Below are 246,310 nucleotides of genomic sequence, written 5' to 3'. Positions count from 1 at the left end.
GTAATCATATCAGTATTATGACCAGTGACTATATAAAAGTAGATTTTCGTCAATGATGTTGATTGTTGCAGTTAATAAACTTTTTAACATAATTCTTGATCATTGTTATTATTATTTTTTTGCCTTGAAAACAGTAGCTCACATTAAGCTCACAGCAAGTTGAGTGGCTGAGTGAAAAACTTAATACTTAATACTGGTGGCAGCCAGTGCTACTCCTCAGCCCCCTAGTAATTTGAAAATCTTAAATAAGTCTTAAATGAGTTGCTGTGTTCAATAGGCAAACCAATATAAACTGTCTAAACAAGAAAGGCCACTTTGTTTGAGCTAACTAATCGTTTGTAGATTATAAAAAAAATTATTTGCTTTTAGTTTGATTAAACTTAAAATGTCTGTTTATTTCCAGAAACGTCTAACTTGAAAAATTCTTGCCCATAATGAAACCAATCCTTATTTCTTCATATTTTGTTAGTAATATAGAAAATGAGCACAGTAATGTGTAAACATGAATACGGTGTAACTAGGCGGCACCAGAGTTACTACAGGAGAGGCTCAGAGTACAGCAGGAGTCTCCACCACATCACTTGCGAACAGGGCCTTTTTCAGTAGCTTGCCAAAGGGATCAATAACAAAAGTGGTCAAGAAAATAACAAATATAATTTGTAGATTGGTGAAACTGGCCAAGCTTTCCATCCAATTAAAATTAAATATACCCCTACCCCTCTTGAGATAAAACAATTATTTGCCAACTAGCTGTCAATCAAAAGTTTGTGCCGGGCTGCTGTCAGCAATTGAAGCGGTTAGACGCCGTATGGAGGTAGCAGGCAGACGAGGTGCCAGGCTATTAGCAACAATGATAGCAGCAGAGTTTGGTTATGTTAGTAAGAGGGAATAAAATATGTTCTTGAGGAGTGGGAAACAACTTGTTTTTTTTCCACAAATGTGTGTGTATGTGTGTTTGACCTGTGGCGCGAACCTTGGTGTCTCTAAAAAATGCAACACGGAGCAGCATTTCACCAAAGTTCACAGCAACCTTTCCCAGGACTTTGTAGTGGGAAGCAACCTCTGCAAAAAAAAGATAAAAGAATTGAAAACTATCCTCCAAAAACAACAATCTAAACAGACAAAGAATGCTAGCGCATCAACCGAGGCATCATTTAAAGTGGTGCACATCCTCACCAAGCACAAAAAACCCTTCATCAATGTCGAGATCATTAAAGAGGCAATGGCAGAATCATTGAGAAAATAAGACTGAGATTCTTTCTGCTATCGCTAATGTTCAGCTTGGCTTGAACACAGTCAGCAGATGCAGAGAGAAAGCTAGATTTGGACCTGCACAGGTGCTCCTGGTATTTACTTCAGTGTGATGAGTCTGTGGACTACAGTAATATGGCACAGCTAGCTGTGCACACATGGTGATGACTTTTCTACAAAGGAGGAATTTTTGACGTTGCTGCCACTGAAAACCAAGGAAGTTGGCATTTACAATGCAATGAAGCGGTACTTGTTGGGGGAAAAAAATCCATTGAAAAACTGGTTTCTATAACAACTGATGGAGCAGCAGAGGTGACAGGACCTCACTCCAGATTTATTGCACATGGCAAAGTGCACCCAAACTTTCCTAAATGTTCGAACTATCACTGCATCATTCATCAGCAGGCATGACGTCACATAAAATGTGACGTCATGCCCGGATGGCCTGGATTGCAGCCTTTCGAAGACCAGATATAACGTTTCAGAACACTCCAGCTCATATGTTAGTCTGCTCCAAGCATTTCCACTAAGGTAAGTCTTCTGTTGTAGTTATTACGTAATTTATCATAACATAATTGTTGATGTAGGTTACAAATAAGTATTATATTGACTTGAATAGAGATCAATGACTGTTTTCCACAGTCATTGATAGAGATTGACAGACCACGTGAATTTCGCGCATTGCATTGTGGGTACTAGAGGCAACAAAATCAAAGCACTGCATCAAGCGCTAGTATTTCCAGCACCGGTAATCATTAATTCTGTGGCTTTAATCCCTACTTGCATTTTATTTGCCCCAGTTACTTCTTGCCCGTGTGTCTTGCTATTTTACCTGCATCATTTGTTTATTTCTACTAGCTTGTTTAGTGATTTGCTCTAAAGGTCACAGAAGGCGCCAAATGGGAATTCCTTTATGTTGTGTTTGAGCTAGGATTACCTGTTATAACAACAGTCACTGGCACAGGCGACAGTTCACCAGTTGAGTGTGTATATGACTATTTGGCTTGTGTATTTTATTGTAGCGTGTGTGTGTGTGTAAGACATTTTAACACTGTATGCCTGGAGTGGATTTTAGTAGTTTTTCTTGTATGAGTCTGATGTCAAGTGTCTTATTATATTTTTGTGATTTTTAACATTCTTGTTTTTTATTTTCGTGACTGAAGATAAGCCAGTAGCTGTGGGACCTTCCTGGTGGTGGGTCCTTTCCCACAGTCTCTATGTTGTGCAGCACTTTGGGTCTAAAACTGGTTGGTTTGCACACAAGGTACTTCCTTCTCTTTCCATGGTCCTCAGCTACTGGCAAGTCCAGCTCAGTATTTCTTTTACATTTATTTTAGGACATTACTACAGCTGATAGGCTGTGTTACAGTCAACTTTTATCCAGGCTGCAATTGCTTATAATTCTTTTATGTCATTTTTATTATTCTAAAATCTGTATTGAAGGAATAAAGGTATTTAAATATTTTAATGGAACCAATCTGCTTCAGTGGTGCATTTTTGAAGCTGTGCAGACATTTGGTTATTTTGTTTAAATGCTTCATCTTTATATTTCCTAGGGGTGAAATTCTCCTGGGTGGTGTTGTTGCGAACTTAATCATAACCCCCCTGACCACCACACCACACGTCCGCGTTTCCTAGATTAAGTCAGTCTAGTCCAGTTCTCTTGGCTTCCAGATCTGGGTCCCATGGTCTGCCATTCTGGACTATGGTCAATGAGCCACAGGTGTCCTCCTTACAAACCCAGTGTGTTCCCCGGAGGCTTCCATTAGGGGGTGCACTATCACAGCTTCCCAGTCTTTTTGTTTTTATTGCCCACTGCCAGTTTCTGTCTCATCTTTTCTTTCTCCGTCTCTTTGGTTCACTCCATGTGTTTGTGGATGAGGCGCTGTATTTACCTTTTCCAGGGGTAGTCATCCTTGGTGCCTGTCAGTAGTGGGAAGTAAAAAGTACTTTACTACTGTACTTGGGTAGAATTTTCAGGTATCTGTATTTTGTTTTACTATTTATTTTTCTGACAACTTTTACATTACTCCACTACCTACATTTTTACACAAATGTAAAAATGTACAGCACGCAAAGAGGGAGCTGCAGGGAGGGTTTACTGGTGTGCTGTCAGGGAGTCAGACCAAAACGGCTGATCTCCATCGTATAATCATTCATCCCCCATTTGAATAGGATGAAGAGACCAGACAAGGGAGCTGTGTGGTGTGCTGAGCTGGAAGAAGCAGCTGGAAAGCTGTGTGAACTAAAAGGGAAAAGCATTTGTAAATAGCTATTCATGTGCATTGGGTACATTGATTACAATATTTTTACCTAACAACATATAGACATTTCAATTTTTTAAAATATGGAGACATCAGTAAATGACAGCAGCTGACTGCATTACCGAAATTATTATACCTACCACTAGAGGGAGCCAGAGCATCAAGTCAAGTCAAATCAAGGGGCTTTAATGTCATTTTAACCATATACAGTACACAGTGAAATGAGACAGAGTTCCTCCAAGACCATGGAGCTACATATGACAGAAAATACACACGGGACTACATAAAGTGCAAGTGTGCAAAAATCAATGCAACACCAGACAGAATGATACAGACACAACAACACACAAACATTTTCAGGTCGATCGAACCTCTGTTTTCATTTTTAAATGAATGATGAAAAAGTAAAAACAGCTTCTTCATTGGGCATTAGCTTCAGTCCAGAACATTCTTCTTGTTCTCTTCAACCCATTTAATGTTAGCGATGGTTCTCTCAATGGATTGATCCAGTGCTAAGGTCCCAGAGCCAAAACCAACATCGGAATTGTCAGCCTTGAACTGCTTCAGCTGATGCAACAGACACAATGTAAATCAGTGAGTAGTTTTAAACAAAAGACATATACTGAAAATGCATGGCTTTTTTCATATCACTAATCTCTTTCTTTTTTATATTAAAATTATGTTTTTTTCCCCAACATTTTATTAATGAGACATGTTGTTTGTCATTCATAAAATGCTACAAACACACAAACCTTTTGTTATTGTTATTGGATGAATGTTCTTCTTGCACACAGTCACTGCAACTTTTTATAAACTGACCAAATATTGCAGCTTGGTTATGGCACAAAACTGAATGCTTGCATGTTGATGTTAAAGTTGTCATAGTCCTGAGTCTCAGTCCAAGTATTTTTGAGTTTTTGTTCTGGACTTATGATTCTCTCTTTGGACATTTGAGATAAATCATATTCAGGGTTTTGTGTATTGATTTCCTGTTACTTGTTTATCTGTTTTTATTCATATTTCTTGGTTTCTTTTTTGATTATGTTAGTTCCTTTTGGTGCCCTGTCTGTCACCTCTGTGTCCTGTCCTCAGTGTCCATCCATTCCATCCAATCATTCGTTTCCGCTTATCGTTTTATATTGTTTGTTTTATCTTTTATGACTTGTTATCTTACATGCAGTACTTTGTGATTCTGTATAAAGAGGTGCTATATAAATAAAATTTTATTTATTTATTTTTTGTTTTCAAGGTTGCGGGGGGAGCTGGAGCCTATCCCAGTTATCTTAGGGCGAGAGGCAGGGTACATCCTGAACAGGTCGTCAGTCTGTCGCAGGGCTAACACACAGACAGAGACAACCAATTGCAGTCCCATTCACTCACCCATTCACACCTATGGGCAATTTAGTGTTTCCAATTAACCTGTCCCCACTAACTCAGTGTCTCCTGTGGTAATCACAGTGGTTGTCTCCATGTTTCTATCCCTTTGTGTCTCCCCAGTCAGTCATGTCTCTGTCTAGCTCTGATCACTGTGTCAAGTTCATGCGTCTTAGTCTGGGTCTCAGTGTGTGTTACTTCCTGTTTTATTTTCTTAGACCTCTCTCTTGTGTGTATCATGTTCAGTTTTGGATCCCTTGTCTTGTTAGTTCTATTCTTCACAGCTGTGCTCCCTGGTGTGTCCACTCTGCCCTAATGTCCTCCTGTGTATATATTCTCTGTATCTGTGTTCTTTGTTGTGTCAACCTTTGTCAGTCTGTTTCTATGAGTCAGTCCAGACTAGTGATGAAGCGTCATGAAGCCTTGAATTGAAGATTACCAATAGTCAAGGCTTCACATTGGCTCTCTCTGGTCAGAACTTTTATTGCAATTTTAACTTTTGTGTAACATTTAACTTTGACTTTTTTAGCTGTTGTCTGCCTTGCAACAGTCTGAGCATGGAAATAATCATTACCAAGAATAGAAATAAAAACATGAATGAGTGTGTGTTGTTCGTTTATTCATCTAATCTGTTTTTGGTTATGGTGTGATAATAGAAATCTATCAATGCCCCCAAAAGTGGATTCTGGTCATCTGGACATAGTGTGTTCAGTAGGAGAAAAGTTTCCTCACTCACCCAAGTGACTTCTTCAGTCTCAGCTGACTGCAGGACTGTAATCAGCCATCTTACGTTCTGTATGCTCATACTGACATACACTCTTACTTTACTTACCTGGATTATTGAGCATGCATAAAGACGTTTTAACCCACTTTGGCAAGGACTGCCTAAAGCTTGTATGTCAGTATGAGCAAATGGCATGTAAGATGGCTGATTTCAGAAACCACCTGAGATTCAATCTCAGACGTTGACAAAACAGGATTACTCCTGAAAGTCTGCAAATGAGCTCTTCAGTCAAGGGCTTCCGGGCAACAAAAATCCTTCAGAAGGCACAGCATCAGCTGCTTAATGAATGGGTGAGGAAAACAAATTTTACCATTGATGTACTAAAATCTGAAGATAGGCGGATCCGACAGAGACTTACAATGCTTCTAAATGAGAATGTCACGGTGTGTTCACACGGGCGTTTTCGCTCGCGTATACCAGGCAACAAAGGATGTTTGAGTTACTTGTTGTATGTTGGAAACCACAGCAACATACAAAGAGTGTCCTCAGTGGCCAGAAGAGAAAAGGATGCCACACCGAGGATGTGGACAAGTGGGTGAAGAATTTGTCTGACAGACAGCTCACCCAAACAGAGAAAAACATCATTGCTAAAGGGTTGAACTTTGCTGTGACGCAAAGGCAAATCTAGCTAGTGGAACTGATCACAGCCCCAGAAACAGCAATTTGAAACAACAATATTGCAGACGTGGAAGCAGAGCCATTACGGATGAAAGTTTTGGCCTGTCTCAGCAATGACAAGCCCCCAGCATCCAACATCAGCATGGAGGAGAGGAAGGTACTCACATCATTTAGTAATGACAACAATATTATCATCCTTCCGGCAGACAACGGTAGGTGCACAGTTCTGCTAAACCAGAAAGAGTAGCATGAGAAAATTTTGTCACTGCTCAGTGATGAAAATACTTATGAGCCCCTTATGAGGTTTGATTCTCATCATCCATTAGAGTAGACCTTCCCAGAGTGTGGGGCCCGCCCCCTAGGGGGGGCGTGGTATGAAAAGAGGAAAGAAAAACACCAACGCTTAGACCCTGCTAGCATAATGGACAGGTTTTTGACGGGGCTCCCACACAAAAGCAAAGCAGGAGATGAAGCATCGCTGGATATGTTTCCAAACCAACTTCATTCTGAGCCAAAGACTAGAAAATATGGTGAAGCATATCTTCCCTTTGGTTTCACCTGCACAAGTGCCAAGGTAGGTCTCCCCTGCATAATTGGTTTTCCCTTCGTCGGGAGCAGCACTGGACTATTCAAATCACGGACAAACGGTATCCCACATTCTTCATTTTTAGTTCACAAACACTTCTTGTAATGACTAACTACTCCTGACATTTTGGAGATGTTAGCTCTTTATACAGTAAAGTTACAGTGGGATACAAATAATATCAGGCTGATCCTGCCACGATTTGTTCCCCCTGTCTAAACCACGGACAAACAGTATCCCACAGTTGTTTATGTTTTTAAACCCATTTCCACAGAGAGACATATGTTGAAGCAATGTTGAATATCATTACACAGGAAATGTTGAATATTATTACACAGGAAAAAAATAACTACATGTAAAATAATTACACCGTGATGCCTCTGCCTTTGTAAATGGAGGGACAGTAACTGCGTGTGTATATGTAAGCGTGTAAAACCTGAAGATAGAGACAAAATACTGTTAATCTGAATATCTGCCAGTTTGCAATTCATCTCATGTAAACAATAACGTGGCGCACAGCGTGACGTGAAAAAAGGCACATACCTTTGACGTTGCGTGACGAACTCTGTATTCCTCGTCCACACGTAAACGCAAAAAAGGAGTTTTAAAAAATCTACATTTTCGGTGATTCGAAATGCCGTTTACGTGTGGACGAAAGGCCCAAACGCATAGAAACAGCTGCGTTTTTTTTTTTTAAATACCCGTGTAGGTGTGGACGTAGCTTAAAAGAGTTAGTAGTTTATTTTCTTACTACCTGTAATTTATTGCAGATTACTTGTATTTACTTAATTGTTTACTAAATGTTTGAGGTGTGAAATAAACCGCAATGGAGCAAAATATGGGTGTGTGTGGTTAAAGGATGTGTTTGTGCGTGCGTGTGCTCGCGCACGCGCGGGAGGACGCAAACATTTTTCTTGTAAAACAAATGGGGGCCTAGCAAAAAAAGTTTGGGAACCACTGCACTAGAGCATAAACTGGGTGTCATCAGGACTCTATAACACAGAGCAAACACCAACCCCGCAGACACAGCGGCCAGGGAAGCAGAAGAACATCACATCAAGAAGGCCCTGAATAAATGTGGTTATCCCAGCTGGACTTTTATCAAAGCTGGGAAGACTCCTAAAGAAAGCTCCAGCTGATCCAAGAGAGAAGGACAACCGCTGCCCAAGCGACCCGTAGTGATCCCTTATGTGTCAGGAGTATCGCAACAGTTGAGACGCATTTTTTAAACACTGCGTCTCGTTGGCTTTTAAACCCCAAAACATGCTGCGCCAAAAATTCGTCCATCTCAAGGATCGGGTCCCCCAACACAAACAGAGTAATGTAGTGTACTGTACACTGTTAGGGGCCAGGAGGATTGCCAGGACTTATACACCGGGGAAACCAAACAACCTCTGGCGAAGCGGATGGCACAACACAGAAGAGCTACCTTGTCAGGCCAGGACTCTGCAGTCTATTTACACCTACAGGCTAGTGGACACTCTTTCAAGTATTAGGATGTACAAATCCTGGACAGGGAGAAACGCTGGTTTGAGCGCGGAGTCAAGGAGGCCATTTACGTGAAAAGGGAAAGACCATCTCTGAATCGAGGAGGGGGCCCAAGGGTACATCTTTCACCATCTTACAATGCTGTGATTGAAGGCATCCCCAAACTCTCTGTGAATGGTACTCATGGCCATTGATCAGTGGTCTTTGGTCAATGGTCAAGGAACTGACCTGCCAGCCCATTGTTTCCTCAGTGGTGCTAGTTTCAGTCATTATTCAAATGTACTCTTTTTAAGATTGGGGAAACCTGCAGTCAGCTGAGACTGAAGAAGTCACTTGGATGAGTGACGAAACGTTTCTCCCACTGAAAACGTTACGTCCAGATAAACAGAATCAACTTTTGGGGGATTTACTTACCTGGATTATTGAGCAAGAAGTCTATCAATGTCAAAAAACTTGTCAGTCTGATATCAGTCAATGTTTAAATAAATCAAAATAGAATATGATGAGAGATATTTGTTATTACTGTTTATGTTAAAATTAGGGCTGTCAATGTTAACGCGTTAATACGGCATCATCACGATTAACGTGATTAAAATTGTAAACGCAATCAACCCATCTGGAGCGCAGAAAGACTCAAAATCCCTGAAATCTCTCTGTCAATGCATTTCGGGCAGTTTGTCCATTCTGTGCTCCACATGGGCTAATTGCGTTAAAAATTTTAATTGCGTTATATTAACGCTGCATTAATGCATTAACGTTGACAGCCCTAGTTAAAAAAATTTTTCCAGTCGATAGGACAGTATTGTGCTGTGGCATCCTGCTTTCTGATCATGTTTGGATCCAGAGTTTATTCTAGATACCTGAACAGTCACAGAGTAAATATGTGTGCTAGATAGTAACTTTAAGTTACATATCGTGGCATATTTATTAATAAAGAAGTTAATGAACAGACCTGTTGAGCAGCCAAGGTTGTTTGGTGCAGGACAGAGCATAGCGAAGTTTATCAGATTCAATAGCAATATTGGCATTCTTAAACTGTGACCATGCAAAATCCCATTCTTTCTCACCACCTGCTGCAATAGCATTGCAGTACACAGTGGAGCGCAGGTTAGGGTGGATCCTAGAAAAAGAGCATATTGTTAGACTTCAGTACACCATAGATTATACAGAGTATTACTTTATACTATTGGGGAAATAATTATTTGATTCCCCTGCCAAATTTGTAAGATTGCTTAATCACAAGGAAAGTAAATGAACTGTCTCAAATTTTTATAGTTTCATTTTAAGTGATATTATTGGCTGCTGCTTCAGAACTTGAAACTTCAACTCCCTCCCAAGATTTTCTGTAGGATTAAAGTGTGGAGACAGCGAAAGTCACCACATGATCATATTTCATGTGCTTATTCACATTTATTACAAGCTTGTCCTTGAAGTTCTCATGATCATCCTCACCCCATGGGGCAAGATCTTGCATGGAGCTCCAGACTGAGGATAAGTGATGTTCATTTTATATACGCCTCAAAAAAAAAAAAAAGCACTTTGAAAAGACATCAGATCTTAGTGTGAAAAACTTCATGCTGGATATTCATACTGCGTAATGTGTTACGCAGAGGATAACCCAAAAATGAAAATGAAAAAAAAAAATGTTGCAAGATAGATCATTTTTACCAAAATTTAATTGCAGCAACTGAAAATGGTACTTAGTAGTTTGTGCTTGTATGCACGACTGACAACGTTGCGGCATGCTCCTAATGAGAAAAGAATGGTGTCCTGTGTGGTCTCCAGGATCTGGAGGCCATCGCTGAGCTTCTCAACAGTCTGAGGTGCAACCTGGCGGTGTAAAATGTAAAGAAATATAATATTTGTGAGGCAATCTTTTGGAATTAGATCAGGCAAGTGTAGGGCCCAGTCATGGGTATTGCTTCCTTTATCCTCTTGGTGCTGCCTGCATACATACTCTTGCCATATAAGGCCAGGCAGCACCATGTCCATCAGGAGAAACCCAGGTCTCATGTATGATTGCATGTCGTATGAACGTACATTTTATAATCCTGTCTTTATGTCTTTATTTTGTGCTCAACGTGAATGTTTGTAGCAGGGATCCATGCAGAGACCGCAGAGTGGGTGTGCTGGTCAAGGATTAACTGTCAGCGCGGACAAGAGAGGTGGCAAAGAAGCAAAAACCATCAGCTGGGAGACAGTTTTTGCTCTGAGAAGGAGGCTCTGGGGTGTTTCACCACTGGAGCCTGCCACCGTGGAGCAGCAGCCACAGACTGCCACTAAGACACTTTTCTCTGTTCTCTCTCCAGAGATCGTAGCAGCTCCTACACCACCAGCTCCACAATCTGAGCGTCCTCTCGAGGGGCACAGATTCCAGCCACTGTGAGGCCCCGTTGGTTCCGGGTATTTCAATCCACAGGAGATTTCCGAGCAGTCTCGTGCCTTTGACCAAGAGATAAAAACTGATCTTTACATGGTGCACCCTGACACAGTGCTTACCTGCTTTTTGTATTGATTAAAGATAGGCTGACATTCGCACGAAAGAGGAACACACCCAGTTGTTGGTGCCAAAAAGCCATCAAGAAATTATTTTCCAGGTGGCTCATTATTACCCCATAACAGGGCATATGGGATATGATAAAACTCTGGAGCGATTTATGGCCTGATTTTATTGTCCTAGCATAAATTTGTGCCAGCGCAGTGCATCCTGACCGGAGTTTCAGCTGGCTATTTCAAAAATGCTCTTGTGCACTCTAGTGCCTTGAGTGTATTGGCATGGAACTCATCATTTTCAGGTCATCTACAACAGAGGGGCTAGAAAAATTACAAAGTAAAGTGCTAGTATTGCTCCCTTCTTCTAGCTCAAAGTTACTTGCCAAGTGGCAAGGACTCTTTGTGGTCAAACAAGGAGTGGGTGACGTTTATTATGACAGGGAAGGAGCCATGCTGGTACAATCTCCTAAAAGCATGGCAAGAAGCTGAAACTGTTTATCTGATGAGCCTGGTTAGGGAAAAAGATGAGTTGGGGAGGCAAATTCCGCCATTCCCGCCTCCCTCGAGTAGAATGACACTCTCTGCCAATCTCACAAAGGCCCAGAGATTGGATTAATGATGCTCCTGATGTTCTGCTGCTGCATATGCTGCACCCTACCTGGATGATGTGTGTGCTTGGATCCAGGATGCCAAAGCAATGCTGTCTCTCCAGACTTTTAAGTTCAATGTGCTCCCTAAGTCAGGGGTGCAGATGGTCGTGGCACAGATGGTCGAGTGGAGGGGTAGGCTAGGACGGAAGGCTACACTCAGCCTTTGGCCAAGTGATAAAAACTGATGTTTATATTAGAGATGGATCCGATATTGCGTATCGGTATCGGTCCGATACTGACCTAAATTACTGGATCGGATATCGGAGAGAAATAAAAAATGCAATCCGATCCATTAAATATCACAAAAGCACCTTAGAAAACTTGCGACATGGCGTAACTCAGCTCATAACCGTAGCGCGTCGGAGCAGTATGCGTCACGTGATAGAGCGGCTGTGGCGTGCGAGACCTGTTGGCGGTCTGGTTGAGCATTTGGAGCCTCGACGAGAAAGTTATCCCAGAGAGAAGTAAAGCAAGTGTGTAAGTTCATCTCTGAATGTTTGTAACCATCTCTGGTTACCTCCACCTGTAAAAAAAATATATTCCAGTTTTGGGAAACGATGCATCTGATTTTAATTTCAATAACATTAAAGCAACTAAAATTGAACTTAACGAGATCATTGTCCCAGACATTAAACTGATTTCATGATATACTCTGATTAAAGTGCTCAATTAATTTTTATGAGCAGTGTATTTTCTTTTTCTATAATGGTTTACAAACATGAAGAAATCTTCATGAAGAAAACTGATGTGGACACACACATGTTGCTGCAAGTCCATCCACTCTTGAAACCATATCTTGGTCAGGTTTTGGCATTCCTCCATCTCTGTCCTGCAAGCCAGGCTAATTGTATTCACCTGATTATAGCTGCAGGATGGCCAAATAGAAAACAGAAGTAGTAACAAGAACATTTGGGGAAAATCAGGGGAGAGCAATCAAAGCATCTGTTATATCCGGTTATATTGATTTCCAGTTGAGTGAAAGTTGGCGCAACTTGCTGCCGCTACTCACCGGTATCCTCTGATTACTTTTATTTACTTCTTTTATTCTCCACCAATTTTAATCCTCTGTCCTACAGTACCGTATTTACCGCACTATAAGGCGCACATAAAATCCTTAAATCTTCACAAAAATCGACAGTGTGCCTTATAATCTGGTGCGCCTTATGTATGAATTTTGGTTTGTGCTTACTCACCTCGAACCGGTTTTATGTGGCACACTATGCTCAAAAATCTGTCAAAAAAAGATTTTTAGTGCCACTTTTTCGAGCATTACGGTTACCGTTGCCAGGAGCCTCGCGGAGTAATACGTACTGTGCTTCAACACAACATTACCGTGTTGTGTGTGTATAACGACTCCAAAATGGCACCCACGAAGAGACACGCTTACGAAGCGGATTTTAAACTTCGAGCAATTAGTTATGCAGAAGAGAATGGAAATAGAGCAGCTGCGAGACAATTCAGCATTAATGAGTCCATGGTGCGTAAGTGGAGGAAGCAAGAAGATGACCTAAAACAAGTAAAGAAGACCAAAAGGAGTTTCCGAGGGAACAAGGCGCGATGGCCGCAGTTAGAGGACAAAATTGAACAGTGGGTTATTGAACAGAGAACAGCAGGTAGAAGTGTCTCTACAGTCTCTATTCGACTCAAGGCAACAGCGTTAGCATGTGACATGCAGATCAACGACTTTCGAGGGGGACCTTCTTGGTGCTTCCGTTTTATGAAAAGGCATAATCTCTCAATCTGCACAAGAACTACTGTCTCACAGCAACTGCCAAATGATTACAAAGAAAAGTTGGCCATTTTCCGCACCTACTGCCAGAATAAGATCACTGAAAAGAAGATCCGGCCAGAACACATCACTAACATGGACGAGGTCCCCCTCACCTTTGACATCCCCGTGAACCATACTGTCGAGAAAACAGGGACCAGTACGGTATCTATACGCACCACAGGGAACGAGAAGTCATCCTTCACTGTAGTTCTGGGCTGCCAAGCTAATGGCCAGAAACTACCACCCATGGTCATTTTCAAGAGGAAGACTTTGCCAAAAGAAAAATTTCCGGCCGGCGTCATCGTCAAGGCTAACTCAAAGGGCTGGATGGACGAAGAGAAAATGAGCGAGTGGCTGAGGGAAGTTTATGTCAAGAGACCGGATGGCTTTTTCTACAAATCTCCGTCTCTTTTGATCTACGACTCCATGCGCGCCCATCTCACGAGGCTGTCAAAACCCAAGTGAAGCAAACTAATTCGGAGCTTGCCGTCATTCCGGGTGGATTAACCAAAGAACTCCAACCACTAGATATTGGTGTCAACAGGTCGTTCAAAGTTAAATTACGAGCTGCGTGGGAGCATTGGATGACAGAAGGCGAACACACATTCACCAAGACAGGGAGGCAACGCCGAGCAAGTTACGCCACTATCTGCCAATGGATCGTGGATGCTTGGGCTAAGGTATCAGTCTCAAGTGTCGTCCGAGCTTTCACGAAGGCTGGAATAATCACTGAACAGCTAAGTAACAGCAACGAGACTGATTCAGATAATGATGAGAGGGATCCGGGCATGCTTGATGCCGAAATTGCCCAGCTGTTTAACTCAGACACTGAAGGTGAAGAGTTTGATGGATTTGTGGAAGTTGAATGAACTGGAAATGTAAGTGTATTGTTCAATATTTGATGTTTAACAGCTTAACAATGTTAATAGTTACTGTGAATGAGTTGGTTAAATTTTAACTCATCCGATTGTTTTATTCTGCTGAATGCACTTTAAACGCCTTTTAATCCGGCGTGAGAGGGATCCGGGCATGCTTGATGCCGAAATTGCCCAGCTGTTTACCGTAACTCAGACACGGAAGTTGAAGAGTTTGATGGAATTGTGGAAGTTGAATGTACTGGAAAAAGTAAGTGTATTTTTCAATATTTAATGTGTTACAGCTTAACAGTGTTAAGAGTTACTGTGAATGAGCTTAATAAAGGTCGAGTTATCTTTTGTTTGTCTTAATGCGCCTTATAATATGATGCGCCTTATGTATGAAAACAGAGCCAGTCTTCAACAGTGCGCCTTATAATCTGGTGAGCCTTATAGTGCGGTAAATACGGTATATTGACACTACTGGTGACCTGGCGAAATTCCCAAGCACCGGAGTATCTGGGTTTAGCTCTCCTTGACTGTCTGTTTTGGCTACGGACGTGTTCACCTGGCTGTTTGGCTTACCGATATCTCCTTCTGTGATGTGGACTGGCAGGATCTGCGTACTCTTCGCGTGGGTTTGGATTTTCCTGTCATTGATCTACCGTCCTGGCGCCGGACTTTACCACTATACAGCTGCCGAGCTTCTATGACTACGTTTCCATCTGGCTGCTCTACCGCCGGCAGTGCTTCATCTCCACCCGGATATCGCATTCCTCCCTCGCCGCAAATATATCCATCAGGGCTTTTGCCGAAACTTTCATCATGACAACTCTAAATCAGTACAATCCTTCTGGTCCACCTCTCGTCATACCCCACGGAACTTCGACAGGATTGCTGACCACAGTGTTTTAGCCAGCCTGCCCAGGGCGGCTAACACTTTTGTTCAGTCTGACACCACCGATGTCAACTTCGGCCTCCTTAACATCTGCTCACTTATGAACAAGGGTCATCTCGTTCGGGATCTCCTCACTGACCATAAGTTTGACTTCTTCTGTTTGACTGAGACGTGGCAACAGTCCGATGACTTTTCCCAGGGTTTGTTTACACCTGCCAACCCCATGAGTCCGACTGTGGTGGAGGTCTCGTGGAAATCTACCACGGAAATTGGAAAGTCTCGCCACTGTCTGGGCCTCTTTTCAGTTCTTTTGAATCCGTTGCCTTTCAACTCCCAGGCCCTGCTCCAACTGTGATAGCTGTCATCTGTTGCCCTCCTAACTCTAATTCTGTTTTTATAAGTGAGTTTGCTGATTTTCTGACTCACCTGGCTACTGTTTTCCCCAACATAATACTCCTGGGTGACTTTAACATTCATATGGACAACAGTGATCATCCTCTTACCGATGACTTTTTATCTCGTCTTGATAGTTTTGGTTTAAAACAGTATATAAACTTTCCTACTCATACTAAGGGCCATACCTTGGATCTAGTTTGGTGCTCTGGACTTACTCCTTCCAACTGCAAAGCCGATGAACTGCCAATTTCTGACCATTTGCTTCTCTCTTTCAATATCAAATGACATCTTCTATAACCGAAAATCCCTTTCTACTGCCTTCTCTGGGTGTTTGCATTTTAATAACCTGCTCACCCTAGAGGATTTGGTTTTCTATTATAACCACAGTCTCAATAATATTTTAAACTCTGTTGCTCCACTAAAAACCAGATCTGTATCATTTTCCCACTCAGCACCCTGGTTTACATCTGAACTCAGGCGTCTGAAAGCAAAAGGTCAACAGCTTGAATGTCTCTATAAGAAAACTGCATTATAAGGACTGTATTAGTTAGTTGTCTCCGTCCTTTTCTCTCCCCACATGCCACTGCCTTTCTTGTTCATAGCCTGGTCACTTCCCGGATCAATTACTGCAACTCTCTTCTTTTTGGTCAAAAATTGATCCATAAGCTTCAACGTGTCCAGAACTCTGCTGCCCGTATTATCATCAGGACCCCTTCTGTGCACCACCTCACCCCTGCTCTGCAGCAGCTTCATTGGCTTCCGGTTAAATACTGCATCAATTTCAAGATACTTTTGTATACATTCAAGGCTATCCATCATCTCTCGCCTTCATACCTCTCTGACCTGGTGCAGATCACCATTCCTTCTCTGTGTCTCAGATCCTCCTCCTCTCTTTCTCTGCCCGTCCCTTCTCCCCGGCTAGCCACCATGGGGCACAGGGCTTTCCGTTGCTCTGCCCCCTATCTTTGGAACTCCCTTCCTCCTGAGATAAGAACCCTAATTTCCTTCGGGATTAATAAAGTATTCTGATTCTGATAAGAAACATCGCTTCCCTCCCTCATTTTAAGTCCAGACTCAAAACTTGCCTGTTCACAATGGCCTATTCCACATAAAACTTTCCATCCTGCTACTTTCATTTATTTTAATTATTTGCTCTACGTTTTATCCTTATTATTTTGTTAAATTGTTATGTTTCTTGTTGTTATTGCATGGGTACACTCTCCTTGAGCGTTTTGAAAGGCGCTTTCTTAAATAAAGTTATTATTATTATTATTATTATTATTATCATCATCATCATCATCATCATCAAGGGGTTAATAAATGTGGATATTTCAGAGTTTAACATCATATAAGCTGAGTAGCAGAGTTCCTAAGTTCCAACTATCACATATGCTGAACTGAATTTGTAGAATTACACATTTTAAATAATTCATGTAAAAAAACTGTATCCTGGGTCCAGAAAAGAACAACTTCTACAATTACATCACAACATAAATAATTTTTTTAATTGAAAATGTCTAACCTATCTATCTGATTTATGAATACAGTGGAGACTGGTGTCAGCTGTATTTTGAAATTTGTCTTCACTCACTGGTCCATGTGTCCATCAGGAACTTTGCTCCTGTTGTTTGTAATTTGTTTGTAGTATTCAAACAGAAGGGAGACTTTTTTCCTGAGATATTACTGAAAGCAACAAAGACAGAACTCAGAAAATGTGACAACTTATTTGTGTTTTGTTTCTTATACTTCATGATACTATTAATTAATATCTGCTAGGTAAGTATTTAAGCCCACAGCCTACCAACATTTAAAATACAAGGACTACTGACCAGGATGCCTGGGGACCCCGATAATCCAGAAAAATAGATTGCTAGGATTATTGCAGTTATAATAAATCTGCATTAAAAAAATACAAGTTTCATTGTTTGATGCAACTTGCAGATTTTATCCAAAGTACAATTACATAACAGCTTGTTATCTGATTCTGAACCATCTGATTCTGGTATTCAATTCAATAATTTCAAGAAAATATTGTTTGTATTGATCTTTAGATGATTAAACCCTACTGAGGTCATATTGATCCCATATAAAAAAAAGCTGAAATAAACAAAATGGTAAAAAACTTTAATCAAACGTTACTGATTTTCCTTAATGAACAGGAATAAAAGTGTTCAGACAGAAAAATCAAAGTTGAAAGATTTATTTGAAAATTGCTGAAATGGAGAAATGCAAAATGACACTTATGAAACTTTATGAATCAGAAAAAAGACAAAGAAAGAAAGATACAATCTGAGAACACGCTATATAGTCCAACAAAGTTACACTACATATATTCACCATTAAGAGGAAAAATGATCACATTTTCAGTAGTCTACTCTATGGAAATCTGACGTCTTTACAGTTTTTTTCCTCTCTACTCATGTATAAAAATTATTTTTAAGAAGATACAGACTTGGTTTTCATACGCAAGAATCTAAAACTTTTTCTTAAAGCAGTGAAAACATTTCTGGACTCAAAAGTCGTAATCCATTCCAAATTGTAACATAAAAGGTTTAACAATTAAATGTACTTCATATACATTTTTCTATTTTAAAAATCTGCAAAATTAGAAGTAACTTAAGCTTTCTTTTGTCAAATTTGTGTTTGAGACTGTTCAAATAAATATGAAGAACAAAACAGATAGGGCTTATAATTTTTAAACATTTAAACATTTTTAAACATATATTCTTGAAAGTTTTACATCCCAAAGTAAGAAGAAAAAGAAAAGAATAAAGGTTTGGAGAATCCTGGTATTAAATATATAAAAAACAGAAACAGTAGACGCTGACACAAACTTAAGGCTTTTGTGACACTGTAAAATAATGATTCTAGAAAGTATAAAACCTCAAAGATAACTGATGTAAGTACCTTTTAAGTACTTAATGTATCAATTTAATTTATCATAATATTTAAAGTATCTATTTTTTCTAGTTCAACTTTTATCAAAGCGAGGTTTAGCAAAAATTCGGTAAACTGATTTTGTTCCACATGTGATTATGTAATATAAACATTTTCAGGTCGATCGAACCTCTGTTTTCATTTTTAAGTGAGTGATGAAAAAGTAAAAACAGCTTCTTCATTGGGGATTAGCTTCAGTTGTGAACCAGTCCAGAACATTCTTCTTGTTCTCTTCAACCCATTTAATGTTAGCGATGGTTCTCTCAATGGATTGATCCAGTGCTAAGGTCCCAGAGCCAAAACCAACATCGGAATTGTCAGCCTTGAACTGCTTCAGCTGATGCAACAGACACAATGTAAATCAGTGAGTAGTTTTAAACAAAAGACATATACTGAAAATACATGGCTTTGTTCATATCACTCATCTCTTTTGTTATATTACAATTATGTTTTTTTCAAGATTTTATTATTGAGACATGTTGTTTGTCATTCATAAAATGCTACAAACACTCAAACCTTTTGTTATTGTTATTGGATGAATGTTCCTCTTGCACACAGTCACTGCAACTTTTGACCAAATATTTCAAAAGCGACCAAATATTGCAGCTTGGTTATGGCACAAGACTGCACTGCTTGCATGTTGATGTTAAAGTTGTCATAGTCCTGAGTCTCAGACCAAGTATTTTTGAGTTTTGATCTGGACTTCTGATTCTTTCCTTGGACATTTGAGATAAATCATATTCAGGTTTTTGTGTACTGATTTCCTATTACTTGTTTATCTGTTTCTATTCATATTTCTTTGTTTCTTGTTTGATTGTGTTAGTTCCTTTTGGTGCCCTGTCTGCCTCAGTTTCATCTCTCTGACCACTAACTCAGTGTCTCCTGTGGTAATCACAGTGGTTTTCTCCATGTTTGTATCCCTTTGTGTCTCCCCAGTAAGTCATGTCTCTGTCTAGCTCTGATCACTGTGTCAAGTTCATGCGTCTTAGTCTGGGTCTCAGTGTGTGTTACTTCCTGTTTTATTTTCTTAGACCTCTCTCTTGTGTGTATCATGTTCAGTTTTGGATCCCTTGTCTTGTTAGTTCTATTCTTCACAGCTGTGCTCCCTGGTGTGTCCACTCTGCCCTAATGTCCTCCTGTTTATATATTCTCTGTATCTGTGTCCTTTGTTGTGTCGACCTTTGTCAGTCTGTTTCTATGAGTCAGTCCAGACTGATTGAAGATTACCAATAGTTGGGGCTTAACATAACTGATTTCAGTCAATATTTAAATAAATCCAAATAGGATATGATGAGAGGTATATGTTAATGCTGTTTATGTTAAAAGTGTTTTCAGAAGATGGGAAAGTAATTGTGCTTATGAATACTGGAGCAATGGGAGGCCACTGTGCTTTGATGCTATGGAGGGCCATGAGAACCAAACCACTGTCTTTAGGTTTCAAATCAAATCAAATCACTTTTATTGTCACATCACATGTGCAGGTACACTGGTACAGTGCATGTGAGTGAAATTCTTGTGTGCGAGCTTCACAAGCAACAGAGGTGTGCAAATACTGGTAATGAGAACACTATCACCTAGCAGTAAAATGCCTGTCCTGTCAAACTTATTAGTTCACGTCAGTTCAGATCAAATTAACATCTTGTAAAGTCGGGAAGGCTTGAAATCAATACTTGAAATTTGAGATTTTGAGACCAGAGGATGTCTTGAGATTTGATAACACTTAAAGTATCTACATTTAAAAGTAGTATAACAAAATGAACAAAAGGGAAACCACATTGTGGAAAAGTCATTTCAAAGAAATATCTAACCTGCTGAAGCTCAAATTCAGTGGAGAAACGTTTGGTGACGCCGTTTACGAGGTTGGAGAATGAGAATGAGCCACCACCATACCTGTGAGAGGGAAGCACAGTTGAAGGCAAACATCAGTTAGCAGAAATTAAAGTCCAAGTCACTTAAGAACGGTCTTCTCTTTCATCAGTTATGGGTCCAATCATATAAAGATTATGTTATGGATTATGCTGTAAGTGTCTTTGGTTCATATAGATATGACACACAACACTTCATATATGTGTTGCAACCTTTTTTAAACGGTCACTTTGAAGATAAACTGTAATTCTTGTTTCATATTAAAAACTATCCTTCCTAAACTGAAATTCTGGTGTCTTTTTAGAGTTATCATGTTGTACTCACTGACTGAAGATGTATGACCATCGAGCCCTGACAAAGTCCCATGCCAGAGACTGACCAACCACATTACTGGCAATGTCGACAATGGTGGCGGTGGCATCCTGCTTTCGGATCATGTTTGGATCCAGAGTGTATTCCAGATACCTGAACAGTCACAGAGTAAATATGTGTGCTAGATAGTAACTTTAAGTTACATAGTGTGGCATATTTATTAATAAAGCAATGAGTGTACCTGTTGAGCAGCCAAGGTTGTTTGGTGCAGGACAGAGCATAGCGAAGTTTATCAGATTCAACAGCAGTACTGCCATTCTTAAACTGTGACCAAGCAAAATCCCATTCTTTCTTGCCACCTGCTGCAATAGCATTGCAGTACACAGTGGAGCGCAGGTTAGGATGGATCCTAGAAAAAGAGCATATTGTTAGACTTCAGTACACCATAGATTATACAGAGTATTACTTTAAACTATAGGGGAATAATTATTTGATCCCCCTGCCAAATTTGTAAGGTTGCTTAATTACAAGAAAAGGAAATGAACTGTCTCAAATTTTTAAGGTTTCATTTTAAATGATATTATTGGCTGCTGCTTCAGAACTTGAAACTTCAACTCCCTCCCAAGATATTCTTTAGGATTAAAGTGTGGACACTTCCAAAGTCACTACATGACCTTATTCATGTGCTTCTACGTGTGCTCCTTCAGATTATTAACAAGCTCATCCCTGGTGCTATTGGATTTATGTCAGGCAAACATGAGGCCTAATCATGGGTATCGATTCCTTGATCCTCCTGGTACTGCCTGCATACGTACTCGGGCATTGTTGTCCACCAGGAGGAACCCAGGACTCACTGCACCACTGTAGACTCTGACAGCTGGACCAAGGATTTCATCCCAGTATACTCATATGACATGTATGACTCTATGTTGTACGAGTGTACATCTCATAATCCCGTCTTTATGTTTTTAATATGTGCTCAAGGTGAATGTTCATAGAGGGGATCTCTGCAGAGACCTCAGACTGGGTCTGCTGGCACCAGCTGGCTAGCTTGTCTATGCTTTTCTCTGCTCTCTCTCCAAAGATCGTGGTAGCTCTTATACCACCAGCTCCACAAACTGTGCCTGCTCTCCAGGGGCCCAGGTTGCAGCCACTGTGAGACCCCAACGGCTCCAGTAATTCACTCCACAGGAGATTTCCCACTAGAGCAGTCTCGTGAAAAAACTCTACACCCAGCCTTTGACCAAGTGATAAAAAGTGATCTTCATATGGTGCACCCTAATGCAGCGCTTATCTATCTGCATTTTGTATTGATTAAAGATTAAAGATAGGCTGACGCTCACACAAAAGAGGAACACACCCAGTTGTTGGTGCCAAAAAGCCACCAAGAAATTATTTTCCCGGTGGCTCATCATAACCCCATGGCAGAGCATATGGAATATGATAAAACTGGAGTGAATCATGGCCCGATGTGGATGTGTTCAAATGGTGTGCATCCTACCTGGAGTGTTATCTGCTATTTCAAAAGTGCCCTTGTGCCCACTAGTGCCTACCTTAAAGGAGGTGCCATTTGAGTGCATTGGGATGGATCTCATCAGTTTACCAACTGACACTTTGTTCATGTCTCACACACTAAAAGAACTGTACCAATTACTGCTATTAAATCTATTCAGACCAGGTTCTACCACCGTCAGACTGAAAGGCTGGCAGAGTGGCTGAATAAGACTTCTATTCATGAGGATGAACCCAGTTGAGATCACTGGTTAGACCCTATTTTGTTTGTAGTGGGAGATTTTCTCCCTTTAAGTAACTGTTTGTCAGGAACTTGTGTGGGTGTGTTGGACCTTATTAAAGAAAACTGTGAGCAAGGTCCAAGCCGAGCTAAAAATGAAATTCATTATGTTCTAGACCTGAGAGCAAAGCTATACACATTGGGGAGTAACACAAGAGCTCCAGGCCCAGGAACGTCATTAGTCCCTGTACAACAGAGGGGCAAAACTCATCTCGAGGTAAAGTGCTTGTATTGCTCCCTTCTTTTAGCTCAAGGTTACCTACCAAGTGCCAAGGACCCTTTGTGGTCAAACATGGGGTGGCTGACACTGACTATGACAAGGGAGGAGCCACACTGGTATATCACCTCAATCTCCTAAAAGTATGGCGAGAAGCTGGAACTGTTTCTCTGATGAGCCTGGTTAGGGAAAGAGATGAGTTAAGGTGCCAAATTCAACCATTGCCACCTTCCTCCATTATGATGACTATCTCACAAAGGTCTAGAGAGCAGATGTTGCTTGCATTGCAACACCAGCTCTACTTGAGGAACTGCCAGTATTCTGGAATCACCTCCATATATATATATATATATATACACACACACACATATATATATATATATATATAGACACACACACACACACACACACACACACACATATATATATATATGATGGTTTGCAAACCCGAAGAAATCTTCTTGGCCCCAAAACTGACATGGACACACACCTGTTGCTGTCAGTATCCATCCACTCTTGAAACCATGTCATGACCAGGTTTTGGCATTCCTCCAACCCTGTCCTGCAAGCCAGGCTAATTGCATTCACCTGATTATACCTGCAGAATAGACAAATAGAAAACAGAAGTATTGACAAGAACTTTTAGGGAAAAACTGGGGAGAGCAAAGAATAATGAATACAGATATTTCGGAGTTCAACATCATATAAGCTGAGTAGCAGAGTTTCTAAGTTCCAGCTATCACGTGTGCTGAACTGAATTTGTAGAATTACACATTTTAAATAATTCATTTAAAAACTGTATCCTGGGTCCAGAAAAGAACAACTTCTACAATTACATCACAACATAAATTATTTTTTATTGAAAAAGTCTAACCTATCTATCTGATTTATGAATGCAGTTTAGACTGGTGTCAGCTTTATGTTGAAAACTTAAAATGTGTTTTCACTCACTGGTCCATGTGTCCATCAGGAACTTTGCTCCAGTTGCCTGTCATTTGCTTGTAGTGTTCAAACAGAGGGGAGACTTTTTTCATGAGATAATCCTGAAACAACAAAGACAGAACTCAGATAATGTGACAACTTATTTGTGTATTGTTTCTTTTGTATGTATATGTCGTTGGAAGAAGTTCACCTGCACGGGGCCATAGACTTCGCTGCGATCAAACATGAGGTAGAAAAAGTCTAGGTTGTTAAGGGCTGCCTTCCATGGAATGTAATCTCTCTCATTATTCAGGTATTTGGTGGTATTAAGCGCCTGCACTGTAGAAATGATCTTGGCTCTAAGAGGTAGAATATAGTAAAAATTTATCAGATACTTCATGTTTATGTTTTCCATTGTCATAATTTTAAGATACCACTTTAATGTCACCATATGAAAAATAGATTACAATTATTATTATAGTTATAAAATGTGCACAAGTTTTATTGTTTAATCAACTTGCAGATTTCATCCAAAGTACAATTACATAACAGCCTGATTCTGGTATTCAATTCAGTAATTTCAAGAAAATATTATTTTTTAATATTGTAGATAATTAAGCCATACTGAGGTCATATTGATCCCGGTATAAAAAAGCTGAAATAAATAAAATGGTAAATGGACTGGTTCTTATAAAGTGGTTTCATACTCTACATCAGCACTCAAAGCACTTTAAGCAACTTAACTCATTCACAAAGCACTTTTTCTATGCCTTTTCTATGTAGGTGCTTTCTATCTAATATTCACATACTCGAATGAATGCAGTGGAGAGCAACTTGAGGTTAGTACCTTGCCCAAGAATATTATGCATGCAGGGTGGCAAGGGATCAAACCACCAACCCTTTGATTACTAGATGACCTGCTCTACTCTATTTATAGCCTGGTGATGGCTAACTGATTAGAAATAGTTGTGTCAGACAAGCAGAAATGGCTGTAGTGATAGATGTAGCTATTCCAAATGACAGCAACATTGGGAAGACTGAACACGAGAAGCTCAAGAAATAGCAAGGGCTGAGAGAATGTGGAAGGCGAAAGCAACAGTGGTCTCCATGGTGATGGACTGAGGGACGTGTCCCTCACATATATCAAACATTCCCTTTAGAAAAGACAATTATTCATGTCTTCTCCATTTGCAGGTAATGGCTCTCCCAGTGATTCACTGGAGTCCCAAAGCCTTAGAAACGGTTTTGTAACTCTTTCTAGAGTAACAAAGTCGGATGCAAATGACATCTGACATCTGTCTAATTGATATATCATTTAAACATGTCTGTTAATAATCAGGCTAGTGAAATTGAACTTATAATAATAATGTATTTAATCAAAGTATCGCAGTTGATTCACGATTTAATGATCATGAAGTGACAAAGCTGGAACAGAAGTAAATAGTTTTTCATAGCAGTGTACATCTCGTAATTATAACAGTTATCATGTACATGTGAGCTAACACTTGCAAACTTACCTGGCCAGATTGAAGGCATCATCCAATATCTGAGCTCTGTTGATCCGTGGAATGAGCTTAAAGAAACATCAGGAAACATCAAGAAACACATTTACAATCACTGATAATGACTGTGTGTTGGGCTCCTCTGTCTTACCTGATGATTACTCTGCAGAACATCTAAGAGTTTGGCCCAGTTGCCATCATCATAGTTGACCCTGTAGTAACCAACCATGTTGACATTGGCTAGCACCCACTGATCTCGTGTTGCTTTCATATCTTCAGATGTTTCTAGAAAGCGAAGAAATAGAACTCAAAGTTGGTGCACAAGAATAAAATAAATGTAAGCTTTTCTTAAAAAGTTGCCTTAGTTTATTGAGGGTTGCAGGTATTCATGATCCACAGTTCTCTTAAGATTCTGCAAGAGCTAATGGTGGCAAAAGGACAGCTATTCTGCACTTCAGTAGAAGTACAGATACCAGTGTTAAAAATACTCCAGTAAAAGTTGAAGTACTGATTCAACTACTTTACTCAAGTAAAAGCAAAAAAGTACAGGCTTTGAAATTTGCTCAACATAAGAAAGTAAAAATCAGCTTTTTGGAGGCTGGTTCTACCAGCTATTTTTGTGAATAGCTAAGCTAAGTCTTGTGCTATAATAATGTAATAATCAAATAATATTAGACAACGGAAATACAAATTTTAGTCTAATTTTTTATTCTAATAGTCCTCAGGTTGAATCAGAAGAAAAAGAAGGAAAATAAAAAGAATCTTGATTTTCTTAGGCCTACATTATAGAGTGTGACTACCTTAAAATGAAGGGAGTAAAAGTAAAAAGAAAAACAAACTACTTAATTAAAGTACAGAGTGGTGCCGTGCTTTGGACAATTGTCCAGTTATATACCTCAGTTTTGGCCAAGTTTCAGCTGTTGTCAGTGCGCTGGGTCTTTTGACCCAGCAGTTTGAGCTTGAATTGTGTTTTTTGTGACCTTTGTATATTTGAAATGAAGTTCAAGTTTTAACTCTCTAAACTGTCAACAGACTGCAACTGTTTTATTTATGAACACAAAATCACCATCATGTTGTTTGCTCTATCTCAGGGGCATTAAGGTACTATAGAGAGACCACAAGAATTTAAAGGTAATATAGTTTTAAAAATACAAAATTTTGAGTCAATGTAAATATTTACATGTAAAAAAGAAACAGAACCAATTATTCAGTGGTTTCTGCTAACGGAGAATCAACTCCAACAAGCAAATTGTTAGAAGTTGAACATAAATCAGTGAAAACACAAAGATGAAAAAATGCTTAAAAGATTGTGATTAAAAGATTGGTGGACTGCAGAGGACCACCACATTTTGAAAATGATGTGCAGTCTTAAGCTGGGAATGGATTATCTACCTGATTTGGATGTTAGCCACAGTGGATTCTGCATAGTGCCAGTCCTCATCCATTTGATTGGAATGATCCATTGATAACTATGGCAGAACATTTGAAACATTATTTCTGCAGTTTCTTTTTCTTTATTTTGCTTTTCATTAACTAAAAACAGCCTGTAACCATTTTGCCATTTAAAAAATTAAAAAATAATAAAAATTGAAGAACTGCATAAAGAATATGGTCTTTACTTGATATATTAGGAGGAAAAGATAAAAAAGGCAGTGCAAATACTTGAAGGGGGATGGAGTGGTGACTACAGCTTCTGGATCCAGGAGGAAGTGCTGCTGGGAAACACTTCCAGTGCCAGTGTTAATGGTAACCACAGGAAAGCCCATCTGCAGCACCCAGGTGTTCATTATGTTATCGAGAGTATCAGGAAGCTCTAACTTGCTAGAATCAGCAGCCTGTGAAGGTCCCAAAAAATCCAAAAAGATTAAAAAGTAAATATGTTTTTTTTAAACATGTGTGTGTGTGTGTGTGTGTGTGTGTGTGTGTGTGTGTGTATGTATATGAATATATATATACAGCTGATCCTCTCTGATGTTTCGAAAGCACTAGAAAAAAAAATTAGATCTTAAACTAAATATTCAAATAAAAAGAGCAGAGAGATGATAACATGCCTTTTGCAGATGATACCAAAGGTCTGTGTAGACTGCATTCCCAAAGCTAAATGCACTCAGATAGGACTGCAGAAAAAAACAGGAAACAGAGATATGTCAGACACACTGCTTTGGATAAATGAGGGATTACTGTGTTGGCAAAACTTTCCAAAAATTTGTACAAGTGTTCAACATTTCGCTACAATGTCCTCCAAGTTCTTTCATTGAAAGGGATATCCTTTTCACAGATGACAGGATATGATTTCTTAGTTTATTTATATTTCTCACTCATCATTGGACAAATTGTAATTTGTAATTTGAGAAAGATAACTGGTGTATGAATGGGTTGTTTAAGAATATATAAAAGCATTTCAATAAGGAGAGATTGCTTGGAAGAATTAAACATGATTTACTGAGATAAAAATTCATGTATTTGGTGATTAGACTCTGAAGACCCATCATGGCAGAATGGAAACCCAGCGGTGATAAGACTTAGGACAGGGCCCCCCAGAGTTGACATGCTGGAGGTGGTGAAGATGAAGACTGATGCTTGGATCGGACTATTACTGAAGTGTCCATAAGTTGCCCCTCCATATTAGACTGGCCCAAATTCTTGAAAATTTCAAATCACTTTTAAAAACACATCTTTTTTTCCAAGGCATTTTAGGAGTAGTACCAGAGTCGGCTTGTAGTCTGTTTTAGTCAGTTTTTGGTCGCTTTTAATCGTCTTTACTTTACTGATTCATTTTTATCATTTTTTTCATTTATTTGTTTATTTATTTTATTGTTATTTAATTTTCTTTGTGTGTTTAATGCAAGATTTTAAACTTTTTTCACTGTTTTTTACTGGAAAGCATTTTGGTCAACCATGTTGTTTTTAAAGTGCTCTATAAATATAGTTGGATTGGAAAGTTGGAGTGTCTGTGAGGTGGAGATGGGGAGTAGGTGGGCTGAACAGATACAACTCTACATGTGGCTGCACAAAACAAAACCTTTTTAGAGGTTTGGCAGACATGTGACCGCTTACCACATACCATTAAGTTGTTACCCATTTTGGACACACAGTATTCCTAAATCATACTCAAAAACCTACTAAACCTTATGTAGATAAGATAAATTATGGAAACTATGGTTAAAGAAACTATGGTTATATACTCTCTCAGAGGAAGTAAAACGCTTTCATCACTAGTATCTTGCTTGTTATGTGCAGAAACTGGACAAGGGACTTTCACTATTGCAGTGAACGTTTAAATAATTATTTGAGCGAGAAGTTTTGTGCTTTTGCAACAATCGTGGTAACCAGCATGACTGAGCTGGTGATCACCTTCTGCATACAGAGGTCTTCTGCAAGATGTTTAACTGTTGATATGGTGTTTATTTACTCCTTCTTGTTCATCCATGAACACTGACCTTAACTGAGGCAAATGCAGCATGCAGTTCTTTTAGTCTTCTTCTGGTACATTTTTAAAACAATGTGGAGGTTTTTGCTGTTGTTACAGCAAAAACCTCTGCAAGGATGACTGGCTGGTGGACCATCATAGTAGCACATGTGTTCTGTTATATTGTGGTCCTTACCCTCAGTCCCAGCTGGAAGACATCTTCAGTCAGGAAATCTGACAACATCCTGAGGACAGATGCTCCCTGATGAGGAAAAAACACACTGTTAGTTTTTTTCTTTTTTGCTTTTTGTTTTCATGGTTTTGAGAGTCTATGCATGCTTTACCTTGCTATATGAAATAGCATCAAACAGCTCACTAATCTGTGCTGGCGTCTGGATATCTTCTTCTTTAGATGACAGAGGGTGAGAAGAAGCCAGAGCATCAATAGCAAACACCCTATGAATGTCACCGAGCACGATGAGGTCTGTCTATTATAAAACAAATGAGACTGTATACTTAACAACTTTGTCGAGCACCAACACTTATATTCAAAACAATTTGGTGTTAATGAAATTCTTACCACATTCCAGTCAGGTTCAGCATTATTTGCTCCCAAGTACTCAACATAGGATGCAAAGCCTTCATTCAGCCACAAGTCATTCCACCATCTGAGTGTCACCAGATTACCAAACCACTAGAGGGACAGTTCAGAAAAAAAAAATGTGAGAATTGACTCGTGCATTTGAACTAGTTTACAAAGAAGTGAATAGAATTTGTTTTTTGAAGTTTTTTATTCACTTAAGTCTCATCTTGAAGTTATTTTCTGGGACTTCAACCCTTTGCTATGACATATGAATGGGTGTGAATGGGTGAATCAGCCAAGCTGTATGTGCTCAGGTAGAGTAGAAAAGTATGTAAAAAGTAAAACTATATATCCAGAATATCAACTATATAATATATATCCAGTTACCAGTTACTTGGAACTATATCTGAAATTGCTTTCTGGGACCTGAGAGTTGACATGAATGTTTTCCAAAGCACTTAAAACTTAATTATTGCCTGTATTCAGCATCTCAAGAATCCTCTTAAACTTTATTTCCAGGACTTGAAACTCACCATGTGAGCCAGTTCATGAGCAATGATCATAGCGATCCTTTCCTTGTTGGAGTTGGAGGAGAATGCTTCATCGTACAGTAGAGCTGTCTCCCGGTATGTGATCAGACCCCAGTTTTCCATGGCCCCTGCATTAAAGTCTGGGATTGCTATCTGATCTGTGTTAGGACAGAGATTATGTTAATGTGGCTGATTAGTTGCTTGAAGTGAAAGAGGTTACCAGTTTAAAACAGCAGAAGTGCTTAAAACCTTTACCCAGTCACAGTGCAACAGTGTCAATTTAATCCACTATGGGTAAAAAAAATCATTGATTAACATCCTACTTAATTAAAAGTACCTATAATAATGTAAATAAAAGTTTCAAAGGTGTCATAAATATCAGTTCATATATGCATAACAAAATGTCAAATAAAATAAGTGCGAGTACATCAAATCTTGGCCTGCAACATAGGACAGGCTAAGATTATATAACAATGAAGAATCACATTTTACCTGTTAATAATTGATAATGAAGATGACCTTCTCATAACAGGTCATAAAAAGTCACAACTGAAAGATGTGCGTATGATAAGAACATAATGGAGCTGACTGGATGCTGCAGCCAAGGTCTTGGGCAATAAAACTATATATTTTACAGTTTTGCCATAAATATACACCTGATGCCAGTAAACATGAGACCAAAAACTGATCTGAGATCTAAGATTAGATCAGTACACTGAGTAGACACATGTCCCCACTTTCCATGTGAGCAGAGACTTAGGTGCATTTATTAATGAACAAAATGAACTTCAAACAGGACACCATAAAGATAAGGCATTTTTATGGTGTGTTTTTTTGTACACTAACAAAAACTGTGATGCTGCTGAAGTCTATCAAATCTCTTCCAAATGTTGTCCCATTTGCATAAAAACAGCAAACAAAAAATAAAATCTTGATGTTATTTTGCATCTTTTTAATGAAATTTTGCATTTGCTTATGGTCATTTAATGTCACTATAGGATAGGTTTTCTTGCCCTCACAGTCGTTGATTTGAGTTTAGTCACTTATGACAAGCAAGAAATATAAAGTCACTTCATGACAAGGCCTCAGATCAGGTATTCACTTAGTATTTGATATGTTAGTATTGTTACTTATTAAATATAGACTTTTATCAAATTAAATGTACATAATAGATATAAGATTAAGATTTCATAGACTTGAGAAATCCATGCTGGTGCATCAGGACAGCTGTACTGACTCATGATACAGTGAAGCTAAAAAGTGTGCAGTTGTAAACGTGCAGGCATGTAGATGTCTAGCTAATTGTGTGGTGGTCTTACCAGACTTGGGTAGAGGGTACGTGGCATTGTAATACTGCTCAAAGAATTTAAGGATTGGTCCAGTTTTGTTAAGGGCATACTGTCCTTGACCAGCTGCAATGGCGGACCTCCGGGCGAAAATGCGGATCTAAACCCAGATTACACAAAATAAAATAAAATTGAAAAACACTTTACACCACTTTGCAAAATAACATTATTCTATACACTTGTATTTCAAATAGTTTAAATCTATAGAAAGAGTACAGGGTACAGTCTAGGCACCATGATCTTAAAAGTACAGTCAATCATCTCCAAAAGTTGATTCTGTTCATCTGGGCGTAATGTTTTCAGTGGGAGAAATGTTTCGTCACTCATCCAAGTGACTTCTTCACTTGCTGACTGCAGGTTTCATCTTATAAACAGTACATTTGCATCATGACTGAAACCAGCCCACTGAAGGAACAAAGGGCTGGGAGGTCAGTTCCTTCATCATAATTATGCAAATTCTCATGACTATTGATCAACAACCACTGATCAAAGACCACTAATCAATGGCCATGAGTCCCATTCTGTCATGGTCCTGGGCCATGTTGGCCCGGTATTCTTAGTTTTTGTGTGTTTTGTATTTTGTTCTCTATTTATGCCTTGGTTCCTAGGTTGTTTAGTTAAGATGTTCCTTATTTGGTTACCTCCTGTGTGCCCCTTTATGTATCTGTGAACCCTTGTTTCCCCTCCTTGTGTTTTATTTCATGTTTTCTGTTATGTCCGTGCTCTCTCCTCCTGTCTGAACCTCTGTGTACTTCCTGTTTTACTTTGACAGTCTCTCGTCAGTATGCGTCATGTTGTGTTCACCCCTGCCCTGTCTCGTTACGATTATCTGTGTCAGCTGTGTTCCCCATGTGCTCCCACTTCCCTCGTTTACCCTCTGTGCATTTATGTCCACATCTCCCTCAGTTCAGTGTCGCGTTCTCCCTCATGACTGTGTGCCCCTCCGTGTGTTTCCTCGTAAGTCAGTTCCTTAGTACTTCCCAGTTCAGTTTCATATTATTTTGTATCGCCGTTATCTTTTGTCAGCATTAAAGCTGTATTTTGAGTTCAGTCCTGTTTTCCCGTGAGTTTGTGTTTGGGTCCTCATCCTGCCTGCACACAGCCTGATCATGACACATTCACAGAGAGTTGGGGAATGGCTGCAATCACAGCATTGTAAGATGGTGAAAGATGTACCCTTAGGCCCCCTCCTCGATTCAGAGATGGTCTTTCCCTTTTCACGTAAATGGCCTCCTTGACTCCACGCTCAAACCAGCGTTCCTCCCTGTCCAGGATGTGTACATCCTCATCCTGGACAGGCAGTCCACTGGCCTGTAGGTGTAAATAGACTGCAGAGTCCTGGCCTGACGAGGTAGCTCTTCTGTGTTGTGCCATCCACTTAGCCAGAGGTTTCCCAGATTTAGTGGTCTTTGATCAGTAGGGCTTGGTCAGTTGTTGTTGATCAATGGTCATGAGAATTTGCATAATTATGATGAAGGAACTGACCTCCCAGCCCATTGTTCCTTCAGTGGGCTGGTTTCAGTCATGATGCAAATGTACTGTTTCTAACACTGGGGAAACCTGCAGTCAGCTGAGACTGAAGAAGTCACTTGGACGAGTGACGAAACGTTTCTCCCACTGAAAACGCTACGTACAGATGAACAGAATCAACTTTTGGAGATTTACTTACCTGGATGATTGAGTATGCATCAAGACGTGCAGTCAATATTTTTTTTGCAGTTATAAGAAAAAAATAATAATGTTGAACTGAAAAATATGCATTATTAGTCTGACTTATGGCTTATGTGTTCACTTATGTGAACTTAGAATGAGTCCATTAAAAATATACAGGTGTGGGCACTGGTTTGTGGAAGCCACCAGGTTGCCCCGCCACTCTGGAATACAGTCCTCAAGATGGACATCGCTGTTCTGTCTAATTGTATTTTATGTATGCGGGTAGAGACCAACCTGACACTGGCCCGGTGGCGCCAGTGTCAGGTTGGTCGCCTCGCCTCGCCTCTGTCAGTGCGCCCCAGGGCGGCTGTGGCTACAATGTAGCTTGCCATCACCAGTGTGTGAATGTGTGAATAACTGAATGTGTAAAGCGCTTTGGGGTCCTTAGGGACTAGTAAAGCGCTATACAAATACAGGCCATTATACCATTTTACCATTTATTAGTTGATGGTTTCCATCTCAGTCTTTTATTTCTGAGCATGTCTTTGTTTGTTGGGATTCTGTATCAGGTCCTGATTGTTTTGTGTCCCAGCCAGCTAATACTGCCAGGAAAAAATCTGATTTTAGTGAGCTGACTCCCAAGACTCCTAAGACTGTGTGTTTCAAGACTGTTTATTCTGGGACTGTTTGTTGTTCGGCTGAACAAGGCTCCCTTGAGACAGAAACCCTGCCCGGATCATGGCCAGAGACCAAGTTTAAGGTCTTACTTGACCCCCAGAGGTTCTCATTCCTGCCTTGCTCCGGGCTCAGCCGAGCCTGCCCAGCCTCTGGGGCCTCCTGGGGGCCAGATGTTAAACTGACTTGATGTTATTTACTTGATTAAAGTGTTCCTTTAAATTTTCTGTATCTTCAGTTGGATGAGCACAAGAAACTTTTACTAATTAGTTTTCCGTTTTACTAATAACATATTTGCTCTACTTGATCGGAAGAAAAGGCAACTGTGAAAATTACTGAAATCCACGTGTGAAAGTTTCTTGGAAATTCAAACCACTTTGATTAAAGAATGTCAAAATTACTATGGGACAACAATTACCTCAACGCCATCAATGCTGTTACCGATACTGTTGTAGTCACTGACAATGAATGCCAGCAAGTAAGTCGACATTTTCTCTGTTCGCTCAAAAACTGTCTTAAGCAGATCCTGGCCATCAAGGTTGATTTCAGTTGTTTCTGAAAATAAATAAAATAAAGAGGTAACATTTTTATTTGATTGCTTTCCACTTCTTACCATTTTACTGACTAGACACATAAAGTGTTTTTATACTTTATTGTTGTTGTCATATTTTATTGTTTAACTATGTGTTACATCCTCAATATTTAACTATGTAGTGACATCAATTTTTAAAACAAAAATATCTGCTCTGTTCTCAAACTAACCTATTTCCTTGCCATTGGACAGGGCTGTAGTTCCACGGTCGTGGATCAGCGTAATGAAGAAGTAAGCTTTCATAGCTGGCTCATCAAAGCAAGGGAAAGATTTCCTAGCATCTGTAGGCTGCATCTGGGTGGTAGCCATGACCCTGACAAGAAGCAGATAAATTAGCTTTGTGTGTAAAGAAAGTGCTACACAATTTAAACAAAATGGTTGGATGAAGGTTCTCCAAAATCCAGAAGATGTAATAGCTATATGCCCAAAACCTAGTTGGCCTATATAAGCAAAATAACAACAACAACAACATAAAAACTAGTAATTTCAACCAAAGTCCTCAACTTTTCTTATCTTGTAAGCAGTACTTGACGTTGGTCAAGTTCGCGTCAAGTTACTTGAAAAAAGTAATCAGTAACTAATTACTGATTACTCCCCCCCCCCAAAAGTAATCCCATTACTTTACTGATTACTTATTTTCAAAAGTAATTAATTACTTAGTTACTTACCGTAATTGTCGGGCTATAAGCCGCTACTTTTTGCACAAGCTTTGAACCCTGCGGCTTTTAGTCAGGTGCGGCTTTTCTATGGATTGTCCATGATTTTTGTGATATCGTAAGACGATTTGTTTTGTTTGTTCCGCTGTTGTACGGCACTACGTTGCCTGGCGGAAGGGCATGTGATCAGACACGCAGTATCGGGGTTCAAGAGTGGTATGTTGGTCACATGTCCATCCGCCAGGCAACATAGTGCCGTACGAAGTAGCGCAAAAAACAAACTTCAAAGTAGCGCTACGCGTTCAGCAGGAGGCGTGGATGACGAGCAGCGATAAACTTGAGAAAAGCAAGTTATGCCCAACTCCACCAGTGGATTCTGACAGCGTGGAAAAGTGTGAAAACATCCATGATCACCAACGGATTTCGAAGGGCTGGACTGCTGCATGATGGAGAGGAGGACGCCGCCACGGCCCTTCTGAGGGTGTTCGACTCTGACACTGACAACGAGGATTTGTTTGGTTTTGAAAGTGACAGTGGATGATGAGCCTGTTCGTATCCGACACTGGAGAAGAGGACTTTGGTGGTTTTAGTGGGTTTTAGTGCGCAGGAAGATGGTGGTGAATGACTGACTTTTCTTCTTGTTAAAGCCGTGTCACTGCACCTGAGCCTAAAAGGTAGTCCGAATCTATTTTTCTGGTGTGCTGTAGGTTATTGTTATGTACTACATTTGTTACTCATTTATGAAGCACAGTACATGTTTCGTACTTGTAATTACCGCTACTTGTACATATACCTAAAAAGTTACGCAAATATGTACCCCTAATTTGTTTTTCAAAATATTAATAAAAGGGGTGTGTCTCCAAACAGCCATCTCTTTCCTGACAATTCCCTTTGTGCATATTCTCTTACATATGATAAGTCAACATTGAAACACCTGCGGCTTTTAGTCAGGTGCGGCTAATGTATGTACAAAACAGGATTTTCCCCTGATTTTAGCTTGTGCGGCTAATATTCAGGTGCGCTTTGTAGTCCGGGAAATACGGTAGTTACTTTTTAAAAACACGATTTACAACCTGAATAGGTGATAAAGCGATAGATCTTTCAGCCCAATTCTACTTTTTCTACATAATCCATCATACAAAATGTAATCAAATGGAAAAGTCTCTTTTTAAAACTTGTTTTATTAGTTTTAATCTTTTAACTTTATGCATCAAGCAAAAGTTTAATTATATGCAACATTCTCTGACTGGAAGAAATTTGTTTAACATTTAAACCTATTTTCTGCACATTCCAGCACATAAAATAAAATATTTTTTTTGTGTTTACAAATTTCAAATAAATGCAAGTGAAACACAGCAGAAAATAAATAAAATCAAAGACTAGCGGTCCTGTTGCTCTATTTTCACCTGTAAAGCAGGAGTGGCGTAGGCGGAGGTTTACCCTGGTGCAGGTGTGCCGCAGCGGTCAGTTGAAGAATCCGCGAGTTTCTCTGTAAATTTACCATTACGTCATAGCGCACTCGGTGCTTGCTCGGAAGTTTAGGGGGGTTTTTTTGCTGTAAAAAGAAGTTTTCTTCCCACGCACAATGGACGCTAATGTTTTTGTCACTTTTTATGGAATCAAACTCAAAGTAAGGTCAGTACTTCCAGGCTTTAAACGCTGCGGGGTCATACTCTCTCCCGCACTCAATATATTATCCACTGTTGATCTGCACACAGCTGTTTTCACAAACGTCACACTCGGTTACGTCACTGTCATGAGACATTCTCGCAAAAAAATCACGGTTTTAGTAACGCAGTAACGTAGCGTTCCTACAGGAAAGTAACGGTAATCTAATTACCGTTTTTGCAATAGTAATCCCTTACTTTACTCGTTACTCGAAAAAAGTAATCGGATTACAGTAACTGCCCATCTCTGCTTGTAAGACAGTAAAATTCTTATTTTCAGACACTGTCAAACAAAACATATAAAAGTATGTACTGTGGGAATTTTCCGCTAATTTAAGTATTCATCAATTCATTATTGAAATAATTGTCAAACTGTAAGCGTTGATTTTAACAACTATTTTGTAGTTGTTCTAGATGTGGTTGAAGTTTGGACAGAGATTAACTAAATGATTCAAACAAAAAAAATGTAATTATTAAAGACATACTCTTTTTTGCTATTTTCATTGTTACCTATGTTGATATGTTCCAGGTTTGTTGACACTATATACACTTACCTTTTCTCTCCATCCTCCATGTATTCGCTCCTGTAGAAGCCTCCAAGGTCATCAGCTAGTTCTCCAATGAATTTAGTGTAGAGGCGATACTTGTGTCCCTTTTTCAGTGTACCATCCAGCTCCAGGACCAGGTACTGTGTGACACCTTGGAGCCAGGAGGACTTGATTGTGGGGGCTTCAACACTACTCACTGACATGAGTCTTGCCAACTGGTTCTCAAACTTGGTGTAATTCAATTTATTAGAATGGATAAGAATCAGGTCAGTGTCCTCCACACATTCAAAGTCCACAACGGAATTGCCTGAAACACCAAGAAATAATGTGTAGTTTAATCAGTTGTTTAAACGTAGAAACCTTCACATTATTTGGAGTCACATTAGGATATGTGACTGGTTTATCCAATCCATGATTTTGTTGCCAAAAAATATAAAAATGTCAACTCAGTTGCATCAGGTAATGCTATTAGCAACCCATAGCTAATACACTTTAGTCCAACTTTAAAAACACCATAACTCTCGTGCCACTAGAGAATATTTAAACAGCACACTGAAAAAAAAACAATTGGCTGCACACCTAAAAAGGACTTTAAGTTTCAGATGCTTTATTTATTTTTCTTCATTCTCTGTTGTTTACTATTGTTACATTTAATTTTCTCACTTGTGCGATCAGATCTAAACTTTTATAAGAGATGAGAACTGTTTTTCATTAACAGTTTATGATATCATAGGTTAGTTATAAGGTCAAACTCAAGCTTTTAATGTGTTTTTAATTTTTGCAAAAGCACAAGTAACAGTAATTTAAAAAATAGCAGCACTGAGTTGGTGTCATATAAATTCAAACTAATTTAGTTTTTAATACTTTTTAAAAAAATTTTTTTACTTCAAACTGTATTTGCCTTTTGTGTTTCTAAAGGACAGCATAATGTAAGACAAATAGTTTTGTGGCTTAAAAACTATCCATTCGCTTCTGCTTATCCTATTCAGAGTTGGGGGGAGGGGGGGGGTCTTAGGAAAAGAAGCAGGGTACGCCCTGGACAGGTCACCAGTCTGTCGCAGGATACAGACAACCATTCGCACTCATATTCACTCCCGCATTCATACCTACGGGCAATTTAAAGATTCCAGTTAACCTGTCCCTACTACCTGCATGTCTTTGGTCTGTGGGAGGAAGCCAGGGTACGCAAACACGGGGAGAACATGCAAACACCACACAGAAAGACCCCGGCCTGATGGTGGAATTTAACCATCTTACTGTGAGGCAACAGTGCTCATGACCATGCCACCGTGCTTAAAAACTATTTCTGATTAATTCAAGTCCACATTTAGATTCACGTTCAGCTTTAAGCACATTTATTTTTGACAATTTCTGACAATTCATTGTTGGAGCACCACAGGCTGAAAGTGTTGAGCTTAAGTTGAAATCTGATGTTAAAAGAAGCAAAATTTCCCCTCCATTGACTTGGTTTTGTAGTTTTAAATTAAAAGCCACCTGGACTTACCATTGCTTTAACTATATCAAAACTGCATGCATATTTCACTATAGCATTCTAAGCCTTTCCACCTCAAATGTTCCTGTTACTGTAAGTATTGCTGTCTCTGTTGTTTAACTGCAACCTGTTTTTCCAACACAGTTTACCATTAAAATGTGCTTCATTTGTGCTTAATAATATTTTGCTTAATTTCTGTTCCATATAGTGCGCAACTGTTAGTTGGGCTTAGAATGGATTCAACAACTCTCATCAACTCTTCAAAGACATTTAAAGTGTGATCAGTGTTATTCATTCTATTGTCTGTTCTACATTATACATTTTCAGTCATCCCTTGGAAAACTAATAAAAAGCATTACAATCATACTTCTCTACCTCTGAGAACAATGCTGGTAAACACCCTCTGGCTTTAGTTCTTGCTGATACCGAGAGGGTCTATAATATGAACATTACAGAGAAAGAGAGAAAAGTACTCATAAAGCCTTACCTAAGAAGGTGTAAAGACCAGTTGTTGGGTCTGGAGTCAGTCTTGGCCATAAGGTGACATTATATGTCTCTGGCACCAGGTTCTTGGGCAGCCGATACTTGTCCCAAGGTTTATTGGATGGAATGGGTGTTGTGGTAGGGGGTTTGGAGGTTGTTTGTTCTTCATTTTGATTATTGTTTTTCCCCTTTTCCTGTGAGTAAACAACTGACAAAGCTATGATAGTGGTTAAGGCTCCCACACCTGCGATGATCCCCAAAATCCCAACAGTTTTACTAATAAAGAAACCTTTCCCCATGTTGCCTGCCTACCCAGGAGCCCCACACTCAGACACTGAATTCAGAGGTGGAAGGTGAACTTGGATATGTAGCTGTGGGTAGCATTTCTCCTCCCATTTACAATAACAGGTGATACATTAACAATAGCATTGTAAATACCTATGTCATCTGCTGAGGATAGAGCAGACTTTTCTTGGAAGAAACAAAACTCAAGAAAGTCTGTCAGTTACCTCAGGATGATTACATTTGATTGTTGCTCACTCAGTCATATTTAAAATATTACTGTTTCTGATGTTTTCTGATGAGAATTGATTTTGATATTTGCTCTTGCATTTAATGAAAAGAAAGAACATATTGAAATTTTTACATTTTTATTCTGAGTATGTCAAATCCTTGTTAGAACATAAAGTTCATAAAGATCACTGAACTGAACTATTTGTTGGTATTGATATTTTACCATAATTCAACATAACTTTACCGCACTTCTAACTTAAAGCCCAGAACATATTACTGAGGCATGCAAAATAAGGTTAGATGTTTAAAGCTGCCATCCAGTCACAGTGAAAAAAGTTTTGGAACTACATTTGCATTACTTACAAATAAAAGACAGACATAGTACACTAAGCCATACTACATACTACAAGAAAGTTTGCTAACTTCTCACTTGACTAAGAATCTCATAAACTACTGCATTTATAGTTTCATACCTAATGTGCAGCATGATTTTTTGTTATTTATGGTCCCATTTAGAGAAAACAAAACAAAACAAAATATAATTTAGGGCCTGGGTGCCTTGTCATTGACAAGTGGCTATATTTCAGGTGGCCCTGGGCACTTCACTACCATGTTTCGGTGTCTCTAAACATAAATGGACGGTGTCTGTATTCTAACAACCTTTAAAGTCACAATTTGTTATACCTACTTATATTCTTCAACACATCCATAACTCTCTTTCTTCTTGATTCAAATTAATTTTTAATTCAATTCAGTTCAGTTTTTATTCATAGTGTCCTCAAGGTGCTTTATATTGTAAGATAAAGTCCCCACAATTATAGAGAAATCTGCTACACCTGTAAGAAAAAACAAACATACAGCATCCGGAATACAAAAAATAGAAAATACACAGATACATAAATCCAAACTTTTGTCGTAGTGTGAGTCAGTGACAAAGAAAGAGATAGAGAGAGTGCCTTTGTCACAAATGTACTTGATAATGAGGCAGACGTAGATGGAACCAGGACAACCATCCGCAGCTCCCAAGAGTACCGAAGACCTGGGGCCACATGTCTCAGCAACATCCGTGCGTTCCTCCATTTCTTTACTAACTTTAACTTTAACCTGTTAGCAAAGAATTTCCAGATTTATTACCATGTTCAACGTTCTCCAAATGCAGCCTTTGCATCAGACATTTTGTTCTATCATTAATTATGTCATTTTATTCTAGTTTTAGTTTTCTCAGGTTGTTAATTATATGTTCTTGTGGTGAGGCAACATAGGCTGATTCCAATTATTTATTTTTTGTCCTAGTTCTGATACAAGCATTTTTTCCTTCTTTTTCTTATATGAACAGTAAATTTTGCTCTACATTCCTACCTTTCCCGTTTCCCATAGAATACATGGGGGTATTCATTGCGTTCATTATTATCTAACTACATTATCTGCTTCTTTTTGAAATAATTAATGAAATCTTGTTCTTTTAGCAATGATGTATTAAATCTCCAGCTCCTAATTGGTGATGTGACTCTTTGCTATGTCAGTGGAAAGATAGCAGTGCATGATCGCTGACAGTTGAAGGAATGTGTCTTTGACAAGTGTTATTATTGATTTTCCCGGCAGCTTTCCTGGCAGCCCACTTAGCCAAATGGGGGCAGCTGCCCTGCCAGCCACCCTGGCATTGATCCATGAGCCCACTGCACCATCCCGCCTCTGCAGTGGAGCAGCAGACCGCACCTCTGTTACAAAAACAAAAACAGGTACACAGGCTTTGCTGGCTATTGCTAATTGTTTTATGTAGTCAATTCCATTAGATTAGTGGAAAAGGAGAGTGAAAACAAAAAGTGAAAAGAGAAAAGCAAAAGACAATCGTGTAAATACACGTCACCTGAGTCATAGCCATAGGGTGTTATTTTGGTCCTGATAAAGCTGCCTGTTGACATACAGATTATTGACCGTGACAAAAGCTCAAGACCCTTCTTGGATAAAGTTTTTTTCAGATTGGGAAGGACCTTGTGTCTGTCCAGGATCTCCTGGGGAAACTGACTGTTTACACTGACGTCTGTTCCTCTGAACTTCTGGCTGCAGCTCTTCACCAGATCTTTTTTTTTTTTTTTAAGTGTTTAAATTGGTTCAAGATTGGTCTGGGCCTGCATAGATAGATAGATAGAACTTTATTAATCCCTTGGATAGGTTCCTATAGGAAATTCAGTTTTACTGAGAATAAGATAAAACAAAATGCTATGTAATTTGTATTTGGTAGCAAACCAAATTTTCTTTTCACTACAGTTTTATGGAAGAAAAACTATTCAGAAGAAATTGATGTAAGTTTTGTTTCAATACATTTCTTAATAAGTAAATTATACAATTTTTATTTCATCACTGTGTGTGGTCTCCAAGTGATTTGTCTTATATTTGAACCTTTAGTTATAGTTTAACAGAGAAACAGTTTTTCATAACACTTTTACTTTATGAGTGTCATTTTATTGTCACACAGCTATAAAGCATATTATGAAGAGGAGAGTTAAACACTTATCACATCCATGACATCCATTTGTAACCTTTGTACTTTCCAGTTTTCCAAGCACTATCTCTAAATCAACCTTCTGTTCTTCTTCTTAGTTTGAATAATTTAATAATTTACAAACCCTTTCGAGGGTGTTTGTTTCTCATATTGCTCAGATAGAAATCAGCTTACTAAAATGGCTGCATTCTGAAACTGAATCTTCTGAATAAGAGAAATTAAAATTTTCAAGCTATAACTTTGCATGTTAGTGCTATCTTCTGTGGCATCACAGAGGGTCAACTTCTTTTGTGTCATCCACAAATCAAATCCAATTTTTATCATGTTTGTGAAGGAGATTGAACAAAAAGATTTCCTCTGCCTATCACAACCAGTGTTGGTCAAGTTACTTGAAAAAAGTAATTACTTATTTTCAAAAGTAATTAATTACTTAGTTACTTTTTAAAAACACGATTTACAACCTGAATAGGTGATAAAGCAATAGATCTTTCAGCCCAATTCTACTTTTTCTGCATAATCCATCATACAAAATGTAATCAAATGGAAAAGTCTCTTTTTTTTAACTTGTTTTATCAGTTTTAATCTTTTAGCTTTATACATCAAGCAAAAATTTAATTATATGCAACATTCTCTGACTGGAAGAAATTTGTTTAACATTTAAACCTATTTTCTGCACATTCCAGCACATAAAATAAAATATTTTTTTGTGTTTACAAATTTCAAATAAATGCAAGTGAAACACAGCAGAAAATAAATAAAATCAAAGACTAGCGGTCCTGTTGCTCTATTTTCACCTGTAAAGCAGGAGTAGGGTAGGCGGAGGTTTGCCCTGGTGCAGGTGTGCCGCAGCGGTCAGTGGAAGAATCCGTGAGTTTCTCTGTGAATTTCCCAGATGCTTGCTTGGAAGTTTAGGGGTTTTTTTTCGCTGTAAAAAGAAGCTTTCTTCCCACGCAGTGAACAGCGGACACTAATGTTTTTGTCACTTTTTATGGAATCAAACTCAAAGTAAGGTCAGTACTTCCACGCTTTAAACACTGCATGCTCATACTCTCTCCCGCACTCGATATATTATCCATTGTTGATCTGCAAACAGCTGTTGCCACAAACGTCACACTCGCTTACGTCACTGTCATGAGACACTCTCGCAAGAAAATCACGGTTTTAGTAACGCAGTAACGCAGCGTGCTTACAGGAAAGTAAAGGTAATCTAATTACTGTTTTTGCAATAGTAATCCCTTACTTTACTCGTTACTCGAAAAAAGTAATCGGATTACAGTAACGCGTTACGCGTTACTGCACATCTCTGGTCACAACCCAGTATTTGTGTTTCAGACTCTGTATTTATATTATTTGATTTAGTGATTGTATTCCTTCCCCCTTTAGTAGTTATCTTAGCATGTGTGAAGTCTACCCGTGTTACTGCTTTCACTGTTAGTTCCACGTTTCCAGTTTCTTAGTGTTTTAGTCCTCATTTTCCAGTGTTTTGTTTCTAGTTCTCATGTTCTGGGTTTAGTTTGGTTTTTTGTGAGTTTGTTTATGAACAGTTCTCCTCAGTTACTGTGTTAAGTTTGTGTGTCCTGAGTCTGAGTTTCGGTCTGTGTGTTTCCTGTTTTATTTTTGATAGTCCATGTCCTACGTCAGTGTATCTAGTTTTGCTTTCTCTAGTCTCATTATGTCTGATTAGTCCCAGCTGTATTTCCACCTGGTCCCCAACCTCTCGTGATCCTACCTGTGTATTTTAGTTCTCGGTGTTCCCCTGCTTGTTGTCACATTGTACCACCCTCTATGTTTTTTCCCTCGGTGCTCCTCATAGTTTCCTAGGTGTTTCCCAGTTTAGTTCCTTAGCTTCCCAGTGTCTTAGTGTATTGATTTTTGTTCGTATTTCTAGTTCCTCACTTTCGGTTTGGTTTTCTGTATGTTTGAAGAGTTTTTTACAGCCTAAATAAAGCTGCCTCCTTTAGTTCACTCTTTCATTTTCTGTGAGTCCTGCATTTGGGTCCTGCATCCTGCCACACAGCAAACATGACACTACCTACTGTACAGTAAAAAATTAGATACAGTTTAGTTATTTCTACATTTTACACGCCTCACTTAGGCATTTCCATTGTTATGGAAATGATACACGGGATGTTTATCTATGAAACTAGATGACAGAAATCAATTAGTTTTAACCCAAATAAAATATATCTTAGATGTACTCCAACAGGCATATGCTAAAGATATAAGAGGCCTGGATATCCTATAAAAAGAGATAGCTGATGCAGTTTAGCTAAGTTACAAATAAATGGCTAATCTTAGCTTGCTTGAATACTTTAAACCTCTAAGGTCAAAGTCAGCCTCACTTGATGACTACACTAACATAGTCTATGCAATATAATTTTGTCTTTACTAAATTATTCTACCAAAACTTGGCACTTGCGATGATATGGAGGCAGTTGGTCTGCTGTGCTGTCCCCTACAGACAGTGACCAAAAGAAGTAGCTGTTCCCTATCCCCAATTATCCTCCTCTGTTATCCTAGCCCTTCTTCAATAAATCTATAAATCTTCTCAGTGGTCTTCCTCCTTTCCTCCGGTCTTACATTTCTGTATACAGCCTCCTTTGTCCAATATATCCACTATACCCCTGCTAGGTATGTGGAGAGACAAGACTACAGCTGACCACCCCCATTAAGCAATGGAACTGGTCAGTGGGGACCAAGTGTTTTTTTTAGACCAACTGAGTCTAAAAACTTAGTAATATACAAATTGTGTTTTGATTTTAAATTTTAAATTATTGAAGATCTAGTGACCTACACCAATCAACAGAGGGTTTATTTGGGATCAGTGAAAACAAGTAGTTGATTATAGTCATAACCATCATTTTAATTTTGGCTACCCTCTCTGTGATTCATACAAGTATTCCAACATGTGAGATCATCCTCTACTATTTTCAGTTGAGGAATGTGATTCAACCCTGACAAATCTGAAAACCAGGCAGAAAAACGTATACGTATTCCAGTTGATGGAGTATTCTGATATAGATGAGAACTTATCTATAAGTGTGATCATCTTCAGAAGAGAGATTTGTGAGTTCCCAAGGAAAAGTATTACATCATCAGCATATAGGGTTATCTTACGGTCTGCATTTTCAGTTTGAATTTAATGTTGTAGAAATATTTGAAACCAGAGGATTCTAAGGCAAATTCGGAAGCCTCTACAATTCTGTCCCCATTGATCTGTTCAGTATTACATAGCTTCTATGATTTAAAAAATTAAAAAAAAACAAAAATCTCAAAACGAGAATCAGAAAAGGAAATGCACGTCAGAATCTGGCAATTATAACTTTGGCCAAATTACTGACAATAAAACCTCCCAACAAAAAGTTGTCCAGTCTGCAGCAAACACATATAACTGCACATACATGACTGAATGGGAGTGCTTCAAAACATGCTCTAGAATTCTTGAATGTTTTTTAGTATTAAAGTGAAGCTTAGTGATAAATCAGCACATCCACCGCTGCACAATAGAAATAACAGCTGTAGGTAAACGACAATTTCAAAAAGACTGATGTGTGGCACAGATGAGTTCTTTCATATTGATTTTTTGATTTAGAAATAAAAAATATAGATAGATGTGTGATGTTTCCCTGTGGTCTTAAGACCCAAGAAGGGAGACCAGAGCGATGGATCTACAAAAGACATAACTGAACTTAAGCCAGTGATTAGCTGCAAAGAGATAACCACAAAACATAAAAATGTAGCACACAGCAGCTAAAAGTATGGTGCTAATATAGTCAAAAAAAGCCTTTAGATTTACACACATTATAGCAACAACCTGAACTATTTATCAGACACCAGTTCAGACAAATCAGCTACTTACCAAAGACAGCCTGTCATATAATCTTCTCCTGTGCACCTCACAGACTGTCTGTTCAGAGAACCTGACACATTATCTGGATGAAATATTACAGTGGAGCCTGAACCCACAGTGAGTGGAGCTCTGCAGCCGTGTACAGCTGTACACCAGTGAGTGATGCGCACTCACTGCCAACAACATAAAGGCATTTTATATTGGTGCACATTTTGTAAAATTAAGTTTACTCAATTGAATAAGAAACAATTTTATTTTTTTCTTAGGAATGTTGTGTGCTTCTCATTATGATGATTTTTTTAAATCATAGAAGCTATGTGATACTGCAAAATCCACTTCCCTTTATCCAACATTTTACAGGGTGCGCAAGGACAAGAGAAAAGACATGAAAAGTGACAAATGATGCCACCTGAGAGCCATTCCTAAGTGACCAAAATCAATAACAATAACAACAAAAAGAAAACATGCTGTTTAAACCAGCATTACTTGTTCTATGTAGACGTGTCTAAATCAGTGTCACTACTGAGAACAGGAAGGCTGTGCAGAGGGTAATTTACTGCCAAAAAATGAGTGGCTACTACCCCTGGAGGCAGCCGATGATCACAAGCTCCTCCAGTCTCAGGAAAACCAGGGCCATCACGGGTGACACCTTGCACCCTGCCAAACACCTGTTTTATGTTTGACCTGCTACCTCGTGTCAGCACCTCAGGTCACTCAGGTCCTGCACCTCCAGACTCACAAACAGCTTCTTTGACCATACATTTTATACAGCTTAAGCACATTATCTACCTCACATTTATGGTGAGTTAAGAATTAATAGTTAAGCTAACATGTATGTCTTTGGGAGGAAGCTGGGGTGGCTACCAGCTGTGAGGCAGTGTACTGCACCATCTCGCCGTTCAAATTTCCCAACTCTAAATGTCAGCCTTGACAACCAAGAGATAGGGCTAAGAGTGATGACTGGTAATGGGCCTTTGAGTTGTCAGTATCTTACAAGGTTTGACCTCTGAACACTGAGTCAAAGATGATAAGAATCTTTATGTTATCCAATGTGTGAATTCTCATTGGACATGCAGTGTTTTATGACTGATGTGTAAACAGGCAGTAAAACATTATTGTGCAGTTTACTACTACAAAATAGAAAGTCATCGTCAAAAGCAGCACAATTCCCACAAGTGCCAACCTAATATATAATCCATTTATTTCACACATTGAGAGGACTTGATTGTGGCAGAAGGGGAGGTCGTAGTTAAATGCTGATAGTCACCTCTCTTTGTCATTCATAGGAGATTCAGCAAACCAGACAAGCTCAGTTTAAACAGGGCTTTGCTAATTCACAACTGAGCTGCCACTGAAGACTGAGATCAGGGTTTATTCAACAACTGGACTTGTTCCACTCTGCCATTTTGTTCACATCTATCTGTAGGACATCTTTGCAATGGGAAATACCTGCAGAGTCAGTACTTTGTGTGTAATCTTAGCCTTGGTCTCCATAGCAACCATTGTCACATTGTGGACTCTTGCCCTGACAGATCATGGTGATGTTAAAGCTCCTTGGGACAGGTAGGATATTAATTGGCAAAAACATACCTTTTATTGTTTTTATTACCATTTTATAACCAGGGACCTTATAATTACTGCAACCTAGTCTAGTTGGATTAATGATTTCTGAAATGGAATAACTAAAAAAAATGGTATGATGTAAACAAATTATCTTTGAACTTGACAAAAATGAAATTTATGATTTTTGGAAATTGGGTAAAAGAGGAGGAAGTAACTCTGTCCATTGATGGAGTTCCGATTGAGAGAGTTACTGAACTCCGTTTTTTGGGGGTAGTATTGGATGATAAATTAACATGGAAATCTCATATTGAACATGTTAGAAAAAAGATGTTTAAAAATATTTATATTTTGGATAATGCCAGAGATATACTAGATTATAAGGCAATGCGTATTTTATATTTCTCACTAATTTTCCCCTATCTCAGTTATTGTGCTAAAGTGTGGGGGAATACATATGCAACTAATATAAATCCTCTATACGGTACTTGTTACAGAAGAAAGTGGTACAAATGGTTCATAATGTTAAATATAGAGAACATACAAATAATCTGTTTATAAAATCGAAATTGTTGAAATTTGAAGACTTAGTGAAATTACAGACATTATTATTTATGTCCAAGGCAAGAAATAATACATTACCTCTTAAGTTACAAAGTTTGTCTGTATTGTGTTCAGGAAGTGGGGATGGCAGAAGGAAGTTTGACTTTAAGCATCAGTTTACTAGGACCACACAAAGGCAAATGTGTCCGACAGTTAAGGGTATAAGAATATGGAATTCTCTTCAATCTTAGGAGTTGTACAAATATGCACCGTTTTAAAATGCGTTACATACTTAAAAATGTAAATCAATATGAAGAACATGAAAGTAATTTGGGCTAAATGTGGAAGGTGTCATGGCTGGGGGCAGTCATGTAGTGTATTGAAAAAAGGATCCAAAATTCAGGTACTGGCTGGGGTGCGAGTGAGTGTTTATTTACAGCGGTGATAAGGTGACAAAAACAGGAAGAGCAGAGCGGGGAGTAAACAAACCTAAACTGGGAAAACTAACGAACAAAACTTAAACCAGACACTCACGGGAGGAGGAGCAAAATGCACAAAGAGAGATGGCAGAGAGACGCAGAATGAATACCGGGTAACATAGAATAATGCAGATTGACATGGAATTAAACAGACGACGCGACAGAGAGCACAGGAAAACACAGGGCTTAAATACACGGGGAGTAATCAGGGAATGGGCCACAGGAGGGAGACACAGCTGGGAGCAATTAGGCTAACGAGACAGGGGAGAGGTAAAACTGAACACACTGACATGAGACATGAACTTTCAGAATAGAACAGGAAACTAACAGACACAGAGAACCAGACAGGACACTGAACTTGACAGGCAGACTCATGAGCAGACACAATAACACCATGGACAGACAGAGAGAACACAGGCAGGCATGAAACAAAAACACTAACACATAGCAAACCTAAACAAAAGACAAAACAGAATAACCGAGAACAAAGAATAATATAAAGAAACACAAAACACCGAGTCCTCAGACTCAGGACCATGACAGAAGGAAAAATTTTCATTGCCATTTAGTGCTGTATATTGTGATTATACTGATTTGTTGTTAGTTTTGCATTGTTACATAAAGATACATATTAGAGGGTTTTTTGGGTTGTTGGCGCCCTCTTGTAAGAATAATTAGATTGCAGATAGGGGGCAGGTGCTAATAAGAATTTATTCTTCTGCTCCTTTTCACCCATGGGTGCAGTGTTATATTAATGGGAAGGAGGATTTGTATGAAGGAAATGAAACACTGTTGAACCATATGTGAAATAAATAAATGAATGAAATGGAATAAATGAAATTTAAATGTTTGTTTACGGTCCTGTACTGTTTGAGGTGTTTATATATATTTTTAATATTTCTGTTATTTAGACATACTGAACAGGCATAATATCATGGTCACTTCCCTAATATTGCATTGGTTCCCTTTTTGCTACAAAAATGGGAACACAACTGTGATGCACCATGTATTCTAACACCTTTCTATCAGAACCAGTATTAACCTTTTGGTAATTTGAGCCTACTGGATCAGACAACACGGGCCAGCCTTCACAGCATGGATTAAATAGCCTTGACCAACCATGACCCTGTCACTAGTTCACCACTGTTCCTTCCTTGGACCACTTTTGATAAATACCACTGCAGACTGGGAACATCCCACAAGAGCTGCAGTTTTGGAGATACTCTGACCCAGTCGTCTCCCTATCACAATTTGGCATTTTTAAACTTGCTCAAATATTGATGCACAATCCTTTTTTCTGCTTGTAACACATCAACTTCAAGGACAAACATTTGTAAATGATCAAATATAAATAAAACAAGCTGGATAGCAATGTCTGAAATAAGTCCTATTATTTTTGTGCTTATTCTCCTAAGCTACCGTCTCTCCATGGATGTGATTCCTGAGTACTACAACATCACCATGTGGCCTCGTCTCAGTCCAGACCCAAACAATGGTCTCTACATTTTCACGGGTGAGTAAAACCTTACTGTATAGGTTCCCTGTGACCTAAAGTAAGGTGTATAATATGAAGACTGACAGTGCATTGACTATCATTTTGTATTAATTATCTGTTCTTCATAGTGGTTGAAATGGTGTTTAGGTCTTTTATTTCAGCAAAAGTAGGATAGGGAATATCAATCTGTATTGAAATTCAAATCCTACTTTAGCAAAAACATTTTAATTATGACACACATTGGATGGTCAGAATGTCATTCCCATCATGCATGCATGTCTAGCAAGAGGACCCTAGAGTGTGTTGTAATCAGCACCAAAAGAACCAAGCCACATCAGATAAGCTGTCTGAGTATGTTTTTCTTATGCACTGTATGAAGTTGATATGTCAGTATGTGGTTATAAAGTGACAATGATTATGTGCATTATTCACACAAATATGTATAGCATCTGAGCACATGGTAGTATGCTTAGCAAGCTAGCAAACTAGACCATTAACACAATGCTAACAAGGGAAATACATTAGAATAGAAACAAAAACTTGCTGAATTAGAACCCCTCTGAAAGTATTCAAAGTGAATGACCAAGCACTTTTGATACAAGAAGTCACATAGTTAAAACAGCAGCAGCAGAGATGGTTGTGGTGTATGACAGGCATGTTTATTTTGAAAAACAAGGCTTATCTGTTCTTGCATATAGTCATTAATGTGTGTAATTATAAATGCTGATTTGTAGTTATCTTCACTCACATGTAACATTGTGTTTTACAGTTATCTCCAGTAAGCATCACAAGGTTATACTATGGTAATAATAGGTTGAGATGTGATGTTTGAGATGAAATTAAAGGGTAAATTTGTAGATAATATTTTTTTTTATTGGATGAGAAAATTGTGCCGTTTTCTTAAGAGGGAAAATATATCAAAATGGCCTGTATTTGTATAGCGGTTTACTAGTCCCAAAGGACCCCAAAGCGCTTTACACATTCAGTCATCCACCCATTTACACACACATTCACACACTGGTGATGCCCTGGGGCGCACTGAGAGAGTTCAGAGCTGTGTTGAAGGCTGATGCTTAATGGGTAAATGGGTCTAACGGGAGAGATGATATAGACACATGTCATCCTTAAAATACTCAGTGCTGTAGATCAATTTACCCTAAAATATATAAAGCTCATACAAATCTAAAACAGTAATGTGCAGACAGTAATGTAGCAGTAATATTCATAAAATTTAAACCAAAAAGTAAGGCAACACATCTTTGCAACATCCCTGAACCCAACCCAGCAGAAGAAGGAGGACACCCAGATGAGTTGTCATGGAAGGCGCAGCAAACGATTGGCTCAGTAGGCATCCCCACTCCCCACATCCCACCACGGTGCAGGAAGAAGTTGGCCTGGGGCCCACAATGTCATCGCCCTGGAACACCAAGTAGTCCGGGGCAGAACCCTCAACACAAAGAGTAGACTGGAGTGTGCAGATGAGTTCCAAGACTTGGGGCTCATCTGTACACTGCGTCACAACACCAGACATTTCTTCAGTTACAGACAGTAAAGGGACTGGTCTGGGTCCAAGACAAGCTGCACCCGGCAACAGTTGCTTTCCTGGACACCCCACCCCACCCAATTGGCCTACGGGCACCCATGAGTCCTGGAGGCACAGATCAGACATCTCAACGTGAGTTGACCCACACCACATGGTGAGGTGGCCAGACCAACTCATCACAAGGAGAGACCCAGCCAGAGACTAGACGACCACGGGCACCGGGGCCTCAGACCTATCACCTGGCCCTGCCCAGATCAGGCCAGCCACCTAGCCAGGAGACAACCTCTGCCACCACAAGCACCCCAGGCCCGCTACCTTACTAATGCTTAATAGTCTTGATATATGATCAATCATCCAGGTAAAGAAATCCCAAAAAATTTATTCTGGACGTCCAGATGAACAGAAGAAACTTTTAGGGAATGCCTTAATAGTGTGTCATTATTATAAAGGGTTACCTTCAAATGTTTTATTCACTGTTATTAGTGATTTATTTTCTCTGTATCTGCATTTAGGTTTCTCTACTATACTTTTATTTCCGCAGAGATTTCATTGGTGCCTGTGTTAAACTACCACTGCAATGGAGGTTGCATTAATATAAGTTAGCATTTTTCTTTTTTTCATGTGTTTCAGGCCAGTCCACTGTGCAGTTTGAGTGTGTGAAAGAAACAAATTTGATACTGATTCATTCCAGTCAACTGAGCTACACCAGGCAAGACAACGAACACATGGCCAGTGTCACCACTGCAGGTACCATCAAAGTCTTAATACAAAGTAAAGTAACAATTCTTAATTTTATTAGGATCTCAGAAATCATTTTACTAGTTCTGCTGTTAATACTATTGCATACATAAAACTGTGAGAGCAGCAGAAGATGTATTGAGTTACAGATGTTTTCAAAGATATTATTACCTTTCTGATATTAACAAATTAAGTATTGCTGTAGGATAACACATTTTAAAAAATCAAAATTTTGAAGAAAAAACTTATTTATGCATGTTTAGCTTTTGTTTGTGAAGGTTCTCAGTCATCCAGGTCATTGTAGTCTAAGGAGCTGCGTCTGGACTTCTTTAAGTTTCTTGAAGACGTTTCAGCTCTCATTCGAGAAGCTTCTTCAGATCTAAGAGCAAGCCCTATTGGGAGTGTCCCTAAGAGGGCTGTGGACCCCCTATTGATCCTCTGCCTAATCACAAGAGCCAAAGTGTGCAAACGGGTGTGTGTGTGTGTGTGTGTGTGTGTGTGTGTGTGTGTGTCCAAGAACGGGTCTCCAGCACCAGGCACCGACGTGGTCCACCCTAATGGCTGAAGAAGCTGACTGCACTCCATAAGCATCTGGCAGTACAAATGAACCAGCTGCTAGTCGATGACAGACACCCAGAATGGCTAACTGTAGGGCGGACAGTCCTGATCCCCAAGGACACCAGAAGGGACTGGTCCCATCCAACTACCAGCCAATAACCCGCCTCAGTACCACATGGATGCTCCTCTCAGGCATCATAGCGGCTAAGATGAATAGGCACATGGCACAATACATGAGCGGAGCACAGAAAGGGATTGGCCAGAGTACCAGAGGAGCAAAACACCAGCCACTAGTAGATAACCCTAACCCAGACTGCAAGACTAGGCTGACCAACCTTGCACTGCCTGGATTGATTAGGCCTATGACTCGATGCCCCACACCTGGATCCTGGAATTCCTAGAATTGTACTAGATCAACAGGACCCTAAGAGGCTACGTTAGCAACTCTATGGGGATGTGGTATACAACACTAGATGCCAACTTCAAGCCCATAGCACAGGTTGCCATCAAGTGCGGGATCTACCAATTAGATCCTCTGTCCCCACTCCCCCGCTATATATAGGCCTGAACCTATATATATGTGTGTGTGTGTGTGTATGTTGTTATTACATTCTTGGAGATTATACAGAGAGACCGTTAAAGATGTTTTGTTTTTTTTCTCTCCAGATGGTACAGCTGCTCTGATTATAGAATCAACATGGCTGCAGCCAGAAACACAGTATCTGGTTATCAACTTAAAAAGTAAATTACGTCAAGGACAGAAGTATCAGCTGTACACTGAGTTCACTGGAGAACTAGCTGATGACTTGTCAGGGTTTTACAGGAGTGAGTATGAAGAAGATGGATTACAAAAGTAAGTCCTCTTTGTGTCCTTCTATGGCTGGATTTGTTTCACTGGTGTCATTTTAAACCTCTACACTCACTATTTGCATGTGTGGAATTTTTGATCATTTACAGGATAGTTGCCACCTCTCAGATGCATCCAACTTATGCCAGGAAGACCTTTCCTTGTTTTGATGAGCCAGCTTTGAAAGCCATTTTCCATATAACGCTCATTCACCTGCCTGGAACAGTAGCCCTTTCAAATGGCATGGAAAGAGGTCAGTGCATCTAAACACAGTGTCAAGATCTGCAACAGCAGATCATAAGGAGCACAGAAGAGGATCGAAATAAAGACGCATAGACACAGGAGACAACAGAAGCTGAGTCGTTTATTTAGGCTGGTAGACAACTGTGACAATACAAAAACATGAGGGCGATTAGGGAACGTAGAGAGACATGGGAACAGAGCTGGAGCAAACTACACATAACGAGACAGGGAGAACAACACTGAACACAATACATATGAGACAAGGAATACCAAAGTAAAACAGTAAACACGACAGAGACGGAGACGAGGAGCCAAGATCCACAAAAATGTCCATGGAAGAGAACACAAAGCACATGATAGACAGACATGACCAAGTGCCAGGGGACTAGAGATGGTAAAGACATGAGAGACAGAGAGAGAGAGAGAGAGAGAGAGAGAGAGAGAGAGAGAACAAACAGAGACACGACTGAGGAAAAAGGTAAATAACTAGAGGGCACGACTAACTCTCACTGGAGACACCGGACAAGACAAAGACAAAAGGAACCTAAAAGAAAGGAAACCAGAAATACAAATAAACTGAGAGACAACAAAGGAACTAAACTCAAGACTAAATGGTACAAAACTTGGACTTAAATCATCTTTATCATGCAAGGAAAGAGTCATGAAACCAAAATAAACTCAAAACACTGGATTAAAGACCCAGGACCATGACACACAGTTCAAATAACACAGTTCTAAGTGTTTATTAGAATATTTTAGTTTTAATTCTGTTGAATGCATGTGATGCATTTGGCGTTAGCATAAACCCTTTAGATTCAAACTAATTTAGACGACTGCCAGACACAACCTAGACCTGGTGCTACAATTTGTGCTACGGAGAAATTTGCAGTCATGTGTTTAACTAAATGTCAATTAAGAAAAAAGGTAATATCTTAAAGCTCTGTCATAATGACCAAATGCTGTAGCCAAAACAAGTCCGTTTTATTAATACAGCTTCTCTCTTTAACTCTAAAACTTAAAAATAAAAAATCTTTGTGCTGCTATGAAATTTAAGTTGTTAAATAAAATTCAGAATACTAAATACAGAAAAAGTTATAGCTTCACTGGACACAAGGCCAGACTACATGTGTTGATCAGATTAATTATGAGCTTCAGAATCAATAACCTATAACCTTACTAAATAGTAATTTAACAGAATAGCTCATATAAATATTCATGAATTTGTAGGAAATTTGACCAGCTGCTGGAAAAAGGTTCCTCAGCTAGACTACTTTAGTTTTAATTCTGTTGGATTCACATGATGTAGCTATAAAAGACTAATATGGTATTTTTGTCACCCTGATGGGCAGGGTGTGTGTCTATTTTAAAGTTTGTATGTCTCATATGGACAGTCATCATCGTGTTTAACAAAAAAAATGTTGCACACAGTAGCATTACCAAAACCTTGTCTTCTATTACTTCATTCATAGTCACTGATAACTTTAGTTGTGTTCTTCAGATATTGCTAACATCACCATTGATGGAGTAAGTTGGACAAAAACCAAGTTTGAACCCACCAAGAAAATGTCCACCTATCTGTTGGCCATCATTGTCTCTGACTACACATATATCAATACCACACAAAAAGACCCTCAGGTAATTGTCTGTGTACTTTGGTTGACTTGCTCCAAAACTGGAAGAACTGTGTCAAAAACGTTTGTGAAAGAGTTGGTTGCTGTTTTGTTTTTGTTTTCAGATTCGTATCTGGGCTCGAAGGAAGGCCATTGACCTAGGACAGGGAAACTATGCTCTCAATGTAACTGGACCTATACTGGACTTCTTCCAGTCATACTATAACATTGCCTACCCTCTAACTAAATCAGGTGACCCTGCTTTTATAACAGGTGTTGTTATAACATGATGTTAGTGTTTTAGCTTTTCCAATTATTGGATAGATATTGGGTTGGGGTGTGTGTGTGTGTGTGTGTGTGTGTGTGTGGGGGGGGGGGGGGTTCTTTTACCTATCCAGATTACTGAGAGAGAGTCTGTCTGCACAATTTCAGATGAATTGATATGATTGTTTATTAACCCCTTGTATGAAAGTGAATTAAAAGTCTTGTTGCAAATGGTAAACATACTGAGACCCGATTTGCATAAATTAATAGAAACATTAAAAGAGGTTTCATCAAAAGATGACATTCAAAAACAAGTGTCTTTTTTCATACATTGTTCATATTTATAATGAAGATAAATCCAGTTTCCACTTAATCTCTAGGCAAATCAGCACAACCTGGATTTTAATTAATGAATCAATTAATTCATTAATTAATTACCAAAGGTTTTGGTTGAAACCACAAGGTCTCACAGTGGTTTCACATGAAGGGTGGAAGCATAAGGGTAACAAGACACAGAAGAAACTAATCAAGTGCAGTGACACAAACGAAGTAAAACTACAAGAAGAGAGGCAAAAGAACCAAAATCAAAAACCATTAGAGTTCTTACTATAATTATAGAAATAAAGAAAATCAGAAAGCTATAAACTAAAAACTCTCATCAATAAAACTCACAGACCACAACAGTTTATACCAGTTGAGGGAATTAAGGAATTGTGTGTCTTATAGCAAATTGTTTAATTACATTCTTAAGATAACTTGAAGCAATTCCTTAAACCTATATTAAATCTGCTCTCTTCCTCACAGACCAAATTGCTCTACCAGACTTTTATTATAGTGCAATGGAGAATTGGGGTTTGGTGACCTACAGGGAAACCAATCTTCTTTATGACCCTGAAACTTCCTCCAGTAGGAATAAAGAGAAGACTGCCACCATTATTGCCCATGAATTAGCACACATGGTAAGCTGTTTTGCCTTTTGATTTGTTCGCTCCTTGATAACTCAACAAATTAATTCATGCCATGTCTGGTACAGTGGTTTGGTAACCTGGTGACCCTGCGCTGGTGGAATGAAGTCTGGCTCAATGAAGGCTTTGCTTCATATGTGGCTTACCTAGGAGCAGACCATGCTGAGCCCACATGGAATGTTGTGAGAACAGACTTTTGCATTTGGACCTGATCTTACATGCATTGTTGTCATAGTGTAAAATCCTCTTAAAACATTCCTGTTCGTCTGTTTGCCCAGAGAGACCTGATAGTACTTGACAAGATTCATAAAGTTTTTGCTGTCGATGCCTTGACTTCTTCTCATCCTCTGTCCTCTAACGAAGACAGTATTGTCCTACCTAACCAAATCAGTGAACAATTTGATGTCATCTCATACAGCAAGGTACAGAAGCTGCAACACCGTACAGTATCACTACTCATCAACTGCTTATTATCCTTAATTGAATAAGATTTATGTATCCAAAAATGCCCAAATTGTCTTTATCTAGCCTTTTGAGTTTATTAAACCTAAGTAGTTTAAATAAGATTAATTGGAGGAGATTAATTGAGATCTCTTTTAACTTAACATATCTCACCCTACTGAATAACTACGGTCCAGAGAGGATTTGGCCTCAGATTTGGAGGTGCTGATTCTCATTCCCACTGCTTTACACTTGGCTGTGAACCATTCCAGTGTGAGTCAGAGGCCATCACCCGATTAAGCCAACAGAACCACATCATCTGTGAAATCAGAGAGGAGATTCTGAGACCACCGAAGTGAAAGCCTTCCTCCATTTGGCTACGCCTAGAAATTCTGTCCATATATATTACAAAAAGAATTGGTGCCAAAGGGCAGCCCTGGCCATCACCCACCTGGAATGAGTCCAATTCATTGCCAGCTATGTGGACCAACCTCATGGAACGGTTGTATAAGGATCAAATGGCTCATAGCAATTGGCCAGAAAACCCTATACTCCTGAAGGACCGCCCAACGGACACTCCCAGGGACACGGTCGAATGCCTTCTTCAAGTCCACAAAGCACATATAGACTGGTTGGGCAAACTCCCGTGTACCCTTTATCCCCTCGAGTATCCTCGAGAGGATAAAGAGCTTCTCCAGTGTTCCACGACCAGGACAAAAACCACCCCAGTCTGCCAATCCAGAGTTACCCCCCAGCCCCGATCTCTACACAACATTGTAGAGGTGTGTCAACCAAGACAGCCATGCAATATCCAAAGCCTTCAGGAACTCAGGGCAAACCTCATTCACCACAGGGGCCCTGGCACCAAGGAGTTGTTTAACTGCCTCAGTGACCTCCCCCCTAGAGATAAACAAGTCATCCCCCTTGTCCCCAGGCTCTGCTTTCTCCACGGAAGACCTCTCAGTGGGAGTAAGGAGGTCCTCAAAGTATTCCTTCCACCCTGACAATGCTCTCAGCTGAAGAACCTTAACACCACTAGGGTTCAGATCCGAGAGGTTGTTCCAAGTGCAAATCCAGACTGAGACAGTCCCCTCTCCAGGAGACTGGTACCAGAGGCCAAGCCGTGTGTTGAGGAGAGCCCAACTATATCTAGCCGGTAACTCTCAACCTCACACACTAACTCAGGCTCCTTCCCCACCAGGGAGGTGACATTCCATGTCCCAATCACTAGTTTAGGTAGTCAGAGATCGGTCTGCCTGGGCCTCTGCTCCTGGCCGCTGTCCAACACACATTGCAACCGACTCCTAGGGCGCCTCCTGTGGGTAGTGGGCCTACAGGAGGATGGGCCCATGTCCCTTTTTCAGGCTGTGCCTGGTCAGGCCCCGTGGAAGGTCTGGCCACCAGAAGCTCAACCTTGGGCACCCTACCTGGGCCTGGCTCCAGGGCAGGGCCCTGGTAACCCTGTCGTGGGCAGGGTGAACTGTTCCCTCGATGTTCTACTCATAAGGGTCTTTTGAATGGCTCTTTGTCTGGTCCCTCACCCAGGACCAGTTTGTTATGGGTAACCTTACCAGGGGGCAACCCCACCCAACAATATAGCCCCTGGAATCTCTGGGACACACAAACCCCTCCAGGACAATAAGGTAGCGATTCACGGAGAGGGGTAGCGATTCCATAATGATTGAATACAAAATAAGAAATAGCCCTGAAGATACTGACACTGTAGATCTGAAAGATCAGGAATAGAACCACTTTGAGATAAATGTACATGTCCTGAATAACTAGTGTTTTTCAGCTGCTGTACACTGTACGATATATTGTGTTAATTTTTTTCATTATTATAAACTGAGTAACTGATAGATTGAACAAAATTTTTACCTCTTCAGGGTGCAGCAGTGTTGAGGATGCTTTCAGACTTTCTCTCAGAGCCGGTCTTCATCCAGGGACTGAGTGTATGTTTTTGTATATTTCTTTTAGTTAGTTAATGAGATACATCACCTTAGCCAATATTGTTCAGCCACAGATAATTAAGAATTTTGGATTGTTTTCCTTTTTTCTGCAGACTTACCTCAATCACTTTGGATACAGTAATACAGTAGGGAATGACTTGTGGCATCATCTGCAGATGGTAAAATGATGATTTCTTTTTTTATTTACAAAGGTTGTATGTGACTTTGACATTTTGTTGCAGTTACAAAACATGATTGTTTGGTATATTCTTTAAAAAGGGATAGTTACATTACCAAATTTTTTTTTAACATTTTATGGCATTTTGAAATTTCTCACACTACCAGGCTGTGCAGCCAGACACAAAATCATCTGCATGTATTGCCATATGATTCTACAAAGGACTGAGGTTCTATTAAAACACACAGTACAAAACATTTCACAAATTTTAAATTTCACAATAGCTGACAAATGTTATTACTGCAAACTTCTTATATTTTATTTTCATTTTGTCTTAAAGTTATTATCATTATGCCTCTGGTGTTTTTTTAACTAAATTCTTTTTGGTACTTTTTTAATCTACAGGCTGTGAAAGACAATAATGGTTCACTTCCTCATTCAGTTGATCGAATTATGAGTCCCTGGGTGCTTCAGATGGGATTTCCTGTGGTTACTATAAATACAGCCATAGGGAAAGTATCCCAGAAGCACTTCCTGCTGGATGCAGATTCTAACGTCACAGTCAAATCACCTTACAAGTATGCAGAACTACAGCTTTTGAAATGCAAATATGCTTGACTCATTGTGGCAGTATTGAGAAATATGTCATTTTTTATACGTGCTTCCCACAGCGTTTAGATTTAGTCTAAAGTCAACTTAGATTTAGTTACGTTTTGTTTTCATAGCACAAGTTCACAGCAATAGTTATTTCAAAAAGCTTTGTATAGTAATAAAAAATAGCTGGCAGTATGAGAGAAAGAAGTCCAATAATCTGAAAATCTCAAACAGCCCTTTGCAATAGCAGGAAGAAAGAACTCCCTTTTAACAGGAAGAGATCTCTGGTAGAATCAGGCTCAGGGAGGAACTATAAACACATCAGGAAAGTGTTTGCTTGTTTAGGGTTGTTCACCACATCCCCATCAAATTCCTGATAAAGGCTCTTAGGATCCTGTTGCATCCTTCTCTGACAGAACAATTTTTAGAGGGTATAGCAGACGTGGCAGTTGGTTGACTTGAAACCACAACGTAAATCTCCACATTTCTCAAAATATTATTTCAGCTTTTTTTTCTTGAAATGGCCTTTTGGGTTTAAACTTGAAATTGTGACAGCTCAAGATGGACAATAATAATGAAAGAAAATCTGAAATAACTGGCACAGGTAATGATACAGGGAGGAATCTAGACAGCAACGTTTGGTTAAATGAGAAATCAAAATGTATTCTTATAGTTAGGGATGGGAATTGATAAGATTTTCACGATTCCATTTTCGATTCTGCTTAACGATTCGATTCTTTAACGATTCGATTCTTTAACGATTCGATTCTTTATCGATTCTCTTATCGATTTTCTTATCGATTCTTGTTTTTAAAAAAGGAGAACACTAAGGTCGATTAGCTTAGAACTTTCTTTTATATCGTCTCTTTGAACAAGATAGAAATTTAGGAGTAACATGGCCTTACAAACCCAACAGTGAGATCTTAAGCCTACGGCTGTAAAATATTAATAAAATAAATATTCTTCTGTAGCAATAACAAAGTATAACATAAATTATTCCGTAGCAATTACACAAGAATATCCAGTAATGTCCCTGCCTACAATTAAACACATTCACTTACCGAAAATCGGGGGCATCTACTGTGGCAAATAGGTGCAAGCCTTTGACCACAAACTTAGTCACTGCTCTGTGACACTCGACTATCCTGGACTAAAAGGAGACGCTAACGGTAGACTGCAGCGAGAACTGCCAGCATCTCAGCCAGCCAGACTCTGTCTGTCTCTCTCATCATGGTCACCTAAATGCACAGTAATGGCAGGTTTTGTAATAAGGCAGATCGCGCTGACATAATATGCACTGTTAGTTGATTATTTACCTGCCGCATTAACGGGAGAGGACGTGCAAACGTTACCGCTGCTGCTGGGTTGAGATTCACGAGTCCGGAGCAGAATTAAAAACACGACATTCATTTAAGGTCATCGTGTGTTTTGTGAGCAAATGCTTTTGCATATTCGTAGTGTTTCCTCCCTTAAATGAAAGATCTATTTTGCAAGTATTGCAAGTTGCCCTGTTGTCATCTGTTCTTGTAAAGTACAACCAAACTTCTGAGCGGTTGTGCCGCTTAGGCGCCATGTTTCCTGCCAGGTACATGACGCTCAGCAACGTGGTGCAGTCATTCGAGGCGACTGGAATCGATAAGGGAATCGTTTGCAAAAATGGCAAACAATTCCAAGGAATTGAAACAGTGGGAACCGGTTCTCAACAAGAATCGATTTTCGATCCCCATCCCTACTTATAGTATTTATAGAAAGTTAGACCCTTTCTAACTCTCTATTTTGTTCAAACACTTGACACATGTAATCACATAACATTATTGGATCACCTTATTTAAGGTCCTCTTAAACAGTGAATTGCTAAACCGAATTAAATAGAAATATTAAATTCACAAGTATTTCTCAGAGCTGCACCTGTTAGTAACTTGTTTGGTATATGAATGACGCTAAATGTGTTGCCTTCCCCAGCTATGAGTGGCTGATTCCTATTCGATGGATGAGGGGTGGTACGGTCCAGAAAGATATCTGGTGGCTCATGGAAAAGGAAGGTAAAGCTGGTACACAGTTTTGATGTGGTTTTACAAGTACAATACAAATGTAATTAAACTTTTTGAAAATTTAAGCATGTGGGTTTTTTTTTCTTTTCCTCCATCAGTGATAAACTTAGAAATGAGGAGTGATGGTTTTTGGGTACTGGCCAACATTAATGTAACTGGATATTACCGGGTAAACTATGACTTGGGAAACTGGGAACGCCTTTTCACCCAGCTTAATACAAATCACAAGGTACACAGACACTCTCTGACATGATTCACATTTTCTCATTTAATGGATGCAGGACATCAATTTCGTTATTTTCTGTTATCAGTATTTATGCATATGCATAATGAGATATGCATATGTACATATAAAAAATTCCCCTCTCATCCCTGTGGGCAGTCTTTATCCTTCAAACTCAGGTCCTCAACCAGATCTTGGATGTTGTTCCTGGGATTTGGTGAAGCCACACCTAGCTTGGGGGGAGTTACTGAACCAAGTGCTCCGATTACCACTGGAACCACTGTTACAGTCACCCTCCACATCTTCTCGAGCTCTTCTCTGTGTCACAGCGGGGAACGCCTATGTATTTATGAAATGGACCCAAATGCAGACACAGGAGAGATAAACTGAGGTTTAAAGAAAAAGTGAGCCTTTATTGCGGGCTGGCAAAACTAAACTAAGACCTACACTGGGAAATACTAAATTAGCTATGAAAACAATTTTCCTTGGGATAAATAAAGTATTATCAATCAACCAGTCAATCAACCAATCAAAACAGTTTTGATGGATAAGAACATGAAACTGAAAAGGAACATGCGACTATGGAGCTATGAAATGAACCAAACATGAACATGAACCTGAACAGTAGAGAAAACTCTGTGACTTGACCTGATTCAACATGAATGCAAACAGACGACCCAACAAAGACTGCATGGATCACACAGACTAAATACAGACAAGAGGTGATCAGGGAAAGTGGAAACACATAGGGAAACAGCTGACACAAATGAACGTCATGACACCACAGGGAAGAGTAACACTAAGCACAATGAACATAGAAACAGACTTTCAAAATAAACCAGGAAACATGGAGAGACAGAGACGTTACAACACCGGCTTGACAACATGAAACACACAGACAAGAAATTCAAGTCATACTGACACAGAGGAAAAGAACAGACTCACACAAGGGAACATAGATGAAAACCTAAACTGGAATAACACTTAACTTAATCCTAACTGATAATACCAACACAAGACTTTTATTTTCACATATTTTCAATATAATATAAGAAATAAAAATTACAAAATGAACTCAAAATGCTGGGTCACAGACCCATCCCCTGAGACTCTGAGCCCCTGGTACTTCTCCAGCTTCTCGTGTTCCTTCTTCCTGATGTTGCTATCATTCGGTATCGCTAAGGCTGTCACTACGGCTGTCTTCTTCTGCTTGTCCACCACTACTATGTCCGGTTGGTACATACCAAGCAGGAGCCCATCCTTCCATGATGGTTCCTCCTCGTTCTTGGGTTTCTGCTGCCTGAGGTATTCTTACCAATTACCTAGTGGTAAGTGGTAAGGAGAAATGACAGCCCCAATTTGACAACTGTAAGAATTTATATGATGGCAAGGACCAATCAGCTAAGTAAAGACAAATGACAGCCCATAATTATTTTAAGAACTGAAGGTCAGTCAGTCTGGAAAATTGCTAAAACTTTGATTGTGTCCCCGAGTGCAGTTGCAAAAACCATCAAGCGCTACAACGAAACTGGCTCACAACAGGACCACAACAGGAAAGGAAGGCCAAGAGTCACCTCTGTTGATAAATTCATCCAAGTCACCAGCCTCAAAAACTGCAAGTTAACAACACCTCAGATTAGAGCCCAGATAAATGCCGCACAGAGTTCCAGTAGCAGACACATCTCTACATCAACTGTTCAGAGGAGGCCGCATGAATCAGGCCTTTATGGTCAAATAGCTGCTAAGAAACCACTACTAAGGAAAAGCAACAAGCAGAAGAGATTTCCTTCGGCCAAGAAACACAAGGAATGGACATTAGACCAGTGGAAATCTGTGCATTGGTCTGATGAGTCCAAATGTGAGATCTTTGGTTCCACTCGCCGTGTCTTTGTGTGATGCAGAAAAGGTGAACGAATGGTCTCTACATGTGTGGTTCCCACCATGAAGCATGAAGGTGGTGTGATAGTCTGGGGGTGCTTTGCTGGTGACACTGTTGGGGATTTCTTGAAAATTGAAGGCACACTGAATCAGCATGCCTACCACAGCATCCTGTGGCAACATGCCATCCCATCCTGTTTGTGTTTAGTTGGACCATCATTTATTTTTCAACAGGACAATGACCCCAAACACACCTCCAGACTGTGTGAACGCTATTTGACCAAGAAGGAGAGAGATGGAGCGCTGCGCCAGATGGCCTCCACAGTCACCTTACCTTAACCCAATCGAGATGGTTTGGGATGAGATGGACCCCAGAGTGAAGGCAAAAGGGCCAACAAGTGCTCAGAATCTCTGGGAACTCCTTCAAGACTGTTGAAAAAAAACATTTTAGGTGACTACATCATGAAGCTCATCGAGAGAATGCCAAGAGTGTGCAAAGAAGTAATCAAAGTAAAGGGGAATTATTTAAGAGAAACTAAAATATAAAACATGTTTTAAGTTATTTCACACTTTTTTTTTTACTATACAAGTCCATATGTGTTCATTCATAGTTTTGATGTCTTCAGCAAGAATCTATATCATTCCAGGTTATACCAGTGATAAACAGAGCACAACTTGTGGATGATGCATTCAGTCTGGCCAGGTAGGTCCATTAAGTTGCAGTTTTTCACTAATTTGCAGTTATAATAATTCTGGTGTCTTTTATATATACCCACTGATAAAAAAGTAACTATATAACTTTCCCTATTTGAGACAATGAAGTACTGACTCAAGTGCAAGCTTTAGGTTTTTACGCAGATCTTTTCTTTTGATGCCACCTTTTGCTTTTCAGTAACTACATTTTCCCTCCAGACTTAGTTAATTGCTGTTTTTCAATTTAAAGTTTTGGAAGCTTACATTTCTATTATTTATAATCAGGAAATACAGATGATTAGTAATGAAGAAGTAAGGGCAGCTACGAAGAGAATGAAAAGTGGAAAGGAAGCTGGTGCCATGGTCCCGGATCTTTGAGCCAGTTTTTTGTTGTGGACTCCTGGGCCTTTCTTTTGGTTTTCAGAGATGATTTAAGTTCATGCTCAGTATTTTTTATTCCGAGTTTAGTATTTCCTTGTGCTTCTGAGTTCCTTATGTATATTTTCTCAGGATGTCTTGTTTGATTATGTTAGTTCCTTTAATGTCCGAGTCTCTGTGTTCTGTCCTCAATGTAAAACCCTACCATTCCAAAGGAACTACAAGTAAGCCTGCAGTCTGAGAGCAAAGTGTTCTATAGTGGCACCATGGGACACTAAGGACTTTAAGATAAAATGGGGCCTGCTCATTCAAGACCTTTTATGTGAGGAGAAGGATTTTAAATTGGATTTTTGGATTTATAAAGGAGCCAATGAAGAAAATCCAGTATGGGTGAAATATGCTCTCCCTTTCTAGACTATGTGAGTACTCCTGCTGCAGCATTTTGGATCAACTGAAGGCTTTTTGTTGAGTTCTTAGGACAGCCTGATAAAAATGGATTACAATAGCCAAGCCTAGAAGTAATCAATGCATGAACTAGTTTTTCAACATCACTTTAAAAAAACAGGATGTTCCTAATTTTAGAAATTTTGCACAAATAGAAGAAAGCAGTCCTACATATTTGTTTAATATGTGCATTGAAGGACATAGCCTGGTAAAAAACACCAACTCCAGGACTTGTCACAGTCTTACTTGAGCAGAGGAAAAGCAAACTCTTTGCGTTTTGCGGGGCGGCATCGTGGTGGGGGCGGCATCACAGGCATCGGCAAAAAAAAAAATTAAAAAAAAAAATAGCTCGTTCTCTTGCTGCCCCGACGTCAGCCAGCGCATATTGGGAATGGCATAGGCATCGATCGGTTTTCTATCGGCCATTTGCTGGGAGTAAGGGCGCCCTCCGTTTGCGAGGTGCGCCTGCTGCTTGCGGCACAGGGAGGAGAGGGCGGGGCGGCGGGGGATTCTCTGACTGGCTGGAGCAGCATCTAATAACCTACCCGCAAAATAAAAACAAACCAACAAACACGAAAACACCAGACATTATGATACAGACTTAAAATTTGCACCGATGTTTTTTCGAAATTCTATACGCGAAAAGTGAGCGCGAGAGCCCTCGGTGCACCTGCTTGCTGCTGAAGTCAAAGTAAACTTTATTGTCATCTCCGCTACATACAGTCCAGTATATAGAGAGACGAGATGACGAGGCTCCAGTTACAGCAGTGCAAGTAAACAAACAATATATATAAGAAGAGTAAGAAAATAAATATACACTTTAGGACTAGGGGTAAAGGGATCAATAACAATTTAAAATTTACAGTTTGATGATTTAAAGTCTCACACACAACCCGTCGAAAGGGGAGGGGCCGGCTGCTTCCAAATAGAGCACATTTCAATCATAATGTTGTAAATCCAAGCCCATCATGTATTCATGATTTGAATCCTGGGTTGTGTGAAATCCCAGAAATACACCTTAGACAAAGTGAATCTGTGAACTAAGGTGTAAGTACGGTGGCCCTGAGAGGCCAAACGGACTGCAACTTCAGAAAACACTTGCAAAAAGAAAAATGCTGCAAAAAGAAAAATGCTGCAAAAAGAAAAACACTTGCAAAAAGAAAAATGCTGCAAAAAGAAAAACGCTGCAAAAAGAAAAATGCTGCTAAAAGAAAAATGCTGCAAAAAGAAAAACGCTGCAAAAAGAAAAATGCTGCAAAAGCACACAAAGCACAACGGAAATAGGAAAAAAGACAACGGAAATGTTTCTGGGGAGACAATAACCGGACGGACCAGTTGCACGAACCAAAACATGTATGTATGGCTGTATCCCAATTCAGGGACTGTTTCCCAATTCAGGGTCTGCAGCGTTAAAGTACGCAGCCTTAACGGTCCTCAAGGGCCGCACTCAAAGACCGCTGAGGCCGGAAGTGTGAGGCTTGTAGGCTTGTGAAATGGGATGGTCTAGCCTCCGTTGCGCTGCCCAGGTTGCCTAGCAACCATGATACTAACAGCTGGAAACGTTTCATACAGCTTTGTTTGACAGAAATGAAGGAGAACATATTTTGTACATTTGTTTCTACACGAGCTGTGTGATTTGATAAGTATCTGAGGCTGAGACCACAGGACTGTAAAACATGATTTTTGGGCTTCATTTCTGTACTGAACAGTCATTTAAGATTAGCTAGTAAATAACAATTAGCTAATGTTGTTCATGAGACTAAAGTCATCTCACTTTGGTAATGTAAATATAATATGGCCAATATTATATTAATCATTATTAGTTATTACAGCAGTGAACATGAACTCTGTGCCAAACACTGAGCTTCAGTAAAGATTCAAGTTGCATTTATTTATATTTCCTATCACCTTAAATCTTCACTTAAAGACAAGTATCTGTGACAGTGTATATATAGATGTATTATATATAAGAGACAAATATTGTTCTTTTAATATGTTGGCATTACTAAATTTGGCTCAATATGTGTGGAAAAAGCAAATGTACGAGCTGTGATAACTGTTTCTGATCGAATGAAGAGTAGACTGATATATTAAATATTCCTTTATTGGGTGAGAAAATCAGACCATGTCATAACTGCTTTAAGTCATACAGAATAGATATCAGAGCCTTAAACAGGCTGACTTCTGTTAAATGGGTCAAACTGGGCAGAAAGCATCCAAACGCATAACATCCTTATAGAATATGATGTAACACTATAGATCAATTTACCTCAGAATATATAAAGCATATAAAAAATTACAGCAATATGATGCAACAAACACAGCAGTGCTACTAATCCAAAATACTCAAAGCTTCATAGAACTGAAACAAACATTTATTTTTAGCTCCATTCTGCTGCTGATACATACTTTAGGTTTCTGAACATTAAACTTGTTTCTGCCTTTCATAGTGTGTAACTTGAAGGCCCTGAGTACTTTCTCCCACACTGAAAACACTGGAATGCTAAAATTATTTGAACATTACCTAATAAGACTAATTCAGGACAGACAATTAGTTATTTAAACTTTCCTAGCAGTCCTTCACAAACAGGGAACAGTCTGTCTATTCTCTCCATCTGTCAGCTGCTGCTGGCTCTTCCTCCTCCTCTTCCTCACACACTGCTGAGTTTGTCCTGGTGGATCATCAGGGGTGCAAAGCCTCACAGATGATGTGCAGCAGTGGGTCCCTCAGTCTGTCCTCACTCTGGACACTTGCAGTTGTCACACATGGAAATCAAATGTATGATAAGCTGCAGGATTCAAACACAAGTGTAACTTATAAATGAATGTTCATACTTTTATTCCACAATCAGAGAGAAAGAAACAGAGAGAGAGTGCAGGACAGACAGACAGGTGACAGTCTCAGGTGTATACACTGCTACAAACAGGAGGATTTAGTGTTTGTGTTATTACCAGTGCTAAACAAGAAGAGTTCCCAGATGTTACAGTGGACACATGTGTGACTCCTGTGATTAAAGCATCTTTCTTTCAGCTTAACGAGTGAACCGTCAGCTCGTTCAAACACACGTTAAAGTCCGTTTGGCTCGACACCACCGAACAGAGGCAGCAATATAACATAGCTAACATTAGCAGTGCAGTGAATCCTGCTTGTGCCGTGATATTCAGGACTGCAAACCGAGCAGCATCACTGACTTTCAGCTTGTTGTGTTTGTGGATATATGACTGACTTTAATTATCCACAAAATCATCAGATTCTCTGTAAGATTAAGGTCGACTATCTAACGGCGTATAAAGTAAAGGCTTTAAAACAAAGTAAATGCTGAAAGTACAAACATCGCTAATGTCACATAACTTTGCCGGCATGTGGCCAACAGTAATGTTTTAATGTTCCTCATTATTAAACATTTGCACATAAATAAGTGACATAATATTCAGAACTTACTTTTGAAAGTTTACTCTTTGGCCGCTCCACTTCTTTGAAGTGTCTCCCAGTCCCAGTGCACTTGTTAGCATGTTTTGGTTCGTGCAACTGGTCCGTCCGGTTATTGTCTCCCCAGAAACATTTCCGTTGTCTTTTTTCCTATTTCCGTTGTGCTTTGTGTGCTTTTGCAGCGTTTTTCTTTTTGCAGCATTTTTCTTTTTGCAGCGTTTTTCTTTTTGCAGCATTTTTCTTTTTGCAGCGTTTTTCTTTTTGCAGCATTTTTATTTTTGCAGCATTTTTCTTTTTGCAAGTGTTTTTCTTTTTGCAGCATTTTTCTTTTTGCAAGTGTTTTCTGAAGTTGCAGTCCATTTGGCCTCTCAGGGCCACCGTATGTAGGTCTATTAGGTTATGTTGTGGTGATCCTCGAGTTGGGGGATTTGTGTTCATACTGGAGTGCAAAATTAAAACCAATGGAAGATGGACAAGAAACGTTCAAAGCCATCAGGTGCTCAGTTTAGAAAAAATAGAAAAGAAGAGGAGGAGAAACGAGCAAAAGATACAGGTAAGCAGATGTGTGATTGGATAATGGCAGGTCATCCTGAAACAATCGGAATCATATTCAGAATACTTTAGTAATCCCTAAGGGAATTATGTGGGTTACAGTTGCTCCAAGAAGAAGTGGTAAAAATAGTAACAGTAACAGACTAAACTCCAAACAATACATTATGTTACAGATTTTAATATTAATTAGTCATTGTCAATTGTTGATTTGTCCTGTTCTCATTGTATGACGAATTATGATGGCTGTTTGGTAGCGGTTTGCATACTATGCATACTCTCTCTCTCTTCATATGTGTGTGTGTGTGTTTCTGTGGTGAAATTCAGTATGGTTCCGACAACAGTTTTATGTTAATGTACAATATGTACAATATGTTTTATGTGTGTGTGTGTGTGTGGGGGGCAAACAGGGTAGGACCGCCACTGCCATAAACATACTTATTTTAATGCAGATATTGTCACAATTAATTATCAGCATATTAGACATGCAACCCTCCTATCTGCAGACAGATGTCAAGCCAGCTACACAACAACAACAGATTATGAGCTAACATTACACCGACTAATTTGAGGTTCAAGTGTTCTAAAAATCACACTCTCCCTTTAATACACAGTTTTATTACCTTCTCACATTGTATGAGAGTTTATTTGCTAAGCGTCATAGGCAGAATCTGGGCTCATCACTGAACATAATATTCCTCCACATGTTCATGATGCACCAGTGCACATGTTGCCAACATCAGCTCAAATGGGCCTGATGGTGAAGGGCACCCATGGCAGGCTTCCTGGCAGTACTGTAAGACCAGAGTTTGGCTGTGTCCAGTCTGTTCTGGGTAGAGATCCACCGGCTTCATCATCCTGCAAACTTTGACTGCAAATCTGTTGAAGACTAACTGCGGTCCCTGGCCTTCTTACAGTGTCATCTTCTTGGGGTGCTCATTTCAAGCCCTGTGTCTGAAATTCCCTGTTATATGGAATTTTGTGTTCAATTTGGAGATGATACTAGGGCTCATTATAAATACGCTGGAAGCTGGGTTTGGAGAACACCACCTTAAAGTTGCTTTATGGCATGAGCCATATCCAGATCAGTGAAATATGGCACGCTTAGAGCAGACATCAACTGACAAGAATCAGAATCGCATTTATTGGCAAAGTATATGCACAAACACATACAAGGAATTTGGTTCCGGTCGATGGTGTCTTTCAAGCACAACAATGTAAAAGCACACAATATGTGAGCAACACAATGAACAATATACATAAACCACAATATAAAAACATCTAAATCCTTATATACAAAAACTACAGGATTACAAAAATGAATACCACAGAATGTACATAAGGTGCAGTTGCAGTATGGCAGTGTGAAGCAATGTGACAGTTCAACTATTTAGGAGGGAAATAGCAAGGGGAAAGAAACTGATCCTGTGTCAGGTGTTCCTGGTCTGCAGGCTTCTATACCGTCTGCCAGAAGGCAGCAGATCAAAAACTCGGTGTCCAGGGTGTGAGGGATCTGTAAAGACCACTGTAGAAGGGTCCATGCTCACTGGTCCTGTTAATCAGATACCTGATTGGCACCTGATCGTCAGCACCTGGGGTACCAGAAATTCAAAACAAAGAGTCGGTAGCAGAATAAGTTATTTGGCAATGTCAGAAAAGAGATGGCAAGTTTTCATGGGCGCAATCCACATACTCAATTCCGCTGCTCAAACCACAAATGTGTTTTTCTCACAAATGTGGTGAAAAGAGGTTTTCCAGTGTTACAAGATTTATTGAATAAAGAAATTTGTTTGTGGTCAATTCTTTGCTGTATTATTGTTTCTTAGCAATAAGTTATTTATTCCCATGTATTCTTTCTGCAGGGCTCAGCTGCTCTCCACCTCTCTAGCCCTCAGGACAACCTCTTACTTGTCAAAGGAAACAGAGTACATGCCCTGGCAATCTGCTCTCAATAATCTGGACTATTATTACCTTATGTTAGACCGTACGGATGTCTATCAGCCTATGCAGGTGAATACTTTCCAAAGTTTAGCTTTTTAAGAAAGGTTCCTTTACTCTCTATGACTGTTTACCCAACTGTGACTTTAGACCCATTTGGAGGAAAACATTTTCTGCAGATAAACTCTCCTTAACTCTTGATTTCTAGGACTACATAAGAAAGCAGGTGACTCCACTATTCCTATACTTCAAGAACATGACCTTAGACTGGAGCAGTGTTCCTGTACAACACACCGATCAGTAAGTATACTCACCAGGATACATAATCCACCTATAAACGCAAACAAAATATAAAGATGAGTAGATGAGTATAGGTTACAAGACATCAGAGAAACGGCAGCTTATATAGATATAGAAAAATAAATAAATAAAGAGTTGAACCACAATCCAAATGGGTTATTATAGTCTAAAAATCACTTTCCTGTCATATTCCTACAAAATAATCAGCAATCCACAAATGATTTGACATATATTCCACCTTGTAATTACTGTGTCAAAACAAAAAAAGAGATCTGATTTAGCAGTTGGCTTGAGTGCTGGATAGTAGTTTAATTTATTTTTTGTACTTAAGTTTTGCTAACCACAATTTCCATTAGTTTTAGATTTCTCCTAGACTGCATTCTAGTGTTAGTCTAATATAGTAATGTATCACAGATCAATCTTGGTCCTTGTTCCAAGAACAAAGTACTTTTATTTATAAATGCATGGCCGCATGAATACATTTAAAAAAAATTCTAAACATGTACTGAGAAAGTGGGTACGGAAAGTATTCAGACCCCCTTAAATTTTTCACTTTTCGTTATAATGCAGCCATTTGCTAAAAGTTAATTTTTTTTCCCTCATTAATGTACATACAGCACCCCATATTGACAGAAAAACATAGAATTGAAAAACTGAAATATATGGTCCTAAGTATTTTAGAATTTTGAAGTTACCTGGATGAGCCTGCTGTGTAGTGCAAACCTCAGCTGAGGTAAACAGCAGACTGACAGCCTACATTCACTACAGATGAACGGCACCCAGAAATAGTTGTCCTTCAGTGGCCACTGTAGGTGAACTGTGGAATGAGAGTGGTAAGAAAACAGAACTCAGTTGACTGCAATCTACAGTCTACTGACATCTAGCAGTTGTATTTTATACACTTTAATGTAGAACTTTCTGTTATGACTTGTCTGCCTGAGTGAGACAGTTTTTACGTGTGTTGCTTATTCCAGCTTTGATGCCATCAAACTACAGAACTAAATTGAAAGAAAAAAAAAAACCTTTGCCAATATTTATTTATATTTGTAAACACGTGATTGTGTATGTGCAGTCTTTTGCACACATAGGGCAGTTTGAGCATCACCCTTGTGGCAAGACTCTTAGCGCTCTTGTCCTTTTGTAAAACAAATATATATATTATATAGAAATCAGTTAGACAGAAAAAATGCTTGTATGAATGTGTGTGAATAGGTGATTGAGACATGTTGTATAAAGTGCTTTGAGTGCTCAAGTAGAGTGGAAAAGTGCTATTTAAGAACAATTTCATGAAATTAATTTTTTTTAATCTAGTCTATCTTTATATTAGCAAAAAGCTAGTAATTTGCTAAGATTTCAGTGCTTTTTCAAAGTCTTCATTCCTTATTTAGTGCTGTTCAAAGAAAATTCCATGGTGGATACAAATTTTGGTGACCATACAGGCAATGTACATTGAATGAAACACGTGAAACAAATTATGAGATAAACAATCTATATGAAAATCAAAAGAATTGACACTTTTAACAGTGGTTATGCTAAGTTTTGTGTAGATTGGCTTACCCATTAAGGAGGTGATGGGCTATATACACTACTTTACACCAGCCCAATGTGTCTCTGAAACTGACTCTAGTTTTATGAAGACAAAGAGAAAACAAAGAAAAATTCACTTAAGTTAATAAGAAGAACCTGGGAACATAAAATAGTTATTAGTCTATACATCATGGCTGAGCGGCCAATGAGTTTTAGAAGCGGTCCCAAAAGCAGACACGGAGGAGAGGAAACTAAGTGTAACAAAAAGTGAGCAGTTTATTTGGCTAACAAACATCAGCACAAAGCAAGGTGAACAGGGGCCGAGAATTAAAACCTAAACTGGGAGAAACTAAAACATGAAAACTGTGACATGACCGTGGCCTGAACAAAAACATGAGATAAACAGGACATGAACCTGAACAGGAGCTTGAGGGAAAAACCTGAGACATGACGAGCCGAAACTCACAGAAACATGTAGCCAGACAAACAGATAACCCAACACTGAACAGAGGAAGACCGAGGACTTAAATACACAGAAGGGTAATGAGAGGATAGGGAACCAGTGGGAACACAGCTGGGACAAATCAGACCTAACGAGACAAGGGGAAGCAAAATTAGACACACTGCACACAGGACAGGGATTGTCACAATAAACAGGAAACAGCATGGAACGTAGACATGACAACACAAACTTGACAATTAAAACATGGAACATGCAGACCACGCAGCTCACAGACCCAGCCCCTGACACTATCGACACCAGCAGTTGTTTCTGGGATTTTTTTTTTTTTTTACCTTTAACTAATTGTATCTAGTCTTAAATCAGTAAAGAGGAAGATGGAAGGACATAAAGGGAAACAGCCAAAAATTTCTACAAGACACACAATTTCACCAACTTTGATCTTAGTAGACATACATTTTTCTGTGTGACTACAATTAAAATGCTGATGTTCAGTGATGGGAATAACGGCGTTACAAGTAACGGCGTTACTAAGCAGTTTAAGCAGCTGTGCGCTCCCGCAGGTGGCAATCACTTTCTGCCCGACCATCACTTTTTGGCACAACACCTGGAGCTAAGGAGCAAAACAACTGCATGAGTGCTGCTGTTTGACTGAGGAAGAATAAAGTAGTCATGGTAAGCCAATCACATGACCACTTCAAGATGACAAAGCAACAAGGTGATAGATACCAGTTTATAAATTGTGTTGATAGGCAACGTAAAACCAGAGTCATGATAAACAATATATACATGGCGTTTTTTCCTCAATAGTTTTGCCATGTTTACTGTCTAAGGACAGCGCTATCAAGCACTCTCTGCTTATGACCAACAAATAAAAAACAAAAAAAACTGCCCTTTCGTTTTGGTGGGAAAATGCACCATGTCAACCAATCAAAAAAATGATATGGCAACATGACATTTGGTTGTTTAGGAAGAGGGGGAAGTTTTAGGAGTGACGGCGAGAGAGAGAGAGAGAGAGAGAGAGAGAGAGAGAGAGAGAGAGCAGAAAAAGAGAGAAAGCGAGTTTTGAGATGTGAGAGATTTGTGACGTTTAGCGTGTTTGGAGTGTGTAGTTAAAGTGTTGTCTTGTGTTGTGTGTCAGAACAATGAGGCAACTGCTGTCTCCAGGTAAAAAACAGGAGTGATACACCTGCTGCTGTCAGACCTGCAGGTATCAGGCTGTGATGTTCTCCTTTATAGTGGACAGAATTTTTTTTTTTTGGAGTGGCACAAATAATTTGTGTGGCATCTTATTGAATGCAGAACAGCTGATTGTTGTGTAAATAGTTTGAAATAGTTATTTAAAAAAAAGGGGTAAAAGGTAAATGGCTGCAAATAACTTTGTTGTTTGCAAACTTTGTGCACAGCAAATCCAGCATGTCCAAATTAACACTGTCAGATTTGATTTCAACACTATTAAAGTGTCTATATGGGTCCACACCAGAGAGTGTTAATTTAACTCTTTTTGGAGAGTTGGTACGTTAACTCTGATTTAGTGTTAAACACCAAATCTGTCTGGATGTCACGGCTGGCGGGGTGAGCCGTGTGGTGTGGAGGAAAAGGAGGACCCAAAATGCAGGCAGGCGACTGATGATATGAGTGAGGGTTTATTTACAGGTGGCAGAACAGACAACGAAGCATGAGAGATTACTAACGGAAACCTAAACTGGGAGAACTAAGGAGCAAACCTGAGATCTTAACAAAACGGAGAGCAGAGCAGAGAGACGCAGACTAAGGAACAGGATACCAAGGAACACAGACGAGCCGACAACGAACACAGACCGACACCCACTAAATATACACACACACAAGGTAATCGGTTAATCACACACAGGAGGGAAGAACAGCTGAACCCAATACATATGAGGACCGGAGGAGACAAGCTGAACACAATGACAACAGACACAGACCTTCAGAACAAAACAGGAAATCTAGAACCCGAACCGGACACAAGGGGGGAGGACACAGAATAACTAGAACAGAGGAAAATAATCACAAAACACAAAACGCTGGGTCAACAACCCAGGACCATGACACTGGAGTTGATAATTTAACACTTACTAATGCTAACTAGGAGTTAAGAGTTTATATATTAACTCTCAAAGAGTATTTTAGTTTAACTACGTAAGAGTTATCTTCTAATTAATTCTAAAAAGCGGGAATTTTCCTGTTTTGAACTTCTAGAAATTTCTCTTGGAAATAAACATTTACTAAAAAGACGCAATGGTTTTTGAAAAACATTTATTCTGAACTGTGCACCACAATTTCAAAACATTTTCTGAAAGATGTAACAGTGTACATGTTCTCACTTTCATTAGAATTTTGTTTATCAAAAGGTCTGACATAGGTGAGCTGGTAAATGCAAATAACAGCATTCTCATCACTTATTTCAATAAATACAAAATACAATATGCATGTCCTTCATTCATCACTTTGTGGAACTGCAACGCACTTCTGCTGTCCCCCATATTCCATCTTCACAAGCATATCCTATGTGGAGATTGAATAAAAATTAGTTGACACTAATTAATGGCACAAATAATCCAGTAATCAATTGCAGCACAGTAAAAAAAAAATGGAATCACTTTTGAGCCATTACTTGTGTAAAGTATTTTCCCAAAAGACAAGGACACAGGCAACAGGTAATACTGAACTAAATGTAAAACCTCAACCTTTTTCATTTTTACCCAAACTGTGCACAAAACTCTGGAGGGATCTAAATGCTAACGTAAAACCCAGTCAGGACATCTGCTACTGCTGTTTGCTCGTTTTTTTAGTTTTTTTTTTATGGGAGATCATTTTCAGGCTTCAAGTAGCACCATTATACCAACATTTCACATTCTAGACATTGTTATAGGTGTATTTGACCAAAAATTTGACTGAAAATTCACATGCAAGCTTTTTTTCAAGGCTGTGGTATTTGCCCGCAAACAATACCTTTCAGCTAGCTAAAACAGAATATTATGCTATCAGCGAGCAACGTGGCTAATGCCTTTCACACAGCTTTGTCTCAACTCCAAAGAGCCACAGAAGTAAAAGCTAATAACAATAATTGAAACAATCTTGAAAAAATGACTTACCAAGCATGGCAAACAACTCAAATATGTAGAGCAAAATGTTCTGAAACGGCTTCACTTCAGCTTCGATTGGAGCCTATGGTGCTGGGGGCGGAGTCTGTGAATTTACTCTATTAGTGTCATAGCCCCTCTAGGAGTTCAGAGTTAAGAGGTCAAGAGTTAATGTTTCCATTGTAACACCTCCAGATTTGACATAGAAACACTCATTTTTAACACTCGATTTTAACTACTATCATTTTACACCTCAGAGTTACATTAAAAGAATGTGACTCTACTTAGAGTAAAATTAACTCTACTTTTGCAAGAAGACTACTAACACCAAAACATTTAACACTTTTGAATTTGCTGTGTGGTTGTTACAGTAAAAATGTAACTTTCTACTTGGATTTTATGTTTTTTGTCTGACTTTAGATCAATTGTGTTAATACAGTATGTCAAAATGAAAACTTAACTGTAAATTCAGACACGCGAGGTTGTGCTGAAAAGAACGATACCAAACAAGGCAAAGTAAATAGTTTTTAAAGGTAAAATGTGGAGGAAACATCAAAAGTAGATAAAAATGGCCAATTATACCCTGGACCCCAGAGGGTTAAAGATTTTTTTTTTTAAGTAACGCAATAGTTACTTTTCAAGTAATTAATTACTTTTAGAATCTTGTAACTCAGTTACTAACTCAGTTACTTTTTTGAAGAAGTAACAAGTAACTATAATTAATTACTTTTTCAAAGTAACTTGCCCAACACTGCTGATGTTTCAGATATAATGATGCCTGTCTCTTCTTGCAGATATAACCAGGAGAATGCCATTCATATGGCGTGCAGAAGTGGGGTTCCAGAATGCAATAGCTTGACAACCACATGGTTCAAAAAATGGATGGAGGAACCTCAACAAAATATGTGGGTCAACTTTATAAACTACTTTTCAATCACTGTGCTTTAATGAGATAGTTCTTTTTTTTACATTGTAGAAATTCTGGGCAACAAGGAAATTCATATATGGCATATTCCATAGAGCAGGGGTCTCGAACTCCAGTCCTCGAGGGCCAGTGTCTTGAAACTTTTCCATCTCTCCCTGTTGCAAAACATGTGAAAAAGAGTAGTAGGTCATTAGCAAGACTCTAAAGAACTTGACTGCATGCTGAAGTGGCAACCCCTAACCCTACTCCAGTAAATTTAAGTAAATGTAAACATTTGTTTGGGAAAATGTAGTTCTAAAGTTACTTTTATTGCACCATGTTCATTCACTCATGAGCTGCTGTAACATGAATCAAATGGCTGAATTGCCAACTCAGCATGCAGTCAAATTCTACAGAGTCTTGCTAATGACCTACCAATTGTATTCACTTGTGTTGCAGCACGGACACATGGAAAAGTTTCAGGACAGGCCCCCTTGAGGACTGGAGTTCGAGACCCCTGCCATAGAGATTATCAAGGCAAAAAGCAAACATGTCCAGGACCTTTTCAAAAACACAATATTTATATGAGCCATCTTAAACATTTATTTTTAATCTAACTGAAAAGAATTAGCCTGTTAACTTGGTAATGCTGGCTTTGTTTCCATGTGCACTGTTTCCACACAATGCACACATTCTTAGTATTAAGAGAAACTTTAAACGGTGCAGTAATGCCTGCAGCTGTTGGAAGGCAGCCCCAAGCTCTTTAACAGCCTGACTCACAGTAGAACTAACCAACTGCTGTCTTATTTACATTAAGGTGTAGTGTAACTGCCAGCATAGTATTCCCAATATTATTAATAAAAATAGAAAATAAAACAAAGCTTAAAATTGAATTTTGAACCTGAACTACCCAATTCCCATTACTCAAACCAAAATCACAGAGTCAGCCTAAGAGCAGGTCATATTCAACTGAATCAAATGCCTTGGACATATCAACAAACAGCTGCACAGTACTGCTTCTTGTCCAAGGCAAAAATGAACTAAATGATATAAAGATCTTAATTAAATGTCCTATCTGCAATAGTACCATTATACTTACCCATACACCTATATTTCTAGCTGATGAAACCTATTACAGCCTGCAACAGTAAAGATCCTTGGATGTATTCACTTTAACAGCAAGCAATTCAGAGTGCTGTTGTGATTGGTGTGGGGGTAGGGACAGGCTTGGGGCGTCGGGGGATTCTCCAGGAGCATCTTCCTTGGAGGGCTCAACCCGGGGTTGCGGTCATGGCCTATTAAGTCTCTGTTGGCTCTTAGGTGACGGTTTCCTCGTGGCTGCGTGCAGCAGGGCTAGGGGAGGGTCTGTGCTGATGGACGTGGGTTACTGACCTGAACTGCTGCTGAACTGGGCCCTGGTCCGGATGGGCCTGGGCCCCCTTTCCCTGGCGGGTTGCGGAGTATGGGGGTGCCTACTGGGGTGGCTGCCGGTGGAGCTCACGGGCACGTCACTGCAACCCCCCCTGGCTTCTTCTCCGCGGCTGCTGAGTGACCCCTCATCTGGGGCTCTCTTCAGCTCTTTCTGGGATAGTGGCGCGGCTGCCCCTCTGTTGGTCTTCCTTGGTCTCTTGTGTTCTGAGGGCCTCTGGATGTCTGGAGTTTTGATCTCCTCCATACCTGCTTCATGCCCTGGAGGATGGCAAAAGAACCAAACGGGACAGGCAAACAAACAAAAAAAAAAAGCAATTCAGAGTGCCAAACACTTGCTTGTTTTTTTTTTTAGTAAAAAGCATTTAGTAAGCATCCACAAAATTGTGGTTTAACATATTACATCTCCATCACTTATACTAGAACAGCTGGATTTGTAAATATTGTAGCTATCAATTACAATCACACAATTGGGCATTGACTTTTAAAACTACATCTCTGATAGAACCATGATATTATTATCAGTTGTGATAATGTAGATATTTATCATGTCAGTTTTAGGGACAAGACTTCTAACATTAAAATGTAAAAGGCAAAGACCTAATCTATTTTTAAAATATGCTGGTCTGAGAATGTTTTTTATTGGACCAGGGTTTGGTTGCATGTTCCCAGATAACAGCAGAGCAGCATAACAGACTTGAATCTATTAGTTTTATAATCAGCATCTCTGGCAGCAGAGTACAAAAGCTCTTTTTGCACTTTGAGGATGTCATTCAGAGCTTTCAGAGATTGTAAATATAGCAGAATCCTCTTGTGATCTTGTGACTTGTGATTGTGTGATGTCAGTCTTTTTCTTTTGCATAGGATGAATTTCTCAATGAAGAATAAATGAATCACTGATAAATATTCAAAAACATAAAAAAGGAGATGGTAAATGCCCTCTTGCAATTGAGTTCAGATCATCCAAAGAGGCAAATATTAATGAACCAACAGATGCGAGTGGCCAGCTTTTCCTGAAAAGTCAGTCACTCTGCTACATGTGGACAAAATTCAAGGAAGTAGGTTCAACAAACTCTTAGTTTAAAAATAAACCCAGTTAAATAACTCTGAAATCATTCAAATTTAAATAATTCACCATATTGAGTGGCAGCAAGTATGAGTAGCTCTTGAGAGAGTGTGCAGTTTTAAATGTGTATTTTCCGAATATCGTGATGTACACAACTCTGGGAAAAGTAATGTCCGCAAGAGATAATCTTCTTGGCTTTTTAAAGGACCGGATATGGGGTTAGTTTAGCCTTTACCTTAGCCCTTGTTCGTCAGCCTCAGAATGGCTTCCTCAACTTCAGTAATATGTGGTGTCTAAAGGCTAGTAAGTAGAAGTACACGCCATTTTTGCCATCAGTTCTAATGGGAAATGTCAACTCACTAGTCGACAAGTGTGACGAGTTGGGTTAGACTGGTTGGGAAGCACTGGTGAGGAATCAGTGAGGAATCAGTGAGTCTAACAGCAAGTTTTTTTAAGAGGATGTATTTTAAGATACTTACTCAGCAGTGTGTTAACTGTAACCTTTTCAGGATCCATCCCAACCTGCGTTCAGTGGTGTACTGCAGTGCCATTGCAGCAGGTGATGAGGCTGAGTGGGAGTTTGGATGGTCACAATTTAAGATTGCTTCTGTAGCAAATGAGGCCAACAAACTCATGTTTGCATTGGCCTGCACAAACAACATAGAGCTGCTAAACAGGTATGTGTGTCCTTCCTGTGCACAAATAAATGGAACATATAGTGATGTAACAAGTCAGTAAGAAAATCCCTTATGTGGCCCATAAATCAAGTCAGGGAATTTGCAAACAAACAAAGCAGATTTTTTTTTTTTTTACACCTGACGACCATTAAATTCACTTCAATATTATTTATTTAGTGCCAAATTACAACTGTTGCCTCAAAGTGGCATCTGTCACTTTGTGAGTAATGACTTTGGCCATCACTCACAGACTTTGTAGGAGAGACCCTCATTTTTGCCTTTGTAAGCACCTGCTGAATTGGTGCAATGTGATCGTGTTTAGAATTTTAGGCAAAGCCTTGGGCAGTCTCCTGCGTCTCCAGAACTCGGTTCTCAGGCTTCTAACACACACTAAGCTCTGACAAGATATCACCACCACCCTAAAATTCTCCACGGGCTCACACATTACTTATAGGAGCCTTTTTCTAACCTACAAGTCCCTCAGTGACCTAGCCCCTCAGTATCCTTCTGACTGCCTTCACCTATACAACACTTACTCTGACACTATTGGTGTGGCAGGCCCATCACTTGAAAGATTGTTGAAAATGGGAACTACCACCCCGGTCTGCCAGTCCAGGGGTACTGACACATCCACACTCAACATTGAAGAGGCGTGTCAACTAAGACAGCCCTACAACATCCAGAGCTTTCAGGAACTCAGGTTGAAACTAATCCACCTCAGGGGGCTTGCCACCAAAGAATTGTTTAACTGCCACAGTCATGCATAAGCTGTCTCCCTCATTCCCAGACTCGGCTTCCTCAATGCAAGGCATGTCAGTGGGATTAAGGAGGTTCTTAAAAGTATTCCTTCCACCACCCAATGATATCCTCATTTGAAGTCAGCAGCACTCCACCCACACTGTGGACAATGCTGGTAGAGCACCTCTTTCCCCTTCTGAGTCACCTAATGGTTTGCCAGAATTGATTCGAGGCGGTCCAAAAGTCTTTTTCCATAGTCTCACTGAGCTCCTCCCACATCCACATTTTTGCTTTACTCACTGCCTGAGCAGCATTCTGCTTTGCCTGCCAGTACCCGTTGACTGCCTCCAAAGTCCCACAGGCTAACCAAGCCCGACTGGACTCCCTCAACCTGATGGCTTCCTTCCCCTCTGTTGTCTGCCACCCTTTTTTGGGGGTTACCACCATGACAGGCCACAGCTCAGTGCAGCAGCCTCAGCACTGGATGTGCTAAACATGGTCCATTCGGACTGAGTGTGCCCAGTATCCCTTGGAATGCTGTCGAAGCTCTGCCAGAGGTGAGAGTTGAAGATCTTGCTGACCAAGGCCTCTGCTAGGTGTTCCTAGCGCACCGTCACTATACATTTGTGTGCACAGGTCTGTCCAGCTTCCTATAGCCCCACCAGGGAGGTGACGTTCCATTTCCTCCTCACCGGACCCTGTAGCCAGAGGTCGGTCTGCCAGGGTCTCCACCCTTGGCTGGCACCCGCCACACAATGCACCCAACCCACATGGCGTCTCCTGTGGATGGTGGGCCTACAGGAGGCTAGTCCCATGTCCCTTTTTCAAGCTGTGCCCTGGCAAGCCCCTTGGGTTAAAGCCTTAGAATTAACAAACTGATATAATGAAAAGAACTGTTTTTTAAAGCAGTATTGTCTCCCATAAAAAAAAAAACTTATAAAGGAACTCATTATAAAAACTGAAACTATTTTTGCAATCTATTGTAGCTTTAAACCTTTTAAGAAACACTGAGTTGAGTGTGGATACAGCAGAGACTCCAAGAATCAACATAGGTGAAGGAGCTTTAGTAACTGCATTTCTTGTTTTAACTGTTTTCACAGGTATCTGTCTTACACTTTAAACTCCACTATCATCCGGAAGCAGGATGCCACCAGTGTCATCACATCTGTCGCCAGCAACAGAGCAGGACAAAAGCTGGCTTGGGACTTTGTCAGAAACCATTGGGAATACATGTTCACAGAGTTAGTATCACACTGATAAAAATAATTTGCATGTGTGAGGTGGAGCAATAACTGAAAATACAGAAAACATCAACATGGAGTGTGAATTTTAGTACAGTAGCATAAGGTTGTTAAAATATAATTTTACCCTTTTTTGATTGACAAAATAATAATCAGCACTTCTTTTATTCTGAAAGCATTTATCAACCATCAGTTTAAGTCTTGAATGAATATTTTAATACAGTCAATTGAAGTCAGAAAGGATTGTTATATGCCAAGTAAAGGAGGGTTCAAAACCTGAGCTGGTACAGGTCTGGTCAGAAGTCTACAGGGGCACGATTATTATGGTAATTTGTGGCTCTTGATGATTTCTATTAACTTTATTTTTCCAGGAAATGGTTGTACAGCATAGCTCTATAATGACTTTTAAAAAGGGTATACAAGTTTGAATTTACTTTGGATTTTCTCTAATGCCATAATGGCACCGGATACCGGTACCCATCCCTATTCTTCAGTGACCTTTTTCACTCACTATGTGTTTATCCAGCACTCCATTTTAATCTGTGGCGCTCTTCCACAGCATGTCTTTGTCCCGTCTTCCCCCCTTCACCCCAGCTGGTCATAGTAAATGGACCAGGCTCAGCTCCTTCCTTAACCTGGTTCTGCTAGAAGTTTCTTCCTGTTAAAAGGAAGTTTTTCGACCTTATAATATAAAGTGCTTTAAGGCAACTTTCGTTGTGATTTGGTGCCATATAAATAAAACTGAACTGAATTGATAATTGTTTTATCATTTGTTCCTTTGTGCTTTTGAGTTTTGTTATTTCATGCGTTAGGCCCTTGCCTAGCTTTTGTTATAGTTCGTTAGTTCCCTTTTCTGATTCCTCTCTATTTCCGCATGTCTGTCTGGTTGTCTCTGTGTTCTGTCTCTGTGGTTTCTGGTCTCTCCCTGTTTAGTTGTGTCAGATGGTCTTTTCTCTCTAGTCTCTGTGTTTCTTTCCCTTTTTTCTGTCAAGTTTGCATATCTTTGTCTCTGTCTCAGTGTTATGTTTCCTGTTTTATTTAGACAGTCCCCTGTCTTGTGTGCATTCTGTTCACTTTTCTCCCTGCTGTCTCATTAGTCAGTTTCTGTTCAGGTGTGTTCCCTAGGTGTATCTAGTCTGCTTTGTAACCTCCTGTGTCTGTTTTAGTCCTCCATTTGCCTCAGTTCATTTCCCTCATTTCTCCTCATGCTGTTTTTTCACTCGTCCTGTGTTTCCTAGTTTCCACATTCCTGGTTTTATCTGTGCCTGAGTATTTAGTATTTTTGAGTTCGAGTACTAGCAGTAAAGCTGGCCTTTAAGTTTATGTTTAGTCTGTGGAGTCCTGCATTTGGGTTTATTCCCTACTTACCACACTGATGATCATAATGTATACAGTTGTAACTTGGCTTTGGTTTAATAAAAATAAAAAATAAACCATAAATAAACCATGATATTCATTCCCATGAATGTATATTAATTTCTGACCACAACTGTAAATATGCCAAATTTTATGTGTGCAAGCCGAGACCATCATATCAAAGCTTCCAAGAATCGGTGAAATAAAGCATTCTCGTGTTCTTTCAGATATGGCGTGGGCTCTTTCTCCTTTGCTTCTATGATCACTGGGGTAACAGCGAGGTTCTCCACACCTGCTGAACTACAGGAGGTATACATTCATTAGGTACAATACAAAACCAATTTTTAAATGTTAAGCTTTTGTCTGAAGTCTTTTCCTATGATTTCTCTCACAGCTGAAGGAGTTTGTCGAGGCGCACAGTGCAACAGGGTTTGGTTCTGCCACACTGGCTGTAGATCAGGCCCTGGAGAGGACCAGAATGAACATCAAGTGGCTGCAGACAAACAAACAGGAAATCCTGAACTGGTTCAACAGTCAGAACGGAGATCAGATGCAGTAACAAAGGCATGTTTGGAGATTTAGTGTTGTTTTGGTTTTTTTCTGGAAAAAAAGAATGACAATTTTATAAACTACTGGTGTTAAAAATGAAAAACAGCATGCAGTAATAAAGTAGTGAAAGATGTCTGTCCAAATTAAATTTGATTTGACTGTATATGAGATGTGTTTTAATAAATAATAAACTCAGATGATCCCTTTATTAAACTGACTGACAAATGCAAATAAACTAAAATGTAACCAAACTGTAAAAACATTTTACCCATTTTATTTTAGATAGATATCAGATTTGATGATATCCTCACATCAAAACTTAAAAAATGTATTTCATAGATGTGTTATGGGATCTGACAAAGTCTGATTTTAATGGTGAACAAGTCTTCCTTACTTTTTATAAACTTCAAAACTCGCCTCTGTCAGTGCGCCCCAGGGCAGCTGTGGCTACAATGTAGCTTACCATCACCAGTGTGTGAATGTGTGTGTGAATGGGTGGATGACTGAATGTAGTGTAAAGCACTTTGGGGTCCATAGGGACTAAGTAAAGCGCTATACAAATACAGGCCATAGGGTCTTTGCCTCAGGTCTGTCCTTCTGTCTCGTTAATCTCTTAGAACAGCAATTTTCTTTTTTCAGTAGCCGATGCAGGGAACCTCTTATAAGCAATATTTTTTCCACTGTGAGATTTCTGCTGCGTATTCAGAGAAGGACAAAATTTGCTGTGACTTTTGCCTTCTCTCACAATATGTTGTTGTAATGCTGTTCATTTCAATGCCTTCGTTCATTTTAAGTCCAGAATACGTATGAATGAAAAAAAATAACTAGGAAGGTGAAAATTGTAAGAAAGACAAGTCAACCAGCAGATTAGATTTTACCTAACAAAGTGTCTTCAGGTCAGAGAGAAATAAAAGTACACAGCTTTGGTTACATATATTTTGTACTCCACTGTATTGATTTTGTCAAGGTCTGCATTGGCAGACCGTGTGGAGTAGAGAATTGAGGACCCAACATAGAACAATTTTAACTGAAAGTAAGCCATTTATTGTGTTTGATAAAAAGTATGACACAAAGGGCTAGGCAAACCGATACGGCACTAAACAAAAACCTAAACTGGGGAAACAAGAAAGTAAACATGAAAAATCATAAACCTGGTGAGAATTCGTAAATACCTGGAAGCATGAAACCTTGATAACATGGCATAAACATAACAGATGACTTGACAATGAATGCATGACAGTTCATACAGATAGGAATACACAAGAGGGTGACGAGGGAAAAGGAAGCACACGGGCAACACAGCTGGGACGAATAAACATAATAACAAGTCAGGAGGAAGCAAACTGAACACACTGAACATAAGACGCGAGAATGTCAAAGTAAAACAGGAAACACGCAGACCAAGACACACGCACTTGACCTGGCAATAGGGACATAGAAACTGGAGATGAGACATAAGATAAGATAACTCTTTATTGTCATTGCACAGTCATACATAGTACAGTAGTACAATGAAATTGGAAAACTGTCCTACGTCGGCACTACATATAACACAACACGACACGATACAACACAACACAGTATATTAACTTAGTATAAAAAAAGAAAAAAAAAAGAAGAGAAGAAAACATGGAGACATGGACATAAATAAGCAACAAATACAGAGAACATGATGGCTAGGGAGAACACACATGACAGATGGAATGGGAGACAAGGGGAAACATGTAAATAAGAGGTGGAGACAGAGGGAGAGAGAGGGAGCAAGACACGAAGGGAGACAAAGACATCGCTGAGACACACAAAGGGCGAGGGAGACTTAAACACAAGGGACATGACAGACTCACACGCTGAAGGCACGGCACTATAACCAACATAGTGGGAGAGACACCTACGTGGGAGGAACCTAAACAAGGAAACAGAGAACTCAAACAGAACTAACTGAAGCCTAAACTATACAAACAACATCATAATACAAAAAGGCACGAAACTCAAAATGCTGGGTCAAAAGACCCAGCACATGACAGTAATCCAGTAGAGTCCAGTACAGTACTCATGCAGAAACATCAAAAAAGACAAAATGTTGGACTTCAATACACGGATAAATATTCTATTAACTTGATAATGTGACTGTAATATTCACTGATCATAAGCATCTCTGTCAGGAACCGGCTGTGTGCTGGCAGGAGAGGACCCAAAGGCAGGACTAACAGCACACAGGGATAAATTCAAAACACAGCTTTATTAACAGAATGGCAAAGGGCAATATAAAACTACACTGGGATGAACTAAGGCACAGGGAGGCACAGGGAGGCCACGGGGAAACGCACACAACACTGATGGATGACGCACAGAAGGTAATGAGAGACGTGGGAACACACGGGCAGCACAGCTGAGGACAATTACACATAACAAGACAGGGAGGACACGGAACTGAAAATACTGACCAAAGACGCGGGCCTTAAATGTAACACAGGAAGGACACAGAGGCAGACCAGAGGGGAGAGAAAGCATAGGGAGAGCATAACGGGCTGGGGAAACATGGAATAAAACACAAGGGGAAACAAGCCACAGGAACTGAGAACTATATGAACACAGATACACAGAGGGAACACAGGAGCAACGACACGGGGAAATCTAACAACCAAAAGCTAAACATAACAACCTAGGGACTAGAACTAAACTTTAAACTAACAAGGTGGACTAAAACCACAATACAAAATGACAAAACACAAGAAACTGAAACCGCTGGGTCATAAGACCCAGGATCGTGACAATCTCAGTTAATTGCAATGAGCTGTTAAAAACTGCAGGTGAATTGATGCTGCAAGAATGACCATCCAACAATCCAATTTTTTTTTAAAAGGGGTTAGTGCAAGAGGTTGCCAAGCAGAACGCTTGAAGAACCATTTTCCTAAATATTACATTTTCAGAATGACCAATATATATTTTGTTAGGATCCTATTAAAGGTTTTGTATTTCTTCAGTCTAGGGGATGTAAGTTCAAATGTTCTCTGTCCTGCAGGTCAATAACATAAACTTGTCTGCTTCATCCAGTCTCACAATTACTGTTTGTTAATGATTAATCTCTTAAAAACAACAAGTTTACAATGAGGGTTATTTTTAAAGGCTGTATTTTATCCTTATAATAAACAAGTACATTTTCAGAAACTGGAAGGTACTACATTTCATATAATGTTGCATACATTTGTGCCATACAGTTATTCACTTAATTCTGTTTACAGATGTTGGTGGGCCAACAGTTCTTAAAAAACATGCAAGTTATCAAAGTCTACTCCTGTCCTTGACCCTAATCCTAGATGGTTCTTCAATAATATACTGGGTGTTAAGAGGTTGATCTGAAGGTTATTTTCACAATTAATCAGTCAAACATCTGGTTAAAAATATTTGAAAATAGTGATCCCCATATCCCACTGCCTTAAAACTGACACCAACAGTTCAAAACAACTTAAAATAAACTTTCAGAAAAGGGGATTTCACTTATGTTTCTAATATTTTCAGTTTAACTAAGAATCACCAGTGAATTAACTGATTGTGTATTACAGATGACATATACAGACAAGTGCAGTATTATCATATGTGAAAATCCAAACTAGAACAGTATTAACATTACAAGACATAAAGACACGTGGGAACTGGAATGAGTGAGATCACCCCTGCAAAAGTTCACAGAGCAACAGCGTCACATTTCTGTCATCAAAACCTAATCTTGACGTTAATATGTAGAAGTATGTGACTTAATCACACTGATCACATAAAATCTGTTACAGTCTGGGGCTAGTTTGTTAAGCTAGGTTATTTAGCCACTGTTTACAAGGACTAGCTTATTTATTTAGTATAAAGAAAAGCTAAAGCAGATTTTTAAGCTATGAAATATTGATAACAGAGCTTACCCAAGTCTGTCTTTGCTGCCTTAAGTCACTACAGTTTTAACCACATGTAGTCACAAATGTGAAGTCACTATGTATAAGCTTTAAGGCATGGTGTAAACAGTTTGGGTTACATGTTTGTAAGTAGAGTTTGTTGAAATCGGAAAATGTTTATTCAACTTTTTGTCCCATGATTTCAAGCAGGTTATTTGCTAAAAGTGTTGGAAAAACTTTTAAGGTGCAAATTACAGATAACACTTTTTTTACCCTGACATGCATGTAAATAGTGGTAGGAAGACAGAATATATTACAGCGCGTGCTTTAAACATTCAAAAAACATCTGTCCACGTAATTCATTAACAAATCATTAAATGGTTAGTATGTCAACTGCCTTAGTGGATTCATGGCATCAATAAAGACTCATACAGAAATACAGAAAAACATAAACCTGCTTTTTCCTGGTCTAAAACCTCCAACCTGAAAAAAATTGTTCTATGAGTTGTTCCAAGTCTTGTCTTTTTTCAAGTTCAGAGTCAAGGTAAACTCATTAGCCTCCAACAAGAAGTAGATGTGTTTTGGCCTCTTCCTTACCCCCCTCATTCCCACCTCAGCACGCTCGTATCACTTCACTGGAGAATTTTCTGTTGCGTGTCAGGCAGGTTGAGGGCCACAAGGCCGCCGCACACCAGCGCAGTAAAGGATAGTAGAATAGGTATGGCTTTGGTGATTCCCACACAGCTAGCAAAGATGGAGCTGCCGAGAACAGCAGCCAGTTTACACAGAGCATTCAGCACACCAGAAGCTGTTGCTCTAAGAGAAAAGAGTGACAACAGAATGACATTTTGAAGCAGCCTTATTGAAAATAAAGCTGTCACCAGGACTTTTCATTTCTTAACATTTTAATGTCCAAACAGAAAAAATATGGTTTTGTGTTTTTTCAAGATTGCTGTGCAATCTTTTTCACACATAAACAATATTATACATAAATCATCCTAAAAAAAAATAAAGAAATGTGAACAATGATCCAATGATGAATCACATAAATAATAAATAAATCCTGAATTATTGATCTATGGTTTAATAGGTGGCGTTCAGGAACTTTTTGATCTCAAAACTTAAAGTTCACATACAGTTTTTAGTTGCAAGTAAAAAAAAAAAGTGATTAAAAAACACAGGCTCATTTTAAATCTGATCCCAGCAGCATATTTGAGCAACAACAACAAAAAAAGAAGAAATAAAAGATTTTAAAAAAGAAGTCTTTGGATAAAGAAACTTTCAAAATTAAATATTTTAATGTTTTATGTTTACCTACTGAATTTAATATAATGTGTTCAAGTGGTCAGGGATATGTGATATGAGGATATTGTAATCTGCGGTTTTAGGAATGGGAATTTCTCATCAGATGCACTGATCCATATTTTGTTTGTCCCAAAACAAAAAATATATATATATACATATGCATACATACACTACCATTTTCACTGGTACTGTATGTATGGTTTTTCTTTTTTTTTCATGAGCATTTACATTGTAGATTATTACTGAAGACATCAAAACTATGAATGAACACATATGGAATTATGCACTAAAAAAAGTGCAAAATAACTCAAAACATGTTTTATATTTTAGATTCTTCAAATTGCCCCCCTTTGCTTTGATTGCTGCTTTGCACACTCTTGGCATTCTCTCGATGAGCTTCATGAGGTCGTCACTTGAAATGGTTTTTCCAACAGTCTTGAAGGGAGTTCCTAGAACCGGCTCCGGGAGTTCCCGGAGCACTTGTTGGCCCTTTTGTCTCCATCTCATCCCAAACCATCTTGATTGCATTTAGGTCAGGTGACTGTGGAGGCCAGGCAGCCTAGCGCAGCGGTCCCCAACCTTTTTTGCGCCACGGACCGGTTTATGCCCGACAATATTTTCACGGACCGGCCTTTAAAGTGTCGCGGATAAATACAACAAAATAAAACTAGTACCGAAAAAAAGAAGATTTATTCATAACACACGTGAAAAGACCCAGGAAAACCGAGTTAACGATAAAAACGATAACAAAATAACGCTAAAAAAACAATAAAAACCCTGAAAACCATACATTTCACACCCAAGCCTCAACTCTTGCGGCCCGGTACCAAACGACTCACGGACCGGTACCGGTCCGTGAGTCGTTTGGTACTGGGCCTAGCGCAGCACTAGTGCAGCACTCCATGACTCTCCTTCTTGGTCAAATAGCCCTTATGCAGCCTGGAGGTGTGTTCGGGGTCATTGTCCTGTTGGAAAATAAATAATGGTTCAACTAAATGCAAACTGGATGGGATGGAAATTTGCTGCAGGATGCTGTGGTAGCCATGCTTCAGTGTGCCTTCAATTTTCAAGAAATCTCCAACAGTGTCACCAGCAAAGCACCCCCAGACCATCACACCTCCTCCTCCATGCTTCACGGTGGAAACCATACATGTAGAGACCATCAGTTCACCTTTTGCATCACACAAAGACTCGATAAAAGCCTGATTTGTGCAGTTTTTTCTGAACAGTTAAAGTAGAGATGGGTCTGCTACTGGAACTCTGTGTGGCATTTATCTGGACTCTAATCTAAGGTGCTGTTAACTTGCGATTTCTGGGGCTGGTGACTCACATGAATGTATCCTTAGCAGCAGAGGTGACTCAAGAAGTGACATTCAAAGTTTTAGAAATTTTCCAGAGCGACTGATTTTCAGTTCTATCACTTCTGTCAACAGAGCAAATGGTGGCTACTTTCAGGAATCTAATCTTGCTACATAATTCCATATATCTTGCTTCATATATTTGATGTCTTCAGTTTTTAGCTACAATGTACTTTTGACACACACAAACACACACACACACACACACATACGTGTGTGTATATATAAGAAGAAAAATACTGGTACCTCTTTGAAGCTGGATACAGTTCCACAGTCACCACTTCAATTCCATTCCATGCAGCTGCACTAACACCACAGAACAGACACTGTAGTGCAATGATTGCTGATTGGCTGAAGCTTAGAAACAGGAAAAATGTACAGCCTGCTGAAATCAGCATGGAGCCACCTAAGGAGATCGGGGTTTTGGAATGAATCCTGTAGAATCAGTATTTTTAATAAATTGCAACATATTTATAGAATGCATTAAGAGTTCATTATAACATAAGTTCTAAAATAATGTAATATGAAGTTATGGCCTATATAAGATAATCAAATATAGATGTGAAGCTAGGTGAAATTATGTCCAGAAATGTTTGGACAGTGACACAACATTGCTTCTGAATGCCACCACAGGTATGCAATGAAACAATGAACTGAAATGCAGACTCACAGATTTACACTCTCTGTAAAAAGAAAATACCCTCTTTAAATTTAAAGTTTAATGTATCAGGATATAATAAAAAATCTGGTCCTTAGGAGGTCTTAAAATTGGGTAAACGCAATCTCAGATGACAACTAAAACACATTATTATTACCTTTATTTAACCAGGAAGCCCTTTTGAAACTCTCAGAAACTTTCAGAAATGCAATAAATACAACACAAAATACAAGCTCTACAACATTACATACGGTACGAAAATATGAAAGATATACATAGTATTCCTTGACTGCATTCCTAACTCCTTTACAAACAAACTTCCATAATTTACCTATGATCTTTACTCTGCCAATCTTCTCCATGTAGAGAGCTGAGATGATGTTGCCTGGCAGCACTGCCAGACTGCCTAGGAAGCTGACCAGGTAGATGAGGACATCATTCTCCTTAGCAGTATCTAGGTGGCAGCCATGCTTGTTGTGTTCAAAGGTGGTGTTCTCCATCTTACAGTCAATAAACTTCGCCTCCCACAGGTCTACAGAGAGCAGAAAGGCTATTATATAATATACTTTACTTATTAGTGTTAATATACTTTAAATGGCTTTTGTGTTTGCAGATGTTTTCAGAACTAAATTACAAGAGCCATTAACTGACACCTCATCATATGTCTAAAAGGTTTATTGACTTGTTTTTGCATTTGAATACTGCTATAAATACAATAAATAAACAAACAAAAACCAGAAAAACTGTCTATAACTTTGGGATTTATCAGTCATATTAGTAGTCTCAGATACACGGTTCTACACTATACAGATATAGGAAAACCGTTTTACGATACACAACTGGTAAAAAGTTTTAGCCATTCTGGGTGTGTCTCGTTGACTAGCAGCTGGTTCATTTGTGCTGCTAGACACTAATGGAGTGCAGTCAGCTTCTTCAGCCAGTAGGCGGGAATCATGTCAGGGCCTGGTGCTGTCCAACTGTTTCTTGGATCTCTGGATCCTGTTCAGGCAGGTTGCTATGGTCTGCTCTTGGATCTACTACCCCCAATGCTTTTGCAGTGCTCGTCACTTCATACCTTGAGTGTATACCTTGAATAGTTTTGTGGAGAATACCAGGTTTATTCTCCTGCCTTCAGTACCTCTTCAGGTGAGTCTTTGCTTGGCAGTTCACAAGGCATCAGGTATGGACAGCTTGCCGTACTTCTTTGGCACCTTCTTCATTGCACCTTTCTGCAACTCCCTTTGTGCTACCTTGATTTTTTCATCTAGTCTCCTTCTCGATGGAGGGTACTGCTCCTACTGGCTGTTCATCTTGTATTCAAGCATCTCACTGATTACTGCTGCCGTGGTGTAGATCAGCTGATTAGTCTTGATGATGGTCACAGTAGGAATTGTCCATAGTGCTGCATTCACATCATCTAGTAGACCTTCAGAGGTACTTCACGTAATCTTGGTAACCAGCTGTGGAGGGTCCAGGTTTTAAGCTTCTCCACGATCCTATATTTCAGGTCAATTCCTCTCACACTCAACGATCCTTCTTCCATCGTACTTGGCCCTTGGTACACAATCTTGGGTGGGGGTGATGATGATATCTCCCCCCCGTTGTCCTGGCTCCCTCTTGCCATAGAATATGTGTTGTAACCCATCATTTTCTAGCCATGACAACAGTTCCTTCTTCTGAATGTTGGAACACAGAGCTACATATATTCATTCTTTGCATGTTGTTCTGGGGTCTTTTGTGACATCTTGGATAAGTTGTCACTGCGTTCATGGGGTAAATTTCTGTGCCCGGTCACTTCTGGGAATGTTCACCACTGTTCCATGTTTTACAACAGTGCTCACTCTGGTTTGCTGGAGTCCCACAGCTTCAGAAATGGCTTTGTAACCTTTTTCTGACTCAGAGATTTAGAGATTTAGAAACTATATTCTGTGTTTACTTGTATTATCTTTGTCTAATATTTACATTTGTTTGATGACCTGTGTGACAAACATACACAAAAAATAGAAAATCAGGAAGGGGGCAAACACTGTAGTTATGAACTGCGGCTTGAATGACAGGGACATAGAACCTCACAGTTTTAATTATTGTAATTATTATATACATTTTTGGTGATAAAACATTAAAATGTTTAGCTGAAGCCTGTGACTGTTCTCAAACTAATGAAAAATGTGGAACCACATTTCTAAATGAAAATCACTGGAGGCAGACAATTGGAAAGCAGTAGAGTAAACCCTGGTTTAATATTTTCAAAATCGCTGGGATTTCTGTCATCCAAAAAACAAATATTGAAATTATAAATTGACTGGTTCTTATATAGCACTTTTCTACTCCCTCTGAGCACTCAAAGTGCTTTACACATTTGCCTCATTCAACCACACAAGCATTTTTTTCTATGCAAGTGCTTTCTATCTAACATTCATACTCTGATAGATGCATCAGAGAGTAACTTAAGGTAAGTTTCTCACCCAAGGATATTTGGCATGGAGACTGAAGCAGACAGGGATTGAACCACCAACCTTCCCATTAGTAGGTGACCTGCTGTTCTTCCTGAGCTACAGCCCTCCCAAAAGATTAACATTACATTAAAAGAAAGAAAATGTAGGTATAACGTTCAATAAAGACACCCTTTATAAAAATGTAAAGTTCTCTAGTTATTGCATTGACGAACTTGGATGACGGTGCTGCCTATCCACCTGCCCGCCCAGCAGAGTGACGATAATGCCCTATCAGCCTTTCATACCTGAGGGGTAGAAACCATTTTCACTCACATTCACATTCGTTTCGTAACCAATTCCAAATAATTGTCCCATTCAAACTTACCTGTGTTGTAGAAGACAGTGGAGTGGATGGTGCAGTTCTCAAACACTGTTTCAGAGGACCTGATGTTCTCAAAGTGACAGTCTTCAAACAGAGAGTCTTTAAATTTCACTGACTTCATCTCTATATTGATGAACCTATGAGAATGGGATGGACAGGGAGCCTTTCTCAAATCAAAGCACTGACTTGTGTTCTTGAGCTCAAATTTACCTCAGGAATATAAATCCTTAGGGACAGAAGGGCAATTTCAAAATAGAACCACAGCTTTCTTGGTAAATGTTACATATCAACACGTCAGTACCTGACTGCACTGAAACAAAATTATCTACAATCAAAAACTCCACTACAGGTATGTTTCCTTAACAGGTAAACGAGGGAGAAGAAACTATTTAAGGGACTCATTTTATCAGTTTCTGTTTAAGCTGAATAACTAAATAACTAAGTGGAATAACTAAAGCAGAGTTTTGTCTCCAGAGGGTCCCTGCATACAGGGTAGTGTTTCTGAAGTTTCAGGAAGTAAGAAGTAAGCATACATTTTATGTGCCTAGTTTTTTAAGTGTGTTGTTTGTAGGTGACAACAATTTAGAAAGTGCTGGAAAAGAGTTTTTAAAGGGATGAAATGATGACCATAAAGTCAATTTTTGAAGAAGACAATATTCACATGGAGTGTAGGTATGGTTTCAAGCAGCATTGTAAATACATAATGCACCATACTAACGTTGTATTTTCCTGCCTAACCCTAACCCAAATCCATGAGCATCACAGCAAAATTTATTCTAGTTTGCATTTCATCTGTTCCTGTTTCAGGTAGGTCATTACCAGTTGTTCCTCAAGCTTAGCTGTTGGCAGATTTCTCATATTTGAATCAGCAGAAGATAATGATTTAATTAGAACTTGGCTATATATAAGTTTTTAAAGGATGCTATATAAAGGATGCTCAATAATCTACAAGAACACAAGTACAGGTGAGAATACAGATTGAGAAATGGAAAACATGGACTCTCACTTCTATTGCTATCAGCACAGAATCAGAATGGACAGTGGGCATAAATCCAAAACTGACACAAGTTGAAGCATGCAAAAGCTTGTTGGAGTGAAAATGGTGAAACGATCTTCATGGCAATACAATATACAGGGAGTGCAGAATTATTAGGCAAGTTGTATTTTTGAGGAATAATTTTATTATTGAACAACAACCATGTTCTCAATGAACCCACAAAATTCATTAATATCAAAGCTGAATGTTTTTGGAAGTAGTTTTTAGTTTGTTTTTAGTTTTAGCTATTTTAGGGGGATATCTGTGTGTGCAGGTGACTATTACTGTGCATAATTATTAGGCAACTTAACAAAAAACAAATATATACCCTTTTCAATGATTTATTTTTACCTATGAAACCAATATAACATCTCCACATTCACAAATATACATTTCTGACATTCAAAAACAAAACAAAAACAAATCAGCGACCAATATAGCCACCTTTCTTTGCAAGGACACTCAAAAGCCTGCCATCCATGGATTCTGTCAGTGTTTTGATCTGTTCACCATCAACATTGCGTGCAGCAGCAACCACAGCCTCCCAGACACTGTTCAGAGAGGTGTACTGTTTTCCCTCCTTGTAAATCTCACATTTGATGATGGACCACAGGTTCTCAATGGGGTTCGGATCAGGTGAACAAGGAGGCCATGTCATTAGTTTTTCTTCTTTTATACCCTTTCTTGCCAGCCACGCTGTGGAGTACTTGGACGCGTGTGATGGAGCATTGTCCTGCCTGAAAATCATGTTTTTCTTGAAGGATGCAGACTTCTTCCTGTACCACTGCTTGAAGAAGATGTCTTCCAGAAACTGGCAGTAGGACTGGGAGTTGAGCTTGACTCCATCCTCAACCCGAAAAGGCCCCACAAGCTCATCTTTGATGATACCAGCCCAAACCAGTACTCCACCTCCACCTTGCTGGCGTCTGAGTCGGACTGGAGCTCTCTGCCCTTTACCAATCCAGCCACGGGCCCATCCATCTGGCCCATCAAGACTCACTCTCATTTCATCAGTTCATAAAACCTTAGAAAAATCAGTCTTGAGATATTTCTTGGCCCAGTCTTGACGTTTCAGCTTGTGTGTCTTGTTCAGTGGTGGTCGTCTTTCAGCCTTTCTTACCTTGGCCATGTCTCTGAGTATTGCACACCTTGTGCTTTTGGGCACTCCAGTGATGTTGCAGCTCTGAAATATGGCCAAACTGGTGGCAAGTGGCATCTTGGCAGCTGCACGCTTGACTTTTCTCAGTTCATGGGCAGTTATTTTGCGCCTTGGTTTTTCCACACGCTTCTTGCGACCCTGTTGACTATTTTGAATGAAACGCTTGATTGTTCGATGATCACGCTTCAGAAGCTTTGCAATTTTGAGACTGCTGCATCCCTCTGCAAGATATCTCACTATTTTTGACTTTTCTGAGCCTGTCAAGTCCTTCTTTTGACCCATTTTGCCAAAGGAAAGATGATATACGGTGTTGATGTCATTAGACCACACCCCTTCTCATTACAGAGATGCACATCACCTAATATGCTTAATTGGTAGTAGACTTTCGAGCCTATACAGCTTGGAGTAAGACAACATGCATGCAGAGGATGGTGTGGACAAAATACTCATTTGCTTAATAATTCTGCACTCCCTGTATGGAAAAAGAAGCCCTGTTATAATCATGTGGTTCATGTCAAACTGAAAGTTAAACCCGATTCTGTGCATTTTATTCTAAAAGAGCATAGAAGTTTGTAAAATTTATAACAAAATATACATTATATCTGTACTTAAAACTTGAAGATGCATTCCCTTATTTGGGAATGCTAAGGTTCAGCTGTGAACGGTACCTGCACAAGTGTAGAGCTCTAGCTCTAACCCCTATGTTAAAATACCCAGAGTTAGAGTATTAAGTATAGATGAATATTGGTTTGCTGTTGTTGTTTGTTTTTTAATATATATTTGGTAATACGAACAAATTGCTGCAATATGTTTTGGGAACAGCTGTATTTGAAGCTTTAGCTCAACTCTGAAGACAGATAAAAACATCTGATGCCTGTGGATGTCCTTTTTAATGACTTGTCCTTCAGAGTCAGAGGTACAGCCCAAATCACCAATCATACTTGCCCTTAATTTAACCAAAATACATTACATCTCAATCCCTGTCCATTCCAAGCTATTTTTATTCAGTCAAATACCAACTCACCCTTTTCAGTTTTCACCTGTAGGAACTATTTTATGACAAACTGAGCCAGGAATCACACAGTACAGGAAGGGTTCTGTGGTTCTTTAGGCTTATGCCAAGAAAGCATACCAGTAACATGCCAGAAAAATTTCAAGACTAAATCATATTCTTATATTTATCGCTGTGCAGGAGGATATTAATACTTATCTATCTGAATTATTGTAGGGTCTTTACCTTACAATATAAAGCACTTTGAGGCAACTGTTGTTGTGATTTGGTGTTTAAAAAAATACAATTGAACTGAATGTTATTGAATTGATTTGAAAGTGTGTCAAATAAATATCTAAACGAATCACAAGCTGAGCCTCATCCTTACTAGCAGAACTAGCTATTGCCACACTGGTGCTTAAGGTATCCACTAGATGACATCTGAGTAATAAATGGTGCAGCCAGTAGCATCACTGGTGCAAATGTTAGCTGAAATGACTGTGTGGCACCCAGAGCAAGCATGGGTTTAAGCACCTAGAGTCACTGCAGGCTTTGTTGGACAAGTAGACCAAGCTGCTGCAGAGCCTGCTGTCCCGGTTGGGAATGGCAACCTCTCCACCTTCGGTCTCCAAGGTCATAGTAGTAAAAGGTGCCTTGGTTGTTCACTTAGAGTAGAAAAGGGCTATATAAATACCAGTACATTTACCATTTTCAAAGCAGACAGGACTGTGCGTTTTTCGCCCTACTGAAGGATGCTGCCAAGGTGGCTGGAGCTGGGGGAGTCTGAATGAGAACAATGGCTGCTGGAACTGATGGTGACAGATATTCATTTATATGCTTCCACTGCAGACATCAGAATAGGTGAGGATGTGGCCATCATGCTAGCTACCATGTACCTATACCCAACCTGCAGAACAAACACCTGCCACCCGTCCCAGGCATTTCCAGAATGAGTGTACACTCAAAAAGGTTGGTCAGGTGGTCTGGGCCACCAGCTCTCCAAGGCTCAGGATGAACATACACCATCCAGTAAGAATGCAATGAGGTATATGGGGTATACACCAAATCTGAAGAAATCTCTGGAGATCTACCTTTGGCGGCCCATACCCTGGGAGGGGTGACGGGCAGTAGTAGTATACGCCAGGCATGAGTGGATTCAGGCTGTAGACAGTCACTAATCCACCAGAACCTGAGCTTTGGTGGCGTTATTGTGTGTGGATTTTAAGCATGCACATAATAATGTTCACAGGTGTCCCACAGTGCCAGTGAAAATTAAATAGAGGGCCAAAACAGAGAATCAAGGCCGCAAATAGTTCCTGCCTTGCGCAGCTGCTGATTTTGTAAATAGACTGGCTGGGGTTTGAAGGCTGGGTCGGGTCAATGTGTGGTGATGTGATCACAACGTTCTGGAATTTGCGTTATGTGTGCTGCCCTCACTGGTGACATCAGGTTGTCTGACAGTGCTGCGGTGTATACTTTCAGGTAGGGATGGGTATCGAAAACCGGTTCTTGTTGAGAACCGGTTCCCACTGTTCCAATTCCTTGGAATTGTTTGCCATTTTTGCAAACGATTCCCTTATCGATTCCAGTCGCCCCGAATGACGTCACCACGTTGTGGAGCGTCATTTACCTGGCAGGAAACATGGCGGCTCAAACGCTCAAAAGTTTGGTTATACTTTACGAGAACGGATGACAACAGGGCAACTTGCAATACTTGCAAAGTAGATCTTTCATTTAAGGGAGGAAACACTACGAATATGCAAAAGCATTTGCTCACAAAACACGCGATGACCTGAAATGAATGTCGTGTTTTTAATTCCGCTCCGGACTCGTGAATCTCAACCCAGCAGCAGCGGTAACGTTTGCATGTCCTCTCCCGTTAATGCGGCAGGTAAATAATCAACTAACAGTGCATATTATGTTAGCGCGATCTGCCTTATTACAAAACCTGCCATTACTGTGCATTTAGGTGACCATGATGAGAGAGACAGACAGAGTCTGGCTGGCTCAGATGCTGGCAGTTCTCGCTGCAGTCTACCGGTAGCGTCTCCTTTCAGGCCAGGATAGACGAATGTCACCGAGCAGTGACTAAGTTTGTGGTAAAAGGCTTGCACCTATTTGCCACAGCAGATGCCCCCGATTTTCGGTAAGTGAATGTGTTTAATTGTAGGCAGGGACATTACTGGATATTCTTGTGTAATTGCTACAGAATAATTTATATTATACTTTGTTATTGCTACAGAAGAATATTTATTTTATTATTTTACATTTACAATTTTTTTTTCCTGGGGACCCTGTGACACCCCATTGAAGAGCCGTAGGCTGTGGATCTCTTAAGATCTCACTGTTGGGTTTGTAAGGCCATGTTACTCCTAAATTTCTATCTTGTTCAAAGAGAAGATATAAAACAAAGTTCTAAGCTAGTTGACCTTAGTGTTCTCCTTTTTTAAAAAGAATCGATAAGAGAATCGATAAAGAATCGAATCGTTAAACAGAATCGAAAATGGAATTGGAATCGTGAAAATTTTATCAATACCGATCCCTACTTTCAAGTTATCTCCTCTCATAGGAATCCTGAAAGAGATTCTGACAGACCAGAGCACATTATTCATGTTCCACACACTGAGAAAGCTTTATGAATTCCTGTGTATTATGTCTATTCTGTCCAGTGGATATCACCCCTAGACAGATGGCCTGTTGAAGCAGCTGAATAAAACTCTAAAACCCACAATTCATAAGTTCATTAGTGATGATGAAAACTACTTGGACCATTGATTGTATTGGCGATTGGATCTTCTGTTGCTTGCAGTGCAGAAGGTACTCCAGGCCTCCAATTCCATTTCCCTGTGAAATGCTATTTGCCTGGATACCACAAGATAAAGTGCTTATGTTACTCCATTACTCCACCACTAAATTATTTGCCAAGTGGCAAGGGCCCTTCAAAGTCACATGGCAACTGAATGATGAAGATTATGAGGTGATGCCAACTGACAGGGCAGGAGCAAGGCAAATTTATTATCCCGATCATGGAGACTGGTGAAGACTGTCTAATGAGCCTGGCGAATGATAGATTGATTGATTCACAGGCAGACAAACAAATTCTATCAGTCTTGCTATGCTCCTTTGTGATGGCCTAGAGAACAGATGTTTCCGAATTGCAGCAGCCCTTTGCTGATGTGTTCTCCCCTCTACCAGATTGCACTAACCTCATACACATCATTGTGAGACTGCCTGGGTGCTTTTTCACATCACTGGATTTAAGGGCTACTGGTAGATTCCCTTGTCTCTAGAGTTTGCTTTTACCTATACCTAAGTACTTTTATCTAAAATTCACACACTTGCACTCCGATGGATGAATCAGGGGAAGCTCAGGCTTCAGTATCTGTCCAGAAGGAAGTGAGGATAACTTCACCAAGCCTCTGATTGTTAGGTTACTGGCTCGATCACTTTAAGCACAGATGACACAGGCAGTGTCCACATGGACCGTCATGCACACAGTCTCTATGACTAGGCATGTGAATTATTTAGAATTTAGTGATTCTGATTTCCTTATCGATCACTTAACAATTTACTCCCAGGAGAAAGTAAGTTGTTGCACTACTCATTACATCACTTTGCATTTCTCCATAAAATAATCTAAAATGCATTGTCTCATATTTACCATTTAACAATATAAACTTATCGGCTACAGTCTCACACACCAACACAAATCGCTATATTAATGAAGATCTTTCTCTTAGACCAGACAGGACAAAAGAAACCATTCTTTCCTTAGTTCAGACAGCAGATCATCTTAGAAGAGCCACATAGAAGAGCCACCTCGACGGGACAAGTCTCGGCTGTCCATCTGCATCTAAACGACAAAGGTCACTCTTTTGAGGACGTCAGTGTTCACATTTTGGACAGAGAAGACAGTGAAAGAGGAGTGAAAGAAGCCATCTATGTCCACTGTGAACAACCATCTTTAAACAGGCAGTGGCTTACGACACCAACTGTCTGCCATCTATAATTCAGTTTTGAGATCCCTTCCCAGACGGAATAACGCCCACTCACATCCTGGGCCATTTGACCTCAGTACATCCCATGATAAGGTGGGGCTAGGTTTCACAATGGGTTCACCCGAAACCTTGGCTGATTGTGACCCAAACCCGTTTTCACATCTTGATTAGGTAGAGGGTCAATAGGTGGTCCATGTCCCTGTTGGGGACACTCCCATAGGGCTTAAAATCTGGGACTCTCCACCAGTTGCTCTTAGAACTGAAGAAGCTCCTCAGATGAGAGGGGATACAGCAGCTAATGAATATTAAATTACAGCATATTAAGTAGATAAACCTCAAGCCAGCAGTGAATTTAAGCAGCATTAAAGCTTACTTGTCACGGATGTATTCTACTTCTTCATGGATCTGGTTCTCCAAAGGAAAGTCAAAAATCATGTTCTCCACTTGTTTTTTATGGATAACCTAGAGAGAAACAAAACAATGAAAATCTGTTTTCTGTGCTCAAATCTTGTTTTGTCTGCTATGACATTGATATAGTTTAAATATTTGGGAACTATTGCTTTTATTCAGCAGATTCATTTTGACTTAACCCTTTAAAGCCAAGTTTATTATATTTGATATATGAGTTTTTGTAAGTGGTTTGACTTCTGTGTCATCAGGGTGAATTTTTGTTGTTGTTGTTTTTACCCCCAAAAAGCTGAAATAAATGTTAAAATATATTTTGAAAAAATACACATAGCAAAAAAAAACCAAACAAACTGCCTAATGTAGCATATATGGTACAAATTAATATATAAAACACATATACAAGATAATACATCAACCAGATTTTAAATGATACTGTATTAAGACTCTTTTATGAGTAGATGACATTACCTGGACCTTAGACACATACTCTTCATGCTGAAGGTGTTTGATCATGTCAGGGAACCACACAGACAAGCCATAATAGCTGTAAAAACATGAGACGCTGAATTAACAAAAGGTTAAGAATAAAAGTGACTCGTCATCATATCACTTTAGACTCTAGACTCTATTTTCGATTCTGACATGTGAACTGCAATGTTGCCATATTTCATTCCCATATCTGTTGTGAGGTATTACCGTATACAATTCATGTTAGGGTAATTGTTTCCTCAGCGATCTAAAAACCAGGGAGCAAATATTTAGAACGAATTCTCTGCTTCGCTGACCCACCTGTGGGTGGAGTTTCTCCTGGAGGCTGTCCTTTCTATACCTGCTCATCAAGCTCTTGGTAGACAACTATTTAAAGATTTCCCAAATTATAACTCTATTAAGAAACCGTGCAGGTAAGCTACCTGAACTCTACTCCCACAATAGTATTACATCTTTACTGTGACTCTGAATCCTGCTGCTCCTCTGAAAAAGAAAGTCTCTAGTACTTGACTCCCTGGTGTAACTCTAAGATGTGCACCTTAAAGCAGATAACCATAAGCTGGAGATGAAATGGTGTATCACTTATTTATCAGATCTTCATTTAGTCTGGAAAAATGGATCGCTGCTCTTTAAAACAGCCCTAAAGCTGGAAAATCTTACTATTCTCAGTAATTGTCAATAGCATAAATCTTACTAATCTTACTATTGAAGAAAAAACAACACCAGATTTTTCTTCAGCATTGTAGCCATGGTGACAAAATGTCAAAGGTCTATTGAGCGAACCATTCCTTTAACTTCCTAGGACTTGGCGTCCACATATGTGGACATCGCATTTTGGGTTGTCTAGACCAAAATACTATATTTTGCTCTACAAGGGCCTGATATCCACTTACGAGGGCATCATGCTGCCACTGTTCTATTGAAATTTTAATTGAATATCCGCATATGTGGATCTCATTTTTGTCAGAAACAAAAATCAGGTTTAAAAAAAAAAATCTGGCAATTCTTTGTTTTTACATTCATCAGGTCCCAATCAGCCCAAATATCAAAGAGAATTAAAAGATGCATGCCATTGGAAGAGTTCGGGTCTTAGGAGATTAACCTTAATTAGTAACAACTTAATGAATTTCTTTGGCTAAAACCTTTGGCAGTTTTAGCCATTTTGACCACGTGTCTCTGTCTTATCTGGGGCAAATTGTTACCCAAATCAAGTCTGGCTCTCCCAGTGATGTCCTTCACCATCGCTTTTTTAAAAGAAGTTTGGGACACTATTGGACCTTATATTCAAAGGCTTATTAACAGCAGCCTGACTTTAGGCGATGTACCTGTAACTTTTAAACAGGCAGTGGTCCAGCTTCTGCTGAAACGCCCTGGCCTGGATGCCTCTTTGTTGTATAATTTCAGACCTATTTCAAAGCTTCCTTTTGTTTCTAAAATTTTGGAAACGTAGTGTCTTCACAGCTGCAGACTTTTTTAAACACTCAAAAAAAAAATTGAGGTATTTCAATCAGGTTTTAAAGCACTTCACACCACAGAGTCTGCACTTTTGAGAGTTTTTAATGATATTTTACTAACTGCTGACTCTGGGAATTACGTGTTATTTGTGCTTTTGAATCTCACAGCAGCTTTTGATGCCGTAGATCACAACATTTTAATTTCTTGCGTAGAACATCATGTTGGAATTAGAGGCACAGCCTTGGAGTGGTTCAGGTCATATCTGTTTGACAGAAGTTTCTCAGTCTCACTTGGTAAATTTTATTCATCCTCTGCCCCCCTCCCATGTGGTGTACCTCAAGGATCCATCCTTGGGCCCCTTCTTTTTAGCATTTATTTACTTCCTTTTGGCCATATTATTAAAAAAACCCATAAAGTCTCATTTTATTGTTATGCAGATAACTGTCAGATTTATCTACCCCTGAAACTGTCATGGTCCCCGTGTCTCTCTGGCTGGCTCACACTGGCTACAGGTTTTGTTTTTGTTTTTGTTTTTCTCTTCCTCTCTGCCTCTCCCTCGCTCCTCTCTGCCTGGGCAGAGCTCGTTACAGGCTCTCGCGCTTGGCCCACACACCTGTGTGATTGTCACCACTTGCTGCTGATCTGGCTGATTTCCCCAGCTACTATTTAAGGCAGTGGCACAGAGCAGTTCGCCGCTGGAACGTTGAATCTCCTGAATAGCCCCCTCCTGGACCAGATTACGGACCCTTCCTGTGTGTGGCGGTGTGAGAGAAGTTTTGGGAGCCAGTGTGGCTGAAGAGGGGTGAGTGTGTGGATTACCCCCTCTCCCTGGAGCCCTGGACTCCCCTCCCAATTCACTGTACATATATATAGCACTGAGGTGTTCCCCGTTGTTAATAAACTGTCTTCTTTCTTCTTTTGTTTGCAAAAAACTCTGTCTGCTTGTAAGTCTGTCCGGTAGCCATGACAGAAACATAATGACCCTAACTCCCTCAGGCCTATTTTAGAATGCCTCAGAGCATGGCTGGCTCTGAATGTTTTTTAATTTTAATGAAAAGAAGACTGAGGTCATTATATTTGGGCCGAGTGGCCCTGGTGTTCCACCACCTGACTTGGGTCCTCTTACATCCTGTGTCAAACCAATTGTCACCAACCTTGGAGTAAAAATTGACACAGCTCTTAAAATGGACAAACAGATAACTACAGCGGTGAGAAATGGCTTTGTTCAGCTGAGGCAGCTCTCTAAAGTCAAACCTATTATCTCTTTTTGTGACTTAGAGTTTTACATGCATTTGTGACCACTCACCACTTGATTATTGTAATGCACTTTATATTGGTATTGATCAGGCTTCACTATCCCACTTGCAAATGGTCCAGAATGCTGCTGCTCGCCTGCTGACAGGTACACACAAACACGAGCACATTAGCCCTGTTCTTGGTTTCACTGGTTTCCTGTCCATTTTAAAATTCATTTTAAAATTTTATTGTTTGCTTTTAAAGTTTTGAATGGCCTGGCTCCTACTTACCTGTCAGACCTTCTACACCTATACACTCCACAAATGTCTCTCAGATCAACTGACCAGCCACTCCTTGCTGTCCCCATGTCGAGACTGAAACACCAGGGGGACCGAGCTTTCCCATATGGAAAAGATATGTATAAATCTTATAAAGTTTGTATCTGTCTTGTGTGAAACTTGTATGAAAAGCATACAAGAGTGAAAACAGATATAAGATCCCTTGAAAAATTATATAAATGAAACATGTATGTTTTGGATACTTCCTAAAACAATATATGAAAGTAATGAGAAAGTGGCCACTTTCATGAGTAAATCATATAAGCCTTATATGATTCACTATATGAAGTAGGCCAAATCTGATGCAAGTCTTTTATAAGTTTTTTCTATTTCTTTTCCACATGGGTTCGCTGTTGTGGCCCCCAAATTATGGAATAAGTTGCCCCTCCATATTAGGCTGGCCCCAACACTTGAAATCTTCAAATCACTTTTAAAAACACACCTTTTTTCTAAGGTTTTTAAGGAGAAGAACCACAGTCAGCTTGTAGTCAGTTTTAGTCAGCTTTTGGTTGTTCTTAGTCTTTTTTTACTTTGTTAATTTTATTTATTGTATATTTTATTGTCTATTTTACTCCTGTTTTAATATTTTATATTTACTGATTTATTTGATCCCTTTTTTAATTTATGTATTTATTTTATTGTTATTTAACTTTCTTTGTCTGTTTAATGTATGGTTTTTAACTTTTATCTGTTTTTCTTTTACTGGAAAGCACTTTGGTCAGCCATGTTGTTTTTAAAGTGCTCTATAAATAAAGTTGGATTGGATTGGAAATAAGAATTTAACCATTAGAAAACATGTTTTCCATGAGTATTTCTTCTTCGTTCACCTTTTTCCACTTACTATGCATTTATACACCACTGCTTTCATTATGCATAAATTATTATTCATCTCTAGCTGTCATCCACAGTGTGCCTATTATCCTGTCTTCCTCCCCTCAGCCCAACCAGTTGTGGCAGATGGCTGCCTGCCTGGTTCTGACTGAGGTTTCTTCCTGTTGAAGGGAATTTTCCCTCCCCACTGTTGTCAAGTGCTTGCTCAAAGGGGGTTGTGTGATTGTTGGAGTTTTCTCCCTTTTATTTTTGGGTCTTTACCTTACAATATAAAGTGCTTGAGGCAACTGTTGTTGTGATTTGGCAGCATATAAATAAAATTGAATGAAAAATTGAATTGAAATTGGGAACTTACCTGAAAGCCATGCAGAACCAGATGACAGCCATGAAGAGTGTAGCAAATCTCAGCTCTGCAGAAAGGAGAGATGCCACGTTCCTCAACACCTGGTTTACATATACAAACACAGAATGAGCCTAGAACCATGCAGTTTTTACTTATTACCACTGACTGCTTTGTTTCCAAAACAAGGAAGTTTTCCCTCACAACATGTACCTAATTGCCTCGTCTTTATAAGTGGCGACTATGAAAACAAGGAATGTGGAGCTTGTTTTCAGCACCACTTGCTTTTCCACATTTTTGTTAACCCATTTCCACTTTTTCAAAAAAGAAAATTTTGGTGATCAAACGCAGTCGGATGAGCATGTATATTGCGTGGCTGAGAGTGGACAGCCTGCAGATCTGCATGCATCCAAGCCAACCACAGCCTTGTGTACACCCTGAACCCACTCCTCGGCCACACACACCTGTAGCTCATTTACTCTGGTCTGAATCAGTTAATGAGTTTGTAAACTTGTAGCTTTTGTCTTGGTTTGTTTCGTTTTCACACAACAAAAAATCCAATTGAACTCCAAATAAGCCAAAATCCATAATTACAAACCACACAATAATGTTCAGTAAACTCATTGGCCAGATGTGTTTGGGGAAAGAGAAACAAAAGTAAGTACAGGAAGAAAGTGCAGTGTTCTGTACTGCTGAAGAACACAGAGAATTTATGGTTACTTCATGGCTAGCTGCTAGCCCGTAGAGACACAACTATAGTTCCCGCATTGAGAATACAAAGCATACAGCAGGATGTTTTTTTTAGCTCAAATCTGCAACACACATGATAGTTGGCTTGGATCGGGGTCAGCACATGCTCAGACATTAAACAAACTGCTCTGGAGGGGTTTTTTTTTAACCGTACCGAGACCAGCCTGTCCAAAGGATCTCGGTGCGGTTATTTTGGTCCACACTGTGTTTACTGTGTTCACACCTGCACAAACAAACCTCACCAAATGGGAGAATACAGCAGAGTCCCATTTGAATGGACTAAATACTACAGGTGTGAAAAATCACTCTAAGACTCTTTTTAAACCATGTGGATCAACTCTCACCAGTAAAAACATGACAAACTTTTACACTTTATATTTTAGTCTATTAAATCAACTTTAGATTTAGTCTACTAAAAGTATAACAAAACTAAAAGACTTAAGATGTGTAAATTATGTTTAATAAAAATTTTTAGTCAAAATTTGCTGTCAAAATTAACACTGGAGGTTTGTGTCAAGCAAATTCGAGCTCTGGTGCCAGAGTGTCATTCTCTTTATAGTGTGGGCTGTTTGCTTGTAACTTTCCTCCTAGTCAGCGGAGAAGAGTGTGTTTTGATCATTTATAATTGTTTTGACCAAACTACGTGTTTTGTGTGCTTCCTTTTTGGTGGTGATAGTAGCTTCTCTGTCTCTTTTAGTTAAGTTATTAACAAATAAATAATTAAAGTAATAATAATAATAACAATAATAAATTCATTTGTGTCATGTCCTTTGACACTTTCAACCTGGAGAGTTTTATTGTTATTTCTTGACATCCCTTGAACTATCTGGGGGAACGTAACATTTAACTAGGAACCCACATTCACCCTTCTCTGACCCCTCAGTAAATTCAATTTTATTTATATAGTGCCAAATCACAATAGGCACCTTATATTGTAAGGTAAAAAACCTACAATAATACAAAATAAGTCCAAGCCAGATTCTGAGCTAGAGATGGTGCTCCAGTCTGTGTTCCTACATACCAGTTTACAGAGTGTCAGTGAGCGTACAGCCCATCGTTGTACAGGTGTTCTTGTTGCACTCTGAACCTCGAAAAAACCGTCTTCAGTTGTTTTCGGTGTCTTGATGTGCACCACCTATAAAAAAAGCAAAACAGGAAACTTTTTGAAAAACACTGCGAAGTAGCTTTTTCTTAACATAACAGATTTCTTTAGCATCAGTTTTAGTTTCTCATCCAGACATTTTAAAATAAGAGCAGCTGCTTTAACCACACCGTAAAAAATCAAACTTGCAATTGCTGAGCTTACAGTCATTTCTTTCACAATTCAACAATAAAAGCTGAGTTGCCCCATAAACTCAAATACATTTAGGGTTTCAACTAACCCTTTAACGTTTTGGAGCAAAAGTTGGTCTCAGATGAAATTTATTGCTGGCAAAATGAATGAATTAAAGTTTTACATGAGTTGAAGCTGTTGGCGCCTTTCTGTGCCTGAGCACGCATGCGCATCTCATATTTTTGGATACTACGGGGTCTACTTTGCACTTTTGCAAGGACTGAAAGCCACCTGGCCGTCTGCCTTAATGCAAACACGAGGCTTTTCACACCAGGAGCTGGATGCAGCTAAGGTGTTCATCTCAACTTTCTTAAGGCAAGTAATGTTTCTTTTATTGTGCATTTATATGTGTTTACTACATCATTTAAGATTCCCCCTAGACTGTTTTACTCAATCGTGCTGCTTGAATGCCCTCGTGAGCAACTTGAATGTTTTCCATCATAAAATAGTGCTTTAAAGTTTTAAAGTCTTTAAAGTTTTCAGTTTGACTGAAACAGCTACTGCAGTAGCTGTTTCAGTCAAATCCAATGGTGGACTGGTGCCTCATGGTTGTCAATGTGAACAAACTGCATTGGTCATGCAACATGCAGCACCTGTATGTCCTCAGGAGACTGAGGTCTTTCAACATCTGCAGGAAGCTCCTGAGGATGTTTTACCGGTTGGTGGTTGCCGGAGTACTATTCTATGCTGTGGTGTGCTGGAGTAGCAGCACAGGAAAGAAGGACTCATCCAGGCTGAAAAAACTAATCAGGAAGGCTGGCTCTGTGGTTGACATGAAGCTGGACACAGTGGCAGAGCAGAGGATTAAAGAAACTGCAGGATATTATGGAGAAAGCCGGGCATCCTCTGCATATGGTCATAAACAACCAGAGGAGTCTGCTCAGCAACAGGTTGCTTCTCCCAAAATCTTGGACCAACAGACTTAAAAACTCCTTTGTCCCACACGCCATCAAACTGTTTAACTCGCTGGAGGGGAGAGTGAGGGGAAACAGGAGGATAAAGGAGGCCGACTAAGCTGTAGTGTTTTTTCACTGTGCAATAGACTGTGCAATAGTTGAAATGTGCATTAGACTTTGGCTGTCTACATCTCATTAATGAGTATATTTCACTAGTATTCCTATTTATTTCTATTATATATTCTGTATTTATTAGTGCTGTCAGCGTTAATCTTGTTAAAATGACGTTAACGCCATAACCGCATTAACGTGACAAATCTCCGTTAGCTCATTAACGCGGATCGTCCCGCGCATGGTGCTGCACGGAGTCAACGTGTTAGCGTGGTTAGCTCATCAACGCATTAGCATTGTGCAGCCCCACGTACGGGGCAATAATGCGTTTATGGCGTTAACATCATTTTAACAAGATTAACGCTGACAGCACTAGTATTTATATATGTGTATATATGCTATATTTTTATACTTAAGTTCGCACTCCCTCATTCCCCTTTATTTGATATTCTAACTCTGTAATATGCAACTTCTGTTGGTGTTCTGCAACTGGAAACTGAATTTCCCGGAGAAACCCACCAGATGGATTAATAAAGCTCTATCTCATCTAATCTAATCTAATCTAAAACTGAAGAACAGATTGTGGGTCTGGATTCACCGCTTTCAATGTCTGAATGATGAAGCCCAACAGCATCTCATGAGAAATAAAGCCCCTGGTCAATATGGTTTTCCAGCATAATTTTACAAAGAATTTTGGCCTACACCGGCTCCTACTTTTTTCAGAATGGTCACTCAAATTCAGAACGATTAGACTCTATCTGCAAACATCATTAGTCTACTACTTAAACCCGGCAAAGATCCTATGCTCCCATTCAGCTAGAAAAAATCACTCCATTCACAATATATTCTGACCAAACAGTTTTTTTTATCAAGGGTAGACACTCAGCCAATAATACAAGCAGATTGATAAATATAATAGATTATTGCTCCATCAACAAATTAGAAGCCACAGATGTCTCTTTAGACGCAAAAAAAAAAAAGAAAGAAGAAGAAGCAGGAAACCATGACAGTACCAGAATAATGACTGTGTTACTAAATATCTCACTAGAGCAATATATGTATGTGTCAGTGCATGGGTAAGTAAAGGTAAATTCAGAAATGACACTTATAAAAATGTGAAAATCTTCACTTAACATTAATGCGTGCCGTAAGCTGTTAGTTATCCTTGAGCGGTTTCGTTTTATTGTTGAAAATAAAAATTTAAAAAGTTACCATCAAATACAAAAATCAGTTTATTTGAAAGTGCAATAAGAATCATTATTGTTAATTAAAATCATTTACTTACAGTGAAGACTTTTTCCGGCTGCCCCTTGGCTCTCCAGTTAGTGTCATGGACCTGTTTTAGGATCATCCACGCCTCATCATGTTTGCCATTCTGCTCCATAAACAAACACAGGCAGATGTATTCAAACTTACACACAGCCATGGAAAAATGTTACAAAGAAAAAAAAATGTGTTCAGTGTTCATCTATAGTGAATGTGAACTATCTCGGTGATCTCCAACAACACTTTCATGGTCTCTTTTAAATTGATTAACAACTATGCCAGCTATGTTCTTTCCACATGTGTACACTTTGCAGGCAGGTTTACAAAGAAACACTATGCTAACAGTCTCACCTCCAGGAGGAAACGTGGGCTCTCGGGCATAAAGGTAAGTCCAACCAGAGAAGCAATTGCAGGGAGAGCCGCAACCAGGACGAACACTCGCCAGGCGTGGAACTGAAATTCTGTGCCCATACTGAAGCCCCAGCCTACACACACACACACACACACACACACACACACACACACACACACACACACACACAAATCACTGTTTACAAGTTTTGAGAAAAATACTAAGGTTTTACTTCAAACTGTCAGAAGTAGAAATGTATCATAAACAGTGATTCAGAGCAGCATTAAGCAATGCAGGTGGTAAATGATGCATGTTTCCTCTCTGAGTTTACCGTAATTGTATGTATTTGTAGCTGAGACTGTTCAGGGTATTTAGTCCAGACAGAACAGAGAAAATCTTTTGTTTTGGTTTGTTTTTCAACAGCTAGTTCAACTCAGAAACTACAGGATAACATTGTGCATTACTTTGAGGTTTGAATGTGCCCCAGCACTAAAAACTTGCAGAAAGCCATAATCTACAGAATCTTATTGGTGTGAAATTGTAGAGCCCTGCAAAATAGAGACTCCTATTGCACCTTTAGTAGCACAGTGCCTTGTCACTGGGATAGTTCTCTTAACAAGTACTAGCCATAATGCTAACCACTGCACTAATGTGCTGCTGATATGCAAGACTGATAGAAAATAAAACTTAACAGGTTGCACCTCTAACAATGAGGTTGAGGTCACTGAGATTAATTTCATCCATCTTCATTATCCTATAAATAAAAAGTCTCATTGAGATTAAAATGTCTTTCCAAAGGAGACCTGGCCAAGAGGGCAGCAAAAGTTACAACTGATTAGCTTTTTATGGCTGACAAAACAAAACTATTGATTCACTATTGAATAGATAGTTGTGAATAGATTCACAACTATCTATTCACAAGTGTGTCAAAAATCTATCTAAAGAGCAATGAATATATCAACATTTTTCCACTTTTATTCAAAGGTTACAACCAGTGTTTAAAAATATACGTGGCATGTAGACTGGCATAGTAAGGGGCTGAACCACAGCTCTTCAATAAGAAGTCTAGCTCCATTTTCTCCTGAACCACATCCACCAAAGGTGTGAATGCACTCACTGGTCAGTATTGCTCACAAGCAAGAATGTAAAGTATCCTTTTTCATTTTTAAAACAGTCTTACCATATCTGGGTATAATTCCCCAGGCAGTGAATGAAGCATAGATCCCACCAATCATCCAGAACATACACAACCAGGACAGATGCTCTCCTCTCTTGTTCATCTGAAGAAACTCTGAGAAGTACGAGTACACGATCGGTGCTGTGCCACCAATACTGAGAGCAAAGACAGAAAAGAAGATAGTAAGGATTATTATTTAAATAATAATCAGCCACAACATTATTTTAAAGATTATTATATTCCCCCAGAGCAAAAAAAATTAAGAAAACAGATGCTACACAAAAGCAGGTTGTGTTTTAGAAAAAGTCCACTGAAAATCACAGAGCAAAGATATGTAAAGATATTCTGAGCAAAGCTGACGTTTTCTTGGAGGCAACAAGAGTTCATTTGAAATTTGTATCACATTCTAAACCGCAACAAGGTGACATTTGATGGCACAGCCACCCCAGAATTCAATTTGGCCTCCTTCAGCGTCACTGGACTTGAAGTGCTGTCAGTCTGAAAACATGACCAACATCACTGTAGATTGGGGTGGGTTGTCTGACTCTAAGGTAACTCTAAAATAATGCTTGACTTTGAGGTGTATGATTTAATAAAAGAAATTATATTTACAGAGTTTTGAAGAGAAAAAGTATTCCCAAGCATTTGAAATAAAAAGATGTGCAGATGGATGTTCATGTGAGAATGAGCTACCGATAAATCTAATTGAAGTGAAATTGCATAAAATGAATGAAACGTGAAGTGAAGTGCATCCATATGTAACTGAATGTTCAAATGGGAATTACTAAGAAGTCATGTTACACAACAACATAGAAAAGAAGAAAATGTAATGAAGTGATTTTAAAGTTTCAACTTTGTTTTAAATCATGCATGTAGAAAAGTAAGAGAGGGGATAACAGGATGTAGCTGGACATCGGGTGATAGATGTGAACAACGGTGACTAGACATCACAATGGGTTGTTCAGAATAGATAAGTGGTTCTTCCCTTTGTCTCCTGTCAGATGAGCAGTTCAGAAGATTTGATCTAAGAAGTTCATATTTAGAAATTCCAGGAGAGACACCAGAGGGATCAACCAGTGCTTGATTATTGTTGCACACACAAGACACTTGATCCAAACTATAACTTACCCTGTCATGATGCTGTAGATACATACAAACAAAAACTGTCCCATTGTTCTACTAGAATCTGTGGTTTTTTGCTGCTCAGTCTTCCCAGCATTTTCCCACATGCCACATTTTCAGTCATTCTCTCCCTCCACACATTCAGGGTTGAGATTCTTTCAACGGTGTTAAAATAAGACGAACACAGGTCACAAGCCCAGTGTTTAACACTCTGAAGCCTACTTTATCTAGATGTGGCACCTCACCCCTGTCCCCCAGTAGGCACAGTCTTGGTGATTTCTGTAATTTACATTTGTCCCAGCTCTCCATGTATTTTAAAACAATTTCCCATATTGGGAAGACCACGGGACATTCCCACAAAGCATCCAACAGAGTACCTTTTGCTTCTTGGCATTTCCAACACGTCATCTTTACTCATGCACATTTTACGAAGTCTCGTTGGTATGTAATAGTACCTGCTGAGAATTTTATATCGGATAAATCTACCTCTAGCTTCCCTGATTTAAAGCCCATTTTCAGAAATAACTGAATTCCATGCTCCCTCATCAAGAGTACAATCCAGATCTCTTTCTCAAATACTTTTAAGTCTTTTACGTGTATTGTTTTTAACCCAATGACCTAAATTACACCATTTTGACACCTTTGTAAGTTAAAGCACAGCAACTGCAAACTTAATTTAACTTAATTTGACAGAAAACACACTTGTCTTGGCTAAATTAGAAAAGATAGCCATGGCCATTATAAGAAAAACATTGAAAATAAATGTGTCCCATGTGAATGCAATTTGGCTCAATATGGAACCTCATTTACTTCTACATTGTGTAAAAAAAATGTTCTGCACTTGGGTTGAGGAGATTCCAGTCAACTAAGGTAAGGCTGTTTTACTCCAACTTCAGTTGATAATCTTCACTATGGTAGCTGCTATAGGACAAATATGTTTTAGTTAACTAAGAGAGACCAAAATATTACATTTACACTGTAGCTTATAAGGCTGTTTAGTGTGTTTCTGCTGCTGTCTGGACCAGCTCTAGATCCAACAGCCATCCCTATCTCTGGATGGCTGTCAGTCCACTGTTTACCTCAGCTGTTAATGTGGGGTAAAAAGCATCCACCCTAATTTACTTTGAAAAAGGCTTTAAAACTGTGTGAAAGGAGTCCGACAGTCAGAGAGTCAGACAAGCTCAATTCGGCTGATGAGAGCCATACTGAGGTGAGTTGTTGAGGATATGCTGAACTGTTGGTAACACTGCTGTTAGCTCCTGTTAACCAGCGTCAGTGAAACTGTCTTTGAAGCTAATGTAACTTTGTTGGTCTCTGATGCTTGAAAATGTAAGAATCAAAGCTTTTAGAATCAAAGTCCCAGAAAGTTGGTTCTGTTCATCTGGATGTAGCGTTTTCAGTAGGAGAAACATTTTCATCACTCATCCAAGTGACTTCTTCAGTCTCAGCTGACTGCAGGTTTCCCCAACCTTATAAACAGTATACTGGCCTGTAGGTGTGTGTGTGTGTGTGTGTGTGTGTGTGTGTGTGTGTGTGTGTGTGTGTGTGTGTGTGTGTGTGTGTGTGTACATTACCCAATGCCAGAAAGAAGTCTGAAGAAGAGAAAGAAGCTGTAACCCTGAGCTAAGGAAGACATAAATGCGAAGATACAGTTTATAGATAATGCCAGAATCAGACATTGCCGACGGCCAACTTTGTCTGCCAGTCCTCCCCACAGAAATGCTCCCACCATCATGCTCAGGAAAACGATGAGACCTGCACAAAGAAGAAGTAATAGAGGATGCCATATCAAATTATTTAATACTAAGGATATGTTGCAAAACCTCAATATACTCAAAATCAAAACCACATCTGATTAGTTTCATCTCTGTTACCCTGGTGTTTCTACTCCTCCCTGACTGCCTTTTGTGTCTGTGTATATCTAAAGCCTCAGTTTGTCGTTTTCTTGTGTCTTCACTGTGTATTCTGGCTGTTTGTTCCCAACTTATTTATTTAACTTTCTCTTAAATTTGGTTTTGTTTTCTTAAAACGGATCACTTTTTTACTTTTTCCTCACTTCATCACACTCTACCATGACACACCTATTATCAAACATGCTCTGCAGAAATATATGAAATCAAATTCCTTCTTTACCTTGTTTGGTATGGACTTTCATGAGCAGATTGCTTTAGCCTTAGGCAAGCATTTAACATTGATTGGTGCCAGAGATTGGCATGCTGACAATATTTTAAACCAGTGTACAGATGGCCATGCAACACAGGATAACTGTGACTCATCATACTGGTCTCCAGTATTTTACACCACGTGTAAAATATCTGTTTCACAAAGGTCCAGGGACACCTGGGCAGCACCCATATGCTTTTTTCAAGGTCAGTACAAAAATAATTGGTGTGTCACTCTACTGATTCAGAACACGAACACAGACAACCACGTTTAAAAATATCGGTTTCGATCAAACCATGGCAATTCAATTCAGTTTTATTTATAAAATACTAAATCACAACAGCAGTCGCCTTAATGTGCTTTATATTGGAAGGTAAGCACCCTACATTAATAAATAGAAAACCTTAAAAATCAGACATCAGGGGAAAAAGAAAAACTCTCTTTTAACAGGAAGAAACCTCTGGCAGAACCAGGCTCAGGCAGCAGCCATATGCTGTGACCAGTGGGGGATAAGGATGGGAACTGATAAGAATTTAGCAATTCCGATTCCATTATATCACTTGTTGATTCGAGCCTTTATTGATTGTCATTCTCATCAATGAGAGTTACCACCATCACTAAGCAGCATCTCATTACATTACATTTGTGTAAATTGACTGCATACTGCGTTGTCAAATGTTTGTGTGTGTTGGAGGCATTTCCCCTCTTTTGTTGAGATTGCTGTTAAGGTTATTACTCAAAAAAAAAGTAAAGTATTACATATATTACACGAATACCTTTCTTAAACAAAGTGTAGTACTCTATTTGACTACTAAATTTACTGCGGAGAGATTAACTGACCTACAAACAACTATACAAATAACTTATTCTTCCTGTTTACATCAGTTCACACAAACTACTATTTTATTACTTTTTAGATTTTAAACTGATAGAAACTAACAAACATCACAAGCGAAAACCTGATTCACATGGTGACTTTTCCTCAGAAAAATACCGTTTTCATCTCGAGTCATTTGGCTCAACAGTTACCAGAGGTAAAAAGAAAGCCTCGCTTACAGCCCAGACATTTTTTGTTCACTAACGACTTCTTGTATCTAATATATTATCTCCCCCTGCAGGTAATGCAATTTCTGCACGCAGTAATGCAACTTCTGCATGCGTATTCATTTCACATTTTAAGGAGGCAAAGCGTGAAGTGGACTCGGTGGACTGGCGTGTCTATTACATGTTTAGCCGTGCTACTGGGGTGAAAAATTGCATCAGTAGCTGAAAGGGTCACAGCAGAGGGAGCTACATGAGATTTCTCATCAATGCCAAATTATCGTGGTATGATACCTGGATATCGTGTTGACTACTGCAAAGTCATTTTCAGGTTTTTCTCACCAGTGATATAATAACTAACACCTTCCAGTACATCTTAATCTGTTGCCACTGAAACATTTCAATATATATATTAAAAAAAAATCTATTGTGGTGCCCATTTATCACATCAACATCTTATTGTGATAAGGCAAACAGACTTACTGTGTTCATGTGCCTGGGTTGACAGCAAGAAAAAACTACCAGCTAAAAGCTGCAAGCAAAAAGGAAAAAGAATATTCTCCAGCTTAAGTAATAATACTTTTGGAAAAAAATCATTGATGTTATGACACCTTGGCATTGTTTAAGGCACACTGTTGAAGTAGTACAAGCATCTAAGAACCTGATTATAAAATGACTCCTATAAAAAAGCTAGCAAATACACTTAATCGATGTGGAACATACTCCAGATCTTTTATTTTCTACATTTTTGATAATATAAAGGGAACAGGCCTCATCTGGGTATGAATCCCTGAGATGTGGAGCTATTTATGAAAATTAATGTAGCTCCCTAAACAGTTAATGAAATGCTTTTGTTAAACCCCTTGAATTAGTCCTCACTTCAATTACATATTGCACTTTTGATTTAAAAGCCACTATACAAAACTGCCTCATTGTCCAAATACTGCTGGACAAGCACTGCTTGCTTTGACAGAACAACACAGATGTAGTGCACCTGTGGGTAGAGTGGGTCATCTACCAGTTGGAAAATTGGAGGATTCATCCTTTCCTGTCAATGTGTCAAAGTATTCAAGATACTGAATCCCCAGTTGTCCCTGATACATTAACAGGTGAGTTGGGTGTGTGTGTGAAGGTAGATAAAGGCAGTGTATGAATGTGTGAAGTACTTTGAGTGCTCAAATTGAGAAGGAAGGGACCTCGGATTGTGCTTATTCTAAACAACAATCACTACAGTTAATGCTTACCCAGCATTCCTTTCTCTGCATTGGACAGACACAGGTCCTTTTCTGCAGACGGTAGAACAAATGCAACCACAAAACACTCAACTCCATCAGCCATTAGAGCCAGGCCCAGCACTATGAAGAGCATCCACTGGAATTTCCCATGACCACATTCTTCCATGATGTACTCATACTGCTCAGATAACTCCTCTAGATCAGATGCTGCACTGCTACCTGTTTGAGGTTTAGCCCTGGAAGAAGCCATGAAGACAAAAGAAAATGTGAATCTTTGATTACACTGAAAACTAGATCTGATTACACTGTCCTGAATATATAATAATACTGTATACTTTATTGATCCCTTGAGGAAATGACTCTCTCTGCAGAGGGCCCCACAAATCAGGCGCCCGGGGTGCAGTGTGTATGGACGCTACCTTGCTCAGGGGTACTTCAGGGTAGCCATTCAGTGGATTCAAACCCCCTACCTTCTGATCATGGGGTGACCACGCTACCTACTGTGCTATCCCTGCCCTATATCTGGTTATTATTGCTGTCACTCTCAGATATGCTATCATGGAAATTATTAGGTTTTGTGCCCAGTTTTTATTTTTGCATTCCCATATTTACAGCGTTTTGACTTTTTTTTCTTATTTAAGCTTAACCCTTTCATGCATAGTGGTCACTACAGTGGACAGCTATTCAAAGGCTGTTTTCTTGTACTTGTGTCAGTGTTGATGGTATACTTGCACATAAACCACTACACTGGACACTGATGTGTCACTCCATACCCTGCCACCCACTGGTCGTTTAATGTTACTATAGATGTATGACGTGTTTCATTGTAATTATTATCATTAAAATCAGCAACCCCCCCCCCAAAAAAAAACAACCTAAACGTTATTTAACCCTGTCATGCATGAATTATGACAACCTCATCAGGATTTTTTTTAAGTACTTTATTCACCTTTTCATGCCTAAAGATGGATAAAAATACTTAAGAAAAAATCCTAATTGAGGCTGTCATAATTATGCATGAAAGGGTTAAGTAACATTTAGTTTTGTGGGGGGTTGCTGATTTTAATGATATACTATTTATTATTACAGATAAACTTAAATAGCAGTATATTCCCTCTGCAACATTAAAGAAATATGCACAATAATGAATCAATAATTATAATCCAGTATTATATATGATTCTGCATTTTAGTTCAGACACTTTCAGTATCTTTTGATACTAAAAAATGTACACTAATATTTAAACAGACTGTAAAACAATTATTAAATATAAAACAAAGTTTAAACTCCAGTGCAGTGGCCCTTTTTATTTAGTTTCTGTGATATGGCACAAACTTGTAAATGCATTTATGACTGATCCATTTTTCAGATTTCCTGAGAACCCTCACCACCAGCTACCACTCTACAGTGAGAGTGCCCAGAAACATTAAATATGCAGTGCCTCACCATGCAGCTCTCTGTGCAGCCTTTGTGTCATCAGGATGTGGAATCCCTTGATATTCTCCTTCATACATCTGATCCTCTTCATCATGTCCTTCAGTCACATCACTTGCTGCATCGTCTTCCTGAAGAGGGTAGTCTCCTTGGTTGTATATGTTGTTCTGGTAGTGGTCAGCCATCTTGGCCGACTAGACCAGCTTTTCTAACTGTTAATATAACTGTAAACCTAGATAATAATAAAAGGTTTTGTTTGGCTTGTTAATTATGTCAGTTCTGAATTTTAGGGAAAAATATAGTTGTCATAAAATAGCAGTTGGAGTTCTTAGTTAATCATACTGACTTACTACCCTTAAAAACTACTTTCAAGGTCATTAGTCACTTTACTCCACTTGCTGGTTTTTAAACTTAATAGCAAATAAAGGTCTATTAATGACATCACACCATCAGTCTGTATGATTTGCAGTGCAGCCTATTCAGGTGTGACTGTCCCAATAAAACCAAACTTGTCTGTTTCATCAGTAACTTCTGCTCCATGTTGTGCTTCTTATGGTGCTGTTAGTGGTAATTCCAAATTCCTGTAAGGTCTTCTCTTCAAAGTTCACTCCTGAAAACAAAAAAAATGGTTAGTTTATTGTACACTGTGACACTCGGAACACAGAAGACCTTAACTACCAAAATATACTTTTTTAAACGTATTTATTTTTTACGTTGTGGTGATAGTGGTGATGATGGAGGTGGTTACTGCTGATGAGCACTCTGCTCTGCGTATTAACTTCATTTGTATGACTGTGTTTCCCCATTTGGTTTCTTTTCAAACTTCCTTCTTTATTTTAAAAGTTTGTTGTCCCTTGTGCCTTTCTTTTAGATTTGCTTTCCTTGGCTCATTATCCATCATTTATGGTGCTTTCCTGAACAAATCAGAAATTGGAAATTCCGAGTTCCCAGTCGGAAATCAACTCAGATTTGAAGTGAGCTAGCAATCCAAGATGGCAGCATGCAACATAAACAGTAGTAAAATGTTTTTCTTTTTCATCTGTACTGCCACTGTTGTGTATTTTTGACTCACTCAATAAGCCATATGCAGAGCATTGATCAGTCTCTATCTGTAGATGTGTTTTTTAAGCACCAAAACATAAATATTATGGTGTATTGTTAGTGATAGTGAATTTATCTACCCTGCTAGGAATCAAAACAAAGGCTAGAATGATGGACAAGCTGTGGGTGCTAATAAGACATGAGAGAGGAAAGTGAATGCAGTCTGCTATACTTCACAGAGACATGGCTGCTCCCAGACCTCAGTGCCACAGTAGGTTTTTCATTATTCAGGCTGACAGAGACGCCAAGCTGAGCAGTAAGAAGAAACAAGAAGACATTGTAGTGCTTGTTAATGAAAGGTGGTGCAATCCAGGACATGTGCACGTAGGAACATCTCTGGTTGCCTGAAACTGAACTTTTAGCTGAGGCTATTATTGTGAGGCTGCACTATTAGTGATCAGTGTTTTCATTACCACCATGGAGCAGTGGCAAGCGACATCAGACACACAACTGTCGCGACCTACAGTGTAGGCATCCAGTGGCATTCATCACCATCAGCGCTGATTTTAACTATATAAATATGACTCCACTCTGCCAACTATCCAGCATACCTTGAGTTAGCAAACTCACCGTGGCAGCACTCAACATAAACACTAGTAAAACTGTAAACGTTTAAGGTTTACTGTGGACTGCAAAACACAGGAGAGTGAAGCCCTTTTTCAATTAGGACCTACTTGGATTGGCTCGAGGCGGCACGACTCAGCTTCTCATTTACATTCGAGTACCACCTAATGTGCATGGAGTTGTTATAGCAACGTGGCTGAACATCTTGTGATGGGACATAAACACTACAACAAAGGTGGACGTTGAGCTGATGGTATACCAGCTGCTCAGTCTGTAGCTTTTCGTCAGACGGGGACCATGGTGTTGTTTCTGTGCAGCTGTTTACTTCATTGCCAGGTTTCAAAATAGTGTTTTTGATTTTCATAAAGAAAATGCATTCATAACTCATTGACTGACGCCACTGACCAGCCAATCAATGGCATAAAGTCTGTTGATGTCACATTTTCAGATCGCTTGGAGCCCCAGCCAGTAGCTGCTAAAAAAGTACCCGGTACTTTTGACCTAATGGAAAACCCCAAAAACCTCATCAATCTGTGCCGAGCTGACCTGAGTAGGTACTAATGGAAAAGGGCTATAAAACTCTGGTCCTTTTGAATGCATACATGCAAGGATTTTATATAGAGCCACTGCCCTCACCCCATTTGTTACTGTTAACAGGACCAGGTTGTGGTACCAGGACCAGGTTAACAGCATGCTCCTGACTTCCTGTTGCCACTCAGTTGTGCTTTGTATGTGCTCTGTGATCCACATGAGGATGACATCAACAACATAACAAACTACATCACTGATTATATAAATTTCTCTGAGTATACAATTATCCCAATCAGGACTCTATGCTGTTTTCTCAGCAACAGGCCCTTGATCACCAGTGACCTGGAGGTCCTAGTGAATGAAAAGAAAGGAATCTTTAGCTCTGGGATCAAGGATATGTTGAGAAGGATACAGTGTGAAGCTGGAGCTGAGTAGGTGTGAAGATACCTACAGAGAAAGGCTGTACACCAAACGCTAGTTGCCCTAGAAAGTTAATTCTGTTAGTATTTTCAGTGGGAGAAACGTTTCATCGTCATCCAAGTGAATTCTTCAGTCTCAGCTGACTGCAGGTTTACCCAACCTTATAAACAGTACTTTTGCATAATGATGAAAACTAGCACCACTGACTAACAATGGGCCATGAGGTCACTTTCACGATCATTAATATGCAAATTGTCATGACCATTGATCAACAACCACTGACCAAAGCTCATTGATCAATGGCCATGAGTATCATTCACAGAGAGATGGGGAATGGCTGCAATCACAGCATCATAAGATGGTGAAAGATGTACCCTTAGGCCCCCTCCTCGATTTTCATGTAAATGGCCTCCTTTACTCCCCGCTCAAACCAGTGTTCCTCCCCGTCCAGGCTGTGTACAGTCCTGGAGTCCTGGCGGGACAAGTTAGCTCGTTTGTGTTGTGTCATCCGCTTAGCTAGGGATTGTTTGGTTTCTCCGATGTATGAAGCATGGCAATCCTCCTCTGGGCACTTTACAGAGTACACTACATTACTCTATTTGTGTGGGGCGATCCGATCCTTGAGGTGGATGGGTTTTTGGCCCAGCACCTTTTGGGGTCTGAAAACTACAGAGACACGAAGTATTTAGAGAAAATGCATCTCAAGTGTTCCAATACTCCTGACACATAAGGAATCACTGAAGGTTTTAGTCTAGGCAGCAGTTGTCCTTCCTCCTCCTGGATCACCTGCAGTCAGCTGAGACTTAAGAAGTCACTTGCAAGAGTGATGAAACTATTCTCCCACTGAAAAATGTCCAGATAAACAGAATAGACTTACCTGGATGATTGAGCATGTATCAAGATGTTAGCTAGAAAGCACTTAAAGAGAAAGAGCATTGGGGGGGAAAGTGCTTGTGCAAATGGGTGGGAATGGGTGAATGAGGCAAGAGGCAATGAGTTGCTTTAAGTGCTCAGATAGAGTATAAAAACCAGTCCATTTACCATTTTCCAAACCAAAGTTTCCATCATCTCCAGTTTAACAGACTTGAGTTGTTAGCAAAATCTACTTCCTGGAGTAGGGCCATGGGCATTACTCTGTGTGATTCAGCAAAATGCTGCAAAGACAGTGCTTTGCAGTACAAATGGATAATGACTCAAAGCTTACTGCAATTGCAACCCAAGAATTTCTCAAGGGAAAGAAATTATATATTCTTCAGTGGCCAACTGTTTTGAACCCAGTAGAGCATGTTTTTCAGTTTTTAACAAAACTAAATACAAGAAGACCCACAAACAAGCAGCAGTCTGTGACTTCAAGTAATCCTTTTCGTCCAAGTCTTTATATTTAAAATTTAATAACCCATGTCATTTTATCATATGGTGTGTACACACACACACACACACGTTCAGTGTGCACTCTGTAGCTTTTCAAGGTCAGCAGAAAACACAATGCAAGCCTCTAAAACACTCTACTTCCTGTAAACTGAGATCAGAGGATGAAAACACACACAATTCTCTTCCCCTCAGGGCAGTGGAGAGGCGTCTAACAATATAATATAGAAGCTATCCCTCTTACATGGCAAGCATCCTGTCATCATGACAACCAAAATAAAGATATAAACTGTTTAACTGTGATAAGAGACAAACATAGCTATGCTCAAACCTGTGATGACAGATGTGAGGAGAGGGAGCTGAAGAGGAAGCTTCAGCATCAAGCCTAGTCATTTACACCAGATTAATAATGCATCGCGTTTCTTTGTACAGCAGGAAGCCACTACACACACACACACACACACACACAGAGAGAGAGAGAGAGAGAGAGAGAGAAGCACAGACTGGGTAAAACGCACTCTACTAATTCAAAACGGAGGAGGCTTTTTTTCCTTCTGACTTTCATTTTTATCTCAATTTTCAACTTTTACTGGTGTCCCACATCTCTATTATCACTAAAAGACAGGAGAAAAGCATTACATGTACAGTATTACTGCTTTTTTTATGCACATAAGCATCGTTATATATGTGTATAAGTTTAACTATGAATCTGTGTATGTTGCATGCAGATGATGTACATAGGCAGTTGTATGCAAAAAAAACTGCATAAAGTTAATTGAAAGTAAAGCACAGAGAGAAATATTTATTTACATTTTTAAAAGAAATAGAAACATTGTTTTGTTTTTTGTTTTTGTAGATTTCAAAATAACTGAACAAGGCTGTCACAAATTAAATATTTATTGAATATGTTATTACAACTCCACAAAATTTATTGCAAATTTTTAACAAGCTATTCACTAAACTTGTTTTAATGCGAAACAGAATTCTAGCTGGAATTCATTTTATTATTATTATTATTATTATTATTATGGGGTTTTTTTACATCACAAGTCCCAGAGTGTCTACTTCTACATGCTTCTCCTTTAAGGGTCAGACTTTTTTTTTTTCTCTCATTATAAAACTTCCTACTACCTCTCGTCCCTGCAGGCAGTCTTTATCCTTCAAGCTCAGGTCCTCAGCCAGAGGCCTGAGAGCTAGAGGGTCCTGCGGGGTATCTTAGCTGTTCCTAGGACTGCGCTCTTTTGGACAGAGATCTCGGATGTTGTTCCTGTGATCTGCTGGAGCCACTCGCCTAGCTTGGGAGTGACTGCACCTAGTGCTCTGATTACCACTGGGACCACTGTTACCTTAACCCTCCACAGCTTCTCAAGCTCTTCTCTGAGCCCTTGGTACTTCTCTAGATTCTCGTGTTCCTTCTTCCTGATGTTGCTGTCATTCGGTTCGCTACATCTATCACTATGGCCATCTTCTTCCATTTGTCTACCACCACTATATCCGGTTGGTTAGCCACCACCATTTTGGAAGTCCCACAGGATCTTAGCTCAGCCATTCTTCACCACCATAGGGGCGTCTCCATTTAGACCTCGTTACTTCCAGGCCATACTCGGCACAGATGTTTCTGTACTGTGTGTGTGTGTGTGTGTATGTATGTATATGTATATATATATATATATATATATATATATATATATATATATATATATATATATATATATATATATATATATATATATATATATATATATATATATATATATATATATAGTTTTGGTGAGTAAAATTCTAGTATCTTATTAGTTTCCTTGTTAGCACTAATTAGAGGGTGTCTGTGTATGTGTGTTGCACCTGTGTAGCTTATGTATAACCAATGCAAACCAAGCTTGAAAACAATAGTTGATAAGTTTGTACTGACACTGAGCATTTAAAACAGTCCAAAGCCACAAGGTGGTGTCATGTCGTAGATGCACATATTTTACATACAAATTATGAAATAAATAGAGTGTTTGTGCTGCTCAGTCTGGAATTTGAAGGAGTACTGTAAGTGATTGTGTTTCAGTTTATCTGAAAAAAAAAAAACTATACCAAGAAGAGGATAATTGTAATATTTCATATTAAATGCAATAAAAACATTTTAAAAAGATTGCTAAGGTATTTATTAGTCCAAACCTCAGTTGAAAATGCCTATATTTGGATATCTTACTTTTTGAAATGAACAAAATGTAAAGCTCTTCCAATCTAAGTAAATAACAAAAAGAAACATTCAGAAAAATGACTTCTCTTACCAGGACAAAACGAGTTGAAGCTCCCAGTCACACATCAGATCTTTCTTTAAAATTCACTTGTAGCCTGAAAAAATCCAGTCTAGACTTTCTGCCCTAAAAATGTAAAGAGCATCAACATACACAGGCACGACTGAGGGATTAGGGCTGGGAGGGATTTACTAGCTGCCCCGTCTTCTCCTCCTTCCTCTCCTCTCACTGCAGCACTCCTCCCTGAAGCCTCCCGCCACATTCACAGTGGTACAGTCCACCTCTGTTGTACAATGCACACAAGAAGATGCCATTTATTCATCAAAAGGGGAGAGCAAGGGCTGGGGCGTGGGCTGGGGATGGGAAAAGGGATGGGCGTGGAGGGGGTTTTGAAAGAGGCATATGGGTGGCCAGTGAAAAAGGAAATGGAGACAGGGAGGAGGAGGTGATGTGATAGTTGTGTTGACTTAGTGTGAGATGCTTGATAAGATGTTTTCTCTGTGATGATGTAAAAGTCCTGCAGCTTTACAACCATGAATCATAATTCATTTCTTTTTCTTTCTTTCTTTGCTTCCCTACTCGGCTACTAAAGCACTTCTATCATTATGCATTTAAGCATCATGATTAAGTAATGAAGGAAGCACAAGATTAAGGAGGACAAGGAAAAGAAAGAGACAGACATGCCCATTCTCTGACCCAGATCTAGATGAAACTATGGAAAAATCATGAATGGATTTTATCAATAATACTTTGGGAAATCATGAAATGTACCACAAGGTAGTTGGATGTTCTGCATGCTTCTGCTATGTTGAGCCTAAAGACCATGAACATTAGTGCCCTGTTCAGGGAAGTCAGAGAGCTGTATTGTATTGCAGTTATTTTTTTGCAGTTTTGTGATTTTCAGACAAATGTATTTATTCTGATGGCATTAACTTGGCCTCCAGCAACACTGTGAGGAATCTTGGAGTCACTGGTTGTTGTTGTTTTTGTTTGTTTTTTTACCAAGATATGTACTTCAATGTGCAAATATGCAGGTGCTTTCATGCATTTGTGCATTTCTCTAAAATTAGAAACATCCCATCCCAGAGTGATCCTGAAAAACTAGTTCATGCATTTATTACTTCTACACTGGACTATTGTAGTTGTCCTAAAAACTGTGAAAAACCTTTATTTGTTCCAAAATGCTGGAGCAAGAGTACTGACAGGGCAAAAAAGAGAGAGCATATTTCTCCTATACTGGTAAATTTTCTTTTTCATTAATGTTTATAGTTGTTGCAATCGGGCTCATGAGGAGTGTTTCTTCCACTCCTCTTTTCTTGATTCACTTAGTGTTTATACACCACTCTGCATTTAATGATTAGTTATTATTAGTCTCTGGTTCTCTTCCACAGTGTGTCTTTTATATTGTATCCCTCCCCTCACCCTCAGCCATTTGCTGGATATAGCTGGTCTCCCTGAGCCTGGTTTTCCTGGAGGTTTCTTCGTGTTAACAGAGAGTTTTTCCCTCCTACTGTCATAAATGCTTGCTCATAAGGGGCCATCGGTTTGATTTGAAGTCAGACAATCAAAAGTCAACAGCAAAATATGTTCACAAACAAGTATGTATTCAGGCAATGGGGAACGTCCTTAATCCTGTGTAATGGTGATGACATGAATATAATTATTGAGGCAGTCAACCACACTGGAGAAGCAGGAAGCACATAAAAAAATTTTTTAAAAAAATAAAATAAACAGTGGACTGTAATATCATGCAAAAAAAACAAAAAAACAAAAAACTCCTTTCCAACACACCTAAACTGCTAAACTAAATAACATTTCATGGATCGAAGAACAATTTTAGTCAGTTATATCTGGATATGCCCAAAGAAAATATTGATGGGTATTAGGGTGGTTTGCATAGCTCAAAGATTAAGCAGATGAGTAGTCTGAATACAGGTGTTTAAAAGTTAGATGCTGGCTTGTGAAGTGGCTGTTTGGCACAACATAGAAGAGCCACCTTCACAGGACAAGACTCAGCAGTCTATCTGCATCTTAAGGATAAAGGACACTCTTTCGAGGATGCCAATGTTCACATTTTGGACAGAGAGGACAGATGGTTTGAAAGAGGAGTGAAAGAAGCCATTTATGTCCACTGTGAGTGACCATCTTTGAACAGAGGCGGGGGTTTACAACACCAACTGTCTGCCATCTATAATCCAGTTTTGAGTTCCCTCCCCAGACGCCTTAACGCCCACTCACATCCTGGGCCATCTCACCTCAGGAAATCGCATGATAAGGTGGGGCCAGGTTTCACAATGAGCTCACCCGAAACCCTGGCTGATTGGGACCCACACCCGTTTTCACACCTTGGCTCAGACGATTAGAGGATCATCAGGGGGTCCTTTTGTCCCTCTGTAGGGGGATACTCCCACTAGGTTTATATCTGGGACTCTCCACCATTTGACCTTAGAACTGAAGAAGCTTCTCGGATGAGAGGTGAAACGTCTTCAAGCAACTTAAAGAAGTCCAGACGCTTTTCTTTGCAAGCTCCTTTGACTACGATGACCTGGATGACTGAGAACCTTCACAGACAGATGCTGGCATCTTAGGCCGTAGTTTACCTGCCATAATTAAGTTTTTTCAAATTTTCAAACTTTTCCAACATCTCGTTCTGTGTATCTGTATGTCCCTGTCTCTGTACTGGAATATCATTAAAAAGTTGGTCAAAGCTGACTCGATCATACACATCTGTCTTCAACCCAGCTTCAGCGGACACAAAGCCAGATTACAAAATGTGATTTTGTCACACAACACATGATGTGATGTCAAAATTGATGGCAATATAGCAAGCATAATAGCCCCATTATGCTCTTCCTGAGGTGGAGGATTGTAGAGTTGGCAGCTTCAATACTAGCTGGTGGCTACCCAATTAGAATTTTAAATCTATGTTGCGAATCTTTGTGCTTTTGGATACACTGATCACTTATTTTTGATCAGATGAGTGTGATGCAGCCTTTCTAAGTTTTACACACACATTTGCACTCTTATGGATGCATTGGGGGCAACTCAGCGTTCACAATCTTCACTCGAGATACTTCAGTATGTGGACTGGAGGACTATTGCATTTTTTTATGATATTAGGAATTACAGCCATTTTTATACAGTCCACTACTTTCTTAGCTTCAAAAGTAACTGGACAAGTTAAAGGTAAAGTAACAAGGTCTTTCCCTAAAACTTGTTGGAATACTTCGTGGTCATTCCATTGATAAATAAAATGCTTAAAGGCTTTCTTATTAAGTAGGACTGAAGAGCTAAAGTAAAACAGATTTTAATAAGACCCTCAGTCAATGACCCAGCAAATTACTTCATGAACTGGATCCAGAAGGATGGAATTTACAAGATTGATCTTCCTGGTCTGGCACAGTACAGCAGATTTAATTGGATTAGATTGGCTTCGTCTACCAAACAGTGACTGTTCACTTTTACAACTTAAGCAGACTAAAGTAAATATTAATCAGCAAGAAAGGATGCTGATGTAAAGCTGACTGCTACGCCCCAACCTCTGACAAAGGACCTTTGCTGTGAGGGAATAGTGTTAGTGCCTGCAATGCCAATTTTATTTCCTGACATATCAAAATGTGTTGTAGTGCTACATAGAGAATGAAGGAAAATGATAAAAAAGCAAAAACATCAATTAAAAACATCTTCAAGACACTAAAAACAAAAACAATCAACTATAATACAATAAAAAAATAAGGTCATAACATCATACGCATAGTAATAAATCACTAATAAATCAGTAATAAATAAATAAAGTAAGTCAATATCTCAAGACAAAAAGTATAACTGTGTTTTAAGATGACTTTTAAAGATGGGCAACACAAGTTATTGTTGTGCAAAGGCAATTTATTTATTGCCCCTTATAACTTAGGGGCAGCAATAGAGAACCCTTTGTACACTCTGAGGTTCTGCTTAGATTTCTGTATATGTACTGGTCAGATGACCTAAGAGCTTGGACAAGAGTGTCAGGCTAAAGCAGCTCGAAGGTAAGGTGGGGCAAGAGCTGCTCAATTTTACATGTTCTTGTCAAAAGACACTCAGTGAGACTTTGAGCAAAAGTAAGACGGAAGACTGGCTAACTTCAATATAAAGTGGATTACAGTAATCCAGCCCAGACATCATAAAAGAGGATTCAACTTTACCAGCCGCCTTAAATGAAAGAAGCTAGATTTAACTACTGCACTGTTTGGTTGAGCCAGGTTTTGCTTTGCTGCATGTTTAAAGTTTGAAGGGACCAAACCAGAACACAAACTGATATTAATAATGGCAATAACCAACTGCACTAAACTATACAGAGCCTCTGAGAGATGAAGAGGAACAACATCATGGGAAGAACCCGAAGGCTCAATATGTTGAATTACATTCTATATGAACGCCGGATTCACAGGTTCAAACTGGTTAAAAATAACAGAGCAAGAGACAGAGACAGTTGGGTCAGAATCAGGAGCCTATATGAGAGCCATTGTGGCGGCAGCCTGATCAATAAAGTGCAAATATCAAACATCAAGCTTTAAAAAAGACAGACTGTGAGGCATTAAGAATGGAGTTGATAACTTGGATCAGAGTCAGAATCAGAATCAGAGAGACTTTATTTATCCCCAAGGGGCAATTAGGATACAATAATGCTCGATAAGCTATCTCTTATAGCCTCTGTAACAGTGTTCAGATAGCCTCAACCCCCACTGCCCCTCCCTGACTCTGGTTCTACTGGGGGGTTCTTCCTGTTTCTTCCCAATCTCATCAAGCACTCACCCCTGTTCAGCACTCAGCCATGTGTGGTTAAAAAAAAAAAAAAGGAAAGAAAGAAAGAAAATACATTTAATGGGAGCCCCCCCAAAATCTCTAAGGATAAAGGTTTTGATTCCCTAGCATCTAGCAAATAAATAAATAATTAATTAAATGTGTCATTAATTAGATAACATTAGAAATAAATAAATATATTTTATTTAATGAAGTGAATTTGCATTTAGATGAAATGAATGGGCATTTAATTCATTATTGAACTATTTATTTAATTAACAAATTCAAATGTTAATTAATTAATGAAACATTTAATTATTTAATGGCGTATTTAATTAAATCATTTTGTCACTCCTGGTCCTCCATTACACACGAGCACAGATTGTGCTGCAGGAAGGAAGAGCAAGACAGGACGTATGTACATTTTTTAAATATTATTTATTTTTGCTAAAATATGCAAGTCTATTAAATAAATGTGTTCCCTGGCTCTGGTATGAATTAAATGCTTACATTTGTCAATTCATTTTTTGTAATTATGTTGTGCCAACTAGCCCCATTATGCATTTCTTTGATAAGTAGCAGAAAATGTAAGTATAAAAAAATCTATATATTTATTATAATTTATAACAACTCATAATTTAAGATTGTGATAAGCGGAAGAATTTATTTTGAAAACCGGAAATTCATCAAAAAGCTAGCAAGCTAACAGGTAGCCGGTAGATGTTTTCCTGTTCAGGTCTTGCCGTAGCTTGTCTTTACCGTGTTAAATTTATACCGTCTCTGCAGCAGGCTAGATCTGTCACTTTAAAGGCTGTAACGTTACCCGACCTTGTGCTGGTGCTCAGCTGCCGGTACAGAGCCCCTCTGCCCGGTGTCGCCCTGCACAGAAGGCACTACTCCAGAAACAGACAAATGCCCAAAAAGGTAAGAGCGGTTATTCCACTTTTGTGTATATAGATTTTTTTTTTTTTACTTCATTTTCCCATTGATATGAGTCAATTAAAGTAAAGTAAGTACTTCTTTCAACCATCTTTTTGATGGACATTGTTTATGCTAAAGGTTCAAACAGTTTGATTTGAATTTTAAGGAGTTTAAAGATTGAGTGCAGGGCTTCTTCGTTTGTTGCGACCTTTGTTATTAAGTGTGCCAGTGCAACAGCATTAAGTCACAATATTTTATTATTATTATTATTAGTAGTAGTAGTAGTAGTAGTAGTAGTAGTAGTCGTATTATTAGTCGTAGTATTCAACCCTTACAAAAGTAGGTTTTGTTTTTTGTTTTTACTAATTCATGAACAGACAAATACCCAAAAAGGTAGAACAGCTCCCAAATTTAGGATGAAAAGAAGAAGAACATGCTGTCTATTGTCTGTCTGTTGAACATGTATACTGGAACTGTGTCCTTATAATACACACTGGAGAAGTGAAAAATGTGTATTTTGTACTTGGGAAGTTGCTGCTACTGCTCACACAGAATACTTCTTATACAACTTGTAGTTTTCACGTGGTAAGCTTTTCTCTGAGATTGAATTTCTAGTCTTCTATCCTTTCTGTTTCTCTACCTGATGCAGACAGCAGGGGTTTTCACTCCTCTTCATTTTACTGTCTTTAGTCGCCATAGAAACACTTCCCCACAGCTGTGTGGTGATAGCACACTTACAGTGCATTCCAGATTAGAATGGAATTTCTGAGTTTCCAGTCCCAACAGCTAGAATTTCCAACTCTGAAAGAAGGAGCAGCTCCACCAACCCCGGGTTACTGATCCAATGTGGCAGCAGTGAACGTAAACAGTAGTAAAAGTGTAAAACTTGAAATCTGTTACAAGATTACATTGATGGGGAAACCTGCAGTCAGCTCAGACTGAAGAAGTCACTTGGATGAGTTATGAAATGTTTCTCCCACTGAAAACGCTACTTCCAGATGAACAGGATCAACTTTTTTGGATTTCTGTACCTGGATGATTCAGCATGCATCAAGACTGGCAAATAATGAAGCTAGAAGATGATGGTGTGTTATAGTCTTTTGTAATGTTCCTAACAGGATATTTAAATGCAATGTCTGGTATCAGCTGCATGAGAGACTTGGATAATGTCACTACTATAAAAACACTTGTGAACAAACTCTCCTATAAGCTTAGAAAGCTCATATGATCTGCAGGAAAAATCAAAAAGGACTTACTTATGATGTAAGCTATTTCTAGATTCCCAATTGTTTTACTGTAAGATGACTTAAAGGTAGAAAATGAATGGAAAAAGCATGTAAAGAGCCAGTAATGTTTGACTTAAGCTCTTTTGTGCTGTTAAACCAGGTGAAAGAACAGCTGGCAGGTTGTGGAGGAGCGGCCGTAGCAGAAGCCTGTGGTCCAGTAACCAAAGACAAAAGTGGTGCTGTAACCATAAGAGTTCATGCAAAGCCCGGCTCCAAACACAGCAGCATCACAGGTGTTTGTATAACAGAATTGTTGATATGAACAAAGTGCAACACAAATCACACTGCTATCTCTTCTGCCATGCTTTCAGAAGTTTCTACAGAGGCAGTAAGTGTTGCCATCTCAGCACCACCTACAGATGGAGAGGCCAATGCTGAGCTTATTCGCTACCTGGCTGAGGTTCTGGGCCTGAAGAAAAGTCACGTGTGTCTGGACAAGGTTGCTGAAACTTAAAAAAGTGGAATCTTGGTGCAATCTCAGTACACATTTGAGTATTTCTGTATACATTGACATTTGTCACTAAGCATTTCTCACTTAATATTTACTTAAACTGTCACTCATGTACATATCTCACTACATACAGTGGTGTGAAAAAGTGTTTGCCCCCTTCCTGATTTCTTAGTGTTTTGCATATTTGTCACACTTACATGTTTCAGATGATCAAACAAATTTTAATATTAGACAAAGATAACCTAAGTACATACAAAATGTAGTTTTTAAATGGTGATTTAACTGATTAATGGAGAAAGGTTATCCAAACCTATCTGGTCATGTGTGAAAAAGTAATTGCCTCCCTTGTTAAATGATGACTTAGCTGTGATTAACCACATTTTATTGAAAGCTGAGTTCAGTTTCACTAAACACACTCAGGCCTGATTAATGGCAGACCTGTTGTATTAAGAAATCAACTAAATGGAACCTGTTTGACAAAGTGAAGCAGGCTAAAAGATCTCAAAAAGCAACACATCATGCTACGATCTAAAGAAACACCTGAGACACAAAGTCACTGACATATATCAGGAAAGGGTTACAAAGCCACTTCTAAGGCTTTGGGACTCCAGTGAACAACAGTGACAGCCATTATACACAAATGGCGAAAACATGAAACAGTGGTGAAGCTTCCAAGGAGTGGCCGGCCTACCAAAATTACTCCAAGAGCACATCGACAACACAAAAGAACTCAGAATAACATTAAAGAACTGCAGGCTTCACATGTCTCAGTGAAGGTCAGTGTTCATTGTTCAACAGTAAGAAAGAGACTGTGCAAAAATGGCATCCATGGGAGAGTTCAAGGGAAAAAATACCACTGACCAAAAAGAACACAAAGGCTTATCTCACCTTTGCCAGAAAACATCTTGATGATCCTGAGGACTTTTGGGAAAATATTCTGTGGACTGATGAGACAAAGGTTAAACTTTTTGGAAGGTGTGCATCCCATGACATCTGACATCAGACTGACACATCATTTCAGAAGAGGAACATCATACCAGCAGTAAAATATGGTGGTGGTAGTGGGATAGTCTGGGGCTGTTTTGCTGCCTCAGGACTCCTCCAATGTGACTGAATTACAAAAATTCTGCAAAGATGAGTGGGCCAAAACCCCTCCACAGCGCTGTAAGACACTCATTGCCAGTTACCGCAAACGCTTGATTGCAGTTGTTGCTGTTAAGGGAGTTGTTGATAAAGTTGTTGCTGCACCAGTTATTAGGTTTAGGGAGAAATCACTGCACTTTGTGTTTACTTGTGTTATGTTTTTCTAATATTTAGATTTGTTTGATGAGCTGAAACATTTAAGTGTGACAAGCATACAAAAAATAGCAAATCAGGAAGGGCAAAAACACTTTTTACACCACAGTATTCACATTCTATACTGCATTGAGTATGTGTAAGCAGCTGTAAGCAGACAGCAGTAGATGGCACTGTGTCACTGTTACTGTCTGTTGGTGGCTTCACTGCAGAGATTGCATGTTGTGGGTATGGTAGGGTTTGAAGAACGAGCTCGATAGTGGTCGTAACACTAAACAGCCATTACTGTAGTGTGACTTATCCTGTGCACTGAGAATTTTAAATGGTGTCAGCTCCAGGGGTGTAAATTAACTTTGTACCCAAAAGTACACATGTGTACTTTGAAAATGTAAATGTATTACACAATGTATGTTTTATATAGATACCTTATTATTAGATCTAAATATGCAGCAGGGACCATATAGAGGAGTGACACTGACTTTGTTTTTTGTGCTCCTAAACCTTTAAGCTGCAGCATAGATGTCTATATCCACTGAGCTCTATTGAAACAGCATAACAGCACTGGGCAGTTCTGCATTTACTCTAAAACAGTCCAGACGTGACAATACATTTGGGCCAAATTGTCATTGTCATTCATTCTGTGGCTTCATGATAGGGCTGCTCGATTATGGCAAATATGATAATCACGATTATTTTCACTGAAATTGAGATCTCGATTATTTGACGATATTTATTTAACAATAACAATGTATTGAATAATGACTTTAAAGATTGTCAAAAAATAATATAAAATAGTGTGCAAATACTGATAACAGTGAAAATGTTTGCAATATAAAAAATAAATGAAAAATGTAAACATCTATGTTTAGTGAACTTTGCAGTGTTGCTCTGTGGTGCAGCTACGACACCGTAGCAAAGTTTACACACTATGTCTACTTGATCCACGTCTGACTCCGCCAACCCATAATGTTTCCACACCACTGAAGTTTTTTTTACCTCTCTTTTCAACCAACAGCAGTCACTCTCCTCTCCAAATAACTTCTGCTTAGCTTTCCGAGCTTCCCTCAGGTCCTCTTAATCAGCGGTCCCCAACCCCCGGGCCTCGGACCGGTATCGGTCCGTGAGTCGTTTGGTACCGGGCCGCGAGAGTTGAGGCTCAGGTGTGAAATGTATAGTTTTCAGAGTTTTTTTCGGTTTTCAGCGTTATTTTGTTATCGTTTTTATCGTTTACTCGGTTTTCCTTGGTCTTTTCACATGTGTTATGAATAAAAAAAAAATTCGGTACCGGTACTAGTTTTATTTTGTTGTATTTATCCGCGACACCTTAAAGGCCGGTCCATGAAAATATTGTTGGGCATAAACCGGTCCGTGGCGCAAAAAAGGTTGGAGACCGCTGCTCTTAATTGTTGTGACACGTGTTCGAAATGCAGAGAGGTGCGCTCGATTTGCCACACGGAACAGCGCGAGAGTAAAGCACGAGGGAGGGGCTAATAATCGGCTCAGTCATTTTTAATGATCGTTGAAAGCCCAGATCATAATCGTGATTAAAATTCGATTAATTGAGCAGCCCTACTTCATGATGGTGCACTGTCACAGTAAGAAGGTTCTTTTTTCAGGGTGAGCAAAGTTTTATCCCATTGTATCATATGTCGTTTAAGTCCTTTCTTCTGTATTTTTTAGGGGTCCAGGTCCAGAGACAAAGTCATCAAAGTGGACTCTTCTCTCAGTCCAGAGGAGGTGTTGAGGAAGCTCAGACAGGCTGTAGGCTGACAAGCGGGATGTCAGTTTCCAGCAGTCATCCAAACTTACCTGGATCTGTGTTTAAAGTAATTGTCCCTACAACTAATAAACTAATAGCTGGTTGTGCCACCTTTGACAGCAGGAACTGCTAACCAAGTTTGGGATACACGGGAATGAGTCATTTACAATTTGCTGTGCGAAATTTTGGAATGACATGAACAGCCTGTTTAAGGTTATGCCAAAGTGAGTTTTCCCTTGGAACTCTACCATGGATGCTATTTTTGTGTAGTCTCTTATAGGTGTTTCATGAGGTGTTCTGTATGAAGTAGGCAAAAGCGGAATAAAAATGAAAATTTTGAAACCACTGGTTTTGCTTTATATGTTTTATAAACAGAAATGAATTCTCCCAATCAATATACCAGTTATTAGCAAGCAATAGAAAGAATGCAAATTGAATTTTAGTAAAATAAATGTCAGGATGATCATCAACAAAATCTTTTTTCCCCCAACTTAAATCATTTAACTCAAATGTATTATGTGTTACGTCCACCAGCTACAATATAGGATGTTCAGCCCAGTTTTGAATGTTAACAGTGGTCAACATTTAATTCAATTCATACAAAGTTCATACATACACACACACACAGGACTGAAAGACAGCACAGGAGCTCTGAGCACAAGATCCATAGAGGACATAGCACGTAACAGCAGGGTGCAAGATGCTAGCAGGCAGGGCATACAAACTGACGGACAAACTGGTGATGGCTAACTGGGCATAGTAGTGGACAAGCAGAAGAAGATGGCCATAGTAATGTGTAGCAAAACCAAATAACAGCAACATCAGGAAGAAGGAACACGAGAAACTGGAGAAGTACCAAGGGTTTACAGAAGAGCTCATGAAGATGTGGAGGGTGAAGGTAACAGTGGTCCCAGTGGTAATCAGCACTCGGTGCAGTGACCCCCCAGCTAGGCGAGTGGCAGATCCCAGGAACAACATCTGAAATCTCTGTCCAAAAGAGCGCGGTCCTAGGAACAGCAAAGAGACTGCACACAACCCTCAAGCTCTCAAGTCTGGTAGAGGACCCAAGCTTGAGGGATAAAAGACCACCCACAGGGGTGTGTGTGTGTGTGTGTAGGGGACAAGCCGTCTAGCTCCTGAGCCACAGGTACCACATAAATGCAGGAATTTATGTTCTATACATTTTGAAGTCATTAACCATGGGTCTGTAAAGGACTCTTTAAGGTTTCAATATAGCAATGGAAAATCAAATTTAAAAAGCCCAAACAATGAAACACTCCAAGACTGTCCTGTGATGCAATGTGAGCTACCATATTTTCAGGTTTGAAAACACACCATCATGCACATCCACGTGGATAGTCCCTGGAGAAACAAGAAAAAAAATCTCATTAGCATCAGCCACAGAATCAGGAGTACAGTGAATTAGCACTGCAGTAATGATCCTTGCTTTGTTCTAGTTAAAACTGAAATGCTTCAAAGAGATGGCACCACTGCTGAATGTGAGCTGACATCAAAGCATGGCAAGATAATGATTTCGTATCAAACATCACAGCTCTTATGAAGCTCTATCATCAAAACGCTGACTTATTTTATATTCCAGCTCTGCAAGCAACATTTCTGCTTCTTGATGACTGTTAAATGAAGTTTATCTTCTCAGACACTGAGATCATTATATAAGAAATACCTTGTGCAGGGCTAAAGGGAGTTTGTTTTCAAGTTAGACTAAATCACACTTCACTTTCATGCTGTTTTCTGCTAACTGAAGTCACTTTTCGTGGGTTGTCTCCTCTGCTGAGCCTGGATCAGCAGCTTTATATCTGCATTTGAGTCCCACTGAAGCTCATGTCAGCCTAACGGAGGTTTCAAACGCTGCATTAAGCCTCTGCTGACTGGACGAGCATTTTCCCTCCTAAATTCAAGAGATTCATAAACTTAAATCCCCCTTCCCTTCACACTGTGTGCTGGAAGATCTCTGTGGTCAATTTTTGAAGATTATAGTCTATCAAAAGTGCTTTCTGCAAAATCAAATCAAGTGGTTATAAGCAAACACACAGTAATCACTCAAAGTTCTGGATAAACTGTGAAGTACAACTTCAGTAATCCTGCTGATATTTATTTGAACCGCTTTACACCTATTGATCTCTCTGAGGTACCGTCAATAGTTTTCAAATCATCAACATGTCTATTGGATACTATCCCTGCAAGACTTACTATGTTTAGTAACAGGTTACATACCACAAAGTGGCTGGAATTCTGTAATTACAGAATTACTTGAAAAGTTTTTACTTAATTTAGCTGCCTTAGCTAACTATAGATCTCTAAACTAACTTTGATTTCAAAAGTTCTCGAAGGAGTTGTAAATCAGCTGTGTGATCATTTGCAGAGGAAAGATTTATTTGAAGAATTTCAGTATTTAGAATACATCATAGGACAGGAATAGCACCACTGATTGTTACTAATGATCTAATGATCTACAGTGTATGACAATAAAGTCTTCTCTGTGCGTATCCTGCTAGACTTCAGAATTTAATTTATCTGACAGATTCTTGCAAAAAAAAGGTCATCTCACACAAAGTTAGTCATGGAGTTCAACCAGGAAGTGGAACACCATAGAGGTGGACCAGCACTTTTCACATTACATGCAATGCTTCCCTTAGGCATTATTGTTATTAGAAAACACTGACGACATTTCCATTGCTGTGTACATAATACCCTAATACACTGCAGGTATGTCTTAAAGATGTAAAGTCTTGAATACAGTGTAATTTTTCCTTTTAAATTGGGGCAAAACTGAGGTTATTGTATTTGGCCCTAAAAGTACAAGACAAAATTGTGTTTGACTAGATGCTTCGTGTGGAAGGCATTACCTTAGGCTCGAGTAATACTGTGAGGAATCTTGGAGTCATTTTTGACCTGGACTCAGTTAAACAAATGTCTAGGAATGCCTTCTTTCATCATATTTTTTCTGCAACAAATCAAGATTAGAAATATCCTGTTTCAGAGTGATACCAAAAAGTAGTTCATGCTTTTGTTACTTCTAGGCTGAACTACCATAATTCCTTATTAACTGATTCCAAAGATTCCCTAAGAAGTCTTCACTGGATCCAAAACACAGCAGTTTTTACTAACTGGTAGGAAAAAAAAGATCATATGCAAATTACCATCCTATTATCATTAATCTAAAAGAGCACTTCTCTCCCAGACTGCAGGCTTATTTGTGGTTCCTAGAGTTTCTCAAAGGTGAACCTGTACCATTATTTAGTTAAGCTGCTATAGGCTGAGGCTGCTGGCGGGAGTTAACGTGATGCACTAAACATTTCTTCTCCGCTTCCCTCTTTTTTCTTTTCCTTCACTGCTATTTTCTTCAATGCCATGTGCCAATGGAGTGCAGAGCAGATACTTAAACTCTACTCCCACAGAGATCAATTATTCTGTCAATAGTATTACATCTATTATATCACGACATTGGTTGTCCGATCCCTTTGTGTACTCTTCCCACACTAAGGGTAATTATGGAGTTCCACAGGGTTTTGTGCTAGGACCAAATTTGTTTACAACATACATGCTTCCCTTAGGCAGTATCATCCGAAGGTATAGCATCCATCCATAAACTGCAGAGATGTCATAACAACATAAGACCTGCATAACCTCTAATTTTCCAATTAAACTAAGATAAAACTGAGGTTGTTGTACTCAGACATAAAAATCTTAGAAAAATGGCATCTGGAACGTGTGCCAAAAGCCAAAACAACACCAGAAAACACTGCTGGCTAGTAGATATAATATCACTTTTGGTGTGCAAACATGACAATGGCAAGTATAAACTGCAATTGATGTTTCAATTATTGAATGTTATCAAGCTTTGTCTAATCTCTGAAGTTTAATTGTTGTCTCTTTGTGGTCCTCTCTTAACACTTCTCTTTCCCCTCATCCCCAGTTTGCAAGAGACTATTGCTAGTTGGTGTTGCCAGGAGAAAGCTTCTTCTCTCTCAAAAAACCATAGCAACATGGGTTAGGATTGCAAATCAGTTAAAACAGCTCTTACCTCATTCTCATAGTGGTGGAAGGATGTTGAATTGAACTTGCTTTGCAGCACGTCTGTTGTAGATCTGTAAGTGTGTGATTAGGATCATTGTCCTATTGCATGACCCAATGTCGGCCAAGCTTTTTCTGTCGGACAAGAGGCCTAGCATTTCACTGTAAAATGCTTTGGTATACAGAAGAGTTCATAGTCGAGTAACAATGTGTTGCAATGGCTCAGTCATAGTCCAGACCTCAATCTGACTGGAATGATGTGGTGGGGCCTTAAAAGAACTGTGCATAAACAAATACCCGCAAGCCTAAATGAACTGAAGCAACATTTTAAAGAAGAGTGGGCCATAAATTACTCCACAATGATGTGCGAGACTGATGAAGTCATACAGAAAATCACATTTACCAGCAATACTTCAGGTTATTGTTGCTAAAGGGGGTCGTGCAAGTTATTGAATCTTAGCTACTTAGCTTTGCACACACTGCTTCTGCTTTTTTGTTTAGTTTTTGCAAAATAAATAATAACATGGTATCATGGTGTCAACTTATTGTTCATCTGAAGCTTTATTTATTTAATTTTAAGACTTTGGCCCTAAACTTGGAAAGCGGTTTAGCTAACAAAATGTTTTCATGCTGAATAAGGAAAAGTTTAGGTTTTCCATTCAAGAAAGAGAGTTAACGTCAACTCTAAATGAGTTACTGTGACATAACAGACTGTGCAGAGGTGGGAAGTCAGGAGATACAAATCCTCGAAAAAGTAGGGGACTTTTTTTTTTTTTGAAAGAGGTTTACTGCTCATGTTTCATGAGATGTCTTGGATGTTTTTCATCCTCTATAATGACAGTAAACTGTTTTTATACTACATTTGGTGTATGACAACTTAGATGGTTTATACTAGACAGTATGAATTTAGTGTAATGGTGGAATTCAGTGAATGAATAAGCATCAATTAAAAATCTTACTAATCTCTGCTACATTTTATGTAACCTAGCTATAACCATAAACACCACAGCCACTGTGCACCAGTCCAACTCACTGTTCTTTACTGTAAATCCATCTCACAGTACAGCAAACAAACCATTTTATCCTGCACTAGCCTGCAGAATATTGTCATGCAACCTTTAAATAACACAGTTAGTCTGCCTCAGTTTGTTTTGCAGCAGGTTTCACAATATACATAAATATAACTTCATAACATATATATAGATCCAATATCTGATTTTAAAAAAGATCATATTGCATGTAAGGTTTAAATTCCCAGTTTATTAAATACCACTGAGCAGCCCTTACCTTTTACTCTAACCTCCCTTCATCCTCTACTGTCTGTCTTTCTTATCTTTCTCCATCTCTGAGTGAACTGAGCTTTCTTTCTTTTCTCTCCCTGTGAAATACAGCAGCTAAGCCTTCAGCTAGCAAACACACAAACAGTTTGTGTGTTTGCTGCTGTTTGTTGCATTTGGGTTGCATTTGCGTTGCATTTGCCACTTAAAAAAAATGTTACCTCCCTTTATGGTTGCTGAGTAGGGCTATCTAGATACTGAAGTACCACACTATGATGCTATAAATTATGCATAAATTAGTACTAACAGAAACGGCACTCCATTTCTCATTCATAAAGTCATTGTCAAAGCTCCAAGCAAAGAAAATTCATTTGCTGAAGTTTACATTTTTACAAACACTGAAATTCCAGTTAGTAACTAGTTGACCATTTTGTACCACACAAGGAGACCCAGACAGCGATTACACCACAGATTTATAATCAGCTCAGAAAAAAATCTATATTCTCCATCTTTATAATGCTGTGACTTTGTGGACAGTTTCCTTGCATAGCAAACATTTACTGTAGATTACTTTAGCAATCATTATTCAAATAAAAATGATCTCTATAAAGCTTTACACACAGAACAAACTCATCAAGGATCAATCATTTGTTGTGTTGTTTTTGGTCACACAGATGGAAAAATGACAGTTGAAGTTGGATTTTGGAAACAATCTGTTCTGTCTGGTGTTGGACTGTCTTTGTTTTTTTGCATTTTTTGCACATTGTATTCTATGTAGTCCTGTGTTGATTGTCTGTTATATGTCATTTGTAGCACCATGCTTTTTTTAACTCTGTTTGTTGAACATGCCTCCTGGAATAGGGCGCTTTGATTTTTAAAAAATATATATTTTGATATATAAAACCATATACTTTCTTTTTAGTTTCTAGATTTAATGCTTCCTTCCAAGTTTTAGAAAATGACAATTTCACCATCAAAGCCTCAAGTGTTGCCTTCAGATTGCAACAGGTCAGTCATAGACAGCAATTTAAAGATCACTTTCTGCACAGAGAATGATAAAAGTTATTTGGCTTAACTACGGGTGATGGAGCTGCTGTTTCTTGAGAGGATTAGAGGAAAATTGAGGAGATTAAGGGATGATAATGATGCCCAACTCTGATCTAGTCTGTGGGATTATGGAAATGAAGCGGTTTAAGATGTTTCCTTTCAGCTCAGCCTCATTTTTTTACTCTTCATTTTCTTCCAGATAGTTCTTGCAGCCTTATTTTCATTACAAGTGACACAACAGACTCAACACCGCATTTACTACTTAATGAAAACTTGAAAGCAGCGAGGTTCTAAGGGGTAGGTGGGTGTAAATGAGAGGCCAACTATAATTTGGCCATTTGGCTCTCAACAAAATTTAGTGGTGGGTACCTGTTACCAAACCTCTACCTCCCAACTAAATCAACTTTGGCAGCTTGGGTTCAAGTTTCCTTTACTACAGTCAGACTGTCTAAGCAGTACTATGTACATGAAAAATAAAATGCAAGGGATTCTTGGAAGTTGGAGGCTTGATGTGGTGCTAAAACAAGATTTTGTCAATAATTAATGAATTAATTTAAAAAATCAGTGACCTGCAGCTATAAACCCTATATGCAACTGAAGTAGTTCAATTTGATACTATCAGTGTTAACCTACTGCAAAAAAGTTAGGAGCACTGTGATGCATCACTTTTTCTTTAAACACTGTGCAAGCATTTAGCAACAGAGGAGACCAACTGCTGTAATTGACTTTTTTTTATTTTTTTTTATTCTTGCCTGATATATACATAGGCGCTTGCCCCGCAATGGATGGATGGATGGATGGATGGTATATACAATAAAGTGGGAGAAGATGAGTCAGATGGCAATGAGTATTAGACCCAAAAGGTTGATTCTGTTCATCTGGACGTAGCTTTTCCAATGAGAGAAATGTTTTGTCATTTATTTGTCGTCCCCCCCCCCCCCCCCCCCAAAACCTTATAAACAGTACATTTACACAATGACTGAAACTAGAGTTCTGGGCTACGTCCAGATGAACAGAATCAACCTTTTTGGGATTTACTTCCCTGGATGATTGAGCATGAATCAAGACAATGAGCATTAGAGGGGCTCAACCACTCGCAGAAGAAAAATATACGAATGAAAAGATGCAAACTGCATCCTGTTATATTTTCTCTTCTGTCTACAGTAAAAGCCAACAGCTTTCATCCTCATTTTCGCTACCACTCAGCAGGATTTCTGGGCAGCTGACATAGACGGGATATAGTTGTTTATGTCTTTATCATGAGCCCATAAGCAGACAGTCACACACTGAATCATGGCCTGGAGCAAGTGGAACAACATGGCAGGTTTTAAACCTCTTACTTCATTCCTCTCTGCGGGTTTATTTATAGTCATCTGCTTCCTTAAGCATCTAAAATGTCCTGAAGCAGCTGACATAACACACACTTTAATACCAATACTGTTTATTTTTTAAAGTCTCTATTTTTTGCGTGCCCAGCGCTGACTTACTATCAGCAAAATGCTCTTAGTCCGACACTAAAGCCTTGCTGACAGCGGGAGGATTTGATGCTGCGGCTTGCACTCAGCAGACAACAATCCAATCAGTTTCTGGTTGGTAATCAAAAGTCTATGAATCTGCAACTAAACAGTACTTGCTATCAAATGCTATCATGGCTTTGTTTATGAACAGGGAAGCATCTTGAGGTGACTGTTGTTGTGACTTGGTGCTATGTAAATAAAATGCAGTTGTACTGTGGGTTTGTAAGTGGGTTTGTTAGCTTATTTTGGGGCTCCTACTTTATCTATTCCATGCAAACCTGCTGTTGAAAGCTGTTGTTATGGGAGATATATCTTTCTAGTCCCTATCCCTACTTTCACTGCAGTATTTTATATCACCACATTTGTCTAAGATCTTTAGGGCTGAGTACAGTAGTCTCTGTTTTATCTGCATTTAGAAGCCGGAATTTAGAGGTCATCCAGGTATTTATGTCTATTAGACATTCCTGCAGTTTGACTAATTGGAAAACATTCTAGGTTTTGGCAACTCTATTCTGAAAAAACCTGAAGCTAGAGACACAAGCAACCCCAAATCATTGTTGATTGTCTTCCAGAGGAGACACTGAAGGAACTCTGAAACACCGCCAGGGATAACGTACGGGTGCACTGTAACCTTGGTTCTCTGAGTGAGAGACTATCCTCCACTCCGTTACATATTCCTTATGTACGGGGTATCACCCCCTTGGTGTGGATAGATTCATATAGCTAGCACTCCGGCTAGCCTGGCCACACCCCACAGCTTCTACACAGACTACACAGCTGGTGAGATAGTCTCTTAATCTCCAGGGATCAGGAGGTAGAGTGTTTGCCCCATGATCGGAGGGTTGGGGGTTCAAATCCACCGAATGGCTACCCTGAGATACCCTTGAGCAAGGTACCGTCTATATACACTACAGACTGCTCCCCATGCTGGATTGGTAGCTTCGACTGCTTCACTGACTGAATGGGTTAGCTGCAGAGGACTAAGCAGTTTCCTGCAGGATTAATAAAGTATAGAGATTGACAGACCACGTGACTTTCGCGCATTGCATGCCGGGTACTAGTGGCAAAACAATCAAAGCAATGCATCAAACGCAAGCATTTGCAGCACCACAAAACGTTCATTCTCCGGTTCCAATACCTTCTTGCTTTTTCTTTGTCCCCCAAAAAAGGTATATACAAAACGAAGGAAAACAATGCCGGTCCGTACAAAGACAGACTTGATGAAAAGTCAAAGAAAAGATACGAGGAAAAAATCAAAGGAGTGAAAGGGTTAGACCCATACGAGCACACAGTGGACAAAAGACCTTAGCGTGCTGCCCAACTTTCACCACGCTCATATTTATAATTATAAGGTTCTTGGGGTGAGTGCATAGTTTGTAGTAACTTCAGGTCACTGCAACAAGCCCAGGTACAGTTTACCAACGGATGGGTACAGGACCTTGAAATGCACCGTGTAGAACGAACCAGTCTCACAAATCGTCTTCATAAATACACATTCGTTAACCGTTTATTAATAGGACCTTTGAGCTCAACGGTAATTAATTAGTAGTGGAAATAATTTCTGGTTCGCATTACAGAAATGTAGCAGTGACAATAATATTGTATGCTGTAATCCTACTGTGCAATTAGTGATACAAAAAACCTGTTTTATCCTGTGAATAAAAGTATATGTTTTTGTCAATGTACCATGGTAATAACAGAAGCGAAACGCAATATTCTGTCAGGACAATTCACTATTTATGCACAATAAACAAAGGAACATAGCGCGACAATTTCTGTTCAGCGCCAGACTTGCTTGTAACCTATATCACCAATTATGTTATGAAAAATGAGGTATTAACTACTACAAAACACTGCCCTTTGTGGAAATGCTTGGAGCAGACTAACATGTGAGCTGGAGTGTTCTGGGACGTTATGATTGGTCTTCGAATGGCTGCAATCCAGGCCATCCGTCGGCTCTTTGTTACTTCGGAAACATGGCTTGAACAATTTCTCTTCAACGACGTAATCCGATAACAACCGATCTCTTTACCCGTCGGCTTCCCGTGGCCGTTAATAATACAACAGCTTCTTGCCATTTTTTGTGTTTCTTTTTATCGCTGTGTAACTGATTTCAATTGAAAGCCTGCGTGCGCTAGTACCTCTTGCCATGAGTTCCCAGAATCCTTTGCGGTTTTACCCCTGAATGACGTCACATTTTCAATCTCTATACATTACTCAGAGAACCAAGGTTAGAGTGTAACTGTATGTTCTCTATCATATCAAGACTATCTCTCCACTCCGTTACATATTCCATATGTATAGGGTAACTCTTTAAGACACCCTGTGAAGAGACAGTGCAACCGAAACCCCAGCGTGAAAGTGTACAAAACGAACAATGTACAAATGTACATATCAAGGGCGTAGATTTGGTTTTGGCATTGGTGGGGACGGATGATTCAACCACTGAACCCTGCCGTTTCTTTTTTCTTTTTCCTTTTTGTCTTTGCTTCTTGATAAAAAAAAAAAAAAAGGAGAAATATACTTGCCTACATATGCTATTCTACATGCTTTTAAACCATTCAAAATTACAATTCATAGTTTTATATGTGAATTATATAATGTTAAATTACAAAATACATTCAGTCACACATGTGCACCACCAAGTCATCATCCAATTTCACCTGTGATCTTGTATCACCATTACTCTCTGAGCTTTGTGTTGGTTCTTCTGTCACCTGACAAATAGGACAAACATGACAATAAGAATAAAATGTGAAGCTGCTTCGGTGTTTCTGTCAATTTGTGCAGATCTTGACTCATCAGTAATGTTTGTAGGGTGAGTGCATTTTTAAAACAATTTGTGCAAACTGCACTACAAGGTGGAATATTTGCAAAATAATGACTAACTCATGATATTTTGTCTCAAAAATTAACCCTATGAATATGTCAGTACCACTAGGATGAAATTATTGTTTCACCAACATTTTAACGTTAGACATATAATTTTAACAGCCTCTGTAAACTAATATCCTGGCTTGCTCGAGGCTGCCGTTTTCTCTGACAGTTTCAATCAAAATTAAAAATGCTACTCTGGGAGACTGAGATAACTAATAGTGCTGCATGTTGTGCTGTTAGTTTCCCAAACACGTTATTCATGGTTACATACAATTTTAGACTGATGTGGGCCAAAGTCTAGCATAGCCTGTAACATTATTATGACTGACACATTTTATGAGTGAACTTGACTTTACGAGACTTACAGGTTTCTTTGAAAAATACTTTCTTATGTCCAGGTTCTTCCTTGTTGCTGCCATCCTCCTCTCCTCCTTGCAGGCCCTCGCAGCGCAGGCTTGCCGCTGCTAAAACTAAACAGAGCTCCCTGAAAGGCACAGCCGATCACATTGGCCATATTTGTCACATGAGGTAGGACTCCAGTAGAGAACGTAATTTAACTCTTTCTGCACTGCTGGGTGAATGAGACGTTGACAGATCGTTTTTTTTTTTCTTTTTATCGGTTTTGTTTTTCTTTACTCGAAGAGATCAAATTATTGGTGGGGACATGTCCCTTCCGTCCATGCCAAATCTACGCCCTTGGTACATATGTACACACCACCCTGGTCAAGGCCCCGCCAGATGCAAAGGCCAAGCTGGAGGGAGGAGGCATCAGTCTGCCAGACGCAAGACTGGCCTGAGTGACTCCCACAAGACACAAGGTCCACACCTAAACAGCCGCTCATGGTCAGCCTGCAAGACACTAGGCCAAGCGAACAGACAAAGGCTACCTCAGAGGGGCACCCACCACCTCCTCCCCAAAAGAGGGGCTGGCTGCCACATTCAAACGGTAAAACCTATTAAAGGTGGTAGCCGAGGACCATGATGCCGCCACACCAATGGTAGAGAGAGAGGAGCCCCTCAACAAGAGGTGGCCACCCCATGGGATGAGTGGGCCCGCACTCCTGAGAGAAGGGGAACCCCTGCAGTGGCATAAACCTGCCGGATTTAAAAGACTGCTTATTTTAGTTAATACTTTGATCTGAAATAAGATTAGTCTTTATCAATCAATTACGTCCCACATGTGTTTAAGGTGGTAGTAATTAAACCAGTATGTAAAAAGCCATCACTTGACCCATCTGTCTTAACTAGGGATGGGTACTGGTATCCGGTGCCATGATGGCACCGGTTCTGACATAAACGGTAGTAACCAGACCGAAAAGCAGCGCACATTTCGGTGCTTTATTTCGGTGCTTTTTTTCCCTGAGCTGTGATACACTTTAGATTCTAGCCAATCATCTTACGTTTCCGAGGATAGTAGGCAGGTCCAGGTACGTACGCTCTTTTAGAGCAGAGCTACAGATTAAAAATGCCCAAGGAGGACCGGTCAAATGTATGGCTGTACTTCACAGCAAAATATGCAAACTCAGCAGCCTGCAACAAGTGCTTTAAGGTGATACTGTGATACTGTCAAAGGAGGTAACACCTCAAATCCGATGAAACACCTGGCGACGCATAGCGTTCTTTTTAAAAGCCGAGAAATGCGCCGTATTTGATAGCTTGCTGCGAGACCTCACTCCGTGCACATCTACTGCGGGTGGGTTGCCAGTTATCGGACCCGGAGCAACATCCCCCAAAAACCCGAAGAATAGAGTCCTGGCCCCTAGCCCTGCCAGTGTAGCAGAAATGATGACGGATGATGATGGCAGCAGCAGCCGTTCTTCTCTGCGTGAGTAGCGTAATGTTGTTCGTGTGTAATTTACGTTGAGTAGGCTAACCACGTTATTACATTAATGCATGTAATGTGAACTAGCAAACATCATCATAGCTACATGCGGCTGTCTTCTTGTTTGATGGCAGATGCTCCCTTCACCCTGGCCAAAAAGGCTAAAATGACCAAAGAAAAAGTGGAAAACAGTTAAACATGAGAGGTTTTTGGATAAAGTTTGTGTTTTTTCCATTGTTTAAGCACTGCTTCCAGCCGAGAGTGATACCATATATGCCCCATAGCTGCAGAAAAGGCTAACATTGTTATCTTTTTACATAAAAACAGCTGAACATGAGAGGTTTTTGGACAAAGTTGGTGTTCTCCATTCTTTAAGCACCGGTTTGAGCACCGTTTAAGCACCGGCACCGTTTCAAAAGTACCGGTTTGGCACCGGTATCGGATAAAACCTAAACGATACCCATCCCTAGTCTTAACTGTAGGTCAGCCTCCAATCTTCATTTTACTTTTAAAAATTCTTGAAAGAGTAGCTGTAAAACAGCTATCTGATCATCCGCAGATGAAAATAGTTTATCTGAAGAGATGGAGTCATGTTTCAGAGCTCATCATTACAAATGACCTTTTTATGGCCTCTGACAGTGGACTGTTTTTTCTGCTCCTTCTGCTAGACTTTAGTGCAGCATTCAATACTACTGACCACAATATGTTATTACAGAGATTAGAGCATGCCATAGATACTGAAATTACTACACTGGAGTGGTTTGAATCATATCTGTCTAACAGACTCCAATCCAATTCAAAATCATTCTGATTCGGCACTATATAAATAAAAATGAATTGAATTGAATTAACTACAAGTGCCTTAGTATCTCACAAGCCACTCGGAAACATGATAAAAATTCATGAAGGTTAGTCACGTCCAAATATCTAAAAGAAGTGCTGAGTGGTCAGCTGAAGTGCAGGAATATGATCCAAGCCATCAACGCATACGCCCTACCTGTCATCTGATACCCAGCAGGAGTGATAAACTCGTTACAGGAGTAGACAGATACCACTGATGTCAAGACACAAACACTACTCACATTGAACTGAGACCTCCACCCTCAGTCCAGCATCCTGAAAGTAATTCATGATAACAAAAGGAGCAAAATTTTCACACAGGGCCAGGTGGGTTTAGAAAGCTTGTTTCCTTTAATAAATGGCATTACTATTTAAAATAATTTTGTATGTGCTTGGGTTATCTTTGTCTAATATTCAAATTTGTTTGCAAATACTCATGTAATACCTAATATGCCATAATGAGATAGCTGTTCTTTCGTTTTTTGTTTTTTTGAAAATGACAACAACAAATAAAAAAAATAAGGAAAGGCAAAAAAAAGTAAGATGTCTTCATCAGTGATGTTTAGAAGTTCTTATAAATACTACATTTTTCAGTGCTGTATTTTAATCTTCTTCTGATAAAAGCTTTGCTGAAAGCAACAGGAGTGAACCAGTCAGGGTCTTTGCTTTGTGCGTCATACCTGGAAGGGGCGGAGCTGTTTTTCTAAAGATCCCGCGCTCTGCCGAACATGCAGAGAGTGCGTGAGAAACGCCTGGAGGAAGTAAGAGGCAACTGCGACTGTTGGAAAATTCAACACTGCGCTTTCTTTGCTGTGTTTTTAAAATGTGGGCACGAGCTGTGTTGTGCGCGGTGCTACTATCTGCGCTGTGTCCAGCGGGGAAGACGGAAGCCGAGAGGGACGAGAGAGAAGTGCAGGACTACCACAACTCCAACAGACTGGTAAATCCGAGTGTGGAATATTTACAATATCTAATATTTTAATACACACACACACACATAAAGGTATTTTGTGATGAAAAGCGGGTTCATACGCTTTGCTTTAATAAAAGTTATATTTCTTTGGATATGATCTGAAATTTCTTCTGTTTAAGTATTTAACATATATACCTCTTCCAAATGTATGCTGGACAAACTTCTTATGCAGAACTGAACCTGCAGTATCAAAATAAAAGCACTCATTCTGTAGTGAAATCTCCATTAGTGTCAGCTTTTTTGATCAAATTTTGGAAACTGTAATAATAATAGGTGGCTAATGTTTTTCATTGCAACAATGAATTTGTAAAATGTAAATAAATTAGTAACTATTTGTTAATTGATGTATAACATTTCTGGTGCATTATGAAGATTTGCTTATTTTTGTGTTTGACTGATTTGATTGCTCAGAGTTAAGAGGACATTTTCAGCATGAAAAGTATAAATGTATGAGGGTTTTGTTTTTTCATTCAATTAATCAAACAATAAATGAACATCAGATTAGTCAATAATGAAAATTAACCCAAAACATCTTCAGTTAATCTATTTATATTGGCACCAAACTCATAAAAGCTGTCAGGTTCCATGTTCTTCAGTGACACAGCGCAGCATGGTGATTTAAATTGGTTCAAATCTGATTCATCTCTTCTGTACTGAGTTTGCGCTTCAGCTTTCCCCAAAGTACAAAGATATGCATGTTAAATTAATTGGCTATTTGAAATTGGCAATTGATGTGAGATAGACAAAGTGCTTGAAGTGTATAGAAAAGTGTAAATCTCTATATGAATGTATGGGGGGGGGGGGGGGGGGGGGGGATTTGTATGAATTTAGCAGATTATTAAAAAGCTGTTACTGCATTTCAAACCAGATGTCATATCAAACAGAAAAATGTAATCCTATAGATCTGGCTGCCTAATTAGTCCACTCAATATCCTTTAGTTCCTATAATTGTACTGCTTCTAAGGCAGTACAATTCTAAAAACATGAGCCATAAGACAAGTCAGTAATGAGAAATATGTGGAATATTTTTTGCAAGAAATACTGACAACAGATGTAATTTATGTACTCATTTTCCTCAATTAAAATACTCTTGTTTGAAATATGTTCTAAACAGAAAGGTGACAAAGTGAGTGTCAAGCTGGAGACTTTTTTAATTCTTGTCTTCTTTTGCCTAAATTCAGTTAATACAATTGCTTATTGTTAGTTTTATTATTGGCAAATTGATGTTTAAAGCCTCTGTCATAGATGGAGCAATGCTGTTGGACAGAAAATGACAGAATGGCTGGATGACAGTGACTGATGCACTAAAGTGTTCTCCTATGTTTCCAGGCTTAATTTTGACCACACATCAGCTTCACATCTGTTGTATTTTTGTTTTTCTCAGCTTGGCGCGCTGCATGAAGTGCTGGAGAGACTGCAAACCAAGAGAATTAATCCCTGGGAGAAGAAGTATGGACAGGTCCCCTCTGTGAGTCACTGACACTATACTCTGATTTAACACTTGTGACGAAAAATGTTTAAAACATTTATAATTTCTCCAAAAGTGTACAAAATTCTAAACCTCAGTGTGAAGGTGCTCAAGAATAAAGGTATAACAAAAATGCAAAAATGTAATGAAAAAAATCAAAAACAGCAACAGTGCACCAAAGCTGAAGCAGCATTTTACTGTTTTAATGATTAAAGTTATGATTCCCTCTGGAAAAGTGCTTTTCTCGGCATCAGAGATCGTCCTTGCTGTGCCTTTCATTTTTTTTCTGAGAGCAGTTATGAATGACTTCTTTTGGACTGCAAGAAGGTATAAATTAGCAGAATGGTTGTGTTAACGTCTTAGTGATACTTTGTGAATTTTCATTCCATGAAGTCCAGAGTTTGATATTAAAAAGTTATTTGTGTTCACAGTGTGATCTTGGGGAATACTGTGCCATCAGGAAAGGATCTCGGATTGGGAAGATGTGCGACTGCCCCCGAGGAGCTTTCTGCAACTTCTTCCTCCTTAAGTGCTTATGAGCAAATTAAATCATGTCACAAAAGTCTATTTTAAATTGTAGATTTAACCTTTAGAATGGAATGAATCCTTTGTCAATTTTTATGTGAAAACATTTTTGTGCTGCATTAAAGGTGTTTTATCTTGCTTTTAAAAAATTTGTAGAGGGTTTTTTTTTTTTAAATAAAGTACACAGACCTTCTCATAGGTTTACATACATTGCAAGATGTGTACCGTTCTTGTAAAATTCTGACTAATCAGGCAAAAGACAGGAACCCTGTTCAAGCTTGCAGTCCTTGTATCAACACACATATGTAGCATAAATGTAGCCTTTTGGGATCTGTGAGAAGTCATATTTCCTCTGATGATAAAAGCCAGAGTCTTGACAAAAAGTGTTGAGGTAATGTAATTTCAAACTATTAATGTTAAACTTAATGAGAAAAAGTCGATCGTAGCACAAACAAAGCAGAAAAATCTTTGGATATCTTTTCACCGTGTGTTTGTGATATAAACGTTTGACTTGCTTTTCTGCAGGTCCTTTGACAGTTATTCATTTTCCAGTCTCCTAACAGTGATGCCATCATGATTATGGTTATGGTCACCATCAGGCTTAGAAGACACACAGCTATGCAAAATTTTCATTACCTATTTTTTCCCTCTTTTGTCTAAAGCAGCTGTTTTCAGCCTGTATTGTTTTTACGTTTTTCCTACTATTTTTTGTAAAATCAGCTGCTCTGCTGCCAGTAGACTTTACCCTGTTTGTGATTGTCAGACAGACCCACACTCACACACAGAGCATAAGGCTTTAAATTGTGGCAGCACAGCAATCCTTTTCCAAAATCAGTACCTGCGAAATTACAAGTTTATAAACTTACCTTTAATACTATCAGGACAAACGTAAAGTTATCATGACTTAAAAAGGCTACATCAAATTATGTAACACATAAATATAACAGATTCGATGAAGTTTAAAAAAAAAAAAGGCAATCCACCACAATTTGACAGGAAGCAGCACCTGATCAATCAGAACTATTATTTGTTAGTAAATGTAGAATGGGCTGTTTATTAAAAATGACTTTCAATTGTGTGTCAAAACAATGAAATCAAAGGACAAACATGTTCCTAATATTAAGCAGCCTTGTGTGGCCTCTTCTGTTCTTCCACATAATTACTGGCATGACTCAGTTTAAACGCATCAAATTTACAAACATAATTGTATTTTCAGCCAATAATTGATGGGGTTTATTTAGTTTCACCCAACCGGTCCTACACTTATGAGAAAAGGATAACTTAACACCTCAAGTTTGGAGAGGGAAAACACATAAAACGGATGTCCACAAATCATCAGTCCTACAGCAGAGCTCTTTGTCCCAAATGGATTTTATTGGGAAGATACTGTACAGAGCTTAGACTCCTCGGGGCTGCTTGAAGTTCATGCCGACAGTAGGTTGGGTGACCTGCAGGTTGGACAGGCTGCCAAAATCCTGAGGGACATAAACAAGACACTGGTTTAAGAACTGATCTGAAAGGAGGTGACTGCAACTCAATATCAACTCAATACTCAATGTCTGAGAGCACCAGGGTCTGACAGGAACAGACAGTCCTGCAAACACAGGGAAGGCTCACATGTTTATATGCCTGTAGTTAATAAATGACCTGGCAACAAAGGCGCCATGATCACCTTTCGATACAGGCTCAAGGGAAATGCAAAAGCAACAGCAAAGTTACACAGCTAGCTGTCTGTGTCTTCTTAATGGAACGGTCCTTCAAATATTTTGTCCTGCTGTGTAGCACGACTACCCGACTGGTTTGTACTTCAGCTGTGGTGAGTACATTTATATTCACTTATTACCAGGCATGTGTGGCTGCACCAGCATAAACACTCATGGTTTTGTTTTTTTTTAATGCTGTGTCCTGAAATAAATGCGTGATGTGAAGGTTTTAATATAGTGATGTTAAAAAAAAAAATGGGTGGGGGATCTAAATACATCACATGAACAACAACACACTTGACAAAAACTGCCAAAATCAGTGTGTGAAAAACTAAGTACACCCCCCATGATTCCCGTAGCTTGTATTAACACCTTTAGGAGCATTTTGGGTCACTCTTCATTACAACATCGCTTTAGTTCAGAGGATTGTGAGCATTCATCTCCACCCAACTATTTTAACGTGCTCCCAAATTGTTTCAATCAGGTTGAGGTTTGAACTTTGACTAGGCCATAGTTCCCTTCTTTTGCTGCATCTCTGTTGGAGATTTGCCCCTGTCCCGTTTCCTGACCAAAGCTGATCATTTTGATATACAGAGTACAACAAGACGTCCTGTGGCTGCAAAAGCAGCTCATATAACTGGTCTCCTCTGTCCATGGGGCGTAGTTTTAGAAGTGCCGTGGTTTATCAAAGCCAAGTAAAGGCATTTGTTGATAAATGACCAAAAAGATAAATCACTACCTTCATCTCTGTTACACATTTACCGATTTATTTCAGCATCGTGTAATTATTTGTCTTCAAACAACAGGCCTAACACAGTTCCCTTGTACATTTTAAGTAGTAATACTATTTTTACTTCATAACAGTGAAAAACTTAGTTAAAATTATTTAACATGAACACTTAAATTTATCATGTAAATGCCAGATTTAGCCAGAGAGACTAATTTTCATCTGCAGTCCCTGGAAGGTTGATGGTGTTTACCGACAGAACAGAACATTTGTCCTGGAAATCCTTCAGTATTTTTTAATTATACTGCTATCAATTTTAACATTTACATGCTATCTGAGGCCCGTGGAATCTAAGGTGCAGGGTTTGTTTGGTTTTTCAGTTTATCTGAACACTGCATTGTCTGACATTGGGCTGAATTTGCTGGGGTGTCCACTCCCAAGAAGGTCGGCAACTGTCTTGAATTAGAAACCGCTTTAGTTACCAAATATATGTACACGTGCATGGAATTGGATTTGGGCTATTTCTTTGCCTGTAGTGTACATAACAGAGCAGACAACAGCACATATAGCATACTTATATGTTTAAAAAAAAGAGAAAAAAAACATGTTGTCCCATTATCTAATTTTTTTTCTGTCTACGACATTTCAAAACAAGTTTTACGGGCATGCTGCACTTTACTTTGACTCTCTGGTTTGAGTGGCTGTTTTTAAAAGCTCCCTTCTTGCTGCTGAAATCGGACCATTACAAGCTCAGGTTGATTCTAGTAAAATCCTTTACCTGGAAATTCTGCCATTTAAAAGCTGAACACAGGGACAGAAGCAAATATGTCCCAACAAACTGATTTCAGACATTTAAATGCTTCTGTGCTTTAAATAAAATCTTCTGGTTTAAAAAAGCCTGAACAGCAACCTCCACTCTGACAGTAACACTGGTTACACAACAACTGCCAGTTTTAATGAAACACTAAAATGGATCAAAGTTTTCTGAAGTTTTCAAACCCTCTGGTTCCTCTGAAGGCGATGCGTGACCTCCCTTGATGTTGCTTGATGAGATGTGCCTTCCTACAACTCCTCTCTAGAACTACACAAACTTTTTCTAAAGAGCTCCACTGGCTGGATAAGATTCAGCACTCAAACTCCATTAACTCCAACCATTTTTTTTATTTACCAACTCAAGACCAATTGCTCTGTTATCATTAACAAGATTAGATGCCTGTGCCTGATCTAAGTCATTCCACCATTAAACATCTAACAAATCAGCTTCTTATTTCTGTCATTACCTTTGTGAGCCTGTTGCTTTTACATCTTTTTATTTTCATTTGTAGTTGGAACAGCCCTTTAATTCTAAGATTTATGTCTGATCACATAATTTTTCAGTAGTTTTTTTGTGTTTAAAAGGCAAAAAAAAAAAAATAGCATAACACGGCACACAGAGGATTCAATTTGGGAGAGGATTTGTTTACTGTATAACAGAACCTTGATTTTAATTAGTTAATACATTGACCGCTAAGCCCCAGCAGAGTAAGAGGAAAGTAAGTACCGCAAAAACTGTACTTGTTCTGTCCTGTTACAGAAAGACTTACCAGCAGCTTCAGCATCTCCTTGGTGTCGGGATCAACTTCAATCAGCTCCTGGTCCAAAGCAGACACCTGGACAGATAAACACACAGGAATCACATTAGCCATTATCTCACACCTCAGTTATTTCCACAGTTACAAAGTAACACCATATTATTTAGTTTACTTATATCCATCTGCTGTGTTTAAAAAAAATTGTACGAGTGCACAAAAAGAACAGAAAGTCCTTCAAAACTCAAGAAAATTTGTATGTGTTGTTTTTTTCTGCATTGTGAATGACCTGCCAACTAGGGCTGCCACAAACGATTATTTTGATAGTCGACTAGTCACCGATTATTTTTGCGATTAGTCGACTAATCAGATCATCATCCATTGGACGTAAAACGTACAGCTTATTGCACCAGCAGCATCTGCTCTTATATAACTATCATTAGCTTACAGCTTTAAGTGTTTAAGGTATGTGCTAACTAAAAATAAAGACAAGATGATAGTTTATTAAATTTTAATGAAATTTGCAGATTGTTTCGGTGAAGTTTAATAAACTCCTTGCTATCTAAAATATAACAGGACACCGGAGTATATTCTTGATATTTATATATTCACTTCTGATGATCAGCTGTCTGCTTGACGTTTATTCAGCTGTGTAAAAACTATAACTTTAATCTCAGCCAAACAGATTTACTCAGGAACAAATAAAATACTAAAAAAACAATAACATTTTTAAGTTATCTAAGTGACTTATACATCATGTTTAAGCTGAGTAGCGAAAGACGGCGGTGGGTTTGAAAACGATTTGCCGGGAGTCCGGTGTTCTCACGGCTCTAGTGAGCTTTGCCCCCGGCTCGCTATCGAGCTAGTGGGTAACAGACGTCTCCGAAAACGTCGGAGCGCTTTTGAAAATATGTGGTATCTTGATAAACTGAGCAGATATTTGAGGTTTACACAGCTACATTCTCGCCTGAAAATATGTTAAACGTTTATTTTGTGACCCAGAAAGAATAATAAGAGTAATATTAAAACTAACTAGCTGCTGCCATTGTTGGAAACTGAGCTGGGTCGCGCTATGAATTCTGGGACACAGTTTCTTCTTCTTCGGGGTTTAACGGCAGCTGTCATCCTTGTACATGCAGTGCTGCCATCTTCTGTTTCAGTCCGTTATTACACTCTTAAATCCTACTACTTATTCCTGCGTCTTTTGGGATCTTACAAAGCTTCAAACGACGAGTCGACTATTAAATCAGTCGTCGACGATTTTGATAGTCGACGTAATCGTGACTAGTCGACTAATCGTGGCAGCCCTACTGCCAACAGACCATAATCACAAAACAATTGGTAGAAAGAAAGGTGTTCGGTTCAGGCAGACTACCAGGACACAAAAAACACACATAACAGGCACAATTTGGTTTGATGTGTCCAAAAGCCGCATCATGGCTGGACACTCGACTAGGGCTGCTCAATTAATCGAATTTTAATCACGATTACGATCTGGGCTTTCAACGATCATTAAAAATGACTGAGCCGATTATTAGCCCCTCCCTCGTGCTTTACTCTCGCGCTGCTCCATGTGGCAAATCGAGCGCACCTCTCTGCATTTCGAACACGCGTCACAACAATTAAGAGGACCCGAGGGAAGCTCGGAAAGCTAAGCAGAAGTTATTTGGAGAGGAGAGTGACTGCCGTTGGTTGAAAAGAGAGGTAAAAAAAAACTTCAGTGGTGTGGAAACATTATGGGTTGGCGGAGTCAGACGTGGATCAAGTAGACATAGTGTGTAAACTTTGCTACGGTGTCGTAGCTGCACCACAGAGCAACACTGCAAAGTTCACTAAACATAGATGTTTACATTTTTCATTTATTTTTTATATTGCAAACATTTGCACTGTTATCAGTATTTGCACACTATTTTATATTATTTTTTGACAATCTTTAAAGTCATTATTCAATAAATTGTTATTGTTAAATAAATATCGTCAAATAATCGAGATTATCATTTTTGCCATAATCGAGCAGTCCTACACTCGACTGTTCCAGCTCCTGACCATGTTTGAGATCTGAGATCACCTGTGGATAAACTGGTTGAAGTAAACACTCACAAATATATAGCTCTGTCTTGCAGCCAGTAACAAAATGTATGAAGCCAGTGGTACAAAACTACAGTTTTATTCAAATTTGCAACGTAGATGCACGCATACTGAAATATTGGCACACTACAATGCAGACTTTTTTTATTTGACTTTTTTTAAAAATTTATTTTCTACTTTGTACATTCTCTGCTATTACTCTGCTCTTTTACTGTTAAGCTCAACTATTTCTCCAATAGATGAAACAAATCAAAACCCAAACGACAGATGGAGTGAAGATACTTTATAATCCTAATCAAATGTTAATGGGTAAAAAGGAAATCAAAAGCTTCAAACACAAACGGATAGGGATGGTATAAAACATGGATGTAGATTCCAGGATAGGGAAGATTAAGCCAGTGTGGAAATATCGCCAACCTGCATTCTATCTGAAAGCCACCAGATGGCATAAGCTGTGGTTGCAAAGAGACTCCAGATTCTATAGAATTCTTTTATCTTGGCCTCTGTCCTGTCCTGTTGTCCTGTCCTGGTCTTTCAAGTGTCTTTCTTTTACTGCCTTCAACAGGCATCATTACATATGTCTTGAAAAATGTTTGTTCAGAAATTAGAATAATTGTATTACTCTAGAGTGATTGTTGCAAACAGACTGAATTTAAGTGCCAATTTGATTCGCACAATCCAAAACTGATTCCATCTTATTGCCATTTTATCCCCATCTTGATGCACTAATATTCCTTCGAAAACAGAACCTGACTGGGAGTGATCTCAGACCTGATAATATTTTTAAAGGGACCAATTCAAAGGCAGGAAAATCACGAGTTGATTGGTCATGGTCACAATAATTATGGTTGTGCCGTAGTTTCCAACCACTGTTATCCCTAGTGCAACTGTAGCCCTACAGGCTTGTGGGATGAGTTTTGTGCAGCATGTTGAGGTGCCTGGAACAATAATTGAGATCCATCATACAGTTTACATGCAACACATTAATATTTATAAATGTGAAACATTTTGATGTTTTACACAATTAAATGTCAAATTTAGAAATCCATGACTTTAAAAGTGCAAATAAACTGATCTTCAGAAAAATGTGACTTATTAAAATGTACTCATTCCACTCCTTTACCCAAAATAACATCCAAGCTTTTGCTTTATTTCTTAACATTTGTTTAAAAAAATAAATGTACCAAATTTGCCAAAAGAAAAGAAGTTTACCAAGGTAAACTGGAGCAGTTGGAATTATAACGACAGTCATGTAACACTACAGCAATATTTTTTTTTAAAAAAAGTCAGTGGTTCCCCTCAAAGCTGTGTATTTGTAGTTTTAATTGTGAAGACTTAGCACAATTTAACCCCACATTTCACAATAACAAAAATTGTTTCAAAAACACTCTTAAAAACAGACTTATGTTTTAGGCTAATAATGCACAGATTTGGCTATTATTCTGTGGCTGACCCATTTAATCAATCACATAAGCTACCAGACCTCAGTATCAATGGCCTGCTGATGCACTCTTGATGCTTTTCAACTCTATATTGCAGCAAATAAATCCACACATTCACAAATAAAAATAATGGGGACAAACAGTGATCTGTGCACTCTGCTGACAGCCGTGCGACTATAATGTGTTGATGGACGATACAATCTTCATCTGTATGTAAAATGAAAATTACTGATGCAGCAATTTAGCCATTCATTCTTCACTTTTTATCTAGTTGTAAATTGCTGTAATATTATTGTATGATTACAATAGACTTGCCCAGCACATGAACCCTGTAGTACCATGTACGTTTAATTACGTGACCACTTGTGGATCAGGCTCAAACTTCAGTCAACAATCAGCAGATCGTTCAGCACCTCTCACCACAACATTTACAAACACATCTATTGCAAAATTAGAAAAAGATACAACAGGAACTATCATACTAATGGTCCCAGTGGTTCCAGTAGCATGCTACCAGAATCAACAAGTTTTACAAGAGCAGATTCACTGCTTTTACCCGGTCTGGTATAACCAACACAGTGATGCATTCACTGACCTCTGGTACATAGTTGTCTCTCCTCTCTCTCTCTTCCTCCTGCAGTTTGATGGAGATTCCTCTGACCGGACCCCTCTGAATCCTCTTCATCAGATGTGTTACATACCTACAAGTGGAGCAACGCACACAAAGTTGTCATCACATGGAATTGTCATGATAATACCATAGAAATTTGTACATATTATAGAAATGTCATGTAGGGACATGGTTACTATAGCAACACCATATGTTAAGGTTCCCAAATGCATGCAACATCGAGACAAGCCTGGGCTTGTCTGAGACCAGGAGCCAGGTGCCAAGGCACCAGTATACCCTCCATACTGGTTGCTTTGCTGCCGCAACATCATTACACAGTCACTTCTATTTGTGCCATATAAGCACTGATATAGAAAGAGAAGAAATCAAAACCAGAAGCAAAGACACTGCCCAGTGTTTTTTTCCCCTCCCACAAACTCAGGTTTTCAAACTGTGCAACATCTCCCTCATATATCTGTGAATCTCTACGCTTCTGTAGTGAATACCATTAAATTAAAAATGGCGGTAAAAACGGACACGATCATATCCTAGTGTCTTCAATCCGGCTGCAGCAGCCGCGGTGCAACACGCCAGGCTACAAAAATTGAGAACTGTAGATGGTGTACGACACAAAAACGGCAGCCCACACCAGCAGTTATGACCTTTTTTTTTTTTGCACGTGGTGAGCATACAAACATCACCAGTCTCTGATGACGCATTTTCATGAAATACCACTATAATTTTGAGGCTTTTTAACCCACCTCTAATATAAAAACACTGATGGTTTTGGAGTGTGTTTTGGTAAAAAAGTGACTTAAAAAAATGATGAAATAAATAAACTCTGCTGAGAACTCAGATTCCACACCACAGACCTTCCATCAATATCTGCCTACTTAACAGAAAAATGTATTTATTTAATTAATGTCTACCATCCCAGGAATTGTTTGCGTGTCTTAGAGCACCAGGGTCTGATAGGAATTGGCAGTCCTTCAAACACGGGAAAGGCTCAAAGGTTTATCTTCCTGTAATTTTTTAATGACCAGGCAACATAGACGCCATGATCACCTTTCGATACAGGGTGGCAGATAAGCAAGACAAATTTGTGGTTGTGGGCTCCACTTTGCAATAGACAACTCACCCAGCGATCTTGTTGCGGAGCTTCTTGCTGGGGATGATGGCTATTTCTTCGCACACCCTCTTGTTGGTGTGGAAGTCATTTCCCAGCCGGGTGTAGTATTTTTCAATGATGACCCTGGCAGCCTTTTTCACCGTCTTGGTCCTGACTCGTCCCTGCATGAAGAGAACAAGTGTTTACTCGTTACTCCTAGCATTTGGGTAAACTATCGGAACAGTCATTCTGGCACCATTTCTTTGAAAAACATCCGTTTGCCACCATGAGTGGAATCTAAATCCTATTTTAGGCCTGGCCAATCTGCAGGCAACTCCCTACCTGCAGGCTGACCAGGTCAAAGCTGTGGCTGTCCTTGATGTTATATGGCTGATTTTGCACACAACCTCCATTTCCATCATCTTGGACTGTACCAGGCAATGCTAGTCCTTGTTCTGCTCTGCAACGTCAGTGAGCTCAGTGTAGAAGCACATTAAGCAGTTTTCCTCCTGCTGCAGGTTCTGGCTGGAGCGGTCCTCCTGATCACAGTGGGTCTCCTGCACAGCAGAACAAGGACTAAAGGCATCAGCTGCAGCCCAAAATGGTAGAGTTGGAGTCCATCTGACTGGAAGATTACACTAAATGAACAAGCGGCTAAATGAATTCCTGGACCAATACACCGAAGACATAAAGAACCAATTTTACAAACAGGATGAAGAAGCCGAGGTAAACGTACCAACATCCCAAAGTAGTATTGAATTGAAGAAGGTTTGTGAATTATTATTATTGATAGCACCATCTATATTTGTTTCTTACAGCCTTATGTGAGCCTGTGCTAATTTTGTTAGTTTTATCTTGTTAATGTTTAATATTATACATTTTTGCCTCTGGGTTGCTCTAACTTCCTTGGAATAAAGTTTACCCTTAAACTTGTGTGTCAGACGTTGTTTTTAGATTAATGTGGTGAAGTTTTGTCGCGCCACATAACATCTTCAGTAGTCTGAAATCACTTGACCAAAGCACTGTGCGGCTGAAGACAAGCTCCCAACTAGATCAGGGACTGCAGCCTCCAGAGCAGCATTAGCTTCCTCAACGACACACAAGCTAACACCTGAGTTGGCCATCAAGCTAAGGTGAGCTATACTTTTCGGCAATTTAACCATTTTAACGGTTCGTGAACAAACAAATACCGCCTAGGTTGTTCTGTCAGTCCTCTCGATATTAACCGATAAAAACCCGAACAAGCACCGCGGCTCATTCAGCCGGTCGCTCCGTCAGCAGCAGCGTTACAGAAGCGCCGATAAAAAGTCGCGTTCGTATCATCTAACGTCAATACAGCGGCCACAAGGAAAGATTATTGATCTGCTGCTTATTGGTAAGGTTAAACGGAATACAAAACATTTTAAACGACAGGATTAGAATAGATAGTGTAGGTAGTCATATATAAAACACCCACCATGTTGGATCGGCCCTGGTAAAAGAGAACAAGCACACTTCCGGTGGAAGCTTGAACCCTCGGGCGGAAGTTGGAAACAGAAACGTTCTGTCCCTGCAGCGACCCCTCCGACCGTAAGCTAAACAACAACCTCCAACATGCACGTCTCTACAACAGACAAAAAACGCTTTCTTAAAATTTTGTGTTGTTTACCAGCTTTTCTCCTCACTGCCCTGCCATGCTGTTTGTAAGTCAGAAATTTTCAGCGTGTGATCTTGAAGATGTTTCCATATATGAAAGAGAAAAATGCATCTACAGGCGAAACAGAAAGTAATAGAAGAGAAAATGAGGAGACCTCAACTGTTTCTATGACACTTGGTTTGATAAACTTACTACGTTAATGAAAGCGGTAAAATGGTGGGAAAAATCACAAGACCACAAGGCCAAAGCTGAAGAGGAAAACAACGTTTGATTGTGTATTGTTGGTTAAGGTTATGTATGGAGGAAAGCAAATAAAGTGTGTTGTCTTGCGATATATGCCAAATAATGAACCTGACCTAACAATACAAACAAAAAAATACTGATAACATGACATATCAGATGGTATATAGCCTATGTTCCACAGAGGTGAATACAGGTTAACTTGTTCTATGATGTGCCACCACTTTGACAGATAATGATGGATACAATTGAAAAAATGGCAAAAATCAAAAACACTGATTAATCAGGGAATACTGTTTTCATGAAGTGGTGTATATATATGGTCTGCAAAAGTGCTTAGGTCAAAGTAACATCTTTGTGGATGGCACGACCCAAAGTTGCCCAACAGAACATTGCCCAAAACATGCCTCTGCCAACTTGCCTGCATAGGGAATGCCTAGGGAACACCTGGCACCAGGATGCAGTTGTTCCCTAGGTAAGAGAAAATGTAGCTTACACCAGTTGAGGTATGTAACATGTGACATTATTGTGATAATAAAATAATACCGTTATTGATCCCAAGGGTAAATTTGTGTCTGACATGGCCCATCTGCTATTTGTATGAAAATTAAAAAGCCTAATCGCTGTGGGAGCAAATGTTTTTCTGTATTGCTCTGTTGTACAACAGACAGAGAGGAGTCTTCTATTACTCATCTTCCATGAAAATGTTGTACAGTGGGTGATCAGAGTTATTCACCTCCCCCAGCATGTACAGTCTGGCTCCAGTGCCAGCTTTCTTAACTAGTTTGTCTAATCTCTTTGCATCCTTGTATCTGATGCTGCCTACCCAGCAGACTGCAGCATAGAACTGAACACTTGCTACCATAGACTGATAGAACACCTGCAGCAGCTTACTGCAGATGTCAAGAGATCTTAGTTACCTTAACAAAAATAGGCAATTTTGCCCCTTTTTTATAGTTCATCTTTATTCGGGGACTAGTCTCCTTGACCAATGTCTCAATTTCATTTGTAGATGACACCTAAATGGCACAAAAACGGTTTAGTCTGCTAGGTGGGTGTTATTTTTAAATAAAAGGTCACAAAGTTTCATGTATGATGGTATAAAACAATCTCAAGAGATAAGATAAGATAAGATAAGATTGTTGGACAACTCATGAAACATCTGCTCACATCTGGTTGAATTCAGTTGTGTAAATCCAAAAAGTGCAGTAAACCTCAAACCAGCAGCAGCACAGGTCAGCTGATCACAGCTTGTACACTAAGAAAATCTACTGGAGTGCTCAGTAGAAATTATTGTGAGTTGTGATTATTTTCCCCACACTGAGTTGCTCCATGTGATTTTTGGGTTCCCCCACACGCTGAGTCCCACTTTTAAAGTCTTCCCCACTCATTTTCCTCACATCACCCTCTCCATTAATATAACAATAAGGTTTTGTTAGTGTTGCATGAAATGCGTTGCACCTGGGCTTTGCCCTCACCTCAGAAAATCTGGAAAGAGAAATGAGTGATGTGTGTCTTTGTGCCTCTGATAGTGTATTATGATGTGTATTTCAGGTTAGCACACTTTTAGAGAAGCCCATAAAGAGCCTGGGACGGTGCTACAATGCAGAACTCAATGATACGTGACAACTAGAACAACCAAGGCAGAACTTGGCTAATGACCTCAAGCGGATTAACAACACTGCACTCCCAGGGAAACTGAAGCACTGGTGCTTCCAGTTTGGGTTATTACCCAGACTACAGTGGCCGTTGACCATGTATGAGGTCTCAATCATCCCAATCGACTAGAGAGGCTAGTGAGCTCCTACGTTAAGAAGTGGCTCGGACTTCCCAAATGATTCAGCAGCGTTGGACTCTATAGCGACGGGATACTGTCATTGCCTATCCCTAGTCTGGTGGAGGAGTTTAAATGTGCAAAAGTGAGGCTTAAGATGTCACTCACGGACTCCCAAGACCCCATAGTGAGAGGCACTGCTCCCACCCAAGCAACGGGGAGGAAGTGGACCCCAGCCACATCTGTGCTACAGGCCAAATCTGCTCTTCGGCATCGTGATGTGGTGGGTCCCGTCCAACAGGGTAGAGGAGGATTTGGTCTTGGAGCAGTAACACCTCAGTGGCAACAGGCATCTGTAACCGAACGTCGAAAAATGGTGGTGGAGGAGGTGCGTCGACAGTAGTAAACAGCCAGACATGCCCAAAGCCGTAGTGCTGGCCAGGCAGGGTCGCTGGATGAATTGGGAGAAACTCTCATGGAATGAAATCTGGAGGATGGAGTCTAATAGACTGTTTCGTAATCCGAGCAACATACGATGTGCTACCTTCCCCCAATAAATCCACAGCTGTGGTTTGGAAAGGACCCATCCTGCCCCCTGAGGGCGTCTAGTAGTGATAATGGCTGAGACACCCGATGAATCTAAGGTCCACTGCTGACAATGTGTCCCAAATCTTAATATCTAATCTAGATCAGATCTCTAATCCCCCAAAAATGGCAGATTAGGTTGGGTAAAAGTTTCTGGGCTGCCTTTCCTCATAACAGCCATCCCTCAAGATTCTCTCCATTTAAAGCAATGCAATTTCAGGGACTATAACATCTAGTCCTTTTACTGAATCAGGTTAGCACACTGTGAAATCACACAAAAAACTACCTCTGTAAGCTAAATGCATAAGGCCTTTTATGGACATGGTTACTTATTTTTGTGTAGTTTGCCACCAGTAAAAAGGCAGGAGTTATGAACATGTTATGAACTGTGTTATGAATTAATTTTTTATTAATTTTTAAAGCTTTGTATTGTACCAATATTATGATTGTGGATATTTATTTTGAATGCTGGGCCCCTGAATCCTTGGACCACTGTTGTAAGTTGATATTTTTGTTGATACTGTGCTAAAACCAATGTTAAAAAGGTTAATCATAGAAAAGGAATGATTAAGGGTTTAAAATGCGGTTCATTTGATTCGTTTTATAGTTTATTTAGTGTCCTAAACTTATAAACCTTTGCTTGATTGACATATTGAATATTCACCGGTCTGAAAACCTCTAGTGAAAGACTGATTTTTGCTGTTAAGTGAGATAACTGGGATTTCTAATTGGTTGAATTATACCGTGTGATTGAGACCATAAGAGTAAGAGGTTCAATATTGCTTCAATGTTTATTTGGTTTATACCTTTTGAAACTGAGTATGTTTAATATCTAATGCCAGTGATCCGTCGTCGCAGCCCACAAATCAGTAGCATACATTGCGTTGAGTCGCATGTGCGCGCATGCGCGTTTTAGAATAATTCCACTATGTCAATAGGAGCCGTCAGTTCACAGACGACAAACGGTAAGTAAATTATCTTTCTTTTTACTTAAGCAAAGTTTTCTGTTTAGTGATATACGGTTAGGGTGACTGCTGGTCTCACGGCTAATGGCTGTCTAACAGATATAGCTGTCAGTTTGTGCTTTGCGTAAGCCGATCTGACAATGTATGTTTAACTCCGGCATACAACAAAAGGATAGACATTTATACAAAGAGACACAGTTGAACAAGGGAAGATTTGCACATTTATTTTGTGTTTGGTATTTGTAATAACAGAGAAAATCTGGCAAGATATAGTTCGTGTCTTCATTTTTCTGACAATTTCACCTGAACATTTCAGGGATTCGTATATGTGGCATACATATTTGGCAATACTGTTTGTTAAGAATTACACAATTCATATTTTGATTATTTAAAAAAATCTAATGATAGTTTGTTTCATTTAATAAAGAGTTATGCTGGTAGATGCTGCCGATGTCATTTTGTTTGCACTTCATTTCCCATGCGGCATTCTTCTCTCACGTGACTTGTCACAGTCACATGTCAACATGGCTGCCACTGTATGCAACGAAGATTTCACCAACTTACAGCTTCTTCTGAAGGTATGTCAAACATTAACATTTTGTAAAACAGTCAGCTTTCAGAAAGTCTGTTAGTCTGCTAGCTCTTTGTATTTCTCATTCTGTAGACATAAAGACACGATTTTTATCTAAATACTGCAATTTTATATACAAACTTCAGTGAAGTGGAACTGACCTTAAAAACCTCCAGTGACAGTAAATTGAACCACATTAGCAGATTTGAGGACATCTTAGGGCTTCACGTACCAACTCCATGTTCAGATCTGAGAAATTGTTACACACGTTAGTTTTAAGTCACTGAGAGTGGATTGTTTTTTCTCTGGAGGCTCCTTCTAAAGATGCAGTGAGAGAGGTTTGTGTGCAGAGTCAAAGAGGTCTGAGTCAGCGGCTAACTGAGAGCACTGCAGCAACACTCGGCATTTCGGAAGCCCAGGCTGCACAGGTAACACAAAAACATCAGTGTGTGTTGGTCCTTGCAGTGTGTGTGGACATACAGTAGTTTACTGACCCATGCTGCAAGCACTTGACTGTGTTTTGGGGGATATAAAGAAAGTTCCACTAAGTTCAGTCGTTGTATTTTAACTTGAGGGCTTGGTTGAAATCGATTAATATAATTTTTTTCCTACCAATTCGCAACTTTAAATGACTGTTCTACATGCACTCACTAGTTTTATTATTATGTCATGTGTCAACACTAAAAAACAAACAAAACAAAAAAACCCTCCATATCAAAACTGAAAATATTGTACATTTTAGGATTATACAAAAAGGCCCTTTTCAGGGAAATGGCTCAACAATGTAAAGCTGTTCTGCAGCTATGAAGGTTTATCAAGTCTTGAAAGCTGGTGCTACTAATTCCTACAGGTGTTCCAACTTTTCTGGATTACTTGCAAAGCCCCCTCTGTCTGCATAAAACCAGTATTGGAACAGACTGTGGTACCATACCCATCAGTGAGCATCAGTTGAACAGTAAAGTACTGCAGAAAGTAGTGTGTTGCTACAAAAATGGCAAGAAGAAGGCAATTAACAATGAAAGAGAGACAGACCATTATAACACTTATAAATGCAGGTCTTTCCTACAGAGAAATTGCAAAGAAAGTCAAAGTGTCGTGAGTCCAGTTTCCTTCACCATCAAAAGTAACTCAGAAACTGGGGCAAACTCTGATAGGAAGAGGTCTGGCAGACCCAAAGCCACAACTGAACCAGGCGAGTTGCAGCAATAAAGCCATTGCTAAGACATCGGAATAAGAAAAAGAGGCTTTCCTGGGCCATGAAACACCATCATTGGACTACTGAAGACTGGAAGAAGGTATTACGGACTGATGAATCAAAATCTGAAATCTTTGGTTCATCATGCAGGATCTTTGTATGCCGTAGAGTAGACGAGAGGATGGTTCCACAGTGTGTGGCATCAACTGTCCAACATGGAGGAGGAAGTGTGACGGTCTGGAGCTGTTTTGCTGGATCCAGGGTCGTTGACTTGTACAGAGTGAGAGGCTCCCTGAACCAAAACTGAAAAAATTGGTGTTTTCTAAAACTTTTGACCTGTGTGTGTTAGGGCCAACCTTTCTATAGAGACCAAATGAGGGGTTTGCACCACACTTTAAACATGCTTCGTGTGCTGTAAAGTAAGGTATTTTGGGGTCTTAGAGTCTTTGACAGGTGGTTCACTTGTAGAGCTGGCTTTGGGTGGCCAGTAGAGGAACTACAGTTTTTGACATTTCCTAACTGGGTTAATTTTCTTGATCCTCAAATTTGAGAGCACGGAATCATTAAAATCTTGACATTCTTACTTTGAAAATTACTTAAAGTTCAGTGAGCGTCAAAATAGTTAACTATTGCTGGCTTTGATCGAGGACTTTAAATAGCTGTAAAACATGTGTTTCCAATGTGAATCTGAGTTATTTTCTGTCCTTTAGCTGGTCCAGTCCCTCCATGCACTCTCCCATTACGTCCTTTTCTACAACCTCAGCTCTCCAGAGCAGATCCTCGCTATCTTCCCCGAGTCCTTCCATTCCAGTCTGAAAAACCTGATCACCAAGATTCTGTTAGAGAACAGGTCAGTCCCAGAAAAACCTTGAATGCTGCACGCTATTCATTTCTTTTAAATTAGCAGTAAACTGTTTTTGTTATTCCCTTCAAAAACCTAAATAAAAATGTTGATTAGAAAAAAAAAATGTTATACATGAAAAAAGTAATGTGGGCTCGAGAGGGAGATAAAGGTATTAAATGTGTTTAACAGGATGAGAAATGTTATTTCTGTTTTCCCTATCTTACTATTTGCTGATGATGTAACCATAAGCTGTAATTATGTCTGATGTCTCTGCTGTTTTGCAGTGCAACATGGAGGACAGAAGCCCTCAGTAATCAGAGTGAGTAGACTCGTCGTTTATGCACATATGTGTGTGTTTACGTGTGTTTGTATGCATGTAATGTATGTCTCTCCTTCTATAAACCATACCATGATGGTAAAAGCTGAATTATATGAGACATATATTGTACCTCCGCCTGTAACTGCAAACCTGACAAAAATCAGACATGTTTTTGCCTTGTTCATTGCAATAATGTAATTTATGTTGCTTTGTAAAAGCAATTTGGCTGGATCACCATTATATGTGGAAAACAATGGGGATGATGTCAACATCTGTCCATATATTTTGCAGTTTTTACCATTATACTGCAAGAAGATTTGACTGGGAGTTTATCTTGCCATTTCAACCGCCCGTGTTAAAAGACTGTGTCTGTAGGAGATTATTATATCTCAATGTAATGTCCCCTGAAATCATTGTGTGTGTGTGTGTGTGTGTGTGCGTGGATGCACCCAGTCTCTCTCCCTCAACTGAAGGACTTGGATTGGAGAGTTGACATGGTGACCAGCTCAGACTCAGTCAGTCGGATGTCGGTGCCAACCTGCCTGGTTCAACTCAAGGTCAGTGTGAGACCACCTGCTTCAGAATATTTTTTTTGCATAAATATGAGCTAAAGCATTATCAGCTACAAAAGTTGTGAAAGTAGTGTCACGAACTGGGCCGTACATTCATGACAAAGAAAACCCCAGACATGGTTAGGAATGTATTCCAAGCTGCTTTATTCTTTTAAAACAAATAAAACAGAAAAGAAACCCTACTGTCAAAAACAAACAGTGGTGTGTGTAATCAGTACCATCCGTAGTGTGTGAAGGAATGGATGAGAGGAAGATGATGCATGTAATAGTGTCAAAAGCAGAGTCCAACCTGGAAATGTTCATTTACATTTTCCCCCCACACCCCATCCCTGCTCAGCCACTTAGCTACCTGAGCCATGGTCCGAGTAACCCTCATCACTTAGGCCACTCACACGCGAACTTTAGTCAGACCAAGTCCTTTGCACTACTTCTGAGCACTTTTCATGCACAGTTGGTGCAGAGCACCTATAATTTCGTTGTACATGTACAATGACATTAAAAAGCTATTCTGTTTTATTCTAGTGGACCCAATAATGTTTGTTTATTTTTTCCTGGAAAAAGTGGCCAAATATTAATTATCTGCGACTATCTGGGATCAACAATCAAAGACAGGTGGCTCTTTAATTTAGCAAAAAAGGTCCACCAAGGCCACTTCTTCTGTAAATTTCTGCTTCTTGGTCTACTCAGGCAGTGTTTGAAAAATCCATTATTTTCCAGTGGTGATCTCATTTACTACTCTCAAGAGATCACTCTGACCTGCAGATCTGACCCTGCATCACCCTGCAGCTGGTCTGAGTGACATATACCATTGACACATCAACCACCATCAGCCCAGATACCAGCCAGTTATTTATCTCTCTTGCATCAGATCCAGGAGCCATCCGTCTCCCACGATGTGCAAAGAAAAAATTTTGGACATAACAATAAAGTGCACATCATGCGCACATATTCATGTATCATATAATCATATATCGGATGTGTTATAACATACAATGCAATATGAGGCATTATATAAGGATTGAAATAAAGTATCTTACATCAATCAATCAACGGGATATTCCAGTGTTTTAGCTTTAGTATAACTGAGATTTTAACACAGTTTAGCAAACACACTCATTCCTAAATAATTGTCGAGTAAACAGTGATACTATTCACGTTTCATACTGAAGGTATGGTCAGAGTGGGAATATTCATAAAATTCTCGACATTCACAAACATCCAAACAACATAGTGCATGGACTCATTTCTGTTTGGAGGCAGAGTAAACAGAGGCGGCAAAAGTACAGACTTTCTGTACTTAAGTAGAAGTACAGATACTAGTGTTAAAAATACTCCAGTAAAAGTTGAAGTACTGATTCAGCTTTTTTACTCAAAAGTGAAAAAACACAGGCTCTGAAATGTACTCGAAGTTAAAGAGTAGCTCCTTGAAGAACAATTCTACTAACCATTTTTGTACAAAGGTAACTGAACCTTGTGCTAAATGAATATAAACAATATCAGTACACAAGAGTGCAAATATTTTTCCAATCTAAATTCTCATAAAAGATTCAATCTGTTATGTAGAAGAGAATGTAAAAAAAATAACAATTTTCTGTTGCCTGCAGGGTGACTTTGTTTCCACACCTAAACAGTAAAATGAGTACAGTCAGGGGTTACAGTCGGATTTAGCAGGTGGGGGAACCCTAAGATCAGCAAAAGGAAATAATCACAACTCACAATTATTTATAGTATGAGCTTCAGTAGACTTTCTAAGTGTACATAACGTGACCATGTACACAAACACTTGAGTGACATTAGCTCTCCTTTTCTCTCCCTGTGAAATACAGCACCTGGAGCAACACACTGTGCGACAAATTGCACACAAACAGTTTGTGTTTGCTAATGTTTGCTGAGCTGATAGCAACGTTGAATTTTTGAAATAACCTGTCACTTAAAAAAACATCACTCTCTTCATGCGTTCTCCTCTTCTGTAGCGCTAGCTAGATGCTGAAGTACTACAACCACAACATACCTGCACTCCTTCCAGCCCACTTTAATCCCCCCAAGTATAAACACTATAAATGAACCTAAAGTAACAAGTCTGTTTTGAAAATGTAAGGAGAAGAAAGTACAGATATTTGTTTTAAAAATGTAGGGAATAAATGTAAAAAGTCGTCAGAAAATTAAATACTCAAGGACAGACACCTGAAAATTCAGTACAGTACAGTAACAAAGCATTTGTTACCCATGCTGCAGATTGCTGCGTTGAAAGTGAAATCTTTATCTAATCTTGTGAAAAATGTCATGCACTTTTTATTTTTCAGATGGTGGATCCATGTTCATCAGCAGACAGTGAGTCTGTTTCCTCTGTGACTGTGGAGCTGAGTAGGGAGTCTCTGGACACTATACTGGATGGACTTGGACGCATCAGAGACCAACTGTCAGTAGTTGCTGGGAAGTGATCACTGAAAGCTCAGAGACAGTGCTTTGATTTTTACAGTGTGATGCTGATGTGTTTGGACTATCATCTGTGTCTAACAACTGCCTGTGTGTCCCCACTTTGCCCCAGTACAAAAGTCAAGATGAAATATGGTGGAACTATTTCCATCCATGTTGAGTTAGTGCTTTAAGAATTTCTCCAGTAATGAAGGTAAATTGAGACATACGGTCTCACCTCCTGTCTCGTCCAGTTGGTAAACTTGTATACCTGGAACTTGATATAACCCATCAGATTTAGTCCTCACAGTTTTCAAGATAAAATTTATTGCCATACGTCTGCTCTTTACTTTGTATAGAGGTCCCAGTAGTGGGTGGAACCATGATAATATGTGTCTACTTCCAGTGAACAGTGAAAAAACTTTGGTTGCAAATGATTTAACCAGCTGAAATTGTCACAGGTTTCATGTCCTATATATCTGTGTATTAATTTGGTGATTTAGAAAATATCTGAATGTTGTTTAACTGATGGATTAGAATGAAATGTGTCTTTCATTCTAACTGTTCAATCAATAAAAATTAATTTTAACTGGATCTGCCACAAGTTGAAGCAATTTCCACGTCTTTTTTATCAAGCAGTTTTAAATTGAAGACAGTAGCTTTTGCAGAAGCACTCAATTTATTCCCATTTCTTTCACTAGCTCTATAAAACATAAAACATACCAAAATTGTATTTTTGCACCAACAAGGTGATTCCCATAGCACTTTTAGCTGAAATCTTGGCATATCTTGGCACTGTTGGGCAAACCAGATAAGTTCAGGACAAAAGAAATAGCAAGGTCTAAAAAAAACAAAACGATGTACAGCAGATAAAATATCTTTAAGTAATAGGGAAAATGCCAATTCTGTTTGCTCCAGTCTGAATGCCAAATGTCTTTGGGCAAGATACTAGTCACAAGTTGCTCTCTGGTGCATCCATCGCAGCATGAATGTGAGTTAATGTTAGATGGAAGCAATTATATAGAAAGAGCATAGAAAAAAAGCATTTGTGTGAATGAGGCAAGTTGTGTAAAGTGTTTGAGTGCTCACTTAGAGTCGAAAAGCTATCTAAGAACCACTCAATTTACCAATTAGTCTAATACAGCTAACAGGACCCACGTTGCAAAGGTGCCCCACAGACTATCAAACGCATACTAGGAGGATGTAAGATGGGACAGTGTACACTGAGAGACACAACGAAGTTGCTGGAATAGTGTACAAAAACATCTGTGCTGCATATGGACTAGAAGTCTCCAGTTTCCAATGGCAGACGCCACCAAAGGTAGTTGAAAACTACATGGACTTCAAATTCTAGACAAATAAGCAGCTGGCTAAACATTCAGATATAATGGTGGATCAGAAGGTTCATAACACTGCAGCTTGTTATAGATGTGTCAATCTCAGTGGAAAGCAACATCAGGAAGGAACATGGAAAAAATACAGATGTATCATGACCTGAATGAACAACAGGAGCAGACGTTTAAATTTCTTGAGAAGGGGACTTTCCCCTGTTGATCTGCCTGCAAGAAAACTGCACTAGCCTCCATCTTGCTGTCATCAACCTGCAAAGAGAAAGGGTGGGCCATCAGGATAAAATATATGATAATATCTAACCCTTTCCAGGAAATGTACCAATTCTCACTTGGTAGAAGGTGTTGTGCCAGACTGTTATGGTGATGGGAGAGCTGAGCTAAAAGTCAAAGGCTTTTGATTTGCCAGTCCATTAACCAGATTTCATAACCAGGTTTCATAATGAAATCTGGTTAATAACTAAAAGAGGAATATGGCAACTGCAAGTGGCTGGATGATGGAGTTTCCTCCAAAAGGTGGCTTGGCTCAGCTTTACATATAGGATGAGGAGTGTAGATATCCACAGGGATGTCATAGAAAAGCTGCTGCTCCGCGTCTCAAAAGGAGCCTATTCATGTGGTTTGGGCATTTGTTTAGGGTGCCTCCTAGACACCTCCCTTTGGAGTTTTTTCAGGCACGCTCAACAGGGAGGAGACCCCAGCATGAACCCAGAACCCGCTGGAGAGATTATATAGAGTTGTGGTTTATTATTCACTCTGTGAAACAAATTGGGGCTTTTAACGAACTGTTTGAACTGTTCTTTTTACAGGGATTGTACTGAATACAGCTTTAATGAATTAAAAAAAAAAAAAAAAAGATGCACAAGTTTTAATTTATTGAGAATTTTCTCTTATAAAAATAATTCTGGCTGGATATTTGATGAGTTCATTGCAATTGGTTGCTTTCAATTCAATTCAATTCAATTCAATTCAATTTTATTTATATAGCGCCAAATCACAACAAAAGTCGCCTCAAGGCGCTTCATAGATACAGAGAAAAACCCAACAATCATATGACCCCCTATGAGCAAGCACTTTGGCGACAGTGGGAAGGAAAAACTCCCTTTTAACAGGAAGAAACCTCCGGCAGAACCAGGCTCAGGGAGGGGCGGCCATCTGCTGCGACCGGTTGGGGTGAGAGAAGGAAGACAGGATAAAAGACATGCTGCGGAAGAGAGACAGAGGTTAATAACAGATATGATTCAATGCAGAGAGGTCTATTAATACATAGTGAGTGAGAAAGGTGACTGGAAAGGAAAAACTCAATGCATCTTGGGAATCCCCCGGCAGCCTACGTCTATTGCAGCATAACTAAGGGAGGATTCAGGGTCACCTGGTCCAGCCCTAACTATATGCTTTAGCAAAAAGGAAAGTTTTAAGCCTAATCTTGAAAGTAGAGATAGTTTCTGTCTCCCGAATCCAAACTGGAAGCTGGTTCCACAGAAGAGGGGCCTGAAAACTGAAGGCTCTGCCTCCCATTCTACTTTTAAATACTCTAGGAACAACAAGTAGGCCTGCAGAGCGAGAGCGAAGTGCTCTAATAGGGTGATATGGTACTACAAGGTCATTAAGATAAGATGGGGCCTGATTATTTAAGACCTTGTATGTGAGGAGCAGGATTTTGAATTCAATTCTGGATTTAACAGGAAGCCAATGAAGGGAAGCCAAAACAGGAGAAATATGCTCTCTCCTTCTAGTCCCTGTCAGTACTCTTGCTGCAGCATTTTGGATTAGCTGAAGGCTTTTCAGTGAGTTTTTTGGACATCCTAATAATAATGAATTACAGTAGTCCAGCCTGGAAGTAATAAATGCATGAACTAGTTTTTCAGCGTCACTCTGAGACAGGATATTTCTAATTTTAGAGATGTTGCGCAAATGGAAGAAAGCAGTCTTACATATTTGTTTAATATGTGCGTTGAAGGACATGTCCTGGTCAAAAATGACTCCAAGGTTCCTCACAGCGTTACTGGAGGCCAAGGTAATGCCATCCAGAGTATGAATCTGGTTAGATACCATATTTCTAAGATTTTCAGGGCCGAGTACAATAACCTCAGTTTTATCTGAATTAAGAAGCAGAAAGTTAGCGGCCATCCAGGTCTTTATGTCTTTAAGACATTCCTGCAGTTTAACTAATTGGTGTGTGTTATCTGGCTTCATGGACAGATAGAGCTGGGTGTCATCTGCATAGCAGTGAAAATGTATGCTATGTCTTCTAATGATGCTGCCTAAGGGAAGCATGTATAATGTAAACAGAATTGGTCCTAGCACTGAACCCTGTGGAACTCCATAATTAACCTCAGTGTGTGAAGAGGACTCTCCATTTACATGCACAAATTGGAGTCTATTAGATAGATATGATACAAACCACTGCAGTGCAGTACCTGTAATACCTACAGCATGTTCTAATCGCTCTAATAGGATATTATGGTCGACAGTATCGAATGCTGCACTGAGGTCTAGCAGGACAAGCACAGAGATGAGTCCACTGTCAGAGGCCATAAGAAGATCATTTGTAACCTTCACTAAAGCTGTTTCTGTGCTGTGATGAGCTCTGAAACCTGACTGAAACTCTTCAAATAAACCATTCCTCTGCAGATGATCTGTTAGCTGTTTGACAACTACTCTTTCAAGGATTTTTGATATGAAAGGAAGGTTGGAGATTGGCCTATAATTAGCTAAGACTGCTGGGTCTAGAGATGGCTTTTTGAGTAAAGGTTTAACCACAGCCAGCTTGAAGGCCTCTGGTACATAGCCGACCATTAGAGATAGGTTGATCATATTTAAGATCGAAGAATTAATCAATGGCAGGACTTCTTTGAGCAGTTTTGTAGGAATGGGGTCTAAAAGACACGTTGATGGTTTGGAGGAAGTAATTATTGAAGTTAACTCAGAAAGATCAATTGGAGAAAAAGAGTCTAACTTAACATCAATGGTACTAAGAGTAGCTGTAGATAATATTACATCTGTGGGATGATTACTGGTAATTTTTTCTCTAATGATAAAAATTTTATTTGTGAAGAAGTTCATGAAGTCATTACTAGTTAACGTTAAAGGGATGGTTGGCTCAACAGAGCTCTGACTCTTTGTCAGCCTGGCTACAGTGCTGAAGAGAAACCTGGGGTTGTTCTTATTTTCTTCAATCAGTGATGAATAGTAAAATGTTCTGGCTTTGCGGAGGGCTTTCTTATAAAGCAGCAAACAATTTCTCCAGGCTAAATGATGATCCTCTAAATTTGTGACACGCCATTTCCTCTCCAGATTACGAGTCATCTGCTTTAGGGTACGTGTTTGAGAATTATACCACGGAGTCAGGTACTTCTGATTAGAGACCTTAGTTTTCACTGGAGCTACAGTATCCAGAGTCGTACGTAGTGAGGAGGTGAAATTATTAACAAGATAATCAACCTCTGTTGGGGTAGCGTTCAGATAGCTGCTCTGCTCTGTGTTGGTACAGGGCATTGAAGATGATAACAGTGGGTGGATTATATTCTTAAACTTAGTTACAGCGCTTTCAGAAAGACATCTACTTTGATAAAATCTTCTCTCCACCGCTGTGTAATCAATTATTGTAAATGTAAATGTTATCAGGAAATGATCAGACAGGAGAGGGTTTTCAGGAAACACTGTTAAATGTTCAGTTTCTATGCCATATGTTAAAACAAGATCTAGAGTGTGATTAAAGTGGTGGGTGGGTTCTTTTACATTTTGAGAGAAGCCAATTGAGTCTAATAACAGACTAAATGCCATGTTGAGGCTGTCATTTTTAGCATCTACATGGATGTTAAAATCACCCACAATAATTATTTTATTTGAGCTCAGAACTAAATTAGATATAAAGTCTGAGAAATCAGACAGAAACTCTGTGTAAGGCCCAGGTGGACGATAGATGATAACAAGTAAGACTGGTTTCTGAGTTTCACAGCTGGGGTGGACAATGTTAAGCATCAGGCTTTCAAATGAATTAAAAGTCTGTCTTGGTCTTTCATTAATTAATAGGCTGGTGTGAAAAATTGCTGCCACACCGCCCCCTCGGCCTGTGCTTCGAGGTTTCTGGTAGTTAGAATGACTCGGGGGTGTTGATTCATTTAAACTAACATAATCATCCTGCTGCAACCAGGTTTCTGTAAGGCAGAGTAAATCAATTTGTTGATCAATCATTAAGTCATGTACTAACAGAGACTTGGAGGAGAGAGACCTAATATTTAATAATCCACATTTCACTGTTTTACTCTTTGGTTCAGATGTGGATACTGTATTGTTCTTTCTTTTTGATTGTTTATGTTTAAGTTGTTTGTTGCTGGTTTTTAGTTTGTTTTTTGTCTTTTTGGAAGCTGACACAGTCTCTATGGAGATGGGTTTTTGGGGGGGTAGCAGGAGGAGAGAAGCTGCAGAGAGGCGTGTAAGACTGCAACTCTGCTTCCTGGTCCCAACTCTGGATAGTCATATTTTGGGGGGTTTAATAAATTTGTCCATATTTCTAGAAATGAGAGCTGCTCCATCCAAAGTGGGATGGATGCCGTCTCTCCTAACAAGACCAGGTTTCCTCCAGAAGGTTTGCCAATTATCTTTCCTGGCCTGTATTTTGCTTTTGTAATCCACAAATTTTCAAAAGGATTGATGTTGGGACTTTGGGAAGGCCATTGTGGAAGCTTAATGTTAGTCTGCTTTATCCATTCCAAAACCAGTTTTTATGTGTTTTTGGGATCATTGCAATGTTGGAGCGTCCAAGTTTCAACCGCCTAGCTCTTGATTTGGGTTGAAACTTAAGAATTTGGGGGTATTCCAAATTCTTAAGTTTCAACCCATTCACTGCATACATTGTATCAGTACCACTGTTGCTAGCTCCAGAGGATTATGGTACTACCACCACCATCCTTAAAATGGTCAGTGTTCTTAGGTTTTAAAGTCTCCTCTTTAATCCTCCAAACATATATCTTGTTAGTGTAGGCAAATAGCTCAGTCTTTGTGCTGATGTGGCCCACAAGTTCTCTACAAGAACTGGTTCTCGAGATGACCAAGGACCCAATGGTCACTAACAGAGTTCCACTTTTCCTCTATGGAGAGAGAAACTTGCAGAAGGATGATAATTTCTGCAGCACTCCACCCAAAGGCCTGTATTGTAGAGGGGCCAAATGGAAGCCACTTCTCAGTAAAAGGCACATGACACCCCACCTGGAGTTTACCAAAAGGCACCTGAAGGCAAAGGTTTTTTCTTTCAACAGGACAATGACCCTAAGCATATGGCCAGTATAACAAAAGAGTGGTTTTAGGACAATTCCTTTGTCCTTGAATGTTCTTGAGTGGCCCAGCCGGAGCCCAGACGTGAACCCAATTGAGCATCCTTCAAGACTGCTCAAAGAAGTCCTACCATTAATTGATATTTTCACCTATCGTTATTAATTGGCTGTGAACTACAGGCCTTTAAGGTTGAAGTAAAAAGCATTTCTTAAAAAGCCATCACTTGACCCAGATTTGTTAGCTAATCATTGCCAAATCTTCAACCTTTCTTTTATCTTAAAAAAAAAATGTTGACAGAGTAGTTATAAAACAGCTCATTATCTGCAGAGTAATGGTTTATTTTCAAGAGTTTCAGTTAAATTTCAGATCACATCACAGTACAGAAACAGTGTTAGTGAAGGTTAAAATAATGTCCTTATGGCCTCTGACAGTGATCTCATCTCTGTACTTGTCCTGTGAGACCTCAGTTCAGTGTTCGGTAATGTTGACCACAATATTTTGTTACAGAGATTACAGCATGGCATAGAAATAAAAGGCATTACACTGCAGTGTTTTAATCATATCCATCTAACAGATTCAAATTTGTTCTTGTAAATGGAGTTAATTACAGAGTTCTGCAGGGTTCCTTATTAGGAACAATTCTGTTTACATTATACACGCTTCCCCTAGGCAGTACCTTTCAAAGGCATAACATACATTTTTTCCGATTATTATCAAGCTGTCCTAAAAACTAATTAAAAAACCCTCAGTTGATCCAAACAGCAAGAATACTGAGAGGGATTAGAAAGGGCATTTTTCTCCCATACAGGCTAATCCCCACTGGCTCTCTGTTAAATCCAGAATTGAAATTAAAATCCTTCTCATTACATACCATTTTCAATAATCAGCCCCCATATTATGTTTAAAAGCCTTGTAGTACCGTATTCCCCAAAAGAGCACTTTGCTTTTCAGACTGCTGGTCTGCGGTTCCTAGGGTATTTGAAAGTAGAAGGGGAGTCCGAGCCTTCAGCTTTCAGGCCCCTCTTCTGTGGAACCAGCTCCCAGTTTGGATTTGGGGGACAAGTTTAAGATTAGGCGTAAAGCTGTCCTTGCTGATAAAGCATATAGTTAGGGCTGGATCTGGTGACAATGAATCCACCCTTAGTTATGCTGCAAATGTCTTTGCTGCTGGGGGCTTCCCATGATGCACTGATTATTTCTTCACTTAACTTTTTTACTCACTCGGCATTTAATCGTTAGTTAATAATAAATGAATAAACAAATGTGTCTTTTATCCTGTCTTCCTCCCATTAGTCCCAGCCGGTCGCAGTAGATGGCTGCCTCTCAGCGAGTCAGATTCTGACAGAGGATTCATCCTGTTAAAAGGAAGTTTACCCTTCCCACTGTTGCTAAGTGGTCACTGAAAGGGGGTCGTTGGATTGTTGGCGCTTCTCTCCATTATTACAGGGTCTTTACTTAACAACATAAAGCATTTTGAGGTGACTGTTGTTTAATATGGCTCAATAGAAATAAAATTAAAACTGAATTGAACATCACTGGTAATAACTAAAAATGGCTGGCACTGACGCGTCCCATCAACCCTGAACTTGAGAGGTTCTGAGAGTAATAATGGGAGAAACTACACTTTAATTTAGTTTCTTTTTGAATGAGGCTGTAACATGTTAAAATGTGGAACAAATTAAGCACTTTGAATACTTTCCAGATTCATTGTATTCTAGTTGACGGGCTATTTATTTAGTTTTGTGTTTCTTAGCAAAGTTGCTGAATGGTACCAAATTTGTATGGAATTTGCAGAAACATAATGGTATGTAATTTTAATAGTTAACAATGACAAGGCTTGCTGGCTAGCTAAACACCTCTCCAACCAAGTGACAAACTGATGAAGATAAAAATGGTGACAGACTAAATTTTTGTATTAATTATAAACATATCAATGTGTCATTTATTATTTTTATTTTTGAAAAGTAAAGAATAATACAGATAAAAACAAATCTCAAACATTTTGAAAGAGTAGAAGTGTCCAATGTCTGGACTGGTATTATACTGTAAAGCACATGAATTTGTTTTATTAATCAATTTTGCTATTTAATAACAGTCTTAAAAGAGAACCTCCTGATATTAGGAGACATACAAAGACAAAGAACCTCATAAGCAGTGAGGAACTTGACAGCAGCTCTTAGCTGATGCTAAAACATTCATTGCAGTTAAGACCCTGAGCAGACCTTTCCATCCTAGATGAACAAGCTTGGTACGAACGTTTCCTCGTGATTCCTACACAGTTTCTTGCTTTTTCTCATCTTTTTCTTCAATCTTAATAATGTCCTGCGAGTTTCTTTCTGCAGTTAGTTTCATTCGTCATCCTGAAGTTTTTCATCTTGTTCTGTCTCACATATCCAATGTCTTCTGAGCAATTTGGAGAATCTCCCATGACCATTTGGCGGCAGAAATTCATGGGACTCATAGGCTTGGCCCCCACCAAAAACCCAACAACTCCCTGTTCCTCTTCCCCTCTGCTGTTCTCCATCCCAGCATGCATCTTGTTTGAAACTGACAGCAGATGGACATCAGAGTGTGCATTAGCCACTGTGTGGCGCCGCACACCGCCAACTTTCTCCAGATATGCCTCTCCTTCTTGTTCCACCAGTGGAGAAAGAGATGAGGAGTCTAAGGAGCTATGATGCTGTGTGATCATAATCTCAGGCTGGGACTGGTCACCTAGCAGTGCTTCAGATGAACGTAGATGACAGGGCTCTGGTTGAGGAGAAATAAAAACAGAAAACTGATTTCAATCGACAAGTCATTTTTGTTTCATGTCATTACTTCCAGAGTCTCTTTTTTCAGTAAGTGGATTGCACATTCAGATTAAATCAGACTACTTCTTCTTACATGAAGCTTAAGTTACAAAACATAATGCTGATTTCCATCAAAACCTTTTTTTCAACTATCAGCTATGTTACATATTAAAAACCGTTACAACATTGTCAAAATACAGCTTTTACTGTGACTCGGATTAAAAGCGTGTTGGAAAAATGTTTTACTCCAGCAGCATATCATTCAGGTGTCACCAAACAGCAGTTAATTCAGATTCTTTCATTTAACTTTAATAACTGCAGCTTCAAACTGTTTAGCAAAATATAAATAACACTAACACATGGATGCAGGGTTAAGTCACCCCATAATAACCAGGCCATGCCCAGAAAAGTAGTGTACTTAAGTAAATACTGTTTTTCTGAAAAATCACCAGGTAACGACTCAAAATTAGTTGTGCCATACGCAAAGAGGTCTCAGTCTAAGTCTAAACTGTGATTACACCACTAAAAACCTTCATTTTGTTTGTGGACTTCATGGTGTTTTTCAGCTCATTGCCGTGCTGTATAACCCAAGTGTGCATGGGTGTGAATTTCAGACTCAAATTCATGGCTCCTTCGATTACAGCAAGTCCTCAATGTCCTGAAACAGGAAAGCTGCCCCAGACCGACACACTACCACCACCATGTTTAACTGTTGCTATGATGTTATTTTTATGAATTGCTGTGTTAGTTTTGTCAACCCTTTATATCCAACCCTATATTTGTCTCCTCAGTCCAAAGAATATTTCCCCCAAAGTCTTGGACCTGAAATGAGCCCTGAAATTCTTTAATGTCATTCTAGGTTCTCTTATGACTCCAGTTGTCAATGTGCTCTTAGAGTAATTTTGGCAAGCTTGCTGCTCTTGGGAAGGTTCACCACTGATCCAAGTTTTCTTCATTTATAGATAATTGTTCTCACCATGGTTTGCTGAAGCTCCAATGCCTACAACAATACAGAGAAACACCCAGTGGTGACAATCATGATGATCACGATGTAAATTTCCTGTTCACTTGCTACTGCTATGTTTCCAAACATGTCTGCACATGTGTACAATGACATTCAGACTTTACTGACTTCAGATCAGTGAACAGCCAGGGGCAGCTGGTCTAGCATACTTGCTTCTGGTTAGTGTTCCGCATAGTGAAAACATACTGCAAACAACCAGAAGAGGATGCTGGCCTTTTAGCTTGACAAATTCCAGCCTTTAGCTGCGTCCCAATTTATCCTGCAATGGATGCAGCCCCTAAATGGGAAGTGGGACAGAGCTGCTGTTAACAGGACACAAATCGTCAATGAAATGACAGAAATGATCAACACCGATCACAGCCAGTACAAAACATGGATATAACTTCTGGGTCAGACTCTAGTGGTGCAGCCCAGAACCCTAGTGGTTATAGTCAAGTCTATTTAAACTGCCCTCAAGAAACAATAGCCAACTGTGACCACAAGATGGCAGACATTTACAGGGTGCCAGTAGAAAGGCACTATGAGATCCTTTCCTGAATACAAAGCTGTTCAGAGGTGTAAGGTTGTTTTGATAGGTTTTAATAGATGTCCATTTTTCCATACATATCTGACAGAAATGAAGGAAAAGCAGAATATGTTCACTTTAATGACTGTTTTTAATAATTCTGTGAAGAATTATGACTCTTTGGTTATTTATTTACAGTTCGTCACTTTATTGTAACTAACGTGTTCCTGTCAGAATGCTGTAGGAAAGACGAGCACTGATCTAACTGTTCAGTAGCAGACAGCAAGATTTGTGATCTGATCCATCCTGAAATTAAACCCAGCTATTTGATCCACTAATCTTTATTCAGTCGTACAGAGATTGTGTATTTGTGTAAAACATTTTCAGAGTCTCCTCCAACAGGAGCAGATTGTGTTTTGAAACGTGAAGTAACTGGTTATTGCTGGAATGAAACTACAATGCAGCAGGAGCAGATTAAGCGGCCAACCTCTGAGAGGATTTAAACAGCACATTGCCTCTGACCTCTGAAACAAGCTGACTAAGTTCAGCAGGCACTTTTGTTGCAAACTTACTAATTATTTCTTAAAAACATAAACATTACTTTCTTAATGTAATCCATCTGTCATAGTAAAGATATCTATACCATTAGATTTGTATTGAAAATCAACTGCAGATGTATGCAGAGGTCAAAAACAATGCACCTTTTTTTTATGTTTGAGCAACCTGAAATCAGAAATCATTGGTTAGCTATTGAAAAGTTAAAAGGAAGATAAAAGATTTTAAAAAGTCATGCAATCACTATCAGTACTGGTATGGACTGGTTAATGTGTTAGGAACACAGATAAGCTACATCTTTTGATGGAAATGAAAATGATCAAGTGACAGAAGGGTAAATTCAAAGACAACCCAAAAACTCAAAGTGAAAGATTGATGCAGCAGGCTAGTCCATTATGCTGAAATGTCTTTACAACAACTCAAAATGGTACTCAGTAGTTTGCATGGCCCCCATGTGCTTGTCTAACAATAGACAGATGCCATCCTGGGGAGTTTCGTCTCAGATCTGGACCAGGGCATCACTGAGCACCTGGACAGTCTGAGGTGCAACCTAGCAGCACTAGATGAACTGAAACATTATGTCCCAGAGGTGTTCTGTTGGATTTAAGCCAAGCGAGCAAGGGGACTAGTCAATGTTATCAATTTTCTTCATCTTCCAGGAACTGCCTACATACTCTAACCACATGAGGCCTGGCAATGTTGTGCACCAAGAGGAACCCCGGGACCATCACACCAGTGTAGCATCTGACAATGGATCTATGGATTTCATTCTGATACCTAATGGCAGACAGGGTGCTATAACCTGTAGAGCCTGTAGAAGTATGTGCGTCCTTCGCCAGACCATCACTAACCCACCACCAGAGATGGGCAGTAACGCGCTACTTGTAACGCGTTACTGTAATCCGATTACTTTTTTCAAGTAACGAGTAAAGTAAGGGATTACTATTGCAAAAACGGTAATTAGATTACCGTTACTTTCCCGTAGGAACGCTGCGTCACTGCGTTACTAAAACAATGATTTTTTTGCGAGAATGTCTCATGACAGTGACGTAAGCAAGTGCGACGTTCGTGAAAACAGCTGTGTGCAGAGCAACAATGGATAATATATCGAGTGCGGGAGAGAGTATGAGCGTGCAGCGTTTAAAGCGTGGAAGTACTGACCTTACTTTGAGTTTGATTCCATAAAAAGTGACAAAAACATTAGTGTCCGTTGTGCGTGGGAAGAAAACTTCTTTTTACAGCGAAAAAAACCCCTAAACTTCCGAGCAAGCACCAAGTGCGCTAAGACGTAATGGGAAATTCACAGAGAAACTCGCGGATTCTTCCACTGACCGCTGCGGCACACCTGCACCAGGGTAAACCTCCGCCTACGCCACTCTTGCTTTACAGGTGAAAATAGAGCAAAAGGACCGCTGAGTCTTTGACTTTATTTATTTTCTGCTGTGTTTTACTTGCATCTATTTGAAAGAGTGAGTGTAAACACACACACAAAAAAAATTATTTTATGTGCTGGAATGTGCAGAAAATAGGTTTAAATATTAAACAAATGTTGCATATAATTAAATTTTTGCTTGATGCATAAAGTTAAAAGATTAAAACTAATAAAACAAGTTTTAAAAAGAGACTTTTCCATTTGATTACATTTTGTATGATGGATTATGTAGAAAAAGTAGAATTGGGCTGAAAGATCTATCGCTTTATCACCTATTCAGGTTGTAAATCGTGTTTTTAAAAAGTAACTAAGTAACTAAGTAATTAATTACTTTTGAAAATAAGTAATCAGTAAAATAACGAGATTACTTTTTGGGGGAAGTAATCAGTAATTAGTTACTGATTACTTTTTTCAAGTAACTTGACCAACACTGCCCACCACCAAATTGGTTGTGCTGAACAATGTTACATGCAGCATAACACTTTCCATGGTTCTCTGGAACCTTTGACATCTGTGAAAAGCACAAGATTTCAGCCATCAACCTGCCAATTCTGGTATTTTATGATAAATGAAAACCAGGATCCATTGTTCCAGGCAGTGAGCACAGGGCCCATTAGAGGCCACGCTGTCATGAAACCTGAAGCCAGGTTATTTTGTTCGGTTCTGGCAGTGCTCAGCCTGTTCCTCCTTGCACAAAGGAGCAGATACCAGTCCTGTTGATGGGTTAAGGACCTTCTACGGCCCTATCCAGAGTTACTACCCGTCTCCTGAAATTTCCTCCATGCTCTCGAGACTGTGCTGGGAGTACAACTAACCTTCTGGTATTTTATCTTTAATACAATGTCATATCCAGATAATGTGGAAAAAAGTAGAACCAAAATGAGTGAAAAATATAGCTCAAAAGCACTTTACGTTAGTCCTCAACTCAGAAGGTTAAACCAATAACCTCTGCGCTCAGGTGACCCAAGGTGATGTAAGCCTTAAAATCTGTAACTTGTAACTTTAACTGTAACAAATCAATGTAATGTAAAAGCAGTATCAGTGATCAGTGGACTGACCTAATTGGTGGCTGTTTCTATTGTGCAGGACATTGCAGATATATGGAGACACAACAATTTCCACGAGACTCTCCAAACGGTGATACTCCGAACTTGGAACACCCGACTCATGGATACCCTGGCAGAAAAAGACAAAGACGTTCATACAATTTTTGATGTTAAGTGAGTACCTTTGGGCCTCTGTATGATATTTTAAAAACTGAAGACATTTTTTTCTCACTTCAAAATACTAAGTAAGGATGGATACCAGGACCAGAGTGGTCAGTAGTAATGAGAAGCATCTAGGCAAACTGTACTGCTACTGGAATTCATCCAGTATTAATGCAATCTAATATATCTGATACTTTCTAATTTCTAACTAACCCCCAATAAAATGTGCCAATTTCAAGGGATTACATTTGACATCGCTGTGCGTTAATATTTTGTTTTTTGCGGTCAAAGCCGACAGGTCAGAATGTTCAAAAGACTGGGCTCATTTTACAACTAATGAAAAATTCAACTAAATGCAATCTTCTATACAGGATGTTAGTTACATTTGCAAATATAACATTCTTCACAGCACAATATGTTTACTTTAGCAAGCAGTCAATGCTTTATATCAGCATCTTCAGGGCAACCTCCTGGTCCCACACTAAATGAACCTTTAGTAAGTATTTCTTTAAATGTAGACAAGCAGCAGCCGTAGTTCTGTCAGATCAAACGTACAACCAAATTCTTAAATTGCTTAATTATTGTGAAAAAATTCCCCACCATTTATTACAGTGGAGTCAAGTTGATTTGGGTTGATTTAGGTCCTGAATGCTTGGTAACAAATCATCACAACAGCAACAACTACCATGTAGCTAGCCTAAGTTTACACTAAGTCTGAATTTAGTGTAAACTGTCATGACAATGAAAAACAATTTAGTATTGTAGTAATATTGATGGCAGAAGTCCGATTATTTTGGCCCCGTAATGTGTCAGAATTATAACGTCTGTTATATCTTTATTTTATATAAAATATAGAGAATGGTATCAACTAGTGTATTGATAAGTAATATCTGTATCCAAAAATCAAAAACCTATTGAAGGTCTTCGTGTTAAAACCGTTTAGATCTAGGGGTATTACTGATGATTAGTACTTTTAAATAGCCTGTTTTTTTATTTTTGCATTTTTATCTTTAATTTCACCAACAACAACACCAGTACGTAGCTCACATAAGAGTCAAATATGTTAGCAATAAACCCAAAATGAAAACTTTTATGGACTCACAAAGGTACTTTCTGTTTAATAATGGCCACACCTCTGACCTAACTGCATTCTTATGTTATGCTCATAGCTTTTCTTTATCTTTTGGGACATTAACATTTGATGCAAGCTCAGTTTTAGCTGCATTTCCAAATAATATGATTAAGCTAACATGGACAAACTGTTTCATATGTATCTGATTGTATTTTCTGGGTTTCTGGGTTACAGTGATGTTGGCCATGAAGAAATATCGTGCTAATTAAGAAATAAAGGCTGTAACTGACTTGTAATTAACTTAAATAGAGCGAGTGATTGTGTGTGACTGTGTGTTTACCTGTAACACCAGTAGCATCTGTGTGACTGATGGAGGAATAGAGGTTGCATTTCCCAGAGTTTCCTCCAGGTGAAGTTTTAACAGCACCAGGTCTCTGAAGGCCAAGAGAGCCATCTGTCTCACAGTCAGCTCCTGACCCTGGAATGCACAAAGTCATATTTAAAAATACATAAACACAGACTATTATTAAAGACAACATTTCACTATTGGTTAATTTGCCTGCCTACCTGCGCCCTACTTTCACTTTCAGCCAAGTCTTCCCATTACAATTTCATAATTTACATTACGGTGACCTCATGTGGGCTTTTCATCCCAATATGATTTCAAATCTAGATAATGTGAAAAAATACAACCAAAAAGAATGAAAAATATCGCTCAGAAGCACTTTACTTCAGTCCTCAGATCAGAGGGTTAATCTAATAACCTCTGCACTCAAATGACCCCAGGTGATGTAAGGCTTTAAATCTGTAACTTTAGATCTTCTAAAACCATGCACAGACACAGACTAAGCCCATGACACAGCTGTTTTGGACACACAATATTGTGTGTCCAAAACATTTTTTGGACAATTGAGCTATGACAATAACAGAAAAAACTTCTGACTGTTCTGATACCATTATGGTAATCTCACAAATTCAAAAATGTAGCAAGAAAAGAAAAAGATTTACTTTTATGAACATCGCAGTTTTCATTTGTTCACCCCTGAGCCTGGTTCTGCTGTTAAATGGGAGTTCCTTTTCTTCTTCCATATCTCAGTGATTACTCATCTGATCATCAGGGTTCTCTCTCTCTCTCTAACATTTTTTGAGTCTATATCGTACATTATATGGCATCTTGTTGTTAACTGGTACTATACGAATGTCTTCTTTCAGCCTCTCCTTTTAGGGGCCTACATCTCCAGTCACACCAACCCTCTGCATGTCTTCAGTCCCTACATTAATGAATTTTCTCTTTGGTCTTCATTTTTTCTTCCTGTCTCAATACCCTTAGCTGCTCCTTCTTCAATATCCTTTGCTTAATTTATCCACAAGCCCTTATCTCTACATGTTCACACAATCTCATCCTTGCCTCCCTTATTTTGTCTACAAACACTCAGCATGATCTGCCACTCCTGACTCATCTAGCTCCTCCCCATGTTTTTTGTAAGACTAACTATCTTTAAACTCTATAATATAGTTGGTCTCACTACCATCCTTCCTCACCACTTCCCTTTTGTCACAAATTGCCTACTTCACCTGCCTGCAACCTCTTCTTGACTTCTCTCTTTTACACTGTTCCTTCAAATGGTTATCCCCAGGTATTTAAACTCATCTGCCTTCACTACCTGTACTTCATGCATCTTAAACATCACACCTCCCTAACTCCAATTCACACAGACTGTACCCGTCTTTCTTCTACTAGATTGCATTCCTCTTCTTTAAAGTGCATACCTCATCTCTCTCTTTCACCTGCTTCCTACTGTCACCACAGATCACAACATTGTCTGCAAAACTCACTGTATAATCATTTTGCTGGATTGACAGCCCTATTTTAAAGTAACATAACATAAGTAACATAATATAAAAAGGCTCCAGAAGTCTTGGTTTAATTGAATGCCGTATTATTAAAGTTCGGGAAGAACTGAACTATACATTTTTGTAATGTGGACGATGAACACTTTACCTGGACAGGGTAGAAGATGGCCTGCAGTGTAGGGAGGGTCTCTGTGAAGAACTGGTCCCACATACAGGCAAGGACATTAAGCTGGTTGTCATCTGTGGGGACACAAGAGTTAGAAATACAACCAATATTACAGTGATATGCTGAGCTTTTCCCACCATCTGAGGACTTACTCGTACTGTTTTTCTGTCTGTATAAACAAACAGGTTAACACAAGATAGACACAAGCATGATGTTCTGCTGAAACCTGTTACTTTATAACAGATCAATATCCTTTATTTGGCTGCAACATAGTGGCAACATAATCATATATGCAGTGATTCCATGGTCCATCAGACAATATCAGACACGGCCACTACAGCAACCTTTGGAAAATGTGGGGTGCCATCAGAGTCACAGTCTAACACATTTTTATTTTTTCACATTTTAAATCAGTCAAAATTATTAGAGAAACAATTATTAGTTCAATCCTTTCAACCAGTTTTACACACAATAGTCACAATTTACTAGACCAGCTAAAAAACCCAACATAATAGAATTCAATAACTTCTACAGTGGGAGTGCAAAAATATCAATACAGTTCCCTTTAATCCAAATTCCACTAACTTACTCTGTTCAGTCTTAAAGGAATGACAATTAAGAGCAGATTCAGCAAAATATTTTCCCCAGCTGATTGAAAACACAATATAATGTTAGAGTGCTGTAAACTTCAACATTTCTTGGTGGGATTAACTGGATAGAGACGCATACATAGCAACATAAGAAATTCTAGTCTTTTGTTTGTGCTGTCAGGAGTTATGAGAGCGCAAGGAAGACTTAATTATTCACACCAGTTTGGAGGAATTGGCCCACTCTTCTTTCCTGAATTGTTTAAATTCAGCCAGACTTTAAACAGGCTGTTCGTTTTTGAGAGAACGGCCTGTGTAAGCTCATGTAAAGGCATCTTAGCTTTAGTCTAAAATGTAATTAGGCCAAGTCAAAACCTTTATTTATTTTTTTGAGTCATTCAGAGGTTGCTGGTGTGCTTTAGATCAGCGGTCCCCAACCCCCGGGCCTCGGACCGGTACCGGTCCGTGAGTCGTTTGGTACCGGGCCGCGAGAGTTGAGGCTCAGGTGTGAAATGTATGGTTTTCAGGGTTTTTATCGGTTTTCAGCATTATTTTGTTATCGTTTTTATCGTTTACTCGGTTTTCCTGGGTCTTTTCACGTGTGTTATGAATAAATCTTCTTTTTTTCGGTACCGATACTAGTTTCATTTTGTTGTATTTATCTGCGACACCTTAAAGGCCGGTCCGTGAAAATATTGTCGGGCATAAACCAGTCCGTGGCGCAAAAAAGGTTGGAGACCTCTGATTTAGATCATTGTTCTGCTGCACAACCCAAGTGTACCTGAGCTTTGTGTACTTGAGCTCCGTACCCCCATCCTTGCTTTTTAAAGAGTTAGAACAGAACTTTATTAATCCCTTGGCGAGGTGGCCTGTAAGACTGAGAACCTTCACAGACATATTGAATCCCTATTTCTGTATTGTAAAACAGTTTTTGAATTTTGTTCTTGAAAAGCACTATGTAAATAAACCTTACTTATTTGCAAATGACTTCATGCAGAATTCTCAGTGGCTTAAATACCACACCACCTAATCAAATTTCCCTTCTGTCATTTTAAATCCTATAGTTACAAGAATGTATTCATTTTCTATTTTATGGGCAATATGAGACAGTGCTGATCCAGGCCTGTTCTCTTCTACATTGTTCTGGGCCGATAGTAAACACAGGGCAAACTAAACATAAGAGATTCCAGCTTCTTTATATTAACACCCTACTAACCAGTGTCACTGTTTTGAAGAAGGATCTGTTCCAGGACTCCAGATAGACCTCGACTCAGCAGCTGATTCTAAAACATCAACACAGACAGACAAAGATTTGAAATGTGTATCCAGGACAATCAAGCCAATAAGTAGGTCATCATCTACAAGCTGATGTCTTTAAATTTCACGCCACATTTCATGCAACTGCCATTTCAAATTGGGACAACATAAAACAGAAAATAATCACACATTTAATCTTACCACATGTCAGATTAGAACAGAAGACAGGATTATAACGAGATTCCCAAAGACTGAGACTGAAAGTTAACCAGTCCAAATACTGTGTGATCCTGTGTTCAGCGCTGTCTGAAAATCATTGTCAGTGTCCCACCTGCTAAATTAACGCACTAATACCCAAACAAAAATCCATTCATACATTAGATAAGAACTAATCATATTATAAATATTGTGGTTGGTACTTTTCTACTCAATTTGAGCACGCAAAGCATTTTAATACTATGAGGCTCATTTATAAGAGTACTTTTTTCTAACCTAAGCACTTTCAACCTGATATCAGTATAATAACACTCACATGGATGCATCACAGGCAACTCAGGGTTCAATGTCTTATCACTGACCTTCCAGCTAGTCGATGACCTGCTCTACCTCTTGAGCCACAGCCACTCTAGCTTGTATTTATGTAAAAATATCACTACTGAAGCAGTGACCAACAAGGTATTATTGTTATTATAGCATGCATACAGGTGTTTTAACACATGGGTCAAATATTTTAAAGGCAGGGTATAAAAAGCATTGCTGTTCTTCCTTATTTATTGTGTTAGCAAGTAGCACAGGAAACTATCATCACTAACAGTGAACACATTTACACAGCACACATTTCCTTTCAGATAATGAGATACAGCAGAGATTGCTCTTTAGTTTCGCAGCTCTTTTCGCTCGTCACAGGAACCAGGAGCCCTGTGGTTTCTCAGTTGCGCGGGGCAACCAGACTTGGAGCACTCACAGCGCTTTTTTGTTTGGTTTGCTTGGCTCTTTTGGCAACGGCTGACACTGATCAGGGACTGCAGTTCTAGTACCATGGGTTGTTCCTAGTGACACAATTTTTAAATTTAGGTTTTCTAAGAATTTCAGTGTTATGAATTGAATTCTGGTGTTAGTGAAAGTAATTCATAAAGTATCTTAGCCACTGAGAGAGATCTAAAGGTGAAAATTGTTTCTTGACCTTGAGTTCAGAGCAAATTGATTAAAGCTAAATGACTGAAGCAGTCATATCAATTAATATCAAGAGATTCAATCATTGGTCCTCTTGTGCAGTGACTAACATTACAGGGCTCTAGACTAACTTTTTGCCATGGGCGTACAGGTACGCCTAACTTTAAAAAGTTAGGCGTACCCGCACAAAAGTTAGGCGCACACAAATTTTATAATAATTTATATAATATAATGTGTTTTTCTGGATACACTGTGCTTTTTCAGCTTTCAAAGATTGATGACACCGTGTCAGAGCACTGGCTATGAATTTCAGAAGGATCAGACCTTAACTTAACAGAAAAGTTAGCAATAGTTCTTTTCCTATTACAGCTACATCCACTTCTGTCGTGCCTAGGCTGCTCACTAGGGCTGGGTATCATCGCTGATTTCTATAATCCGTTCGATTCCGGTTTTCAAAGTCCCGATTCGATTCAACTTAGCCTCAGACAGTCAGAAATATTATAATTCTGATCATTTATCAGTGCTGAGACACATGAGACTTCATCAGAATTGTGAACATCACAGCAGATGCCTTTGTGTGAAAGTAACTGAGAATAAAACACAGAAAAACATGAAGGAGATTTTCCTGGTCTGGCTTTTTATAGCAGATAACCTTAAAAATATTCTACAATGTTCTGCATATAAAGTTTGAATTTCTTCAGTATTGAACAACAGAAAAAAATAGGCTTTCTTGTCCGAGGTCATTTAAGTGAAAAAAAGAAAAAGAAAAGAAAAAGACAGCAGCCGACAGCGCTGTAAACAACGGTAGACTGGTGGGTAATAAGCGAATGAATAATACGGAAAACAGAGATTGGAGACGGGAAACTGTTCTTGAAGTACAGAGAGAGATAGAGAGAGAGCTAGCTGTGCATGAACCAAATATTTTTTTTTAGTCGCACCACTGAAAAATTTGGTCGCATTTGCGACCAAATTGGTCGCACTCTAGAGCCCTGCATTAGGTAACTCAATGTACTACAAAGACATTAAAAAACAAATAATGAGATTCATTTACAAATATTTGTATGGAAATGTTCTTATTCTGAGAAAAAAAAGAAAAGAAAAGGAAATTACGGCTGGATTCATTAACCAAATTTGGATTCATTTGTTTTTAGGATCTAACAGTGTGCAAATCTGATTGGGGTTTTCTAACAGTCTCCACTGCCTCTGTTGTAGGTATGCAAGTGAAGAGAGAGACTATATCAAATGACACCATAGTTTCATCTGGCTCAAGTGAAAGTTCCTGCGCCTTGTCGGTAGAGTCACCTCCGACTTCTAACAATGCTTCTTGGTAGTAAAGTGTATATAGCTGCAAAGCCGGTTTCTTTCCCCCTAAATGGAGCCACATTTGATTCAAACAAACAGGCTTCAAAAGCATGTGGAAGAAGCATCCACAGCCACTGCAGTCCTTCACCTCTGCTCTCTGCTCCTCATGTGGATCACACACTACTGCGGGATGGCATTCCATTCTTCAACCAGCATTTGTCACAAGTTAGTGAATCTGTACAAGAAGAGCACACCGAAGTTCCACAGGTGCTCGACGGGGTTGAAGTCAAGACTACAAGCAGGCTAATTATTCCATGCTTTACTCCCAAGTTCTGAAGGTAATCTCTGATAAATCCCACTCTTTTGAGGTGAGCATTCTTGTTTGGGAGAATAGAGTTCAGTTCCAGACTGTGGAAATATTGTATTGCCACTGGTTGCAGAATCTAATCTCGATATCTCCAGCCCTAACTAAAAGCCTCCTTATAAAAATGAAAGTTTTAAGTCCAGTCTTAAAAGCAGAGAGTGTGTCTGTCTCTCCAAATCCAAACTGGAAGCTGGTTCCATAATGAAGGGCCTGTCTCCCATTCTACTTGAACAACTTGAACAATGAACTAGGAACCACGATGTGTTGTCAAAAAAAGCCTGGAATTTCATAATAAATGCCTTTCCAATTTTAAGATCAGTAATACAAGCGAGACAGAACTGTTTATTTAAAGGTTATTTTCCATAAAATAACAAATTTGACTAACTTTAAAAATGATTAACTTTAAAAATAATTTCTGTGATCAACATATCAGCAAAAATCTATAAAATTGTAGCAACTTTACATGATGCATTGAGAACTTCTACGCTGCTCCTCTCTTTTCACCACTCCACCTACATGCCACTATTGTACGTTATTAAATTCCTTATACTACTTACTGTACTTTGTATCTTGTCCAGTTTATTGTTCCTGATATCTCTATGCAATACGTTTTTTCTATTCTCTTCCCCCTCATCCCGTCACTATCTCTTACTGAGCCTGGTTCTGCTGGAGGTCTTCCTACTGGCAGTCACCATGTAGGATTCACTTTTGATCATTAGTGTTATCTCTCCAAATTTGTAGTCCTCTTTACCTTAATGTATTAAGTTCTTTGAAATGGGTGTTGTTGTGGTGGCAGTGAATTGAATTGAGTATTGGTAAAATGCTCAAAAATCCAGTACCACAAGACTAATGATAAGACAAAGTAAGGACAGCGCCCAACATCGGCAACAGTAAATGTTTCCCCTGCCCACTGAAAACAAACAGACCTTCAGATGTTTCTGACTTAGAGACTCCTGCTGACATGAACTCTGTTACTTTACTCAGGAGTAATAAAAGGTAAAAGAGGAAGAGAAAATACCTGGAAGTACTCTGTGATGAAGGAACCCATCTCAGTTTTAAGGAGCCACCTACAAAGACACAGAAGACTTGAGCAGTGAGGAAGACTGGCAGCTACCATGTTCCTTTTTATCTCACTCACACAGTCCAAACCAGTTTCTTCTTTAAGTTCATTTAAAGTTAAATTAGTTCTTCACTTATTGTTTCTGCCAACTCTTTCCACTTCTTCTGTCTCTGCATTTTGTTCTGTTCTGATTCAACAAGGCTACTTTGAAAAGAAAAAGTAAAGGGTCACCTGATGCTCTCGTTAAGTGTGTAGAGCTCATTAGTCTGCAGAGCTCCCCCCTTGAACACCTTGATCACAGCTGATTGGACCCTGAGAGAGAAATACAACAGGTCAAGCAAATAAATTCTAGCTTGTATCGATCATAACTTAAATACAGAAATCTTTGTTTTATCATACCGAGTTTCTGAAGAACTAAAAAACAGCAAACTGCATTATGTCTCCAGTAAGCTAGATCTTAGGCATTTTAAAAACTGTGTAATACTTAGATTACTTATTTCCTTAGATTTTCAGTTGAAGCTGAAGGCATCATAACATTTATACCACCAGGGTCAAATATTTCAGGTAGAATGCCACAAGCTCCAAACAATAAATTACTGTGAGTTCTTCCCTCATTTGCATTGGTCAGGTCTAACCACAAATTTTGAACTGGACTTGGGTTCATGGATTTGTCACAGCAACACCAGGACACTTTGTAGTTATTAAACCTTTCTGCCACAACTTCTGAAGTATAGTTGGGGTCACTGACCCATTTACAATCACTTTCTAAGGGTTGAACAATTAAGTTTTCACAAAGGCCACGTGAAAACCTTAGACTGCTGTGAAGGGCTGCACTTCAGCCCTGAATTGAGATTATCAGGATCTGAGATTCTGAGATTCAGATTACTGAATTCAATAATCTGAAAAGATTTTCAAAAAATTTGACCTCTGACCCTGACTTTGAGGTAAGTTTCACAGATATTAAAACTTGTCCAAGATTTTTAGTAGATGCACCTATAGTATCAATTTGAAAATCCTACGTCACCCCACTGGTCAGGCACACATGGTAATATCTGATCAGCCTTTCACCACAGAGCAGTAAAGATCAAAGACTTTCACAAAAATATCAAAAAATATAAAGTTTTAACCCTCTACTGCATGACTTTTTTTTTTTTTTGGGGGGGGGGAGAGAAATATTCCACCCTATTTTGGGGAAGCTTTAGGATCCGTAATAATATATCAATCATAAAATCTGACCCCCCCCCCCCAAACAGATATTGGTTTGTTGCTTCAACGCAACACTGTGCGACAAGTGTAGTCAAACACCAAGTTATTCTATAATAAGTTTTATTGGTACGACAAGAATGAACAAATAAACAAACAACAAATAAACAATTTCACAGAACAATAAAACACCAAAAACATCCAACACTTGATCAGGGATCTCTCAGGGTGTCTTGTGCATTCAGTGTTGAACCTCAGGAAGCAGTTGCGGTCGGGGTGAAGCTGAGGTGCACATTGCTTTTGCGGCACATTGCTTTTGGTGTACCACTGCACCCTGGCACCATGCATCGAAAAGAAAAAAGTATTAGAAAGAAAGAAATGCAACAGGAAGATGGTCATGCATGGGTGTGCGCGCGCACACACACACACACAATTACTTAACCAGCTGACCTCTGACCTCTTGAGGGATCCACTCCTCTACTTCACTGTCACTCCCTGAAAGATCACTGCCCTCACTTTCTGCACATTCCCTTGGTTTCCTTCCATAAAAGGTTTTTACGTCCATGTCCTGTAATTATCAGTAGATTGTAAAGTATAAAACATTGACTATGATCATACAAATGCACACAAACACATCTCTACACACATATGCTAATGTATTATATTGCCTGAAAAAAACTGGGCTAACTGCACAGTGTTGCCTTGAGGCAACGAATGAAAATTAACAGTTTTACTCTACAAATAAATTTTAAAAAGTAAAACAAACAATCAAATACACTTCTTAACATATTCATGCACATGCAAGTATTTTTTATATACATTTATTTCACTATAAACATGTAAAATAGTGATCTGTATCTTACCTCCTAATGGAGATGTCTCTCATGTAGTGCAGCTTGCAGAAAGCCCCCCCTCCCCAAATGAAAGTCACACCACCTTCAACTCATTTTATTGGCCTGGTAGCATTATTTGAAAAAAATATAAATATAAATAAATAAATATAATGCAAAATGTGAGAGTTTTCAGAAAAGGTGACAATGTGTAGAACAAATTTGAACTTTTGAAATTTTCACTTGTAACATTTTTTAAAATTTTATTTATTTATTTTTACACACACACACACACACACACACACACACACACACACACACACGTTACCGTTACAGAAAAAAAAATATTCACAAATGTGTCCATATTGAGAGCTGCAAAGTTGTAACTCAAATTTCTTATATTTATCTTTTTTACTACTTACAGTCACAACTCTGATTACAACCTCTCCAATCAGTGACTATAATAGCATAAATGAACTGTAATATATGTCATCTTTGGAAAGCAGAGTTCAATTTCTGTGGCCACTACAATACTAATACAATACTCTGTAGACTGACGAGACAAAAGTTAAACTTTTTGGAAGGTGTGTGTCCCATTACATCTGGTGTAAAAGTAACATCATACCAACTGTTGGGTCTGCGCTTCCACAGGCCCCGCTGGTTCAGAAACTTATTCCCGTTAACAAAGCAAGATAAACAGCTCAACCGGTTTTTCACATGCTAGCAAGGGAAGGATCTCAGAGCAGCCCTTCTGCCCTCAGTGTCAGACCACTTCAAAGAACCAGCTTCCCCTGCAGCCTCTTATTTCTGTGACACACAGTTTCACAAACATTGTAAAACCCCCCTATGGTGTCAGGCACTAGGTGTGTGTGTGTGTGTGTGTGTGTGTGCGACCTCCTGCTCACCAAAGGGTAATCTCCCCCACCCTGTATATGGCTTAACCCCTCTAACGGTCTCACCATCTCACCATACACAAGCACAGGTGAGGTCATAAATGGCAAGTAAAACATCCTCACTAAATAAGAAAGCAGAAACAGAACGTTCACATACGATGTCCCTGTAGTTAAACACTATAGCCCCCCCCACCTTTCAACAGGCTGGGGAGGACAATAGAAACAAAGGAATGTCCTTAATCATATAGTTTGAAACAAGACTTACAAATTTAAGTACAATAATGGCAACATTTAACAATTTGACTCTAACGCCAACAGTAAAATATGGTGGTGGTAGTGTGATGGTCGGGGGCTTTTTTGCTGCCTCGGGACCTGAAGACTTGCTGTGGTAAATGGAACCATGAATTCTGCCATCTAACAAAACATCCCGAATGTCCGGCCATCTGTTCTTGACCTCAAGCTGAAGCGCACTTGCGTTCTGGACAATGATCCAAATCACACCAGCCAGTCCACACACACTGGCTTAAGAAGAACAAAATGAAAACTAGAAAAAAGTGACCCAACCAGTTATTAGGTTTAGTACTAATCAATGAAAAAGACAAACACTCTATACCAAGAGTGTTACTTAAATTGTAAAAATGTCTTCCCTCTAATGTCAGATGTTACATTTGAGATGGAAGGAGAGGAATATCCCAGTGGGAGTTTCCCCCCAAAGAGGGACAAAGGACCCCCTGATGATCCTCTACCTAATCACATGAGCCAAGGTGTGAAAACGGGTGTGGATCACAATCAGCCAGGGTTTCGGGTGAGCTCATTGTGAAACCTGGCCCCACCCTATCATGCGATTTCCTGAGGTCAGATGGCCCAGGAGGTGAGTGAGCATTAAGGCTTCTGGGAAGGGATCTCAAAACTGGATTATAGATGGCAGACAGTTGGTGTCGTAAACCCCCGCCTCTGTTCAAAGATGGTCGTTCACAGTGGACATAAATGGCTTCTTTCACTCCTCTTTCAAACCATCTGTCCTCTCTGTCCAAAATGTGAACATTGGCATCCTCGAAAGAGTGACCTTTGTCATTTAGATGCAGATGGACTGCTGAGTCTTGTCCCGTGGAGGTGGCTCTTCTATGTTGTGCCATGCGCTTGTGAAGTGGCTGTTTGGTCTCTCCATTATAGAGGTCTGGGCATTCCTCGCTGCACTGTACAGCATACACCACATTGTTAAGTTTGTGTTTTGGAGTTTTGTCTTTCGGGTGAACCAGTTTTTTGTCTGAGTGTGTTGCTGGGTCTGAAATGCACCGGGATGTCGTGCTTGGAGAAAACTCTCCTGAGTTTCTCTGTCTGTCTTTCTTGTCCTCCCTCGCTGGTGTCTGATCTTCTTTTCTGTGCATCTTTGCTGACTTTACAAACGCCCATTTAGGATAACCGCAGGCTTAGAGGGAACATGTTCTGCCCGGTGGTGTAGGGTCCTAATTACTCCAAGTTTGTGTTCCAGAGGGTGATGGGAGTCAAAGAGGAGGTACTGGTCCGTGTGTGTGGGCTTCCGGTAAACTTCAATGTTGAGGTTGCCATTCTCTTCAATGTGCACAGCGCAGTCCAGGAAAGGCAAACAGTCGTCCTTTGTGTCTTCCCTGGTGAACTTGATGTTTTTATCCACGGCGTTAATGTGCGCAGTGAAGGATTCCACTTCTTGTGTTTTGATTTTGACCCAGGTGTCGTCTTCATATCTGTACCAATGGCTGGGTACTCTTCCTTTGAAAGAGCCAAGAGCCTTTCTTTCCACTTCCTCCATGTAAAGGTTGGCTACAATTCACAATGAGCTCACCTGAAACCCTGGCTGATTGTGATACACACCCGTTTTCACACCTTGGCTCATGTGATTAGGTAGAGGATCATCAGGGGGTCCTTTTGTCCCTCTTTGGGGGGAAACTCCCACGGGGTTTAAATCTGGGTCTCTCCACCATTTGACCCTTAGAACTGAAGAAGCTTCTCGGATGAGAGGTGAAACGTCTTCAAGCAACTTAAAGAAGTCCAGACGCTTTTCTTTCCAAGCTCCTTAGACTACGATGACCTGGATGACTGAGAACCTTCACAGACACATGGGTTTAAGGGTAAATCTGTGTTGCTGAAAATAATTGCATTAATAAGAATGAGACATATATACATACGGATGGAGACAACCTTAAATATAATGCCTCTAGGTAAGGCTGTTTCTCTTTTCCTTGGGTCAGTTGCATTTAAGTGTGTCCTCTCTATGTCCAATGTCCTTGCATGCAGCTAAGCTGGTTCTCAGGATATGACCTTGCTGTTGCCTCTATTTCCTATTAAACATCCTGCTCTGAGCTGTGGAGTGCAGGAAACAGGCCACAGATTCAGAGGTGTGAGCTCCTCCTGTCAGTGATAAAATAATCTAAACACCCTGACAAACTGAGCTGCAGTAGGATAAAGAATTTTCAACTGTAACTTCTCCATCTTATTTTAGCCGCTTCCTTTAGAGGAAGCCACAGCAGCTCATCTTCATCCTTCTCACCCCATCCCCTGTATCCGCTCCTGTAATGCCAACACTGCCATGTCCTCCTTCATTACATTCATAAATCTGCTCTACCTCTTTTTCTCCTGCCTGGCAGTTCCATATTCAACACCCTTTGTGCAGTTCTATGAAATGACATAAAAAATGCATTGTTAGTCTGAAGCATTTAGGTATGCGAATGCCAAGTGAGAGACTGATAAAATCATTAAAAAAAAAAAAAAAAAATTACTTCAAGTTATTGCTGTTAAAAGTGGTTCTACAGGCCACTGCATCATGTGGTGTACTTCATCTTTCACACACTGCGTCTACACCTTGGCTTAGTTTCTGTTAAAAAATAAAAAATAAAATAAAATGCATGATGAGATATGTCAAGTGTTCATCTCAGGTTATTTCAATAATCTGTGTGAATTGTGAAGGACACAATGATTTTTTTGTTCTGATACATAAAACCTCAGAACTGAAAGATGGTGTACTTTTCCACTGTCGCTCTTCTGCATAATTTCGAAACAATCTTATCTCCAGTTCTTTCTCCAAACTGCACAACCTGAGCCATCCCTCTGAAAGAGTCATTTTGATTCCTATCCATCCCGGTCGCTTTTGGCACTGCCACCAAATCAGCAGAATCAGAATAGCCTTTATTTGGATAAGTTTGTACACACAAACGAGGAATTTGACTCACCCTTGTTGGCATCCTGTTGTCACAAATCACCCCTGAAACTTTTCTCCATCCATTCCACCCTGCCTGTACTCTCTTCATTTCTCTTGTACACCAGTCATTGCTTTGGATTGTTTACCGCTTCCTCCTTCTCTACATCTGTTTCTTGCAAATTAACCTTTATTCCCTCTCACTCTTCTTTACTCTTGATCAGAGTATGCCTCCACCTCTCCAGGCTCCCTTCCTAGTCAATGAAAACTCCTGCTGGTCCACATCTGTTTGTTAACCCCATTCCTGGTGCAGTCCCATTTGTTACACCAGCGACACATCACACCACTGTCTTGCTGTTCTAGTGCATATCCTGCAGCACCCTCATGCACTTCTTGGTAATTCCTGACTCCTTCAAATCTTCTTCAGCAAATCGTGTGATAAGGTTAGGATATTTAAAAGCAGAATAGGGCAGAACCTTCAGCTTCAAGACTCTTCTTCTGTGGAACCAGCCACCACTTGGGACACAGGAGACAGACGTGCTCTCTATTTTTAAGATTAGGCTTAAAGCTTTTGACAAAGCATATAGTTAAGCATATTAGATAGAGCCCTGCCTTAGTTGCTGAAATAGGTCTAGGCTGTTGGGGACTTCCCATGATGCAGTGAGTGTTTCTTCTTCACTCAACAACCCCCCTCCCCCTTTATTGTGTGTTCATACACCTCTGCATTTAATTATTAGTTATTACTAATCTCTCTCTCGCTTCCACAGTGTGCCTTTGTCCTGTGTTCCTTCTCTCCAGTCAACTGGCCGCCCCTCCCTGGTTTTGCTGTAGGTTTCTTCCTGTTAAAAGGGAGTTTTTTCTTTCCACTGTTGCAAAAGTTCTTGCTCATAAGGGGTCATTTTCTCAGTATTTCTCTGTATTATTGTATTATTCGACCTTACAATATAAAATGCCTTGAGGCAACTCTTGTCGTGATTTGGCACTAGTAAAATTTAACTGATCTGAATTCAGATGTCAATGAGAGTTCAGAGGTAAATCCAAGGTGACCGTCTTGAGCTCTTTACCAGTTCTTTGAGGCAATTATGAGCAGTTTCAGTCTTGTGATGTCACACATTATCCTGCTAGAAAACAACTGCTGCCAGTGAGTGCAGTTGCCATCATAGCAAGAAACAGATGGTAATGATGTGAGTCACATGCTATGGCATTTAGCAGTCACCAAACCTAAATACAACTGAATGCCTAGAAGAAATTTACAAGTCCGTCCTAGACTGGCAGTCCTACCTCTGACCTGATTTCAACTAGTACAGCGTGCAGCTCCTTCATGCTCCTAGTTGGGACAAACCAGCCAAGCATTCTCCACCACCCTCAACATTTCCAACCCTCTAGTACAGTTCCACAGGGATGAAGAGTCAATGCAAAGGAGCAATTTAAGCTATGTTGGGGCCATGTCTAGGCCCTCCACATTCCTCATATACTTTCTAAAAAGTTGATTCTGATCATCTGGACGTAGCGTTTTCAGTGGGAGAAACATTTCATCATTCATCCAAGTGACTTCTTCAGTCTCGGCTGACTGCAGGTTTCCCCAACCTTATATAGAGTACATTTGCAGATGAGCAGAATAAACCTTTTGGGATTTTCTTACCTGGATAATAGAGCACGCATCAAGATACTTTAGGGGTTTTTCTTTTTTCTTTTAACCTTTAATACCCTATGGGCTTTCTGGGATTCCTGCTTGAAAACATCATGCCCAAAATGAATTGAATATTTCTCTAAAATTATAAACTCCATTTTCACAAAAAAAATCAAAAAACCTATCTTGGTATTAAAGCTAACACATGTGAGAAATAATCATGTAAGCATCACATCAGATGCAATTGTGTCAAAATAACTGAGGATGGAACACCGAAAAGAAAATATGAAAAATTCTTTTCCCGGACTAATGTTTTGTTTTGTTTTTAGCTTTTATAGCATATAAACCCTTTGAAAATATGCTGGAGTAGACCAAAAACTGAATGAATCAACATATAAACATTACCTATGGAAAGAACAATGCTGCTGAAGTGACACAGAGCAAAGTTACACAGGTTTAATTAGAGGCTAAGCTAAGCATAGGAACAATTTGGCACCATCTGTGAAAGTTGAAAATTTTGTTGAACAGTATAACTTAGAAAACAAAAAAAGCGGACACCCCACTGTACACAATGGTAGACTGGTGCATAATGCATCTGTGGATAAACAAACGAATAAGGTAGAAAAGAGTGATTTATGAAACTACTCTTGAAGCTGGGAGAGGGAGCTATGCAGGAAATGTGTTTTTATCTGAGTTTTTTTTTTTTTTTTTTTTTTTGGAAGCCAGACAGAAAAGGTAAGATTAAAAAAATATTAGCATAAATTCTAATGTGAAGCATAATTTTGGTTTTCTTTTGCTGCTTTTTCAGTGAATTTTGGTTGAAGCGTGATAAAACTTGTGGTTTTGAAATATCCGTGAAGACTGTGCTTTCAGCAGAGACATTGTTTGTCCGTGTAGATCCGTGTAAATATCACTGGGTGAATGTGGGAATCCGCACTTTGTGTTGACATCTTTTCGCAGAATCTGTCCACCTGTTGGTGATTGTTTGTTGTTTTAGCTGTGTTTGGTGGTCATAAAAATGGTTTTGTGAGATTCTGCCATTTCTCTGGATACCAGTTGCTGCTATGTTAAGTCTATAGTTAAATCACAGACCTGGCGGCACAGCCCATGAACCCCCAGGGACAAAGGGGCTCAACAGATTATTTAATCAGCTATCTGTTAATCAAAAGTAAGTAAGTAAGTCAGTTCTTCCTGCTCTGGCTGCAAAAACAGGAATCAAGCATTTGCAACAACCGGCAATGACTCTTTCATGTCGCTGTGGAAGAACTGTGGCCCACTTTTCTTTGCAGAATTGTTTTCATTCAACCACAAACACGAGTAACAAAGGTTTCAGGAAAATGGTCAGTCTGGAAATAAAAAAGACTTGTTATCATGATAATAACTCTAGACATAACCACGCAGCCCTCATTGGGCCATTACCAATATAGATTAGCTTCTGATTTTAGTGATTTAATCAGATATGAAACCAAATAGAAAATTTCTAACCTCTGAAACTTTCAATATAACCTCTTCTTCTCTTATTATATTTTTCTGTTTTTTTTTTTTAAAACCAATGTTTATACACATGACAAAACATACCCCAGTGCTAAAGGTAGAACAAAAGTAAGATAATATCTGTACATTTTGTTTTGGGATTATGGAGTCGTGCAGTCTAGAGCTGATAACGTCTGATATTTATACCAATGAACTGAGCCAATGTAGTGCTCCATTCAGGCAAATTCTTGTTATATTCTGTATTCCAGCCTGACTTGTTAGTATATGTGGAAACTTCTAACTGCTGCCTATTTAAAATTTTGAAGTGTAACAGGTCAGTGCAGGCCCTTTGACATAAATTACCAACTTTGAATAAAAGGGGAAGATGAAACTTGCTGATGGAAAAGTGACTTCATAAAAATACTAAATTACAACAGAACAAAAACACTTCAAATTTTAGCTTACAGTCACTTTCGGCTTACTTTGGTTTTAAATGTAAATTAAATATGGATCACAAAGATCAAGCTAAAGTACTGTGGGATTTCTTGTTTGAAGTCAGCTCACCTGTTCCACACAGTGATGTTGGAGATCTGTAGAGCAGGTGTGCTTGCATGAAAACGGGTAAGGTCTGACAGAACTGGAGAGCTCATAAATCGAGGTCTGGGACGCCGAAAAGATCCCATTATGGAAGCTGGCTGCTGTAGAGAGAGGGAAGCGCAGCTGAATAATCAGCGTACTAAAACACAGTTTCATCATTTTACAAATATACAAAACTGATCTCCTTGGAGACAGGCGTGAATCTGAGATTAAAACATTCAAAGGTGATGAGTGCATTTAGCTGTGGTTGAGTTGCACAGTAATACTTGTATATAGAACTGGAAGATTGCATTGTGACTTTGCTAGCATGCAAAGGAGGAAGAAGGTGAAAGGTGCTGCAGCTAAACACCACATCTCTTTGAGGTTCTGAAAGTGGGGAACTTGCATGATGGATGATCAAATAAGATTAGGCTAACCAGGATATTTTGATAATGTATTATTATGTTGATCTTGATTCTTTCAAGTTACATACTGGGAATACTCCCCTGTTCTAGGCTGCTTTAACTTCTGTTGATAGCTGATGCAGCAAAGCGGCTTTAGCTGCATCGGATTTATTTAGAACCAGAGAGACAGACTTCTATCAACCCACAGCTTCCTGTGCAAAGATACAAGATCAGCCTCTCTCTATAAAATGCAGATCTCCAGGTACTCTGCTTTCCAGAAACTACACAGACTTTCTTTCATTGGATGTAGTCCTTTTTTGTTGGTGACATGTCTCTCTTTCTGTACAATTTTCCACACGTTGTACAAATCAGTTTCTTGTGCTATGACTCATCGTGCTTCTTTTTTGGCCTTAAATATGACCCCAAAATGAGCCTCTTGTGATTCACAATTAATTAACATGATGACCAAGAACCAGTCTGCAACTATTGACCTACACTGCAGGTACATGAGTAAGGAACCAATGCAACAGGAAACACCTGGGCATTTAACCTGTCAGTTCTTTGAAACTGGGCGCAATAAACACAATAATTTATCAGAACAATAAAAGGCATGACAACAATTCATCTAGTTATATGAATAATTCAATTATTAAAAAAAATCCTACACAAATATTTTGGTTTGATGATTCATTTAACGCGCAGCTCTGTAACACGCTGATGTTCCAAACGATGGCAACACAAGCAATTCACCCAGATTTGCAAGTAAGAACAGACCTGCAATAGAACTGTAAAACTGTATTGAGGAGCAACATGTAAATAAAAAGTCTGACAGCAGTTTTTCAACAAAAACACTGACAACTAAACATCTAAAAGATCCTTCACAGTTCTGAAGAAAAACTAAAATCTGAAATCTTGGAAATCAAAATTAATTTATACCAGGTTTATGTGGAGACAAAAGCATTAAATGGAGAGAAAAGAAGCATCATCTGTCAAAAATGGTGGAGACAGTGTTGACACTGGCATGTATGGCTGCCAAGAGAATTACTGACCTAAAGCGTAGTGCAAAAGCAACACGAGAGTTTCTCAGAACAGTGACTTGAGTTACTCTTGAAAAAAAGTACCTGGTACTACCACCTAATGGAAATCCCTAAATAGCTGCAGCTATTTAATATTTTAGTAATCGACAGTGTCATCAGTGCTGCTCTTGTGTTATCATTCTTTTAGTTCAAAGACTGGAGGCTGCATTGTCCTAATGTTGTCATATATTTTAGTCACAAGCCGCTCTGTGATATGTCTCAGGTCTTTTTTTAGTGGAAAATGCACTTGCATTAAAATGGTGACAACTGAGCACTACGGAGTTGTGCATTAAAACGAAACATCGAAACAAAAAAAAAAAAAAAAAATTGCAGTGAAAATTAGCTCTGTCAGCGTTAATCTCGTTAAAATGACGTTAACGCCATAACATTAACGCGGCAAATCTCCGTTAGTGAGTTACCACGGATCGCCCGTGTGTGGGGCTGCACGGCGTCAACGTGCTAACGTGCTAACAAGCTAACCGCGTTTAGGTATGCCGCATTAATGCTGTTATGGCGTTAACGTCATTTTAACGAGATTAACGCTGACAGCACTAGTAAAACTGTATTATAATTTCCAGTGTGAAATTATAATAAATCATGATAAATCACTGCTGTAGCTACTGTGTGGGATGGAGCACTATTGCAAATCCTTCATCCTGACAGCAGTCAGACTGCACAACTCCCACACAGGGAATATCAAAACACTGTACATATAAATATATATTACATATATCTGTTTATCTTTTGGTAACCTTTTTGGCTTTTGTTTGTTTTTTAAAATTGATTTAAATTTCCTATTTATTTTTCTAATATATGTCCATTTCACTTTTTTCTTCCTGAACCTTACTGTACTACTAACAAGTGACTTTCCCCAGTGAGGGACAGATAAAGTCAATGTCTAAAACTCCCTTTTCAGTTACTGAAGGCAGAGAGACTCACAAATAAGAAGCAACTGAGCATGGTAGCAGTGAAGGCCTCATTTCAAAGGTCTCAAGGAAAGAAATGCCACATTTGGTGATCGGGCAATTACTTTTAAAATCTTGTTTTGTCCTCTGAAAATCGAGGACTACAGTTCAACTTTACTGACATAGTGCCAAATCACAACAACAGTCTACAACTCCTCTGCAGTTGATGCAATACTTTTGGTTTAACTCTTTGAAATGACGCTGAAACTCTGCACTTCAGTCTTCACTGTTTGATCTAAAATCCGCTGTGGTGGTGGTACAGAAGCAACATCACAAAAACTCTATGACTGTCCCAATACTTAATAATACTAAAATTAACAGTCCATCACTTGTTTTATTTTAACATCAAATTTGAAAAAACAGACAAACAAACAAACACATTAAAAGAAAAAGTGTAAACATTTCCCACATGTGTCTGAACATAACTGTTTTCTTTGAAATGAGGTCAGTTAATAATTATTCTGCAAAGGAATCAGTTTCTTTCCCTTCTAAAATCAACACAACTATACTTTTAATTTTGTAAATATGGCTGTCACGTGTAATCACACTTACACACCCAGGAAATGCAAAATATAGCTTTCCCCAAATGCGAGCTAGTTTCATAGTTGTGTTCAGTGAAAGAGTAATCAAAAGACAGAGCAGCCAGGGTTATGGTTATAAATACACAGGCACTGAGAGGTTTGTCGTACTTTGGATGCAAAGAAAGCAAAGCACTTATCTCTAACCTTTGGTCAATGAAAATTAAAATTATCCAGAAAAGTTTGGGTTTTGGTATCAGTCTGGTGTCTGTGTATTAATCTCTATCACCATGTGAGAAATGATTTAGAACTGGTTGTGTCACCACTGGCAGCAAGAACTGAAATGAATCATGTGTGATAACTGGCAATGAGTCTTTCACATTATTCATTATTGGACTACTCTTCCTTTGAGTTTTAATTCAGAAATATTGGACAGTTTTTTACAACTTGCCTCAGTAACCCATTCACACAACTATGCTTTCTTTTTTCTAAGTGCTTTCTATCTAACGTTCACACACATTCATACTCTGATGGATGCATCAGAGCACAACTTAGGGTTCAGTATCTTGCCCAAGGATAATTTGGTGTAGCCGGGGATTAAAACAACCTTCTGATTAGATGACCTGCTCTACCTCCTGAGCTGTATCCCAAATACTCAACGTTTGACATGTTTGACCAAAAGAAGAACCAAATGGATAACAGCTTATCATCCAGATACATGTGGGAGAGTGAGACGACATTCCAAATGCTTCAAAAAGGTGTGTGCCAGGGACCGCAGGTTGTGTGTGAGAGTGAGACCATCTGTGCACCGTTCACCACATGTGGTGTTAAAAGGATTTGTTGGCATTAACACACACGTGTGCATGCATACACACGCACGCACGCAGAAGAATTAAAAAGCTGTTCAGTACAACTTGAGCTGTGCTGAATGTCTCTAAACATGTGTTACCCACAGTCAAAATCAACAAGCGTCTATATTTGACGACATGATTCACTCAGGAAGAAATCTGCTGGGTGTCACTGTGTGCATAACTATCACCATGACAATCCATCTGGTACACACCAAAAATCAACCAAAAGGTCAACCCACCTCTACTTCACCAAACCTTCCATCAGATGCTTCCCCACCGTTACATCTTATCAGTCTGTGATGTTGAGTGTAACTTGCATCATCCAACTTCAATGAACAAAACATGCCATAGACTTGGATGGTATCAAGATATTTTTATCTACACAAACCACCACATGTCAACAGAAGTCAGCTTTGCCTAATGGAACAGGCAACATAGTGAAGAAAAGTGGAAACTCCAAACATTAGTGACAATGCTACTGAAAAAAGAAATATGCCTCCGTCCATGTATTTTGGGTTTAGTGTTCTTTAAAGTAAACCAGCTGACACTGAAAACTCAATTAGGTTGAAGTAAAGATCATTAATAGTTCATTTAAAATAGGCTTTTGCAATGACACCAAATCATAAGCTTGTGATTTATGTAAATAAATATCAGAGTCATGGTTCAGAGATATATTTGTACAACCAACAGTTAACAACAAATACATTTCACCAGAAGAGTTACTGAAGATGCAGTTTAGCTGATTGGAAGCAGTTTTAGGACACAGGTGCATGTGGCTTTTGATACATCTGGGTAGACTAACTTGCTGTTTCCAGTCTCAATGCAAAGATAACCAAGTGTTCATTACAAAAACAAACAAAGACAAACCAAAATCCTGAAAATATAATGGCACTTATTCTTCTGCTGACCTACAGTGAAAGAATAGCAGTCAGTTTTCTTGTGCTTGTGTATTTGTGTGCAAGTGTTGATTTGTGCTAGCATGACGACTAATCCTATAACAGAAGCCCTGTCATGAGAAAGTACTCAGACTAATGCAATTACAAATCCTGAGAGTCAGAGAGAAAGAAATAGATAGGCATGCTTGAGCCCACAAGACAACGTATATTAGTTAATTATCCAGCCAGAAGCTTGTTGATGGCTACCGAAAGCATCTTACTGAAGTGCAATGTTCTAAGGGACAAAAATAAACCAAATATTAGTAAGAAATTCCAAAATACATTCACATTTGTGCACAAAATTATTGATTTTTAAAGTCATTAAAGATGTCAACCTTTAGGGAAGACTGTGCTGTATCATATTGTCATAATATCTGCAATATACAGCTATACATTTTTACATGATATAAAAAATGTTAGCAATAACTAAAGCAAGATGACAAGCTAAAGTGTTAAACTTCAAGGGAAAACAGTACCTAGGCTTGTTTTTGTGTAACTTGCACAGTGTCACTAAATATAAGGTGTATCACTACCTTTCCAGTCAAATGCTGCTGCCAACACCTTGTTTCAGTAAATTCACACTTCACATTAGGAAATGGGCTATCATTGACAGTAGCTCATGAAAACAAAAGGATGGAAAATGCTCCTAATTTACTTACACTTGTCTGCAAGATGCCTGCATTAATAAAACTTTAATAAACTTTCTTCCCTATTTTCTGTTACCACAAACCATGTTAAAGTTTAAACTAATATCACCCAACCCTACTCTTTGGGCTATGAAGCCAAAACCCAGGGATCCTTTAATAAATCACACTACACCAACCTCTGTCCAAGTCTAATTTAGCTAGATGACCTATATTTTTGAGACACGAAGTTCATCTGTGTAGAGCTAGAAATCTATCATTGTGCAGGTTTTTTTTAAATCATTAGCCTACAGAGTTACACTGGGGAATTGAGTATGTTCCACTGAAATACCTTTTTTCTAAATAAAATTCAATAATTTCCTAGTCAACTTCTTACAGTCTGCCCCTCACACGATCATCACCTGTCTTGGCCTAATGTGAATCATTTCAACAGGTCTTAGGTGTTCCCACATTTTCTTTAACCGTTAGTCTTTCCAGATCGTCTACACGCAGTGAACATGGAAGCAGATCGAAAACAAATGTTGAAAGTCATACTGATTATGCACATACAGTTCTGGTCAGAATTTTATGTACACTCATCATGGGCATGAATGCCATGGTAATTTTGGGTTGGCTCCCTTGGACTTTGCCATTGTTCTAAGAATTGGTCAGTCCAATGAGTGCTACCCAAGAGAAATCACCAGTTGTACTGGACATGATCACTAACCAGAATTTAATAGGGCTCTGCCTCGTCAACTTAAAAGCCATCTTAGAATCTTCAGCACCACTTGTTAAAAGATTTAAGTAAGTTTATGTAAATATATCTATATTTTTCAGAATACTTTATTAATCCCGAAGGAAATTATGCGAATTATTGAGCCTGTATCCATACTTTTGATACTGTGTTGACTTCTAAAAACTTCTAAAATCTAAAAGAAATTTAAAATTGTGCACCCAAATTTTGTTTTTAAAGTAATTAAGGATGTATAATGTACAAACATTTCACTCTAGAAAAAGTACGTTTGAAGGAAACCATTAACATTAACCTGACACTCATACCCAGGATGAATGCATTTAAACTTCTGACCACAACTGTACCACCAATGTCAACATTGTAGAGGGAGCAGCAGTTTCTCCCAGCAGAACTATGCACTCTGTTATGCAACAAAAATTACTCTGAGGGTGACTCCAGGAATGTGTCAAATAACCAAAGTGTAAACCTAGATTTCAAATTCTCCAGATACCAGTCCATCCACGGGATAGAGCCCTCTGCATTGAGGAAGTCCCAGGGTTAACATATGGATGATCTAACAGTTTAGTGTTTACTACTTTGCGGTATAAGGATGTCACCAGAACCAATACTTACAGAACCTTTGATACCTAAATTCTGAAAATGCAATGGTACGTTTTTGTTTTTTTGCACTAAAGGCAGCATAAGTAGTGAGTAGGTACTTAAGATACTAATTTATACTAACAATTAGTGATAATTGTTAATTATTAATTAAATAGATTCGATTATTATGCTTTTGCAACAGTAATGACACCGTCGGTACCAACTTCGCCTCCTCCATCTGACACATAACAAAGGGACTGCTGCAGATTTTCAGGCAGCCCCTCCCATCACCAGCAGCTGAAGACGTGAACACTAACTCACCAAACCTACACTAACACTAAACCACCATCTTGAAGAGTGTAAAAGGAATTTTGAGGTCAGTAAAGTTCTTGTTTCAACAACAATTAATAATTAAACAGTTATCATAAATGTTAATCTGGCTGGCACCCACATTAATGTTACCCATTTTACTATTATTAGCCATCAGTTAAGTTATCATTAACTTAGCAGCTGTGGCTAATAATAATTTAATTCATTCCAACTTTATTTTATTTACATAGTGCCACATCACACACTACAATAATATGGAGAAACCCCAACAATCAAACGCCCCCCCTAAGAGCAAGAACTTAGTGACAGTGTCACCAGCTGTGACCGACAAGGGGTGAGTGTAGGAAGAGAGAAGACACACAGTGGAAGAGAGCCAGATATTAATAGCAACTAATGATTAAGTGAGTGATGTATAAACACAAAGGTGAGTGAAAACATATGACTGAAGGAGGAACAGCCCCCAGCAGCCTAGGCCTATTGCAGTGTAACTAAGGCCGGGTTCAGGGTCACCTGACCCATCCCCAGCTATATGCATTATCAACAAGGAAAGTTTAAGCCTAAAGTTAAAATAGAGGTAACCTGTCACTGAATCAAAGCTGCGAGCTGGTTCCACCGAAGAGGGGCCTGAAAGCTGAAGGCATTGCCTTCTATACTGCTTTAAAATATCTTAGGAACAACAAGTAAGCCTGCAGTCTGAGAGCAAAGTGCTCTACTGGGGAGATATGGTACTATGTCTCTGAGATAAGATTGGTCCTGGTTATTCAGACCTTGTATGTAAGGAGTAGGATTTTCAATTTGAATCTGGAGCCAATGAAGAGACGCCAATATATAACGTTAATGTTGGAGCTAGAGAGAAAAACATTATCACTCCTTCCCATCTCTAACATAAATACAGTTTTAACTTAGCAGAGTAACATTTATTTGTGTCAAAAATCTGTTACAGATCTCTTAAACTCCCTAACCGAAGCTGCACAACATCTGCCAGTAAATAGAAATAAGCAGTGGCAGTCTACCACCTCTAATCAGCAATGAAAATATCACACCAAGTTATCAGAAGCACAGAAAATATACCACAGAAAATAAAGCTTTGTGTAGTATATTAAAGGGCAACCAAGTTTGTTTTGTGATGTGCCTTGCTTTTCCTCCCAATTTGGGACAACTATCTGATTAACTATGAGATAATTCTCTTGCTCTAATTCTAAAAGTGTTCTATTATATATACAAATAAATATACCGTATAGAACTTGTTCACTTTTAGAGTGGCCAATTGGCTTTGCTCATAATGTGTAAAAGTTATTGAGCCAGTGCTCCAGTTGTAAATAAAACAGGCAAATTAACTTCATCTAAGTAAGCTACATGTTCCACTTTTTACAGACATAAGGCAGCCTTTGTAGATACAGTTCGAGGGAATTCCCCCAACTACATGCAGTGAATGTGGAAGTATATTGCACCGATACTGAGAGAAGAACTACGTACCTGCCTGATATCACAGATGTTCTTAGGCAGGTAAAACAATCCAACTGAGAACCTTTGGGGATGGATGGCAAGGGAAGTTTATAAAAATGGACAACAGTTCCGGACAGTAGATGCCCTTCTTGCGGCTGTCTTCACCACTTGGAGAAATGTTCCCACTCACCTCATAGAAACACTTGCATCAAGCACACCGCAACAAATATTTAAAATTATCAACAATAACGGTGGAGCTACTCATTTCTGAGTTCATTTTTGGAACTTTGATTTCTGTTTTGTGGGGGTTTACGGGGTTTTTTTTGGAGGTGTGGTCCTAAACATTTGATCAGCTGTAAAACAGCCTGTTTCAGTTTAAGCGTTGTTTTCAATAAATTGCATGCCCCAAAAATGTTTTGTCTCACTCCCATTTCTTCTTGTTACATGTTGAAACTCTACTTGGAACCTTGTTAAGATCCAAACATGCCAAATATAATTTTTTGCCATTTTTCAAGTGGTCTTAAATATTTGATTGAGACTGTATAACACCAATGGGGTCATTTTGAACCTATTGCATTTTAAATGTCACGTAACTTAAATTAAAACACCATTATCTCTTATAACTTTTCCTAAAATGGTTTTATTCATTATACAGCAAATTCTGGGGTTTGTGGGATAAAAAGGGAAAAAACCCCAAAAAAAACCCTTAATACTTTTAACCCCCAATGATTTCATTTTGACCATATAGAAATTAATGCAAACAACAGCTGTGGACAGATTGTCTAGAACAGGGGTCCCCAATCCCAGTCCACGAGGGCCGGTGTCCCTGCAGGTTTTAGATGTGTCCTTGATCCATCACAGCTGATTTAAATGGATAAATTACCTTCTCAACATGTCTTGAAGTTCTCCAGAGGCCTGGTAATGAACTAATGATGTGATTCAGGTGTGTTGACCCAGGGTGAGATCTAAAACCTGCAGGGACACCGGCCCTCGCGGACTGGGATTGGGGACCCCTGGTCTAGAAACACAAGTCTAATATGAGGGCTGCTAGTCCAGAGTACCAATCCAAGAAAAGAGAGCAAAGAGTTAAATGCAGAGCAGATTTAACTATTTGGTTTCAGGCTTGATGAATTGCAGGGATGTAGACTGAAGCTTAATTTATGTTACTATGATTGCTGTACTTTACAATACTTCATTAAATTGAGTTTCTTATTCTTTAAAAGTTAAATGTGAGGTCAATTTTAAAATACAGGTGCTGGTCATATAATTAGAATATCATCAAAAAGTTGATGAATTTCACTAATTCTATTCAAAAAGTGAAACTTGTATAATGTATACAATTATTCCACACAGACTGATATATTACAAGTGTCCAAGTAAATTAGTAGAGAGGCGAGGGGAAGGAAAAGATGTGGTCGAAGAGAGGAGAGGCACAGAATCCACGTTGCTTGAGGTCCAGTGTAAAGTTTCCACAGTCAGTGATGGTTTGGGTTGTCATCTGCTGGTGTTGCTCCACTGTGTTTTCTGAGGTCCGAGGTCAACACAGCCGTATACCAGGAAGTTTTAGAGCACTTCATGCTGCTGACCAGCTTTATGGAGATGCACACAGTGCCAAAGCTACCAGTAGCTGGTTTAAGGACCATGATAGATGGTTGCTCTCATGGTGTCATGAGAGCAACCTGGGCTCTCATGACACCTGAGCAGTGCCGCAGACTGATCAAATCCATGCCATGCTGCACTGGTGCAGTAATTCAGGCAAAAGGAGCCCCGACTAAGTATTGAGTGCTGTACATGCTCATACTTTTCATGTTCATACTTACAGATGGCCAAGATTTCTAAAAATCCTTTCTTTGTATTGGTCTTAAGTAATATTCTACTTTTCTTAGATTATACACCCCTACTAGAGCACTAAGATCATCTTCCCAGTCACTCTTGGTACTCCCGAGATCCCGGCTGAAGACTAGAGGTGACCGCGCGTTTGCCTTGGCTGCACCCAATTTATGGAATAACCTCCCCATCGCTATACGCAAGTCTGATTCCATCCATTCCTTCAAATCGCGGTTAAAAACCCACTTATTTAGCCTCGCCTTTTCTACCAGTTAATGCCTGCTTGTCAGTTAGCTTAATGCTTATTCTTATCTTCGGCTTATTCTTAATTACTTTTAATCATTTTTAATTTTTTTGACTGTTTTATCCTTTACACTTAGTTTCCTTTTATGCTTTATATGCAATTCTTTTGCTTTTGTGTTTTAATGCCATTCAACCTGCTAGCATGTTTTGGTACCTTGCCATAGCCCTCATCCTTCCCTGTTACTTCATCTTACTCTCTTGCATGTTAAGCACTTTGGTACACCACTGTTTTTTAAATGTGCTATATAAATAAAGTTTGTTGTTGTTGTTGTTGTTGTTTTCTGAGATACTGAATTTGGGGTTTTCATTAGTTATCAGTTTTAATCATCAAAATTAAAAGAAATAAACACTTAAAATATATCAGTCTGTGTGGAATGAATGTATACATTATACAAGTTTCACTTTTTGATATTCTAATTCTATGACCAGCACCTGTATAGGCAAGGACCTGTTCAATGTTTCACAGTGAGTGCTCTTTTTATATAGTAGGGTAACCAATATCCAAAATTAACTTTTCATTGATCATCTTCTCCTAAAATAGTTACATTATTCAGGTGTGTAAACTATTGTGTTGTTTGTTGAACTCTATTGATTCTAATAATAATAATAATAATAATTCTAATAAAATAATCATTTAAAAAAAATCAGTATATCAAAATAAAACAATTCGTAAAACAAAAACTAATGAAACAAAATCTTACATATTTACTTTGTTAGCTCTTATTAATAATTTTTAAAATTAGATGAAAATTAACAACCTAATTTTCATCTTGTTGTAGGATGGGTTAAAATGACCCCTCTGGTAGTTTTATGGTGTTTGAAATTCTAACAAACTACTGTAATATTTGATGACAAATTTGTAATTAGATTCAACTGTTCACAGACTTCCATGCTATTGTATACTTTGGGAGACACTGGCTGAGGGCTGTTCATCCGTGCCCTTTGAATAAAAAAAAAATAAAAAATAGAAAGAAATCAGCCAAGTGCCAATTAGTGAGCCCCTAATCCTAAAGTAATAAACTGAAGTGTAAGAGTGCACAGTACAGAGTCTGCAAAAACCCATGAGGGCATTTGTCAAACTGGAATTTCTCCAAGCAACCAATAGCCAAGTGAGTTCTCCCTGTACCAACGTCCTGTCAGTCAGACAGTAAAAAGTAACAGGATCTACAAGGCTCTGTATGCTACCTACAGACTATCACCACACTGCAAGGCCAAGCATCAGCCTGCCTCTGCTGATCCTTGCCCCATAAATGGCCCTCTTACCTCTGGCCATATTATACACACAATACATTATTTTCTTTTACTTTTAAGTTATGTGGTGTTATACAATTCTGGTTACAAAGTAACAGGTGACAGTAGTCACTTGCTTGACATCTGCAAACTGTGAGCTATTTATAGGCCTAACTTGGTAAAGTTATCTTGGCATCCTAAAAAAACTGTAGGTCTCTGTGACAGGTCGATCCCCAGATATTTGAGGAACTCACATAAGTGCACTTGAAAATTACTCAGTCTATCTAGAGCTGCAACAATAAGATCATTAAATAATGCTCTGAGAAGTCTGATCGGCCATAAGTAAGATCATAATCATTTCACTAATCTGCCTTTGTGTTCTAAGAATGAAATAACGTATTACTGTTTCCTCCATCCGCTTCATGTCATTGACAAGTACAACTGGTATCAAGAAAAATCGCCTCACGAACGGTTAAAAACGTATATACCAACACAACAATGACAGTTATAAATACATCTACCGATCCAAAAACAAACACTGGGTTAGTATGCGGTGCAGTTATCGATCTTATGCTTTAAGTTGGCATACAGAATTACTGGTATAAGATCCACGACGCCACCCCAGAGTCATTACATGTAACTATACGTAAAGAGCTGAACTGTCTGTGACTGCATACCTATTTACATGAAGTTCTGTGGGTCATTCCACACACGTAACTACCAGCAGGTATCTGCACTCTCCCCTTTTCAGTGGGCTGTATCTATTTGACCTAAAAAGGGGTTTTCACTTCTATTTTAAAGGATCTCTTCTTCGTAAGTTACTTTTTACTGAATTCCAGCTCGAGAGGATATGAAATGCGTCCGGTCACAAAAACACAGTAAAAGAAAAAGAAACACGCCACAGAGTTTGGCCGCTGTTCTGCGTGAACATCTTGACAGGATATAAGCCTCGTGGTATTCGTGCGTGGACTCACCTCTGCAAACTCGCTTCACCTTTTGCTGCTGTTCTGAGTAATAAACACAGCCGCGGTCTTTAGGCGACTCAATAAAATGTGCCGCTTCTTGTTATCAGCGGCAGCTGTGTGTGCGCATCGCTTGTGTTTCCGTTCTAAAAAAACAAACACTTCCTCCGCTTAAGAACTCATACTGAGAAACGGAGCTCACACAGGTTCTCTGATAACTGGAAGTGAGAACAACTGCCTCTTCCCGCTGCCTCCATTCAACAGGCTGCAGTACCGGCTGCAACCGACGCTGCCATGCGTGACCTTCAAAATAAAAGTCGAATTTGTTAGAAATCAAGTTTTGTGGTGGAATGGATTCACAGTACAACCTCACAACACTTGCACCTGAAGTTTATTCGCAGAAAACACGTTGCACAAAGCAGAGCTTTGCAAAGGTATATAGTTAAACCTCTATATAATTCTATATATAATATAGTGTTGGATTATTAATTGCCTTTTTCAGGAGACCTTTAAGCCTGATTCTGTGATTTACATGAAATTATTAGGCTAATTAGAAAGCAATATAAGAATAAAAGTGGTCACTATTACTTTTTTTTAATTCTTAGAACACATAACCATTTCAAAAGCAACCACAGTTCATTATTCAGTAGCTTAAAAAAACATGTTTAGCAGCAATAACTTGGAGTAATAATTTTCTGTATGACTTTATCAGTCTCTCATGTTATTGTGGAGGACTTTTGGCACACTCTTCTTTACAGTGTTGCTTCAGTTACTTGAGATTTGCAGGCTTTTGTTTATACACAGCCCTACAGTATTTTAATTATGTTGAGGTCAGAAGGCTATAGTACAAAGCAGCATTCTGGCTCATCCAGCTAAGTTCAGGGTTAACCCTGGGCTTTCTGTACTATGCCAGTGGTAACTTCTTACCAGGATGTATAGGTATGGTAAGTTATGTGGTGACCTTAACTTTCTCTGGAGCAGTTTAGATAGGATCCAGATAAGGATCAACAGGTACGAAATCACTGCCTACGGAAACCTACACTGTCCTTGATGACCTCATATCAAACTTGTACACAGACGATGTTTGAATTTTGTTTTCAGAATTAATCTTTACTCTGAACCCCTTTAATAGCACCAAGTCTTCTACTGAGAGAATAAAAACTAGAACATCAAGAGCAGACGAGTTTCTGAGTTTCAGTTTTAAATTGTCTGAAATTTCTTTAAGTATGATTGTTAATTTTTGACTTTGTCACATTTAAGCATAGCCCCAGTGTGTGCTGGCCCTGGTAGAGGCTGGAGACCTGTCCACGGTTTGTGCTGGTATGCTGTATTTGGCTGCACCACACTGGCAACCTGGCATCCAGGGTGTTACCTGCCTCTCAACCCATGGTAGCTCTTCATAAAGATGGGACTCACAACCCAGTCTGCCAAACCAGAGGCACCGTCCCAGATTTTCTACAGAAGGCGTATTAGTAGGATTGAGGGGATCCCTCCATGGTCGATTATATCCTCAGTAGAAGTCTGCAGCACCCCACTTCCACTGTACACAGTATGAGCAGAGTTCTCCTACTGAGTTTCCTGAGGGTTTGCCAGAATTACATCAAGACCAACTGAAAGTCAAGTTCAGTGGCCTCGCAGATATAATCCCACACCTGAGTTTTTGCTTCAGCTACTTCCACAGCTCAGGAAGTCAGTATTCCTGCTGTGGCAAGGATTGCCAAAAAAAGGTTGCATGATGGGTCAGGATCCCTAATTTCCTTCGGGATTAATAAAGTATTCTGATTCTGATAATGTTTTCTAATAATAGCAACAGGAAGATATTATTTTCAGTGTTTTGTGCCTGTTTTTGTTTTGTTTTGTTTTGAGCAGTACAGTGTGATTTTTTTTTAAATGTTGGACATATTACTAAATATAAGCATTAAAGACTGTTTGTTTAGGATCTTGACTGCCTTTCTGCTGATTGCTATGTAGTTAGCAGGACTAAGATGCTATACAGCAGCATCAGCAAAAGTACTATTGGGTAAATATTAATAACCATTCAGAAAAACCATAGAGTATCTATGGACAGACTTGAGACTTAATTACTACTATAGTGATGATGTCAGAAATCCTGCTTGGACTGAGACCTTACTGTTCTCACATTCCCATCCTTGGGAGCCAACAGGGGACTGAAGGCCACATGACAAAAATACTATGATGACCAGATTTCTAATGTTTCTAAGGTCTCACATCAGAACTGGCTTACTTGTTTTTCAGCTGTTTGTACAGTAACTTACTGTGTCCATGGCTGCAGCACACAGAAGGTACTGGGTCAGGTTTAGGCCACACTGGACATCACTTTAGCCAAAGAGGAGGTCAGAGAAGTTGGTGAAAAGCTGGATGTGGGGTATGAATATCTTAAAGGGACAAACATCCCCATCTGCTGGATAACCACAAGAAGTACAAATAAATATCTGTCCTTGACCAACTAGAATCAAAGACTTCTTTAAAATGATTTTCACTCATTAAATGCCTAAAAGTATACTTTTTACTAAATTGTAAATTAACTGCACTGTATATCATTTTTACACTTCCATTAAACACTTAAAGAGCCCTAAATACACCACTATGTGCATACACAATATGACTACAGGGTTTATGTGTGTGATTTTTTTTCTTCTTTTATTTTTCTGCCAACTGGCAGAATGTTGTACTGTTGCATTTTGGGATTATTTTGCACACGCAAATTGTGTGAGAAAAAATAAATCAATTTGGAAGAAAACATTCCCTGTTCTCTGGACTAAAGAAGAAAAAGACCACCCAGCTTGTTAGTAGTGCTCACTTACTGCATATCTGAGCTTTACTATGTTTGTCAAACCTTTAGACATGGCAGCTTGCTCATTTGAAAAGGTACCATCAATTCTGAAAGGTATATACAAGCTTTAGAGCAACATACGTTCTCTTACAGATCACATCTTTTTCACTGAAGACGTTATTTTAGCAAGATAATCCTAAACTGTACACTGCATCTATTATAACAGCATTGCTTCATAGAAGACTCTTGGTGATGAAGACTTGCCCCTCGTGGCTGCGTGCAGCGGGGCTAGGGGAGGGTCTGTGCTGACGGACGTGGGTTACTGACCTGGTAGCCTGGCTGCCCCTGGGTGGGTCTGGGACAGGCGTGAGGTTCTGGGGGTGCTCCGTCTCTGGGCTGGGGCCCTGGCTGGACCTCGGGGACTTGGGTCCTGGTTGGTATGTTGCTGGGGTTGTGGGCGGGTGGGTGTATGGGGGCCCGGCCCTGGCGCAGGGTGCCGCCAGTGCATCGAGCCACCTGGGGGGCTCTTCAACTGGTAGTGGGGGGGTTGTTACACCTTGCAGGAGCTCTCCTCTCTTCAGGAACTCACTCTGCAGGAGGGGGAGATACAGGAGAGGTGGAGGAAGATCTCAGCCTGGGCATCTATTGTCTTGTGTAGTCTGGAAGATGAGTGGATGACGGGGTGGGTGCAGTTTTCTCTGTGGTGGGGTCAGGTGGACTGTCCCGGGCTCTGTGGGGCCGGGCGGCGCTGCTGTTCTGGGCCCCGGTCCGGATGGGCCTGGGCCCCCTTTCCCTGGCGGGTTGCGGAGTATGGGGGTGCCTACTGGGGTCAACAGGGGAGCTGGCCCCAGGGAGAGGTCACTTGCCCCTCCCTTCCTTCCCTCCCCATCTCCAGCTGCCTCCCTCTTCCCGCTGCACCACAATCACCCACACATGCAGGGCCTTGGGGTAAAGGTGTGTCACCAGGGTGCAGGGGAGGCATCCCCCCCTCTGTCCCCTTCTGGCTTCTTGTGCCTCAATTTTATCCCACAACTTAGACATTCACATTACTCACACTCTCATAACACATACATATAGGATCTTGGGGGTGGGCACGCTACACGGACTCCAAAAGACCATCAGGGTGTACACCTCACCCCTGGCGTCGTTGCCCACCTCTCAATTTTAAATACACGTAGACATTGAGGGCTATCAGGAGGGGCTATGCGCTTACCTGCTGCTCTCTGGCAGGTAGCTCCATGCCCTCCTGGGTTTTAAATGCACCTTAGAACACACATGCATCAACACTACATATGAGCGGGTGGAGGGAGGTTTTGGAGTCTTCTGCGACCTGCTGGAGCGGGGGGCCAGGAGGAGGAGTTGGCCGTCCGACTGGGGTCTGGAGTGTGGAGCCTCCCTGCTGCTGCGGAGTCGGGGCGGTCTGCTTCTCCCCACCGCAGTGAAAAGGGTAACACCACCCGGGGGGGGGGGGGGGGGGGGAACTGGGTGCAGTTTCCCCCTCCAGGGGCAAGGGTACCTAGACCCGGTTCTTAGAGTACGCTTGGGGAGTGTGATTGGGTGTACAGTGTCTCTCTATGTCTGTCTCCACGTTGGTTGAGTGTTGAGTAATTGCATATGAGAGCATGAGGGTGGGAATGGATGTTTGTATCTGTGTGTGCCTGTATGTCTGTGTCTATATGTCAGGTTGGGTATCAGACGCCACCTCTCTGGGGACATCTCAGGCCCTCTAAGGTATGGAGGCCTATCTCCCCCCAGCACTTCCCCTGCCAGTGGCAGACGCCCTCAGGCATCGGTGCGTTGGTGGTTCTTTGTGTCCGGGGTTGGGCGCCCAGGTACACAACGGGTCACTCCTTGGTGGCTGCTTATCGGGGCCTGGAGCCTGGGGCTCGCTCGGGCCACTTTGGGGGTGGGGTGCCCTCGGCCTCTCGGCCTGGGGCTCGGTCACTCTGGCGCAGCTGGCTGCCGGCGGAGCTCACGGGCACATCACTGCAACCCCCCCTGGCTTCTGCGCCGCGGCTGCTGAGTGACCCCTCATCTGGGACTCTCCTCAGCTCTTTCCGGGGTAGTGGCGCAGCTGCCCCTCTGTTGGTCTTCCTTGGTCTCTTGTGTTCTGGGGGCCTCTGGATGTCTGGAGTTTTGAGCTCCTCCATACCTGCTTCATGCCCTGGAGGACGGGGCTGTGGCTCCCCACACCCTCTAGCAGATCATTACATGAAGGAACCTTTTAAAAACAAGCGCGTCCATGCTCACAGGTGTACACACGGGTGCTCACACACACAAACTACACCCTTTTTGGCTCCTACCTCAAAGCACACTGTGTGCTGTCGATCTTACGTGCTTCACAATAATGTTTAATATTTAGTATTTACTGTTATATTCCCATAGATCATTGTGATGTTGTTTATTATATTGCTCTCGTTTTCTTCTGCTTGTTTTCTTTTTTCTTTCTCAACAGGTGATCCAGGTGATTGATATATGTATTTTTTTTTTGTCTGCTTATTTAGTTGGTTTTTGTTTTTTTGCCCTTTATCCCCATCCCTCTTCTCTGCTGTTTTTTCCCCCTCTTCCTTTCTCCCTTTTCTTTTCCTCATTCAAGTCTGTCCTGTATCTAGCAAGTGAAAATAAAAAAATAAAATAAACAATAAAAGGTGAATCAAATAGACCATTACGGCAAGGCTGGGATGGTCAATTTGGTAAAGTAAAAAAAAAACAAAACAAAAAAAAAAGATGAAGACTTGCCCCAACCTATTTTTAAGATGTGTGGACAATATCTTTATAAATATCTTTCTCAGTTTTAACATTTCATATCTTTGGGTTTAATAGATTTATAAATTGTTGCATTCTGTTTTTACTTACATTATACTCAGTCTCTCAGCCTTTTGCAGCAGTTTGACCAGGACGGACATCACATTAGCAGTTCGCATCCTAGACGTTTCTTGCTCAGACAAATGTGAGTTATGGCTAAATTGTCCTTTTTCTTCTGAGCTTTAAACCAAATGAAATCTCCCAGAAGTTTCTGAGTCTCTCCCATGATAAAAACTCCAAATATTAAGGAATGGTGCTTTAATTATTATCATTATTATTATTATTATTATTGGTCCTGTAGTTTAGGACACATTGGACCATTCTTTTGAAAAGGAAAGGAAATAATAATTTGCTAATAACATCTGAGTCTACTTGTTACAGAAAAGCGTAGATTCAAAAGGTCTGATTATAGTAAAATGGTTCAACCACAAATGTGTCAACCTACTGAAGACATCAAATATATAAAGCAAAGCGCTTTACACTACATTCAGTCATTCACACACTGGTGATGGTAAGCTACATTGTAGCCACAGCTGCCCTGGGACACACTGACAGAGGCGAGGCTGCCGGACACTGGCGCCACCGAGCCCTCTGACCACCACCAGTAGGCAAACATGGGGTTAGTATCTGACCTGCTATGCCACCTGAGCTACAGCCACCCCTTCTTAATGGGGTTGGGACCATCAATTGTGTTGTGTAAAAGTCAGGATGGTGCACAGCTGACAGCCCTTTGACAACTGTTAGAATTCATATTATGGCAAGAACCAAACAGCTAAGTAAAGAGAAATGACAGTCCATCATTACTTTAACCTCCTAGGACCTGGCGTCCACATATGTGGACATCACATTTTGGGATGTCTAAACCAAAATACTAAATTTTGCTCTACAAGGGCCTGATATCCACTTACGAGGACATTATACTGCCACTGTTCTATCAAAATTTAAAATGAATGTCCTCATTTGTGGATCTCATTTTTCTCAGGAACAAAATTCCGGTAAGAAAAATTGTTAAACTTTGAATGGGTCCCCAAGTGCAGTCGCAAAAACCATCAAATGCTACGAAGAAACTGGCTCACATGTGTACCGCCCCAGTCACCTCTGCTGCTGAGGATAAAGCAGCAGAGGTGACTGGGGCCAGTCACCTTCAGAAATCATTACAGCACCTCAGATTAGAGCCCAGATAAATGCCACACAGAGTTCCAGTAGCAGACACATCTCTACATCAATTGTTCAGAGGAGACTGTGTTAATCAGGCCTTTATGGTCAAATAGCTGCTAAGAAACTGCTACTAGTAGATAAAATAAAAATTGAAATGCAATATTTTGTCATTTGATACAATATTTTCCTTTGATGGAATGAAAACCAGAAATGTTCTGTGGCATACTGCTGGAAATAAACCATCCAATGCCCTGGATAGTTTTTATTATTAGCTTAACTATACTTTGGCACTTTGTTTTTTTTCCCAACCGTATTATCTACTGTACTTGCATTTGCATGAAATTTCATTCAAAAACCATTAAGTGACATTTTTTTTAAGCTTGTGGATGTTTGCGTCTCTCTAATGTTTGTGTGTTAGCCCTAGTAACCTATCATGGGTTTGCCAGAGTTTTCAGTGTCATTGCTCTTTAGCCAAATCGTCATCATGAGACCTTATGGACATTTAACCTGTTCCAGTAGAAGTCATGTTCAATTTTTGGTTAAAAGTTGGCTGATTTTGCTTTTATAGTCTTCCTATTTAAAGCCTATGCTTCCAGTTGTTTTAGTCTATGCTCTCCATTAGAACCGCAAATCTACTTTTGCAATAGGTAGCGCTGACCTGCAGCCACAGCAAACGGGATAACGTGTGTTTCAATGGAACTGAAGCACGTTTTACCAGAAAATTTCACCCCCCCCCCCCCCCCCAAAAAAAAAAAAAAATCTGGTACCTTTCTACATTTCTGTAGAAGAACAGACAGGTTTATTTGAATGATGCTGTGAAATCACCCCCATCCTCCTCCCCCAAAACATAAGACAAAAACCCCCTAAAATAAAAATCCCTGGGACTTTGCTCATCCTTTGGCTTCAGAGCTAGTCGTGCATTCAACATCACATTATAACATTAGTGGAATTAGCCATCTATATTGGTATACCAGAGGTACAAAATCAACACCAATTTTGCACCAAGTCATGAGATCATCAGTAGATATAGTATATTTTATTAGCCAAATACAATGGGGGGCATTTTAGGCCTTGACTCAAGAAAATCAGTGTTCACATGGAATTAAAGCTGAACAATAACTTCATTCGTCATGTCTTAAAGCAAATAACTAAAGATCATATTGTAAACTACTGGTATTTACCACTTAGGTGGCCATCAAAGGATTGCCCTGTAATAAACTCGTATTACATCTTATTCAGGATTATTATTTGTATTAATTTATCAGACTGTCAAAGATACATGTGGATACCTTACGTTTAAAACCTGAATGTCGAAGTCATTTCTCATATTACTCTACTTAAAATACACTCACATTTAGACAACCTCTCTAAATTCACCTACTGAATTCAACAAGAGAGACCCATGACATCAAATTACTGTATAATGCAGTAAAAGACCTTAATAAATAACATGTAATGTGAAGGAAATATTGTAATTTGAAATAGAAACAGTCTGAAAAAAAGCCATGAAAACTAATTTCCACACATATTTAAAAGGATGTTTCATTTATATAAACAGACTGATTTACAGAGGTGCCTTGATGTGTTTTTCTTAAAATTTGGATACATTTGAGCTTCATAGCTGTTTAAAAGAAATAATTAGTGTTAGCCCCTAAAGCTCAAATTCTTTACTTTGCCAGGAGGTGTGAGTTCAAAAAGGCCCTGTAGTCCTTTGTGGATCCACCTTGAATTTACTCAGTGCTTACAAGCCCAGGTCTTAAAGGGAAATATTCACCCCGGTTGAACACCTACCTGCCTGCATTCACCAACACACTGTTTGTAACACATTACTTTTTCAGCCTTTTCATCTGCATTAGCATAATTCCAGTTCTGCAAATAACGCCATCTGCTGAGAATCTCGCTATGGTTGTTGCCACAGTTCATACTGACTTCACATGAACAGCTGTGACAGACTGTTGAGTCCAGTTACTTATAAATGCTCCATGACGTGTGTATTTTTATGCGTCTTATACGATCATCAAATTCGTCTGCTTCTGTTTCTTCATCCAGCAGCGTTACTGCTAGAGCTCAGATGTTAATGTCTCGTACATCAGTGGGCGTCGCTGAGTGGTCCTCTCCCATTTTCTTAGTTTCCATGGCAAATGAGTGCTGCTGCTGCTGTGCCTGTCTGAGGCTGGTTTCCAGCAAAGACTCGATCTGTTCCTGACATGCTCTCAAACAATCCTGAAAAGTGAGAGTTCAGAGTAATTTATATATAATTTATACAGTAATACATAATTTAAAAAGATATGGTCTCAGCTTAGGCTTACAGTCACAATAAACAGTGGTCGAAGACTGAGAACCTACATAGAAACAAAGACTACCATGACCTGGATGATTGCTAAGGAGCCTGGAAAGAAAGTGATTGGAGTCCTCCCACTTTCTTTCCAGGCTCCTTAGTTTGGAGATTCAAATCTATATGCAACAGCTGACGATGTGTAGAAGAGTGTGTGTCATCCATGTGCGATACTGTTTACTGTGTGTAAATGAGAGCAGTGTCTGAAACTGAGAAAAATATACCAGGGCTGCTGTCTCATATCCTGTAGTTAGAAAACTTTGCTGTGAGGGCGTCTTTGAACAAATGTTATGTGCAGGGTTGCGCTGCAAGTGACGGTGCAGCTGCTGTGATGGGCCGATGGAGAAGCAGCCACATTTCCCAGTAAAGAGAACCCAACCTGATCGTTATTTACTGCATCACTCACATCAAACACTTGTGGTCCAAGATGCCATTTAAAAAAAAGAAAAGAAAAGAAAAACACAAACCCTTCCAATATTAATTGCCTTGAGGCAGCTATTGTTGTGAATTGGTGCTATATAAATAAAACTAAATCACTAACACGAAACTTGACTGTTGATATCAGTAAATGGAACGCGATGACTCCCTGTATGGACTCATCTCATGACCATTTCTATTGTTGTGTTTGAAGAGGGATTCATTAGACTGGAAATACTGGATAAGTTAACTAACCTGAACGTATTATAAACAGTCCAACACAGTCCCATTAATAGCTGCATTTTGACAAACATTGTTTTCTAATAGCATCTATTGGGTTCCTCAGGATCCTTCTCCCTCTCTTCGACACCCTGTTAAATTCAATTCTGCTCTTTTTCAGTAAATCAACAGTATTATTGCGGAGCAGGACTAATTACACACTCGTTCTGCTAACATCTTTCCTCTAATGTGACTAAGTGAATGTAATGTGTACCAGTCATGCTGTGAACAGATGTACCCACCGGGTCACTTTTGATGGTCTGAGCCAGCTGTTCTGTCAGTTTTTGAGACATCATGGCGTTACCCACCATTCTCATCTGTAAGCCCTCTACTGCTGCCACCATGCTGCCTGCTGCCACCATGGATGGGGGGCTGGCTATGAATTTGACATCTGGAGAGAATCAAAGGAATTTAATGTAAATTTGTTTGTTATTAATCCCCATTTAAAAACTAACAAAACAAAACATTCAAAACCACAAAAAATACAGATGCTTGAGGAGAATTTCTGTTCGGTGTTAAACAGGAGCATGCATTGATGGCAATATGTTTCATATATGAAGATGCTTTAATAAAAGCAAGAAATTAAGATGAAGTTATAGGGGCTTTAAAGGTTTAGGAAAACCCAAAGATTGCGTACAGGACTAGTTAAAGCAGACAAGCCATAAGCACAGCAGATCAGCTGACCCCAATCCCATCAATCATCATTTAACAGCTCAGCTGATGCCTTTCTACACATTTTTTTCTTCTTTCTTTCGACACAAAGTCCACACAAACTAGCTGCTTTGGCCTGCCCACATTACATACATGGAAGCAGCTCTTCCTTTTATGCCCTCTCTCAAACAATGCCATACCTGTTTTTAACCATCCAGCCTCTCTCAAAATAACTAAGGCCCAAGCCAGGGTTAAAAACCATGAAACCTTCTGTGCTTCTGTGAGGTGACAGTGCGAACCACGACAACAGTTTCACCAGGGAAGGTTGAGTCAGACAGCAGGGTTGAGCTGGTCTGGCATCTACCAGCTCTATGGATGGAGACTGCAACCTGATTTGTGCTCCAAAGCACTGCACATTATAGTAGTCAGACAGCAGTGGATCCATTGTCTATTTATGCATCAAATATGAGCAATTAGGAATAAGTGAATTGTTATGCAATTTAGTAGAGAAAACTATGAAGTTGGGTGTTTAAAAGTACATCAGTTCTTTGTTGGCATGTACTAACCCAGTGAGTCAGTCTTATTACCACACTCTGCTCAAGAGAAATTTCAACCACAATATATAAAGACAGTGATGCATGTGATGTAGCCTCATGCATACCTGTGGCACACAGTGCAACAAAGGTCTGAGCGTGCTTCCTCAGTATCGACTTGTTCTCTTTGTTAACAGGCAGCTGAGACAGGAAGTGGTCGATGAAATCAAGAGGGGTGGGTGAAGCCAGGTCCCACTTCAGCTTATTCAAAACCAGCAGCTCCATCTGCTGTGAGTGGGTGAAAACAAAGATGGACAGAAGGCCAGGTTCAAAGTGGGATTTGACACAGACAGACGGAGGGATTAACAGATATCTTATGGTCACTTTTGGGAGATTTGGGGCTTAAAAGTAACACTGTAAGAAAAGGGGTATCTGAAATGATTAAGGAAATACTCTCGTGGGACAATGAGACACTACAATAACCGTGCTGATATTTAGAGATAAAAGACCTCATATGTTGGTGGAAAAATAGTGAAATTAATTTTTTTTTTAATGCAAGGTGGAAAATGTTAGGTTACTAGAACTATTACAAGTCATTCTCTGGGGACTATACATTCTACAGCATCTGGGCATTAGCTACTGAGATATCTTGTTTTGAGACAGACATCCCTGCAGGATGGATGTTACATGAAAAAAAAGAAAAAAAAAAAAAAAGGCCTCAGAATCTTAGCTTCAAAACAGAGAGAGCACTTTAATGAAATAGTTTACTTCAGAATGCCATACCAGCAACTGAGAAGGTGTGACTGAATTATCAGTGTAGATGCAGAGTTTCTCCGCAGTCAGTGGGATTGTCTCCTTTAGTTTAGATGCCAGGAACATGCAGGCAGCTCCCAACAACTGCAGATGGTTCTTCTTCGTGGGTTCCACTGACAAGATGCGATCCATGTAGTTCATAGCTAAGGGGAAAACCTCCTCCTCACATTTCTGCTCCTCGCACACCTGTAGCAACAGTCAGTGAATACCACCATTAAATACTGTCTAGTCGTATGTAAAAATGTTGTATTAGTTTAAGTCCCGGAGAAAACTCCCTAGAAATGTTACCAGATTCAAAATTTGAAGAAACAGAGTTCAGGTATTGGAAATGTGAGATATAAATGTATCCAAGTGATAACCTTTGGGGAAATATAGTCAACTTAGATGCATAATAATGGTCACTTGAGTCTGGCCCCAAAATGAACCCAGTCCCCATTTGGGCCTGTGTAAAAGTGCCCAACTTTACAGCATTAAAAACACACGTTTACAACCTGATACTCTAACAGATGTCCCGGCACAGGCAAGGGTAGCGGAAAGCCATTTGCTAGGAGTCACTGAACTGGACCTCTAAGTAGTGTTTGTGCTGTTTTAGGCTTTTGGGACACTTTAATGTAACTATCAAACAAATGATATAGTAATATTTTATAAAATACACATTTACGCTTCACTCTGTGGGAGTGAATTTCTAATATCTTATTAGCACTAATTAGCAGATATGTATGTAGGTCATTGAGGCAACTTGAAGGTGCATCTGCCTTCTTGTTCAAATATGTTCAAAAGGAGAGTGGGGGGGGGGGATAACTACAGGCTAAATGCTACCATTGAGGTTTTACATTGAATGGCTTTTATATACAGTACCTGTATCTCTATCAGCAAGTGTCACTCTATTTTAATTCTCAGTGTAGAAAGCTTTAAGGAATTCAGAGTTACAAATGATTCTGATACTTTACACGCTCTATTGGTTTGTAACATACTGTTTTAAGAATAGACAGAAAAAGTCTTTGACTGCACAGTACAGGTTTTTCGAGTTGTAAAAAAAAATAATTGGATTATAGAAACTCGCGGTTACTTAGATTAATAGATTTAACACAAAATACCTTTAGACACTGCTACTTTAAATTCAACGAGTATATTTTCCTCTTGAAACATCTTTAAAACTTTTTCAGTGCAAACAAAATGTATTTTACAGCCAGCATTGTCAAAGTGTTTAATCAGGGCCCAAGCACTAAAGTGCGAAGGCCCTAATGTATCTGCAACATTTGTTCTTGTTATTCGGGCAAAATAATTGTTTATAATAATTGAAAATAGAAATTTTGACATTTCCAGGTGTTGTAATTTTGCAAATTCCTCCTAGGGATTTATTAGATCAACTTCATATTTTGGCCATATTAAACTGTAGAGCTTTTGAGTCTTCATTGCAGGGGGCGTCCATGACACCATGGCTAATTTTGATCATGTGCCATGAAAATTTCATTTGTTGTCGTTGACACATACATTATCCAATCCATACCAAACTTCTCATGCGTGATAAGGCTCCGGCTTGAACACATTCTAACTGTCAATACGATGAAGGCTTTCATGTCTTATGGTCCTCGTGATGGAACACTGCAAACTGGCTCCACAGCGCCATCTACAATATGTCCAGGTCATATTTTTCAAAAACAATAATTTAGTAATATAAACTAAGATATTTTATGTAAAGCCTGAAAGAGGCTGACAGGATTAATTAATTTTGTCATCATTTTAACACAATTTCACAATCAGTTAACCAGAATTCTAAGTGAATTCTCATTATCAACATGCATCTGGATCCATTTTTCTACCAATTTTGTTAATGTCACAAAAATTCCTTATCATATAAAATAAAATTGCAAAGATATGTCTATAATATGTCTATAAGTCTTAATATATAGACATAAGTCATAATATAGACATGTCTATAATTATGCTTAATATTAATATATATATGATATTTAACAAAAGAAAATATTTAAAATTATTTAAAATTACCTTGTCCACACTAAATGTTTCTCATTACCATTTCACCTGCTCATAAAAAGCAAACTGATGAGCAGTACCACAATGCATCTCCTCAGACAGAAGATTCAAAACGGACACAAGGTCAGCTGCTCGCTCTTCTCTCGATTTGTGATATTCTTGTTAATCTTACTGAATCTTCTGCCTCTTACACTCCCTATTATCATTACACTCAATACTTCTTAAAATAGAACAACATTTTTTATAATTATAAATACATTTTAAAGCTTTAGCATGAAGCAGAATTAAAGGTTGTGTACCATACTAGCATTTTAGGTCATTAGCCCAGAGCATTTCATTACAGTTACTCATAATTCTCATTATCATGCACTCAAAATGGCCATAAAGGTATCGAGAAGCCTTGATGCAGTGATGAGAGCCTGATTCATTTTAAAAGCAGTTAACAGATTGTGTTTAAAACATTTCATAAGTACTAAGACTTTATTTCTATATTACAGTTCTCTATACTGCTCTATATTAACTGTAATTACAGAGTATTTTACATGTTTAAGAGGTAGGAATTGTTTTTGACCAAGGTCATAAGAAAAAACAAAACAAGAAACAAACAAACAAAAACCCCAACAAATTGATAATGTTGAATGTATGAAGACTGACAGATAATCATCCCACAGCCAATGCCTGCAGCGTCCTCTGGTCGCCATTTCTGCGTCTTGGCTGAAATTCGGGCAAAGTGCCCCCCAAAACACAGACTGATCCTGTTTTAACAGTAATAATAGCAATATCGAAAAATTTATAAAAAAAAGTTGACAAAAAAAAAACCCCGTACGATTTTAAAATTGGAAAATGTTATGACAGGAGAAGAATGTTACCCCACCACATCTTTTAGTGATATGCAAAAAAAAATGTGATGACAAAAACAATGGCTGAACAACATGCACTAACAGGACAAGCTCAAGATTACAAAAACAAACATAACAAAAAAAAAAACAAAAACCCGCATTTAACTCTGAGCATAAGCCAAGGAAATGCAACAAATGGTGGGTCGGTGTTAATGAACATTACCGGACAAACAGACTGAAGTTCTCCGCGAAGCCCCAACACAAAGGCAGCGCGTGGCCGCACGACTGGCAACTCGCCACTAACATAGTTTTCAGCTTTCACGTCACGGAACTGTATGTAAAATCTATCGCACACACTCTGTGGGATAGAAAAATGACTATCAAGTGAAATGAGCTTGTTACCGCGTGGAAATCAGGTATCAATAATCGGTAATTGAAGCCACGTGACACGCAACAAAAACACAAACTTTAATGGAAAGTTGCAGAGCAGAGGAATTCTGAGTTCTGTGAATGCGGTTAACGTGTATCGGCTCAACTCACCTCTAACATCCAAGCAGCGACTATCCTCCTCATGTACGGAGATATCTCTCTCTGGACACATTTAAAGTAGTTAGGAGCGGGGAGGTACATGTCTTCTACCCGCAGCAGAGCGTGCAGGACCCGGTCAGTCAACAGGTTGGAGTCTCGGTAGGCTCTCGGTATAGGAGGCCCATCCCCCTCGCAGCACCACAGCTGAGGCTCCATGCCTTATTGCGTCCGTAGCACTGTGAGTCTGTACTTTTTAAGTCACTGATGTGCTCGATTAAAGCTAACAGCACAAAATTATTAGCCGCTACATACTTTGTTCACAAAACCGTCCAAATGCTCCAGTTTATTCATGTTTGTATGTAAATTTCAGTTACCTGTTGGAATTAAATCTGTAAATAACTTAACCTTTTAATTTCCTCTACTAGGTTAGCTTATACCTTTTCGACGGTTTAAAAGTTACTTCCTTTTGTTGGACAAGACAGAACTACAGGACAAACCAGAACAGCAAGGCTTTCTCCACCGGCAGACTACATCCCTGTCCTGCTGCGCCCTTTTACTGGCACATTGTTCGGCGTCAAACAACGCGAGATAACGTACAGTTCCGAGTATACACTTCACAATAAGACAGCAGTAACGGTCCTTTTCCTTACTATTGAAGATCACGTCAGTAGTCTGTTGGTTTACTCACGGAAATGCACTCTGACAAACATGACTGCTTTTGCGCTTAACTTAGGTAACTTTGCTCTCAACATAAACACGCGGAGAGAGAGAGTGTGTGTGTACTAACAATATGTCTAAAGATAGAAGCGGAATGGAAAAATGGAAAATTATTTTTTAATCATTTTAAAGAAAATTTACAAAATGTTAAGCAGCATTGTCCAGCCATCTATCCAGCGATGCATCTATTCATCCATTCTTTTTTAGCGTTTTTCCATTTCTGGGTCAAAATGTAAATCATATACTAGAGTAAAATGTAGAGTGTTAACATTCATGTGACTTTCTTACAGAACTGGACTGAGACAAAAACTTGGCCCACCATTACATACGATACGAACACACATATATTTATATATACATGTATGTGTATATATATGTATATGTATATATGTATGTATATATATATATATATATATATATATATGTATACATACAAAGGTAAATATAGTGTATAGCCACCCCTTACAATTTATGGACATCTGTGGTTTGATTTCTTTGCATGTGTGGATTGGATGGATTGTTACTAATAACTGGGGAGAATTTTATGTCAATAGCACCTTCAGAAACATATTCAAAATTGGTAACATATTCAATACTTATTGTACCTGCTGTATGTCACTAATAAATCAAGGAATCTCTGTATGGCTGTCCGACAATCGTTCAAATGCTCTACAAATGTTCTTCAAATTTAGTGTTAGGATTTGTTTAAATCAATAATTGCACGACAGTTGGAGCCAATTAGGTATCTTTTTTTTCCCAATTCACTTCAATTCAATTTTATTTATACAGCGCCAGTTCACAACAACAGTCGCCTCAAGGCGCTTTATATTGTAAGGTATAGCCTACAATAATACATACAGAGAGCAAGCGCTTTGGCGACATAGGGAAGGAAAAACTCCCTTTTAACAGAAAAATAACTTCCAGCAGAACCAGGCTGCGGGAGGGGCGGCCATCTGCTGCGACCGGTTGGGGTGAGGGGAGGAAGACAGGACAAAAGACATGCTGTGGAAGAGAGACAGAGATTAGTAACAAGTATTATTCAATGCAGAGAGGTTCATAAACACATCGCGAGTGAGAAAGGTGACTGAAGAAGAAACACTCAATGCATCATGGGAATCTCCCAGCAGCCTATGCGTATTGCAGCATAACCAAGGGAGGAGTCAGGGTCCCCTGATCCAGCCCTGACTATATACTTTAGCAAAAAGGAAAGTTTTCAGCCCAAAGCCTCATCAAATGAAAATGTATGTCATGTGATGATGTTGGACTTCAGAAAGTGGTTTACACACTTAGGTTTTCTTTATAACCTCACAGATGATGTGACACTCCTCTGTGACCTCAATATGGTTCCACCACTTCAGATAATACTTAATGAACAAACATCCACTGACTAGGGATGGGTATTGATAAGATTTTCACGATTCCAATTCCATTTTTGATTCTGTTTAACGATTCGATTCTTTATCGATTCTCTTATCAATTCTTTTTAAAAAAAAAGGAGAACACTAAGGTCGATTAGCTTAGAACTTTGTTTTATATCTTCTCTTTGAACAAGATAGAAATTTAGGAGTAACATGGCCTTACAAACCCAACAGTGAGATCTTAAGAGATCCAGCCTACGGCTCTTCAATGGGGTGTCACAGGGTCCCCAGGAAAAAAAATTGTAAATGTAAAATAATAAAATAAATATTCTTCTGTAGCAATAGCAAAGTATAACATAAATTATTCTGTAGCAATTACACAAGAATATCCAGTAATGTCCCTGCCTACAATTAAACACATTCACTTACCGATAATCGGGGGCATCTGCTGTGGCAAATAGGTGCAAGCCTTTTACCACAAACTTAGTCACTGCTCGGTGACATTCGTCTATCCTGGCCTGAAAGGAGGCGCTACCGGTAGACTGCAGCGAGAACTGCCAGCATCTGAGCCAGCCAGACTCTGTCTGTCTCATCATGGTCACCTAAATGCACAGTAATAGCAGGTTTTGTAATAAGGCAGATCGCGCTAACATAATATGCACTGTTAGTTGATTATTTACCTGCCGCATTAACGGGAGAGGACGTGCAAACGTTACCGCTGCTGCTGGGTTGAGATTCACGTGTCCGGAGCGGAATTAAAAACACGACATTCATTTAAGGTCATCGCGTGTTTTGTGAGCAAATGCTTTTGCATATTCGTAGTGTTTCCTCCCTTAAATGAAAGATCTACTTTGCAAGTATTGCAAGTTGCCCTGTTGTCATCCGTTCTCGAAAAGTATAACCAAACTTTTGAGCGTTTGAGCCGCCATGTTTCCTGCCAGGTAAATGACGCTCCGCAACGTGGTGACGTCATTCGGGGAAACTGGAATCGATAAGGGAATCGTTTGCAAAAATGGCAAACAATTCCAAGGAATTGAAACAGTGGGAACCGGTTCTCAACAAGAACCGGTTTTCGATACCCATCCCTACCACTGACTGTGACATTGTTTTTTGTAAATCAATGGAACACTACTACTTGTCCAGTGTTCAAAGTGTCAGCTTTAAAAATGTGAAGGATCTGGACTTCCCTGACTCTATACTTTCTTTTTAGAGTGGAAGTACTATTGTGTGTCTTAGGCAGTGAAGTTACCGCTCTGTAAACAAGATAATCAGCTTGTGTGGGAGGAAAGTTGGCACACCTGGCCTTGACAAGCCGTTTGGGTGAGGCAGGCCAGGAGGGTCATTCACTGATGTACTTGAATTTCTTGTTGTTAATGTTAATAAAGGGTGTGTTTTAAGCCAAGCCATCATAATTTCCTAAGCCTAAACAAATAACAACAAACATATATGTTACGCACACAACAAAAATGCAATAATAAGGCAACTGCATCATAAAAGAACAGTCCCACATGGAACACCACCTCAGTCCTGTGTCCTGTGACTGACCTATGTCACCACCACCCTTTGTTCTATATAAAAGAACTATATCATTGTTCAGTTTCCTGTCTCTAACAAACGCAGTTGCAAATCTCAGTTGTAGTACTCTGCATGCTGAAAAATGACCATAAAGGGGTACTGTGGTAAAATGTCACCCCAAGGGGTTGTGGGTGAAGAACTGAAAGTGAGAACGTGTTGAGCCCAAGTGAACTGTTCTTTAGGTGTGGATGCTTTTGGAAAGGCGACTGAGACAGAAATCTATGTAGTGATGTTTCATTCTGTCTGTGTGTATGACCTTTAACCTCATTATCTCAGGGTGGCCCAGTTTAGGGTCATACTATGGAAACTGCATACAATAGCGCCTGTAGATTCTATTGAGTCACCAAGACCGAGCCCTCCTACAACAGAGATTGATCTGTGATGACCAGCTTTGCTAGCCTTCTGCTATGTTGTCTGTTAAAAGAATTGGATAAAAAGTGCCCGGCAAGCTTTAGAAGAGGTTAAGGAACTAGAAACACTTGTAATATAAAACAACTTTATTGTCTGACTTCAGACTTCTCCATGCACTTTGGACAATGAGCCTTCACATTCTGGAGCATTTGCATGTGACTGCAGGGAAGGAAGGACGCTTCCAACACCTCTCAAGTGCATCAGCGTCTTTTAAGTCCTTGAAAGGCCTGTTTATTATGACAATCAAATATGGACAACAGAACAGAGAAAGGCCCAGAGTGCCCCCAAAGAATCTGGCCTTCATCCCCCACTACTAGCCCCCAACACCTCTTCCACATCTAGGGGGGGATGGTACTGTGCTGTGCTTCCACTGGGCATTTACAAGTGAATAATTTACTGCTGCATGTTAGAGAACAATTTATACCTCTAACATTTAGAGAATAACAGTTGGGCTCATTGCAATCAGACAAATTATAATCTCTGTAGTTTTGACAATTGCAAAAAACTGTGTTGTGAAACATTGTACCACCTACTGAATGTAGAAGTATGTCTGTTAGCAACGAAACAAAACACCCTCATAAACCTACAGCGGAGGAAAGTGCTTTAGATATGCAACAGGATGTACCATGACTAAATCATTACCCCAGTTTACTTTTTTAATCTTTTCTTAATCAAAATATAAAATACCAATATATCAATGATATTGTCCATTATCTTCTAATAATTAATAGTTTTTAGAGTGCTCTAACTGTAACAGTAATATGCTCTATCTTATCTTAACACTGAAATCAGCTGTTATGGATAAATATTGATAAAGCCATTGGTCTGAAGCATATATTTACTTTTTCGAAACCAAATGTAGTAAAGCATAAAACTAGCATTTATTTGACTTTTGATAAACAAAACCAAGAAGATTACCCTGTATCTCAGTCTTTCTTGAGAAAAAATATTTCTAGAGATACCTTGTTGACAAGAAAAACTGTTATTATGCTTTTACTAAGCTTATGAAGGCTGCAGATGAAGGCTTACCAAATAAAATTAGAAAATAATGTAAAAGGTAAAATAAAAGGTAAATGGTTCCTCCAAGAAAACAGTATGTAAAATTTAAAAACTTTAAGGCATGCCTTGAATACTCCACTATGAATAAAGCATTTTACTGATCCTCCCTGAAAATCCTAAATCAGTATGATCACTGTGTTAAATTATACAATGTGAATATAACCATAGAAACAGAAAAATATTTCCTTTCCATAAACACTTTCTAAACCAAGGATAAAAACACAAAGGAGCATAATGAAAAGATGTCTAGAGTAATTGTCCTGTTAACTGATCCGAAAACACAATGTATGGAGAGGGTGGAGTGTGTGTGTGTGTGTGTGTGTGTGTGTGTGTGTGGGTGGGTGGGTGTATGATAGAGAGAGAGAGAGAGAGAGAGAGAGAGAGAGGGAGACAAGAAGAAAGGTTCAAGACAATACACTCTGCAGTTGGTGCTTCTCATTTTTTCTCTTTGCCCCCAAAATGACTGATAAAAGTAAAGCTTTTAAAGTGAAATGAAATGGTTAACCAGATGCCAGATGAGCCCTGTATTGACTTACTCTCATACATACATATATATATATGTATATATATATATGTGTGTGTGTGTGTGTGTGTGTGTATATATATATATATATATATATATATATATATATATATATATATATATATATATATATATATATATATAACGGTAAGAACAAGATCCGGGCCATCAACACCTACGCCCTGCCCGTGATCAGGTACCCTGCTGGGGTAATAGGCTGGCCAAAGGAGGAGATAGAAGCCACTGACATAAAGACAAGAAAGCTCCTTACCATGCATGGAGGGTTTCACCCCAAGTCCAGCACCCTGAGGCTGTACGCTAAGCGGAAGGAAGGGGGCCGGGGACTGGTGAGTGTCAGCACCACAGTCCAGGATGAGACAACGAACATCCAAGAATACATTGGGAAGATGGCCCCAACTGACCGAGTGCTCAGTGAATACCTCAGGCAGCAGAAACCCAAGAAAGAGGAGGGAGACAAGGAACCATCATGGAAGGACAGGCCCCTGCACGGTATGTACCACCGGCAGATAGAGGAGGTGGCTGACATCCAGAAATCCTACCAGTGGCTGGACAAAGCTGGACTGAAAGACAGCACAGAGGCACTAATCATGGCAGCACAAGAACAAGCTCTGAGTACAAGATCCATAGAGGCTGGGGTCTATCACACCAGGCAAGACCCCAGGTGCAGGCTGTGTAAAGATGCTCCAGAGACAATCCAGCACATAACAGCAGGGTGCAAGATACTAGCAGGCAAGGCATACATGGAACGCCATAACCAAGTGGCCGGCATAGTGTACAGGAACATCTGTGCCGAGTATAACCTGGAAGTCCCGAGGTCAAAATGGGAGATGCCCCCAAGGGTGGTGGAGAATGACCGAGCTAAGATCCTGTGGGACTTCCAGATACAGACGGACAAAATGGTGGTGGCTAACCAACCGGACATAGTGGTGGTAGACAAACAGAAGAAGACGGCCGTAGTGATCGATGTAGCGGTTCCGAATGACAGCAATATCAGGAAGAAGGAACACGAGAAGCTGGAGAAATACCAAGGGCTCAGAGAAGAGCTCGAGAGGATGTGGAGGGTGAAGGTGACGGTGGTCCCCGTGGTAATCGGAGCACTAGGTGCGGTGACTCCCAAGCTAGGCGAGTGGCTCCAGCAGATCCCGGGAACAACATCGGAGATCTCTGTCCAGAAGAGCGCAGTCCTAGGAACAGCTAAGATACTGCGCAGGACCCTCAAGCTCCCAGGCCTCTGGTAGAGGACCCGAGCTTGAAGGATAAACCGCCCGCAGGGGTGAGATGGGTGTTTTATATATATATATATATATATATATATATATATATATATATATATATATATATATATATATATACATATGTAGAGAGAGAGATAGAGAGAGAGATAGACACAGCTCTCAACTGAAATGAAACAAATGGTCTCTCGACTTAAAATTTTTTAAAAAAAGAAAAAATCTTGAGAGGTAGAAGAAACATGACTGGCCAAGTCAGCATCTTAGTGCTGTAAAATTTACAAGTGTAACAGGCTAATGCAAAATGTTGAAATGCAAGACATTAAAGCATACTTTTATATGATTTTACTGGACAAACATTTCTTACAGTTATAGTTCCCAGACAGTGAGGGAGGCTGGTGGATACTGACAGGCATGTAGGGTTCTTGAGAGGTGAGAATCTGAAAATTTGTTAAAGTATACACTACAAAGGAAGATCAACACAGCACGGCTTTCTTTGTGTTGACTGGCTTGAGAAAACCTAAAACCACAATAGCAGGTATAACCACAGTGGTTCTCATCTTTCTCTTTTAACTTGGGCTTTCTGCTTCAGGCATATGTGTGAGCATACTCACATAAAAACATGTTTAACATGTCAGACACAAAATCACCCAAGGTGATTATGGAGTATATAGTGTAGGTGGCGTGTACTCTAGTATAAATTCCACAAATGGTCAAAAAGCCACCAAAGATAGATTGAAATGTAAACGCTGTCTCCAGATGAAAAGCAGGAGATGAAATATTAGAGCCAATATTTTATTTTACAATATGTTGACCCATATTTAAATATTTTGTGATGATCTTTAATCTGTGTTACTTGTAATTTCAGTTCATTTCAGTTTATGTTGTAATTTAATATATTATGCTCCGTAAATTTGTCCTGACTTCTCTTTATTCGAGCCTTTAGCTTCCAGGCCGCTTTTCTGCAGAACCTGCTCCCAGTGTCACAAGGCCTGGAGGCCACCATGAGAGATGGACCCAAATGCAGATACCAATATACTGACAGAGATCAGATTCACAAGTCTTTATTCTAAACACAGATTTAATACAAGGAACACCACACAACTAGTGTGGGAAATCACTGGGGCAGTGGGTTTGCAGCACGGGAGAAATGGGGTTAATGACAGTGATGGAACCTTTGAGCCTGAGATACTAATGGGAGAGAGCAATTGCTTACTTGCAGGGGGAGGCTTTTCTCCGACTAGGAGAGGGACAATGTGCACCAAGTGAGTGGCAGAGTAGTGTGCAGAAAGAGAGATTGTCCAACCTGATGTTGTGAGTTTTCTAGAGAAGACGGAAGGCAGGCAGGTGAGGCAAAGATACCCAAATATTGACGGTGGAGCAAGATGGATGAGGTGAGATTTCCAGCACCAGGCTGCAGTTTATTGACAGCATGAGTGGTTAGACAAAACTGTGAACACAAAGAGACAGGTAAGTGAAAGACAAAAAATTAAAGGAAACACTAAAAGCATGCGGCCTGTTAGCCACACCCTACGACACACACATATACACACTGTGGCGAGGTGTGGCTTTGGCGGGGTTGCAGAGGTGGATGAGACGCATCGGAGCTCCATCAGCTCATCACGTCTCCCCAGTTCAAAGGACTGTGCCAGGACCTGGGGGTTGTTGAGTGTAGGATACAGCTGAAAAGCTGCGGCCATGTGTAAGAAGCGACAGCCGAATAAAGAAGTGTTGAAAGAGTGAAGTATGTGGTTGGGTCCATCGTTACTGCTACACACACACACAGATTCAAATCGAGACAAAATGGGAAGGAAAAACCCCCTGAAATTTTTAATTGACGTTCACAGGATCCTTCCAACAGAAAAAGCCTTTGACAACATTTATAATAAAATGAAGACCAGTGTCTGGTGTCCCCAACCCTTAATTTAATATTTTTGCTTGTTTTTTTTATGATTTTGAGGAATTATAGCCTTTTCTGTTGGAGTAATGTGTTGGAGTAATGAAATATTAAGAATTCCTTTCAACTCCTGAAAAACAACCCCACACCGTAATCACCAAACTTTACACTTGGCACAACACAGTCAGACATGTACCATGCGCTGGCAGCTGCCAAACTGAGACTCGTCCATTGGATTGCCAGACAGAGAATTATGATTCTTTATTTCAGAGAACATGTCTCCATGTCTTGGAGTGTCGTGGCAGCATGCGTTGAACAACTACATCCAACACTTTGCATTGCACTTGGTGATATAAGGCTTCAATGTAGTTGCTCTGCCATGGAAACCCAATCCATGAACCTCTCTACGGATTGTTCTTGAGCTAATCTGAAGTCTACGTAAAGTCGGTAATGATTGACTTTGAAGAAAGTTGGCCACCTCTGTGCATTATGTGCTTTAGCATAAGCTGACCCCATTCTTTCATTTTACATGGCCTTCCACTTTGCAGCTGAGTTGCTGTCATTCCCCATAACTTCCACTTTGTTATAATACCACTAACAGTTGACTTTGGAATATTAAGTTGTGAGAAAACTTCATGACTGAACCTATTGCACAGGTGGCATCCTATAACGGTATCCTTACTGGATATAAATGCCCTGGTTGGGAGTTGTTGTGATGAAGAAATGGGTGCCTAAGAAGTATAGCAAGCTGCCTATACCTGAGGCCTTAGAAACTGTCAAGCAAAGACTCACAGCCTTGGCCAGCTGCCTGAAGAGGTACACCAGAGAGATAGAGGACAGGAGAATAAACCAGCTGTAGTCCACTGAACCATCCAAGGTGTTCTCTCAGTGGCAGGTGAACAATATGAGAACAGCCCAACCAAGGCTGGAAATGGAGCAATACTGGAAGAGCATATAGAAGGCCGCAAGACATAACAACAATACTGAGTGGTTAGTGGATCTAAAAGCAGAAACATGTTCCTAAACAGGCTGCAGTAACCATCACAGTGGCAGACATCCAAAAAAGAGTCTCCAGTATGAAGATTTCGACAGCACCAGGCCCTGACATGAGTCATGTCTACTGGCTAAAAAAATTAACTGCACTCTGTGAGTATGAGGCAGCACAAATGAACCAGCTGCTAATAGACGAAGCACATCTGTAATGACTTGCTGAAGGCCAGACAGACCTGATCCCCAAAGATCATCATAAGGGTCCGGTCCCATCTAACTACCAACCAATAACTGCTTCAGTTCCTCATGGAAGCTCATGTCTGGCATCATAGCAACTAAGATCAACAGGCAAATGGTTCAATACATGAGCAGGGCTCAGAAGAGCTTATACAGAAACAACAGAGAGGCAAAACACCAGCTTACGGTTGATAGACCGGTCACTCAAGACTGTGAGACCAGACTGACCAACCTGTGCACTGCCTGGATTGACAAAAAGCCTCACACATGGATCCTGGAGTGCCTAGAACTGTACAACTGCAACAAGACTCTAACAGCCTTTATTTGGAAATGAATGGGGATGTGGCGAACAACACTGGAGGCCAATGTCAAGCCAATAGTGCAAGTCATCATTAAGTGTGGGATTTACTAAGGAGATACTCTGTCCCCACCGCTGTTCAACACATGCCCCTTCACTGAGATCATTAACAAGACTGCCACATTCCATAGTTGGTATCCATAGCCAATCGTCAGCCACCACCAACCATCTACATGGATGACATCATGCTGTATGCCAAGAGTGAAGGACTTACCAATCCATACAACTAGGTTCCAATGTCATCAGTATGCCATTCAGACTTGAAAAATGCAATCAGATGGTAATAAAGAAAATAATGGTAGTCAGAACTGAGTGGATTGCACTACCAGAAGGTGACATTGCAGACACTGAGCTACAAGTACCTGGGAAAAACCTGGGAATTTCAGAGATAAATGGGAACCATGAAGAGGCTGCCAGGAAAGCCACCACCACCAAATACCTGCTGAGAGTAGGTGTCAGCTGAATGGGACAAACAAGATCCGAGCAATCACCCTTACCGGTGATCAGATACCCTACTGCGATAATCAATTGACCGAAGGAAGTAATAGAAGCCACTGACATCAAGACAAGGAAGTTCCTTATCATGCATGGAGGGTTTCACCCCAAATCCACCACCCTGAGACTACGCTAAACAGAAGAAATGAGCCAGAGGACTAGTGAGTGTCAGAACCACTGTCCAGTAGGAAACAACAAAGATCAATGAGTACATCAGGAAGATGGCCACATCTGATAGTGTGCTTAGTGAATATCTCAGGCAACAGAAACCCGATGAAGAAGAGGAGCAACAAAAAGGAACCATCATGGAAGGACAGGCTCGAGCATGGCATGTCCCACCAGCAGATAGAAGAAGTGTCCAATACCAAGAAATCCCATCAGTGGCTGGACAAAGCTGGACTGGCAGCACAGGAACAAGCTCTGAGGACAAGATCGATAAAGGGTGGGGTCTATCACACCAGAGAAGACGCCAAGTGCAGGCAGGCTGTTCAAAGATGCCCCTGAGACAATCCAGCACATAACAGCAGGGTGCAAGACGCCAGCAGGTAGGGCATACATCTAACATCATAACCAAGTGTTTGGCATAGTATACAGGAACATCTGTGCCAATATGGTCTGGAAGTCCTGAGGTCAAAATGGGACACACCCCGTAGGGTTGTTGAAAATGACCGAGCAAAGATCCCATGGAACTTCCCAATAATGTAGGACAAACTGGTGATGGCTAACTAACTTTACATAGTAGTGGTGGACAAGTAGAAGAAGATGGTCGTAGTAATAGATGTAGGCATACCAATTTATAGTAACACCAGATAAAAGGAACATGAGAAGATGGAGAAAACCCAATGACTGAGAAAGGAGCTCAAGAAGATGTGAAGGGTGAAGCCCCATGGTAATCTGACCGCATGGGGCAGTCACCTCCAAAGTGAGATGTGGCTCCATCAAATCCCAGGTGCAACATCCAAGATCACTGTTGAGAAGTGTGCAATCCTAGGAACAGCAAAATACTGTGCATTACCCTCAAGCTCCCACGGCTTTTATAGAGGACCTGAGACTGAAGAATACAGAGCGAGTAGGGAATTCTTTTCCTTTTGTATTTAGTCCACATTTTGTGTACACTGCCAAACTATAGCGAGCTGTACGGTAAGTTCTGGGTATCCGTGTGTGTGTGTGTGTGCGCGCGCGTGTGTGTGTATGCATTTGGCTGTCGAGGTGATTAGGAGATGGGATGTAATTAAACAATATAGAGAATTTAGTGAACCACTAAGAAGCGAGGGTCTCTGGACAACCTGCTGGGCTTAAATCTACTAAAACACACACACACTGAGGCATACAGCACACTGCAACTTACACCATTGTTCAGTGAAAGCTGTCTGGCTTGAAATGTCATTATGTGTTGGTATTGTTGCTGCTATTGTTTAAGCCAGTAGGATTGTACTGAGTTCCTATGTATCTTGATGGCCATTATGCTGCTGTAGACGGGGCCATGTCAGATCAATCCAAGCGTAGGGGAAACAAAGAGACAACATAGCTTGGCTTGAACCGTGTGGTAATGGGCTGAGAAAAAGAATGGCAGTGAATATGAAAAAACTCAAACGCTGGAGCTGGATGGGCTGCATGGTTTCACTTGTATTCTACCTAGGATTGCAAGACCCTGTGTTGCAGAAAAGGCA

The 246,310-nt window shown here is 39.5% G+C and overlaps 9 protein-coding genes, 1 long non-coding RNA gene and 2 other non-coding genes across 18 annotated transcripts; 4 read left to right on the top strand and 8 right to left on the bottom strand.

Annotated features, from left to right (window-relative positions):
• Positions 1–18,452: 18,452 nt before the first annotated feature.
• anpepb.1 (alanyl (membrane) aminopeptidase b, tandem duplicate 1) lies at positions 18,453–38,904 on the bottom strand. The gene is made up of 21 exons (XM_084932550.1): positions 38,610–38,904; positions 36,637–36,937; positions 33,930–34,072; positions 33,586–33,722; positions 30,813–30,939; positions 29,497–29,651; positions 28,961–29,074; positions 28,725–28,868; positions 28,577–28,642; positions 27,023–27,088; positions 26,634–26,806; positions 26,364–26,440; positions 25,123–25,256; positions 24,987–25,042; positions 23,681–23,828; positions 23,500–23,591; positions 23,039–23,146; positions 20,781–20,948; positions 20,552–20,692; positions 20,170–20,251; positions 18,453–18,698 (listed from the first exon to the last, which is right to left on the bottom strand). Exons 1-21 carry the CDS (start codon positions 38,902–38,904, stop codon positions 18,540–18,542), a joined length of 2,886 nt encoding a protein of 961 aa, XP_084788676.1. The 3' UTR covers positions 18,453–18,539.
• Positions 38,905–46,909: 8,005 nt separating this feature from the next.
• LOC146383178 (aminopeptidase N-like) lies at positions 46,910–84,612 on the top strand. Its single transcript, XM_084934386.1, has 23 exons — positions 46,910–47,034; positions 49,469–49,566; positions 51,722–51,838; positions 53,054–53,240; positions 53,345–53,487; positions 54,976–55,112; positions 55,213–55,339; positions 56,156–56,310; positions 56,385–56,498; positions 56,595–56,738; positions 58,644–58,709; positions 58,820–58,885; positions 59,290–59,462; positions 61,441–61,520; positions 61,628–61,758; positions 64,278–64,333; positions 70,987–71,134; positions 71,271–71,362; positions 77,251–77,361; positions 80,364–80,531; positions 82,370–82,510; positions 84,094–84,175; positions 84,261–84,612. The coding sequence occupies exons 1-23, from the start codon at positions 46,910–46,912 to the stop codon at positions 84,423–84,425; spliced, it is 2,826 nt and encodes a 941-aa protein (XP_084790512.1). The 3' UTR covers positions 84,426–84,612.
• On the bottom strand, positions 67,232–68,834 carry LOC146383179 (uncharacterized). The gene is made up of 2 exons (XR_014800730.1): positions 68,588–68,834; positions 67,232–67,934 (listed from the first exon to the last, which is right to left on the bottom strand). It is a non-coding gene; the product is annotated as an uncharacterized LOC146383179 (long non-coding RNA).
• A 1,258-nt stretch (positions 84,613–85,870) lies between the features above and the next one.
• Positions 85,871–126,070, bottom strand: LOC146383177 (synaptic vesicle glycoprotein 2B-like). 5 transcript variants are annotated; one of them, XM_084934382.1, is made up of 16 exons: positions 125,862–126,070; positions 120,869–120,945; positions 119,608–120,205; positions 118,171–118,397; positions 115,297–115,477; positions 112,604–112,755; positions 111,423–111,556; positions 111,091–111,180; positions 108,487–108,600; positions 106,731–106,819; positions 102,495–102,570; positions 101,992–102,080; positions 94,438–94,571; positions 91,949–92,149; positions 91,206–91,365; positions 85,871–89,112 (listed from the first exon to the last, which is right to left on the bottom strand). In XM_084934382.1, the coding sequence occupies exons 3-16, from the start codon at positions 119,778–119,780 to the stop codon at positions 88,929–88,931; spliced, it is 2,004 nt and encodes a 667-aa protein (XP_084790508.1). In that variant the 5' UTR covers positions 119,781–120,205; positions 120,869–120,945; positions 125,862–126,070; the 3' UTR covers positions 85,871–88,928. The 5 variants fall into 5 exon arrangements, with proteins under 5 accessions (XP_084790508.1, XP_084790510.1, XP_084790509.1 ...); XM_084934384.1 differs by having other exon boundaries at positions 120,874–120,945; XM_084934383.1 differs by having other exon boundaries at positions 120,896–120,945.
• Positions 126,071–131,275: 5,205 nt separating this feature from the next.
• Positions 131,276–136,665, top strand: c7h15orf40 (chromosome 7 C15orf40 homolog). Its single transcript, XM_084934380.1, has 4 exons — positions 131,276–131,531; positions 132,915–133,047; positions 133,126–133,253; positions 136,242–136,665. The coding sequence occupies exons 1-4, from the start codon at positions 131,328–131,330 to the stop codon at positions 136,329–136,331; spliced, it is 555 nt and encodes a 184-aa protein (XP_084790506.1). The 5' UTR covers positions 131,276–131,327; the 3' UTR covers positions 136,332–136,665.
• Positions 136,666–150,452: 13,787 nt separating this feature from the next.
• LOC146383175 (niq CART3-like) lies at positions 150,453–152,850 on the top strand. Its single transcript, XM_084934379.1, has 3 exons — positions 150,453–150,675; positions 152,093–152,176; positions 152,608–152,850. Exons 1-3 carry the CDS (start codon positions 150,559–150,561, stop codon positions 152,713–152,715), a joined length of 309 nt encoding a protein of 102 aa, XP_084790505.1. The 5' UTR covers positions 150,453–150,558; the 3' UTR covers positions 152,716–152,850.
• A 1,204-nt stretch (positions 152,851–154,054) lies between these two features.
• LOC146383172 (small ribosomal subunit protein eS17) lies at positions 154,055–162,135 on the bottom strand. Its single transcript, XM_084934378.1, has 4 exons — positions 161,978–162,135; positions 160,825–160,930; positions 156,715–156,780; positions 154,055–154,176 (listed from the first exon to the last, which is right to left on the bottom strand). Exons 1-4 carry the CDS (start codon positions 162,133–162,135, stop codon positions 154,099–154,101), a joined length of 408 nt encoding a protein of 135 aa, XP_084790504.1. The 3' UTR covers positions 154,055–154,098.
• Positions 154,258–154,387, bottom strand: LOC146383174 (small nucleolar RNA SNORA71). Its single transcript, XR_014800924.1, has one exon. It is a non-coding gene; the product is annotated as a small nucleolar RNA SNORA71 (small nucleolar RNA).
• Positions 161,789–161,918, bottom strand: LOC146383173 (small nucleolar RNA SNORA71). The gene has a single exon (XR_014800925.1). It is a non-coding gene; the product is annotated as a small nucleolar RNA SNORA71 (small nucleolar RNA).
• A 4,915-nt stretch (positions 162,136–167,050) lies between the features above and the next one.
• Positions 167,051–173,657, top strand: commd9 (COMM domain containing 9). Its single transcript, XM_084934377.1, has 7 exons — positions 167,051–167,147; positions 167,660–167,725; positions 168,030–168,146; positions 169,624–169,763; positions 170,042–170,076; positions 170,530–170,633; positions 172,952–173,657. The coding sequence occupies exons 2-7, from the start codon at positions 167,672–167,674 to the stop codon at positions 173,087–173,089; spliced, it is 588 nt and encodes a 195-aa protein (XP_084790503.1). The 5' UTR covers positions 167,051–167,147; positions 167,660–167,671; the 3' UTR covers positions 173,090–173,657.
• Positions 173,658–180,016: 6,359 nt separating this feature from the next.
• Positions 180,017–218,866, bottom strand: LOC146383170 (proline-rich protein 5-like). Of its 2 annotated transcripts, none has more exons than XM_084934374.1 (9): positions 218,633–218,866; positions 205,806–205,939; positions 196,272–196,352; positions 195,999–196,047; positions 192,101–192,167; positions 190,280–190,371; positions 188,618–188,755; positions 187,056–187,173; positions 180,017–182,440 (listed from the first exon to the last, which is right to left on the bottom strand). In XM_084934374.1, the coding sequence occupies exons 2-9, from the start codon at positions 205,922–205,924 to the stop codon at positions 182,001–182,003; spliced, it is 1,104 nt and encodes a 367-aa protein (XP_084790500.1). In that variant the 5' UTR covers positions 205,925–205,939; positions 218,633–218,866; the 3' UTR covers positions 180,017–182,000. The 2 variants fall into 2 exon arrangements, with proteins under 2 accessions (XP_084790500.1, XP_084790501.1); XM_084934375.1 differs by having other exon boundaries at positions 205,806–205,936.
• Positions 218,867–226,398: 7,532 nt separating this feature from the next.
• LOC146383169 (G1/S-specific cyclin-D1-like) lies at positions 226,399–236,930 on the bottom strand. 2 transcript variants are annotated; one of them, XM_084934373.1, is made up of 7 exons: positions 236,275–236,930; positions 234,145–235,489; positions 233,783–234,050; positions 230,376–230,591; positions 229,721–229,880; positions 228,651–228,799; positions 226,399–227,600 (listed from the first exon to the last, which is right to left on the bottom strand). In XM_084934373.1, the coding sequence occupies exons 3-7, from the start codon at positions 233,984–233,986 to the stop codon at positions 227,445–227,447; spliced, it is 885 nt and encodes a 294-aa protein (XP_084790499.1). In that variant the 5' UTR covers positions 233,987–234,050; positions 234,145–235,489; positions 236,275–236,930; the 3' UTR covers positions 226,399–227,444. The 2 variants fall into 2 exon arrangements, with proteins under 2 accessions (XP_084790499.1, XP_084790498.1); XM_084934372.1 differs by having other exon boundaries at positions 233,783–235,489; positions 236,275–236,447; positions 236,526–236,930.
• Positions 236,931–246,310: the final 9,380 nt, after the last annotated feature.

The sequence above is a fragment of the Perissodus microlepis genome, chromosome 7 (genome assembly GCF_051167445.1).
Source record: "Perissodus microlepis isolate ML-2025 ecotype Zambia chromosome 7, ASM5116744v1, whole genome shotgun sequence".
NCBI classification, from domain to species: Eukaryota; Metazoa; Chordata; class Actinopteri; order Cichliformes; family Cichlidae; genus Perissodus; species Perissodus microlepis.
This window is presented reverse-complemented; position numbering and strand designations above follow the sequence as displayed.

Bases quoted from the DNA above. Each gene is read 5' to 3' on its own strand.
- LOC146383169 (XM_084934373.1), bottom strand. From the start codon at position 233,986: ATGGAGCCTCAGCTGTGGTGCTGCGAGGGGGATGGGCCTCCTATACCG. The intron at 230,592-233,782 runs GTGAGTTGAGCC...CTGTTGCTACAG, and splicing joins TCGCTGCTTGGATGTTAGAG to GTGTGCGAGGAGCAGAAATG. The intron at 227,601-228,650 runs GTGGGTACATCT...CTCACTTTTCAG, and splicing joins AGACCATCAAAAGTGACCCG to GATTGTTTGAGAGCATGTCA.
- LOC146383178 (XM_084934386.1), top strand. From the start codon at position 46,910: ATGGGAAATACCTGCAGAGTCAGTACTTTGTGTGTAATCTTAGCCTTG. The intron at 49,567-51,721 runs GTGAGTAAAACC...CATGTGTTTCAG, and splicing joins TGGTCTCTACATTTTCACGG to GCCAGTCCACTGTGCAGTTT. The intron at 51,839-53,053 runs GTACCATCAAAG...TTTTCTCTCCAG, and splicing joins GGCCAGTGTCACCACTGCAG to ATGGTACAGCTGCTCTGATT.
- LOC146383170 (XM_084934374.1), bottom strand. From the start codon at position 205,924: ATGGGATCTTTTCGGCGTCCCAGACCTCGATTTATGAGCTCTCCAGTT. The intron at 196,048-196,271 runs GTGACCCTTTAC...GTGTCTTTGTAG, and splicing joins ACACTTAACGAGAGCATCAG to GTGGCTCCTTAAAACTGAGA. The intron at 190,372-192,100 runs GTTAGTAGGGTG...GTGTCCCCACAG, and splicing joins TCTTCAAAACAGTGACACTG to ATGACAACCAGCTTAATGTC.
- LOC146383177 (XM_084934382.1), bottom strand. From the start codon at position 119,780: ATGGCTGACCACTACCAGAACAACATATACAACCAAGGAGACTACCCT. The intron at 115,478-118,170 runs GTAAGCATTAAC...TTCTTTGTGCAG, and splicing joins TGCAGAGAAAGGAATGCTGG to GTCTCATCGTTTTCCTGAGC. The intron at 91,366-91,948 runs GTAAATTATGGA...CGATCTCCTTAG, and splicing joins TGGCAGAGTAAAGATCATAG to GTGGCTCCATGCTGATTTCA.
- LOC146383175 (XM_084934379.1), top strand. From the start codon at position 150,559: ATGTGGGCACGAGCTGTGTTGTGCGCGGTGCTACTATCTGCGCTGTGT. The intron at 150,676-152,092 runs GTAAATCCGAGT...TGTTTTTCTCAG, and splicing joins ACCACAACTCCAACAGACTG to CTTGGCGCGCTGCATGAAGT. The intron at 152,177-152,607 runs GTGAGTCACTGA...TTGTGTTCACAG, and splicing joins AGTATGGACAGGTCCCCTCT to TGTGATCTTGGGGAATACTG.
- c7h15orf40 (XM_084934380.1), top strand. From the start codon at position 131,328: ATGTTTTCCTGTTCAGGTCTTGCCGTAGCTTGTCTTTACCGTGTTAAA. The intron at 133,048-133,125 runs GTGTTTGTATAA...CCATGCTTTCAG, and splicing joins CAAACACAGCAGCATCACAG to AAGTTTCTACAGAGGCAGTA. The intron at 133,254-136,241 runs GTTGCTGAAACT...TGTATTTTTTAG, and splicing joins GTCACGTGTGTCTGGACAAG to GGGTCCAGGTCCAGAGACAA.
- commd9 (XM_084934377.1), top strand. From the start codon at position 167,672: ATGGCTGCCACTGTATGCAACGAAGATTTCACCAACTTACAGCTTCTT. The intron at 167,726-168,029 runs GTATGTCAAACA...TTTTCTCTGGAG, and splicing joins ACTTACAGCTTCTTCTGAAG to GCTCCTTCTAAAGATGCAGT. The intron at 169,764-170,041 runs GTCAGTCCCAGA...GCTGTTTTGCAG, and splicing joins AAGATTCTGTTAGAGAACAG to TGCAACATGGAGGACAGAAG.
- LOC146383172 (XM_084934378.1), bottom strand. From the start codon at position 162,135: ATGCAGGGACGAGTCAGGACCAAGACGGTGAAAAAGGCTGCCAGGGTC. The intron at 156,781-160,824 runs GTCAGTGAATGC...TTATCTGTCCAG, and splicing joins GAGACAACTATGTACCAGAG to GTGTCTGCTTTGGACCAGGA. The intron at 154,177-156,714 runs GTAAGTCTTTCT...TATGTCCCTCAG, and splicing joins AGGAGATGCTGAAGCTGCTG to GATTTTGGCAGCCTGTCCAA.
- anpepb.1 (XM_084932550.1), bottom strand. From the start codon at position 38,904: ATGGGGAAAGGTTTCTTTATTAGTAAAACTGTTGGGATTTTGGGGATC. The intron at 34,073-36,636 runs GTAAGTGTATAT...GCTTCTTGTCAG, and splicing joins ATGGAGGATGGAGAGAAAAG to GGTCATGGCTACCACCCAGA. The intron at 27,089-28,576 runs GTAAGGACCACA...TTTTTTCTGCAG, and splicing joins TCTTCCAGCTGGGACTGAGG to TCCTATCTGAGTGCATTTAG.